General features: G+C 35.9%; 5 protein-coding genes and 1 pseudogene across 12 annotated transcripts; 4 read left to right on the top strand and 2 right to left on the bottom strand.

The window, feature by feature from the left end:
- The first annotated feature begins 5946 nt into the window (after nt 1–5946).
- LOC148940448 (uncharacterized) lies at nt 5947–61769 on the top strand. Of its 2 annotated transcripts, none has more exons than XR_016143344.1 (5): nt 5947–10439; nt 14513–14686; nt 48766–48834; nt 50226–52517; nt 60909–61037. XR_016143344.1 is itself a non-coding variant. In XM_089104902.1 (5 exons), exons 1-5 carry the CDS (start codon nt 10397–10399, stop codon nt 61064–61066), a joined length of 1569 nt encoding a protein of 522 aa, XP_088961028.1. In that variant the 5' UTR covers nt 5947–10396; the 3' UTR covers nt 61067–61769. The 2 variants fall into 2 exon arrangements, 1 of the variants encoding a protein (XP_088961028.1); XM_089104902.1 differs by having other exon boundaries at nt 50226–51350; nt 60909–61769.
- Nucleotides 61770–69898: 8129 nt separating this feature from the next.
- Nucleotides 69899–70492, top strand: LOC148940449 (uncharacterized). Its single transcript, XM_089104991.1, has one exon. The coding sequence runs from the start codon at nt 69899–69901 to the stop codon at nt 70490–70492; it is 594 nt and encodes a 197-aa protein (XP_088961117.1).
- Nucleotides 70493–76110: 5618 nt separating this feature from the next.
- LOC148940450 (small integral membrane protein 20) lies at nt 76111–120256 on the bottom strand. 4 transcript variants are annotated; one of them, XM_089104860.1, is made up of 4 exons: nt 120132–120256; nt 97511–97643; nt 89269–89325; nt 76111–76245 (listed from the first exon to the last, which is right to left on the bottom strand). In XM_089104860.1, the coding sequence occupies exons 2-4, from the start codon at nt 97626–97628 to the stop codon at nt 76199–76201; spliced, it is 222 nt and encodes a 73-aa protein (XP_088960986.1). In that variant the 5' UTR covers nt 97629–97643; nt 120132–120256; the 3' UTR covers nt 76111–76198. The 4 variants fall into 4 exon arrangements, with proteins under 4 accessions (XP_088960986.1, XP_088960988.1, XP_088960989.1 ...); XM_089104862.1 differs by having other exon boundaries at nt 120119–120208; XM_089104863.1 differs by lacking the exon at nt 120132–120256 and adding an exon at nt 105553–105608.
- A 244-nt stretch (nt 120257–120500) lies between these two features.
- LOC148940451 (uncharacterized) lies at nt 120501–177496 on the top strand. 3 transcript variants are annotated; one of them, XM_089104898.1, is made up of 6 exons: nt 120501–120533; nt 145626–146810; nt 149345–149469; nt 151012–151126; nt 153568–153788; nt 175114–177496. In XM_089104898.1, exons 1-6 carry the CDS (start codon nt 120509–120511, stop codon nt 175207–175209), a joined length of 1767 nt encoding a protein of 588 aa, XP_088961024.1. In that variant the 5' UTR covers nt 120501–120508; the 3' UTR covers nt 175210–177496. The 3 variants fall into 3 exon arrangements, with proteins under 3 accessions (XP_088961024.1, XP_088961027.1, XP_088961025.1); XM_089104901.1 differs by lacking the exon at nt 120501–120533 and adding an exon at nt 120572–120591; XM_089104899.1 differs by lacking the exon at nt 120501–120533 and adding an exon at nt 145316–145386.
- Nucleotides 177497–177761: 265 nt separating this feature from the next.
- Nucleotides 177762–231983, bottom strand: mip40 (Myb-interacting protein 40). Of its 2 annotated transcripts, none has more exons than XM_089105631.1 (8): nt 231959–231983; nt 215989–216091; nt 204632–204687; nt 203868–204012; nt 197911–198129; nt 192421–192619; nt 187531–187679; nt 177762–177893 (listed from the first exon to the last, which is right to left on the bottom strand). In XM_089105631.1, exons 1-8 carry the CDS (start codon nt 231966–231968, stop codon nt 177866–177868), a joined length of 909 nt encoding a protein of 302 aa, XP_088961757.1. In that variant the 5' UTR covers nt 231969–231983; the 3' UTR covers nt 177762–177865. The 2 variants fall into 2 exon arrangements, with proteins under 2 accessions (XP_088961757.1, XP_088961758.1); XM_089105632.1 differs by lacking the exon at nt 231959–231983 and adding an exon at nt 231872–231890.
- On the top strand, nt 185018–185978 carry LOC148940453 (uncharacterized; annotated as a pseudogene).
- Nucleotides 231984–240340: the final 8357 nt, after the last annotated feature.

The following is a 240340-nucleotide window of genomic DNA, read 5'->3' on the forward strand; positions in this document are numbered from 1 at the left end:
ATCTTAAAGATCTGAAGCAGTGTTGAGTTGAAGTGAGAATGTTGTTAATTTTCAAGTGCTGAATTAGAGCTCTGTTGACAAATCTCTCAAGCACCTTTACAACTGCAGAAATGATGCTGATAGGACGGTAATTTTCTGTATGATCTTTGGGGCCTTTTTGTGGATTGGTGTGATATAGGATGTTTTCCAATCCAAAGGTAGTTCTCTGTTTTGGAGGGACAGCTGGAAGAGTCTACACAATAGAGAACTTAGAACAATTCGGTATACCTTGAGAAGCCTTGGGTGTATCCCATCTGATCCTTTGGGTTTATTAACATCAAGATTTTCCAGGCTATTTAGGATCATATCTTTGGTAATTGATAATTTTGGCATTGGATGACATATAAAGTTTAGTGGTACTGCAGGGATAGTTCGACAAGATTGGATGGTGAAGGCAGAGGCAAACTGGATATTCAATACATTAGCCTTATCTACTGGCGATGAATCGGTTATGCCATTATATTTGAGGTCAGGAATGGTGTGACGGTTAGGATTTTTAGCAGAAACATGTCTCCAGAAAAATTTGGGGTTTGCCTTGATATCTGTGACATTCTTCTCCTTATGTTGAGACTTCAGTTTCCTAACTACATTGGAGGCGAAATTCTGAGCCTTTGCATACGTTTTTCAATTTTCCTGTGTTTTCTCCTTGTTGTACCTTTTCTAGGCACTGGCTTTCCTGTTGATTATTCTTTTTGCACCCTTTGTGAGGAATGGAAGTGTTTTTGGCAGTTTTCGGTAGATGACACGGGAGTGCTTTTTTTCAGCTGAAAGGAGGGTTTCTTTTACATTTGTCCATGATATGTTGACACCAGAAATAATTAGTTCCGACCAATTTATTGAGGCTAGTTCCTACTTTATTGCTTGATAGTCAATAAAAGTTGGAGGACGAAGATTAGGTCGCAGACGCGTATTCAACAATAACACAGAGGATGACTGAGTGGTCGCTCTTGTCAACTGAGGGAAGAAATTTATTTCTGATAAGGGAATCTGGATCACTCAAAACTACGAGATCCAACAAGGAAGGATTCTGGTTGCCACGATGCCTTGTTGGTTTGTCAACCGTTTGACGAAGCAAATAGTCAGATAAGCAAGACACAAACTGTGAATCCCCATTACTAGATACTGCAGACCAAGACCATCAACTCACTCGATTAATGGGAAGTTGAAATCGCCAATAATTATCAAATCAGGTGATACCGTAGATACCATTTCATCAATGATAGTTTTTAAATATATTTCACAATCGTCAAGACTGGGTGACTAAGTCTTCTATATACACACCCAATATAGATTTTTTATTTTCTTGAAGAGTAATATCAAGCCATAAACTTTCCATCCAGGGTACATTAAAAAATCAGATGGTTAATAAGACTATCCTTGAAACCTTGTCTGACATAAAACCAACTCCTCTTCTGCAGTTTGGCTGCCCCAGATTAGTGAAGCACTGAAAACCAGATATCTGCAACGAACTTTCGGTAATAGGCATTGCTGTAAATTTTGGCAAATCTCCACTAACCCAGCAAATCTACTTCTTCACCTTTTAAGAGCACTTAGATATTTAGAAGCTTGGTTGTAAAAGAATCAACATTGCTAGAGATGACACGCAGGGTATTATTATTTCGAGGCTTTTGTGACCTGTCGTCCAGGAGCAGAGGTCCCGTAGCTGAAACTGTATTTGACAAAGGCTGGATAGATGATAATTCAGAGATGGCACCGAAGAAGCTCGAGTTACTCGAACTATCACATAAAAAGAAAAGATCCCTAAGTCCATTTTCAGTTGGTGCACTAGGATTAACATTTGAAGTTCTACAAAGCCAAAATGATAAATGCAAGAAATCAGGGATATTCAGCAACGTTTTTTTCATAATTTTGCCTTTGAAAATGACGAGATCCTTTTCACCAGAGTCTGCTGGTTTTTTTAGCTTATCTTTGAGAGCCTTACGTTTATCACGCTTGGCCTTTGATGCGTCACCGCGAGACTGAATATCTTAACGGAATTCACGAGAACGGTTAATGCTTTTTGCTTTTGATGTCTACACTGGGAATAGAGAGGAGGATAGGTGGTGGGCGTGCATTTACGGACTGTGAGTTTGCAGGGATGGAAAGTCTTTTCATGTTTGTAATTTCAATGCCCTGGAGTTTGTCATTTTGGCTGAGGTGCGACTGGATATAGAGTCCTTCGTCTGGTCGTGACGGGATACCATACATAGCTATGTTCAGAGATCTACGTTGTCTATCCTGCTCTTCAGAGATAAAGCACTGAACCTCACTATTGATATGTTGAGCAAAATCATTATTCGACCGGCCAGTCTCTTGTTGCACAAATTTTGTGTTCTGGTATCATTAATTGATTTTGAAATCTAATCTTTGAGCATAGTTTCAAGGCTATTTACTGAAGACTGCACGATATTTTGGATAATGACCTTGGATGGGACTTTATCAATGATATCTCTCTTTATGCTGTTTATCGTAGCTTCGACGATATTCTCAACGCTTCGAATCTGGTTAGAACTGCTTGGAGTCATCAGAGAGTGTTTTTAAATTGGACGCTTTACGCAAAAGTGGACCTGTCGAGAAATTTTTGTGAGCAACACATATTCGTGTTCTGACATATCCACTTTCCGCATCCATTACAGAAAATTGCAGAGAAGTCGTCACTTAGGTCTATTTCACACAAAAAACACTTATCACACCCTTTTTCGGGGCTAACGCGAGCTTTTTTCAAACCCCCAGTAGGCGTCGCATCAGTATTACGAGTTGACTGTTTCTGGGGCATTATATTGGGTAAATTGGACTCTCTATGGCTTAGTGGCTGTTGGATTACTGTCTTAGCATATCTCAAGGTAAATAGAGACTTGTTTTTTTTTGGATTTCTGATGTATTTCCTTAACATTAATTCAATTCAGTCTTAAATACACAAAAATTCGAAATACTATCGTCGACAAACACGCGAAAAACCGCTAAACCAACGTAATCTATGGTACTACGGAAATATAGCATTTGTCTATCTTTGTCAACTATGTATTTTGTAAACAAGTAATTTCAGAAGAAACAAATGCAGATTAAATGTCTGGTTTATTTATAATACAAAAAAATGCCAGTATTCAGTGAATGATTTTTTATGTTATTATGATAAGTTGCTAAGAGAGAAGGAGAAAGAGGGTTTTGGTCAAAGGTCTCAGAACCGGATCCTTGATTTGTATGAGTATGGTACCCCACCTCCTGATCTATGTCACCCAGTCAGACACCTGGCTATTAGTATATTCAGGCTCAGAACAGGCCATGCTCGAATTAGGAGTGTATTATTTAAATGGAAGTCAGTAGACTCCCCATTATGTGAGGTTTGCACTGTAGAAGAGGATGTTAGACATATTTTAATGTATTGTAAAAAGTATGAGAGACAGAGATTGCCACTTAAAAAGCGTGCCTAAAGTATTTTGGTGCATTCACGCTCAGAAGTATCCTGGGCCATGCACAGGCACCACCATGGGATAGGAAAAAATACGTGGAGGTACTAAGCCGTTTTATTGAAGATACTATACTACGCTTAGAGCTGTAATTTGCATTAATAAATGTATGTATTAATATTATTTAACATTATTTTAATATTTTTCATGTAAATTAGTGTCATGTAATATTTATATATGAGTATTTGTATTTATTGCGAGCCAAGCTCATTAGTTTAAATTGCCGTATCAGGCAGTTGTGTTTGAACTTTAAATATGGAGGCTCATTTGTGACACCATTGGACAGAGTTGAATACAGCCTGATATTGGCTTATTGTTTTTTGTTTTGTTTTTTTTTTTTTTGCCTTGAGATTCTTCAAAACCCCTCCCTAACCACAGTGACAAAGGCCAGATGGCTTTTTTAAATTATTTTACCCTCGGTCATGACAGAACAACCGCTGGACAGCCAAAATTTTGACGTGGAATACCTTCATCCCTAATGGGTCTGATGAAATCATGGAGACGTACACAATGGGCAGCTTGCCCAGGAGTGCTACAAACAAACAACAACAACAACAATACAAAAAAATACAAAGGCTGGAATTCCCTAGGGGTTTGAAACAAAAATTAACACTCCAAATTCCAGGCATGTTAAATAAAACACTAAGTAGGACTACTTAAAATAACACTGAAGGTAAATATAGGTAGAAAATATCACACAATATGTAGGAAAATGTCTATCTCATTAATTGGGCATATAATCCTGTTTTCAATTTTCACACAACCAGTTGCTCTTGAATTGAAATCATAAACTGATTTCTTTAGCACAGAAAATCTCTTTGAAGATAGCTCTGCTACTCAGGGTTGCCACTGCTGGTGATTTTCTTGAATCTGGTGATTTTTGGTTATTTTCTTTTTCAATCTGGTGATTTCTGATGATTTTCATTTAATTTGGTGATTTTTTCAAACAGTTTGTGGTAACAAACTGTAAGTAAGGAGCAACCCAGCTCAATAGCCTAGTAACCAAAACTCTAAAACCAGAATTTTGATACCCATAGATACATCAATAGAATCAGATTTTTATGCTGATTTCGAATATACAAGTTTCATTAAGTTTAGTTTTACCCATCAAAAGTTATGTGCCTGAGAAACTTTGCCTTATTTTTGAAAAAAGGGGGAAAAATCCCCCAAAAGTGATAGAACTTTAATGAAAATCACGCCATTAGATTCAGCATATCAGAAAACCCTACTGCAGAAGTTTCAAGCTCCTATCTGCAAAAATGTGGAATTTTGTACTTTTTGTCAGAAGAAAGATCATGGATGCGTGTTTATTTGTTGTTTTTTTTTATTTTCCCTGGGGTGATTGTATCAATCCATTAGTCCTAGAATATTGTAAGAAGGCTCATTTGAACAGAAATTAAAAGTTCTAGTGCGCTTTTTAAGTGACCAAAAAAATTGGAGGGCAACTCTGCCCCCTCCCATGCTCATTTTTTCCAAAGTCACCAAATCATAATTTCGAGATAGCTATTTTGTTCAGCATAGTCAAAAATCTAATAAATATGTCTTTGAGGAAGACTTAATCCCCCACAGGTCCTGGGGGAAGGGCTGGAAGTGATGAACTTTGCCCATTGTTTACATATAGTATTGGTTAATGGGAAGTATAAAGATGTTTAGGAGGAATTTTTTTTCCGATGGGGGGGGGATACAGGGGAGGATCCTTCCATGGAGGATGTTTACTTGGGGGATGGGACATTTCTATAAAGGGGGTGCCAGATTTCCCAGCATTATTTAAAAAACAATCAAAAATTAAATAAAAAAAAACTAGTTTTTTCAACTTAAAGTATGGAACAACAGTAAAACTTGAAACAAACAGAAACTATTAGGTATATGAGGGGGTCCGCCCCCTATTCAACAACTCGCCCTTTTTGATAAAGTTTTTTTTTTGTACTTTAAAAAGAACTATATATTATAATTAACTGGCCTTTGTGATTCAAGGGTTTGTGATTTGAACAAAATTTGAACTTTAGCATAAAGAGCAAGGTATTGACTAGGAGGCAAACTCCCTAATATACATAATAAAACATATAAATATAGAAGCTTGTTACATAAGTTAATTTGTAAGTTACATCAGAACAAAATTTTGAGAAAGCCATTTAACTAAATAAGTAAAATTAATATGCAAATTTCGTTTTAATTATTCATGTACGGCAAGCCAAAATCAAAGCTGCATTAATTCAAAAATGTTCAGAAATTAAATAAAAAAAAAAAACAAGTTTTTTTAACTGAAAGTAAGGAGCAACATTAAAACTTAAAACAAACAGAAACTATTCCATATATGAAAGGGGCTGTCCTCTCCTCAATACCTTGCTCTTTATGCTTAAGTTTGAATCTGTCACACAACTCTATTTTTTTAAACAATAAAATACTTTAGCATAAAGAGCAAGGTATTGAGGAGGGGACAGCCCCTTTCATATACAGAATAATTTCTGTTCATTTTAAGTTTTAATGTTGCTCCTTACTTTCAGTTAAAAAAAAACTTGTTTTTTTTATTTCATACAAAATTGGTTGACACTCCATGCATGATTGGTTTTGCTGTCTTACTCAGGTGAAATATTCAGTGATTTTCATATTTTATGTCTTGTTTTTATTTGTTATTTCTAAAGATTGGCATTATTTTGGGCTTCTGTGTATCCTTTTAGCTTGGCAATTGGCTTCCCCATAGTTACAAATTCTAATTTATAAATACATACATGTGTGTCCCATGTGTGATAAAAATGGTTTGAGGCTGAGAAATGAAAAAAACAAATTATCAGGTAAGGAAAGCATAGTCCAACATGAACATAGATTCAGCAGCCTAGGCTAGGTCTTTTTCAAGGGACTTAACAGTTTTTAGAAACCAGAGGGCTCTTGTCTAAGGAACCAGGGAAATAAGATTTATCACCACTTGTCTGATATTTCAGCTTAGACTTGACCCATGACAATTTTCTGGAAGTAAAATAAATATATAAGAAATTGTAGCTGAGTTGCATCAAATTTTCCCCCAACCTCATGTTGTGTTTTCTGAACATAATTTCTAGGCATCTAGAAAAGACAAGGGAATTATGACTGAATGGATGGATTTATTCAAAGGGGAATTATGAATAAATGGATGAATTTATTCAAAAACTTGTCACAAGTAAAGGTTTAGATGTAAAAACAATGAAAAGGGAGAAAGATAAACAAGAGCAGGCACAGAAGTACAATACATGAATGATCAAGACAACAATACATTCCACTAAGTAAGTAGAGTCATCTAAGGATGGTTACTTGCTTCAACCCTTATTATCTAAAGCTTAGAATCTGTTCTACCATTTAAGATATCAATCTTTGGTAAGATGGGATAAGTCCAATACCCCTGCCAAACTTCCCCCATAGGGGGTAAGCCCAACATGTTGGAATATCCCCAGGTAGGCTTTTTTTTGTGGGTAAGACCAACACCCCTCTTATCTCTTCAACTAATAACAATAGCTTGAAAAAAAATATCAATCTCACTTACTGTTTAATCTGCACAAATTAAAGTAGTCAGTTACCTGTGTGTTCCTAAAAAATTGCTGTTCAAAAAACTTCCAAAACCTTCTGACTAGAAAGCATGCTAACTCTGCTTGAAGTTGATAGCACTGTTTCCTATTGCTACTAATCTGGAAGAAAACATAAAAGCCTACCACAGATACAATGCACCATAGATGAATTGGAGGTCAGTGTCCGATTTACCCCACTGTCTGACTTTTCCTGATTCACCCTTTTCAATAAGGATATGCAAATGAAAAGAATCTACTCAGGTAAAATTATCTGTTTAAACAGCTGTATATAGACAGCTCTGGATCAGATTTAAGCTGTAATTGTAGATTTTGTAAACATTCATTCATTTTAAAATTACATATGTTGAATGGAACATGCTAAAGAATACCTCAAATGTTAAATTATGGTCATGAATGTCAAATACAATCCCTCAGATTTGGATAAAAGTCATGAAAATCAAGTATTTCCCCTCAGATTTGAATTAGAGACAAGAGAGTAAATTGTATACCCTCATAAAGGAGTAATTTGTCATTATAGGAGCTTAATCCTTGCATTGAAGTAATTTTTAGTGTAACTTTACAACACTATAGTCTTAACACTTAATGTAATTCTTCTTCTATCATTTTAATTTCCAAAAATCAAATGTTAGCTAAAAGTTCCCTTGAGAATTTTATCACTATTTGTTTACTGATATTTACTTATCCATCTCTTTTTGCATAGCCTGCCTATTGACTTACCTGTCAATTAACTATCTAACCTACCAAGAGTCATTGGTGCCAATAAGCTTAAATACAGGGTACACAAGGGTATTTTTTAATTTTTCTAAATATAAATACAAAAGCAAAAGTATTTTTCTAACTCTATAAAGTTAATTCTCACTCTTCAATTAGGATCCCTGGGATGTCATTGGTCTGGAAGACCTTAACCTATTCCTCTGTTATAAGAAATGTCATTTAGCTTTGTAATTGACAAAAAGGAATAAAATCCAAACTGAATTTTTTCATGTCTGCTCAGCAATATATGTTATGGAATAGCTTTTCTTACATACAAGAGTTATAATTTTGGGAATAATTGTTCACTCTCTTGTTTGCCCAGTTTGTCAATCACAAAATTGACTTATTGTTGATAATGCAGAAACCAGCAAGTGAATATTGCCTTTTCTTTGCAAAGTATAAAAAAAACATTACTCTTTCTACAGAATTTCTTTGTTGTGATGTTTGTTAATTTTGTTAATGTTAATTTGTTAATGTTAAATATTATAATTTACACTGCTGAGCTCAATCAATAGAAGACTTGCATAAAGGAAAAATAAAAGCTAAAACCTCAAAGGTAAGAAACCAGTGTCACATAAATCAAATAATGTCATTGACAAATAATGCCTTTGTTTATGATGTCACCCATCATTTTGTTTGCAAAAGCATGATGTGTTTGATAATATCTTGTTGACTAACAGTTGCCGTAGCGTAATGGTAACAAGATGATCCCTAAGACATAAAGGATTTGATTTCAAGTCTGCCTAGGGTAACAGCTGTAATACAAAAAAATCATCACAGACTGGGTACAGTATTTCAAATTCTGGTTGTCCTTGCCCTAAAAGCCCTAAGTGCTCTTGAAAAAGATGCTTCTTTAAAGAGACAGCAAAGCGACCGCAATCGTATGGCTTTCTGTCCATTTTTGACTGCTCAAAGTAACAATCCTGGAAAAGAAAGGGCTTGCAAATAAAATTCATGCTTTAAGAAAACATCTTTTTGCTTTAAAAAAACATCTTTTTGGTAAGTTCTTGACATTTAATTGGCGTTCAAAGTGTCTAATTAATGAAACAAGATCATACTAGAATGCAAAATCAACTCAGGTCTGTAGTTTTATGAATAGCAGTAATAATGACTTAATTGATATTCTGTATACCCAGTCCAACTGTCATACTTAGTTTTGACAGTTTTTTCTTAGTTTTATTCGGTTTCTTTGTCTAGGAAAATCCTAAAAAGGTGCTGCAATACAGAAACAAAAATTTTCCCATGTTTCAGCCTATCTAGATTGTTTTAACCCCCCAAAAAGTGTCAGTATTCATATTTTCAGGAAAAAATAGATGTTAAAAGATACATGATTAAACAATGTAAGTGATTTTGTTGTTGTATTTTGCTTAATTTTTTTTTTATTCAATTTTCTTTTTAAATTAAATTTTTTACTGCTCATCATAGTGATGATAAAAATTTCTGTTATATGAGTATATAAATCACAGTTTATATAATTATCCAGTAAGCTTATTGCAGATCATTTCTGGTCTTCGTTCTCGGTGTGAACAAAAAGCTCCTCCCACTTCTTTGTGCAGTTATGGATCAGTGTGTTTGCGTCTATCAATGAGAAATGGTTACAAAGTGCATTATTCGTAATAGCGGGTTTCCACTTGTTTCCGATTGTTTCACATCTGACTTGTCTACCCGTGAAAAGATCTGATGCCGCTTATGTTTCTACGTTCTATGGAGCACTTGCACCCTGGTCCGGGTTTTTATAATGGGTGAGATAGGGAATGATCATACTGGATAATTATATACACTGTGATATAAATCCAAAGACATATCCCTGGGAAGAGGCAGTCTCCCTCCCCCACTGGCACATGTAAACAAAATCCAATTGTAATTCTCCAGGTGCAAGGGCTTAGGCTTGTTTTTGTATAAGGGGCTAACATTTCACCAAAATGTTCTAAATACTGCAAAGTGGACTAAAAATACATTGATTCAATCAGACCAACTAAAGAAGTGAAGTGTTGTAAAAAGTGATAGCTGCTTTGAGCAATCAGTTCTGTAAGCTGAATAAAGGAGGTCTGCTCAAGAATTTTTCTTAAACTGTTAACTTGTTCATGTCAAAGCTGTTAAGTTTTTAGGAACTTAAAATTTGTCATGGATTGTTCTAGGAAAGACCAACACAATCTATTTACCACAAGACTATTTTTATTACAGTTAGTATTAATACACACAATTACAGTTAGTATTACAGTCTACTAACATATTATACCTTTGGTGAGAAAGATCTAATCCCGTATTTCCCTGAAAACTAATGAATTAAGTTAAGTTTTAACAGAGAGTGGTAAATTTCGCCTGGTTAAACCACTAAGTTACATGACCAAATGAATCTTAACTCATATATGCAATTAAAACGAAATTTTCTAATTTTCTTATAAATTTAGAAGTATTAGTAAACCAGTCTATAATTTTGGAATGCTGTTGATCTATCTTCTTTTATTGTCCAACTGTTTTCTAAGTTTTGTGTTTCTTCTTCTCTTTTGAGGATACAATCTCTCTTTTGAAGATATGATATTGAAATTTGTCAAGTGGAGCTAACTGTGTATTTGACTCATGGAAACACCCAGTCTCTTTGACATTGCTGCTGTTAAAAAAGGTAATTGGTTTTATTGGGGTTTTCTTTCAATTCATTGCTTAATTATGCTGCTTTCATGTCATTGTTGCAATACTTATTTTGTACTATTTTAATCAAAATCTGAACTGTCATTACTCTACATGTTTTTGGTACTTTTTCTTGAAAAATAAATAAAGTACACTATTAAACCCACTTATTAATAATTACTGAAAAACTTTTTCTTCAATGGAATTTTTAAAACTAATGTATTGCTAGTAATGGCTTTTTGTTGCCTTTCTGCAATCATTGACAGTGCTATTAAGAGTGCTGCCCAAGTAAAGAATGATGTTGGCACAATGTATTATTTATTTGGTTTGTTTTAGACCAGGGCACTTTGCATAAAAGGAGTTGTTCTAGAAATTTCAAAGGGGTTTAGCCAGCCCCCCACGCCTGCCATCCCTAACACACCCTATTAAAATTTTGAGATAGCCATTTTATTCAGCATAGTTGAAAATTCCAGAAAATATGATAAAATAAAAGTTCAAAATAGGGATAAAATCCCTTTTAATATACAGTGTATTGAAATTCACAAAAATACCAGATATTTCAGTCACATATACAGTGACCATCATCAGTAGTAAAACAGTCCTATCACCTACTCCTATCACCCGTAGATGTAAATGTAATATATTAATTGCATTCTGTATTGATATTAAATTATCCGAAAATAACAAAATATCATCAGCATACAACAAGTGGTTAATGTTGATACCGTCAATCAAATATGGGGGTAGGTACCGTGTTGCTGTTCTATTTGCGTTATTAAATATGACGGGGCTAAGAACTGACCATTGTTTTACTCCACAACGTAAAGAAATTCGGTCTGAATTCGGCCTATTTTGAACTTTTATTTTGTCATCATGGAAAGGCAGTGTGGTCTCCGAAATTATCTACGTTCAGAAATTATGTTTTGAGGATACCCCCCCCCCCCACATACTGCCCTCATGGCATAGGTTGTAAGTTGTGCCCTGGTGGCATATAAAGTTTTAATTGAAAGAGTGGTTGCATAAACTTTGGAGATTGCTCATTTGATTGGTAATCAGAAGTTCTGGTGCATTTTTTTAAAAGTAACAGTGATTGGAGGCAGCCAGAACCTGGGGGCAAGGATTGTAAGCTATGCCCTGGGGGTATTTAAGGTTTTTATGGAAGGAATGGTAGTATACTACCCTTCTTTTCACCAAACATATCTGACTGAAATTTTTAGATGGTCATTTTGTTCAAAATAGTCCAAAGAACATATAACAATACCTCTAGGGTTGGCACAACCCCCCAGAGCCCTAGAGTAAGGGTTATAAGTTATGCCTTAGGGCATATAAGGTTTTTATGGAATTGCTGGTCATCTAAACTTTAGCTGGGGACCATCTGATTTGTAATCAGAAGTCATAGTGGCCTTTTCAAGAGTCAAAGTTGATTTGAGAGCAACCAGGTACTGATGATTTGACAGTTTTTGTAAAATTCACTTTTTCTACTCCAGAGGGCTTAATTTAAAGACTTTTGGTTTGAAAAGGATTTCAGTATGTAGAAAAAATATCTATAAATCTAACTGTTTGATTAGAAGTTTGAAGTTTTATCAGAAAAGGGTACAAAACTTAAATTATATTAAATTGGAGTGTTTTCACCAACAAATTCTACAGAACAAAAAAGTAACCTGTTTTTGACATAAGTTGGAACCCAATTTGACTAGTGTTGAAATAGTTGGGGAATGCTTGTGGGCAGATCCTAGTGAATTTGACATGCCTGTTCTTTTTACTTTATCTCTTTGTTTCTCTTCAACTTTTCTAAATGTGTAAATGTATAAATTACTATTCAGATAGTGGAAGCAAAAACCTGAAAAAAATTGCCTCAGGTATAGGGACGAAATTGGATAATTATATGGAGTATAATTGCGTGACCTAGGTCTCTATAATACAATATGTGATATAATAGTGTGATACAGGTCTCTTTATAAACGCTATCTGGAACGGCCCACTTTATCTCAGCTTTAATGGTCCAGCAAATATTTCTCTATTGTTAGCAGCTAAAGGGTTTGTCAACACTTGGCCTTTTCACAGTTAATCTACCATTTTAATCCACTTTAAAAGATATTAGTTTTGATCAAGCTTTTTCTGGGAAGCCCAGAATTCTTGGAATATGCATGTCCTACTTAAGATTATTAGAAGTTTGTAATATCAAGGAGTTTAACATGGTTCATTAGCATTTTGGGTGGGATAGGAGTTCCATGCTAATTAGGGGGGGGGGGTTTCAGAGAGATTATTTTGTATTTTACAACTTGGGTTCTATTTGAATGAAAACATGTATAAAATTTACTAAGAGAGGGTGTACTCTAAATTTCTTCAGCAATAAATGAATTGGGGTGTTGTGATCAATAAAGTCAAATGCTGAAAAATATGAACATAGCATGAGGCCAAGCAGAGTTCCTGAGATTTGGAAAAATCTTGCATCAAATCAGTAAAACTACAATTAAAAAAAAAGTTTTTTAAACGTTTTTTTTTATGTGAAATATTATTACAAATAATAATCATCAAAATCTCTTGTTGTTGAGAAAGTACCCGTAAATTTGACAACTATGTTTTGTCAGAGGACCCCTGAATTTTGACACCAATTGTTTCTTGTCTATTTTACATGTTCAGTAAAGTTTCAACACAGTCACTTATATTTCAACAGGTCCTGTTGCTGTCTGTCAAAAATTTTGACAAGGTTGCTACAAGACATTCTCAGAAGAAATGAATTTCGTAATAGAATCCAATAGCTACATTTGAATTTGGCTGAAGGAACATTTTTAGTTGGTCTGATACTCCACTTCATCAGACAAGAATTTTCGACACTTGGAACATAGTTTCGTCCATATAATATTAGCTGCCATTTTAACCTTAACTTTATCAGGCAAAAGCAAATATGGCTACATTTTAGAGAAGATCAGATGTATGTTGATGCATTGGTGCTAATCCTAACTTTTTTTTTGCCAAAAATAATCAAGTAATGACAGTTTGAACATTACATAGCTAAAAAATTGTCGGGAACTCATTTTGTGTTGGAAACAGGAAACTGTTTGAATTGAATATTTTTTTTCTTATCTGGGTGTATTGGATATAGTGCCCATGTTTTGCATTGTCAAAATATAATAAAGGCTTCAAGAGATGGTGTTCCAAGTCACGATTAAGCAGAGTTATCCTGTTTGGAAGTAAAATTCGACAGTAGTTTCAAAATTGCACTGTCAAATCATTGGTGCCTTTACCCTAGTGATTTGAAATTGGAATGGAGTGAAATTGGAATTTGGAATAGTACATAATTTGCACTTTACTAAAAAAAATACAAATGAATGTGCATTGTCAGTTTGATATATCTACATTTGCCAATGGGTAAATTCCTATATAGTCCAAAAGGTTATAGACCAGAAAATATAGGTCCACTGGCCGAATTTATACATATACACAAGTATGTTTACTTTATAAGGGGCTTCACAGGCTGGAATATGTAGGACATGCCTTTTTTGTGCATAAACTGAGTCTTTGAATAAAAACCAGATAATATGACAAGAATGTTGGTTCTAATATAGTTTAATTAATAATTTTTTTAAATAATTTTTTATTTTTAAGTTAATTAATTAAGAAGAAAAATTAATTATAGTACCCCCCCTCCTGGCTCAAATATGAGGAAAAAAAAGCCATGTCAAAGTGAATAATTTGGCCATAGTGAGCAATCCCCCTGCTGCGCCCCCTTAGCTATGGCGCCCGGAGCAGCAGTGGTTGACCTTGAGAAGGCATAGGAGTTGTGAGCCCTAATCATGTAATTTCTTCTCGTTTTGAGTTTGACTCGTTATTTATCTTAATTTATTTCGTTTTTGGTTTCATTCAGGTTTGTTTGGGTTTCAGCCTTGCTTATACGAATTGAGTTTGACTAGCACCAAATCATTTAAAAAAAAATAGAACTTAAATAAAATAGTTATTGTTTTGGTTCATGTCTGTCTCCAAAAATGTTTTGTTCTTAGTTTACTTAATCAAAAATAAATCATTGTTCTAATATTTGTAAATAAATATGCTAAATATTTTCTTTAGAACTTGAAGATGCATCATCCAATGATGATAAAAGTCTGTTTGGAAGTACTGATCCTTTTTTATTACCTAAAGAAGAAGTATTCCAAGAGGAGAGTTTTTCTATGGGTACATCCTCAAAGCTTGAACCAGATTGTCACCTTCTTAAACAGGAGCCAAATATTAATATGGACGATGGTATGTTTTTTTGTACCTTCTTGTAACTAAAAAATGACTTCAGTGGATATAGACCAGAAAGGTTATAGTCCAATATCTATATATTCCAAAAGGTTATAGACCAGAAAATATAGGTCCACTGGTCACATTTATACAAGTACACAAGTATGTTTACTTCATAAGGGGCTTCACAGGCTGGAATATGTAGGGCATGCCTTTTTTGTGCCTAAGCTGGGTCTTTGAATAAAAACCAGATAATATGACGGGAATGTAGGTTGTAATACAGTTTAATTAATTATTTTGTTTAAGTTAAAAATTTTTAATAATTTTTGATTTTAAAGTTTTTTTAATTTTTAAATTAATTAATTAAAAAGAGTGTTTATTTAATTAAACTCTCTTGCAATGTTTCGAATTTGTGTGTTACAATCTGTTGTTGTTTTACATACAGGTTCAACTATATAAATGATACAATGTTATAGATTTTTGGCCTCTACTACTATTTGTCTTTTAATTTCCAGCTTAGACACGCCTAATATTGATATTATTATAATTATTGATTTTATCATACTTAATATTAGCCTATGTTGAAAATGGACTTAGTTTAGTGTATTTATTAAATCCAATCTAAGCGTATTAATTACAGGATTGACAATAAGGAATAGACTAACAAAAAAAAAAAAAAATAATTGCAAAAAAAAAAAAAAAAATAGGTCATATCAAAATCTAATAAGCTTTCAAATTACCAAAAAAGAGCCATTAAAATGTAAATATTGTTTTCTAGTTGTTGAAAGTGAGGGACTGTAAGTCTTATAGAGGATTTTTGAATTTAATTTTTCCTTGGCATTTTATTTTAAAACCAGCTCAAGAAGTAATTTAAACGCCCTGTTCAGGGTTTAAGATAAACTTTATAAACTACCTGTTCTCTCTTGTCTATACCATCATTAACACAAGTCCGTCTCTGGTGCCTTATGACATTTTATTGTGTGGCAATCAAGACAAACATTGTGAAGTATGTCTATATTTAAAAGTTTCTGAATGATCTGTTATAAATCTCTTTACAATATTCTTTTGCCATTTTAGTTCATTAGAAATAAGAAAAGAAGACAAAAACATAAATGTTTCAACTTATTTCTTAAAATTTCTGATAAATTGTTGTTTTAGATTAACTTGCACTGTTAGTACAAAATTAAATAATTAGTTGTTATTCTTTAATGTTAGATAGGGTGAAAAAAAAACACTGAATTTATGTTCTCTAGGTTACTTTCTGGTAAATTTGTTTTTCGAATCCCTTATGTTTTAATGTTGCAACTCAAGAATAAATTTTTATGATATCATTCTCTGGTTGAGAATCAACTCATTCCACAAATTATATTTTGTGATTTACGTTATGATATTCTATGGTAATGATAATATTTTGTAAAATATTTATGGTAAAATTATATTTTGTGATTTACGTTATGATATTCTATGGTAATGATAATATTTTGTAAAATATTTATGGTAAAATTATATTTTGTGATTTACGTTATGATATTCTATGGTAATGATTTCATAGCTTTTCATTTGGAAATTTGATTGAAAATAGTGGAAACAAGAACAGTTTTTCAATCCTTGGAGCAAGTTTAGGTCCTTGCTCAAGGAAAAGTTCTTCTGTCAGAAATACGCAATGTAATAGTTATGGCTTTGTGAAAGGTTGGATCTGATGTTTATCCAATTATGAACTTGCATACTTTTTTTTATCTTCTCGTATATTTGCCTGCCACGTGACAAAATACTGTATTTCAAACACGCAGCGAAAATAAGCATCCTAGATAAAAGTGTGAGCAAAATGAATGAACTTTTACAGGTTGTGCGAGTTTAAGGTGCTAGAATAGGTTTGAAAATTTATGTTAAGAAGACTAAGTCGCTAACGCTAAGAATAAATGAAGATGAAAAGGTGACGTTGGGTAACGAAAAGGTTGTGGGTAGTTTCACTTATCTTGGTAGTATTATTAGTAAAGATAGTGGGAGGAGTGGAGATATTAAAAGTAGAATAGCCCAGACGTAGGGTGTTTTTTTTCACAGTTAAAAAAAAGTTAGGAAAAATAGGAAGATAAGCCTGCAAACCAAGATTAGAATATTGGAAGTTACAGTGATTACCGTGGTCAAATATGGTTCTGAAGCATGGGCGCTCCTAAAAATGGACAAAGGTTTGCTAGAGAAATAATCAAGAGAAATTGCCTACGGATTTTTTTGAGTACCCGGCTTACTGACTGTATTTCAAACAGTACGGTAGGCTTTGCGAAAATTCTGATTCAATCTCGTTTACTAGGGCTATAATGAGAGAAAGGTTAAGATGGTTAGAGCACGTTCTGCGGATGAAAGATGACAGATTGCTGAAGATAGCCCTTTTTGGCCAACTGTCTAGGGATAAACGGAAAGCAGGTCGTCCGGTGTTGGGGTGGGAGGATGTCGCAAAGGAAGATTAAAAGTGAAACAGGAAATTCCTGAGAGGGTGTACAGAGGGAAGCTTTGAATAGATTAGGATGAAGGAGGAGCGTGCACAGCTGTTTTGGCCTCAGGCGGTTTGTGCTCTGTTCGAGATTTGTCTGCAAGTTAGTAGACCAAAAAATATAGGTCAACTGGCCGTATATGCGGAATTGTATTTATTTTTTAAGGAGCTTCAGAGATTAGACTGGACAGGATTTGATATTGTTGAGCCTGAACTGGATCTTTGACTGAAAAACAGTTCATAGGACGACGGTGTGGATCTTGTCTAAATTATCCTCCAAAATTTTGAAAATACGTGGCACAACCTGTCATTTTTGATATCTTTTGCATTTTTGTGTAAGTTACAGCTGCAGGTTTGTTAAAAATCGTTGTTTTAGAGGGAAGATATTACTTGAAACTTTTTTTTGCTGTTTGCTACAAAATACACATCTTTATTTTCTTTCATATTTAAACCACTTTTATATCAAAAGGGTGTTGGTTGTACGAAAAGACATATTAGTGATACACAAGCTAAAATTGGGTCTTTTTTGGGTTTATTGGATAAATTTCTGAAATATTCCGGTGAAGATTTCTGCTTTTGGCTTTTTCCATTTCTATTGGGTGCCAATTTGAATGGTTTTCAAACTTGTCCTAATATTCCTTGCGTTTTTTCTTAGATGATTTAATACTTCAGATGAGGCCAGAATATTGGTCACCATTCCTGCCAATCAGCAGAATCAAATAAGTGTTGAGTTGCCAATGAGCATTGTAAGCTAAAGTTTTCCCACAAGAAAATTTTGGTCTTCTCCTAAACAAGTCTTAAACTTTCTCTTGCTGTGACCCAGGGTTTGCTCTTTACTAAGAGACAGCTGTTGGTTCAATCATAATAAAGAAAATTAAGAAAAAAACTTGTGGTAATTGACATATTATCCTTGTATTATATATCTTTGATGTTATCCATGCAAAATTCATTAATTTTAAAAATCATATCTTTCTCAAATCATATATTTGTTAATGAAATACAATATGACATTGTATGAAATTCTAAATGTTGTATAAGCAACAAACTTGTTCCTTTCAGTAGTTTTGTATAATTTCTACGGTAATTTTGTTGAAGCTGAACTTACGTCCTCAAATGATGAAGTAGCATTAATATATTATCATATTATTGTCAATATATAATCAGTGAAACATACCTGCGTCATTGACGCTTTACTGAAAACTATGCGTCTTGAACATTCTTGGTAAGTATAAACAACATCAAATTGAATATTTGATATATAATGATATTAATTGTTGACAGATCCATCAGTTCAAGATTTTATTTCACTGTAATTTTATTTTTATTTTCAATACTGTGAGAACTGGAAAAGAAAATATTTGTAATATAATTTGTTTTCAGTGAAATGCCAATGATGCAGTAGGCTTTTGGTTTTTATTTACAGTTAAGGAAGGGGGCAATACCCAAATTCTTGGTTGTAGTGAAACTATATTCGTCTTGAACAACTTTAGCAGGAACTAATAAATTAAACTGAATATTTGGTGTTTAATAATATTAATATCTGAAAGCTCATCAGTTCAAGATTTTACTATAATTTTAATGTTTATTTTCAAAATTAAGCACAGAAGAATATATTTGTAGTAAAATTGGTTAGTAAAGCGCCAATGACGCAGTAGGTTTTAGACTTTTACAGTGAGAGAAGGAGGCGATACCCAAACTCTTGTTTGTAGGGATTTTTGTTCGTTTCAAGCTTGATTTGCATATTCAATTTAAGTTAACTCGTTTTAAGATTTATTTATTCATTTACATCAGTATCTATTGTATGATTGTTTGCGTTGATTATTTATTTTATTTCTATTCGTTTTAAGTTCCATTTATATTTCAATAGCAAAACATTCTTTTTCGTTTTAAGCTTGGTTTTCATATTCAATTTAAGCCTTAACGGAGGTATGTATGGTTCTTATGGAAGGGATACTTGTATAAACTTCAGAGAGTGCTCATTTGCTTGGAAATTGAAAGTTCTAATTCACTTTTTTAAGAGTCAAAAGTGATCGGAGGGCAGGTAGCCCCCCCCCTCTCCACGCCCTTATTTTACAAAATCCATCCAATAAAAATTTTGAGATATCCATTTTTTTAAAACAGTTCAAACATCTGATAACAATAACTCCGGTGTCGACACAAACCCCCAGTGCCCAGGGCCAAGTGTTCAAAGTTATGCCCCGGGATATATAAGGTTTTTATGCATGGAGAGGCTGTATAAACTTTAGAAGTGGGTCATTTGATTGGATATTGAAAGTTCTTGTTTCCTTTTTATGAGCCATTAGGGAGCGAAGGGTATCTCAAATGACACACCCCCTAGTATTAAATCTGACCCCCTTATATCCTCGCATTTGAAGCGCAAATGGGAGGATAGCTCTGTATACTGTTTGTGAGTGGTCATCTCTTGTGTATAATTATTTTATTTTTTTAAATTATTTTTTTTCTTTTACTAAGCTTTTGAGAATAGAAAACCAAAGGTCATAAGGGTAACAATGTTTCGATGTTTTATTGTTTTTTTAGTTGTGCCATAAGATTAGTGGAAACAGGGCCACCACGGGAAGGTTGTGCACAGCCTACCCCGCCCGGCCACCCCTTAGCATTAAACCCGACCCCCTAATATCCTCCCATTTGCAGTGCAAATGGGAGGATAGCTCTATATACTGCAACTATTGTATAATTCTTTCTAGATACTAAAAGAATGAGCCATTTTGGCTCATTCAACCTTGAGGCAGCCATTTTGTTAAAAATATGTCAAAGATCATACAACAAAATTTCTGGGGTCGACACAAGCCCCCAGGGCCCGGGGGCAGGCGTTGTAAGTTATGCCTTGGGGGAAAATATGGTTCTGACAGAAGGGATGTTCGTAAAATCTTCAGAGAGGACTCATTTGATTGGAAATTAAACGTTCTAGTTCACTTTTTTAGAGTCAAAAGAGATCGGAGGACAATTACCCCCCCCCCCCACGCCCGTTTTCTCCAATTGTATCAGATAAAACTTTCGAGATAGCCAAAGCCCCTCGATAACAAAACTCTGATGTCGACACAACCCCCTTAGGGCCCGAGGGCAGGCGCTGTATGTAAGTTATGCCCTGGGGGCATATGAAGTTCTTACGGAAGGGATGCTCGTATAAACTTCAAAGAGGGCTCATTTGATTGGAAATTAAAAGTTCTAGTCCACTTTTTATAAGTCAAATGTGATCGGAGGGCAGCTAGCCCCCCCCCCCTTTCCCCCAAATGCATCAGATAACAATTTTGAGATAGACATTTTTTTAAAAATTGTTTAAAATTCAGATAACAAAAACTCCGGTGTCGACACATCCCCCCAGGGCCCGGGGGCAGGCTTGTAAGTTATGCCCTGGGGCCATATATGGTTGTTATGGAAAGAATAATCGTATAAACTTCATAGAGGGCTCACTTGATTGGATATTGAAAGTTGTAATTCACTTTTTAAGAGTCAACACGAATTATAGGGTGGGGGGGCAACTAGCCCCCCCCCCCCACCTTTTTTTCAAATGCATCCAATAATAATTTTGAGATAGCTATTTGTTAAAAATAGTTCAAAGATCATATAAAAAAAACCGGTGTCGACACAATCCCCCAGGGTCCGGAGGTAGGTGTTGTAAGTTGCCCCCCCCCTCCACGCCTTTTTTTCCTCAAACCTTTCCGATAAGAACTTTGAGATAGACATTTTTTTAAAAAATAGTTCAAAGATCATTTAACGGAAACTCCGGGGTCGACATAACCCCCCAGGGCCCGAGGGCAGGCGTTGTAAGTTATGCTCTGGGGGAATATATGGTTTTTATGGAAGGGATGCTCGTAAAAACTTCAGAGAGGGCTCATTTCATTGGAAATTGAAAGTTCTAGTACAGTTTTTGAGACTCAAAAGAGATTAGAGGGCAACTAGCCCCCACGCCCCTTTTCCCCTAGATACATCCGATAAAAATATTGAGATAGCCATTTTGTTCAAAATAATTCAAAAGTAAGATAACAAAAACTCAGATGTCGACGCAACCCCACAGGGTACGGAGGCAGGCATTGTAAGTTATGCTTTGGGGGCATATATGGTTCTTATGAAAGGTATGCTTGCATAAACTTTAGAGAGGGCTCATTTGATTGGAAATAGAAATTTCGAGTTCACTTTTTGAGATTCAAAAGAGATTCTTGGGCAACTCGCCTTCCCCCCCCTCACGCTTTTTTCTAACCCATCCGATGAAAATTTTGAGAAAGTCATTTTGTTAAAAATAGTTCAAACGTCGGATAAGAAAAACCCCGTTGTCGATACAACCTCCCAGGGCCCGGGGGCAGGCGTTCTAAGTTATGCCCTGAGGGCACGTATGGCTCATAAGAAAGGGATGCTCATATAAACATCATAGAGGGCTCATTTGATTGGAAATTGAAAGTTCTAGTTCACGTTTTAAGAGTCAAGAGATCAGAGGGCAACTAGCCCTTATCCCCCACGCCCTTTTTTCCCAAGCCCATCCCCTACAAATTTTGAGATAGCCATTTTTTAAAAATAGTTCAAAAATTAGATAACAAAAACCCCGGTGTCGACACAACCCCCCGGTTTCCGGGGGGTAGGCGTTGTAAGTATTGTCCTTAGGGCGTATATGCTTCTTAAGAAAGGGATTCTCGTAAAAACTTCAGAGAGGGCTCATTTGTTTGGAAATTGAAAGTTCTAGTTCACTTTTTACGAGTCAAAAGATATCCAAGGCCAACTGAAAATTCACGTTCACTTCTTAAGTGTCAACATAATTAGGAGGGCAACTAGTCCCCCCCCCCGGTGTCTAAAAAGGATTTTAGACATCCCCCCCCCCACCTTTTTTTCAAATGCATCCAATAATAATTTTGAGATAGCTATTTGTTAAAAATAGTTCAAAGATCATATAAAAAAAAACGGTGTCGACACAATCCCCCAGGGTCCGGAGGCAGGTGTTGTAAGTTGCCCCCCCCCCCCATCCACACCTTTTTTTTCCTCAAAACTTTCCGATAAAAATTTGAGATAGCCATTTTTTTAAAATTGTTCAAAGATCATATAACGGAAACTCCGGGGTCGACACAACCCCCCATGACCCGAGGGCAGGCGTTGTAAGCTACGCCCTGGGGGAATATAGGGTTTTTATGGCAGGGATACTCGTAAAAACTTTAGAGAGGGCTCATTTCATTGAAAATTGAAAGTTCTAGTACAGTTTTTGAGACTCAAAAGAGATTAGAGGGCAACTAGCCCCCACGCCCCTTTTCCCCTAGATACATCCGATAAAAATATTGAGATAGCCATTTTGTTCAAAATAATTCAAAAGTCAGATAACAAAAACTCAGATGTCGACGCAACCCCACAGGGTACGGAGGCAGGCATTGTAAGTTATGCTTTGAGGGCATATATGGTTCTTATGAAAGGTATGCTTGCATAAACTTTAGAGAGGGCTCATTTGATTGGAAATAGAAATTTCGAGTTCACTTTTTGAGATTCAAAAGTGATTCTTGGGCAACTAGCCTTTCCCCCCCCCCCCCTCACGCTTTTTTCTAACCCATCCGATGAAAATTTTGAGAAAGTCATTTTGTTAAAAATAGTTCAAACGTCGGATAAGAAAAACCCCGTTGTCGATACAACCTCCCAGGGCCCGGGGGCAGGCGTTCTAAGTTATGCCCTGAGGGCACGTATGGCTCATAAGAAAGGGATGCTCATATAAACATCATAGAGGGCTCATTTGATTGGAAATTGAAAGTTCTAGTTCACGTTTTAAGAGTCAAAAGATCAGAGGGCAACTAGCCCTTATCCCCCATGCCCTTTTTTTCCCAAGCTCATCCGCTACAAATTTTGAGATAGCCATTTTTTAAAAATAGTTCAAAAATTAGATAACAAAAACCCCGGTGTCGATACAACCCCCCAGTTTCCGGGGGGTAGGCGTTGTAAGTATTGTCCTTAGGGCGTATATGCTTCTTAAGAAAGGGATTCTCGTAAAAACTTCAGAGAGGGCTCATTTGTTTGGAAATTGAAAGTTCTAGTTCACTTTTTACGAGTCAAAAGATATCCAAGGCCAACTGAAAATTCACGTTCACTTCTTAAGTGTCAACATAATTAGGAGGGCAACTAGTCCCCCCCCCCTCCCCACCCTATTTTCCTCAAACCCATCCGATCAGAACGTTGAGAGCCATTTTTTCAAAATGGTTCAAAGATCATATAACAAAACTCCAGGGCCGACGCAATCCTTCAGGGCCCGGGATAGGCGTTGTAAGTTATGCCCGGGGAGCATATATAGCTGATATGGAATGAATGCTCGTATAAACTTCAGAGGGGGCTCGTTTGATTGGAAATTGGAAGTTCTAGTGCTTTTTTTAAGAGTCAAAAGAGATCAGAGGGCAACTATCCCCCCTCCACACCCCTTGTCCCCCAAATGCTTCCGACAAAACTTCTAAGGTGACTATTTCGTTAAAAATAGTTCAAACATCAGATATTAAAAGTCCGGGGTCAACATACCCCCCCCCCCAGGGTCCGGGGAAAAGTATTATAAGTTGTGGCCTGGGGGCAAATATGGTTGTCATAGAAGGGGTGCCCGTATAAAATCTAGAGTGGGTTCATGTGATTCAAACTGGAAAGATCTAGTTCACTTTTAAAGAGTCAAAAGAGATTGAAGGGCAATTAGCCCCCCCCCCCTGTCCCCGACTAAGCTCTTTTTTCCTTAACCCATCCGATAAAATTTGAGATAGCCATTTTGTTAAAAATAGTTCAATCATCAAATAATAAAAACTCCAAGGTTGACACAAACCCATTTTTTACTTTGATATTGTTACTTTGATGCTAGTTTTGATACTATGATGAACATTTGATTTTAACATAAAAAAAGTTTGATTTTGATATAAGGAACTTTTAAAACCTGAAACTTTTTGCAATAAAAAACGAACAAAAATTAATTAAAAAAATAAGTTTCCGAAAAAGAAGTTTTTCAAAGAAAAGTAAAGGCCAATTTAAACTTAAGATCAGCAGATACAAATACATGTTTAATTTCAAACTCAAAACGACCAGAAATTACTCTTGAAGAATAAATGAAACCCAAAACAAACAGAAATTAAATAAACAGTCATAGCAAAAAAAAAATACAACAAGTAATAATATAAATGAATAAATAAATCTTAAAGCGAGTAATGCTTAAATTGAATTTTCAATTCTAGCTAAAAAAAAAAACCAAAAAAAATTGCTATTGAAGTATATAGTCTTGATCTTGATATAGTACTCTTGATCTAGAGCGTGTGGTGTAAAGAACTCTTTTTTGGATGAAATCCTGTTTTACATTGTGAGTAATTTCCCAGTGGATATTTATTTGAAGACTTTTTATAATCGGCTTATCTATGGTTAATTTGACCGCTGTGATTTCTCCTGGGAACAATTATTTTAGCTCGGTGTTGCCGATTGGAAGTTGCCAATAGAAGATTTTATTACGCAAATCTTACAAGCAAATTTCAACCTTTTCTTAAGGTACGTCGACAGTACCGCGTTGTTTTCTGGATGTCGACGGAAATGGAGGACAAATTATTCTTGATGCTGTGTTGAACTTCGTGATACGTAGTATGGAAAACTGAAGGGAATAGTTGATACAGGCGTCGGCTTTTTCACACCAGAAGAAATTCTTAAACCCAAAGAATCGCTCCATCAACTAATGCAGTTTACAACACGCTGTAAAATTCACGCAAAAGATGAAGAGAATTTTACGGACATTTGCAGATGGATTCACTAAGCTCACGCCAAGAAGACCAAATTGCCGACCTTTGTTATTGATTCTCCCTGCTCAGTCCCAGTTATTAGTGAAGCTACTGCAGCAACCGTAGCTATTAAGGTGAATGAATTGTCTCGAGTTATCAAGAACCATTTTGGCATTAATGCCAACAAACCCATCGAATGGCCAAGCGCTTCAAATCAGCCTGATAAGCCCTTCTATGCAATCGTCCTGAAAAATCTGCCCGAGTCGCTTGATACCCCGTGTGCTAGGAAGAGATTCGTAGATTCGGTATGTGTGGATACTAGTGATATATCTGAATTACGGAAAGTCAAATCGGACTGGAAACTAGTGGTTCGTACGAAAAAAACAGCTGAAACCATATGTTGAGTCGATCAAGACCAACCAGCCGCAGATTTATGCTGCCATAAAGAGCCCTAACTATATTGGTGTAGTGACACGAGTCCCTCTGACGTATCAGCGAATGATCTAACTGCACTGATCCCCAGAGCTACGAAGTCTGAACAGTTTGGCAGTTCCCGTACGTTCAAAGTATTTTTCAGCTGTTGATCGGATTTGGATACATTTCTTAGGACTCTGTGAAGATCTATTACGAAAAACTTCCCACTGAAGAATTCTGTTTCTTACCCCGCCGTTGCTACTCATGCTACTTGCTACTCAAGAAATTCGTACCTTGTTAAAAACAAAACTTGCCCGTCTCTTGTCATATTTAGTCTTCCTACCGTCTTAATTTTTTAGCAATACTTACTTCTTAATTTTTTAGCAATTGTGGCTTGATGACAACGATGCTCATATTGCTTGTGTGTGTTCAGTACTTGGGAGTTTAAAAAGTAAAAATTTCTTACGTGCCTGCAGAGCAGTGTATAATTGAGTTCTTGTTTATCGTCTTTGTAATTTGTTCGATGTGTTTTTTTTTTGTTGTTTTTTGTGTATGTGTTTTTTTTTCTTTTTTAGTGATACTCCGTCTTTTGTACCTTTTTTTGACGGGTAATAAATAAATAATAATAATAATAAATGAAATCCAAAACGAACAGAAATTAAATAAACAATCCGTGCCAACAAGCATACAATAGATAGTAATGTAAATGAATAAATAAATCTTAAAAAGAGTAAAAATTAAATTACATATGCAAATCAAGCTTGAAACGAACAAAAATCCCCACAAACGAGAGTTTGGGTATCGCCTCCTTCTCTCACTGTAAAAGCCTAAAACCTACAGCGTCATTGACACTTTACTGAAAACTATATGTGTCTTGAATAGTCTTGGAAAGTATAAACAAAATCAAATTGAATATTTGACATATAATTATATTAATTGTTGAAAGATCCACAGTTCAAGATTTTCTTTCTCTGTAATTTTATTTTCATTTTCAAAACTGTATGAACTGGAAAAGAAAATATTTGTATTATAATTCGTTTTCAGTGGAGTGCCAATGACGCAGTAGGCTTTAGGTTTTTACATTTAAGGCAGGAGGCAGTATCCAAGCTCTTGTTTGTAGTGAAACTATATTCGTTTTGAACAATCTTGAAAAGAACAAATAAATTAAACTGAATTTTTGATGTATAATGATAATAATTGCTGAAAGCTCATCAGTTCAAAATTTTACTGTAATTTTAATATATATTTTCAATATTATGTACAAAAAAATACTTGTAAAATATAATTCGTTTTCAGTAAAGTGCCAATGACGTAGTAGGTTTTAGGCTTTTACAGTGAGAGAAGGAGGCGATACCCAAACTTTTGTTTGTAGTGATTTTCGTTGTTTCAAGCATGATCTGCATATTCAATTTAAGTTTTACTCTTTTTAAGATGTATTTATTCATTTACATTAGTATCTATTGTATGTTTGTTTGCATGGATTGTTTATTTAATTTCTGTTCGTTTTGGGTTTCATTTATACTTCAACAGCAAAATATTTTTTTTTAGCTTGATTTATCTATTCATTTATATTATTACTTGTTGTATGTTTTTTTGATATGATTGTTTATTTAATTTCTGTTCATTTTGGGTTTGATTTATTCTTTAATAGTAATTAATTAAAAAAAAACTGTCCGAAAAATAAGTTTTTCAAAGAAAAGTAAAGGCCATTTTAAACTTAAGCTCAGGAGATACAAATACCTGTTAAAATTCAAACTCAAAACGACCAGAAATTACTATTAAAGAATAAATGAAACCCAAAATGAACAGAAATTAAATAAACAATCATAGTAAAAAACATACAACAAGTAATAATATTAATGAATAAATAGGTCTTAAAGCGAATAATGTTTAGATTGAATCAAGCTTAAAACGAAAACAAATATTTTGCTATTAAAGTATAAATGAAACTTAAAATGAACAGAAATTAAATAACAATCAATGCGAACAAACATGCAATATATATTAATGTAAATGAATAAATAAATCTTAAAACGAGTGAAACTTAAATTGAATATGCAAATCAAGTCTGAATCGAATAGAAATATCTACAAACAAGAGTTTGGGTATCGCCTCACTGCAGAAGCATAAAACCTACTGCGTCATTGGCGCTTTAATGAAAACAATTTTTTCATTAGTTAAAATTTTAGGAAATAAATATCAGAATATGTATATTAAATTGACAATGCACATTTCTTTTCAGTAAACTCATTTGGATTTTTTTTTAGTAAAGAATAAATTATATTCTGGCTTTTAGAAAGCATAGGGGTTTTGAACCCTACTCACATTAATTTATGCTCGTTTTGAGTTTGACTCTAATATTTATTTTAATATTTTTGCGTTTTGGGTTTCATTTATTTATTGATACTGATTTGGGATAGTTTTATGCTTGGTACATTATATGATAGTCCAGACGACAGATTTTGGAAGTGTGAATCACAACACGACGGAGTGGGGTTGCTTCGAGAATTAGCCTACCCTCCACCCCCTAAATTGACCATGCGGATTCAAAAATACCAATGACACTTGCTTGCGGGTAGTGGAACACTCCGAAAATTGACATTTTATTATATTTTGGTGTTTCATGCAAGGAAATGCATGTTCCACAAAGTTTGAGGTGCAGTTTTCCGCTCAAATACAAATGCCTAGAAGCCATAGAATGTTTTCATAACAAACCAACACGATTAGTTAGAAAAAATGGCAGAGTTAAAAAAAATTGCAAAACTATATGAGTCTTAAACAGTCTTGGAAAGTATAAACAAAATCAAGTTGAATATTAGATATATAATGATATTAATTGTTGAAAGATCCATCAGTTCAAGATTTTTTTTCACTGTAATTTCATTTTCATTTTCAATGCTGTTAGAACTGGAAAATAATAAATTTGTAATATACGAGCAATTCGTTTTCAGTGAAGCACCAATGACGCAGAAGGCAGTATCAAAATTTTGTTTGTAGTGAAATTATATTTGTCTTGACTAATCTTGAAAAGAACTAATAAGTTAAACTGAATATTTGATGCATAATGATATTAATTGCTAAAAGCTCATCAGTTCAAAATTTTACTGTAGTTTTAATATTTATTTTCAATATTAAGTACAAAAGAAAACGTCACATTAATTCATCACATTAATATATATTGTATGTTTGTTCACATTGATTGTTATTTAATTTCTGTTCGTTTTAAGTTTCATTTATACTTTAATAGCAAAATATTTGTTTTCGTTTTAAGCTTGATTTTCATATTCAATCTAAACATTACTCGCTGTAAGATCTATTTATTCATTTATATTAGTACTTGTTGTATGTTTTCTGCTATGATTCTTTGTTTAATTTCTGTTCGTTTTGGGTTTTACTTATTATTAAATAGTAATTGCTGGTCGTTTTGAGTTTTAATTTTAACGGGAATTTACATATGATGAGCTTAATTTTAAAATAACCATTGAATTTTTTTGAAAAACTTATTTTTTAAACAGTTTTTTAATTAATTTTTGTTTGTGTGTGCTTGCAAAAAATTTTAAGTCATTGTGGTATGGGGGGGGGGTGCTTATTTGCAGATTATTATTGACTTTGAAAAAAGGACCTAGAACTTTCAATTTAAATCGAATGAGGATTTTTTCAAACTCTATACGATTACCTCTTTGATAAAAACCTTATATATGAACAATAGACAGCTTGCATAACTTGTGGACAGCGATTGACAACAATGAATGGATTGAAAAATAGATCCAATAAGGGGGTTTAGACCATTTTACTTGCTGACACAAAGGGATCACGACTGTTTCGAATTGACCTTAATAGGATAAATCACAACTCTTGCCCTGAGGGCTATGGGGGAGTTGTCATCCTCAAAGACCTGATTTCCAGAACTTAAAACTACGTTTAATAAAATGGCTTTCTCAAAATTTTGATTCGATGTGTTTGGGGGAAGGCGGACGTGAGAGGGGGGTTAGTTGCCCTCAAATCACTTTCGACTATTAAAAAGAGCACTAGCCCTTTTAAATCGAATGAGGCTTTTTTCAAAGTCTATACGATTACCTCTTTGATAAAAACCTTATATATGAACAATAGACAGCTTGCATAACTTGTGGACAGCGATTGACAACAATGAATGGATTGAAAAAATAGCTCCAATAAGGGGGTTTAGGCCATTTCACTTGCTGACACAAAGGGATCACGACTGTTTGGAATTGGCCTTAATAGGATAAATTACAACTCTTGCCCTGAGGGCTGTGGGGGAGTTGTCATCCTCAAAGACCTGATTTCCAGAACTGAAAACTACGTTTAATAAAATGGCTGTCTCAAAATTTTGATTCGATGTGTTTGGAAGAAAGGTGGGCATGAGAGGGGGGGTTAGTTGCCCTCAAATCACTTTCGACTAATAAAAAGGGCACTATCCCTTTGAATTTCCAATCGAATGACCCTTTTTTGAAGTTTCTATGACAACTCCTTCAATAAAAACCTTATATGCCCCAGGGCATAACTTAAAACCATTGCCCTGAGGGTTGTGGGGGATTGTCCTCCCCAAAAATATATTTTCTATCTGGAAATCAACTATGCTGAACGAAATGGCTATCTCAAAATTTTGATTGGATGTGATTGGGGGAATCATAGGCGTGAGGGGGGGGCTAGTTGCCCTCCAATCACTTTCGACTATTAAAGAGGGCACTATCCAGTTGAATTTCCAATCGAATGAGCCTTTTTTGAAGTTTCTACGACAACGCCTTCTATAAAAACCTTATATGCCCCCAGGTCATATCTTACAACCCTTGCCCTGAAGGTTGTGGGGGAGTGTCTTCCTCAAAAACATATTTTCTATATGGAAATCAACTACGCTGAACAAAATGGCTATCTCAAAATTTTGATTGGATGTGTGTGGGGAAATGATGGGCGTGGGGGGGGGGAGGGGGCTAGTTACACTCCAATCACTTTCGATTATTAAAAAGGGCACTAGCTCTTTAATCTCCAATCGAATAAGCCTTTTTTGAAGTTTATACGAAAACGCCTTCTATAAGATCCTTATACGCCCCCAGGGAATAACTTAAAACCCTTGCCCTGAGGGTTATGGGGGAGTGTCCTCCTCAAAAATATATTTTCTATCTGGAAATCAACTACTCTGAACAAAATAGCTATCTGAAGATTTTGATTTGATTTGTTTGGGGAAATGATCGGCGTGGGGGGGGGGGGAGGGGGCTAGTTCAACTCCAAAAAATTTCAACTTTTAAAAAGGGCCCAACCCATTTGAATTTACGATCGATTGAGCATTTTTTGAAGTTTCTATGACAACGCCTTCTATAAACACCTTATATGCCCCCAGGGCATAACTTAAAACCCTTGCCCTGAGGGCTGTGGGGGAGTGTCCTCCTCAGAAATATATTTTCTATTTGGAAATGAACTACGCTGAACAAAATGGCTATCTAATATTTTGATTGGATGTGTTTGGGGAAATTATGGGCGTGGGGGGGAGGGGGGCTAGTTACATTCCAATCACTTTCGACTATTAAAAAGGACACTAGCTCTTTAATTTCCAATCGAATGAGCCTTTTTTGAATTTTCTACGACAACGCCTTCTATAAAAACCTTAAAATTTAAAAAACCTTGCTTATGCCCCAGGGCATAACTTAAAACCCTTGCCCTGAGGGTTGTGGTGGAATGTCTTCGACAAAAACATTTTTGTGTTTAGAAATCAACTACGCTGAACAAAAAGGCTATATGGCCAGATGGATTGGTGTTGGTGGGGGGCATGATGAGCGTGGGGGGGGGGCTATTTGACCCCAGACCATTTCCAACTGCTAAGAAGGGCACATGTCCTATGAATTTCCTATCAAAATAGTCTGTGTATCAGTGTCTCCGGACACAGCTTAAATTCACGACTTTTGTATCCCCAGGGCATAACTTAAAACCGTTGCCGTGAGGGTTGTGGGGGAGTGTCCTCCTCAAAAATACATTTTCTATCTGGAAATCAACTACGCTGAAAAAAATGGCTATCTGAAAATTTTGATTGGATGTGCTTGGGGAAATGATGGGCGTGGGGGGGGAGGGGGGCTAGTTACACGCCAATCCCTTTCGACTATTAAAAATGGCACTAGCTCTTTAATTTCCAATCGAATGAGCCTGTTTTGAAGTTTCTACGACAATACCTTCTATAAAAACCTTATATGCCCCCAGTGCATAACTTAAAACCCTTGCCCTGAGGGTTGTGGGGGAGTATCCTCCTCAAAAATATATTTTCTATCAGGAAATTAACTACGCCGAACAAAATGGCTATCTAAAAATTTTGATTGGATGTGTTCGGGGGAATGATGGGCGTGGGGGGGGGGGCTAGTTGTCCTCCAATCATTTTCGACTATTAAAAAGGACACTAGAACTCTCGATTTCCAATCGAATGAGCCCCCTTTGAAGCTTCTACGATGATCCCTTCCATATGAAGTGCCTCTGGGAAAAAAAAATAATAAATCGGAGGCAACGCTGTAGCGTTGCCTCTGATTTATTAAAGGTCATACTTGACTATAGTAAAGGCCATACTTCTCCAATGTTTTATTATTACTATTTTTTTTTCCCAGAGGCACTTCATACGGTAGGGGTTCTGGTAGTAACTTCCAAGGGGGCTCATTCCACTAGAAATCGATAGTTCTAGTGCCCTTTCTAAGATTCAACAGTCATTTTACGGCCCCTCGCCCCTTCCCCACTCCCATCAGTCCCCCAAACACATCCAATCAAAATTTTGAGATATCCATTTTGTTCAGCTTAGTTGATTTCCAGATAGACAATATATTTTTGAGGAGGACACTCCGCCACAACCCTCAAGGCAAGGGTTCTAAGTTATACCCGGGGGGCATATAAGGTTTTTAAAGAAGGCGTTGTCGTAGAAACTTCATAACAGGCTCAATCGATAGGAAATTAAAGGGCTAGTGCCCTTTTTAATAGTCAAAAGTGATTGGAGTGTAACTAGCCCCCCCCCCCCCCCCCCCCCACGCCCATCATTTCCCCAAACACATCTAATCAAAATTTTGAGATAGCCATTTTGTTCAGCATAGTTGATTTCCAGATAGAAAATATATTTTTGAGGAGGACACTCCCCCACAACCCTCAGGGCAAAGGTTTTTGTTATACCCTGGGGGCATATAAGGTTTTTATAGAAGGCGTTGTCGTAGAAACTTCAAAATCGGCTCATTCGATTGGAAATTCAAAACGCTAGTGCCCTTTTTAATAATTGAAAGTGATTGGAGGGCAACTAGCCCCCCCCCCCCCACACATTATTCCCCCAAACATATCCAATCAAAATTTTGAGATAGCCATTTTGTTCAGCGTAGTTGATTAACAGATAGAAAATATATTTTTGAGGAAGAAACTTCCCCAGAACCCTCAGGGGAAGGGTTTTAAGTTATGCCCTGGGGGCATATAAGGTTTTTATAGAAGGCGTTGTCGTAGAAACTTCAAAACAGGCTCATTCGATTGGAAATTAAAGGGCTAGTGCCTTTTTTAATAGTCGAAAGTGTTTGGAGTGCAACTAACCCCCCCCCGCCCCACGCCCATCATTCCCCCAATCACATCCAATCAAAATTTTGAGATAGCAATTTTGTTCAGCGTAGTTGATTTCCAGATAGAAATTATGTTTTTGAGGAGGATACTCCCCCACCACCCTTAGGGCAAGGGTTTTAAGTTATGCCCTGGGGGCATATAAGGTTTTTATAGAAGGCGTTGTCGTAGAAACTTCAAAACAGGCTCATTCGATTGGAAATTAAAGAGCTAGTGCCCTTTTTAATAGTCGAAAGTGATTGGAGTGTAACTAGCAGCCTCCCCCCCCCCACGCCCATCATTTCTCCAAACACATCCCATCAAAATTTTCAGATATCCATTTTGTTCAGCGTAGTTGATTTCCAGATAGAAAATATATTTTTAATGAGGACAATCCCCCACAATCCTCAGGGCAAGGGTTTTAAGTTATGCCCTGGGGGCATATAAGATTTTTATAGAAGGCATTGTCGTAAAAACTTCAAAACAGGCTCATTCGATTGGACATTAAAGGGCTAGTGTCCTTTTTAATAGTCGAAAGTGATTGGAGTGCAACTAGCCCCCCCCCCCCGCCCATCATTCCCCCAAACACATCCAATCAAAATTTTGAGGTAGCCCTTTTGTTCAGCGTAGTTGACTTCCAGATAGAAAATATATTTTTGAGATAGAAAATATATTCCAGATAGAAAATATATTTTTGAGGAGGAAACTCCCCCACAACCCTCAGGGCAAGGGTTTTAAGTTATGCCCTGGGGGCATATAAGGTTTTTATAGAAGGCGTTGCCGTAGAAACTTCAAAACAGGCTCATTCAATTGGAAATTCAAGAGCTAGTGCCCTTTTTAATAGTTGAAAGTGATTAGAGTGTAACTCGCCCCCTCCCCCCCCACGCCCATCCTTTCCCGAAACCCATAAAATCAAAATTTTCAGATAGCCAATTTGGTCATCGGAGGTGGTTTCTCGATGGAAAATTTATTTTTTCGGAGGACCCCCCCCACACACCCGCATGGTCAAGGGGTTATTTTATGCTCTGGGGGCATATGAGGTTTTTATAGAAGGCTTTGTCGTAAAAACTTCAAAACAGGCTCATTCCATTGGAAGTTAAAGGGTTCGTGCCCTTTTTAATAGTCAAAAATGATTGGAGGGCAACTAGCCCCCCCACCCACGCCCATCATTCCCCCTAACACATCCAGGAAAAAATTTGAGATAGCCATTTTGTTCAACGTAGTTGACTTCCAGATAGACAATACATTTTTGAGGAGGACAATCCATCAAAACCCTCAGGACAAGGGTTTTAAGTTATGCCCTTGGAGCATATACGGTTTTTATAAAATGAGTTGTCATAAAAAATTCAAAACATGCTCATTCGATTGGAAATTAAAGGGCTAGTGCCCTTTTTAATAGTCGAAAGTGATTGGAGTGTAACTAACCTCCTTCCCCCCTACGCCCATCTTTTCCCAAACACATCCAATCAAAATTTTCAGATAGCCACTTTGTTCAGTGTAGTTGATTTCAAGACAGAAAATATATTTTTGAGGAGGACACTCCCCCAGAACCTTCAGGGTAAGGGTTTTAAGATATGCCCTGGGGGGCATATAAGTTTTTTATAGAAGGCGCTGTCGTAGAAACTTCAAAAAAGGCTCATTCGATTGGAAATACAAAGCGCCAGTGCCCTTTTGAATATTCGAAAATGATTGGAGGAAAACTAGCCCCCCTCCCACGCACTTCCTTTCGCAACACATAGTCAAGATAAATTTGCTTTTAGGCGTTTTGTTCAGCGTTGCTGATTTCCAGAGTGATAACTAACTTTTTTCAAAAACACTTCCCCACACCCCATCCGGGCCGGTGTCTAAGTTATGCCCTGGGGGAATGTAAGGTTTTTGCTGAAGGCTCTGTCGTAGAAGCTTCAAAACATTCTCCTTAAACTGGAAATTCAAAGGGCTACTGCCCTTTTCACTAGTCAAATAAGATTGGAGTGCAATCACTCCCCCCATGCCCATCATTTCCCCAAACACATCGAATCAAACTTTTGAGATAGCCATTTGGTTCACTGTAGTTGATTTCCAGATAGAAAATATGTTTTTGAGGAGGACACTCCCCCACAACCCTCAGGGCAAGAGTTTTAAGTTATGCCCTGGGGGGCATATATGGTTATTATAGAAGGCGTTGTCGTAGAAACTTCAAAACAGGCACATGCAATTGGAAATTCAAAGGGCTAGTGACCTTTTTAATAGTCGATAGTGTTTGGAGGGCAACTAGTTCCACCCCACGCCCCTCATTCCCCCCAACCAATCCAATCAAAAGTTTGAGATAGCCATTTTGTTCAGCGTAGTTGATTTTCAGATAGAAAACATTTTTTTGAGGAGGACTATCCCCCACAACCCTCAGGGCAAGGGTTTTAATTTATGCCCTGGGGGCATATAAGGTTTTTATTGAAGGAGTTGTCATAGAAACTTCAAAAAAGGGTCATTAGATTGGAAATTCAAAGGGATAGTGCCCTTTTTATTAGTCAAAAGTGATTGGAGGGCAACTAGCCCCCCCCCTACGCCCATCAATCCCCCAAACACATCCAATCAAAATTTTGAGATAGCCATTTTTGTTCAGCGTAGTCGATTTCCAGATTGAAAATATATTTTTGAGGAGGACACTCCCCCACAACCCTCAGGGCAAGGGTTTTAAGTTATAAGGTTTTTCTAGAAGGCGTTGTCATAGAAACTTAAAAACAGGCTCATTTGATTGTAAATTAAAGGGCTAGTGCCCTTTTTCATAGTCTAAAATCATTGGTGGGTAACTCGTCCCCCCATGCCCCTCATTCCCCAAAACACATCGAATCAAACTTGGTATATATTTATGTTGTTCAGTTGAATTTATTTCCAACTAAAAAATATGTTTTTGAGGAGGACTCTGTCCTAAAAGCCTCAAGACCCGGAATTTAAGTAATGACCTGAGGGTCATATAAGGTTTTTATAGAAGGCGTTGTCGTAGAAACTTCAAAACAGGCAATTTCAATTGTAAATTCAAAGGGCTAGTGCCCTTTTTAATAGTCGAAAGTGATTGGAGGGCAACTAGCTCCCCCCACGCCCATCATTCCCCCAAACATCCAATCAAAATTTTGAGATAGCCATTTTGTTCAGCGTTGATTTCCAAATTTTGTTGATTTCCAGATAGAAAATATGTTTTTGAGGAGGACACTCCCCCAGAACCTTCAGGGCAAGGGTTTTAAGATATGCCCTGGGGGGCATATATGGTTATTATAGAAGGCGTTGTCGTAGAAACTTCAAAACAGGCACATGCAATTGGAAATTCAAAGGGCTAGTGCCCTTTTTAATAGTCGAAACTGATTGGAGGGCAACTAGTTCCCCCCCACGCCCCTCATTCCCCCAAACCAATCCAATCCAAAGTTTGATATAGCCATTTTGTTCAGCGTAGTTGATTTTCAGATAGAAAACATGTTTTTGAGGAGGACTATCCCCCACAACCCTCAGGGCAAGGGTTTTAAGTTATGCCCTGGGGCATATAATGTTTTTATTGAAGGAGTTGTCATAGAAACTTCAAAAAAGTGTCATTCGATTGGAAATTCAAAGGGATAGTGCCCTTTTTATTAGTCAAAAGTGATTGGAGGGCAACTAGGCCCCCCCCGTACGCCCATCAGTCCCCCAAACACATCCAATCAAAATTTTGAGATAGCCATTTTTGTTCAGCGTAGTTGATTTCCAGATTGAAAATATATTTTTGAGGAGGACACTCCCCCACAACCCTTAGGGCAAGGGTTTTAAGTTATGCCCTGGGAGCATATAAGGTTTTTATAGAAGGCGTTGTCGTAGAAAATTCAAAACAGGCTCATTCGATTGGAAATTAAAGGGCTAGTGCCCTTTTTAATAGTCGAAAGTGTTTGGAGGGTAACTAGCTCCCCCCACGCCCATCATTTCCCCAAACACATCGAATCAAACTTTTGAGATAGCCATTTTGTTCAGTGTAGTTGATTTCCAGATAGAAAATTTGTTTTTGAGGAGGATACTCCCCCACAACCCTAAGGGCAAGAGTTTTAAGTTATGCCCTGGGGAGCATATAAGGTTTTTATAGAAGGCGTTGTCGTAGAAACTTCAAAACAGGCAATTTCAATTGGAAATTCAAAGGGCTAGTGCCCTTTTTAATAGTCGAAAGTGATTGGAGGGCAACTAGCCCCCCCCACGCCCATCATTCCCCCAAACATCCAATCAAAATTTTGAGATAGCCATTTTGTTCAGCGTTGATTTCCAAATTTTGTTGATTTCCAGATAGAAAATATGTTTTTGAGTCGGACACTCCCCCAGAACCTTCAGGGCAAGGGTTTTAAGATATGCCCTGGGGAGCATATAAGGTTTTTATAGAAGGCTTTGACGTAGAAACTTCAAAAAAGGTTAATTCGATTTGAAATTCAAAGGTATAGTGCCATTTTTAATAGTCGAAAGTGATTGGAAGGCAACTAGCCCCCCCCCCCACGCCCATCATTTCCCCAAACACAACAAATCAAAATTTTGAGATAGCCAGTTTGTTCAGCGTAGTTGATTTTTAGATAGTAAATATGTTTTTGAGGAGGACTATCCCCCACAACCCTCAGGGCAAGGGTTTTAAGTTATGCCCTGGGGGGCATATAAGGTTTTTATTGAAGGCGTTGTCATAGAAACTTCAAAAATGGGTCATTCGATTGGAAATTCAAAGGGAGCTGGACCTTTGGAAGTTTTGAAATGTCTTGGAGGGCAACTAGCCCCCCCCCCCTACGTCTATCAGTCCCCCAAACACAGCCACTCAAAATTTGGAGATAACCATTTTTGTTCAGTGCAGTTGATTTCCAGATTGAAAATATGTTTTTGAGGAGCACACTCCCCCACAACCCTCAGGGCAAGAGTTTTAAGTTATGCCCTGGGGGGCATATAAGGTTTTATAGAAAGCGTTGTCGTAAAAACTTCCGAAAAGGCTCATTCAATTGGAAATTCAAAGGGCTAGTGCCCTTTTTAATAGTCGAAACTGATTGGAGGGCAACTGGCCCCCACCCCCTTACGCCCAACTTTTCCCCAAACACATCCAATCGAAATTTTGAGATAGCCATTTTTTTAAGCGTGGTTGATTTCCAAACAGAAAATATGTTTTTGAGGAGGAAACTCCCCTACAACCCTCGGGGCAAGTGTTTTAAGTTATGCCCTGGGGACATATAAGGTTTTTATAGAAGGCGTTGTCGTAGAAACTTCAAAAAAGGCTCATTCCATTGGAAATTCTGAGGGCAACTAACCCCCCTCTCACGCCCACTTTTTCCCCAAACACATCCAATCAAAATTTTAAGACAGGTTTTTTATTAAACGAAGTTTTAAGTTCTGGAAATTACGTCTTTTGAGGTTTGCAACTCCCGCACAGCCCTCAGGGTAAGGGTTGTAATTTAAGGATTCTCCGAATCCTTCATATTATTTCTTATGGAAGGATGCTCGTATAAACTTTAGAGAGGGCTCATTTGATTGAAAATTAAAAGTTCTAGTTCACTTTTTAAGAGTCAAAAGAGATTGAAGGGCAACTAGCCCCTCTCCCTCCTCCACGCCCTAAATGCATCATATATAAATTTTGAGATAGACATTTTGTTAAAATAGTTCAAAGTTCTGATAACAAGAAAACTCCGGTGTCGACACAGCCCACCAGGGCCCAGGGGTAGGCCTTGTAAGTAATGCCCTGGGGCATAACCTATTGGGGGGTTTATAACTTATGGGAAGAGGTTTTGTATGGGAAGAACACATAGGAAATCTATCGTAATTATCCAATTATAAGGTTAAAACACATACTCTGTGATAGATGCAAAATTACTTTGGCACACAAATTCATATTAAGGTCAATTCCAAGCAGTCGTGATCCCTTTGTGTCAGCAAGTGAAATAGTCTAAACCCCCTTATTGGAGCTATTTTTTCAATCCATTCATTGTTGTCAATCGCTGTCCACAAGTTATGCAAGCTGTCTATTGTTCATATATAAGGTTTTTATCAAAGAGGTAATCGTATTGACTTTGAAAAAAGCCTCATTCGATTTAAATTGAAAGTTCTAGATCCGTTTTTTAAAGTCAAGAATAATCGAACATTAAGAACCCCCCCATGCCATAAAAACTTTAAACTTTTTACAATCAAAAACGAAAAAAATTAGTTAAAAAAAAACTTTCTTAAAAATAGATTTTTCTAAGAAAAGTAAAGGCCATTTTAAACTTAAGCTCAGGAGATACAAATACCTGTTAAAATTCAAACTCAAAATGACCAGAAATTACTATTAAAGAACAAATGAAACCCAAAACGAACAGAAATTAAATAAACAATCATAGCAAAAAAAAACATGCAACAAGTAATACTATAAATTAATAAATAGATCTTAAAGCGTGTAATGATTAGATTGAATATGACAATCAAGCATAAAACGAAAATAAATATTTTGCTATTAAAGTATAAATGAAACTTTAAACGAAAAGAAATTAAATAACAATCAATACGAACAAACATACAATATATATTAATGTAAATGAATAAATAAATCTTAAAACGAATGAAACTTAAATTGAATATGCAAATCAAGTTTGAATTGAATAAAAATAACTACAAACAAGAGTTTGGTTATCGTCTCACTGCAGAAGCCTAATACCTACTGCGTCATTGGCGCTTTACTGAAAACGAATTATATTACAAATGTTTTCTTTTGTATTTAATATTGAAAATAAATATTAAAATTACAGTAAAAATTTTAACTGATGAGCTTTTAGCAAATAATATCATTATGCATCAAATATTCAGTTTAATCTATTAGTTCTTTTCAAGATTGGTCAAGACAAATATAGTTTCACTACAAACAAAATTTGGATACTGCCCCCTTCTTTAACTGTAAAAACCTAAAGCCTTCTGCGTCATCGGTGCTTCATTGAAAACGAATAACTCGTATATTACAAATTTTTTCTTTTCCAGTTCTTACAGTATTGAAAATGAAAATAAAAATTACAGTGAAAAAAAATCTTGAACTGATGGATCTTTCAACAATTAATATCATTGTATATCTAATATTCAATTTGATTTTGTTTATACTTTCCAAGACTGTTCAAGACTCATATAGTTTTGCCATTTTTTTTTAACTCTGCCATTTTTTGGAACTAATCGTGTTAGTTTGTTATGAAAACATTCTATGGCTTCTAGGCATTTCTATTTGAGCGGATAACTGCACCTCAAACTTTGTGGAACATGCATTTTCTTGCATGAAACACCAAAATATAATAAAATGTCAAGTTTCGGAGTGTTCCACCACTCGCAAGCAAGTGCTATTGGTATTGTTGAATCCGCATGGTCAATTTAGGGGGTGGAGGGTAGGCTAATTCTCGTAGCAGCCCCATTCCGTCGTGGTATGGTTCACATTTTCAACACCTGGCGTCTGGACTATCATATAATCTACCAAGCATACAACTACCCCAAATCAGTATCAATAAATAAATGAAACCCAAAACGAACAAAAATTAAAATAAATATTAGAGTCAAACTCGAAACGAGCATAAATTAGTGTGAGTAGGGTATGTTTCTAAAACCCCTATGTTTCTAAAAGCCAGAATATAATTTGTACTTGACTAAAAAAAAATTCAAATGAGTTTACTGAAAAAAAATGTGCATTGTCAATTTAATATACATATGCTGATATTTATTACCTAGAATCTTCATTAATATTTTATTTCTTAAAGTTACAAAAGTGAAAATATTTCAAAGAATTGTTTTCAGTAAAGCGCCAATGACGCAGTAGGTTTTAGGTTTCTGCAGGGAGACGATACCCAAACTCTTGCTTGTGGTTATTTTTATTCAATTCAAACTTGATTTGCATATTCAATTTAAGTTTAACTTGTTTTAAGATTTATTTATTCATTTAAATTAATATATATTGTATGTTTGTTCGCATTGATTGTTATTTAATTTCTGTTCGTTTTAAGTTTCATTTATACTTTAATAGTAAAATATTTGTTTTCGTTTTAAGCTTGATTTTCAATTTCAATCCAAGCATTACTTACTTTAAGATGTATTTATTCATGTATGTTGTTACTTGTTGGAGGTTTTTTGCTACGATTGTTTATTTAATGTCTGTTCGTTTTGAGTTTCACTTATTCTTTAATAGTAATTTCTGGTCGTTTGGAGTTTGAAATTTTAACAGGTATTTGTATCTCCTGAGCTAAAGTTTAAAATGGCCTTTACTTTTCCTTGAAAAACTTATTTTTCGGAAAGTTTTTTTTAATTAATAATAATAAAACATTGGAGCCGTATGGCTTTTACTATAGACAACGCTACAGCGTTGCCTCTGATTTCTGTTCGTTTTGAGTTTGAATTTTAACAGGTATTTGTATCCGCTAATCTTAAATTTAAAATGGCCTTTACTTTTCTTTGAAAAATTTCTTTTTCGGAAGTTTTTTTTTATTAATGTTAGGAAAACGAGAGTATGAAGGAAGAAAAATGTATGCGATAATCGTTCGTTTAGTAAAAAATGGGAAAAAGTTGCTGTTGCTTTTTAGCAGAAAATACAATGTCCATCCGACAGTTGGTGCTGAGTGATAAAATTTGTGTATTATTGCTTTAAAGGCTCTGCTTTCCCTCGGAATATGGGTCATGAAATTCATAACTCCTTTATAATTACCAAAAAAGTAAAAGCTGAAAATAACCAAGGCTCTAGAGAAGAAATAAAACCAAAAAATGTTTTTTGTTTTTTTTTAATTCGGTTGCAGTGTATGAGCCCGTTCAAATCCTTAAATGAACCTATAATAGTTTGATAAATCATAAATTTTATATATTTTAAAGCAAGAAGTTAATATAGTCCAGTAAAAGTATGGTTTGACCGGGACAAAATTGCAACAAAAGGTCTTTTTACACCAAAATTTTAAGAAAAAATTGCCGAACAACATATCCAAAATCCGCTAAAATCGCCCGCCGGAAAAACCTTCTGGGGCTGCTTAAAGAGGGTGGAAGGGGGCAAAAAAATTTGTTTTTCCATGTTTGACATTTAGGAACCCTTTTTTACACTAAAATATTCAGAAAGATCGCTGAACAACATATCCAAAATCCGCTAAAATCGCCCGTCGGAAAAATCTTCTACGGCTGATTAAAGGGGATAGAAGGGACAGAAAATCGGTTTTTCTTTTTTGACAATTAGGAAGTATTTTTTACACTAAAATGTTCAGAAAGAATCCCTGCACAACAAATCCAAAATCTGCGAAAATTTCCCGCCGGGAAAACCTTCTGGGGCTGCTTAAAGGGGGTGAAAGGGGTGAAATTTTTATTCGATTTTTGTTATTTCTGTACGTTCGGGGACTCGATTCTGGTATAAATCAACTAGCTGAAACTGAAAATGATGTTACTTTTATTGTAACACGTCTGTAACTTATATTAAACTAGAAATAAGATTTTAATAACTCCCTCGCAAAAATAAAGGAAATAGCTTTTTTTCCGAAGTGTTAGAAAGATCAGATCAATGGAAGCCTGAAATACTACAAACAGCAAAACAGGAAAATCTCGAACGGCAATTTAAAGGAGCAGAGAAGAACCCCACTCTTTGTTGCTTCACTAATCGTTGGAAACCAGGTTATCCGATGAGAATCAACCCTGTGAAGACCAAACTACAGAAAAAGGGAAACTATAGGCATAGACGCATAGAAACTTCAAAATCATTTTTAATTATCGGCTTCTTTTACAGTTGGAAATTATTAACACGTCTATATATAAATCACAGTTTTGATAATCATCATTTTTAGATCACATAATATTTAAAATCATCATTTCATTAATGAGCACTACAAAAGACCATAACCACCGTTATTGCAAAACACTAAAATTCCTCTTCTTCTAGAGATGTTGGTTCAGAGCTATTACAGCTTGTTCCCATGCACTCTCCACAAGCAAGTGTGCAGGGCATGCGATTCTTACGGCGAGTGCATCTGGCCGTATCGCAACCTGATTTGTATTTGCAGCGGATAATTTGAAGATTATTTTGGGATGCAGGTTTTTTCTCCGTCATTACTGGGATGTAACTATCAGCAGAGAATCGCCATCCCCAGTTGTCCGGTTTCATCGCAGCAGCCTCGCTTTTCCATTCCATTACCTGCAAATACACGCGAAAAGAATGGAGCTTCGCAGCTGAGGGTGTGGGAGGCATCCGATAGGACTGCCTCCGTGTCATCAGTATCTCTCTTCATCCACCACTGGAACGTTTCGACGTGTTGATCGGTTGTTGAGTAACTCAGGCTCGTCAGACCTTGCATTAAGGCATTTTCTTCAGTCCAGCCCAGTACTGATCGTTTCTTCTTATAACAAACTGACCGATTTTGAAACTTGAGTAGAGCTCTGGATTGTTTTTTTTTTCAGGTCAACCATAGTCTGGAGATGAAGACAAGCGGACTTCGCGTACACGTTGTGCCCTGTTGCCGCATAGTATGGAAGCATATGTTCAAGGCTATCCAAATACAGATCCCAGTTCCTGCACCTCTCTGCTCTAGTAAAATTATGCAGTACTTTCACCATGTCCATGTACTGAAACCACAAGCATGCAGTTCGATTACCCCTTAGCTCCTCCTTCTTCTTTCTTAGTTTGTTAGCAGCACTAGTTACGACTTCGCACGAGTTGACATCTTCTATAGAGACCTTGCCAGCATCAAGACCCTCGAAGATCACAAGGGCTTCATCAATATCCTCGTGGGTCTCAAATTCCCTATCTTCATTGTGTTCCGTCGAGTTATGCTTGTCGTCAAGTACCAAAATGGCAAGAGTTCTATCAATGATATTATGCGCGCGAACTGCTCGAGAGAGTGCTTTCCCGCTCATGATATGCTTTATTGTATTCTTAGCGTAAATTTGCTCAAGCACTTCTTCTAATCCAGTGCCTTCCATAATGTGTCCGATTGAACTCGAAAAGCTCATGTGAGCGTGAAATCCTCCAAGTAAGATAGTGAGGTCTTTCAAAGAGCTTCCAGTCGGCTGAGATTCCGCAATTGTCATAGTCTTCCAGTAAAGGGGCTGATCATAAGTCACTACAGCCGCGACATTTCGTTTCCTTGCCTGTTCACACACGTAAATCAAGGTTGAGTAGACACAGGACTGGTCACTTAGGTTATAGTCAATCATTGGATGGAAGAAGACGGCAGCTTTGGCAGGGTGAGATCCCTTGTGTACTGATTGCATGAATCCAGACCAGTTCGGACATGGCTGTCTGAATAACCAAGACCAATACCATAATAAGTCAGTGTTAGAATCGCGAGGCTCATCCAGTCGTGACAGCAAGGGTTTGTACAGGACGTTCGGGCCCGTCTGTCATACTCTGTTGTAAAAGTGAAAGAACAAGGATGACGAAGTTTTTATATCTTCAGCAGAGACCTCTTTTCTAGGAATGAACCTTGATAATTTTCCAGGCACCGGAGTGATGGCAGAAATAACCCCCATTCCATGGAAAGTACCGCGTCTGTCTATAATACAACTGTCATGGTCGATATTGTCAGCGAAGTAGTGGAGAAAACTGTTTTCCGGAACGTCTTTAGGTCCTTGGCTTTCGCTGACTGCCGCACATTTTTCGAACCGGAGAACTTCGCTATAAGACGAAGTTTGTTCAGCCTGTCGATGAGAAAACGAGAAACAAAATGGTGGTGCATCTGGACTGCCAGTTATATCTGCAAAGGGGCGAGTAAGGCACGTGGTCGCATCACATGCATTATTGTTTGTCTAATTGAGGCTTGAAAAACAGTGCAGTGTCCGCTCGGAATAAGTCTGGAAAGTAGCAGACGCAGGGATATTGAAATGAATTCCAAGTTTTTATCTAATCAGGGCAACTCATCAATGCCCTGATACAGGTCTGAGCGAGTGTTCACTTGTTTTGCTTCGTTCCGAATAATTTTGGCGAGTGTCTCGATCAGATTTACTTTTTCTGTCTCAGGATCCTGCTCTTTCGGAAGACTGTAGTATTCGTGAAGAATGGACTTTGCGGTTTCACAGAAAGTAATAACATTGTGTTTACCACTCACATCGGTAATTAAAATTCGTTCGCCATAAGTTCTTCCAATACTCTCTTCAGATGCTTTGCACTGTATGGTTCAACATCGTCATACCCGCGAAGAAAGTCTTTGATCTTTTCTGCAATCTCTCGTAAGGTAACTTGCTCGTCATACCTGCCTTCGAAGAGCTTGAGGGCTTCCTTAAAGGCTTCTAGTCTCACTTCATCAGGTGGTCTTCCCAATTTTCTCCGTATAGCTGATGTACAATTATCATCAACACTGTCTGAAAACCGTTTCGGCCCATCCTTTTTAGTTCAACAATCCTATCAACAATTAAATGAAACTCATAACGAACGGAAATTATAATAAATAGCCGAGTCAAACTCAAAACGAGCAAAAATTGACATTCCTAGGGATGACAACCCCCATGCTTTCTCAAGACCAGAACTTAACTTATACTTTACTGAAAAAAAAAATGACTGTGGATTGTCAGTTTGATATACCTATAAACTCAAAACGAAGTGCCGATTAGACCAGGTAAGCCCCCCCCCTTAAAATTCAGCCTATGGTTGCCCATGATCAGCACCCACCCACAGTTAGTATTAATTGCAGATGATAACTAATCTTAATAAGAACTAGACGCATACCCGAGTCATCGAATGACTACTCCAATGAGTATCCGCTGCGATTCCGCTAAACTTTCTTGTCTTTCCGACGACAGCTAGTAGGCACATCACATCTAGTGATTGATCTGCGCCGTGGACGTTTTTCAAGGCACCGACAAATGGCTCTAATCTCAAAATAAATTGATTTTTAATCCCCTCCTCCCTCAAACAATAACTTCTGTTTCAATATTGATTAACCTAAGCTATGGCTTAGCTTCCTACGGACGAGGCAACATATCAAGTCTATCAAGTCTACTTACTCATAATAATGTGTCTGCCAAACTAGCTGATATAATAGTCAGGTACTTTTGAAGATAGATGGCGATCCTGTTGTGGGCGCTGTGCAGCCTGCGTTTTCGAAAACTAACTGTACCTAGTCTTTAATGGGCCGTATAGACTAGAATATTCAAGTTTATATGCGTCTATGCTTAGTCTCTCTTTTTCTAAAGTCTAATTTTCACAAGTTTGATTCTCATCAGATAACCAGGTTCCCGACGACTTGCAAAGCAAAATAGAGTGAAGTACTTCTCTGTTCCTTTAAGTTCGAGATTTTCGTGTATTGCGTTACGCAGGCTGGTCGAAACATTTCAGGCTTCAATTGATCTAATCTTTCTGAAAAATCTTAGAAGAAAAGCTACTTCCTTTATTTTGACAATGGAGTTATTAAATCTTATTTTTTGTAGTTTAATATAAGTTGGAGAAGTGTTACAATAAAAGTGATATCATTTTTGGTTCCAGTGAGTTGTTTTATACCTGAATCGAGTCTCCGAACGTACCGAAATAACAAAAAAAGAAAAAAGGATTTTTCACCCCTTTTAAGCAGCCCCAGAAGATTTTCCCGGCGGGCGATTTTAGTGGATTTTAGATATGTTGTTCAGCGACTTTTTCTGAACATTTTAGTGTAAAAAAAAAGCCTCCTAAATGTCAAAACCGAAGAAAACCATTTTTTCACCCCCTTTAAGCAGCCCCGGAAGGTTTTCCCGGCGGCAATTTTAGCGGATTTTGGATATGTTGTCCAGCGATTTTTTCTGAACATTTTAGTGTAAAAAAAAGCTTCCTAAATGTTAAAAATGAAAAAATCTATTTTTTCGCCCCCTTCCACCTCCTTTAAGCAGGTTTTCGTGGCGCGCGATTTTAGTGAATTTTGTATATGTTGTTCAGCGATTTTTTCTGAACATTTTGGTGGAAAATTACCTTTTGTTGCAATTTTGTCCGGTCGACCCACTTTTCTCCGTTCTTTTACTGGACTAATATTTTTCCACACTTGTGAGCAAGCATTAACTTTTAGAGCTCGTGCCTGTGTACACCTTTAACAGTACCGTAGTGAGAAGTAAAGTCAACTTAACGACAGTTAAGGGTCCAAACGCACTCGAAGTGTTTCTCTATTTATATAAACTAGCCTACCTTAGAAAACACATCATTGTTTAGACTCTTTAATGGATTTTACCACCATTCTAGAATGAATATATTAAAATAAACATAGATGCCAGCTTGAGCTCAATGAATTTGAAGTCATGCAAGTTACTTTGCACCTTATTAGTTTTTCAGTCTTTTAAATAAGAGCATATCTCTAGTTCGGTTGTCTCCCAAATCAAAGGAATTGAACTTGAACCCATAGTCCTAAGGATCAAAAGTATCACGGCGTCAAGAGTATCGTCCTTACAAGAACGCTTTCCTTGAGTAAAGGCCTTTCCAATCGAGTGGTAGCAAGGCTTGTTAAACAAAAATAAAACGTTTTATACCACCCCTAGCTAGCGGAAAGTTGAATCTAATTAAGAAATTGTCGCAGTATTTCTCTAAGATCTGAGCTCCTGTGTCAGTATTTCTGAAAAAGCTGCATCCCATCTTATATCTCGACTTCAGGGTTTACTTTCACGAGTAGCGAACTTCCAACTGCTGTTCAATAGTTCTCGGCGAACAGACTTTTTCCTCATTACCAGCTTATTGTTTGTATAGGTAAGAGCTGCGATTAGGAAGTTGGTATACAGAACTGATCTTTCCCTGCTTGAGCTATCCTTCCGCAACTCCGATACAAACTCTTGTTTTTATCTTCGCTAAGCTTCGTAAAGTCAACAATTCTCTATTGTCTTTTTTACGTGGAATAACACTGAGTTCATTGCGAACATTGTGAGTTTGTTCTTCTAAATTGTTTGCTCTTCCAAATTTCTCACAGCTAAAAGTCTCATTTCTTCAACTTCAAGGAACTTAGGATTCAACGTCTTAAGTATGAACTAGCTATAAAGGCCATCGACATGTTCAGTATCTATCGATGTAAGGACCAATCCTTGCGGTTGACATACCGGTAGTTTTTTTTATGTTAGTGCCATTGGGATCATGTCGTTCATAAGTTGTCTTTACTTATAGCTCCTAATTTTTAGGAATGGAGAATCGTGTTGATAAAAGGAAGTGTAGCCTATCTTTGGTTCGCTCCCAATCTGTGTTGCTCAAGAGTACCTTGTTTTAGGTCCTTAAGATCCGGATGTTTTTTTTTCGGGCTTCGATTTTAGCATCTCGGTGTGCAAGCCATAGCGGTACAAAAGTAGCGCCTTTTGCCAATCATGAATATCAATCACCTGCAGTTTATCAATAGCTGGCTGATTGATCTCAACTTGTTATTTAGCTCTTTTGTTATTATTAAATTATTTTATTCTTAATTTTTTTATTAAATATATATTAATCTATTTATCTTCATTAAATTTTTGATTATTATTATTTAGTTTTTTTTTATTTTCCTGCCGAAGAGAACAAATGATTTTATGATCATGATCAAATTGGACATCGTTTTCGTATATGTGTTCCGAAAACCAGAAAAATTTTCAAGCTCAAATTGCTGCCGTTTTCTTTGCAATTCGGCGTTGATTTGGCAATTTGGTGTTGAAAGAAATCTAAGCGTTTCTCACCCTTTATTTAACATTTTGAGAAAATACACCACATACATGCTAATTCCACCATTACCATATCTGTTCCTAAAGGATACTCCTTGCCTAATTTTTTCTGTCATGCAAGGGGAAAAAGAAATGATGTCCCGCAGCTGGTCAAGCACAGATTTTTGGTAGTTAGGCCGTTTGAAATTAAAATTCGACAAATAATCGAGGATTCTAGATTCAAAATTTTTGCTGGGAATTTACAAATGCCAGTTCTCTATTTGCATTGAAGAAGAAGAACTTACCTTCTCAAATGATGAATTAGCATCAATATATTATCATATTATTGTCAATATATTATCAGAGAAGCATACAGTCGATCAGTCAATCTTTTCGCTATCTTTCAGGTATATCTACTGATTGTAAACCTAATTCTGACCATCTTAACCTGGAATCAAGCATCGCCAGTGACAAAGGTATGTCTCAGTTATCCTGACATTCTTCTATATATATATATATATATATATATATATATATATATATATATATATATATATATATATATATATATATATATATATATATATATATATATATATATATATATATATATATATATATATATATGTATATATATATATATATATATATATATATATATATATATATATATATATAAATATATATATATATGAAAAGATGTATTTCCAAAATGAAAAGGTGTATCTGCCACTTTCCTTGAAATTTTTGGGAAGGCGTGAAACATGCTTTTCTGTTGTATCTGGGGGAAATGACTGTATTCGAAGAGTAATTTATAGTTTCTAAGATTCCCGGAGGGTTTTAATTATAAGGACTTCAATTTGGTAACCCAATTAAATCAATGAAGAAAACCATAAACTTAACTCTAATTTTTAACTACTTCAATTTAAAAATACGAGATATTTTTTGTGTTTCTGTTGCAAGGCCTTATCTAAACGTGCAAGTGATGTGAACGTTAAAAATATTGAAAATTTTTCTAGTTTCGATACCGATTTACAAAAACGGCACCCAATATCGTCGTGATAATCCAAAAACGATCCCCAATCTTTTTATTCTCTTCTAAGGGAAAATTAAAAGAACGTATACAATAAATAAAAGAATTCCGTACTTCAATAATAATGAATTTGAAATTTTAGTAAAAAAATTCTATTAACTCAAAATTTAAAAAAATGATATTAAAAGAATTAAATAACATATAGATGTTGATCATGCAACTATGGATAACCTGTTGGATAACGGCTATTGTTGTCCATGATGATTAGTTTGGAAAGTTCAACAATAAAGGCCCAGACACAAGTAGCTTTTTCGGTGCCGATATACGAAAATGGCGCCGAATTTGGTCGTAATCCTAAAAAAAAATCCTCAATCGTTTCCCTCTCTTCAGCAGGAAAATCAAAAGAACTAAATAATATATAACATATATAACATAAAATTCAATAAAATATATAAATAATATAAAATATATAACATAAAATTAAAAATTTAATATTAAAAGAACCATATTCGGTGATATTCTTATGCTCCAGTCACAAGAATTTTTTTTATTCTCTTTGAAGCCTTCTTGGCCACACGTAGCCTTTTGATTTGAAAGGCAGAGAGGAAAATTCTTTGTTACCAGGAAGATTTTGCTTAATGCATATTCTATAGCTGTCATGTTATAGGTGAATTGAGTTATCTGTGACTATCGGGATATTTTCTGGCAGATAGCATATAAAATTAATCGATGAATTTATAGTAATTGTGTGAGATTAAAAAGCAGAATTGTTTACCAAACGAAAAGAATTTGTTTACATTGTGATTTATTTTGAGTATATTTTCAATATTTTAGTTCTCCCCACTGCCACATTGAATTTGAATTGTCAACATGAGAAGCCAACTAACGTTATTGTATTTGCTGAAAACGGTGTAGCAAAGCCTGAGGATTTCCATACGAGAGAAAAGGTTTTTAAAGGCCATGTATGTGAGAAAACATTCCGTCGAAAATTTGATCATCGAAGGACTCGCAGAGGTAAAAAACCTTTTAAATGTGATATATGTGAGAAAATATTCTGGACAAAAACCAATCTGTCTATTCATCGAAGAATTCATACTGGAGAAAAACCATTTGAATGTGATGAATGTAAGAAATGTTTTATATCAAGCTCCGGTTTATCTTACCATCGAAGAACTCACAATGGAAAAAAACCTTTCGAATGTGGTATATGTAAGAAACGTTTTACTTCAAGTTCCGGCTGTTCTAATCATCTAAAAACTCATACTGGAGAAAAACCTTTCAAATGTGATAAATGTAAGAAAAGTTTTGTATCAAAAGTGGGTTTATCTTATCATCGAAGAACTCATACTGGAGAAAAACCTTTCGAATGTGATATATGTAAGAAAGGTTTTACTTCTCGTTCCGGTTGTTCTAAACATCTAAGAACTCATACTGGAGAAAAACCTTACAAATGTGCTATATGTGAAAAAGCATTCAATGAAAAATACCGCTTATCTACTCACCAAAGTGCTCATACTGGAGAAAAACCCTTTAAATGTGATTTATGTAAGAAAAGTTTTACTCTAAATTCTAATTTGTTGGAACATCGAAGAAGTCACACTGGAGAAAAGCCGTTCGAATGTGATATATGTAAGAAACGTTTTACTTCTCGTTCCAATTTTTCAAAACATCTAAGAACTCATACTGGTGAAAAACCTTACAGATGTGATATATGTGAGAAAGCATTCAATGAAAAATCCTGCCTATCTATTCATCAAAGAACTCATACTGGAGAAAAACCATTTAAATGTGATAAATGTAAGAAATGTTTTATATCAAGCTCCGGTTTATCTTATCATCAAAGAAGTCATAATGGAGAAAGACCTTTCGAATGTGATATATGTAAGAAATGTTTTACTTCAAATTCCAATTTATCAAGACATCTAAGATCTCATACTGGAGAAAAACCTTATAAATGTGGTATGTGTCAAAAAACTTTCAACCAAAAATCCACCCTATCTTTTCATGAAAGAGTTCATGCTGAAGAAAAACATTTCTGATGTTTTATATGTTAGAAAACCTTTCCCCAAAACTCCGAATTATCTGTCCATCAAAGGACGCATACTAGAGATAAAACCTTTCAAATGTAAAAAAAAATGTAAGAAACTTTTACAAGTTCCACTTTGTCTAATCATCAAGGAACTCATTCTGGAAAAAATCCTATCTGTTGCAATTTTCGTAAGAAAATTTTTACATTTAGTCACATTTTATCCCCTCATTACAAATAATCATACTTTAAAAAAAAAACCGGCCGAATATGATATATCTAAGAAATGTTTTACTTCAAACTGTAATTTATCTTATCATCAGAAATTCGGATATTTATTATACAAGTTTATTGTGTTTTCAATTTTCATTTTGCGTGTTTGTTTTATTTGACTGCTAGATGTTTATTGTGAGCTTGACCAAAAGCATAAATTTCAAATTTGTGTAGAATAAAAAAACATCATGTTGAGTTCCCATATTGAACCTTGGTAAATCCACTGAAAACTGTTTTCTTAATATAATCTAAATTAGAGTATTTAATATATTTGGTTGTTGCTTTAATTACATCAATTTAGTTTTGTTGTTCTATTGAAAAAGTCAATCTCTACTTATAGTTGGGTACAATATAAAATTTGATCCAAACGATCAAATGTTAACATTAATAAATAAATATTTTATATTTTTGAGTATAATTATTTTATATTTTTAAAATGTAAAATTTTTTACGTTGACGTTTAATTTTTTGTGAATAGTGAAGGGTAACATTTTTTGGGCATGGGTGGGTTTTAGGGGGGTTCGAAAATAGGAAACGAAACCTTTTTGTCCATAAATAGTTTGAAACTTACAACCTTAAGTTTTTGGGTCAAGAAGGACATAGCACACAAAAAAAGAAAAAACAATTGGACTTTCATGCTTCCCTCCAAATGAAACTTAGCCTGAGAAAAAAAAAATACAGATTTTTTTCTGATTGGCTTAAAAAATATCCTGAAATCTTTGGGCTCAGCAGCTTTCTTGATAAGACTGGAAAATTCAATAATTTTTTTCTAGGCTAAGACGGACATCAGTTTTGTTGGAAGTGGCAGGATATTATGGAGTCTGGTAGTAAGTTTAAAAACTTGATTTGATTGATTAATTCAAGACTTACAGTGTTTCAGAGACTTACACTGTTTCAGAGTGATGGAAAAACAAATATATATATATATATATATATATATATATATATATATATATATATATATATATATATATATATATATATATATATATATATATATATATATATATTATATATATATATATATATATATATATATATATATATATATATATATATATAGATTATATATATATATATTATATATATATAATATATATATCAGAGTTCAGAGTTTTATTCACCAATAAATACAGAATGGAAATACAACACTCTTATTCTCCATGAAAGGATCCACGGCAAGGGATACAGGGGAGATACAAAAAAAAATACATTATAAGCAATAACCGAAAAAGAGAAGAATAGTCAAATAACATATAAGATTAAAAAGAAAACATGCCTGAGGTCTGGAAGTCAAAGCGCAGAGAAGACAACCATACTCAATGAACTATAAACTCAGGGGACATCAACTCCTCAGAGGAAAAGGAAAAATAAATAAATAAAAGCAAAATTCTATTCTGTTTGATTCTTAACTAAATGGTCCTTAAGAATCCTCTTAAGAGCTCCAAACGAGTGGCATCTCTGTACTGAAGAAGGTAGGGAATTCTAGACCTGTTGACAAGGAATGAGGGGATTGAAAACTGATCGCATAGTAGGGGTAGGAGGATTGCAGATATTAAATGATGAACGAAGGCTATATGGAGCTGAATTAGAAATAAACGCAGGAGTTTTTTGAGGAGATTTTGGAAGATTGCCATGAAGCTGATGAAAGACAAAAGAAGCACAAGAAAGAATGTAAATATAGACTACAGATTTAAGAGCGGTGTTGGTGAGGAACGGTTAGTGTCCATAACCAGACGCCTTGCTGTATTATGCATGATAGGAGGTGACCGCAGTATAGAAGGAAAAGTTAATATCCATACAATGGGGCAAAACGAAACATATGACTGGACAAGACAGAAAAAAGAAGCTTCAGAATACATCCAGGAAATGGGTGTCCAAGTTTTCGAATGATACCCAAACTCTGTGAGACCTTAACCAGGAACTATCGCTAGTACTAGCTACTCACTGCAGCCCCAAGCCGTCTGAGGCCAACACAGCTACGCGTGCTCCTCCTTTTCTCAATATATTTAAAGCCTCCCTCTTTACAGCCTCCCATTCCATCTTTTCTTATGACATCCTCCCACCCCATTTGGAACTTGCCTGTTTTTGCTTGGCCCCTAAGCGGTTTTCTGACGAGGACGATCGTTCTTCATCCCCAGAACCTGTCCTAGCTTGTTCAACCTTCCTCTCATTACTGTCCCAGAAAGAGGGCTCGACCCACATTTTTCGTACAGCCTACTTTTTTTAGATGCGGTCAGTCAGCCGGATACCCTACACAATCAGTAGATAATTTCTCTGGAAAACTACGTGTAAATCGTTCTTTATTTTTTAGTGCCCAAGCTATAGAACCATGCTTGATCACTGTCATCATTGTAACTTCCATATTTTAGTGCATCATGAAATGAAATGCTTTCCCAAGTCCTAGGGGAAAGAGTTTGTAATCTATGCGAGTCGCTCATTGTATACAAATAGTATTTATTTGTAAAAGGAGGCGAATTTGATGCTAAGTCTTGAAAAGGGCTATGGACATTAAATCATATTAAAGTATGGATAAGGGAATGTTGAGGGGGGGGGGTGAATTAAATAAAAATACACTACGTGTATGCAGGTTGCCAAAAGTTGATTTCACCAATGTCTCATGAACGACTTGGGGTATGAAGAGAAACACTGGGGGCTATTACTAATACTGCTGGTACTAACATTAAACAAAAGAGAAAAAAGTTTAAGTTCATACTGGTTGTCAAAATGTCATAGATGCGATGTCTCAGGAACAGAATAAGGTGAAATGACACTTTCGGGGCATACGAAGAGTAATGTAAGACTAAATCAAAGGGCACTATGCGTTGTATAGTTGAAAAGTATAGTAGATTTATAGTTGTAAAGATCATTATAAAAGTTGCACCGATATATTTATTTTGAAGGATTATGTGAAATTAGCTGATAAAGAACTAACGACAAGAGGTGTTCTTTTATTTTCTGCTCGTCATTTAAGAATATTCCTTCATCTCCTGTGGTGTTGTGTTTTCAGTAAACCGTTAGTTTTTCAGGATTCTAAACAAATTGGGAAATATCATGAGCCAATTTGCTTGAAACAGTCTTTAAAAACATGTTGCATAAACTGCGAAGCAGAAAATTTTCGAGCCAGTGGCATTTCCCTATATTTGAACAGTTTTGAAAACTAGCACTTTACTGAAACTTCAGCTTTCTTTAGGGTATAGAGAGTTAAAATCATGTCACAAAACGTACTGATTTACTATTGAGAGCTTTTTATTTTCTACAGGCCATTTAAGGATTATCCTCCTTCCCTTTTGGTTTTGCGTTCTCAATCAACCGTTAGTTTTTCAGAATTCTACAAATATTTTGAAAAATCATGAAACTGTCTTTAAATTATATCATGCATAAGCCATGAAATAGGGATTTTTGTTCATTTCAAGCTTCAATTTTGCTCTTTACTTTTATCAGAAAAACTTTATTGTCTTTTTAAATTATTAAGTTAAAAGAAACTACATGTATCCAGGTTGTCAAAAAGGATTATCTGTTATATCTCTGGAATGGCTTGGGATACTGCGGTAAAACGTTAAGGGAATGTTGAGTTTGATGTTGAATTACGTTAAGCAACAACGAACTCGTTAATCCAAAGAAAATTTGTCTGTGGGAAGTCATTAATCCAAAGAAAATTTGCTTCTTAAAAATACGTTTGTTAAGCTAAGATTTGCCCTTTCTATTCAAGTAATGCCAAATCGAAAAGGTGTTACTCATATCATTATATATTCCAGAGATCAAAACTCAGATTTCACAGGAATAATTAAAAAAAGCAATTCATACATCACGCCTCACAAAAGGCTCTATGGCCTGTATATGTAGGGGAGAAACTATACATCTAAATTAACACATGAAAAAACACTCAAATGAAAAACTGTTGCCAACCATTCAAAGCCAGGTGAAAAAAAAAATCCAACATAGCCCAGAGGCATCCATATGATAATAATATTTAAAAAAAGATATTCATAAAAGTAAAAGATAATGCATCGAGATATTAAAGAGTTTTTGAAACTCTTCTGAAGGTACTAAACGAGTGACATTCTCTAGCTGACAAGTAGGGCATTAATTTAAAAATCTTTTTCCACAAAATTAGGTTTTCAAAGACAAGTGAATAGCTCCATTGAGCCAAAAATGAACAGAAATAAAGTCAAGTTATCTTACAAGGGTAAAACTGTCGCAAATCACTATTTCTCTAGATATTAGATAAACCTGTGTTCAACACAGATCTATTGTGTTATAACATGAGTAGGGCTGATAACCCTCTTGCCGTCTCAAGACCAGAAATTACTTTGCACTTTAGAGGGAAAATAAAACATAGAACTGTAGGTTGTCAGTTTAATTTATTAAACTTTAATTATGATATTTATTTCTTCAAGGTATAATAATTTTGTATTTATAAAAGTAACAACCATTACCCCCAGACTATGGGGGGTTGAGTTACCCCCAAAAGCCTTTTTATGTGACCTTTGGACAATTTTTTAACAAATGGCTTTCTCAAAAGTTCTATCGAATACATTTGGGGAAAATACGATGTTGGTGGGTAGCTACCGTCGAGTCAATTTGACTCTTTAAAACGGCACTAGGACTTCTGATTTCCAATCCAATGAGCCCCCCCCCCCAGGTTTATGCGACGACCCTCTCCATAAAAACGTTATATGCTCTTGATGTATAACTTATAAACCTTCCCTGAGGGCTCGGGGTTGGCATCTTCAAAGACATAATTTCCGGGCCTTTCAACTAAGCTGAACAAAATGGCTATCTCAAAATTTTGATTGAATGTGTTTGGGAAAATGATAGGGTGGCTGGTTGCCCTCCAATCCCTTTTGGCTGTCAAAGAGGACACTAGCCCTTTCAATTTCCAATCGAATAAGCCATTTCCTAAGTTTCTACGTTAGAAAAGGGCATCTCAAAATATCTGTCTGATATACTGCTACTACTAACAGCTCAAAGCAATATCAGGCCGCCTGAGGTCAACACAGCTATCCACGCTCCTCCATCCCAATCTATTCAAAGCCTCCCTCTTTACACCCTCCAAGGAAGTTTTCATTTCCTTAAAATCTTCATTTATAACATCCTCCCACCCCAGGCGAGGACGATCAGATATATTTCGAATGAATACGACGTGTGTGTGGGGGGGGGGGGTATCTACCTACCGATCATTTTGACTCTTAAAAATGGAAATAGAACTTCTGATTACCAATCCAATGAGTCCCCTCTGAAGTTTTTACGACCACCTTTTCTATAAAAATCTTGAATGACACCAGGGCATAACTTACAAACATTGCCCTGTGGACTGTGGGAGGGTTTTCATCCTCAAAGACAAAGTTTCTGGATCTTTCAACTACGCGAAACAAAATGGCTATCTCAAAATTTTAATTGAGTGTGTTTAGGGAAATGATTAATGATTGGCCTGGGGGTAGCTGTTTCCCCTCCAATCACTTTCGAATATTAAAATGGGCTCTAACACTCTCAATTTCCAATCGAATGAGCTCTTTTTGAAGTTTCTACGACAAATCCTTTTATTCGAAGCGCTGATCTAAAATAAAAAAAAAAACAAATAAGTAATACATTTTGCATTCCTATGATTCCACACAATAGGACAAGCGGTTAGCGCATTGAAATCTGACCTCACCGATAAAGTAAATGGAATATTAATATTCTTTGAATTGCGAAGATGATACGTTGACCAATTAGGGACGAAAGAAGGAGTAGTTTTTAGGGCTGTGGGAACATCCCCATAGAGTTTAATAAAAGTCAAAGACGCACAAGAAAGAATGTACAGTGACTTTAAATCAAGTAACGGGCTGGTGTAGAACTATTTGTTTCCTGCATAAAGGTCCAGAGGTGTAATTTCGTCAAAATCCTGAAAGGGTGTGGCAAATTTTCCCAAATCAAGTGAAAAGGAAAAAATGAGCCGTATAGTACCATAAAGGTAAAGATATACTAAAGAAAACTGGCCTATTTCTGAGGGTGCTTGAATTTACAGACTTATCTTAGTTTGGGGGGAAAACTGGGGAGGGCAGACATTGAGGTGTGGGAGGGGCAGTTGCAACTCTGTCCCAAATTAAATTACACCCTTGTAAAGGCCCTTGCTTTATCACATGACGTTGGTAGTGGTTTCAAAAAGAAAAATTTGACATCCGTATGTTAGGGCAATAAGAGACTAAGCAATGAAACAGAGTTTTTAAAATTGATCCAGGAAAAATATTTTTTAGCTTCCTAAAAATTCCAAGACTCCTTGAGATCTTCATTTGAATTTGTTCAATATGATGGCCGAACGAAAGATTATCATCAAAAAGAATGCCAAGACATAGGATATATCGATCCCTAGATCTCACATGGGCGCCCATAAGCTGAATTCCAGGGGGCGACAAACCTCGTCTAATTGGCACTTTTAATGCTATATAATAGAAATCTCAGAACAAAAATATAAAAATAAGGCAGTATCATTCAGCCAGGGGGGTGGCCGCCAACATTTTTGAATTTCAATAGCAGAAAATCCATTTCATTTCAAAATTCCACTTTCTGAAATTCAGGATTTAAATATTGTATATTTTCAGCTAAACCCTTTCTATTTCAGGTTTGTTTTTTTTTAATTTTCTCTTCTTTTTTAAATTTTCTCAGCCAAGCGCTTTTCATGTAAAAAATCCCACATTTTAAGAATTTCAGAATTCTACTTGTATAGTTGATTTATCGGTTGCATTGAATGTAACTTGATTTGCATGGGGGATGAATTACATTATCTTCCTAGATTATTTATTTAATAAGGGTTTGGTTGCATTGGGGCTTAGATAAATGACGCTTCACTGACGCTTCAAGCAAATAAAAATGAAAAAATCGAAATTACTTGAAGAGAATTTGAAGATGTTGAGACTACTTGAATGAAAATCAGGAAAAATAAAATTACTTGAAAAAATTGAAAAATGAAAATACTCGTAAAAATGTTGGAAAAACAAAATACTCAAATAAAAGAAATGAAAACATGAATTTAATTGACATAAAATTTTTAAAAACTTAAATTACTTGAACAAAAATTGAAAAAATTCGAAATTACTTGAAGAAAATCCGTAAAAATTTAAATCACTGCAAAAACTGAAATGGTGAAAATTTTAGGACAATATTTCAAAATGGCTGGCTTACTCGAAAAAATTTGATAAATACCAAATTACCTGAACAAAATTTGAAAAAAGACGAACTAACTTGAATAAAATTTAAAGAAGACGAATTTAAGCCGCCATTGAAAAAAGGAAAAATTGTCTTGAACAAAAATTTGAAAACCTGAAACTTAATTGAACTAAAATGGAAAAAAGACGAAACATTTGAAACACGAACTGAAAACTCGAAATAAATTGAAAAAACATTAAAAAATTTGACTTAATCAAAATTTTGAAGACGAAAATCTGAATTTCCTCTAAATAAAAATGTATTTTGTACATTTCAAAACGTTTGTGTTTTTGCCCTAAGAAAATATAAAACCTGGTAAAACTTGACAACAAATCGAAAATTGTTAGAGCTTTAGGAAAAACTTAAAAATGGCAATAAATATCCCATCTAAAAAAAAAAAATTGGAAACTTTACGACTAAAATTCAAAAGCATCGGAAAACCTTGACCAAAAATAGGAAATATGGGTTCGCTGCATTGCTTTTAGATGGTAAATTTTTTACACAATTTAATTTTTATCGATCAAAACCATAGATTTTCAATTATTTATCGAACTTCTTTTCGTGATTTTTATCTTGTTCTAAATTTTTCAAAGTTTTTTTTTTCAGTTTTGTTGTTCTTTTCCCAGATTTCCTATTTTGTCGAAGTACAGTACAGATTTAAAATTTTGTAGTAGTGTTTCGAGATTTCAATTTTTTATTACGTTGTTTCTTCTTTTTTCATTATTTGTTTAATTTATTTCGAGTTTTCAACTTTTATTGAAGTACTTTCGTTTTTTTTAAAAATCATTTTCTTCTTTTAAACTTTTGTTCAAGTAAATTCGAGTTTTTCAATTTTGCTGAGGAAGTTAACATTTTTTTTTATTTTGTTCGAATAAATTCGTGTTTTTTTAATATTGTCTGTAATTTTGAGTTTTTTTCAATTTTAGTTAAAGGAATTTTGTTTTGTTTTTTTATTTTTGTTCGAGTAATTTGGTCTTTTGCAAAGTTCCTCAAGTAATTTGGCCATTTTCAAATCTTCATCTTAAAGCTTGCACCATTTCAGTTTTTTCAAGCAATTTCTACTTTTTTCAATTTTGTTCAAGTAATTTCGTCTTTTTCAATTTTGTTCAAGAAATTTCCTCATTTTAGATTTTGTCAGGCTGCTTCTTAGATTGTGAGTGAAGCGTCGTTTAACCAACCTGGGAAAACTTGACAATAAATCCAAAATTTTTAGAGCTTTAGGAGAAAAACTTTAAAATGGCAATAAATATCCCATCTAAAAAATTGGAAACTTTACGACTAAAATTCAAAAGCAGGGGAAAACCTTGACCAAAAATAGGAAATATGGGTTCGCTGCATTGTTTTCAGATGGTAAATTTTTTACACAGTTTAATTTTTATCGATTGAAACCATAGATTTTCAATTATTTATCGAACTTCTTTTCGTGATTTTAATCTAGTTCTAAAATTTTCTAATTTTTTTTCATTTTTGTTGTTCTTTTCCCAGATTTCCTATTTTGTCGAAGTACAGCTTAGATTTAAAATTTTTGTTGTAGTGTTTCAAGATTTCAATTTTTATTACGTAGTTTTTTCTTTTTTTATTATTTGTTTAATTTATTTCGAGTTTTCAACTTTTAATTGAAGTAATTTCATTTTTTTTCAAAATCATTTTCTTCTTTTTAACTTTTATTCAAATAATTTCGATTTTTTCAATTTTTCCGAGGAAATTCAACACTTTTTTTATTTTGTTTAGGGAAATTGGCCCTTTTTCAGTTTTTGTTCGAATAAACTCTTTTTTTTTAATATTGTCTTTAATTTTGAGTTTTCCCAATTTTAGTTGAAGTAATTTTGTTTCTTTTTTATTTTTGTTCTAGTAATTTGGTCTTTTGCAAAGTTCCTCAAGTAATTTTGCCATTTTCAAATTTTTATCTTAAAGCTTTCAGTTTTCAGTTCCGTTTCCATTTCAGTTTTACAAGCAATTTCTACTTTTTTGAATCTTGTTCAAGTAATTTCGTCTTTTTCAATTTTGTTAAAGAAATTTCTTCATTTTAGATTTTGTCAGGTTACTTCTTAGATTGCGAGTGAAGCGTCGTTTAACCAACACCATACAACGAAAACCTTCTGAAATTAACTTAAACAAAGGCTTTTCTCAAAATAAGTTTTTCAAAGAAAAACAAGGAGCTACATTCAACCAAAGACAAGCAAAATAGAGAGCAGTCGGTGAGTTGAACCAGAGTGAATACTGTTGCATGTTATGAAAAGCTTCGTTTTCTGAATGTTCAACAACAGCGTGATTACCAGCAACTAGTTTTTGTTCTCTGAGAACTTCTGGAATATGTTCCGCCGAATTCTGCTTACCTTGAATTTGGTACGAAAAACGTTGATCATTTTGGTTCATAAAATCCGACATTCAACGAGATCGGGTTTGGCTATTTGAAACAATGCTGTTTCAGTGTGGAATGGTCTTTCGAATAGTATATTCAATTTTTAGCGTGGGTGGCCGGCAATTCAATTTTGTTTTAAAGAAAGTTGAAATTTATAAATTTAAATAAGTCGAATAAAATATTATTCGAGAAAGTCGAATAAGATAAATTTGTTTTGGTTTTTGGGTTAGGCGGGGGGATGTTGATAGGTTGTGACGAGAAAAAAATTCAATTTTTTTTATTTGAAGATTAGTTATTTCTTTTTTTATGTGAACGATTTTTTTTATTTTAAGATTAGTTATTTCTTTTTTTATGTGAAGGAAAAAAAATAGCTTTTGGGTAATTATTCATTGAATGTTTTTATGCTAAATGATGGCTAGAAGATAGAGCCACCCACAGGACTTTTGTCTTTTATGTGGGTCTTGAGTTTTTTTATATAATGAAGTTGTATTGTATTTTTTTGGGATTTAATAAATATCTGAATCTGAAATCGACAGCTCCAGATAGCATAGATAGATAGCTCCAGATAGATAGCAGATATCATAATTTGTATCCGTATGTTGATATGGAGATTATATGGCCGTTTTTTAGCATTAAGATCTTACATCTAAGATCTTGCATCTTTCTGCAAAGATTATTGTTTTCTAACTCATCTTTGTTCAAAGATCTTACATCTCACTAATGTTAGCAAAAAGTCTGAAGAACGCCACTGTTCTTCTATATAGAACAATGATGAGAGAATTTTTATGATATACTCATCATTGTTCTCACACCGCTGATCAGAGCAGAATGATGAAAGACGTTTGCATAAAAATGACAAAAGATGTAAGATCTTAGTTCAAAGATTTCGCTTTTAAGATGTAAGATCTTAGCACATTAATGACTGAAAAAACAGGCCTTATATTACTGTTAAATAGGCGCAGTTTCAACTTAAGAGTTGAGACTTTAAACTTGATATCCAAACGCTATTTAACTAAGAGAAAGCTGCAACTGCGTAGGCAATTAGAAGGATGATTTCTCTATTGCATCTGCCATTTTGGGTCAGTGTACTACATCGACAAAGTCGCAGTCATGAAGCTGTCTCTGAGCGTATAACTACACTTCGCAACAGAAGATATATCTTTCAATGGTTTACAAAACTGATGTAGAAAGCTGAGTCTCGGAACTAAAGAAATATTTCATCAACAACTAAAACTGCAGTCGAATTCAATGTCTTGGACCTTAAGGTAAGAGTCAAGGCACCAAAGCCACGGCAACGGCAAGTAAAGTTGTATGTTCTAGTTTAAAACAAATAATGTGATGAGATTTACAAAACAAACTCCTTGAAAGAAACTACTCTACGATTGAATACCTTTCGCTACGACTTACCAGTATAGTCTTATGTTTACGATATGAGCACTATTTTTTTGTAAAAGAAAAGAATAAATAAAAAAAAAACAGAAAATATATCCATTCTATATGCTTTTACATGGTTCACAAAACTAATATGCTAGAAAGCCAAATCTTGTGACTAAAAAATTATTTAATTAACAACACAAACTCACAATTGTAGTCTCTTGGATTGGAACATAAGAATCGAAGCACCGAAGCTAAAGCAGATAGTATTGAAGTTGCAAATATTCTAGTTTATAAAAGTCCTTCTAAAACTATCAACCTTTGATGCCTGAAGGTTCCCCAGAAACTCTAAATTCCAGAATCTTTTATTGTGTAAACTATACAAGCCAATTCGTCGGGGTTTCTATCATTATATATAGACAGAGACAGAAAAGGTTTTTTTTAAAAAAAAAAAAAAACACATTAACAACAAAACCCGAGGTTTATTAAACTTGTATGGGCAGACATCACCCTTTACAAAACCTTACATACACAATTACTACCAGCCATCCTTAGCCCCCCCCCCCCAAAAAAAAGGGCAAAAAATAAGAAGAAAATAAATAAAAATAAACGAAATAAATTGATTTCTAAAAATTTCACGACCTAGTTGGATACCGAAGACACAAAACTAAAAATCATTCTTCTATTCTACCTCCTCGTCGCCCTCCCAAAAAAAAGTGTCACAATCACTTGAGAGAAAATTCGCCCAGCAAGGATTAAAACTCATATGTAGACAAACACTGTCCTTTTAATTTACTGCGAAATTCATTTAGCTCATCAATTGTTGAAATTGCATGCGTTAATGGTTCCCACACCCGAGGGCCAACATGTCTTATGGAAAAAACGGATCGCTTTGTAATAACCTGAGGTCGCCGAACTAGTGTTGATGCTCTAGTCGAGTAGTTATGAAAATTAACACCACTTGTAAACATTTCCCCAAAACACTCAGGTAATAACGCGTGTGTATATTTAAACATAAAAAGAGCATTATAAAAACGGAATAATCCAGCCATCGGTAATATATTTACTTGATTATATCTATGTCTAAGACATATTATGATTATATCCAGTTAAAACACGTAGGGCATTATTTTGTAAACCTCTAAGGGGACGAAGGTGAATTAAAAACGTACTTGACCACACAAGACAACCATATAGAAGGTATGGGTGAACAAAAGAAAAATAAATCAATCTTATAATGTCTTTCGGAAAAAAGTGCTTCAGTTTCCTCATCATCCCAACATTTCTTGCAACTTTGCCACTAACGCATGAAATGTGCTCTTTGAAGTTAAGGCACTCATCAACAATCACCCCTAGATACTTTGTCGAAACTTCCCGAGGCAGAATAATTTCACCGAACTGTATTTTGTCAATCCAAGGGTAGTAATTGCTACTTCTCCCATACATTACAAAATGGGATTTTGCATGTCTGTTAACCCTCATCCATTTTTCAATGTTTAACATGCCAGTCTGAAGATTCTGTATAAGCATTTCCTCGGTTTTTGCAGCAACAGTTAGATGCGTGTCATCAGCAAAATAAGGCAAAAAAGATTTTGATGCTCCAGTATCACTACATTTTAAATCAAAAGACAGTCCATTGATAGCATTTCGCAGGTCATCAATATATATAAGAAACAGAAGTGGCCCCAAAAGAGACCCTTGAGGGACACCGAATTCAACACTTTTAACTTGCGATTTGATTTTACCATCACTGACAAACTGCTTTCGATCTTGGAGAAAAGATTCCAATAGACGATAAAACATACCTCGAAAACCACAATTCCTCATCTTCACCAGAAGAATTCCATGGTCCACTGCATCAAAGGCTTTCACAATGTCCAAAAACAAAACAGATGCAACTTTCCACCCTTGGTCCAGAGCATCGTTCACAAAATTCGTGAGAAAAAGAAGAGCTTGACCTGTCAACATTACTTTACGGAATCCAAACTGAGTTTTACTAAATTACATTTTATTCTCAAGAAAATCAATCATCCTGCTACTAATCAATTTTTCAAAAACTCTCGGTAAAACTGGCAGCAATTAAATAGGCCTGTAATCATTCGGCAAATTTTTTTCTCCGCCCTTAAAAAGCGGAACCACTCTAGCAATTTTCATAAAATCGGGAAAAACACCAACTTTTAGGCACATATTAAATAGAACACGAACCTGGTCACATATTTCCGAGAAAACATACTTAAGTACACGCAATGAAAGGAAGTCAGCACTCGAAGCATAATTTCTCATGTTCCACTATATGGTACGTAATTCACTAGCAGTTACTGGTTTCAGATATGCAGATACATCACTTTCCTCGGGTAAAAATTGGTGGTATGTTCCATCCTCAGAAAATTTTGTTGTGGAGTTCGCTATCCATTTACCAACAATAGAAAAATGGTCACACATATTATCTACAATCGAAGCACCAGTGTTGAAATTTTCAGGTAAAATTAAACTTTTGGAGGGGCTGAGAACAGAGTGAATTACTCTCCACGTTAGCCTGGGATTACCTGCACTTTTTTAAAATCATTTCTATAATAATTAATTCTCGCTGTTCGTAATAGGTTATTGAGTTCACAATAATATTTCTTGTATCTCACTTTCGCCTCAGGAGGCACTACAGAATATTTATATAGCAGTCTTCGATTTGATATGGCCTTCATCAGTCCTCTAGTAACCCAGGGTTTTCTAGGGGTAGCATGAAAAGCCGGCTTTTTAATAACTGTACAACTTTCTTTTAGTAATTTAGTTATTTCTGAATACCACAATGAAAACTTTTCATTCACTTGCAGATCACTACTTTCTAAAAAGTCAAATTGAGTGTTCTTTAATTTTATTCTGAATATGTTAAGAGCCTCAGCATCCATTTTCAATGCAGAAATTTGTGGTGGTATATTCATAGCTGTCATTCAACATCATTCAAAATAACATCAGCAAAATCATACTTCACATTACCAAATATATTATCCAAAAGTGATTCCGAGCGCAAAGTCACTCGACTACATATATTAACTGTCGGTCTTAAACCGTAACCCAATATAACATGTACAAAATCACGAACTCTCGGGTTTACATTTACTGAAAATAGATCAAGATTAAAGTCTCCACAAACAAAGCATGGGTGATTTGAACCTGACAACTTATCCATTTGCCGCTCCAGCGAATCATTGAATTCCTGCACATTTCCAGATGGAGGTCGATAAACAACCACCAAAAAGAAAAATTTTCCTGACTTACAAAGTTCAACCACCATTGATTCAAAAACCATCTCTTTATTCACACGTAGATCATTCCGTATTTTCATTGTAATATTCTTCCTGCAATATAAAGCCAACCTACCATGTAATCGTGATCCCCTTTCCTGCATCACACAGTCATAACTATCAATTTCAAGTAGACTCATTGTATGATTACAACGCCACATTTCATTTAATGCAAGCACATCCAACTCAGAAAACTTACATAGTTGGTTAAAAAATTAAATGAACTAGAAAGACCTTGACAATTCAAATGGAAAATGCTCAAACTTTGCTGACCCATAGTAGATTTATTTCCAATATCAACTGTAAATTTATATTTAACCACTGGAAAATCCTCTATCGTTCCTTCATCATAATCCGGATTTAAGACCCCATTCCCCAGAACATCCCAACTCAACGAATTTCTCTCTAAGTTTTTTCAATCTATTATTGTCATAATCCAACTCATTTTTTCAAGACACAAGCTTAGGAGGCAAACGAGGAAACTCATAGAAAAATTAACTCTACTTACAACAACCACAAGTGATATCCAGTATCCAGGAGCGCCGCAATCAATAACAAAAGAAAAAAAACTAAAAAAAAGAGAAAATAAATTAAAAATAAAATTTATCATAAATAAAATACAAAATAAAAAGATACAACATAACATAAATAGCGACGAAGACCACACTGCCTTTTCATCATAAACAATAAGTATAACAACATGGAACCCTCCATACAAGACAGTAGAACACGTTCCACCGTCTCGTACAAAAAAACCTCCCCGCCGCTCCACCCACTGTCCATACAACATAACAAAAAAAAAACTCATGGAAAATAAAAAGGGAAAAATCTCACTCAAATTAAAAAAGACAGGATAATGCAATCGAAGAAAATATAATTGGTTTTCTTCATCAGGCAAATACTTGTGCTAGTGCCGCTAACCACGATAACAAAATTTATCTAATAATAGCAAAAAAATGACTCTTACCTTCAAAACAAAACAAATGAAATGCTAGAATCAACAATCAAGTAGCTCTGGTATTGGCTCATTATACATATATTTCACTTTTCCAACACCTTCTCTCTCAATCTGAATGAAGGGAGGAACAGTATTAGATACGAAAGCTGGAATACTCTTTCTACTCAATTTAGATTTAGTCTCGTAAAGTCTCTTCCGCGCTTCACGAACACACAATGGAGCATCATCGCTGACGTAAACACTGTTCATAGCTGTATTTGAACCGGAAGTCTTATTCTTAAGTTTTTTCACATTATGTAAGATCATAAACTTCGCCTCGCGTGATTTAACATTCACTTTGAAAAACTTTTGCTCTTTTTTATTCGTAACAATTGTAAATCCTGGAACCTTTGTTAATTCTAAACCATTGGTACATATTTCTTGAAATGAACTTTTAGCAGTAGCTACATCATCACAAACCGTATTCCACACAATGTTATTTTCTGTAGATAAATATTCCACTGACATCAATCTTGCCGACAACGAAGACGTCATTTCACGGTGATATTTTGCTTCAATGGATACAATATGGATTTGCGTTTTTAGTGAAATTACTTCTTCATTTACTGCATCGCAATTTTTTCCAACTTGAGCAACATTGGATTCTAAGATAGCTTGAGCATTTTCCACAGAAATTACTCGATTTTCTAGATTAGCCAATCTCGTGTCAATTGATTTTAATGTACTTTGAGACTCCGTTACGATTTCAAGAATTTTCGAGAAATCGTCCGCTAATGACTGGATCGAAGAACGATTTATTGACTTTTACATTGAAGATGAATTCCCAGATTCGTCATGCGAAACCGATCCAAATTGGTCCTCTGTTTTCCGTTTACGCTTATTCCTCGTCATCACAAACCAATGAATAAAAAATTAGAATATTCTTACCGGAAATAGTACTTCTTATTTATCCACGCAAGTACCGTCGTGCAGTTCGCTAAGCCGTTAATGCACGGCTAACACAAATTGCCAACAGGAACTCCTCAAATCTTCGCATTGGAACCCTCAGCTAATAAATTGACTTCCGTTTATGCGTAATCATTAATTAGCAGTCTCCTTACATAAAAAGAACTTGTTCGCATTCACAGAACAAAACTCCGCCCACTTTGCTATTTCAATTCATTTTATCTCACATCAACCTAGGTTAAAAGCACTAGCCAAACGATGTTACTTGGCTGATAGCTGATTCATAACTGATTTGAATCAGCTTGTGATTCAATAATCACAATCGTTAAATTTCAATGGATATGGAAAGTCACCCTTTGTCATCGATAGGTTCACCAGATACAAGAGAACTGGCAGGAGTTAAGCACTAACTACTTCGAGTGGTTTAAGGTTGAGTCAATCCATTCAAGCTGAGTTCAACTTTATGGACTTCATAGCTTTATTAATATCATTCGTATTACAATATACAAAATTTTATGACAGGAATTCACCACGGTTATCAGGAAATTCCTTATCTACCAGCTGCTCACTGTTTTTTTCTAGCTTCGTTAAATATCACCACAGATTTTGAAAAATACCCGCAAAATTCATTAGTAATATCCTCCTCATTGCTGATAGTCTGACCATCGACTCCCACCTTTTCCGGAAAGCCAGAGGATTTGCCAATACCAAGCACGTTCTTTATCATTTGCCATGTACCTTCATATCACCTTCATATCGTTGTTCGACTTTGTCAGAATAATGCTGTTTCATCACCATTCTGCGAGCAGAATTTACTTTGTTCCGAAAGACTCCCCATCTGTCATCCGACTTACAGTTCATTTATACTTTAAAAATGACATCTCTTAGTTGCATCAGTTCAATAATTTCATCAGTAATCCCTGGCTTACGAGGGAGTCTTTCTTTTCCTTATCTTCAGGACAATACAGCGCCTTTCGTAAATTGGGCTAAGGATAAATTTAGCAAAAGCGCGGAATGGATCATCACTAATATATTCCTTCTTCCGTACACTTGCTTCTTCCTTTTTATTCTTCAAATTTTCTGGCAGTTTTACTATTAGAGAAAAGATTACTTTGATTTAACAATAATTCCCTCCAAACAATACTTGCGATTTGCTGGGCTGATAAAGTACCCAACACCTGAATCAGGTTTCTCCCCAAGCAACGTCGAATAACAGACGAAGTCCGAATTATAAGGTGGTAACACTGGGGTCACAAAAGACGAAAGATATAAGAAGGACTTCTCTATTACGCTTGTTACTCTACTTTTTCGGGCCTTCGAAAGAGTGGTAGATAACGGATCACTTTTTTTTTTACCTTAAATAGATTTCTTTATTTTTTATCTTCTTTATCGTTGCAACGATCTGTCTTTTCTATGTCATGCTATCGTGATGCTAAATAATTATTTTGGAACAGTCGCCATTTGACTGTCGTTTAGCTTCTTAATGTAAAGAGAACTGATCACTGCAAATGTAAAATTGACGATTTTAATCTTTTTTTAGATTTCTCATGGGGTCTTCTAATTTACTCTCGATTCAATATAATATCAATCGTTGTCCGGAAAACGGAAAACGACTATAGAATAATAAATAATATTTGAAGAATCCAGCTTAAGGAATATCGTAAGAAAATGACACACTTTAAATCCCTTTTAATGTTTTATTTTATCTTTTTTGTTTCTCCCTGCATTCCCCGTCATAGAATCTTGATTGGTATAAATGATGCATTTGTTTTTATTTATTATTTTTTATTGTGGAATTGTTCAGTAAATCTATCATTTATCGGATCAAAAAAGTTGATCAAATAAGTTTATAAATCAATTAATCTTTCAAGTATGTGAATTTGCTAATGAAGTATTGAAGAAAGGATAACAATTTAAGTATTTTGAGTGGAAGGGGGAGGGAGAGTAGATTAATATGTAATTTGTTTTGTAGATTTATATCTTTTTGATTTGTCAAAGTAGATTAATATGTAAGCTCTCAATACACTGTCGGAAGAAACCCTGAAAGGGAGACTACATATTAGCTGGCCGAAAACAAAAATAATGATCATTGACCCGGCAGGAAATTCCGTCAACTCACCATCATTCAACGTATTAGGGCACACTATCGAAGTTGTCAAGTCTTTTACTTACCTTGGATCTGTCGTCTCGGATAACGGCTCAATTGAAATGGAAGTCCAGTCAAGCATCGCAAAAGATGCGTCTATTATGGCTCGATTATGCCGTTCCTTGTGGTCAAAGCCCAACATTAACCGAAAAAAAAAAATGCGGATCCACAACACGACCGTAACGCAAGCCCTTCTCTACGGTGCTGAAACTTGGCCGGCAGCTGCTTCTGTTAGTGATGCCATAGATGTGGCCCAAACAAACTTCCTAAGACGAATCGAAGGGATCAAGTGGTACGACTTCGTCTCAAGCACCCGATTGCTGACACTAACGGATCAGACTCCCAACACTCGTCAGCTTGCCATAAGAACTCTACGGTGGTTTCGCCACTTAATTCGCATGCCAGAAGAAGCACCCGCTTCAGAAGAAGCATACTTTTCAATTTTGATCCCCCTCAACATGGTTGGAAGCGCCCCTGTGGAAGACCCCGGTTCAGATGGAGGGACAGCCTTACCCAGTACTTCTCAATGATCAGTACTGATCTCCAAGAAGCTGTCACGCTTGCACAGGACCGTTCGGAATGGAGGCAAAAAGTCTCATCTCTACGCTGGAGCACCAGTAGGAGCCTTAAGTCAAAGTAAGTAAGTTAAGATTAATATGTAGATTTAGGTAATTTATCTGGTGATGTGTATAATTGAATACTATTCTACATGGACTTGTTTGGCTTACTTTGTCTAGTAAGTAGTACCAACTTTGTCTAGTTAGCAGGTTATTGACAGTGGGCGGGGCTTCAGCGCAGCTTTATTGGAGATTTGGGAGGATGCACGTGGATTTAAAACCTCAAATACAGCACAAACCGTTATTATTGGGAAAAATTCTGCTATTTCAGGATTATGACTGGCCTCTACGAGAAAGTGTCAGTTAGGAAGGTAAACTAACGGTCCAGCGGTGAACTAAAGGACTTAACCGGTACATGTATTCCATTTGGGCACCCTAAACCAGTACCGCTGACCAATTCCGTCGTTATAATGAAGATAAAAAATCGAGCCCGAAAACGAATGGACATTTGGTCCCATATCTACTTACTGTATTCACAATTGATATATTAAAAATTACCAATGTGACTTCCTTTGCATCTCTCCCTCTAAACGGCGACGAGCCAAAGTTGTGACGAGCAAAGTTTATACAAGCAGAAAAAAGATCAAACATAATCTTTTATTATGTAGGAAGCATAGTACAGGCACTTGCAAATTTAGTAGGGGGCTTTACGACCCATCCCCAGTGACATATTTAAGATTTCCGTACGGTGTGGGGGGGGGGGGGTACCAGCTGAAAGCTACCCGACGTTCAGAAACTTGCAAGCAACAAAGTATATTCCTGTCATAGTCCCCTTTTTTGGCTTAATTTATTACTATACTGCAAAAAAGATAAAATAATGAGTCCAATTAACCAAACTGAAGAGCTCTAATCTTACTAATCCTTGAATCAGATGCAAGATAAAATAAGCACTGTAAATACTTCGTTTAATTTAATCCGTCTTGATTTCCTTCCAAAGTGGCTTAAAACATTGTCAATAACAAGCTCGACATTGCAATTGATAGACATGTGTGCAAGATCATTCAACCTGCTTTCTCCTGTCAGATTCCAAAACTATATTTGAAGCTGCTTTAGCGTGCTAAATGAATGCTCTGCAGATATCGTGGTAACAGGAAGAATACAATCAAGAGTGAATGCAGAGTAGGAAAAAAGCAGTTATCGCACGCACCACGAGTTTCAGAAACCCGGTCGGGATGATGAGACTCGTCTATAGACCTCAATTTGGCTTGCCAGACAGTTAACTCAGCAAGGATGCTGGTCTCAGAGGAACAGAACTGCTTAAATTTGGCAGCGTCGTCACAGCCTTGGCTAATACAGCATCAACAATAAACCGAGGGAACAGAAGTAGGATTTAAATGCTGTAGCTCGGTGGTTTACAAATCGTATGTCAAGTTCTTCACATAGCTGCTCGAGATATGGAGAAAAGACAGATTTTGTAAATAAAATTAGAAGTGTCTGAAAAGGAGAATCACCAACGTTGGCGTCTTGGTATCGAACACTTTCAGCTGTCTGGACAACTATTGTACAAACTGGATATGCTACTTCCTCCGTCAAAGCCAATTCCAACTAAATTGTTCATCTCTAAGCAGAGTCTAAAAATCTATTTTGCAAGACATACGCCAGTCAAGTCATTCGCAGTGTTGAAACGCAAAAAAACTTTCTTCCGGTTGATACTCGTCACAGAAACAGACATTAAGAATAAGCTGTTCTTTTGAAGTTACATCACTCATCTCGTCAGCCAATATCGAAAAACACTTCGCAATTTTCTCTCTATTGAAAATTGTGTCCCGAATAATATTCCCTACACTATGGACGATATCATTCTACACTATAGAAGATACATATTTCGCGCTTTTAGTAGATAATTTGAAATGCTCCCACAATTTTGTATTATTTGCAATCCATCATCATTTGCATTAACCCTCTGAAGACCCCTTCATTTTCAACACCTTTTTTTAAGGAAATCACTTTTTTCATGAAGACCCCACAGAGCTAGTCCATGAAAACCACAAAATAGAATAGCCTGGATAATTGGTCTTAATCCTTTCCTCGTGATCTTGCAAATTCAATTGCTGGTCAATTGGAATGTTTTTTTCCTTCTTGTATTTTGATAAGCATAAATGATTTTTGAATTGCAGTAACATGATACTGTCTTTCATCATGATGCTTGAATTCGGCGAAAGCATCTTTAAGTTCAGTATATGGCTTCGAAACTAAGCAAAACGTCTCATATGAGCCCTTACTGGTCTCAGATTCGGTAAATAGTGTTTATATAATGCACCTTTTTCTGAAGGGCAGAACACCAGCCATGAATACTTTTGGAGCCATGTACTTAGAAAATGACGAAGTTTTGTCACTACCCCAACATTCCGGTTAACTGTTTCAGGAAATTCAAAGCTCTTTTCTGAATTCCAGTGCCTACAAATTAAGTCCAACTTTCAAGCATCAGAAATCTAGTCAGGGTTATCAAAGAACTCCAGACTAACGTCAAGCTAGGTGATTATGGGCGCAGTAACTGAGGTGTATTCTGAATGTTGGTTTATTTCATGAGACATTATTAATTTTTTGGCTTAAAAGTTGAAAGTTTGGCTGGAAAGAACGCCAGCCATGAATAATTTTGGAGCAATGTACTTAGAAAATGACGAAGTTTTGTCACTACCGCAACATTCCGGTTAAATGTTTCAGGAAATTCAAAGCTCTTTCCTGAATTCCAGTGCCTACAAATTAAGTCCAACTTTCAAGCATCAGAAAGCTAGTCAGGGTTATCAAAGAACTCCAGACTAACGTCAATCTAGGTGACTATGGGCGCAGTAACTGAGGTGTATTCTGAATGTTGGTCTATTTCATGAAAGACATTATTAATTTTTTGGCTTGAAAGTTTGGCTGGAAAGAATTCCAGCCATGAATACTTTTGGAGCCATGTACTTAGAAAATGACGAAGTTTCGTCACTACCCCAACATTCCGGTTAACTGTTTCAGGAAATTCAAAGCCCTTTCCTGAATTCCAGTGCCTACAAATTAAGTCCAACTTTCAAGCATCAGATATCTAGTCAGGGTCATCAAAGAACTCCAGACTAACGTCAAGCTAGGTTATTATGGGCGCAGTAACTGAGGTGTATTCTGATTTTTGGTTTATTTCATGAGACATTATTAATTTTTTGGCTTAAAAGTTGAAAGTTTGGCTGGGAAGAACGTCAGCCACGAATACTTTTGGAGCCATGTACTTGAAAAATGACGAAGTTTTGTCACTACCCCAACATTCCAGTTAACTGTTTCAGGAAATTCAAAGCCCTTTCCTGAATTCCAGTGCCTAGACATTTTTTTTGGCTTGGAAGTTATTCTAATGTCTTAGGCAAGTTCACTTAAAAAGTATGTTTCATTTAAAAATTTTTGAACTAAAGTAAATGTAAACATTTTAAAATGTAAACATTTTTTAGAGATTGAAAAACAAACTAGAAGATTTTCCAATCCAATGATCAATAGATGTTTCGCTTTCGTGTGGCTTTTTTAATCAACAATAGTCACATTTTTATTTATTTAAAACGGCCGCAGGCCTTCCTCCTAACTCCTCTTCCTTTTCTGCTAATTTGACTATTTTTAACACAAGAGTTCTGGCACCTTTTTCCTCATACAAAAAAAAGCAACCCAATTCCTATTCTTATGTTTTATTGAAATTTAACCTTATTTTGCAACCTTAAATTCCAATATGGGTTTCCAATTCTTGCAGCCTTCACAGCTGCATAATTGGCAGTCATGTTTCATTTTTCTTTTGCTTATTATGGTAAGTCCAAGAGGAGATAGGAAAACTGACATCAGAATCACCATTCTCCTTTCTTTGCAGGCCTTAAGAGAAAGGGCTTGTTTAAAGAAATGGAAAATGAAGGGGACAAAAAACGCAACTGTGGTTGTCCAACATTCCGTTTTTGTACACCTTGGATTATCAACAATCCTCTTTTCTTATTCAAAAAGGATTTTATGGCTCATATAGGTGGTTAAAACGAGCAACAATCGTGCGAGCTGTTATTTTTCAGTTTAAGTTACGAGATATGAAAGTTGGCAAAAATAAAGCAGCCACTGTTACTCTAGTTCGTGTATCCGTCTTCAATTCACCCCATCTTCCCTAATAAATTCAAAAATAAATCAGCCACTGTTACTCTAGTTCGTGTATCCGTCTTCAATTCACCCCATCTTCCCTAATAAATTCAAAAATAAATCAGCCACTGTTACTCTAGTTCGTGTATCCGTCTTCAATTCACCCCATCTTTCCCAATAAATTCAAAAACCCTTCCCTTTTAATGTGTTTTGGATTTGAGGAAAAAAGACCAGTTGGACAATCAATATATTCATTTCAAAAACTAATAAATAAATAATAACTGACAAAAAAAGCTACTCCGCAGTGGAGCATACAGACTTACAGCATCTGTATACAGCATGCAGCATACAGAGCTACAGACTTACGACAGCCACTTTATAAAAAGTTTTAAGAATTTTTAACTTTTCTGAGGTATTAAATAAAATTAGCACGTTAATACATTAAGGATTTATAAGTAAACTATTTTATTTAAATTTGAAGTGAAATAAGGTTGAGGTGAAGTGAAGGTTTGAAGTGAAATAAGGTTGAATACCGTTGGAGACTTTTTCATTTTGGTCAATATAGTTGACAGTAATTGTAGATCTACACCCTATAGAATACTGATCTGAATGATTAGCATCAATATGTTGCTGTTACAGTACTAATCTGTTCCATTCTTAATATTCAATCTACCTCGGGCATTTAAAAATAAAAATGGTCGTTCGTTAATAATCCCTTTGACTGGAATGCTTTTGCTAGGAATGAGATTAGCCGAGTACTTTCTACCCTTGCCTCAATAACTAGGACGGTGGGAGTCAAAGTACCATGTTCATCAACTACATGCAATGTTTTTGAAGAAAATTATAGAGATTATAGACTGTTTCGTTTCGCCATTAAAATACCTGTCAATTTATATTGCGATTTATTTTTAAATATCCAAGAGTCATGTCAAGTCAAGTACTAGCAACAAAGTTTACGCAGCTTGCAACTTGATCAAACGTAATCACCTTAAATATGAAATAAGACTTACTGGAGACTTGAGCAAAGGGATGGATTGATCAAGGAAATGACTATTCTCAGCTAAAGACATGAAAGAGATCTCAAAAGTATAGGACCTTGACAGATATATAAAAGAACTGTGAAGGGGAGAAATTTTATTGTTGTGCAACACTTCCAATATAGTATCAAAGTATACAACAAAAAATCAAGGGGGCTGATGAGAGCAAGACATTGAACTCTTACAAAAAATTCTTTGGAAATTTGGGGGAAGGGGCTGGGCCCCCCCAGCCCCCTCCTCTAACTACGCCACTGCGTATCCCCCCGAAAAAGAAGTTAGAGATTGATACCACTTTTGCTATAATTTAAATATTATTTATAATTGATCCATTCTGGGCCCTTCTTTCAAATTTGTAACCCCCCCCCTCTTAAATCATATATCCCTGACGCAAAACTAAAACCTATTCTGTAACAAAGAAAAAAGTACATGCCATTACTATATTATCACAGTTATTTCTACAAAAGTAAAACATTATTTACAAATCAAGATATCCGTTTCTTCATTTAAAAAATCACTCCGACTTTTTACGTCCAAAAGGATCTGACCATACTTTCATTCCTGAAAAAAAGAAGAATTTTTATTCGTTTTATCATGTTCGCCGTCAGTGTTTCCACGTTGAAACATCAAAAAACATATGCAAAACGGATTAGCCAAATTTGACAACACTCCTAGTCAATAATTCAAACATTAACAATCGTTGATTCACGAAAACAGCTACACCTTCTAATATGAACTACTGTCAATTGGCACCAATGTGCCAATTTGGCACCCACTACTACCAAAAACTGCGTAACTGCATATGAAGATCTCTTTCATTAAAAATCTAGTTCCCAATTTTCCCTGGTTGTTTATAATAAATAAGCCACTTAACCCATTTAAAAGACTTGATTTCATTTCCACTGTCTTTTGTACTTTGAAAGTTTTGAAGATATTGAAGAAGGACAAACAATCGTTCAAATAGGACTAAGTCCATTTATTAGACAATTATTCGACCATATATATAGCGATCGTTATCAGCAGGGCCGTCAGCACACGCATGTGGGGGGGGGGGGAGGGACGCCCCCCAATGTTTTCAGCCAACCGGTAAAAAATGAGTGTAAAATCCTGGCGCGAAGTGCCACGATTTTCCGACGCCGCGAAAATGTTTTGTTCTATTAAACATAAACTAGGAAAATACTGACAAGTCATCTACAGAAATCTTGAACTTTGTCGGTAAACGCAGCAATATTACCGACTCCTGATGTAGTTTTACGGAAGGTGCCACAATTTTCCATTTGGTTAAATAAAGAGCATTAAGATATTGACATGACATATACAGAAATATCTATCTCGGTCGGTAAACATAGCAGTTTTACCGACTGGTGCAGTGATTTTACGGTTGGAATTACTTCAAACTCTGTCGGTAAATCTAGCGGTTATACCGACTCGCGCAGTGATTTTACGGATGGTGCCACTATTCTCTATCCGGTTAAATAAAGAACATGAAAATAATGACATGACGTCTAGCAAAATTTCAATCTTGGTCAGTTAATGCAACGGTTTCATTGTGGACCAGCTTAGACACCAGAGTGGAAGTTCTCGAAGAGCTAAAAGAACAAAATGAGGACAAAATAATAAAAGACAAAAAGCCAAAGTCCTGCACCGCCGCATAACCCGCTTTGACTTTATTCTGACGCTTATGTTCATGCGCCAGGTCATGTTCAGGACGAAGCTTCACGCGGAAAAGTTGCAGGCTGAACACCTCGATCTGATGACTGCTAACGAAAAACTCAGGGCGACACGCGATATCTTAGATTCTCTCCTCGAAGACCCGGATCAGACAGGGAGGCAAACTGAGGCAGCAAAAGCAGTAGCGAAAATTGGTTCAATAGGCAATGACAGACACTGTCCTAGACGTCCGTCTGCTCGTTATTCAGAGGCAATTGCTAATTCTGGAGCCAACCCACTGGATGACTGGAAATCGTTCTATGCTAAGGAGCTCAGCGGTGTCCTTAGAGCCCTAGTGAACGGCTTGGATGATGCAATCTACGACAACTTATCTTTTCTGGGGCCAGCCAATTTTATTATAAATGTCTTCTTTTATACTTAATATTGAAAATAAATATTACAATTAAAGTAAAATTTTGGACTGATGAGCTTCCTACCATTAATAACTTTGTACATAAAGTATTCAGTTTAATTTACTGGTTCTTTCTAAAGTTATTCATGAATAATATAGTTGCACTACAAACAAGAGTTTGGTTGCTGCCCCCTTCCTTAACTGTAAATAAAAACCAAAAGCCTACTGCGTCATTGGCGCTTCACTGAAAACGAATTATATTACAAATATTTTCTTTTCCAGTTCTTGCAGCATTGAAAATAAAAATAAAATTAGAGTGAAATGAATTCTTGTACTGATGGATCTTTCAACAACTAATATCATTGTATATCAAATATTCAATTTGATGTTGTTTATACTTTCCAAGACTGTTCAAGACGCATATAGTTTTCAGTAAAGCACCAATGACGCAGTAGGTTTTAGACTTTAATAGTGAGAGAAGGAGGCGATACCCAAAATCTTGTTTGTAGTGATTTTTGTTCGTTTGAAGCTTGATTTGCATATTCAATTTAAGTTTCACCCGTTTTAAGATTTATTTATTCATTTACATTAATATATATTGTATGTTTGTTTGCGTTAATTGTTTATTTAATTTCTGTTCTTTTTGAGTTTCATTTATACTTCAATAGCAAAATATTTTTTTTTCGTTTCAAGCTTGATTTTCATATTCAATCTAAGCATTACTCGCTTTAAGATCTATTTATTCTTAATAATATTATTTGTTGTATGTTTTTTCCTATGATTGTTTATTTAATTTCTGTTCGTTTTGGGTTTCATTTATTCTTTAATAGTAATTTCTGGTCGTTTTGAGTTTTCATTTTGAAAGGTATTTTTATATGCAGAGCTTAAGTTTAAAATGGCCTTTACTTTTCTTGTAAAAACTTATTTTTCGGGAAGTTTTTTAAATTAATTTTTGTTCGTTTTTGATTGCAAAAAGTTTCAAGTTTTTAAAGATCCTCATTTCAAAATCAAACTTAAAAAAAAATCAAATATTCATCAGTGTCAAAACTGGTATCAAATTAACAATATAAAAGTGAAAAAAGTTTGCCCCCTTTTAAATGCGCCCCCTTTGAAGTTTATCCGACGACCCCTTCTATATGAAGTGCGTCTGGAGAAAAAATAAATGGAGTGTGGGGGGAGGCTAGCTGCCCTCCGATCACTTTTTACTCTTAAAAAGTGAACTACAAGTTTTAATTTCCAATTAAATAAGCCCTCTATAAACTTTATGCGAGCATCCCTTCCATAACAACCATATATGCCCCCAGGGCATAACTTACAACGTCTACCCTCGGGCCCTGGGGGGCTGTGTCGACACCGGAGTTTTTTTTTATCTGAACTTTGAACTTATTTTATCAAAATGTCTGTCTCAAAATTTTTATCTGATGCATTTAGGGCATGGAGGGGGGGGGGGGTAGTTGCCCGCCAATCTCTTTTGAATCTTAAAAAGTGAACGAGAACTTCCAATTTCTAATCAAATGAACCCTCTCCGAAGTTTATTCAAGCGTCCCTTCCATAAAAACGATATATACCCCCAGAGCATTACTTACAACGCCTGCCTCCGGGCCATGGGGGGTTGCGTCGACACAGGAGTTTTTATTATCTTATCTTTGAATTATTTTTAATTAAATGGCCATTTTAAAAATTTTATCGGATTGGCTTGGGGAAAAAAGGGTGGTGGGGGGGGTGGGACTAGTTGCCCTCGAATATCTTTTGACTCTTAAAAATTGAACTAGAACTTTCAATTTCCAATCAAATGAGCCCCCTCTGAAGTTTATATGAGCATCCCTTTCATAAGAACCATACACACCCCCAGGACAACACTTACAACGGCCACCCCCCTGGGCCCTGGGGGGTTGTGTTAACACCGGAGTTTTTATTATCTAATTTTGGAACAATTTTTAAAAAACTGGCTATCTCCAAATTTGTAGCGGACGGGTTTGCGGAAAAAAGGGCATGGGGGGGGGGCTAGTTGCCCTTAAATCCCTTGACTCTTAAAAGTGAACTAGAGCTTTCAATTTACAGTCAAATGAGATCTCTATGAAGTTTATGCAAGCATCCCTTTCATAAGAACCATACATGCCCTTAGGGCATAACTTAGAACACCTTCTCCTGAGTCCTGAGGGGTTGTGTTGACACCAAAATTTTTCTTATCTGACCTTTGAACTATTTTATTTTTAACAAAATTTCTATCTCAAAATTTTCATCAGATGGATTTGGAGAAAGAAGGCGGGGGGGGGGGGCTAGTTGCAATCGGATTTCTTTCGCCTATTGAAAAGTAAATTTGAACCTTCAACTTCAAATCAAATGAGCCTTCTTTGCAGTTTATACGATCATCCCTTTCATAAGACCCATATATGCCCCAGGACATAACTTACAACGCCTACCCCCGGGCCCTGGGGGGTTGTGTCGACACCTGAATTTTGGTTATCTGACTTCTGAACAATTTTTAACTTAATGGCTATCTCGAAATTTTTATTGGATGCATTCGGGAAAAAAGGGGCATGGGGGGGGGGGACTAGTTGCCCTCCAATCTCTTTTGACTCTCAAAAACTGAACTAGAACTTTAAATTTCCAACAAATTAGCCCTCTATGAAGTTTTTTACTTGCAACCATTCCATAAGAACCGTATATTCCCACAGGGCATAACTTACAACGCCTGCATTCGGGCCCTGGGGGGCTGTTTTGATCCCAAAGCTTTTTTCATACGGTTTTTGAACTATTTTTTAAAAAAGCGCTATCTCAAAGTTCTTATTAGATGGGTTTGAGAAAAAAAAGGGCGTGGGGGGTAGGTGCCCTCCAATCTCTTTTGACTCTTAAAAAGTAAACTAGAACTTTCAATTTCCAATCGAATGAGCCCTCTTTGAAGTTTATACGAGCATCCCTTCCATAAGAACCATATATGCCCACAGGGCATAACTTACAACGCCTGCCCCCGGTGCCTGGGGGTTTGTGTCGACACCGGAGTCTGCGTTCCATTATAATTTAACATGAATTGAAAAGACGGCAGTCTAAAAAAGCCTAATGCATATTCATGTGAAAACAGAGCATGGGGGGGGGGCTGGTTAATATCCGATGTCTTTTTAAGCTTAAAGTGGGACTTAAAATTGTCAATTCTTAATGCAAATTATCCTCTCGGAAACTTATACGAATATCCCTCCAGTTAGAACCATATTTGCCCCCAGGGCGTAACTAATAACCCTTGCCCTGAAGACCTTAGGAGGGAGTGTCATGTTCAAAGATATAATTTCCAGAATTTTCAAATACGTTGAACAAAATGGCTATATAAAAATTTTGATTGGATGTGGTTGGGGAAATGCTGGGCGTGGAAGGGGTGTTAGTTGCCTTCCAATCACTTTCGACCATTAAAAACGGCACTAGCCATTGGAATTTCCAATCGAATGAGCCCTTTTTGAAGTTTCTACGACAACGCTTTCTATAAAAACTTTATATGCCCCTCAGGGTATACCTTACAACCCTTGCCCTGAGGGCTGGGGGGGGGGGCGGGGGTGTCCTCGAAGACCTAATTTCCATAATTTTCAACCACGTTGAACAAAGTGGCTATCTCAAAATTTTTATTGAATGTGTTTGGGGAAATGGTAGACGGAGGAGGGGGGTTAGTTGCCCTCCAATTACTTTCCAGCTTTGAAAATGGCACTAGCCCTTTCTATGTCCAATTGAATGAGCCCTTTTTGAAGTTTCTATAACAAAGCCTTCTATAAGCTTATATGTCTCTAGAGCACTAATTACAACCCTTGCACTGAGGGCTGTGGGGGAGTGTCCTCCTCAAAACATAATTTCTATCTAGAAATCAACTACGTAGAACAAAATGGCTATATCAAAATTTTGATTGGATGTGTTTGGGGAAATGGCGGGCGTTGAAGGGGTGTTCTTTGCCTTCCAATCACTTTTGACCCTCGAAAAGGGCACTAAAACTCTCGATTTCCAATCGAATGAGCCCCCTTTGAAGTTTTGTACGACGAACCCTTCCATATGAAGTGCCTTTGGGAAAAAAAAAATAATAATAAAACATTGGAGCCGTATGGCCTTTACTATAGGCAACGCTACAGCGTTGCCTCTGATACATATTGTCAAATCTAAACACAACCTCGTTAGGAAAAAAATATCAATTGTTCATATAGTATACAATGTGGAAAAATTTCTTCCATTGCCGCAGATATTAATATGACGGGTTAACAAGTTAACAGTCAGATCTTAGTATCTGAAGGATAATGTGAAATTTAAAACTGCCTCGTTAAGAAAAATGAATATAATTTTTTTTTCAGATAGAAACCAATGTGGAAGATTACTTGCACTTAAGCTGAACCAGTTATACTAACCCTTACTAGGATGATATCAAGTTCGAGGTATTTGAAATATATCTTTTTCAAAGGTACAAAAATCTTTGAGGATTTGATTCAAACCTTTCCAATGGTATTTTGAAAAATACTCTTTTTTTAATATTCATTTAAAAAGGAAAATCGGACTAGATTTTTTTTACATATTCATAGAAGAAAAAAAATCCTTACCCCCCCCCCATATTTTCATGGATTGGCACTTCTTTTCTTGATATTTTATCATATAGAGTGGAAAAATTGCTATTAACTGATGAGGCAGTCACTACTTATAAAAGAAGTAATGGCTTGCTAATATGAAAGCTAATTCTGGTTTTGGGGTGTCTAAAAATGATTATCTAATGAACTCAAAGAAAATTGGAAAGTCAAGGAAAGTCCCCAGTTTTCTAATTTACCCATCTCATACAAAAGAGAAAAGAGATAATTTCCTATGCTTCTGCGTTGAAACGTTTGCAATAGTTCCACTGGTTTCTCTTTGCAGCATAGTTTCAAAAATCAATCACATTATTCCTTAAGCGTAGCCTATGTGAGAAAGGGAAGCAGAACAGTGGCGTTAATACACAGAAATGTGGCCTTGTTTTTCTCAGTGCGGATAGCAACAAAAAGGCCTTTTAAATGAAAACACTTCAAAATAAGTAGCCTATTCCCCTTTCAATGATTTTTACCCTCACTAGCGTCAATACGCAGAAATGTGGACTTTTGTTTTTCTCAGTGCGGATAGCAACAAAAAGGCATTTTTCAATGAAAATACCTCAAAATGAGTAACCTACTGCACAAAATCTAAAAGGGGGAGACCACAAAGGAGGGAAAATACCTTTCTCTTGGCTCCCCAAAAGCCAAATAAGTCCCCCTTTTTTTTATCCGTACTTGTATTTACCCATTGTTTCAATACCGAATTTTTGAGCCAGTAAAAAAAACACACCTTATTTGGTACAGTGAAATTTCATTGATACAGTGCATAAGCAGCCAAAAATTAAAACCATTAAACCCTTGGAGTAGCACTCCAAATTCACAAACAGAAAATTTCCAAAATTCTCAAAATTTTTGCAACAGGTAAATTCAGACCATAGTTTAAAACTCCCAACCAAGTTCCATTGACATGAATAGAGTCCTTTTCCTTGTTGTCCCGCATTCAATGTCGGAAGAATCCTTGGATTTCCTTTTATCCCGATATTTCGTCAAATCGGACATGTAAAGAATTCAAAGTGCCAGGATTAAGATATTTTTTTTTACTTTTTTGGAGACTAGCCAATTTTTTACATTACCAAAAAATTATCCTTTCGATGATTTTTACCTTCATAGCCACATGGTATAATTTGTCCATTTGGGAGACTGGTCAGTTTAAAATATCATACTCAAATACCACTTGATTAACCGCCTAATATACCCCTTTTTAACCGCCTTTCCTGAAGCCCTTGCTGATTCCAGATGGGAATTAAAGGTCAAGCTAAGCTTGTATACCTCCATGGCAGTGATGGTAGTTACAGGCAATGAGGCTCGATCTTCCGTCCCTGGGCAGCAGAGGAAATCCGTCAGCGCACCTCAAAGCGGTGGAAGGGTGTAAACACCACTGAGCTCCACGCCGAGCCATTTGGTGGTCAACGCGCTCCGGGTGACCCGCAAGACTGGGGACCTTGCGGTCAACTCTATTCCCAAGAAACATCGATGGATCTGAGACCTAGAAGAAAAGTTGCAACGTCTACGGCGTCCCCGGCAAGCGACACGGCCCCTGTATTGGCGCGGGTGTCGAGAAGTAAACAAGCCAACCATACTACGGCGTTCCCGGCAGGCGACGCGACTTCGAATATGGCGGCAAAGTCGAAAAATCCTTTTCATGCCATAAATCTATGAAAACCCACTACAGTCATTAAACAGGCAAAATCTAGAATAAATGTGGGATGCTGGAATGTAAGATCCTTCAACCAAGAAGCCACGTAAGTTTTTCTTGTCCATGAGATGGAGAAGTACAACATAGACATACTTTACATATCCGAGACCAGAATTTCCGGTTCTGGCTCCATAGTTATTAAAGCTCCTGAAACGCTATGTCAATTCCATTTTTTCTACTCCGGAGTAGAGGATAATTCAGGACTCCACGGAGTTGGTTTCATCATGAACCAAAGAACCAGAAATGCTCTCCTAGAATGGGAACCAGTCTCCTGTAGACTTGCCAGAATCAGACTAAAAGAAAACCCCGCAAATGTGTCGATAATTTCTACCTATGCTCCCACCCGTGACGCTGCTGATACGACCAAGGATGATTTCTACGGCGAGCTACAGCAGCTGTCTTCTTCTGTTGCCGCACGTGATTACTTGATTGTTGCTGGAGACTTCAACGCAAGAGTTGGTCCCTCTGACCAAACCACAAGACAAGTCCTGGGAAAATTTGGACAAGGTCACAGATGCGAGAATGGGTGAAGGTTGTTAAACTACGCCTTGATGAACCACCTTGTTGTCACCAATACCATATTTCAGCACAAACCTAGCCACCTTTTAACTTGGCATTCAAATGACGGTGTCACTAAGGCTCAAATAGACTTCATTCTCGTACGCCAGCGCTGGAGAAGCTCCGTACAGGACTCTCGCTCTTACAACGGCGCGGACACAGGCTCGCAGTCTGGGTCTGACCACAGGCTTGTTGCTGCAAAAAGTTTGCTACGTCTTGCAACTCGGAGGAAAAACAAACCCAAGGCCGGATTCGACATCGGTAAGCTCCAAGACAAAGAAGTTCGGCAGGCCCTCAATTTGGAACTGACTAACCGATTTGACGCCCTCAGTTCTGATGAAAACCCACCCCCCGAGAAGAGATGGGAGACCTTTAAAACAGTGATGACAGAGACTGCTGATGAGATCCTAGGCCGAGCAAAAATCAAACGACAGCACTGGATTACCGCTAGAACCCTGTCAATAGTCGGTGAGCGAAGACAAAAGATGAGCGGCCCTAAAGAAGAAACAAAAGAGCTGCGCAGACAGGTAAAACGCTCTGTTCATCTGGACCGCCGCCAAATGTGGGAAGATGCTACCGTGTCGTCAGAGAAAGCAGCACTCTCACATGATACCCGCAAGCTTTACCAGATCCTGAAAGAGTCCGTTGGTAAGAAAGCTGCTGTCTCAGAAATAGTCAAAGACAGATCAGGAAAAATCATCAGTTGTCAGAAGGAGCGCTTAGCAAGATGGAAGGATCATTTTCAGATCCTCCTAAACCCATCCCCGTCATCCGCCCCTGATGCTTTCCCACCTGCCGTTTCTAAAGAACCCTACGACGTCGATCAGGATTCACCGACCAGAGCCGAAATACTAAAAGCAATCAAGACCCTGAAGAACCACACAGCCCCAGGTGAAGACAGCCTCCCCCCAGAAGTGTACAAACAAAGCCCTGAGGTCACTACTGAACAGCTCCATGGCATTGTCGAAAAAGTATGAAGGACCAATTCTTTCCCAAAAGATTGGAAGACATTAGTCATTCTCCCTTTCTATAAGAAAGGAGATAAAACCGAATGCAAAAATTACCGCAGAATAAGTCTTATAGACATTGCGGTCAAAATATTCGGGATCATACTCTTGAACCGCTTCAAAGGGGCAAGGGAGGAAAGAACCCGAGAAAATCAAGCCGGCTTTCGGCCAGGTAGAGGCTGTACTGATAATATCTTCGTTTTTCACCTCATTATCCAGCAGTTTGAAAGGTACAATCTACCCCTGATCTTGATGTTCCTGGACTTCATTGCCGCCTTCGACTCTGTCACTCGCCAGAAACTTTGGAAGATCCTAGAGAATGACGGAATGCCACTGAAGTTTGTTGAACTGATGAAGGCATACTATGACGCGTCAGTGAGCCGAGTTCGAGTCTATGGTGAAGAAACTGAAGAATTCCTGGTTGAGTTCGGAGTAAAACAAGGGTGTATCCTCTCTCCGACTCTGTTCAATTATTGCGTCGATTGGGTGCTTGAAAATGCACTGTTGTCCTATCCAGGAGTTCAGATCGGACAGAATCTCTCACTGACTGACCTCGATTATGCGGATGATGTTGGCCTCCTGTCAGAACCCGTAGAAGCTCAAAACATGCTTGACAACGTGGTGGCCTGGGCAGACCTGATCGGCTTGAAAGTCAGCACAGAGAAAACGAAATTCATGGCTATTAACCACGACACAGGACCATTCACACTAACTGTCAATCAAGTTCAACTGGAAAAAGTCAACTGTTTCACATACTTAGGCTCCCAAATATGTATTGACGGATCCTCCGACACTGATATCCAACAGAGAATACAGAAAGCACAGACAGTCTTTGCCTCCCTTCGGAAACCCTTATGGAATCGCCGCGAAGTGAGTGTCCGAACGAAAGTGCGAATCTACATGGCACTAGTCCGCACCGTTCTCCTTTACGGATGCGAAACATGGTCGGTAAAACTACAGCATGAGAATACGCTGAAGGTGTTTGAGCATACCTGTCTGCGAAGAATTCTCAGAATACAGCTGCGTGACCGTATCTCCAGCACGGATCTACGTCAAATGTGCAATATTCAGAGAGATGTTGCGCTCACTATTAAAGAACACCGTTTGAAATGGTTGGGCCATGTTTTACGGAAGCCGCCAGAATACTTGCCTCGCCAAATACTTCTAGTCGAGCCTATTAGCTCCTGGAAGAGACGCCAAGGAGGACAGAGGAAAAACTGGTGGAACCTGGCCAAATCAGACCTTGAACCTATCGGGGGATTCAGAAAGTTCGGACACAGATGGTCAACTCAGTGGCTTACTTTTGCAGAGCAGCTGGCAGAAGATCGCTCAACATGGTACAAGAAGGTCTCCATCGATGCCGGGCGAGGTGGAAACGCCTGATTCCCGCCACAAGTACAAGTACAAGTAAGTAATATTTAACTGAACCTATGGTTAATTCAATTCACTTCTATATTTTTTCTTGTTTTTACATGTGAAAGGCGTGATGTGATTAAATTTCATCTAACCACTTTAGATACGACATAAAAATGGAAACTAATTATCGACGCCAATTAAAAATATTTTTAAAGTTTTTATAAAAAAAAATAATGTGACTCAACTGAAAGTAATCTCAAAATTGGTAATCTTGGTGCAAGGTTTTCCTTCTAAGCTAGCTACGACAAAAGTTCATTCAGCCCTCTTCTGGACTAAACACTGTGGTTACAGCTTAGTAAAGAACGAAAACTATCTAGCCCATAGTAACTGAAAATTTCAAAATATGTTTTGAAAACAAAATTGTCAAGTGAGAAAGTATCGCCATTTCAAGGTGATTCAAGAAAAGTAACTATTAATTCAATTTAGTCTTAATAGTAAAATGTTATTTTGAAAACGATCTTAAATGAATTTTGAAAGAGGCTGAAATCCCTCAAAAATGTGTTCAGATCAAAAGGAAAAAATACGATTTTAATCATTGTCGAAAACCCCAAAAGAAACTCACACATTTGAAAAAAAACTTCCAACTTAAAAAAAAATCACTTTTTTTTGAATAAGCAGCATTGATGTATCCTCTTTATTTCTCCTTCTACTGTTAGCCAAGTTCTCACTTTATTGCAATTAGAAAACTCGTTTAAGGGATTTTCAGCGGTACTTCCAGATCAACTGCACCCCAGCCCCTTTCAATGTCTGGATATAGCCCATAGAACAGGAATGTACACAAAAATCACATACAAAATATTTCAATACAATCATCACCAGTTTTATCCATTATTTTTATACGTGGAATGCCTAATGTACGTGAATTTCATTAACAAAATACGACGACAAACAAAATTTTAGTCCATTTCGGGGAGTTTTAAAGAAGTATTTATTCATTTGATGTGTTTTTTATTATCTTTTACCGTTTTGCAACTAAATTTTTTGGACGAATTTTTTGATTGGGTTTTGTCTTAAGAATATATTAAATATATTGACTTCATCTTATATAAATTGGTTTCCTTTCATCAAGTTTTCTGCCTATTTTTAATATTTTGTATGTTACGGGAACTAGAAACCACTCCACCTCGCTCGGCATCCATAGTTTCACCAATAGAGGCCTTCCGTGAGGCCCGGTAATGTGAAATGGCTTCGACATGGTAGGCTATAGCAAATCTTTGCCCCATAGCCAGCCTAACAGGTGGAAACCTACAAGCGGCTCTGCAGGTTTTTTACCGTTTACCACCCATCTTTCTGACCTCCTGGGTAATGTTTCTAATTTTCGAGGGCCATGCTTTAATCGGTAACCCTGAGATCCATCGGTGGTCTTCAGGCATACGACAATGGCCCAGACAAACTAACCATTGTCTCTTTACAATTTCCAAGACTGGTTACTGTTGTTTACAGCGCTCATGGATCTCCTTGATAGATACTCGTTCATGACGCTGGACGCGTAAAATGTGGCGGAGGCAATCGTGATCAAAGACATAGAAAATTCTACTATTTTCAGCTTCGGCAGCCCCCGTTTCCCACCCATATAGGAGTGCTCCTGAAGATCGCCTTATAGACTCTAATTTTTGTAGTGGAGCTTACACTTCGACACTTCCATTGTGATTCAGTGAGCTTAGCGAAGCTGGCAGTAGCTAGTCGAATATGCCTTTTCAGTTTCATGGTCGGATCGCCCCTCCAAACCAACAAGGGACAGATTCTCCAGATCTTAAGTAGACAGATTCTCCAACTTATTCAATGCTGTAGCTGTAAAGAGATATAGAAGGGCTCTTAGAATTGGAAAACATCAATTTGGCTTTGTTGTATTAATTCTTAATCCGACCATGACCGATTAGTATGTAACTTTGTTCATCATCGTTTGAGTTTTCAGTGAATCATCCTCTGCAGGAGCAAAACATTAGCATATCTCAAGTCAGTGACCTGAAGACCTTTTCTGACCGCCACTCCTTTGCGTGTCCTCACAACTTCCTTCATAGTCCAGTCAATTACCTAACTAAAACGGATGGGGGATAGAATATCGCCTTACTTCACCACTAAATATACGGCAAATTTTTCAGATTCTTCACCATAAGCCCGTACACTCGTCTGCGTGAACTCGTAGTACCCTTTCAAAAGCTCTAAAAAATACGAAGGCTGAATTGACTTTATGCACAAGTGGGTATAATAAGATCAAAATAGATTGTTTAATAAGAATACAATAGACAAAGTTAACCTTACCTCCAGGTTGAATGTTTTCTTGGATTACACCTGCACGATTCGATTTTTGTAATTCTTCTAAAAATAAAGAATAGAGTAAACGAAAGTTAAAGTAAATTAAATAGCACAATCAGCATATGATTAAAGTAAAAAGAAAGTAAAGTATTGAGAGAACAGCTCTTCTATTCCGCATCACTGATAATCAGTCACGAAGCCGTTCATACGAAGATTATTGAATGATGGTCTTGGTCCTCGTGATTGGGGGATGTTTCTTCCCTTAAACCAGTCTAAAAAGCTTCCCCAATCCTCGCTCAGATATGAAGCCGTAGACAGTGCATTTTCTAATTATGGTAAGTTTGTTGTTCCTTTTTTTAGTTTTTTTTTCTGAATCAATTTATAATATAAAGCATAGCTGGCCAATTACGAAAAAACTTAGAAGCAAATAATAAAACTGAGAAATGGGTCTTCAGGTAAGCGGGGTGCGTAGAAGAAAATATCCATGGATATTTCACCTTTCTTTCCAAAAAGAAAGAAAGAACATAAAAACAACAATAGAGAATCAAACAAAACTAAAAACAATAACCACAGGTCATATAGTGAGCTGAGTTCTTATGTTCTCCAATCGAGAACATTCCTAAATCCATTAAGAAAATAAAATAGTAAAAACACTTATCTAGTCCATTGGGAAATTATCCCCTAATTAGCATCTTTTGGTTCACTCTATTTTTTAATTTATTTACCTGGAAATACTTTTAGCAACCGTTTTAACAATAGACAATGCTTATTTTCAAGAATATGTGCATAAATAGAATCAGCTTGTAGTTTTCCTGTCTCTCTGTTTACTGCCAAATCTAAAAAAAGGTTGCTTTATTTATTATTTTGTCCACTGTTTCAATGGTTTTTTATTTTTTTATTTGTTTAAAAAACATCCTGTTTTGTTTAAATTGCACATTGGGCAGAGAGGATGCACAAATAAACATACACTTTTCTCAGAATAGATTTTTCAGTACAAAAACCAAAAAACGAAAATGATTTAATTGATCCATCGTACCCCTGTAAAAAGTTGTCATCCCTTATCCCTAGCCAGGGTTAGCGTGTTTTTTTTTGTTTTTTCTTTTTTTTACTGATAGTTTTGCGATTTTGCAAAATTGCTTAAGGATTGTTCTGGATACCCGGCTGACTGACCGTATTTCAAACAATAGGCTGTACGAAAAATGTGGTTTAATACCGCTCTCTAGGGCTATAATGAAAGAAAGGTTGAGGTGGCTAGGGCACGTTGTGCGGATGAAGGACGACAGATTGCCGAAGACTGTTCTTTTCGACCAACCTTCTAGGGCTAAACGGAAAGCAGGTTATCCTCGTCTGGGGTGGGAGGACGTCATAAAGCAAGATTTAAATGAACTGAGAATTTCCTTGGAGGGTATACAAATGGAGGTTTTGAATAGATTGGGAGGGAGGAGGAGCGTGCGTGACTGTGTTGGCCTCAGGCGGATTGGTGCTGCGGTGAGTTGTTAGTAGTAGTAGTAGTAGTAGTAGTAATTGATGGAAATTAGTTGTAGTAATTGATATTAAATGATAAGGCACTGATGGAAGGGGCGGTCGTATAAACTTTGGAGGAGGCTCATTTGATTGGAAATCAGAAGTTCTAGTTTCCTTTTTAAAAGTCAAAAGTAATAGGAGGGTTACTAGCCCCCCCCCCCGCCCTATTTTTCTTAAATGCATCAGATTAAAATTTTGAGGTAGCCATTTAGTCCAAAAAACTATACGACTCAGGGTTGATAAAATCCCCCACAGCCACAAGACTCAGGTTTTTAAGCATAAAAATTATCTATTGTTAACAAATGAGGTTTTTATGGAAGGCGTGGTCGTATTAACTTTGGAGGAGGCTCATTCGATTGGAAATCGAAAGTTCTTGCACATTTTATAAGAGTCAAAAGTGTCCAGAGGGCAACCATCCCCCTCCCCCCGCACACTATTTTCACCCAATGCATCCGAAAAACTTTGGGATAGCCATTTCGGCTCAAAATCGTCCAAAGGCCAAACAACCATGCCGTCAGGGTTGACAAAAAACACCACAACCCCCGCGCAAAGGGCTGTAAGTTACGCAAGTAGCCCATTGTTAAAATATAAAGTTTATATAGAAGAAGTGGTCGTATAAACTTTGGAGGGGGCTCATTCAAATTGAAATCTAAAGTTCTAGTGCCCTTTTTAAGAATTAAAAGTGATCGGAGGGCAACCAGCCACCCCAAACACCCTGTTCCCCTAAATGTATCAGATAAAAATTTGAGATGGCCATTTTGTTTGAAATAGTCCAGAGGTGAAGTAGCCATGCCTTTGTGGTTGACAGTCTCCCTTCCTCCAGCCCCCGGACCAAGAGTTGTAAGCAATGCTAGTTGCCTGTTGTTAACATATAGGACTTTTAAAGAAAAGTTGGTCGCATAAACTTTGGAGAGGGCTCATTCGATTGGAAATCGAAATTTCCAGTACACTTTTTAAGAGCCAAAAATTACCAGAGGTCAACAGCCCCCGTCCCCCAAATCCCTTTTCCCCAAATGAATCCAATCGAAATTTGAAATAGCCATTTAGTTTAAAATAGTCCAAGGGTCAAATAACTATGCCTCTATGGTTGAACCCCCCCCCAGTCCTTGGTGGAAGGGTTGTAAGTTATGCAAGTTGTCTATTGTTAACATATAATTTTTTAATGAAAAAAGGGAACAATTTTTATCCTGGTTCTTTAAAAGCTTAGAGTAATAAGGTGAAACTTTAAGGAAATGTTGAGAGGGATGCCAAACACAATCAAAACACATTTTGATCATTCTGGTTCTGGAAAGTACACTGCTTGGACCATCAGGGAATGCTCAGGGGGATACTAAACTAAATTAAAAAACACTATGTGCATCCAGGTTATCGAAATAGTATATCTGCAATATCTCAGGAGTGGCTAAAGGTATGAATATTCAATCAAGATACAATGTGCATCTAGGTTGTTAGAAGGGCACATCGAAAATATCCGAGGAACGGCTAATGTCATTTAGTTAAAACTTTCAGATAATGTCGAGGGGGTGTGTTGAAATAATCAAACGCCACTAATTAGAACTATTAAATTATAATCATACATTTTAATTCGTTTGCTAGAGACATGGAAAACTGGAAAAATATTCATTATCACAGGCAGCGCGCTAGCGCTGCCTAAGTAAAGAACGATGTGGGCACAATGTGTTTTTTTTGGTTCTCCATACCCGGGAACTTCGTATCGAAGGAGGTGTCGTAGAAACTTCTAAAAGGGCTCATTCGATTGGAAATTGGAGTGGCTAGTGCCCTTTTTAATAGTCGAAAGTGATTGGAGGGCAACTAGCCCCCACGCCCTTCATTCCCCCAAACACATCCAATACACATTTGGAGAAAGACATATTGTTCATCGTAGTTGATTTGCAGATAAAAAACATTTTTTTGAGGACACTCCCCCACAACCCTCATAACAACGGTTTTAGGTTTTGCCCTGGGGGCATATAAGGTTTTATAGAAGGTGTTGTAGTAAAAACTTCAAAAGAGGCTCATTCGATAGGAAATTCAAAGGGCTAGTACCCTTTTTAATACTCGAAAGTGATTGGAGGGCAACTAGCCCCCCCCCAGGCCCATCATTCCCCCAAAAACATTCAATCAAATTTTGAGATAGCCATTTTGTTCAGCGTAGTTGATTTCCATATAGAAAATATGTTTTTGAGGAGGACACTCCCCCACAACCCTCAAGGCAAGGGTTTTAAGTTATGCCCTGAGGGCATATAAGTTTTTATAGAAGGCGTTGTCGTAGAAACTTCAAAAAGTACTTATTCGACTGGAAATTCAAAGAGCTAGTGCCCTTTTTAATAGTCGAAAGTGATTGGAGGGCAACTAGCCCCCCCCCGCCCATCATTTCCCCAAACACATCCAATCAAAATTTTAAGATATCCATTTTGTTCAGCGTACTTGATTTCCAGATAGAAACTATGTTTTGAGGAGGGAACTCTCTCATAACCTTTATGGCAAGGGTTGTAAGTTATGCCCTTTGGACATATAAGGTTTTAATAGAAGGCGTTGTCGTAGAAAATTTAAAAAAATGCTCATCCGATTGAAAATTCAAAGGGCTAGTGCCCTTTTTAAAAGTCGAAAGTGATTGGAGGGCAACTAGCCCCCCCCCACTCCCATCATTCTCCCAAATACATGCAATCAAAATTTTGAGAGAGCCCTTTTGTTCAGCGTAGCTGATTTTCAGATAGAAAATATGTTTTTGAGGAGGACACTCACCCACAACCCTCAGGGCAAGAGTTTTAAGTTATGCCCTGGGGGCATATAAGGTTTTTGTAGAAGGCGTTGTCGTAGAAACTTCAAAAAAGGCTCATTGTATTGGAAATTCAAAGGTCTAGTGCCCTTTCTAATAGTCGAAAGGGATTGGAGGACAACTAGCCCCCCCCCCACGCCCATCATTTCTCCAAACACAAAATTTTAAGATAACCATTTTGTTGAGCGTAGTTGATTTCCAGATGGAAAATATGTTTTTGAGGAGGACACTCCCCCAGAACCCTCAGGGCAAGGGTTTAAAGTTATGCCCTGGGGGAATATAAGGTTTTTTATAGAAGGCGTTGTCGTAGAAACTTCAAAACAGGCTCATTCGATTGAAAATACAAAGGGCTAGTGCCCTTTTTAACAGTCGAAAGTGATTGGAGGGCAACTAGCCCCCCCCCCCCCACGCCCATCATTCCCCCAAACCCAACCAATAAAAATTTTGAGATAGTAATTTTGTTCAGCGTAGTTGATTTCCAGATAGAAAATACATTTTTGAGGAGGACACTCCCACACAACCTTCAGGGCAAGGGTTTTAAGTTATGCCCTGGGGGCATATAAGGTTTTTAGAGAAGGCGTTGTCGTAAAAAACTTCGAAAAGGGCTCATTAAATTGGAAATTCAAAGGGCTAGTGCCGTTTTTAATAGTCGAAAGTGATTGGAGGGCTAGCCCCCCCACGCCCCTCATTCCCCCAAACCCATCCACACAAAATTTTTAGATAGCCATTTTATTCAATGTAGATGAAAGTTTTGCAAATTAAGTCTTTAAGGATGACAACCCCTCCCCCCACAGCCCTCAGGGCAAGGGTTGTAAGTTATGCCTTGGGGGCATATAAGGTTTTTATTGAAAGTGTTGTCGTAGAAACTTCAAAAGGTCTCATTCAATTGGAAATTAAAAGGGCTAGTGCCTTTTTTTATAGTTGAAAGTGATTGAATAGCGACTAACGCCCCTCTCATGCTCGCCATTTTCCCAAACACATCGAATTAAAATTTTGAGATATCTATTTTGTTCAACGTAGTTGAAAGTTCTGGAAATTTCGTCTTTTCGGATGATAACCCCTTCAGAGCCCTCAGTACAAGGGTTGTAAGTTATGCCCTGGGGGCATATAAAGTTTTTATTGAAAGCATTGTCGTAGAAACTGCAAAAGGGCTCATTAAATTGGAAATTGAAAGGGCTAGTGCCTTTTTTAATAGTTGAAAGTGATTGGATAGCGACTACGCCCCTCTCACGCCCACCATTTTCCCAAACACATCGAATCAACATTTTGAGATAGCCATATTGTTCCACGAAGTTAAAAGTACTGGAGAGTTGGTCTTTTAGGATGATAATCCCCTCAGAGCCCTCAGACCAAGGGTTGTAAGTTATGCCCTGGGGGCATATAAGGTTTATATAGAAAGTTGTTGTATATGATTTTTAGAATAGATTTTAGTCTTCCTCAAATACAATTTTTATTTACAAGATATTCTACCTGTTCATGAGGTGAAAACTTTGCGAGTCGCTGGCTTGACACTGGCCTTCTTCAGAAGTATATCAGCATCTCAGCAGTATCTAAGGCATCTCAGCAGTATCCCAAGAACGACTGAGGGCATTATGTTCAAACTTTTGGGGTTACTTCTGCTCTTGAAATTTAACCAAATCAAAATAGCATAAATGTATCAAAGCTATCAAAGAAAGTAAACAGATTTTTTTGCGAATGGTATCAAGTTTTCCATTTCAGGTCAACTAGAGGAGGTATGAAACTAAATTAAAAAGCACCATTTGTGTCCAGATTTTTAAAAGGGTGTATGTTGTTAAAAATTGCTGAAAATTTTTCTCCGGCATACAAATAGTAAGCCAAACTATAAAGTCTTTAAAAACAAAATGATTTAAAGTGTTATTTTCGTTTTCCCTGAAAAAACTATGTCAATATAAAACGGACAGAAACTAATTTAAAAAAAATTTCCACAAAATAAGTTTTCAAAGAAAAGTAAAGAACTCCATTAAACAAAAAATTAACAAAAATAAAATCAAACAATCTACCAAGCGTGAAACTACCACAAATCAACATCGATAAATAAATGAAACCCAAAACGAACAGAAATTACAATAAATAACCAAATCAACTTCAAACGAGCAGAAATTAACATAAGTTGGGGACAAAACCCCTATGCCTTCCCAAGGCCAGAACGTAATTTGCACTTTAACGAAAAAATACAAATGAATGTGCATTGTCAGTTTAATATACATATACTGATATTTAGTAATCAAATGTTAATATTATTTGATTTATTAAAGTTCAAAAAGTAAAAACATTTATATTGTAAAGACACAAACAAAAGATTTCAAACCATGCTTGGAACCAACCTCTTCTACACTAGTTACATTTCATAGTTGTATAGTGCTCTTTTGCTATTTTCTTTGTTTTTTATTTGTAGCACTCTGTCATTTTTTCTTTTTGTATAAACAACAATAATATAGGGGTTATTATTTGGAAAGCAGAGACATTATCTAACAGTATCCATAATTATCTTCAGGCTGAAATTAACACGGAAAAGCTACTTTAAAACATTGATAGAGTTCATGATAAGAACTTCAGAGAAATTTTCCAAGGGCATTCGGATATAGTTTAAAATTTTGTAGCACAGACGATGGATGAAAGGATTTTAGGAAGTATACTTTATAAAGTGGGAGATGATTTTTTAGAAGTGTAAGTTAAAAAGTCAGCAAGTAAAATTAGTGAAAAGGCTAGGAAGAATCGACAAGGGTTTTGAATAAAGAATAGGTCTTGTGTGAGCGAAATCGAAGAAAGAAAACTTCAGCAGGCATTAAGGCGTAAATAAAAGACATATGAAATGGAAGATGTGGATGAAATTCCAGATAATTAAGAATAAATTACAGATAACAAAAAGCAAGTCAAGGAATTTGAACAGGCACTGAATTGCAAATAAAGGGAAGGTAAAATAAAGGATATGGATAAAATTATGAATAATCTGGATGAAGTGATTAGATGGCATAACAGAAATATATTGCCTTATCATGTTATTTGTATATAATTATTTTTAACTGAGAATAAAAAGTAGTATGTACACAATAATTCCAGATAAAAAAAAACAACAAACAAGCCTCAATTAAAAATAAAGAGTTTTGAGGAGAGATTGACAGAACCTTGTGGGAGTGTGTAAAACCATTATATAACTTTAGATAAGGATATAGAAATAGGCAAGAACGTTTCTGATAGCTTAGAAGTGATGGAAGATTTATCTAGCAGAAAGGGGTAAAAGATGGTAGCTAATGGCTAAAAATAATTAGGCTGCAGGTAACAGCTGTATGGTAAATAAAATATTGAATTATGGCAGTTATAAAATTAGGTATAAGGTAATAAGCATTATAAAATATAATTCTTTGATGAAATAGAGGCACAATTGATTTTAGGAAAGCTTTGAATAAATCCTTCACTAAGAAAAATGCCAATGTAGGTAGCAATTATAGAGGCACTAGCTCAATTTTGGTACAAGGGAATTGATTAGCACGATGATAAGTTAGACTAAGAGATGCTGTATATACATCTGAGAGTAGACCACTGTGGAAGAGGGGCCATGGCAATCAATAGCACCAACATTCATGAACAAACTAATAATTGATAAGTGTCTGAAGTGTAAAGCCCCAATGCTTTTATGGATTGCTAACAGCCCTTTGAATCACCATAGAAAAGATTTGGTGAAGATCCTTCTTTCATACACCAGAACAGTAGGGCTATATTAAATTGATTACTCCATTTTCCAAATTACTGAGAATCTGAATTCGTTTTTCTAGGCTTGACAAACTGTGACAGCTAAAAGAATTTCTGACCGAAACCACAATTGACAAAAAAAGTACAACTGATATCTCAATTACTTTACAAACTGGCCAAACACAAACAATTTATTTATGTTAAAGATTCTTTTACATTTTATCCAACACTTACTATATTCGTCAATATGTTGCATTGGATATATCACAGTTGGGTACAATGCAAGACCAATGAATCCAATGATTCCACCTATAAATGCTCCATATTTCCAGCCACTCATTCTATAAGACATTTTGTTTTGATAGTCCTGCAAAAGATGCTTCAATTGGTAACATCAATAAATTAGAGATTATATTAGAAGCAGGATAGTTAGTTTTTCACAAGAGACATTTTGGGTCACAATTACATCAGCAACACCCACTTTAGGAGATTCAAATGCTAAAGTGTTAATTCCAGTTAACTCTAAACTTAGTTCCAAATATATTTACAGTACCCAAAGGCTGCTCTAAACAATTAACTAGGGGCCAACTGATATATTGACTGGCCAATATTATCAGCGGATTTGGGGGTCAGAGTAATTATTATTAGAAAAAAATTGGCCTTTTTTATGCACAACTTATCCAGGAGATGGCACCAAATTTCCTCAAGCAATTTTCGCTTGTCAGTCCGATTGTCAGATGCCAGATTTTCTCAAGTAATTTTTGCTTGTCAATCCTTTGGGGCAGAGCCAACCGATCATTCTGACCATGGTGGAGAGAGCAGCAGAGGTAGGTCAAATTAAATACAAGTATATTTGTTGTCAATAGTAAGCTTAACTATGAAATAAGCAATGATGCAATTTTTTTTCCCCTGTTCCATTTTGCATAAGCTTTGGGTGTGCCTCTTGGCCACACAACTCCTTATCTTTATATAAAAAAAATATATAGCCTATATAAAATAAAAAGGAAGTAGACGACAGGCACCTTTTTTTATTGTTCTTATTTATGTTTTCTATATGCAATTATTTTTAATCCAGGATGAGTGTATCAACAAAGTGAACTTACACAAAGCATTGCTGTAACAAAGCACAAGTATTAGGTTTTGATTTTTTAAATACTTTATTTAATTTATATTGTTCTTAAGTTATAATTTACAATTATTTGTGGAAACCACAGTTTACAGAAAAAAAAAATTATTAGATTGATGCTCAGGTGGTGTTTCACTGTTCTCTGTTTTTTAAATCTTTTTTAAATTAATCCTTTTTGTATTATTTGGAATCTGCAGTGAACCATTGAAGCTGTTCTTTGGTGTGTAATAGACCAGTGAGAAACACATGAGTATGAATACGGGCAGAGAATGCAGGGTTTAATCTTTAGGTAATGTTTTTTTTGGAGGGGAATTTGTCAGCAATTATATTAGCTATCAGCCTTTGCTATTGTTTTACATTAGCACTGGTTGGGCCCTACAATTAATCATCTTAATTTATAGGTGACTTTCAATATTGCCAGAATTTTCAGTATTTTTCAGAGTAAGTCTACCCTAGGATTTCAGCTGGGATTTTAAAACTTTCTCCATTGCCAAAAAGTCCAAGGATTCTTATATGATAATCTTTAGAAAGGGAGGAGAAAGGCGCAGCACAACACAGCACCTACCTTTATATCATCCTATATCCACACCCAGGATCAGTAACAACAGAATCTGAAGAAATTACAATATTGCAAAGGTTGGTAAAAGAGTTTACCATTGAACATTGATTTTTTGATACTAATTACTTTACTGTTCAATCAGACTAATGTAAGAAATCAAATGAGATGGATGAGAAAAGATTCATGTACTATTCAGTATTGGAGTGTCAAATATACATTAAAGTTACACAATTTTGATCTCTAGCATATTCAACAAACCAAGCAATATTTAATTAGAAATATTTGGAAAGTTATTTAGTCTTACATTGGACTGCAAAACCAAACTAATGAAAATGATAATTATGTAGAAGCTTTGAAAAATTCATAGAAGTTCTGTTTTCTCAACAAAATAGCATGATTTCTGCATGGAACTCATACAAGTCTAGTTTCAATTATGATGAATTGTTTGTAATTTTATAAAATAAGATAAAATCGTTCCTTTTTAGTAATTATTAGTCATTTAGTATTACCTTTTTTTTATGGAATGTTGTAAGTCTTGATTTCCCTTTTTTTTTGTCCCATTGATGGTTGAAATGTTTTTTGTGTATTGTTGGATAGGATTTCTGCTGTGGTGAATAATTAACCTTATGTCTATTTATTTTATTTTCTCTTATTTATTTTTGTTTCCATGTCTTACAGTTCCATTGAATATCTATTTATTTCATTACTTTTTTTATCTGTACAAAAGATAGCTTAAATTATAACTCATCATCATCATCATTTACAAATTGAGGATGCAAATTTTCTGGGTAATGACAAGGACTTTTAACCAGGACAGGACTGTATAGTTTTCCCCTTTTTGAATACAATTGGTTTCACTTTCTATATAGACAAGACAGACCATATAGGAAAATTCCATTAAATTGTGAGAATATGTCCTGGGGCTCTTAAATTTATTCAGGGGATATTTATTCATTACCAGGCATTTGAAATAAGTTCATTGAAGTTGTTAGGCTCACCATAGAAGGTTGATAACTCTAGGAAAAAGAATTACAGAATTAGCCCCCTTGCTTTGTAGATAACAGCAAAGGTGTGGTTTGGCTTTTGAGTTGGGGGGGGGGGATACAAAGAATGTGCAAACAAAATCATATCACTCAATTTGTAAGTGCCTTCTATAATCACTAGCTTGCTTGGGTATCACTGGAGGTAAGTTGGAAAATCTAGTTAATAGAAATTTCCTGAATCTAATGAAGCAAGAAATTCACTATTATAGAGTTTGGTTCAGAAGAGTTTATGCACAAAACTAACACAATCAATCATATTAGTCATTTATTAGTTCACATAAAACATTATGGGAGGGGGGAGGGTATGGTACCAAGTTTAATTTTCCCCTGGGTATCAGCAGCTTTAAGAATAGCCAGCTTTTATAGGGTAACGTCCGGTATGATTCAAACCCTAGAGAAGTGGACAGAGGTTCGAAAATTTTAACTTTTTGTAACTAAAAATCGAAAACGTGTCCTTTCCTATTGAGAACCATCTGGTAATGCACACACCCACCTGTTCTGTGGTCTCCAGCTGCAAGAAAATGTTAACCTCAAAGAAGAAAAGATTTATGACCACTTGTCTGAAAACATGCTGTAGCGGGGTGATGTCAGAGAAAAAAGGTAAGTTTTAAAAAAGTTTCATATTTAAGTCATTTGTTGTCTTTTCGAAGTTTTTCTTTTTGGATACGCCTGATTGGTTGGTGCTTAATGTAAGGGAGAATGAATGGTCACATATCAGGTGCTAGAATTACAGAAAATCTTGATTCTCTGGAAAAAGTTCAAATAGTCTGCTAAGGTTCGAACTTTTTTTGCTCTAAGATCCATAATTTTATCAGTCTGTGGAAGGCTTAGATCAAAATTTTAATGAAAGAAAACTATGAATTTAACATTTTCAGGCCAGTAGCAGGTACCAGTTCTCTTCTAGAGAAGTGGACTCTGTTTGAAAAGTTTTGGACGGTTTGAAATGACAGAATTCGAACTCTTTATTACCGTTTCGAACCGTTGCTAACAGGTTCGAAAAGGGTTCGAATAAATACCAAACGATTTTACTTGAAAGAAGGGCATTTTGGAAGGTTTAAAAATTTAGGAAGGGTTCGCATCTCGGGTTCCTTTTTAAATTTGCTACATTGTTTTCTCTCCTTATCCTTGTGCTGAAACTCATTTTTCACAATTTTCCTATCCTCAGCAGAAAATAAGTGTTGTTAAGAATGTAGCCCAGTGAGGATTAAAAAAGACTGACCCACTTTGTATGTAAAAGAAAACTTGTGTTAAAGGTTACTGAAATCGGATTTGATTTTGACTTTGTTGTTTCTGATCTGTTTTTATTTTGGGCAAACTAGACTTGGGAGAGTTGCTGCCAGTGAGGCCGCCATGGAAGATGAAAAAGAACCAAAGTTTCCAGCCAAAGTTTATAACGCCTACTAATGCTAAAAGATCAAAAGATGATAGCGACTGGGAAGAGGAAGTGAAACTTGAGAAAAAGCAAAAAACAAAGCACAAAAATTTGGCAACTCGGAAATATGCACTTGCCCCAAAAAAAGCCAGTTCCATGGAAATACGTTCTTGCTCCCGTAGAAGATTCTGAGTCGGAATTTGACATGACAGCTATCAAATGGGAAAACAACAAGGACAGGGAACGTGAAGATGTAAGCTTTACAGAGAGTATAGATGGAAGGGCTTCACAAGTGAAGGAGAAGAGAATGAAAAAGACAGCAGCAACTGGACAAGGAGACTACAAAACTTATGAAAATTCCATCTTGAAGCAAGCTGTTGAAGATTACTTAATGGGACTGTCTGGGATTAAATTAATAGCAAAGAAGTAATCAATTCCTGTAACAACGTTGCAGAGCCATATAGTCAAGAAAAAGGAGGAGGGGTTCGAAGTAGAGAACGAGAAGAAACAAACGAGGGGCAAACTTCGAGGACCTTCTTATCTAAGTCAGACTGAGGAAGTAAAACTGGAGCAGTTTGTTTTGTGGAACCAGAGAATTGTTTAGCCATTATAAAAAGCCAACCTGCTCAACACAGTGATAATTATGATGGAAAAAGCAAACTGCATGGCTTCATCAGAGACTGGAAAACCGACCAAGCACTGATATTATTCCTTTCTGAAACGACATCTTGCCATTTCCAAACAAAAATTTGATAATCTTCAAAGAGGGCATTCTTCTGTGACCTGCAAAAAGCTCAAAAACTGGCGTCTCAACCATGAAAACTACTTGAAAGAGAAATGACTTGAAGAGTTTGTGGATCAAGCTGTTGACCCCCAAAGAATATGGAATGCAGATGAGACAAGTTTTCTGTTCCTTCCTCATGGAAAAAATGTTCTTGCAAAGCAGGGCAGCCGCAAAGTTATATGGAACACAGGCGGAAAAGAGAAAATGAACCTTACCATTCTGTTTATGGTCAATGGTGCTGGTGAATATGCAAAGCCTTTTATTGTTTAGAAGTACAAGTTGAGAAAAGTGCACAGAAATGTTGTGGACGCTTTTCCAGACTCCATGTACGTCTCTGCGTCAGATACTGGTTGGATAAGGGGCTCAAACTTTTGTGACAGTATAAAAAATGTTCTGGTTCCTTACCTGAATTGAAACAACATCCAGAGACCTGTACTCATGTTTATTGATGGGCATTCCTCTCATATTATGATCAAACTGAGTGAACTATGCAAAGAAGAACAAATTGAATTGGTAATACTGCCACCAAATGCAACATTTATTCTGCAACCTCTTAATGTTGCTGTTTTTAGGAGCCCAAAGGAAAGATGGAAAGAATTTTTGAGGAAAAAAGACTTTGATGTTAGAGTTACAACCAAGGTTTGAAGTAACCAAAATAAATTTTGCATCAGTGATAGCAGAATCCATGCCAAACAATATAAACCTTGTTCCTCCCTGCCTAGTCAAAAAGATGATGGACCTACTTCATCCACCTTACCAGGTTGTGAAACAGAAACCTGGTCTGCCTTGCAAACTGAGCCTACTTCATCCGTCTCCCAAACCTCTGCAAATGAAACAGTGACCAAACCCCCAAACTCACCAGTCAGTCAAGAAGAAGACCTTGATACTAGTCTTCTCACCTTTGTTAATAACTTCCAAGTTCCTGAGCCAGAAATCCCTGTGGACGAGATCTTCAAAGGTGACAGTGCTGAAACAGCAATGGCAACACTTCATCAAGCTACACCAAAGCCTGATGGCACACTCCTTGAAAGTTGGCTCCTCATCTTGCAGAATGTCTTGGACTGCCATTAACTCATAATAAGGCTCCTGTGAATACTGTTGAGAGGAGGTGAGTATTTCATCAACATCTTACAAAAAAGACTTTTGAGACCAGAAGCAGCTGCCTAAGTGTTGCAGTATGTCAGCAAGGAGTAAAGAAGCAGAGTCTTCATCAGTCCAGTTAAACACATTGCTTAGCAACTTGAACTCAGACAGTATCCCAGTGAGAAAGGCAGTCCAAGAGCCAGTCAAAGTTGAGCTGGAAAAGTACTATCCAGTTTGTTTTAGCAGAAAGAAAGACAAAAAGGGTTGGTTTATTGGTCGAGTGATAGACTTCCCTGATGAAGGACAAGTCAAGCTTAAATTCATGAAGCAGTTGAACTTTAAAGAAAAGTCCTCACATTGCCTAAGATTGATGACATTGCTGAAGAAATGGCGTTTTACAGAGCTGTCAAACTAGTCAGATCTGATATGTTCTGCCTCAAAAATACTGAAGACACAGAACTTGCCTATGTTAGCTTTTGCCAAAAGTTTTGAATTGTGATTCAGCTGTACCTATTTTGTATCTTTTTGTATTTTATCTGAATAGCCCAAATAAAATTATTTTTGAACCATTAGGGGTATAAAACATAGGGGTTCAAAAAGTTTCAAACCTTCAACTAGGATGTTTCTGGTTATTTTCAAACCGGTTCAAAATCAACAGACAAAAATTGGAACACCCCAGCCACTTCTTGACAGGTTCAAATTATTGTGGAAAATGGACCAATAGTGCATTTTTACAATTTTTGAGCAAGCTAATTAGCATAGAAGCATAAAAAAAACTATGATATTTGTGATAGGTTCTTTTACCCAGTGTGAAACCATTTTTGTCCTTAATACATTAGATGTTGACATGAGAAATGTGAGAACTGCTTGGATATGCATTTTTTCAAAAAAGGTTCGAATCATACTGGACATTACCCTACTTATCATATCTCAGTAAACTGCATATCAAACTAGCCTAATCTATCCTTATTTATATAAAAACAACTGGTTAAGCTGATGGGCCTATTTGCCCTAATTTAAATTATATAATATTCATAGATAGGGTTATGTAACCTTTAAATTATGTGTGGTAAATTATGAATTTTTATGTTACTTAACCAGTTAGAATGTGAACATACTACTTGAAGTTTTCTTTATGCCAATTCTGAATATAATTATCACATCCTTTGCAAATTTTATATTGAGTGCCTTTATATTGACAACTTCTACCTAATTATTTGCTAGTAAAATATGGGTACCATACCAAAAATTCTGAGAACTATATTTAAAGAATCATAAATAATTTCTAGCCCCAATAGCTATGTTGAACTTCTTCATTTACACTCCCCTCCCTTCTACTCCCAAATGCATAAATATAGTCTTCTATAAATATTCACATTATTTTTTAGAATACCATTCCTCTTTTCTTCTAATAAATTGATTAGCACAAAATAGATTGATCCAATAAACTTGCATTAGGAGCAAGTTTAGTTAATGCAAACTTGAGTTAATTAAGTAAATTACACTACTTTAGACTATGCTAAGGGGGTGCATCCCCCCTGGATCCACCATTGCCTAGAAGCTTTGCCAATCTAGCCTGATGTGGGCAGCTATATAGATAGCCTAGGCTATCTTTACTATTCATAATGAACTGAAACATTCAGAATATACAGGACACTGTTACTAATGTACTAAAATACTGAATATATATATACAAATATTTAAATTAGCCAACTGGCCAACAAGTATTTTAGGTAAAGTTCTACAAAATCATATTATTGAGTTAGGAATAAAGTGAATACACCATTTGATACCTTTTTTTATGTTTATTACAAATATAATAACCATTTCTATCGGAAATGAACTCCAGCCCCCCCCCCCTATATATGCCAATTCAGGGTTAGGTTAGGTATAGCCTATATAGGGGGGGGCTGAAATTCATTTTCAATAGAAATGAGTATTATATTTGTAATCACCATAAAAAAAGGCATCGAATGGTGTATTCACTTTATTCCTAACTCAATAATATGATTTTGTAGAACTTTACAGTATTTTAAGCCTAAGAGTCCAGTTGGACATAAGGATATATTAAGAAAACAATTCTTACTCTATAATATGCGGAATAATCTTAGTTAATACATTTTGCAGAAGGAGGGCCTTTATCTTCACTTCTTTCCTTGTTTTTCTAAGAGATTCATGAATTTCTTAGGACCTAGGCTATATAGGGTAAGACACCCAGTAGTCGGACACTTTAATCACTTTGAAAACTTTTTGACATTTAAACTACTCTAATTACTGTATTATACCACCTAGAAACTTAATTTTTTTACAGTTAAAATTCTGTTTCTTTCGTGAACAAGTAGGTTACTAATTCAAATAGTTTCGCCTAGTACAGCGCTGCCTATTTTTGAATTACTAACAAGTGACGATTCCGCCTAAAGTCGGACATACAAATGGCTCATTGTCAATAGCTATGACGCAATATTGCCTATTCCCAACCAGCAATCTCCCTTTTCATGGCCACCAGTAACAAATATGGTTTTCCCAGTCTTGTTTTCTATATGCTGTAATCTCGGCCAGGCTAATTTCGAAATAGCTTCAGATTGTAAATCACCATTTCGCAAATGAAATATTAATTTTTAAAGGTTTATTACAAATGTGTATAACAAATTAGATTTTCAGAGAAGATAATAATTCAGATTGGAATTATTGAGAAAAGTTATTATCCGTGTTATTCAATGTGAGCATGTGCAAATCAAAGATTTTTTTTTGGGGGGAGGGGGAGTGGGGGGGGTGGGCGAAATAGGTGGATCCAATAAAAAAAATTAAGGGGCGCAGAATAGGCTGATCTGATAAATTTGCATTAGGAGTAAGTTTAATTCACGCAAACTTGAGTTAATTAAGTAAATTACGCTCTTTTTTATGCTCTTTAAGAATATAGCAATCATTTTTGTTGGATGAATTTTAGCCCCCATCCCTATATATACCAATTCAGGGTATATATTTGCACATTAGGGGGGTGGGGGTAATTTTATTTCTGTGTACATGAGACGTTAGTTTCAACTCCCCCCCCCCCACCCCCCTAATTTGCAAATATATACCCTGAATTGTTTTATATAGGGGTGGGGGAAAAAATTATTTTCCAACAAAAATTTTTAAATATATACAAAATCATATTTTTTTTTTTTTAATAATTTTAATAAAAAATACGATAACTTTTTTTTATGCTTATTAAAAAATTAGTTATAAGTTACTACTTACTTGAATTAACGCCCCCCCCCCTATATAGGGAACTTAAGGGGAATCATTAAGAACGCAGGGGGGGGGCAAATTTTGTCTCTTCTATAAATCGGAGGTACTTTTAAACATAAGTGTAAGTTAAATATTAAGATTTAAAATATTCAGGAAAGTGATTTTCCTTGTTATTCAATCAGGACAGGTGCGGATCAAGGATTTTGAATTTTTTTGGGGGGGGGGGGAAAAGGTGGAGCCAATAAAAAATTAAGGGGGTGCAAAATAGGTTGATCCGACAAACTTGCGTCAGGAGTAAGTTTCATTAACGCAAACTTGAGTAAATTAAGTAAATTACACTGCTTTAGGCTAAACTAGGGGGGCGTGCGCCCCTTCGTCCCCTCCCCGCTGGATCTGCCGCTGAATGAGGGGAACTGGTATTCCCCTGTACAATGTTTTCAACTATGCAAGATTCCAATGGTACACTTTTCATATTGATCTGACACTATTTTAGATGTGTTTTAGGCTTTTTTTAGAAACCTCCATAAACTTCTTTTTGGAATAAACTTTTACTTTTAAAACAAACCAAAATAATAGTTACCATTCCTGAATCAATGTCCCATGGCAACTTTTTCTTAATAGTAATTTTTTTCAAAATTTTATCCTTTGAAACGAGGTGGGATTTCTTAATTGCTTTTGACAGCTGTTTTTGTTTGAGAAGTCGCATATTGATTCCTTTTCTTTATTTTTGCCGTGTATCAAAAATGGAAGGTTGTATCAAACAGGAAGCAAGTTTGGTTCATGCTAATGAAATAAAATAAAATAGTATGAATATGCAATAATTTGTAAATAAATTTGGGCTATATATTTCGGCTCAACGGAATTGTTGTTGTCATTTTAATGACAACAAATATCATTTTAATAGCGGGGAACTTGATTTTAATGACCGAGTAATGGAAAATTTCCTGCGGGAGCAAATTTGTACTAGGGGGCCGGTTATTTGTGGGGAAACTTCCATAAGGGATGGAATTTCTGTTTTTTTCTGGGGGGAGGTGGGTTAAACAAAAAAAACATAATTGGGTACTTACGCATTATGCAGGCACCGCATTTTTTCATCTGACCATTTTTTTTTTTTGGGGGGGGTCAAACCCCTACCCCCCCTCCCTGGGTACTACCTTGGCCAAGGGAACAAATTTGCTATTGTACGGGGAAACCAGTCACGAAACCTGTCAAATAGGCTATTTGCAAGAGATCGCCATAGATAAATGATTGCAAAGCCGTGGTTTCTCAATGAGTGTCAATATTTAAACGATTGATTTTTGGGGTTTAGAGAGGGGAAAAGGTACCTAGGTTAGGTTTGGTTACGTATTTAATATATGCTATGATTCCCTCCCCCCCTAATGGGCAAATATATAGCCCAAATTTTTTCTAAATTATTATAAATTCATCCTATTTTATTTTACATTCGTCCTATATAATTTGGGCGGGGGGCTTTCCCCCTAGATTTGTCACTCCGTTTTGCAAAACCCATAAGCTAACGGATAACAGCTAATGGTGGCGGATCCGGGGAGTGGTGAGGGGGGCGCGTGCCCCCTCGCGAAGTCTAAGCATATCATATTCTTGATGCGCTACTTGAACGTCAAGTAAAGTGTATTCTTAAGAAAATTAATTTAAAAAAACAAAGTTTTTCCAAAGGAAGTAAAGAGCAAAGTTGAACCTTAAAACGAACAAAAATTATTACTTCACAGCCTATCTAACATATATCAATAAAACTAGTACAAATAAACCAACTAATTGTGTTTCTCTATGCTTTTAGGATTATAAAAAACTAGCGCTTTACTGAAAACACAGAAGTCAAGTATAAAAAACAGGATTATTGATTTAAGAATCAAAAGTGAGCATGTAGCCTAACAACACTAAACGAATCGAAAAGGCATTTCATAGTCTTACACCAGTCCTAATACTATCAAGATGGCTTTACTTCAACTTGTTTACAGACTAATTATATGTCCTTTTCAGAACCAAAACGAGAGCCAGTCATTGAACTCAGCCATTGTGCAGAAGTAATACCAAATTAAATGTAAAAAAAAATAAAGCAAAATCTTAATCTGGATTGTTACTTTATCTTTAAAGGGATTGATCCGAAAAGGGATTGATAATATTTGTATTCTGTAAAACGCGTCCTTAATTGGTTTGCTTTTACTGTACCAAAACCCCTATATTATTTTGCGTTTTCAGTAAAGCGGTAGTTTTTTACAATTCTAAAAGTATACGTAAACATAATTAGTTGGCTTATTTGTACTAGTTTTATTGATATATGTTAGATAATCTGTGAAGTACTAATTTGTGTTCGTTTTAAGTTTCAACTTCACTCTTTACTTCCCTCGGAAAAACTTAGTTTTTTTTAAATTAATCAGGGAAAACAGCATGTCCATTTTGAACTCCAATGCCACTTCTGAACCCAAACCGATTGTCGCTGCGGGAAGACAACCCTTTCAAGAAGTTAACTAATTATCGAACAAACAGTAAGTGTGTACGTAGCTCTAGTTCGTAGCCGTGTTTGGTGGCTGAGTTCCAATGAAGATGTTTAAAGGTGTATAGTTATTTCGCGCCTTTCCAGAAGAAAATAGTGGTATCAACTCACGAAAATGTAGGTCAAAGTCACGAAAACTTTTAATAAAAATACCAAGAAAATACTATTCTCATTGAAAATGCCAAATTAAGAATGTTTCAAAGTCTGCGCGGGGAGAGTGGTGGCAAAAAATATTAGCCAGGGTAAGGCTTGGGGGGAAAATAATTGTTAAATCTAGGGCACAAAAAGTTTTTTTTTTAGTTTTCTTGATTAAAATATAAATAAAAGTCCATACATAAATGAAATGACAAAAAAGGATGTTTTTACATACATAGGAGGGCTGCAAAAAAACCCTAATGAAGCAAACACCCCTGCTCCCCAATTGACGGCACTACACATAGAATATACACGTATAAATTTTTCTGGTCCTTTTATATCTTCAAAATTCTTATAAAACAAAAAATCGCGAAGAAAAAAAGAATTTTTTGTTTGTCTTCGCGGTTTTTTGTTTTATCATGATTAGCCAGTTTGGTCTCAGAAATTATTTACAAAATTCTTATTTTACATCGTCGTGTACAAGGAAGAAAAGAGATAAGGTTGTTTTATTTGATGTTTTCCAGATTTTTTTTATTTGTGAATATTTCGGGTGTATCCCATTTGAGCGCTTTCCCATTTGAGCGCCATGGCGCGCAAATGGGAATTTCCCATTTGCGCGCCGTATTTTAATTAGTTCAGTTGTGTCCCATTTTAGCGCCAGATAATATTTTGCGTATGTTAGGTGATATAGCTAGGTGATCAGGTAAATTTTTCGCAAATCATATTATTGACTTACGAATAAAGTAAACACACCACTCGATGCCTTTTTAGGCTCTTTCCAAATATAATAATCATTTTTGTCGGAAATGAATTTTACCCCCACCCCTATGTATACCAATCCAGGGTATATATTTGCACATTAGGGGGTGGGGGTAAATTTTAAACTTACCTCCCATTAACATCAGAAATAAAATTTACCCCCCCCTAATGTGCAAATATATACCCTGAATTGGTATATATAGGGGTGGGGGTAAAATTCATATCAGAAAAAATGATTATTCTATTTGGAAAGAGCATAAAAAAGGTATCGAGTGGTATGTTTACTTTATTCTTATGTCAATAATATCAACTGCGAAAAATTTACCGACGGGTCTTCATGTCTGTTTTCCTCATACAGTATATAGCGGTGGATACCGCATAATGCATAAGTACCTGTATATACCTTTAGTAGTAAATATATATGGTATACATAAATACTATATATATTTACTTAGTTTATAATACTATAAATGGAAGTTATTTTCACAACCATTGACCCAATAAAATCCTCAGTTTTGTTCGTTGTCTTCGTGGCAATAAATATTTCTACAGGTCAATGTGGCAGCAAACCACGCTTCATCCACCGCAAAATCACAATTTTGGGTTTGGCGCTCAAATGGTACTCCGTGGCGCTCAAATGGGAACAAAATTCCATGGCGCTCAAATGGAACAAAATTCTGTGGCGCTCAAATGGGAAAGCGCTCAAATGGGAACACCCCAATATTTCATTTGTGTATTTCACTAGTTCAAAATTTCAATTTGAATTTGTTCATTAAGAAATACAGAGAACAAGCTATGCCAAAAGATGAACAAGATACGTCATTTCATTACAGACTGATTAGTTGTTATTTCCAGCTTATCTATTTTTGTTCATTGCATGCCTTGAGCTTGATAAAAATTAAATAAAAACAATTTATTTTTCAATATGAAAGTAAGAGTTACATTAAAAATTTAAACGAAAAGAAACTATTGCATATATGAGGGGGGAGGGGTAGTCCGTGGGGAGTATTTTCGGCAGAGGAGCATTTTCTGCGGGGTAAATTTTTGTGTGGATGGGGGGGAGATTTCCCGTTTTTTTCTGTGGGAGGATTTTTTTATGGGGGGGGGGGGGGGTAAACAACTAAGTCCTTAGAAGCAGCATGAAAAACCAATAATTTTTCTAAATTCCAAATTCCAATTTTCAATTTTTCAAAGTTGTCAAAATTCCCTTTTTAATTTAAGTTTAAATTTATTTGTTTAGTTTAGTTCTTATCTGTTTTAAGTTTTAATACTACCCCGTACTTATAGATTGAATTTGTCTATTTAATTTACTTATATAGAAACCGCAAACAATATTTGTTTTTGTTTTTAAATATTATAAGGAATTTCTGAGATTAATGACATAATAAAAAATTGCTACTGGTATTTACAGTTCACATGTGTTCACTATTTATTTTTTTTATTTTTTTGAAAACAATTTTGAAGTTTTTGCCGCAATATCAGCATTAAGTGTTTTCAGCTATGGGTTCCAATCCCGGGCTGTGGCTCTCGATCTAAAACCTATTTTGTAAAAGGCTTGATTTACTACGCAGATACAAGCCCTACTTGAGCCTGAAAACGAAGCTAAAACCAATTTTGGCTCCCAAATTTTCGCAACGAAATTCCATTTTGTTTTTTCCCGAAAAATCCACGAATCTTGAAGACTTTTCCCCTAAAACTCCCCGAATTTTTAAGACTCGTCCCCGAATTTAAGTTTTCGAGAGTGGAAGCCCTGTATAGTATACCGGTATGATGCGTAAACACCAAAATTTGTTTAACTACATTTTTTTTTACATTTTCACACGACATAAAAACCGGTAGTGTTTTGGAGGGGGGTTGTTCAACTCCCCCCCCCCTGGGTACCGTCGTGGCCCAGGAAAAAAATTTGCTATTGTCCACGGAAACCACGAACGAACAACCAGTCAAATATGCTATTTGCACGAGACCGCGAGACGGCCTGTTTTTTCACTCATCAATGTGCTAAGTTCTTACATCTTTTGTCAGAAAACGCTTAAAAGTGAAATCTTTGAACGAGGATCCTACATCTTTGGTCGTTTTTGTGCAAACGCCTTTCATCATTCTGCTCTGATCAGAGGTCTGAGAACAATGATGAGTAGATCATCAAAGTTCTCTCATCATTGTTCTATATGGCAAAACAGTGGCGGTCTTCACACTTTTTGCTAACATCAGTGAGCTGTAAGATCTTATTTTGGCTCACCGTAAATGAATAATTAAAATGAAATTTGCCTATTAATTTTACTTTTTTGGCTCAATGGCTTTCTCGAAATTTTGCTCTAACGTAATTTACGAACTAACTAACGTGACGAACTTCTATAATCGTATGTTTTATTACGTATATTAGGGAGTTTGCCCCCTAGTCAATACCTTGCTCTTTATGCTACAATTAGAGTTTTGTTCGAATCACAAACCCCTGAATCACAAAAGCCGGTTAATTAGAATAGATAGCTCTTTTGAAACTACTAAAAAAAAGACTAGTGAAAAGGGTGAGGTATTGACTAGGGGACGAACCCCCTCACGAACATAATCATTTCTGTCTGTTGTAAGTTTTAACGTTGTTCCTTAATTCCAGTTGAAAAAACTATTTTTTTTATTTAATATCTGATTGTTTTTTAAATAATTCTGGGAAATCTGGCGCCCCCTTCATAGAACTGTCCCTTCCCCCAAGAAAACATCCTTCACGGAAGGATCCTCCCCCGTAACCCTTTCCTCCCCCCTCCATCAGAAAATAATCCCTCCTAAAACGTCTTTATACTTCCCATTAACCAATACTATATGCAAACAATGGGCAAAGTTCCGCTCCTTTCCAAAAGAAAGTAGTGGTATCAACTCACGAAAATGTAGGTCAAGGTCACGAAAACTTTTAATAAAAATACCAAGAAAATACTATTCTTATTGAAAATGCCAAATTAAGAATTTTTCAAAGTCGGCGCGGGGATAGCGGTGTCAAACAATATTACAAGGGGGCCTGCTGGGGGAGAAAATATTTTTGAAATCGAGGGACACAAGTTTTTTTTTTAGTTTTCTTGATTAAAATCTCAAGAAAAAGCCAGTACTAAATGGCAGTACCAAAAAGGTTGTTTTTCCAAACATATGAGGGGGGCAAAAACTCTTAAAGAAGCAAATACCCCTGCTCCCCAAATGACAGTACTGCATATAGAATTTACACGTATAAATTTTTCTGGTCCTTTTATATCTTGAAAATTCTTATAAAACAAAAAATCGCGAAGAAAAAAAAGAATGTTTTGTTTGTCGTCTCGGTTTTTTGTTTTATCATGATTAGCAAGTGTGGTATCAGATTTTAATTACTAAATTATTATTTTACATTTTCATGTACAATAAAGAAAAGAGCGAAGGTTATTTTATTTTATGTTTTAAAGATTTTTTTTTTTTTGTGAATATTTAATTTTTGTATTTCACCAGTTCAATATTTCAATTTGAATTAGTTCATTAAGAAATACACTGAACAAGCTATGCCAAAAGATGAACAAGATACGTCATATCAGTACAGACTGATTAGTTGTTATTGCCAGCTTATCTATTTTTGTTCATTGCATGCCTTGAACTTGATAACAATTAAATAAAAACAAGTTATTTTTCAAGATGAAAGTAGAGCGACATTAAAAATTTATACGATCGATACGATCACCCCTGGGGAAAAAAACAAATAAACACGCATCCGTAATCTTTCATCTGGCAAAAAATGGAAAAGTCCCCATTTTCGTAGATAGGAGCTTGAAACCTCTACAGCAGGGTTCCCTGATACGCTGAATATGATGGTGTGATTTTTATTAAGGTTCTATAATATTTAGGTGGTATTTCCCCCTTTTTTTGAAAATCAGCCAAATTTTCTCAGGTGCGTAACTTTTGATGGGAACCACTAAACTTGATGAAAGTTATATATTTGAAATTAGCATTGAAATTTGATTCTTTTCATGTATCTATTGGTATCAAAAACCCGTTTTCTAGAGTTTTGGTTACCATTGAGCCGGGTTGCTCCTTACTTACAGTTTGTTACCATGAACTGTTTGATACAAAGTCAAAAAGTAATCTCTACATTTGAAACAATCCAAGTTGGTCCAGCTACATTCTGATCTTCCACCTCACTTAGGTATTTAGGCCTTCCATTTGGAAAGTCAATTAGATCCGCAAAACAGCTTACAATTGATTATTTCAAAGAAAAATTTACGAGATTATCGCCTGTCTTTAGCCTATGTCTTAGATGAATGACTTTGCAGTCATTTATCTATAGCGGTCTCTTGCAAATTGCCTATTCGACAGGTTTTTCGTGACTGGTTTCCTTGTACAGTAGCAAATTTGTTCCCTTGGGCAAGGCAGTACCCAGAGGGGGGGGGGGGGGGTTAGGGGTTTGAACCCCCTAAACCCCCCGAAAAAAACACAAAACCCCCCCTTTATGGAAGTTTCCTAAGAAATAACCCGCCCCCTAGGACAAATTTGCTCCCATATTGAACCCCTGAATCTGCACCCTCCCCTCCCCTACGCCCATCATTTCCCCAAACGCTTCGAGTCAAAATCACGACAGAGTTATTTTGTTTGACGTAGTTTAAAAGTTCAGAAAATATGTCATTGTAGATGAGAACCCCCTCATGGTCCGGAGGGCAAGGGTCGTAAGGTATCCCCCGAGGGCATATCTGACACCATCATTCAGCCCGGGGTGGGCACCCCCCTCCTTGACCCCCCCCCCCCGCCCCTTATGGGTGCCCATGTAACAAGATAATATTTAACAAGTACCAAAAATAATTTATCGTTATTGTTATGTTATCCTAACTATGTTCTAACTCAATAATATCATTTCGTAGAACTTTACCTATTACCCTCTAAATGACATGGAAGAAAGGTATGGGTGAATTTTTCGCGGTTCGTATTATTGGCTTGCGAGCGGAGTAAACACACCACTCGATACCTTTTTTATGCTCTTTCCAAATATAATAATCATTTTTGCCGCAAATGAATTTTACCCCCACCCCTATATATGCCAATTCAGGGTATATTAGGGGGGTGGGTGCAATTTTTTTTCTGATGCAAATGAGCAGTGAGTTGAAACTTTACCCCGCCCCCTGCATCGAGTGGTGTGTTTACTTTGTTCGTGGGTCGGTAAGGTGAACTGCGGAAAATTTACCCAAAAAGTAAAATACTTTATAAACAAATATTTGCACATTAGGGGTGGTGGTGGTGGTAAACTATAGCTGGTCTGCATGCAAAATGTGTAAGGTACAATTGTTCTGAATATTATGAAGTAAGAATTGTTTTTTAACTTCAAACTGCCCAAATACTTTAGTCCCCCTTTAATATGCAAATTTATAGCCCAAATTATATATTTCCCATTTATTTTGTCACTTGTCTTTGTCTTGTCTCACGTTATGCTGAAAGAAACTAACGAAGAAACCGGTTTGTTCTTGAGTTTTATACAGAGTAAACTGGAGTGATTGGCATATAATACACAAGTACCTTGATTTGTTCTAAAACGGTTCTTTTGTTTTTTTTTAAAATTTAATCAATAATACCTTGTATTTAAGATTTTATTGACAACCTCCTTTAAAATGTTACTGTGTTATCTTTGTTTCTTAATTTGGCTACCTTGCTTTTTAAAAGTCACTCAGTTATATATTTCTGTATATAACTTAGATAGGCCTAGTCAGTGAGTTACACATATTTATAAGTAGTAGGTTAAATATGTCACTGAGTTATATATTTCTGTATATAACTTATGTGCCTAGTCAGTGAGTTACACATATGTATAAGCAGTAGGCTAAATATGTCACTCAGTTATATATTTTTGTATATAACTTATATAGGCCTAGTCAGTGAATTATTCATATTTTAAGAAGTAGTCAAAGTTTGTCACTCAGTTATATATTTCTGTATATAAATTAGATAGGCCTAGTCAGTGAGTTACACATATTTATAAGTAGAAGGTTAAATATGTCACTGAGTTATATATTTCTGTATATACTTGTATGCCTAGTCATTGAGTTACACATATTTATAAGCAGTAGGCTAAACATGTCACTCAGTTATATATTTCTGTATATAACTTATATAAGCCTAGTCAGTGGGTTATACATATTTATAAGTAGTAGGCTAAATATGTCACTCAGTTATATATTTCTGTATATAACTTAGATAGGCCTAGTCAGTGAGTTACACATATTTATACGTAGTATGCTAAATGTGTCACTGAGTTATATATTTCTGTATGTAAATTAAATAGGCCTAGTCAGTGAGTTACACATATTTTAAGTAGTAGGCTAAATATGTCACTCAGTTATATAATTCTGTATATAACTTATATGCCTAGTCAGTCAGTAACGCATATTTATAAGTAGTAGGCTAAATATGTCACTCAGTTATATATGTCTGTATATAACATATATAGGCCTAGTCCGTGAGTTACACATATCTATAAGTAGCAGGTTTAATGTGTCAATGAGTTGTATATTTCTGTATAACTAATATAGGCCTAGTCAGTGAGTTATGTATTTTTATAAGTAGTAGGTTAAATATGTCACTGAGTTATTGCCTTTGCAAAACAAAAGTGATCCAGTTATCTGGCCTCCCCCAGGCCATTCAGCATGTCCCCAGGTGGCGATAGGGGAACGCTCTACAGATATGTAGGGTACCTCCATAGGAGGCATGGACCAAGGGGGACCTTGTCCCTGGGGGTCCATAATAGAATCTGGGGCACCCTTGCCCGGGGTCATAAATACAGGCGGAGGAGGAAGAAGGCCCCTCAAATGTACACTCAAAAGGACCCACTTGTTTATCCACAAGTTCCATGAGTTGCAAACCTTCTCCCAGCAATGGGTTAAATTGCATGGTGATGCAAAACACCATCGCGGGAGGATCCTCTATAGGAGGACAACTGTGGCAGGGCGTAAGATCCGGATCTGTGGACAACGGCCCCTGCAAAGGGCGGCCTCGACCTTTTCGGGGTACCTGCAAGACTGGGGACCTTGCGGTCAACTCTATTCCCACTTGAGGAGTGGCGCCCCTCGAGGAAATTATAGCCTAGTAAACGACACAGCATTCGCACGGGATTCTGACTAATGGACACGAAAAGCGGATGAAGATTTGCTAGATGTTTTCCAGAGAAATTGCTTAAGGATTGTTCTGGGTACCCGGCTGACTGACCGTATTTCAAACAATAGGCTATACGAAAAATGTGGTTCAATACCGCTTTCTGGGTCTAAAATGAAAGAAAGGTTGAGTTGGTTAGGGCATGTTGTTCGGATGAAGGATGACAGATTGCCGAAGATTGTTCTTTTTGGCCAACCATCTAGGGCTAAACAGAAAGCAGGTCGTCCCCGTCTGGGTTGGGAGGACGTCATAAAGAAAGATTTAAAGTAAATGGGAAATTCGTCAGAAGGGGTAAAAAGAGAGGCTTTGAATAGATTGGGATGGAGGAGGAGCGTGCGTAGCTGTGTTGGCCTCAGGCGGTTTGGTGCTGCAGTGATTTGTTAGTAGTAGTAGTAGTAGTTATGTTGTATTACAAAACAGAGTTTAGGACCGCTGGATGGGCCCTAAGGGTCTAGTGCCGTCATACTTACATATACTTACTTATTTTCATTTTGGACTTGTTCTCATTATTGCTTCCACTTTTCCTCTAAAGGTGCAAACTTGGCTCTTCACTTTCATTTTTGACATGTTCTGATACTTAATTTTGCATGCCTGTCATCCAGACAATCATTTACTCTTCTCTTTTATTTTTAACACGTTCTGATTCTTTCGCTTGACATTTTCGCTGTCGCTTAACTTCTAAACGCATTATTTATGTAATTTGCAATTTTCTATTAAAACTAATTATTTCTTGTCTAGGATAATCGTCGAAGCTGGCTGCAGAACCGTCACTAGCCAAAATGTTGGGGTGGGGGTGGGGAATTGATTTTACGGATTGGCTGGTCATTCTTACCGACATGTTTCGGCAATATTGCTATCAAAATTATTTAGTTCTGTTTTTTATTGACTGTGACTGATCGTTTTTCGTAGATTTTACTTTATATAATTCCATTAGCCCGTTTACCTAAAATAAACTAAGCCAGTAAAATAGCGACGCTTTGCTAAACTATTCTACCAAGTGGCTTAAAACACTGGGAGAGGGGCGTCCCCCCATACATGACACCATTGGATGACTGTTATCAAGGCCTTATCCAGGGGTTTGTGGGTTCGAACAACGAAAAAAAAAAGAAAAAGAACAAAAAAAGAATAAATGACAATATATAGCCTACAATCAAATCATTTCTAGTATTACAACTAGACGCTACCCAATTTAATTTTTGAAAAAGACTAGACTGTATTCTTTTATTTTAAGGAAACTTATTGCTTAACAAAACCTCAGATTGGCAAAATATGGGCACACTTCTATTATCTGTAAGACGCGAACATGCACTTGGAAAAACCAAAGATCTGACGCGATCTTATGCAGTATAGACAGGTATTCAGGGGTTTCTCACTCTGGGAATTATATTTAAACTTAAGTTTTTTGGGGTTTAGGGGGGAGAGGTCCCTAGGTTAGGTTACGTATTGAATATATGCTCTGCTTTACCCCAACCCCTGATGTGCAAATATATAACCGATATTTGTTTCTAAACTTTTATAATTTTTATTCTATTTTGTTCTATTTCATTAGCATTAACACAACTTCTCTTCTTTCGTGTCTTACAGATAATAGAACAGTACCAAAGTGTGTTTAAGACCTAATCATCATCTTCATCATTGTCAAACAACTGTCACAATAAAAAGTTGTCTCTCTGTCCTGTAAATACCTGTCTAGATCTGCTGCACCGGATTGACGAGCAAGTTCCGGAGGAATGTAAGATCTGTGCATCTTTGAGCCACGGTCCTCTTGAGAATCTTCCACCCAATAATAACCTTTGGGTCTGTTGCGCTCATCCTTCCACGACCCACGACATATCACACATATCCAATTCTCTTTACGCTTTTTTGCTGAAGTTAGGACGGGACTTGGGTAGCCACATCTGGTATTTGTCTTTTTTGGCGGATTTGTTAAAGAAACACTTAAAAGTCGTTTTGTGGGTGTAAGTACTAATCTCTTTGGCTGATTTATAACTGGCACACTTAAAATATGTTTAGTGGGGTAAGTGTTAATGTCTTGGTAGGGGTACTCTCTCTAACTACTCTCTCTTTACTATGCTATGCTTGACCTTAGACTATGCTTGACCTTAGACTATGCTAAGGGGGTGCATCCCCCCTGGATCCACCATTGCCTAGAAGCTTTGCCAATCTAGCCTGATGTGGGCAGCTATATAGATAGCCTAGGCTATCTTTACTATTCATAATGAACTGAAACATTCAGAATATACAGGACACTGTTACTAATGTACTAAAATACTGAATATATATATACAAATATTTAAATTAGCCAACTGGCCAACAAGTATTTTAGGTAAAATTCTACAAAATCATATTATTGAGTTAGGAATAAAGTGAATACACCATTCGATGCATTTTTTTATGCTGATCATAAATATAATAAGAATTTCTATTGGAAATTAATTTCAGCCCCCCCCCTATATATGCCAATTCAGGGTTAGGTTAGGTATAGCCTATATCGGGGAGGGGGGGGGCTGAAATTCATTTCCAATAGAAATGCTTATTATATTTGTAATAACCATAAAAAAAGGCATTGAATGGTGTATGCACTTTATTCCTAACTCAATAATATGATTTTGTAGAACTTTACAGTATTTTAAGCCTAAGAGTCTAGCTGGACATAAGGAAACATATTAAGAAAACAATTCTTACTCTATTATATGCGGAATAATCTTAGTTAATACATTTTACAGAGGGAGGGCCTTTATCTTCACTTCTGTCCTTGTTTTTCCAGTTTTTCTAAGAGATTCATGAATTTCTTAGGACCTAGGCTATAGCCTATATTCACAGAATATATACCCCCCCCCCCAATGTGCAAATATATACCTAGAATTGCAGCCTCTGTCTAAATATAACATCCATTTGCATAAAAAATGAACTTCACTTCCATATTAACCATATGGTGGATGTCTGTGCTGCATCCTAAGAGTGAAGCCAAGGTAGTCTATTTTCATACCTGGGCCCTAACTAATTTGGTAATTACGCTGGTTTGTGAGTTCTTAAATAATTTGAAACTAGTTCTAAATAACGAATATTCATAACCATCTGAATAGAGTCACAGGAGAACATACAAATTATACTTGCTTTATTCCAATTCCAAAATTTTAACTCCCGTATCAATTTTTAAAAAGGTTGCGGTTTAAATTAAAGTCACAATTAAAAAAATTTCGTATTTTTTTGCCTAGTGTATTTTCTGGCTAGCGTATTCCCCGCTAGTAGAATATTTTTCGATTGTAAATCGAAAAAGCTTCATGGAAATTTTCAAGGAAAACCTTGGGAAAAAAACATTTACTGTTCAGAAAGTAATTTGGAGATCCTAGATACAAGTAGTAGTATGATAAAAACGGCAAAAGCGGAAAAGCACCGGCTAAAAATTAATTTCGTAGTTACAAAGTTATTTCTTGCTTTATTCTTGGACCTCAAGGAAAAGTATTATAGCAAAATATTTGAAAGCCAAAAACATGGCTGGCATAATAGCAAAAAATGGTATTGTAGCCTAGGAAGTAGCCAAAAGTAGCTAAAGTAGAACTTTACCGTTTTTGGGGTAAAATTCTAATTTTGGCTATCTTGGAGATGGGTTAGGTTAGGAAAATGAAACTTTCAGGGATGGGTCTATAGGCTAAAGTATGTCCCATGAAAGTAATTTGAAGTACCTACCTCCACTCCTTCTCCCTCTAGAGGGTCCTGACCTTTAAAAATCTGTGTGTTATAAAAGTGAAACCTTGCAAAATAGATATTATGCTTAAATGAAGTAAAACAAAATTGTTTTCAGCTTCACAACTTTGCTCAATCCCAATTTATAAGGTTTTAAAGATATCCACATACACTTCCTAAATTTTGAAAAAAAGCATTGATATGCCTTAAAATTCTACTCATAGAGCAGGAATTGCATTTTCAGAACTAAAGCCAGAGAAATTTATCCACCCCCACCCCCCTAATGTGCAAATATAGGTAAATATTTATCAAATCATATTATTGAGTTACAACTAAAGTAAATATACTGCTTGATGCCTTTTTTATGCTCTTTACAAATATAATAATCATTTTTGTCAGAAATGAAGGTCAATATTTACCAAATCATATTATTGAGTTAGGAAGAAAGTGAATACACCTTTTGATGCCCTTTTTTATGCTGATTACAAATATAATAATCATTTCTATCAGAAATGAATTTCAGCCCCCCCCTAACCTAACCCCACCCCCATATGTGCAAATATATATCCTGAATTGACATATATAGGGGGGATAAAATTCATTTCCGATAGAAATTATTGTTATATTTGTAATCAGCATAAAAAAAAGGCATTGAATGGTATATTCACTTTAGTTGTTACTCAATAATATGATTTGGTAAATATTGAACAAAATGAATTTTAGCCCCCACCCCTAATTATACCAATTAAGGGTATGTATTTGCACATTAGGGGGGTGAGGGGAAAGTTTAAACTTACCTCTCATTTACATCAGAAATAACATTGCCCCCACCTCCTAATGTGCAAATATATACCCTGAATTGGTATATATAAGGGTGGGGGCTAAAATTCATTTCTGACAAAAATGATTATTATATTTATAAAGAGCATAAGAAAAGGCATCAAGTGGTATATTCACTTTAGTTGTAACTCAATAATAAGATTTGGTAAATATTTATCCAAATATATACCCTGAATTGGAATATTTGTTGACAGCAAAGTTTTGAATTGCAAAATTCAGTGCTATTTTTGTTGACATCATTCAAAAAACTTGAAATGATAGGAAAACAGTTTATGGAGTTGCCTAATAAATGAGGTTTGAATTGTTATAAATAAGCATTTTTTGAATATATTACTCTTGAACAGTTTATTTATAAACTAGTAATATGTTTTTAACCACATTTCAATAACTTAACTAGTGCTTATAACTTCTTTGTGTGGTTACAAAATGAAACACCTTTGGGACCTCTTTAAGGGCTCAAGATGCAACTAGCCCAAGAACCAATTCTTGAATTGTGAAAGAGCACAAAAAATGGCATCAAATGATGTTTTCACTTTCATCTTAGCTAAATTATATAGCCCACTAGAAATTTACCTTTATTTTCTCATATTCCTTCATCTTCATTTGTATTTTGGCAGAACCATTGTAATTACTAAGCAATAGTAGGCTACCATTCAACAATGTTTCTATGTAGCCTAGGGTTGTAGCTCCAGAACCTAGACAGTGCCTAATCTCAGATAATTATCTTGATTAAAATGTATGTTTGTAACAGTCTACAGCTAGGTCCACTTGAAAAGAGTAGGCCTACTTACTCACATTATTTCTAAAAGCACATTACTATACTTTACCCTCCCCCTCTAATATGCAAATACACTGCCCAAATCATGTGATTCCTTGGTATTTTTCTATTCTTGGTTACATCACTCTTTTGTTCAAATAGATTTAACAACAAAAGAAGCACTGTTTGCTATTCAAGCTGTCCCTTCAGACTAGTAGACTACCTGCAGATTTGAAGACAGCCATAAGTACTCCCATATTCAAAAAAGGATCTTGAACCCAGCGTGAGAAATATCAACCCATTAGCCTGACCTCAGTTGTGGCCAAGCTTATTGAAGGGATAGTCAATGATGCAATTATAGCACATTTGACCAAGAATGGCTTTCTTTTTTGTGGTCAGCATGGCTTCAGGAAAGGCATGTCTATCAAAACAAATCTTATACTAGCTTATGAATCTGTAACTGATCTGCTGGAGCAGGGTTTCCCAGTTGATATGTTCCTATTAGATTAAGCTAAGGCCTTTGATAAAATGTCTCACCACTACCTGATGATCAAGCTGTCAGTATATCAGATAGACAATGATGTTGCCCAGTGGATTCAAAGCTTCTTATCCAACAGAACCTAGATTGTTGCTGTATATAATGAAAGAGGTAACCTCATCTACTCCACACCAGTTCACATTAAGAGTAGTGTTCCCCAAGGGACTAAACTAGGCTCAACACTGTTTAAGCTTTACATAAATGATGCTCTTGAGGTGGTCAAGAATGGCTTGGAACTGTCTGCAGACAATTCCAAACTCTTTGTTCCAGCTGCCTCTATAGAAAACTGCTCTTCTCTTCAAGAAGATCTCAATAACCTCTGTCTGTGGGCAACAACCTGGATGCTTGAGTTCAACCCACACAAATGCAAAGTCCTACGTCTTGGTCCAAACAACCCCTGCCATAGTTATCACATGATTGACTCTGCATGTGCCAATATGCCCATTCAGAGTGCAAAGGAAGAGTGTGATCTTGGGGTATTAACTGATGATAAGCTTCAGTTTCATGGTCACTGTCAGAACCAAGCAGCTAAGGCAAACAAGGACCTTGGTTTGATCAAGCGTTCAGTAACAAGTCACCAACCAAGAGTTATCAAGAAGCTTTACACAGCCCTTGTTTGTCCCCATCTTGAGTTTGGTATGTCAGTTGCCAACCCCCACTTTAAGTGTATGCACATTCATTTGTATATTTTCCAGTAAAGTGCAAATTATGTTCTGGCCTTGGGAAGGCATAGGGGTTTTGAGCCCAACTCATGTTAATTTCTGCTCGTTTTGAGTTTGACTTGGTTATTTATTGTAATTTCTGTTTGTTTTTGATTTCATTTATTTATCAATGCTGATTTGTGGTAGTTTCACGCTTGGTAGATTATTTGATTTAATTTTTGCTCAGTTTTGGTTTAATGGAGTTCTTTAATTTTCTTTGAAAAATTTATTTTGTGGAAAAAGTTTTTAAATTAATTTCTGTTTGTTTTATATTGACATAGTCTTTTCAGGGAAAAAGAAAATAATACTTTAAATCTTTTCTTTTTTTAAGACTTTATAATTTGGCCTGCTATATGTATGCTGGAGAATAATTTTCAGCAATTTTAATAATATACACCCTTCTAAAAATCCGTACACAAATAGTTGGGTTTAATTTATTGTCTTTCTTCCTCTAGTTGACCTGAAATGGAATACTTGATACCATTTGCAAAAAATCTGTTTACTTTCTTTGATAGCTTGGATACACTTATGCTATTTTGATTTGGTTAATTTTTAAGAGCAGAAGTAGCCCCAAGAGTTTGAACATAATACCTTCAGTCATTCTTGGGATACCACTGAGATGCCTTATTGGGTAGCATTAACACAGTGTATTTTGATTTAATCTTAAGGCAACATTTAGTTTTTAAACATAATGGGCAAATGGGAGGGTTGGCATGGGAGGGGGATTAGTTGCCCTCCAATCACTTTCGACAGTTAAAAAGGGCATCAGCCCTTTCTATTTTCAATATAATGAGCCCTTTTCGAAGTTCCTATGACAACTCCTTTGATACAAAGTGCCCTGGTCTAAAAAAAATAAAATAAAAAATAATACATTATACCCACATCAATCTTTACTATAAAAATGTCAAGCCTTCCAATCACTTTCGACTATTAAAAGGGCACTTGGTCTTTCGATTTCCAATCAAATAAGCCCTTTTTGAGTTTCTACAGCAATACTTTCTATAAACACCTTATATGCCCCAAGGGCATAAATTACTACCCTTACTCTAAGGTCTGTGAGGGGGTTTGTCATACTCAAAGACGTAATTTCCAGAGCTTTCAATCACGTTAAACAAAATGGCTATCTCAAAATTTTTGGTTGGATGTGTTCTGGGAAATAGTGGGCTTGAGAGGGGGGTGAATAGCCCTCCAATCACTTTTGACTAATAAAAAACACACTAGCCCTTTCAATTTCCAATCAAATGAGTCCTTTTGAAATTTCTATGACAACACTTTCAATATAAACCTTATATGCACCCAGGGAATAACTTACAACCCTTGCCCTGAAGGCTGGGGGGGTTGTCATCCTCAAAGACCTAATTTCCAGAACTTTCTACTATGTTGAACAAAATGGCTCTCTTAAAATTTTGATTGGATGTGTTTGGGTGAATTGTGGGCGTGAGAAGGGGGTTTTGTTGCCCTCCAACCACTTTCAACTATTAAAAAGGGCCCTAGCCCTCTCAATTTCCAATTAAATGAGCCCGTTTTGAAGTTTTTACAACAACGCTATCTATAAAAACCTTTTATGCCCCCAGGGCCTAACTTGCAACCTTGGCCCAGGGGGCTCTCGGGGGTTTGTCATCCTCAAATACATAATTTCCAGAAGTTTCAATTGCATTGAACAAAATGGCTATCTCAAAACTTTGATTGAATGTGTTTGGGGAAATGGTGGGCGTGAGAGGGGGGTTAATTATGTTGTGAAGTGTTATTTGTGGTATTTGGGGGTTGTAGTCTTAGATGGCTTTATTCTCCCTTTATAGGGGAGATAAACTCTGGCCCTAAGGTAATTGAACTTTGGTAGCGTGCCTTAGGCTATGACCGAACTAATGAGGCGTACCGACTGAGTATGTTCGAGAGGCTAAAAATAGATCGTAGAGAGTTCGTCTAAAATACAATACTTTTATTCATTTATCAGATAATAAAATTGGATATATTCTGGCTACTGGGACTGGCTATCCCAAGTAGCCCACAACTCTCAAGAAAAAAACAATAAAACATAAATTAGACACTTACGATCATAAAGAAAGGTCCCAAAGTATTGCTAAAACAACGGACCACAGGTCAGTCCGGCATATAGTTAGTAAGAGATTTTTCCTTCCGATAAAATGTATCTTTTATACATTTTTATCAACCACACCTTCCAACGTAAATGCTAGGAAGTGGTAATTTCTTAATTTCCCGTTAAACAGAGCTTAGCAGGATATATTTTTTATCTTAATAAAAAAGTGGTATTACCAAACTTCATTTTTGAGTCATATATATCTTTACTAGATTAAAAAATTAACTAATATTAGAAAGCTTTACCACAGTATTTCCCATTTAAAGAAGAATTTTCCCAATTCTCCATATTTTACTTTTAAAACAACTTAATATCGTTTACAGCTATTATTCTTCCATCTTTGGGTCATTTTGTGTATCTACCCTAAATGGGTTTCCTTTGGTTTTTTTTTCTGGTCCCATTTTGGCCATGTTTTTTTTTTTTTTTTTTTTTTTTTTGTCGAAGGATTAAAATTTGAAATTCATACTTGTTTCTATTTTTATCTGTCTCTAGCACTAACAATTAATATTTTATCCTCTTAATATGCTTCTTATGTTTTAATTGACCCCAAGTGACTTATACATAATATTAGTGGTTTTGCTTAAATTAGATTTATATTAGAATAGTTTTATGATTTTGTTTTAGTTTAAATTTAATTCCCATTAATAATTTAATTTATATGTGTGTTGTGGTTTATATACCTTTTATTTTTTTTTTTTTTTTTTTTTTAGAAATGCCTTGGGTAAATAAAATATAACATTATTTATTAAAAAATTTTCACATATATTTTTTTTCAGCACAAAGCATTTTCACACATTTCCATACATAAGCCATTTGGCTATGTAGCACATATTCTAGGCCTAAATTAAGTTCTGTTTTTATCTCACTTTCGATGATTTTGTAGATCTGTAGTTTCCTAATATCAGTTGATCAAGTATGGTTTGGTTTCTGATGGTATTAGGATATCATTGAACTGGCTTTGAAATTTGCTACTTTCCAAAAATGTGTCAAAGAAATGATTGAGAAATGGGTCCAAAAGGATGTTATGAAAAATTTGATTTCCAAAAAAAAATTAGCTAAGGCTGTATCTAAAATAAATATTCACATTAGTATACATATAAAGCATATATTTTTACATACATAGTAGAATGAAACACTCAGCATTCGAAAGTTAATTACTTTAATTACTTTCTCCGCTTTTTTTTAATCACTCCAAAAATAATATCCCGCTTAAATTGAAACATATACCAAAAAAAAATATTAATACTTTGACTCGAGGTCAAACATTTATATACGTATAACATTAAATCACTATTTAAAAATTAAAATAAATTCAAACATCGTGTATAAATAAGCATTGTATAATAACTTACACAATTATGTTAAGTAACAAATATACTTTAAAGCATCAAGCATTATTTTTTTTTAAAGTAAACTACTCAAAAAGCAACACTAAAATGTGTTATAACTCTTTTTTTCCATTAGCAAAACGCTCAAAATACCAATTTAATTACAATCAAAAGTATTACTCTATCATAGCAAAGACTTTACTTCACTATTTATCGTATTATATTTTTTACTTTAGAACTAATGCACTCGTAGTGCCAACCGTTATAATTATTTTCTTACTCTCTTTCTAAACACGATCTGCCGCTAAAATAGAAAAATTCCATTTCTGGTTCATTTTATTTGTATTTTTATTATTTAAATATTAAAATTAGCATTAACTATGAAAAACTTACTATATTAAACACTCATATTATTAAAGCATTAATAAAGATTAATTTTTTTTTTTTTTTTTTTTTATATTTAAAAACACCGCTGATTTATAATTTTACCAGAAGTCACAAAACTTGAAAATAACAACAACCCCATAAGCATTGGTTAAAATTTTTAAAAGTTAATTTAAGACACTGTAGTAATATAACCACACAAGAAGCATTTTTTTCAAGTAGATTTCTCACAAAGCAAAACTAAAAATTGGTATAACTCTTTTTCTAAAACAGAACACTCAAAATACCAATTTAATATATTTATATATTGTTTATAATGACATAAGTTATGTTGATGAATAAATTAATTGCTTAAAAACAGACAATAATTATGTAATCTTACAATTTACTTAAACACTGCAATGTTTATTCTTTGTACAAATTTTAAATAACTCCAGCAAGACTTTTGAACTGATAAGACTTAAACTGCAATTAAAATATTTACACAATTTGTTTTTAACTCTAACAAATAGATTTGTACACTATAACAGAGAACTGTGATTAGCTGCTATTTAAAGGTTTAGCAACAGTTCTTACAATACGACTGTTATTAAAATATATACATTTGCAATTTTATGCGATGCAAATTCCATATTTATTAAAGGTTTGCAAAATACATTTATAACTGTATATTTCGTCAATAACATGTGTTCAGTTTACTCTATGTCGGTTCGTTTATACCAAAACTTGAGCATTTTTATTTTTTTGAATTTCCGGTCATTGAGACAGTTTAATAGAGTATTCGACTGTCATCTCTTTTTTCCCAGTTTTAATGTCCTTTTGGGACAAGGCTTAGCTTAGATTTGATAAGCTCAGAATTTAGCTATTCGCCTTTTTACATGTTTTGGCACTACCAATTGATTTGTGCCCGTACTCTGAAGGTTTGCTTACCAGGGCTGCCTTCTGGTAGCTCCTATAACGTTTCTGAGTTCTCTTGTCATCAGCTACAGCTAAAAAGACTGTTATGAACCTGCACACAAAATAATTAGTTTTAACAATTTGTGGCTACAATTTTCTTTTCTTGGGCTATTTTTTTTTCAGAAAAAGTGGCCCTTCTGCCGAAAATACCTGGCCTTCAGGGCACATAGTAATTTTGTTTTTGATATACGAGTGACAATAACTGTTTCAACTATAGCTTCCCCCCTTTTCGTGATTTTAAACCTAATTAAAATTATAAGGTTTCAACGTCAATTTTCTTAAGGCTTTTATGTTCCTTACTTTTAATTTATTCCATGCTAGTCATTTTCCTGAAAACAACTTTCGCTTGTGAGAGCCAAATTTATTTTCTTGACTACTTTGAGCATTTCTCCAATATTTCTACTAATCTCGGCCCGCGTTTACTAATGTAACGGTGGCTCCGTAGTATTAATGCTACTTATTTGTGCTTATTTAGTACAGTTTTCATACTAGTTCGTTCGGCAAGTTCAATAAGTGCGTATAACAGAGTTAAACTGACTTCATTCAGTTTATTTTCTTCTAAAGTTTTTGTGTTAGAAAAATACTGAAGTTTTTCAGCTAATTTTTTTTTTAATATTATTAATTAAGTTTGGCCTTGCATTTGCTAATTTTTCTTTATTAATAAAAATGTACGTTTATCATATCCTGATTCCCACAAATTTGTGTGGTTTTTTTAGCAGACATATATTCCATGTCTGCGGTATTTTTACCAAAAATTTGTGCCTATGTCGAGCCAAAAGTTGCTCAGAGATAGGGTTTATCTTTTTGTGGCTTCCCTATAATTTTTTTTTTAAATATATAATTCGTGTATGGAATTTTCCTCAGTTTAATATGCGCTTTTGTTTTATACAGTCATTGAGTGTAGTTTGTCCCTTTTGTGATATTTTGGCTATTACTCTGTTCTAAAAGTGTATGGGTTTAATGCTTGTATGAAATACGGTAGTGCTATTTATTTAGCAAGACGTATTTCACACAAACATTCGGCCCAAACCTCCTCCAAAGTTTGACTTTTTTCTCTGATCTATATTTGGTTAGCTTGGTGGATTCCCCCAATGACAACTCTTAGCATTTTTTGTTTTCAAATGCAGTTCTGTCATTGGTGTTTTTCACCTGCAATGTCGTCACCCTGTGATTTCCGTCAATGGTTTGTTGTGAATTTATTTAATATGTGAAATTAATTATACCCGAGAAATTTTTGTTTTACACGGTGTTGACTCTTTTTTTTAAATTGTGACTCATTTTATCTAAGGCTTCTTATTTATATATGCCGTCCTTATTGGTAAGTGTTCAATTTATTATATATTCTACTATTTATAACAAGATTACAGCTAGCTTGTACATGTAGCGCGCACTTAATGTAAACTCTTGCTGTTTTTCCTATTATAATTATCTTAAAATTCTTCAAAACAATTTTTTTTCAAATTCGACTGAAAATGTTCCCTCAGAGAGTCAAAGGTCAGTAGATGCATTGCATGTACTTAACAACGAGAGGCCAGCCGTGGTTGAACTCAACTCCAAATTTGCGAGCTTCCTATGACCCTATTTCAGTAAACCATCCTCCTTCGTTTTTTTTTTTTGAATTATCCCCCCCGAACAAAAAATATAATTTTTTTAACAATTCAAATCAAAATAATTGCATTTTAATTCTTTTTCTAAATAGTTATAAATTAATTTTGTTTAATAACCCTAATTTAAAGTTAAGTGACCTGACTTATTTTCCTTTTTCTCTGAATTGAAGCCTAATTCGTTTTGCCAATTTGACATTTCACCGCTCGCGAAGGCTTATCTCATATTGGAAACAAAATTTGTTGCAGGAACCTACGATGTCACTTCTGATCGGAAATAATAATTTGGCGTTGGAATGTGAAGTTCATAATCGATATTTCTCTAGTGGCTTTTATACTCGGTTGATTTTTATTTAATATTTATTTTTTTTTATTAAATTTTTTTTTATTATTACTGTTTTATTCAAATATCAATATGCTGGGGACTGCACTTGTTCTGCCTTTCTCCGTTTCCTGGTCCGAGTTTTGGACTCCAAATTTTTGCTTTTCTTCTATATAATATTCGCAAGTTTTTTCGTGATTTCTATAGTGTGGTTTGCAAGGCTCTGAGTCCGAGTGCTGTTTTGTTGTCTCGTCAAATCTCTTTAATCGTTGTTTCTCTTGATGTTTGGCCTTCTTCATGAGTGTTTTAGCGACTTGTGCTGCAGACAAAGGAACTTCTTCCTGCCCCTTTGGTTTCTTCACTGTTCTCCATAATTTTTCTCTCAAAGAAGGTTTTCTTGACGATGGCCCAGGTTTAGCTATATCGCTTTCTGTCGAAGAATTTTCTGTGTCACATTCTGTTAGCTCGCGTCTGGTAGATGGCGTTTGTTCCAAAAGCCATTTTTGCGCTACGACAGTAGGTGAGTCTAGCGTATGAAAATCAGATACTTCTTTGGTTTCTTCCAATTGTCCTTCCTCTTTGGATTTAACCTCTGGTTTATTATGTCTTAAACCCGTAGGTTGTGTTTGAGGCTCTTCTATGTCGCTTACATCTCTCGTATCCGATGTATATTGAACTTTTCTTTTTTTCTTGTTTGTTGTGGAAAGTTTGCAGCCACGTTTGTGCTAAATATTCCTTCCACTTCTCCGAACTGTTGTGGTCATTAAAAAGGTCATAAAATTCATATGGTCTTCTGATATATACTGGTGAGATCGTTTTTTGTATTTCTTCTTCTGACAATATAGGCTCTGCTTTCCACGGTTTTGAAAAATATCCCTTTTTCAATCTATTATGGTGTATTACTTCTTCCTTTTCCTTATGCCAATGTTTTAGAACATATGTTAAGTTTTTTGATAGAATTTTTGTAATCTTATAAGGTCCGTCCTATTTTGATTTTAACTTTTTCGTTACTTCTAGATTCGTTTTTTGAACATAAAAAAAATATCCTATACAGTAACTCTTTTTATTTTTGCTTTTTCTGTCATATTTTTCTTTTTGTTCTGTTTTCGCATCTTCCAGATTGTCTTTAACTTGTTCCATAGCTTTTTTCATTCGCATCACCATTTCTTGCTTATATTGGTCTAAGTTGTAATATATTCTGTCATTTTCTATTTTATTTAAACAAATTCTGGGATCTCTTATGTGTTGAAAAAATAAATGGCGTTTCTTTTAATGTACGTGAAAAAGCCGTATTTATTGCAAAGACTACAAATGGTAAATGTTCATCCCAATTTTCATTTTCCTTTCTTGCATGTATTCCCAGCATGTAAGCTAATTCCCTATGCTTACGTTCAACTTTCCCATTAGCTGCTGCAAGGTAAGACGAGGTAAACCATCGTCTAACCCCAAGATATTCTGTTATATCGTCTAATAATTTGGCTTTAAAACATGGCCCATTGTGGCTAAGTAAAAATCTAGGGAATATCCCTTGTTTCAAAAATAGGCGATTTACCAAAACTTTTGCAATGGTTTTTGTCTTTTCATCTTTAATTGGAAAAGCGTATAAATATGAGTTAAAATGGTCTACTATGGTGAGTACACACCTGTTTCCTGTCTTGGAAACTGGTAAACTTCCCCCTGATCCCCAAACGTCTATTGACATTATTTCTCCTACCCCTGAAGGGGTGGGGTATTGACCTAATTCAGCCCTAGGGGTCTTTGGTGGCGACTTTTGTTTGGCGCACTCTTGGCAGCTTTGTATGAAAGCTTTTGCTTTGGAGTACATTTTTGGAAAATAAAAATTTTGCTTCAGTCTCCCCATAGTTTTTGCTTCTCCCATGTGACAGCCAATCGTTGCATGTGCCATCTGTAAAACTTCTCCTTCCAGAGATTTTGGAATCACCGGAATAATTTTTAAGTCATTTTTTCTATATTCTTGCGATGGTCTATGGTATCTTACAAGAAGATTTTTACTTTCGTCCAGATCAAAATTATCTAAGTCCTTTGAAAAATGTTTAAAGTGATCCGGTAGTTCCGTTCCTTTTAATAAAAAGGATTTCATTGCTAAGCAAAAATCGTCTTTATTTTGGTACTTTCAAGTATTTTAATTTCACTGTATTTCTAACCCTTTCAGTTTGTTTTGGATGGTTGCTATCACATTTTCTGTCTTGTCTGGATTTCGTGATAAATAGTCTGGTAAAATATTTGTACGGCCCTTTATATATATATTGGAGTATAGGAATATGCTTGCAGACGCAGTATCCACCGTGTCAGCCGGGCTGAAGTATTTTGCATCGTATGTAGCCAAACTAATGATTTTTGGTCTACTCTTAATATAAATTTTTTTCCAAGTAAAAATTGTCGAAAATATTCTGTAAATACCATAACTGCCAAACACTCCCTTTCAACTGTCGAGTATTTTTTTTCTGCTTTCGTCAGTGACCTACTGGCGCATTGAACTATTGATTCTACTCCCTCAGAATTAATGTTTAATAATATGGCCACTATACCGTACCCCGAAGCATCTGTTTGCAAACAGAAGTCTTGTGACAAATCTGGTAATTTAAGTATTGGTGCCAGTAATAGTTGCCTTTTTATTTCATTTAGCGCTTGTTTTGCGTCCTCTGGGCATTCGAATTTACCTGATTTCTTTAAAAGGTTCGTCAACGGTTGTGCTATTGTGGCATAATTTTTAATATATTTTTAATAATTTTTAATATATAATTTTTATTATATACTTTTCAAATTTTATTATACACTTTTCAAATATTTCTCGCCTACAGCCTCTCCTCAAGATAATGCCACAGAATGGTCCAATCGAAACCATCCCTATTATTACAGTTTCCCAGGTCCAAGAAAAACTCGAAAACCAAGACATCAGGAAAGCCTCGTACCCTGGTGAAATTCCTATAAGGCTGATATATGCATGCTCCCCCCCCCTCCTGGCTACATTATTGGCTATGGTGTATAACCAGTACCTATTGGAAGGCATTTTCCCAGATAAGTTCAAAAAGGCATTTATCACACCAATTCAAAACAAAAGATCACCAACCTCACCATCCGATCTCATGCCAATCTCAAAGATGCCCATTATTTAAAAAGTCTTCAGAGATTTTATTTGACAAGGGCTACTAGCAGAAATAGATCACAAAATCAATCCTACGCAGGTTGGTTTTCGTCAAAGACAATGTCCAACTCACTATCTGGTCATATTAATTCATGATCTGCTAGAGAACCAAGAAAAACCCGAGACCCTTGCTAAAATAATTATTTCTGACTTCGTGAAAGCTTCCGATCTGCTTGATCATGAGACTGTCATCAATGAAGCCCGTGCCCTGGAAGTCTCGCAGTTTCTCTTGAGTACCATTGCATGTTTCCTTTCTGGTCGCTAAGCGTACGTACAACTCAAGATTAATGAAATATCCGTCGACCTAGATCCTACGTGTGAAATTATCCAAGGACGCGCTTACTTCTCAATCCTATTTGTTACAGTCATGACCCAACTGAGGAGACACCACAAACAGAGGCATTAATTTGATAATGATTTTTTCCTAAGCCTGCTGTAATTCCTGTCACAAACACCCAATCAGCTCATACCCCTTGTTGCAGAGCTTCAACATCAAGCTGATCAAATGAAGCTCCAGATAAGCCTCGAAAAAACCTGTGTAATGCATGTCAACTTCCTGAAGAAGAAGAAGAAGAGCATAAATGAATTTGCACCTCTCCAAACAAAGAAATCAGTAAAAATACTTGGTATCACTTTAAGTGGTGATCTCTCGTTTGGAAATCACATCAGCCAGATCACAGCAAAGGCAGCTGGTTTTCTAAAATCCTTTGCAAATCTAAGAAGGTTTGGGATGACCGAGCAACTCCTTCTTTCGTGCTATAAATCCTATGTACTGCCCGTAATGATGTACGGCTATCCTGCCTGGCACTCGTCGCTTGCAGAGAAGTCCAGAAACGAACTGGAAATAATTCAGAAGAGAGTCCTGCAAAATAATTTTTGTGCCGAATTATAAAAACTATGAAAAAAGCCTGAGCGACCTCAAGCTCCCAACCCTGGATGAAAGGAGGCATGAAATGCTGATGAAGTTTGGAGCTGACATCCGGAAGTCCTCAACACATCGAAATATCATGCCTCCGTTTACTTCAGAGACCCACGCACACAAAACAAGGTTGGAAACTCTGAAAGAGGGAAAACAAGCATTGGAGTGTCCGCCTACACACTCGACAACAAGATATCTAAAATCCTTTGTGCTCTACTACGTCAGATGTTACAACAATGGTGTCCTGAAGTAGAGGTGATGGTTCATCATTTGTGTTTTTCTTGGTGTTGTGTCTTTTTGTGCTTAAACTGACGATACCCATGCTATTGCAGTGTGATAAAGGGAACGAATGAAGATTATATATATTTATATATTCATAAATCTTGTCCGTGGGCATGCAGAGGTCGTCATCAAAAGGGGATTCGATAATCCGAAGCTCAAGGTATTGATGCATTAAGGTACTGATGCAAAAGAACTGGAAATAGAGCTGAGGTTATTAGGCTATCTAAAAAAATCGCAAGCATAAAGTACAGGTCTTCAGTTCAAATTTGTAGTTACATACTTAGTTTATTTGCTAGGATGCTGCCATGTTTACAAAATGTTACTGCATATGTTGACATTCTTTGGCAAGTAGCAATTTTTAATATTCCTAATTTTGTAATAATCAAATGAAACAAAAATATGACAATGTGTAAGACTCTTAATTAAGAGAGTGATGTTGAAAAAAACGGACTTTTACTTGTATTTCTACAGAAAAGAAAACTTTTCATAATAGTCGCTGTTTTAATTAAATGGTTTGCCTATTTTTTGATTTACATTTCATTTTAATATTAATGTTTTTACTTTTATAACTTTAATAAATCAAATAATATTAACATTTTGATTACTAAATATTAGTATATGTATATTAAACTGACAAAGCACATTCATTTGTATTTTTTTTCAGTTAAGTGCAAATTATGTTACGGCCTTGGGAAAGCATAGGGGTTTTGTGCCCCTCAAAACTCATGTTAATTTCTGCTCGTTTTGAGTTTGACTCGGTTATTTATTGTAATTTATGTTTGTTTTGGGTTTCATTTATTTATCGATGCTTCTTGTGGTAGTTTAACGCTTGGTAAGTTATTTGATTTTATTTTTGCTCATTTTTAGTTTAATGGAGTCCTTAACTTTTCTTTGAAAAACTTATTTTTTGGAAAAAGTTTTTTTTATTAAGTGTTGTTCGTTTTATATTGACATAGTCTTTTCAGGGAAAAAGAAAGTAATATTTTAAATATTTTCGTTTTTTTAAGACTTTATAGTTTGGCCTGCTATTTGTATGCTGGACAGAAATTGTCAGCAATTTTTAACAGCATTCACCCTTTTAAAAATCTGGACACAAATAGTTGTGTTTAATTTAGTTTCATACCTCCTCTAGTTGACCTGAAACAGATAACTTGATACCATTTGCCAAAAAGTCTGTTTACTTTCTTTGATAGCTTGAATACACTTACGCTATTTTGATTTGGTTAAATTTTAAGAGCAGAAGTAGCCCCGAAAGATTAGACGTAATACCCTCAGTCGTTCTTGGGATACTGCTGAGATGCCTTATTGGGAATTAGCATTCACACAGTGCATTTTGATTTAATCTTAAGGCAACATTTAGTTTTTAAAGATAATGGGCAAATTGGAGGGTGGGCGGTGAAGGGGAGATTAATTGCCCTCTAATCGCTTTCGACTATTAGAAAGGGCATTAGAACTTTCTATTTTCGATCGAACGAGCCTTTTTCTAAGTTCTTATGACAACCAATCACTTTCCCTCCCCTCCAATCCCCTCCAATCACTTTCGACTATTAAAAAGAGCACTATTCCTTTGAATTTCCAATTGAATGAACTCTTTTTATAGTTTCTGCAACAAAGCTTTCAATAAAAATCTTATATGCTCCCAGGGCATAACTTACAACCCTTCCCCTGAGGGCTGTGGGGGGAGTTTCATCTTCAAAGATATAATTTCCAGACCTTTCAACTACTTTGAACAAAATGGCTATCTCAAAATTTTGATTTGGATGTGCTTGGATAAATGGTGGGCGTGGAAGGGCTGTTAGTTGCCTTCCAATCACTTTCGACTATTAAAAAGGACACTAGCCATTTCAATTTCCGACCAAATTAGCCCTTTTTGAATTTTTAATAACAACACTTTCTATAAAAACCTTATATGCCCCCAGGGCATAACTTACAACCCTTGCCCTGAGGGCTGTAAGGGGGGGGGGGGGGGGGTTGTCATCCACACAGACCTAATTTCCAGAACTTTCAACAACGTTGAACAAAATGGCTATCTCAAAATTTTGATTGTATGTTTTTGGGGAAGAGGTGGGCGTGAGAGGGGGGTTAGTTTTTCTCTAATCACTTTCGACTATTAAAAAGGGCACTAGCCCTTTGAACTTTCAATCGAATGAGCCCTTTTTGAAGTTTCTGTGACAAAGCTTTCTATAAAAAAAAACTTATATGCCCCCAGGGAGTAACTTACAACCCTTGCCCTGAGGGCTGTGGGGGAGTGTCCCAGTGAAGCCAAACGTGGTACAATTGTACCATTTTGGTACATTTCACCTCTACGGGTACAATTTGGTACATTCCCATAAAATATGGTACATTTTACAAAATTATGGTGCAATTCAGTATTTTTGTACCTATGTCTACATTCTTTGATCTACAAATATTTTATTTCACCCTGATCTGTTCGGCATAGTCAAAATAAGGGACAGACAAGCTGTCACCTATTTTCCTTCTTTTGTTAACTGACACTTCATTTCCGGTGTCCGAAGATCGACAAAAACATCTTTCTGTGTATCAACATCAAGTCTTACCGATTGACAGTGAATCTATAATGACCCTTGGGTTCGTGATGGTTGGGAATCTAGTGGAATAAAAACAACAGCCAACCACCCAAGGTGAAAATTTGAAAAATTTTTATATATATATATAAAGGCAAAAAAGAGGAAAATATTGAAAAACAACTGTTCTGTTGCCAAGAGGAAGAAGAGCAATCAAACTTGATTATTTTATTATTATTTTTTATCATTGTATAATTTTTGCGAATATATTATTATTTCAGTTTGAAAATTTTTATTAAGCACAAAGGAGCCTGCTAAGAGAAATTAAAAGTAAGAAGAAATTTAAAATAAGGCGATATAGCTCAACTGCATATATATATATATATATATATATATATATATATATATATATATATATATATATATATATATATATATATATATATATATATATATATATATATATATATATATATATATATATATATATATATATATATATATATATATATATATAATATATATATATGAATATATAATATCATATTCAATGAATATGAATATATAATAGTTTAGAGACAAATTTAGGCTATATATTTGCACATTAAGGGGGGGGGGGGGTGTTGGGCAAAGAATAGCATATATTAAATACGTAACCTAACCTCGGTACCTTCCCCCCCCTCCCGAACCCCAAAACAACACTAAATATCTTATACGCAATTAAAATCACGCTATGCATTGTATTTCTCTACAGCGTTGTCTTGAATCACCCCGTAGAAATGAGTTTTTCGTCGCTTCTACAGTTGGACATATATAAAAGAGTAGGTATAACGAAGGAGTACCTATATTCAATATATTGTGCAATGAAACCAGTCACAAAAAAACCGCCAGACAGGTTAACTACAAGAGACCGCTATAGAGAAATGCAATGCAAAGCGTGGTTTTCATTGCGTTTATAATATTTAAACTGTTGTTTTTGGGGTTTAGGGGGGGTGTACTTAGGCTAGGTTAGGTTACATATTTAATATAAGCTATGTTTTACCCCCCCCCCTAATGTGCAAAAATATAGTCCAAATTTGTTTATAGACTATTATATATTCATCCTATTTTATTTTATTTCATTAGCATTAATCAAGCTTGACTTCTTTAGCAGTATATAGAAGTCACCATCTAATGCATAAGTACCGTATATATATATATATATATATATATATATATATATATATATATATATATATATATATATATATATATATATATATATATATATTCAGGGTGGGCGGAAAGTAACTCCATATTTTAAATTACTTATAAATTGTATATAATTTGTTACTGCTTTGTCATATTTTAATGATTAATTCTCTCAAATGGTACAATTTTATTGATAGTTTTGTTTTTGATTTCAGATAAAACTGTAACATGGCTCAGCAGTTAACACTTCAGGAGCGTGCCCAGCTGGCGTCACGATATGAAGTTTGGCAATCTGTCGTACGAGTTCAACGATGGTGGCGGACTATTCATGGACCACGTGCCAAAGTGGATCCAAAAACAATAAGAAACTGTCACGCGAAGCTCATGACCACAGGATCTGTGGTAGATGTTCGCAGACGTGGACGCCCTTCGACATCCACGACCCAGGAGACAGTGCACGCAGTCCAAGCAATGTTCCAGTGTAGTCCAGGAAAGTCAACTCACCAGGCAGCTCCGGAAAGTGGACTCACCCGCTATACAGTGCGAACTGTGCTCAAGAAAGAGTTGAACTGGTGTGCGTGGAAGCCACACTACTGCCAATCACTCTCGGATGAGGACTGTGACATTCGCATGGAGTTCGGAGAAATCATGCTGGCTTCGCATGAAGAGTGGCCCCATCTCTTCCGCAACATCCTCTGGACTAATGAGGCTGTGTTTCACGTCGGAGGCTTTGTCAACCATCACAACTGCCACTACTAGGCAGGAGAAGATCCTATGATGACAGTTGAAAAACAGCAAAATCGACCCAAAGTAACGGTGTGGTGTGGTATCACCTCAGATCAGGTTGTGGGCCCATTTCTTCTGTGCAACACCATGAATGCTGAACAACACCTTGATATGTTGCGTGATAGAGTCTGGCCAGTTGTCAGCACATGGGAGAACATCGATGAGTTGATATTTATGCAAGATGGCGCCCCACCACACTTTGCTCTTGTTGTCCGCAAATGGCTGGATGCTCGCTTTCCGGGGCGTTGGTTGGGACGTCGTGGTCCACATGAATGGCCATCCAGAAGCCCGGCTTTGACACCCTGCGACTTTTTCTTTGGGGTTGGGTAAAGGAAGAAGTCTACCGCTCTAAACCAAAGACACTTGAAGAACTGAAGGATTGAATTAAGGGAGTCATGTCCACCATCCCAGCGGAGTTTCTGAGAAAGTCAGTGGATGACATTCCTGAACATTTGCAGCAGCTGGTGGAAAGATCTGGGGCACATATTGAATTTTAGAGATAACTTACCATTTATGCCTACCTTGTATGATTAATTTTTTTGAGAATAATTAAATATAATGTACATTGTTTTATTAATCAAAATATAACAGGGAGTTACTTTCCGCACACCCTGTATATATATATATATATATATATATATATATATATATATATATATGTATATATATGCTCTCATAACAACTGCTACGTTTGTTAGTTTTATCCTTTTTTAAAGAAACTGCTGGAATCGAAATTTGTCAATACTTGCCCAAGTTCTTTCTAGCTCTCTGCAGCTTGCCCTATTCAAGTCGTAGAGCAGAGAGACAGTTCTTGACTTTGTCGGTCACCAAAACCAAAAATTTAAATAGGCTAAATGCCTCGAATGTTTTGTCCCTGATGAAAACGAAGCAACTTGTTCTCAGGTCGTCAAGTGGAGTACATGACTGAGTGATCCCTAGTGATTTGACTCGGGCTATCAAAAAATGAAAACAAGTGGATCTCCTAATTCAGAATTCGATACTAGTGGAAGCTTTAAATTCTAATGCGGCCGAGGACGATTAAAGCCTTTTAAGTGGGACTTTTTTTTTAATTATGACTATATATCTTTCTTCTTACTTTTTAATTTGTATGATTTGCCTGACCTAGACTATTGACACAATTTTATTTTTTTTAAACTAATTATTGTATATTATATAAGTTTTCTTTTTTTGGCAGCCCTAGTCAAATTTGAGGTGCACGTTTTAATTTACCTAGTTTTACAACTAAACCGTTAGCTGATTGAGTCATTTTAGTTTTGAAACACAATAGGTTTTATTGGTTTTTGATCTCCCTGAATACGAACTAGAGAGATTCCAGAAAAAAACAGTTCACAAAATCTCCTAATGGGGGAAAAATTTCAAAAACCGTCACTTTCAAACACACCTCAGATTCTAAGCACTCCGTCGCCTAAATCGGTGCATGAATATGAGCTGTAGCTGTTTTTCTCCGTAGATTTCTTTTTAATTTTTCAAAATATCTGAAATTTTTGACCTGAAGATCCTTGATAAACCGGGCTTCATCAGCAGGATTTCCAGAATCCAAGATTCCAGACTTTGACCTCTTGGATACACCGCACCTGGAATATGACGCCTATCCAGTAGTACATCCAAACAATCCAATAAAAGGATTTTTGAACTTATAGGTTTCCGGAGTTTTCAATCATACTATGAAAACAAAAGAAAAATGGAAAAGAGAAAAAGAAACAAGAAAAAAGGAAAAAAAGATTGTTAATGATCAATAAAAACTGTTTTAAAACCATCCAAACAATAATCTCACTACCTAGCATAAAAATAATTAAGCAAACATACATGTACATAATGTTGACTTAGGGATGGACGGGGAGATTCTTCATAAGAACACGAAATAGTTATATTAATAGGCCCTAATGTTCATTTTTTATTGTGGGGGAGAGGGGTCCTTTGAAACAGTTTTAGAGAGAAAAAATAATCACCCTTATTCCTCAAACTGTGCATATGAGTATGCAGCAGAAAAATACTACTTTTTTTCTAACCCCCTCCCCTCAGAATTTTTTGTCCTACTCGTGAAAAAGTAACAAAATACACATCCACAAATTATTATGCGTTCTGTAAAGTTCTTTTTTGTACCCCCTCCCCCTCCCGAACAGAAGAAAAAAGCACTTTTTTACTGCTGGAGCAGCCTACCAAGGACAGTAAAAATTAAATATATATATATATTTTTTAATTCGTGAGGTAAGAACTTCTACAACCACATAAATAAATCTTAAAAAAAGTGATTATTTGGCGATTATTTGGATTTGGCGATGCATCAAGCATTTGGCGATGCTTGATGGCCAAATTTTTTTTGGCCATTTAGTAAAAACAGATGCGATTTAGTAAATTTTTCCAGGCCTTGGTGGCAACCCTTGGAAGGCGACAGGAACGTTCCTACCCTCTGTCGAGATCTTCATAAAAGGGAAAAGGGGGATTTCTATGGAAACTATTAAATTGAGAATCATTTCTTAGCAACTATTCTCGGGCAATATATTGTAAGAATACAAGGCTAACATCCAATTTTAGCCCCTGATTTGTATTAAAATTGTCATATGAGATCAATTTCAAGCGGTGCTATAAATGGTCGTAAATTGCCGAAAGGACTTTTGTTGGCCTGTAGTAAAATGTTTCTGTAGTAATATTAAATAAAAAAAACAAGTTTTTTAAACTGAAAGTAAGGAGCGACATTAAAACTTAAAACGAACAGAAATTATTCCGTACATGAAAGGGGCTGTCCCCTCCTCAACCGCTCGCTCTTTACGCTAAAGTTTTTTATTGTTTTAAAAAATAAAGTTGTGAGACAGAATCAAACTTTAGCGTAAAGTGCGAGGCGTTGAGGAGGGGACAGTCCCTTTCATATACGGAATAATTTCTGTTCGTTTTAAGTTTTAATGTCGCTCCTTACTTTCAGTTTAAAAAACTTGTTTTTTTTTATTTAATTTTTGAACATTTTTGAATAAACGCAGGTTTTGATCTTGGCTCACCGTACATGAATAATTAAAAAAAAATTTCATATGAATTTACTTTTATTTGGTTAAATGGCTTTCTCGAAAGTTGTTTAATTTTATTTACGAACATTTTTATTAGTAATAAATATACGTAACTTGCGAATTAACTTACGTAACGAACTTCTATATTCATGGATTTTTAATACATATATTAGGGAGTTCGCCCCCTAGTCAATACCTTGCTCTTTAAGCGAAAGTTTGAATTTTGTTCCAATTCTTTAAAAATGACCGATTAATCACGAAGGCCGTTAATTAGAATAAATAGCTCTTATGAAAGTACTGACAAATCTTTGGCTTAAAGTGCGAGGCATTGACTACGGAATGAACCCAATTATATATGTAATATTTTGAGTTCGTTTAAAGTTTCGATGTTGCTGCTATTCCAGTTGAAATACTTCTTTTTTTATATTAAATTTCTGATCTTTTTTTAAATAATGCTGGGAAGGCCGGCGTCCCCTTCATAGCAATTTCCCTTCCCCAATGAAAACTTCCTTCATGGAAAGATCCTCCCACAAAACACCCGACCGACCCACCCACCCACCCCCCCCCCCACTACCAGGAAAAATCTCCCCTGAAAAGGTCTGTATACTTCCAAATAACCAATTCTATATGTTAAAATTGGGTATAGTTCATAAATTTAAGCCCTCCCCCCGTGAAATTAGGGGGATTATGTCATCCTAAAAGACATACTTATAATATTTTCGAACATGTTGAACAAAATGGCTATCTCAAAATTTTGATCAGGTGACTTTGGGAAAAAAAATTAGCGTGGGAGGGGGCCTAGTTGCCCTACATTTTTTTGGTAACTTAAAAAGGGCACTAGAACTTTTAATTTCCATTCCAATGAGCCCTCCTACGATATTCTAGGACAACTGGTTCAAAACGATCACCCCTGGGAAAAAAAAACAACAAACAAATAAACACTTAGGCTACCCATGATCTTTCTTCTGGCAAAAAATGCAAAATTTCACATTTTTGTAGATGGGAGCTTGAAAGCTCTACAGTAGGGTTTTCTGATACGCGGAATATGATGGTGTGATTTTCATTAAGGTTCTATAACTTTTAGGGGGCCTTTTCCCCTTTTTTCGAAAATCAGCCAAATTTTCTCAGGCGCCTAACTTTTGATGGGTAGGATTAAACTTGATGAAACTTATATATTTGAAATCAACATTAAAATCTGATTCTTTTGATGTATCTATTGGTACAAAAATTTCGATTTTTTAGAGTTTCGGTTACCATTGAGCCGGGTCGCTCCTTACTTACAGTTCGTTACCACGAACTGTTTGATTAGTTACTCCAAACAATTTTTTCAGGTACTGTCAGGAGTAACGTATTATATAAGAAGAGAAAGTGAATGAAAATGTCTTATGCAAAATTTTCATAGATAGCACTCTACGCCACCGACGATCCGCGAGTTACGCTTCGCGTAACACGCGGAAAAAAATTTGTGATATGGTGCATTTTTTTGTCTTTGGTACATTTTCATGCAATTTGTGGTACATTTTGTTTTGAGCTGTTGGTAACACTGGAGTGTCCTCTTCAAAAACATAATTTCTGTCTGGAAATAAACTACACTGAACAAAATGACTACCGTATCTCAAAATTTTGATTCGATGTGTTTGGGTAAATGGTGGGCATGGAAGGGGTGTTAGTTGCCTTCCAATCCCTTTCGACTGTTATCACTTTTCGCACTAGTCATCCGAATTTCCAATCAAATGAGCCCTTTTCGAAGTTTCTACAACAACTCCTTCGATACGAAGTGCCCTGGTCTAAGACCAAGAAACCAAAAAAAAAAAATAATAATAATACATTGTGCCCACGCTGTTCTTTACTTAGGCAGCGCTATTGCGCTGTTTGTGATAGAATAGTAGTAATCTACTATTTGTGGAACTTAGTTAATTAGTATAATTACTGACAAATCAGTTGTAAAAATTAGCTGTTAAAATATTGTGTTAGTTGAACATGCATACTTATTAGATTTAGTAAGAATATGGGTGATTATCTGGGAAGAGCATGCCTTCCAACTTCTGAAGATTGATCTTGATAGGGTAGTAAACACACTGATTACCACCTGGTATTTTGGTGTAACTCTATGTTAAATACAGCTTATTATACTTAATTTTGATTACTTATTGAATAAGCACAATTATTATGCAGTGTTGAACTCCATTTTGCCAGCAAAATTAATTTTATACAAATAATGTGAAAGTTGGAAGAAATAGTCAAAATCTAATTGTTAAACTTTCTCTTCTTCAAAAACATAACTGTCCCATGGGATTCTTCTAATTCCCTTTTTGGCATCTCACTTTTTAACTGATTTTCTATGGCTGCTGTATATTCATCATCTGTCAATCAATGTTTTTCTGTTTCTCTTGATTGGATGAAATGAGTTATTGACTGAATATCTAGTGCTATATCAATATTCTTTTGATTTTATCTTATGTGATTGGCATTTTGTTTATTTACCTTTCACTGAAACACAAGATGTTGCAGAGTTTCTTTGGTAATGTGACATAGCCGACATCTAGATAAAATTGTTAGATCCATTCTGAATTGCACACTTTGGGTGAGGACACGTGATTTACTACATAACACGTGATTTAACCATTTGAAGAAGAAATCAAGTGGTCTAACTTTCCATCTCTATAAACCTATGTTGTTCCTATTATACTAAAAACTATAGTAGAAATAAAAAAAAACATTACAGTTAAAAACCTTACAGTTTATAGCTCCTTTTAGAAAAGGTTCTACCAGCAAAGTTTCTAATTTGTCCTGATGGATATATACACCAAAAAATTTATATCTAGAATTGAAAAAATTGCGACTTTTTGAGCTCTGATGTATAATAAACAAATAAATTATTTAATAGGCTTCAATAAGTGGTATGGAATGCAATTCAATAATTGCAATTGCCTATTAACAACGCCAAAAACTAAAAATATTAGTTGAAATAAGCTCATTCAACACAGTGTAAATTCTGTAGTATTTTCTGTTTAATGCCATTAATTGTGCTGCTTATTGTCTATTCTGTATAAATTACTTTCTTAATTACAATCTAAATTGTATCTAAATTGTAATATGCCTTAATGTTATTGCTAAATTCAAATTAGTGCCCTCTCTATATTGTATTTTTTTATTGTATATGTTGCTCAATAGACATACCTATTTTACTTTTCAGTGTTCTGCTCAATTGCCAAACAGAGGAGAGATGACTGCAAAAGTGGTGCTTTACGATGTCGTCTTTCCTAAGTATTTGATTTAATCCAAGATGTTTTTAAGTCATTAGTAGAAGTTCTAATAGGTATTACAAAAAAATGTAATAATTGATCAAATTTGTGAAAGAAAGCTGGAACTTCTCTGTTGGAAGTTGAAAATAGGTCACTAATTTTGGATCTTTCCATTAACTATAGTCTAACTCTCTTGAAAGGTCCTGGCTATGCCTATGGCTTTTTCAAGCACCCTTAACTTATTCTTTCTTCACTTTCTAGGAATGATGTATTCCAATCTTTTGAGGATATCTTGCAGTTCATTGCTCCAAGCCCCAATGAGAATTTTATCTTCTACAGGGTTGTCAAGCCGGAAAAATTTGACTGCAAATGAAAATCAATTTGGTTTTAAAGTTATTGAAAAAATTAACCATAGTATAAGAACATCTATTAATTCTGATAATAAAATATCTGATCAGAAATTGAAGCAATTGTATCAGTTAAAAGAGAGAGTTCAGCTTATGAATTATAGTGAATATATGACAATTCTGACAGTTATAGTGTCCCAAAAAGAAAAGTCAAAGTATGTGGGACGTGATCATCATGAGATGCTCAAGCATGTGTCCCAGTATGCAGTCAACTCCTACCGCTCTTGGACAATAGATCAAGTCCTAACAGCAAGCACAATTATATTCTATAACTTTGATGATAATTATAGAGCTAAATTTGCTATTCGTGTCTTGCCCTATTTGCAAGAACAAATTAGTTCCATGAGTACTAAGCAATTTGTGCAGTTCATGTTTCTAATTAACCTAATTAGAAAGTTTAATTGTACTAATATAACAATTCTGGAATCGAAAGTTGAAAGCTGTCTTACAGAATGCACACTTAACCAGGTTTGTGTAGTGTTCATGGGGATGTTTAAATCACAAACATCACTCACTTCAATAACTACTTTGAACAAAATTATTGAATTCGTTGAACGTAGCTCAAGAATACTTAATGATATTCAACTTAGTATTGTCCTTAAGTTTTTAAGCTACCATAAAAAGATGTATGGCGCTATTCAGTCAATGCATATTCAGAATATATTTCTAGAAAGATTACCACTTTTGAATACATATAACTGTTCTCATATTCTGTCCATTGGGCAGTATCAAAGAAGTTATAATAGAGAGATAGTGAATTACTGTGTTAAAAAATTGTTACATGAAATAAAATTAGTTAGATTAAAAGAAATCGAGAAGTTGTTACAGTGTCTCTGTTTTTTGAATCAATCAATTTTTGAAGATATAAATGTGTGTCAATTACTACTTGATGAACTGAGAAGTGAGCAGAGGAAGGAGGAGCTAATTATGCATCCAAAGTCATTGGTGAATTTGCTATTCAATTTATCACTTTTGAACCCTTTGTCAGATGATTTTCTTGAATTAGTCTTAACTGAAGAATTTATCAAGGCACTTCCAAGTAAGTATTTTTATTAATATGGGAAAATATTGAGATTCCGCATCAAATTCAGAAAAAAGGTTTACTTCATCGTTTTCAATGATATTTAAATTAAAGGAAAACAGTTGAACTAGAAATTATGTTTTTGAATAGTGTTGTTCTAATGTTGAAAGTGAATGCAAATGAATGAGTCCTTTCATTCTTGAACATTCAAACAGTTCATGGTTGTAAGAAAGTAACCCTTGTTAACACTTTAGCAACACTAAAACTTAAAACCGATGAACTATTGTTTATACTGTTGCATGTGTCACACAGGGTCTTAAATTCAGGAAAGTTAGGGGGACTACTGTAATTTTTCAAATCTAGGGAAGGGGGGGGGGGTCATATTTTTTTTTCATTTATTGTCATGAAAATACCAAAAAGGCAGTTTTCAATGCCTTTTGAAACGAAAACGTTTTTTTTTTCAAAATCTAAGGGGGCATATATTCTTTTGTCTTCTCCAATTGATGCCACTCCTGTCACACTTAAAGGCTGTATCTGAAATTTTCACACTTCTGAAAAAATGGTCGAAAAGTACTTGCTAAGCTGTTTTTGTTAAACTGTTTACGACTTTTTAAGACTTTTTATTTTTTCAAAACTATGAAATTTTTAGGGCAGCCTCACATTTTGTATGTATTTCAACGTTGAAATGTAAAAATAAAATTGTTATTCGTTGAAGTCGTAAAACTTGCTTTTCTTCCATAAAAATTCAAAATTAGTGGCATATGGTTTACTTCTTAAGCTGTTTAGTACTTTTTGCTTTTTTTGCTCATTTGTCAACCATGTTTATTTTTTTTTATTTGATACCCACTAGCGGAAAAGTCCTCAACTGTACATGGAGGTCTATTTAATGAAATATTTAAGTCCTAATTTTTGATTAAATAACTAAAAGATCTAATAACTGAAAAGGTCACCTTACGATGACATAATAATACCCTACAAAAAATTAAACTAGAGAAATAGTTTTTAATTTATATAAAGCAGTGAATAAAGACAATTAATTTAACAAAAATACTCCGAATATTTGGGCCCCACATCTGGGAGCTTTTCCCAACGGAAAAACAAAAAAAATTTCTTACATCAACTTAAAATACATACTAAACAAACAAAAGAAAAAATATAAATAAATAGGAAAAGAAAACCCCCATTTATTTATTTATATTTTTTATTTTGTTTGTTTAGTATGTTTTTTATGTTGATGTAAGAAATTTTTTTTTGTTTTTCCGTTGAAAGAGGCTCCCGGATGTGGGGCCGAAATATTCGGAGTATTTTTGTTTAATTAAGTGTTTTGTATACACTGCTTTATAGAAATTAAAACCCGTTTTTCTTGTTTAACTTTTTGTAAATGGAAAAGCAGTGTGGTCTAAGAAATTATTAATAATACCCTAATATAGAATTATGTGTCCTCTGAAAATCAGCTGACAGAAAAGATTTTCTTTTACAATGATACCCCCACCCCTAACTAATAACACCAATTTGTGCTACTAGTTATTTTTTTTATCGTCATTACTGTATAGACTACTTATTGCGTGGTGTATTTAAGGCAGGCCTATATATTCCCTCAAAAGTAAGTGATTTTGTGATAAGCCTGCTGCTTTGACTTGCCACCATAAGACAATATTTGTGTAATTAAATTCATTAGTTTCAGGTCTATCAAATTCAAATTCATTTAATTCAAAAACAAGACATAGGTTTCGTGGTCAGAGCCAAAATATGATACCTCTTAGTCATAAATAACAAAATAAAGTTGTCTGATAAAACTTCGTCAGGATAAATAAAATAAAGAATAGGAACCCTTGAGATTGAGAATAAAATTGTCTAATAAAACTTCGTCAATATAAAATAAACTAAAGAATAAAAACACTAGATATCATTGTAATATTTCACAAAGCTTGGCACAAAGCTTTTACTGTAGCGCATGGTGTTACAGTGGACTGGGGTCTATCCACTCGCAAAGCCAGAGTTATGATATTGCATAGGCTTTTTCTTGGAGAAAGATCTAAACTTGCTTAAATATAGGAAAAATGTCCTTTTTTCAACGAATGTCAATGAATTTGAAGAGTATTTTGAATCTAAAAAACGCTCAACATCAAATCTCAGAATTTTAATCCGGTATATGAGTAGAACTGAATCTCAGCTATTGAGCTATATCAAATTTTTTGTCTTTTGTTGATATATTAAAACTGTTGGAGAACAGAAAAATAACATGCTGTTGCTCAGGGAGCATAAATCTTGATGATGGCGGAAAGCTAAAAAATGTTGCACTGGCAAAACATACCTTTACATGCACTGAAATATAAAATATGGAGGGAAAAAAAAGCACAAATTGTTAAAATCAGTTGTATGTAGAGTGAAGAATTGGATAGGACCAATTATAGAACGGTCATGTTCCAGTTTCGATGACTTTATGAATTTTGCTTCAAACACTTAAGAGGGACGTACCCTTTCGCGTCAGCAACACTTTTGATGTGTTGTAAACCCAACTTGTGAAGACGTGAATCAAATTCTATTTTTAGGAGACAGATATCCTCTAGTTGATTTTTATCTCTATAACATTGCCATATCCTCAGCCATCGAAAAACCAGGGTACAAAGGACCAATGCCGAGTATGAAGTTTTTAAAGGAAGTACGGAACAAATGGGTATGTCTACCCATGATGGGTATGTTTATTATTCACTTGTGCAAATTTTAGCATCATTGGGAGTTGATCCGTCAGTGGTTGAAATCGTCGCGTTTTAGATGAAGTGGGAGGGTATTAGGGACTTTTCAGGGAGAAGCAGAAAAATTGAATTTTTTGGCTATTATTCTAATATTTTCTTCAAAGAGCCCTTTAGACATTTTATATTGGAATTCTCCTTTGTGTAGCCCCGTCTTTAGACACTTGTTTGCCACTAAATGATGGAATCATTTCTATGCGTCAATTCGAAATTTTTTCATTCAATTTTAATTTCTAAAGTTTTCTAGTCTATCCGTTTACATCAATTTGAAGTTTTGTTAAGTGGCTAGCTCATACTGGTATGCAGAGGTGGATCTCCTGAAGTCTGTCCAAAGAACATCCCTGTAAAAATCTCTTTTTAAGTCCTTATGAGGAACTTCTCTAAGGCTTAGAGTATTAAGTTGAAACTTACAGAGTATTTTGGGGGGATGTTGTACTAACCAAAAGGCACTATGTCCATGCTACTACTGCTATTACTATTAATACTACTGCTATTGTTGCTACTATTGTACTAGCAGTTCTTGTTTTTTAAAATTGTGTAGTTTTTAAGGCAGTAACATGTTTTCGTCAGTGTTGCCACGTTGAATCGTGAAAATGAATAAACAAAACTATTTGGTTAAGTTTGACCATTTTTTGTTCGTCTGAAAAATTCAAACATTACAAACTGTTGATTCCCAGAGACAACTGTACCGTCAATGGAAAGACTTTCTTAAGCCATATGGTGGCAATTGTTTTCGCCTATTTTCTGCTGATTTTTCACTCGCGTTCCATTCAAATTGAATTCCTGATTTCTTGGAACTTTTTTTAAGATTTATTTATGTGGTTATAGAAGTTCTTACCTCACGAATTAAAAAATATATATATATATATATTTAATTTTTACTGTCCTTGGTAGGCTGCTCCAGCAGTAAAAAAGTGCTTTTTTCTTCTGTTCGGGAGGGGGAGGGGGTACAAAAAAGAGCTTTACAGAACGCATAATAATTTGTGGATATGTATTTTGTTACTTTTTCACGAGTAGGACAAAAAATTCTGAGGGGAGGGGGTTCGAAAAAAAGTAGTATTTTTCTGCTGGATACTCATATGCACAGTTTAAGGAATAAGGGTGATTATTGTTTCTCTCTAAAACTGTTTCAAAGGACCCCTCTCCCCCACAATAAAAAATGAACATTAGGGCCTATTAATATAACTATTTCGTGTTCTTATGAAGAATCTCCCCGTCCATCCCTAAGTCAACTTTATGTACATTTATGCTAGGTGGTGAGATTATTGTTTGGATGGTTTTAAAACAGTTTTTATTGATCATTAACAGTTTTAAAAGAGGATTGTGTGAACCTGTGTCAGGTGCAAAAATAGAAGCATTTTTGTCTTAATACGTAAGAGGTTAAAAAAACAAATTACACATTTTTGCTATATAAAAAAAAGAAACAGTGATGACTTCTATTAGTTTACAATATTTTCTTATTCTAGATTCTTAAAGGTCACGAGAGCAGTCAATCCATGGGACTGTCAATATTATCAAGAATAGAAGAAGCTGTAGAAAAAAGTGAAATTCTTCATGTACTACCCAGTTATGCCATGCCAGGTTTTAACTGATTTCCTTGTTTTAGTAACTAATTTTTCTTTTTAGTTTTATCAATTTAATGTATAGGTCTGTATCTAAAGATGTAAATTGTATGCAAAACTACAAAAGTGCAAATTGTATGTAATAGAGCTTGCATAATATTTGTATGCAAAACTAAGGGGGAGTTGGATAAAGCCAAAGTTTTGGGGTAAAAGAGCAGTCATTAATGGCAGCCTCTATAGGTCCTTGTCTGTGAAGGGTATTTTTTCATCATTTCCTATTTTTTATTCTTATTAGCTTATTCTAAGACTTCCCTGCTTTTATTTAAAAGTTATAATAAGAAAATAATTTATGAAAAAAGAATATTGTGTAAGAAAAGGAACTGTTTTCTATAAAATATTAAAATAGTTTTGTTATATATATATATATATATATATATATATATATATATATATATATATATATATATATATATATATATATATATATATATATATAGCCTATACATATTATAAGAGAAAGGATTGTTTTCAAAATAATATATTACATAGAAAGCATGTATTATAGTATTACAAGATAAGAATGGCCGCAGATTGAAAAATGTATCTAGTTCAGGAGAACTTCCCTATTTTGTCTTATAATGTGTTAGAGGTAAATATTTGGTTAGAAAAAAAAGAACTATCCTCCTAATCCAGCAATTGAGATAAACGAGCACTTGAGTGAGGTCTTGACCTTACTTATCTATCGAATTACCTAGGACAAAACAGTATAAGCGAATCGTCAGCCAAATCAAAATGTTCAAGTCCATGCAAAGTCGTCACTAATGAATGTAAGCCGTTGTAAATTTACAGGCAAAAGCACCTCAAATCTAACGAAATATTTCCAAGTGATTACCTCCCATTATTGCTCCTCAGAGGAATACCACCTGCCTAAATGGGTTTCGATGCTTTAACTTCCTTACCCGGGAAAGTGGAGCGTCTACCATGAAGCTCTTTTATGTTATCTCTAGGTTAGGTACAAACTTGTAAAATACATGCCTACTAGTAAAATTATTCAAAAAATACCTACAAAACAAGATTAGCTCTATGCTTTTTAGAATCCCATAAGTCAGTGAAACTTAAATACAAATCTGGAACAATTACAGAATTTACGGGCTGGAGGTGGGTTATAAGACAGAGTGCTTTATTGGCTTCGGGAACCAATTATATTTTAAAGCCCTTCTTGCTGGTCCGGAAACCTTGTATATATATATATATATATATATATATATATATATATATATATATATATATATAAAGAAACCTCAAAAGAAAAGTTAAAGAGAAATTACATTAAGATATCCTTCAGTATTTCTTGATAATTTTTCGTATATTTACCTAGAAGTTCATTATACAGAAAGCAAAATTTTTTAAATTGCCAACTAATTTTATTGGCAGAGAAACCTCTTAAGATCAATTTTTGGCACACAACCTTTGGAATTGCAGCAGGTGCTGCAATACCAAGCCTCATTAGCAGGTGCTTTAACCACATCACCTTCGGGGTTGCAGCAGGTGCTGTAATACCAAACTTCATTAGCAGATGCTTCAACCACACCACCGTTGGGGTTGCAGCAGGAGCTGCAATACCAAACCTCATTATTAGGTAGGAGGCTGTGACTGGAGGAAAAATCGAACGTATCTGTTTTGACTAATCAAATTTATTTGTTTTACCAAAAATATCAAATAAAAATCAAATACATTAGGTTAATCATCAAACGCACAGTACATACCTTTTTTTGTACACTTTACACCACAATGTAGTTTTTCCCCTGAAAATTCATCTTATATTTTTTTTAGAGAATTGATTATTGCCTTGATATTTAACATTAGTTTTAACAATAAGGTTTAGCTTGAGAGTCCTATAATCGAAGCGATTTAATTACCCGTATAGTTTCATTAGGTTCATATGTCGTTTTTTTTTAATAGGGTTAAAAAAATAAGGTAAAACAATTATTTCGGGAACCTCTCTCTTATTTAACTCCTATAGAAGGAAAAAATGACTAAATCTAGAAAAAAATCTGATCCCTTGAAAATTTTATTTCTGCTCTTCTGTAAGCAGTGCTGCTACTATCCACGAGTTTACCCGTATGAAAATCGGTCTCTTGGAAATTCCTTAAAATAAACGTTTGTAAATACACGACCTTTCAAAATAAAAAATTGTTAATTTTTTTTGCGTTTACTTAGCGATTCGGATAATCCAACCATCTTTAGCAGAAGTTTGGGGAAAATCTCGAGGATAGTAGAAGCCCTTCCTCGAAGATATACCGCTTTGTTTTGGATATTACGATATGTATTTGTTTTTAACAGTTTTTTTTAAATGACAACTATTTTATTTTGATTATTTATAAACATTTTCTTATTGTATTCTTTTGTATCCTAGGTGTATATTGTCTTGACTAATGACTAATATCATCTATTCCTTAGACGTAGTTTTTTGCGAGACTGAAGATGGTGTACGAATCCCGCTACCTGAAGAATACAAAAAATTCGATGAGATTATCAGAAAACCAACTGATGTTCAATTAAAATGGAATGTAATCGTTCTAGGAATGAAAAATAAGTACCAAAGTGACTTGCAACAGCCTATTGCTGCCTTCTCTCAGCGACTGAACTTGCTTCGAAAGTTAGGCTACCATGTTATTGAGGTGTGTTTTCTATTTTATTATAGGAAAATAGAATATTTTATTTTATTTTTCTCATATCCTTGTAAGGTCTTGACGATGGATTTTTTTTATCAGAGGCTAGGCTCTAATATAAACTTATATCAACAAATTTAATGCTATTTTTACCATTTGGTTTTAAATGAGTTTTGGTTTTAATTTTTTTCTTTTCGTCTTTTCTTGTTTATTATTATCAGAGGCTAGGGCCTAATATAAACTTATAAAAAAAAATTATGTTTTTTTTATCATTTGGTTTTAAAAAGAACGAATTGGTCCCAAAATCCGAAAAACGTAATTGTTATGCCCTTATTTTCAAATTTTTCCATGGGATCCTAAAGATCAGTCTCAAGGAGGAGAACGATATCCCTGTGAATATGTTTACAGGTATTACAAAACTTAGAATCCATATTTTGGATTACTATATTATATATTTCAAAGGGTCTGGACTGTATTTTCTACGTAATGCCTTAAATTAGTTTTTTTTTTTTTCAAGACCACACTGCCTTTCTATTACGAGCAAATAAACATTCAAATGGGATAAGTCCATTTATTAGATAGTGAAAACACATACAGAAGTCTGGATATTTCGACCACAAATACAGCGATCGTTATCAGTGGAGATACTCTGCAGATTATTTCTGCTGATGACGACCGCTGTATATGTGGTTGAAATTTCCAGATTTTTTTATCTGTTTTCACTGTCTAATAAATGGACTCATCCCTATTTAAATGTTTGTTTGTTTATCTTGATGGTAGATTTTACTTTTCAGACTCGTATTTGCTACTCCCCCCCCCCCCCCGACTAGATTTTGAAATATAATTCTTTTTGTTGAAAAGTACCCTTTTATGGTAACTTTGTTGATAAATACATATTACCCCCCCCCCATCAACACCCCCGCCACAATCTACATTTTGAAAAATAAACTTTACCCCCCCTCCCTTCGTTTTCTTGAATTGGTTTCACTATTGCATATTCAACATATTAGATAAAATAAAGTCAAGTAAATATTTTACACAGTAAAAAAGTCATGTAAGATTTGCTTGTCCTTGAGAATTATTTTTCCTTTGAATGTTTTGAGAATAATTTTACAATATTATAATTTTTGTCCATTAGGTTATCATCATTTATTAATATCTCATTTCAGCTTGGGTAACAGATTTAAGAATAATTAAATGAATTAAAAATAAATACAAGTTTGAACTTTCGGTTAAATCAGATAGCCTATATAATCTATAATCAACCGTTTAGTCTTCAGTCTGTATTCAGATGTTCGCCTTTTCCAGACTATATGCACTATAAATCCAATGTTAAAGCATTCAAATGCATCAAATACTGGCAGTTGAACTGTCTGTCTATCAGTCCTGCCAATTCGAGGATTTGCCCCCTCCCCCTAGATTTTGAAAAAAAACTCTTATTTGGTGAAAAGAACCACTTTCTGTGTATATTCGTAAAAAAAATCGAAAAAAATAATTTTCCCCTCTAAATTTAGAAAAATATTTCCCCCCACTGGCGGATCCAGGGGGGCTGGCCTTACGAAATTTTTTATGGTGCCCTCTTTCTCTGTTTTTTTCGCTCTTTTTTAGAATAAATTTGTCAATTTGGTTAATTATTGACACCTTTGTCACATTGCCCCCCTCCCCCAAGATCTTGCTCATTGGCACCCTTGTCACATTGGATCCCCCTAATATTTTGCTCTACATCTGCCCCTGCCCCCTTCCCCTGTATTTTTGTGAACTAGTGCCACTGCTGTCTATCTATCATTTTGAATAAAATTGAGTCACGTAAAGGTTTGGGAAAATACCAAAGTCAGATAACATTTGTATGCCTTTGAAGATCTTTTCTTTTTCCTCTGAATTTTGGTGAGAATAATTATTTTTTACAATTTCTATGTTTTAGCTAGTCGCTGTTTATTAATATCTCATCTCAGCTTGGGTCAGTGGCGTCGCTGAGGGAGGGAGGGGCAGTTGCCCCCCAAGGATGTGGGAACAACTATAATTTATTAAGCAGCTTTGAAATTGTTGCTCTTTTTAAATGTAAAATTTGCTCCTTACTTTGCAGATAATTTTTTTTTAATTAATCCATGCTCGTTTTTAACATAAGTAAAACGAGTATAATATGGTTCCATTACACTTCATAATGTGTTCCACATTAATAATTTTCCAAATATACAGCCGTTGAAACCTTATCATCAGCTAAAAAGGTGAGCCTAGTTAATGACAAAATTGAAAATTTTTCTATGCTTCCTTTTTCGCCTCATTTGCTGAGGTTAAGTTTTTCCCTGATATTTAAGGTGCTTTTAGTTCCTAAAATCCATCAGTTCAAGATTAGATTCTCTTGTTTTAAAACTTTTAAAAGCGGAGATGAATAAACCCTCTAAATCTGCAAATAGGACAGAAATAAAATCATTGAAGAATAAGAAGGTATACAGTGAATATAATTCCCTGAATGAAAAAGAAATCTTTGAAAAAGAAACTAGGACTTATTGCTTTTTATAGGTCAAATCGGTTAAGGTAGGTCAAATCGGCTTATAGGTCAAGGTAGGTCAAAACGGTTTATAGGTCAAGGTAGGTCAAATTGGTTTATAGGTCAAGGTAGGTCAAATCGGTTTATAGGTCAAGGTAGGTCAAATCGGTTTATAGGTCAAGGTAGTTCAAATCGGCTTACAGGTCAAGGTTGGTCAAATCGGTTGTAGTTTGGTCATGACACTTAGTAGAGGGGGATCCGCTCCAGGAACTATTTAATTGTTTTAATTTTTACTTCCAGTATTCAACTGAAACTCCAATATAGCTCCAAATTCTCTTATTTGTAATTGAAATGCCTAATAAGTGCTGATAACGTCCTATTCCTTACGTTTCAGATTCACATACTAGCCCTTAAACGTAAATGCCTCTATGTATGATACTATGCTGACTTCTTGTTATTTTCGCTTTTTTAGACACTTCTTGTAACCAGCTCCAACAAGACATAAATGTACTAAGAATTATGATTGAAATTAGTAGCATTTCGCACAACGCCAACGCTACTTGTGGGAGATTTATCTACGAAACGTCTGCTGAGAATAGAATAAAATAAATTAAAAGATGTACATTTTTCTCACAATTTACTAACTTGTGTGCACGTATAAGTTTGCACGTATAACACGTATAACAAGCACGTATAACTTGTGTGCACGTATGCCAATCCATTCTCTTTTTTTATTGATATCAGCTTTATCATACAGCAGTAGAAGACTGAGCTTCGCTTGTGAAGGGAAATATAGACATAAAAACGATATTCAGCGTAACCCCCCTCTGGAAATGTATACCTTCCATACCCTGACTTACACAAGAAAAACTTTTGTGTAATTTTTATGGAATTTGTTTTTCAAACAATGATACAAAGGGGAATGTAGTTTTCAAACTCTAGGAGTCAATTTTCCCTTCCAGCTGACATCACTTGCCCTTTTAATTAATTTAAGGTTTTTTGCCGCAATGATGCCAAGAATTGCTCAGATTTTCTGGATATTCTTTATCAAACAATACCCAACGGATAAGTTAATAATTCTAACTTTTTTTTTGGATACTTTCAAATTTGAAATACGGTCGATATTTAAATATGGGGAATATGTCGCAATATAATGTTACGCAATCTGTGGTAATGCTTTGACTTATCTTGTATCTTTACTTATACAGAGCTATTGCGCTGCCTATGATTTTTGTTTCGGCTTTATGTGGTCTGCTGATGTCAATACTATTTATTAATATAAATCGGTGAAGCCACAAATAAATCTATTCAATAAAAAATACTACTACTACTACTACTAACAACTCATCGCAGCACCAAGCCGCCTGAGGCCAACACAGCTACGCACGCTCCTCCTCCACCCCGATCTATTCAAAGCCTCCCTTTTTACACCCACCCACGAAGTTCCCATTTCCTTTAAATCTTTCTTTATGACGTCCTCCCAACCCAGACGGGGACGACCTGCTTTCCGTTTAGCCCTAGATGGTTGGCCGAAAAGAACAATCTTCGGCAATCTGTCATCCTTCATCCGAACAACATGCCCTAACCACCTCAACCTTTCTTTCATTATAGACCTAGAAAGCGGTATTGAACCACATTTTTCGTATAGCCTATTGTTTGAAATACGGTCAGTCAGCCGGGTACCCAGAACAATCCTTAAGCAATTTCTCTGGAAAACATCTAGCAAATCTTCATCCGCTTTTCGGAGCGTCCATGCTTCAGAGCCATATTTGACCACTTTCATCACTGTATCTTATAATATTCTAATCTTGTTTTGTAGACTTATATTCATATTATTCAAGATTTTTTTTAATCGTGAAAAAACACACTTAGACTTGGCTATTCTATATTGAAAATCTTCACTGCACCCACCTTCTTTACCAAGAATACTACCAAGGTAAGTGAAGCTGCCCACCTGATCAATCTTTTCATTACCCAACGTCACCTTTTCATCTTCACTTATTCCTAGCCTTAGTGACTTGGTCTTCCTAACATTAATTTTCAAACCAATGCTAGCACCCTGAACTCGCAAAACCTCTAAAACTTCATTCATTTTGCTCACACTTTCATCTAGGATGCTTAAATCATCAGCAAAATCCAAGTCCAGGAGACTTTTTCCTCCCCATTTGATTCCGTGGTCTCCCATTGCCTTTCCTGTGCTCCTTAAAACAAAGTCCATCAAAATAATCCATATAAAGGGGGATAGAACACAATCCTGCTTAACTCCTGATTTAATACAAAACCAGCTGCTAACCTCATTTCCTACCTTAACCGCAGCAGTGTTATTCTCGTACATAGCACTAATCACTTTAATGTATTTGTCTGGTATACCATACAAGGATAAAACCTTTACTAAAGCTCCTCTATCAACAGAATCGAACGCTTGCTCATAATCTATAAAACTAAGGACCAAAGGTGTTTGAAAACTTAGGCACTTCTCAATTATTAACCTAAGAGTGAAAATTTGGTCAACACATCCTCGACCTTTTCTAAAACCGCACTGCTCTTCTCTTAAAACTTTGTCTACGGCATCTCTCAGTCTAAAAAGTATCATATTACTAAGCAATTTGCTACCTACAGAGACCAGACTAATGCCTCGATAATTACCACACTCACTTTTATCACCTTTCTTATAAAGTGGCTTAATTAAGGTTTTCCTAAAATCGTTAGGTACTTCCCCTTTTTCAAAAATCATATTCATAATCTCCAATAACTTATTTCTAACCTCAGAGCCACCATATTTAAGAAACTCATTTACTACCCTATCAGCACCTGGAGCCTTATTATTCTTTAATCCTTTTAGTACTGTTTCTAATTCCTCCTCACAAAACAAATCTTCCTTCACATCCAAGGTATCACAAACTTTTTCATTTTCCTCTATCAATAAAAAATAATGAGTAATATTTCAATAAATCACGCATATTAAAAGTTTAGTACAACAAATAAAATCTTACAGAATTAAAATCCATTCAAAATAACGAGCAAATGAATAGCCTGATACCCGGGCTATTAGAATAGAGCTTGGTTCAGTTATGAGATTGAGTATTCTTTGCTGGTCGTGGGGATTAGGAGAAATGGAGGGGGAATATGTACTACAGCATTAGTGGTGAATCTGGCTGGAAAAAGCCGAATATATGCGACATCAACCTTCGCTCACCCGGAAGCTTGTTTACGCTATACTAATGTCGTCTGCAGTAGCTCATTGCTGACAATTTTAGTAAAAGCTGAGCACCAGCACTTATATTTATGATTTTTTAATTTGTGTTTTTTGTTTATAATGTATTGCGTAATGTTTTTCAATTCCAAGAAGGGTGTTTGTTAAATAGTTTCTCTTCTTCCTTACCGCTTGAATAGTACATACTTCAAAAGCGCCCCCCCCCCCAATAAAATACTGTAGCTACGCCCCTGGCTTTCGTAATAGACTTGAGAGTATTTAACTATATAAAAAAAAGTGCGAACTTTGGTTAAATCAGGTAGCCTATAATCTATAAGAATCCATTCAGTCTTGGTCGAGAGCTCGTTGTGTAAACACCTTATTCTGGACATTAACTTTTCAATAAAGAAAGGGTTCAACCTGTGTGCTTTCCAGGTGATTTCCCTGGAGAAATTTATAATCCGATTATTTCATTTACTTGCTATTGACATTTTTGCAACTTGAATATAAAGTAAATACTTGAATATTAAATCTCTTGGGATTCAGTGACTTAATAAGTACAGAGACTTGGACAACGAGATTTAATTAGCTTGGAGCAGTGGTTCCCAAGCTGTAGCTGCGTACCTCTTGGGGATACACAAAAATTTTGAGGGGATACGCGGCCGGCCAACAAAAAAATAAAACAACCCTTTAACTCTAGGACTGGAAATTGTATTTATATTATAACTATAGTTTACTAAATACCGGTAACTAAGAAGGGGTACCTAAAATGTTTTATGGGTAAAAAGGGATACAGTTAGACCCCGGCGCCGCGCCGATGAGGGAAGACCGGCGACGGCGGGGCCAAAAATAGCGCACCACGCCGCGCCGCCGGTAAGATTTGGGTGGCGCGCCGCCGGTCAGATGTCGGTGGCGCGCCGCCGGCGCAATCTATGTTGACCGCAAACATTAATATGTTAATCAGTCTTTCTCAAATCACAGATTAAATTTAAACCAAATTCAAGCCTATTCATGAGTTCAAAAATTCACAAATCGCTGGCTGGAAACTGTTCTTCTTCGTGATTCATCAAGAGAAGTAGAAATCTGGTAGAAACGAAATGGCTGTGACGTTTCAGAACCCTCGCATAATACGAGTAGTTGAAGTATCTATTAGCTATGTATTCTTAACATAAATAATTATCAAAATTAGTCATTTGTTCGTCGAGCATTACTGCATACAAAACTTCAAATACCGTATCACAAATTTCGTCAGTTATCTGGGTAAAAACTTCGAATATAAATTTGAACCTAGAAGCTTAATTTTTTCATCATGCTATTTGCTCATATATGTTTGTACTCCTTAAACCCTGTTGAAATAGGTGACTTCTACAGTGATTGTTTTTTTTTTTTTTTTTTTGCTCTTTTGGATTACTAAGAATTCTTCTTTTATTAAAAACTGGGTCTTAATAACAATTAAAAAAGAACACACTTGAAGGATTTTTTTGGCTTCTTTACAGAATATTTGTCTTATGGGCTAAGGCTGAACTGCTGCTTTTTTATTGGTTCTGGCTGCTCTCTTGGATATTATTCATTTTTTCTTTTGGTGATTCATTCCAAATTATAAACAGGTAAATACCTAATATCTGTCAAATTATAAACTGCATCTGAAAGGAGTAAATTTATCCAATTGAAAAATACATGATGAACACTTCACATGAGAACATTTCAATTACAATGAAACAAAAAACACTTAATGGTTTATTCGGTATGAAGAAAAATGAAGTGCCAGCTATTTTCTTAAGGAAAAAATGAAAAGCTCATGCGTTTTAAATGTAATTAAATGAAATAATATTCAGACTGAAGTAGCTCCAGGAAGATGTTGGTATTTTCTTCCTAGTTCGTTACTTTTAATCCAATCAAAATGTTAGGACACTTAGTATAAGTTATTGATTTTAAGCTTTAATTTCCAAATGCTCATAAAAATTACCAAATTTAAGAAAGTCGCAACAATAAGTCACCTGTGGTCAAAATACTCAAAGATACCTCTTTGATCCCCACCCAGACTCAATGCTTCTGCTATGGTCATTTACATGGAAATCTCCAAAGAGTTTCTTTTTAAAATAGCTTTCAAGCGTAGTTAGGGGTATTTAGCCTTTTTTGCTTTTCTTCAAAGCTTTGAAAAAAGTGTTATAATATTCCAAATGTTGCATTTGTTATATTTGTGCATAGTTTTGGTAGTCATTTGTGGGGTGATCAAATTTTTTAAACCACTGTAGAGACGTAAGAACGTTGCAACATCTAGTACCCTGAGGTCACAAGACTGTCAAAGATTCATCCTTTAACCTCCCAAATTGAAAGCTTTTATTATGACCGGCCTTTTAATGTAACTTGGGCACTGGACCAAGGTCGCCATTGTCACTCGGGCGCAACGTTAGGTGGGGATGTCGATATCGCTTTCGTCACACCAATTCGTTTTAGTTCGAATCTGCCTGGTACTTATGAATGAATTTTTTCAAAGTAAACCCGTTTCATCAATAATAAAAAAAAAAACGGGTTAGACACATATGTCCCTTTCCCTTTGGACCATAAAACCATGCAAGTGCATTATCAAGTATAACTCGCGAAAATCTTGTAAATTTTTGTCAACTTGTCAGCTTTTTGGCATTCCTGCTTTTAATAAAAAAAAAAAAAAAAGGTACTATCACTTAAATATAATAACTCCCTATGCCCCCCCCCTCCTGGATACCATCTTGATAGGATACCGTCTCTGCTTTAAATAATAAAAAAAAAAATTTACTGGCACCCCTGCTTTCAAAAAAAAAAAAAAATCGAGGTATTATCATTTGAATATGATAGCTCACTACCCCCTTCCTTTTGATACCACCTTGATAGGATGCCATCTCTGCTTTAAATTTAAAAAAAAAAAAAACTTTTTGGGATCCCTGCTTTCAATAAAAAAAAATCGAGATATTATCATTTAAATGTAGTACCTCCCAACCCCCCCCCCCCTCCCTCTGGATACCACCTTGATAGGATACCATCTCAGCTTTCATTAGAAAAATAATTTACTTAATAATTAACTACATCACTACATGGTTCAAACTAACACGAAAAATAACGCTAAACAGCTTAGTGTTCATTTAAAAAAAAAAAAAAAAAAATAGAGGGTATGAGTAAAGGGGTACAAAAACAACAACAAAAATGTCGAAATTATTCAGGTATACCTCAAATTATTGGAAAACTGAGTCATGGATTCGCCGTGGTATTTAATAAGATCCAAAGAATCTAATTAAAAGGGAGCACACACAAAAGCCAAATTAGGCCAGTAGCCTATAAGAAATCGCAAAATACCCAAGACAATGAACAAGTCCTAATGGGGGGTCCTGGGTCTATCAAAATATTTCAATGGTTTCCCAGGGAATTTGATATCATTTTCTTCTGTCTCCAATTTAAATTAAAAAAAATAATTATCTTTTTGGCATCCCTGCTTTCAATAAAAAAAATGAGGTATTATGATTTAAAAATGATAGCCCCCTATCTCCCCCCCCCTATAGGCAATAATTTACAATTTATTTATGAATCATATTTTGGGGTAACTTCCAGTTCAATCTTTAATTCCCCAACCTTGCACATAGCTTAGTCTATAGCTAAGTTCTGTCTCAATAGAAGGGTTTTTTTTTGGGGGGGAGGGGGTAAAAATGGTTCAGAAAGAAGATTCTATTTTCTGTCAGGCGTTCAACAATTGAGTATTAAGCATTAAGAAAATCTTATCTAAAAACAGGCAAAAAAATCTACAAACTTACAATTCAGCTGTAGAAACAATCTGTCGGCTGTGAGTTTCAAAATCCAACTGAAAGCTGAAGCTGCAAGGTAGTGAATGCGTTCTATAATTCTATTCAACTTGAAAATCAAATTCTTGACTAAGAATGATGTAAGAAATAGCGATTGGGTAACTGCATTCGAAATGATTTAAACTCATTTCATAAAGACGATACTTTTTTTTTGTCAGCATATGAAGAACTGTGTACAGTGCAATATGTGCAATTGCATATTGCATCTGTCTGGTTTTTATGCAAAGTAACAAAAGAGACGAAAATTAATGAACAAGAGAGTAGTGAAGAATTATGGTATACAAAGTAATATTTGGCAGGGAAAGTCACTGGTGATAAATCACTAGGAGTGGCACCGTGATTGCGTGATTTTCGGGGATTCGGGGAACCAAATTCTTTTTCGGGGTGACGCATAGATTTTCGGGGAAATACCCAAAAATTCGGGGATAGTGCTTGATTTCTAATCAAGAAAATCGAAATACTAAACCACACGAGAAGGAAAAGCTCCGACTTTGCGGTTGACGCAACAAAGAATTGCCGCAAAATTAATTTGAAGTCGACCGAACGCCACCGCCTCTGCCGGCGGTGGTGCGCCTGCGGTGCGCCGGCGGCGTTACGACACTTCGGTGGCATTCGACCGAGCCTCTTGTCGGCGGCGTTCGGTCGATCCGCCGGCGCGGCGCCGGGGTCTAGATACAGTGTCTAAATAAGTTTGAGAACCACTGCCTTAGAGGATTGAACTCTGTGTGCACGGCAGCGGTTTGTATTATGGACCCAGAACATTGCGATTTACAAAATCAGCGCTGATTTTCATCATGATCATCACAAAAAATAGGGATGCAGATAAATACTCAGCCAGAGGTATCTGTGAAAGACCCCAATACTGAGCTGAGAACTAAACTGAGAACTAAGCTGAGATCAATCAAGCAACTATTAATAAACTCCAGTTGACTATTTGTGTCCATGATTTTTTTTTTGAAAATTTTGCGCAATAAATTCTTTATTCAATGAATTTTTCTTACCGCTATCGTTTGTCCACAAAATGAGCTACGTGTGCCTATCCCTTAAGAGATTAATTAACTTAGAGGATTGAACTCGACTGAACTATTTGTGCAGAGAACCGACATCTATTATGGACCCAGAACATTGCGGCATCTACTCAAAAAGAATAACTAGCAAAACAGGTGCAGAGCAGTGTATCAAATGTAATAATTGGTCTCATTTTAGCTGTGGAAAAACTAAGTAATCAAATGACTTGAAGAAGGCCTACGTGTGCGTAATTTGTGCGCAAAAAAGATTCTCCAAAAACCTGTGCTCTGACTAAATTGAAGTCGAAAAATAACAGTCCAAAACAGCCAAATAAAAACGAGAAGAACAATGATCAATTTAAAACGAACGCTATTTTCCCCAAGTGGAAACTTCTTGACAAAATTACCATCCACTCCTAGCGTTTCACCGAGACTTATGGCTGCTATTGAAAATATAACGGTGGAAAGAAAATACTGCTCAGGTCCTGATCTGAGTTACCTCATATGTCACGAGCCGACAAAAGATAGCCGCTTTTTTGACTGTCATCATTGCTTACACCGCATGCATGCGACCTGCGCTGCAACTGATGCAGACATTGTCCTTGCTCTGCAGAAGCCCTCGGAACGATTATTTCTTTTTATGTGTGAATAGTGCTTAAACCAGGGCAAGGCTGTATCCAGGAGGGTTAGGAGGTTTGACCCCCCCTCCCTCGAAATGTCTGTCTGACTCGTAAAAACGTAACAAAAATGAATATAATTTTTTTTTTCGTTTTTTTTGTGTACCCCCCCCCCCGATAAAAATTCTAGATACGATCCCAGTACCAGTGTATCTGTTCAATGCTGTAGGTTTGTTATCAGTCAAGCCACTCAAACTGAACTACAGTATCCTCACTCCTTTCATCTAGATGAAGAGGCTCATACATTGGATCATATTCCTGGGTGACGTGTTTGCAGTTATCACATAAGTGAATGCTGTAGAAAGGCGGAGAATTGTACTTTTCTCAATGTTTGCGTGGATTTTTTCGAAGGCAACTGGCCTGGCGAGTGTTGTCTTCTGCCACACACATCTCTGTGTATTCATGAACTCTTGTCCTAATGTTCATCTCATTTTCCACAAGGAAAAAGCTACGCTCCAAGACTGAATTGCGAAGTCCCAAAAACGGGGAGCGAAAAAATGCACCTCTGTTGATACAAGGCTGCCAAAGACAGCTGTATCCCGTCCCGCTTTTGAGGTTGAATCTTATGCCGCCTGTCTTAAATCAGCCAATGCACATCCCTCCTCCATCATACCAGCCCCCTCCCTCTTGAAGCCCTGGAGAAACTGGCAAGAACCAACATTAGCCAGCATTCTGCCAATCCGTCAGGTCCAAAAAACCAATGGGTTTGGAATTTCACAGAAATCAAAGATTCGCCCACCCTTCAAACCATGTTTTCCGAGTTTTCCAACTTGGAACTGATTAAGTGTGTTGGCAAACAAATTCGGTACCTCAGTGTAAAACCCTTCATTCGTCCCTATTCATTTCTGAAAATACTAGTGTCAAACGTCCGATCACGTATGAACAAAATGGAAGAGGTCGAACTATGTTTGAAATATCAACTTGTTGACATTGCTTGGATCTGTGAATTATGGTCTATGACTGAGGAGTATGTTGCATTTTCCGGATATGATACCTATTTCAAACCAAGAATGGCACCTGATGTAACACATGGTGGTGGTGTTGGTATTATTTGTCGATCATCTATAAAAAATAGAGTTTTCTATTTCAGCAATATACCAAATAAACACGGTTTTCAAGTTTTATGGTTGTGGTACAGGCCTAAGAGGCTTCCTAAGAAAGTGGCATCACTGGTAATATCTGTCGTTTACTATCCGCCCCGTGGTCCTTATCGTGAAAACCTTGTGAATTACTTGCAGAATTACACTGACAATGTACGATGCTTGTATCCTAACGCTGGCATCATAATATGTGGCGACTTTAGAGACTTAGATCCCAAATGGCTAAGCCACTCTCTGTCGCTTAAGCAGGTTGTCAATGTGCCAACAAGAGGTAACCAAATCTCAGATCTCATCTTTAGCAATTGTACTGAATGCTACGATACCCTAGTTTCATTACCCCCCCCCCCCTTTAGGTATGAGTGACCACCTGTGTGTTGCTTGGGTACCTATTCATTTTATCCCAAATAGACAAAAAAATAGTGTGATGTACAGGCCCTTCACACCTGAGCTAGTAAATCTCTACAAGAAATGGCTCACAGGTCGTGACTGGCGTGATATCCCCTTATTGTCTGGTGATGACAAAATGGCAAGTTCGTTCTTTAGGAACTGTTCGAAAAGTACTGAGAATTTTCCCACAAAAAATAAAATATGTGAAATCTAATGAAAGACTATGGATTACTCAAGATATTCGGGATCTGATAAAATTGAGGAATGAATTGCATTTAACTGGACCGTAGAAAAATTCCAAAAGATTAAGAAAAATAATCGTGTATAAAATAACATGTTCTCGTAAGCAGTATGGTTCTAAAATTACAAGCAAAATATATAAATCCAACCCAAGGAAGTTCCATAATACAGTTCAGAACATTATCGGTAAAAAGTGACAAGAGTTGAAGTGAGAGATGATAATGGCAAACCCCTGCTACCTAGTGAAATTAAGGATTTTTTTAATCAATTTGCTAAATTCATCTGCAATTTTACAGCTTAATGACTCAGATTCAAATATCCCTATCCCAGAGATTAGTTAAGTTGTTAAAAAGTTGAAGGCATTTGATTCTCGTAAATCTAGTTACCCTAGTGAGATACCGATTAAACTGATTATTGGGTGGGCTAACTTTTTATCTACTCCTTTAACGGCAATTTTTAACCAATGTTTTATTGATGGTGTTTTCCCTAGTATTTTTAAACAGGCGTATATTACCCCAATCCTCCAAGTGTAAGGCCTCTAAGGATATTACTGATATGAGACAGATTTAAAAAAAAACACCGGCTCTTTAAAGTGTTTGAAAGTTTTATTTTTGATTTTTTATTTGAGGACATATATTATTATAATGTAATATTATTGAGACATAGAGTATCCCCCCAATAGAGAGCGAAGAGAAAAGATAATATACTTTCCCAACAATTTGGAGTTAGACCCGGGCGTAGTACTGTTCATTATTTGGTTGAATTTTCGGATACCATCCTTAAACATTTAGAAAAAAAGGGGGTTATCTTGATGCATTATTTGCTGACATAGTTAAGGCTTTTGATGGTCTCCACTATAATGTAGTAGTCGAAGAAGCTAAGGTTATGGGTGCCCAACCATTTACTGTACGCATGCTTGCTAGTTTTCTTTTTAAAAGATCTCAGTGTGTCCATCTTCCTGATCATGAGCCATCTGTATTTTAGTTTTTTTTTCGGTTCGCCACAAGGGATTAAATTAGGCCCACTTCTTTTCTTATTGTTTTTAACCGTATTTTAACATTAATTCGTCAGTATTTTAAATTTACTGACGATTTAACTGTCTTGTCATTACGACTAAGTCCTCCAACTGCCGAATAGTCTGACTTGATGAGAATTTTTAATGATCTAAAAGCTGAATTCTGAAAGATAAAACTGACGGTCAATGAAACTAAGAGTTTTTATATGACTTTTTCCTTCCTAAAGGTCGACATCCACTCGTCTCTTAATTCCCTACTACCGACAAAGACAACTGTTAAAACACTTGGAATATTTCCAACCTGAAAACACATCGATATTTTTTAATGTGATTATATTTCTTAATGTGACATTTCCTCATTCCTATCAAACGCTTGACCGTTTCCAATACAAAATCTTTTTTGGACGGCTCGACATCTCTGAATCTTGTTTGAAAACTGTGGTAAATATTGATGTGATAAATGTTTGACCGATCATAATTTCAAAAACTGGCAGAATTGTCAAAGTAATGCCTCGTGGAAAAGGGATGCGGGGAAATTTAAGAACCCAGTATGTTTTTTTTCTATTTTTGTTATTTTATTCGAACTTGCAATCTAGGTGAAAATATGCGTGTTTATGTGTTATGCATAACTTCTTCTTTGTTTGCTATCCAAGCCAGATTCTCAAAATGAAGCATTTTTGAATTTGTCGTGTCATAACCATAGATTTTTTTTTACTTCAGGTTTGAAATAGTAGCCTAGATCATGCTTATAATCAAATCTCCCGCAGGGGGTGTCATGTTTTCAAAATTTTGAAAATAGTAGAGTATGTTTTTTCATTACCAATGTCAAACATAATTGCTGAACGCTCTTTTAAGGTTTGAAAGCAAATTGAAACTGTCAGTTAAAAGTGTTTTAATTGAATAATTCTTTCGTCGCCATGTTGCTATGTTCCAACTCTTTCGTCGCCAACTCGCACGTTGACTATCTGACTAAAAAAGGCGCCCCACTTTTACATTTGTTTTCCAAACTGAAGAGATTTGGTATACCAACTGAGGTTTTAAAGTTTTATGCTACAGCAATGTTAGACCTTCTCTTGTCTATGTATGTCCAGCTTGGCTTCCGGGTTTGACGAAAGATCAATCAGATAGAATTGAGATGATACAAACAAGAGCTGTAAGAATTATGCTTGGGCACAGCTACTCAATATATGATGATGCACTGAAACAGCTCAATTTGAATTCACTTGATAGTCGGACACATGAGTTAACGTATCGATTTGGACTAAATTGTTTGAATTTCCCAACTTATCGTGGTCGACCACCCAACCTTGAGTGCCCCCCTACTGAAGGACCAGTCACCGGACTCCGACAAATAAAAAAAGAATTGTCCACAGTTAATGACTTACCCAGCCTCTAGTTCGGAGATATATCGCAGATCATTTGTCCCTTATTTTACTCGGTATTTTAGTAATATTACATTGATAAATATTTAATGTTTGATGCATTTAAAACAAGTCTTAAATCCTTCTTGTTCCTTAGTGAAGATACCCATTAGTTACAATCGCTGTTGGACCCTCGGCACACTTGGAAAAGAAGAGTGACAATTTGACTATGATTACTGAATATCAAGGCGTGATGCGTAATTTAACTTTCTGATAGGTCACTATCAAAAACGTCAATGGAAGACTTGTAGAGGATTGGCATCAATTCACAAAAATCTGGGGGAAAGGGTAAATAATTTCTTAGACGTTTTCTCTGTTTTCACTTAAAATACCAAAAGGGGCATTTTTCGATGAAAAATTCATTAAAAAGTTCTTTTCGGATTTGTTTTTCAAAATCCGATGGGAGCAGAAAATTTTAGGGGTACAGGCCCCTTGCCTCTCCCACCTTCCACTTGACGCCATCGTTGTAGAGACTTCAAAATATTGACTCCTGTTAGAACAGCATGCATTTAATACACACTTACAGATACATTGCTGTTTGGGTCGGTATTGGACAAAACTTTTCAGTTTGACTCTGATTGTGTGTTATATATTTCTTCCATTGACTATTATTTCTAGTGTTATTGTTAACTACTGTTAACTGCGTACTTCTATTATCGTTAACTGAGTCACAAAAGCAACGAAACGATAATGGTAGAGACGAGTTTCAGAGAAAAGATTATATTTGTGTATCAGTACTGCGATACAACCCCGTTGAGTAACGACATCTATGGTATTGTCTCTAGTTCGGTATGCGGTGTATGTAGTCGGTAGAATTTGCTATGTTAGTTATTCTTAAATTAAAAAGTTATTTGGTTATTCAAACTAAACATTGAACTGAAAGTTTCTAAGCATTTATTGTATTTAAAAGGGAAGAATTATCCCACCATATTAGATATTGAAGGATATAATATTGAGAGATCGGTAAGCATTTTTGTATTTCTTTTGTTTGACTTGCTAAATGAGTTTAATTAAATAGTACCAAAAGCCCGGGCTTCACCTGGGCCCCGGCACACGGCAGGCGTGTTTATATTTGATTGTCTAATCCCGCATTAGTATAATAATAATCTTATTCTTTAGTTTTAAATCACGAGAAGTAAAATCAGCAATTTCAATTGAATTAAGAAACTCCAGCGTGAATTCACTTCCTCCTTCCTATTAATGCATCTAAGAATGACCCATTTTATAGGATTTGTTTTCTTCTGGTTTTGTCCTTGTTTTATCCTTGTGATTCTAACTATTGCTTCTCTTCAAACCGCAGTTTTAATTTACGATTCCATGTGATCATCCCTGTCGCTAATCTTCTAACCGCAGATTTCTTTGTCCGTTATTTTCATTTGGGATTCGTTGTAATGCTTGTCGTTGCATGTCTTCTAGCCACAGATCTCATTACGACTCATTTTCATCCATCATTACCTCGAACATTTTTCTATGCCTTCTGCTTTAGCTGTAGGATGCAACGTGATTTTGCAGTTTCTTCTTAAAGGCCTTTTTTAACTGTAAAGTCATTAGTTATATTTTGTAATTAATTAAAAAAAACTTTTTCCACAAAATAAGTTTGTCAAAGAAAAGTAAAGAACTCCATTAAACAAAAAACGAGCAAAAATAAAATCAAATAATTTACCAAGCGTGAAACTACCACAAATCAGCATCGATAAATATATGAAACCCAAAACAAATAGAAATTACAATAAATAACCGAGTCAAACTCAAAACGAGCAGAAATTAACATAAGTTTTTCTGAAAAAACTTTTCTTTGAAAAACTTATTTTGTGGAAAAGTTTTTTAAATTAATTTCTGTTCATTTTATATTGACATAATCTTTTCAGGGAAAAAGAAAATAATACTTTAAATCTTTTTGTTTTATTAAGACTTTATAGTTTGGCCTGCTATTTGCATGCTGGAGAAAAATTTTCAGTAATTTTTAACAGCTTACACCCTTTAAAAAATCTTGACACAAATAGTACTGTTTAATTTACTTTCATACTTCATCTAGTTGACCTGAAATGGGAAACTTGATAGCATTCGCAAAAAAATATGTTTACTTTATTTGATAGCTTGGATACACTTGCACTATTTTGATTTGGTTAAGTTTTAAGAGCAGAAGTAGACCTGAAAGTTTGAACATAATACCCTCAGTCGTTCTTGGGATACTGCTGAGATGCCTTATTGGGAATTAGCATTAACACAGTGCATTTTGATTTAATCTTAAGGTAACATTGAGATTTTAAACATAAACGCAAATGGGAGGGTGGGCATGGGAGGGGGATTAGTTGCCCTCCAATCACTTTCGACTATTAAAAAGGGCACTAGTCCTTTCGATTTCCAATCGAATGAGCCCTCTTTGAGTTTCTACGACAACGCTTTCTATAAATACCTTATATGTCCCCAGGGCATAAATTACAACCCTTAACCTCAGGGCTGTGAGGGTGGTTGTCATCCTCAAAAACCTAATTTCCACAACTTTCAACTACGTTAAACAAACCAGCTATCACAAAATTTTGATTGGATGTGTTTGGGAAAATGGTGGGCGTGAGAGGGGCGTTAGTGGCTCTCTAATCACTTTCAACTATTAAAAAGGGCACTAGCCCTTTCAATTTCCAATCAAATGAGCCCTTTTGAATTTATGCCCCCAGGGCATAACTTACAATCCTTGCCCTGTGGGCTGGGGGGGGGGGGTCATCCTCAAAGACCTAGTTTCCAGAACTTTCTACTATGTTGTACAAAATGGCTATCTGAAAATTTTGATTGGATTTGTGTGCGGAAATGGTGGGCGTGAGAGGGGGGTTAGTTACCCTCAAATCACATTCAACTATTGAAAAGGGCACTAGCCTTCTTAATTTCCAATATATTGAGCCTCTTTTGAAGTTTTTACGACGACTCTATCTATAAAAACGTTATATTGCCTCTGGGCAATACATAAATTCCAGAACTTTCAATACATAATTTCCAGAACTTTCAACTACGTTGAACAAAATGGCTATCTCTAAACTTTGATTGAATGTGTTTGAGGAAATGGTGGGCGTGAGAGGGGGGTTAATTACCCTCCACTTACTTTCGACTACTAAAAAGGGCAATTCCAATTTTCACTAAATTAATCCCCTTTTGAAATGTCTATACCAACTTTCTATATAAATCTAATATATACCCAGTGCATAACTTACACCCCTTGCATTGAGGACTTTAAAGGGGTAATTATCCTCAAAGGCCAAATTTCAAGAACTGTTTACTACGTTGAACAAAATGGATATCTCAAAATTTGGATTGGATGTGTTTGGGGAAATGGTGGGCGTGAGAGGGGGGTTAGTTGCCCTTCCATCACTTTTGACTATTAAAAAGGGCACTAGGCCTTTCAATTTCCAATTCAATGAGCCCTTTTTGAAGTTTCTACAACAGCGCTTTCTATAAAAAACCTTATATGCCCCCAGGGCATAATTTATGACCCTTGCCCTGAGGGCTGTAGGGGGGGGGGGGGTTGTCATCCTTAAAGACGTAATTTCCAAAAATTTCAACTACGTTGAATAAAATGGCTATCTAAAAATTTTCATTGGGTGTGTTTGGGAACGTGAGAGGGGGGTTAGTTGCCCTCAAATTACTTTCGACTAGTAGAGGGGCACTAGCCCTTTGAATTTCCAATCAAATGAGCCCTTTTTCAAGTTTCTACGACATATATATCAATAAAAACTTATATGCCCCCAGGGCATAACTTATAACCCTTTCCCTGAAGACTGTGGAGGGAGTGTCCTGCTCAAAGGTATACTTTCCTGAACTTTAAACTTCGTGGACAAAATGGCTATCATCAAAATTTCGATTGAATGTTTTTGGGGAAATGGTGGGCGTGTAAGGGGTGTTAGTTGCTTTCTAATCACTTTTGCCTATTAAAAAGGGCACTAGCCATTTCAATTTCCAATCGAATGACCCCTTTTTGAAGTTTCTACGACGTGTTCTATAAAAACCTTATATGCTCCCAGGGCATAACTTACAACGCTTGCCCTGAGGGTTGTGGGGGGGGGGTGTCATCCTCAAAGACCCAATTTCCAGAACTTTCAACTACGTTGAACAAAATGGCTATCTCAAAATTTTGATTGGATGTGTTTGGGGAAAAGGTGGGCGCGAGAGGGGGGTTAGTTGACCTATAATCACTTTCGACCATTAAAAAGGGTAATAGCCCTTTGAATTTTCAATCGAACGATCCTTTTTTGAAGTTTCTACGACAACCTTCTAAAAAAACCTGTATATGCCCCCAGGCATAACTTACAACCCTTGCCCTGAGGGCTGTCCTCCTCAAAAACATAATTTATTTCTGGAAACCATCTACGCTGAACAAAATGGTTATCTCAAAAGTTTGATTGAATGGGTTTGGGAAAATGGTGGGCGTGGAAACGGTGTTAGTTGCCTTCCAATCACTTTCGACTATTAAAAAGGGCACAAGTCATTCCAATTTCCAATTGAATTACCCCTTTTCGAAGTTTTTACGACTTCTTCGATACGAAGTGCCCTGGTCTAAAAAAATAAATAAATAAATAATACATTGTGCCAACATCGTTCTTATATGCCCTCAAGGCATAAACTACAGCCCTTGTCCTGAAGGGTATGGGGGAGCGTCCTCCTCAAAAACATAATATCTGTCTGAAAATCAACTACCCTGAACAAAATGGCCATCCCAAAATTTTAATTGGATGTGTTTGGGGAAATGGTTGGCGTAGAAGCGGTGTTAGTTGCCTTCCAATCACTTTCGACTATTAAAAAGTGCACTAGCCGTTCCAATTTCCAATCGAATGAGTCCTTTTCGAAGTTTCTACGACAACTCTTTCAATACGAAGTATCCTGGTCTAAAGGGAAAAAAAAATAATACATTGTGCCAACACCGTTCTTTGCTTAGGCAGCGCGATTGCGCTTCCTATGATTTTGCACGTGTCATAGATCCTATTAACCAATTCCTTCTTCTGTTTATCCTTCACAGATTCATACACGCTAAACTAACACGTTCCTTCATTCTATTGTAATTTTGCTTTCTCTTCTAACTTCAGATTTCACTGTGCAACATTTTCATTTCCAATTCAATAAGGTCTTTGCTGTTTCTTGTTCCATGAGTTTTTCTTTAGCCTTTCGAAGTTATTTGTCATATTTTGCAATTTTGCATGCGTCATAAATACTAAAAACGAATATGACCACCTCCTAGGAAAAACTGATGTAATTTTGGCTCTTTGAAGGTACTGTCGTCACTTACATGATTTTTTTCTGGCATGAATTCAATTCCTTTTTCCTGTTTATGCTTCACAGAAGGCAAAATACCTTCATTCCATTCCAGGGTGGTTAAACGATTCAGGTGTGAGATAATTTTCTCCTTCCTATGTATCTTTGTCAATGATTAAAATATCACTTCTTCATTAAGGGTGAAAAATATGCAATTTCAATTGAATTAAGTAATTATGGCATAAATTCAATCCGTCCTTCCTGTTTATCCTTCACAGACTCACGTCCACTAACTGACACGTTCCTTCATTCCTTTGTAATTTTGCTTTTTCTTCTAACCGCAGATTTCACTGTGCATCATTTTCGTTTGCAATTCAGTGTGATTTATGCTCTTTTTTGTTCCATGACTTTTTCTTTAGTTGTTGAGAGTAATTTGCCACCCTGTGTAATTTTGTATGCGTCATAGATATTAAAACGATACCACCTCTCCTAGGGGGAAAATGATGTAATTTTTATCTCTTGAAATGTATATAAAAGTGTCGTCACTCAAAATTTCACTGAATGTTGAATGTTTTCACTGAATGTTTTGCGGAATAGAATAATCTTGCTCTTAGGTCGCGATTTGTCTCGATTACTCTATTATTAGTGTTTGTGGTTGCATATTTCAAAAACCAAGGATTTGATTTTAAATCCCCCAAAAAATGTTTAAAAAGTCATAACTATATTTTTCCTTTTCTGTAGGTTCCATGGTGGGAAGTGTCTTGGCGATCTGACTTAAAAATTATGGAATCTGTAAACATGTTGTTAAAGAGACGTCTCCCTCCTTATTCAAAGTAAGAGAAGAAGAGAGTTAACCAAGGAGCTGGCAAAAGAGAATTATACATTGGTAGCGGTGATTCAATAGGCGTTATTTGACATTTTTTTGAATCTGAGATTTATAAATTTAATATTGAGATTTATACGAGATATTTTTTAATGAGATTTATAGAAAACCTGTATGAGATATAGCGATTATTTACCGAGATTTTTATGGGATATTTTCTTAAAAACTGATCTTATAGACTAGCCCCCCGTCTCCCAAAATAAGCACTTTCTACTGATTGATCCACGATGTTTTCTATCTTATTTCGAGAGTTTTGGAGGTTTTCAGAAATCAGGGTGCGAGTATAGTTCTGAGAATAAAATATTTTTTTCAAAAACTTTATTTGAATTATTATCAGAATTTGGTTTTGTAATAGTTGTATGTCTAAAATAACGTTTTTTTATGGTGTACTTAAAGTTAGTGACAATACGACTGCAATTTCCTGTTTGGACATCGACGTAAGAACCATCGTAACAATTTAGAGATTTTCCAAGATACCTCCATTTACCAAGTCAGAATTGTGATATTCCTCAGACCCTTTCCTAGAAAATGATATATACTTGTTAAAAATAAGAAAAATTGCCAAATCTGGAAAATTTCGCATTCTTGAAATTCCTTTTCAGTCTATTTCCCAATCTAAAGAAAAAATACAAAGTAAATTTCATAGATTTGCGTTCATTATAGACGTTTCGCAATGTCTTAATCTGGCATGTAATATGGCATATCAGCGAAGGGATAGCAAAATTGTCTTCTGACGTTGAAACATTAAAACCGTAGGATTGCACAAAAATAGCATTCCAAAAATTTGTACAGGGAGTACAAACCTTATTAACAGTCAAAACACGTGAACATAATTTTCATTTTGTTTTCCATAATTTATGCTATGTGATATAACGCCTTTAGGATTAACGCTGTCAATTTAGTTGCTGCGTGGTAACCGTGTTGTGACGTTGTTGTAACGCAGTGTGTAATAGTTGGCGCAAAAAAATTCGGTGCTATTTCTACGTCTATGCTTTACATCGGAGATTTTTAAAGAGTTTTCCAGAGAGTGGTGTTACTTTTATATCCTGGATTGTCGAATAAAATGTTTGCCAAACCGGGTTTAAATAATTTCTCAAACCGCTTGAGCAGTAAGGAGGCGATTGGACAACAACTATATGTGCAACAAAGGTCTATTCTGGAGACGCTTTTTTCTCTTCATTTCTAAATGATAAGGGGAATGTAACCAAGTGGCAAACAAGAATGTAATTTAAAATTTTCCTTAAAAATATGAAACAGCAGGACCAACCGTAAATAAAATTCCCATAATCTTGTCATTAGAAAATTTACCAATAGACATGTCCAGCCCAGACTATGTTGCAAGTAAGAGTTTTGTCCTAGCTATGCCTTTTTAACATCAGAATTTGGGCCAATGGCTGTGGGGATGGGCCTCTAAATTCTCGTAACCACGACGTTACAAAGATGAAGAATTTAATAGAATTTTCCTCACGAATATGACCCTAGACCCCAACCACAGTTTATAGAATTATCCAGTAAGTTTATCGCAGATCATTTCTGGTCTTCATTCTCGGTACGAACAAAAAGCTCCTCCCACTTCTTTCTGCATTAGCGGGTTAGTCTGTTTCCGTCAATCAATGAGAAATGGTTACAAAGTTCATTATTCGTAATAGCGGGTTTCCACTTGTTTCCGATTGTTTCGCGTCTGACTTGTCTACCCGTGAAAAGATCTGATGCCGCTTATGTTTCTATCTGCAAAAGCGTTCTCTGGAGCACTCGCATCTTGGTCCGAGTTTTTATAATGGGTGAGATAGGGAAAGATCATACTGGATAATTATATAAACTGTGACTCCAACACACAAACTTTTTCGCATGCTGACAAATGGTCCGTAGCGCAGGTACGCCTCCCCTTACTCTTTGCCTTTGGTCGGGGGTGCAATGCGTGGATGGGGGCAAATCACCCGACGCTTTCCGTGTTCCCCCCCCCATATTTCTCCAGGTACTCATTTGGAGCTGGGTCGATTCTAGCTGAGCTTATAGAGTCACACCGCTGCCCTTCCGGACACAGGACTTCAAGTCTAGCGTGCCAACCTGCACCAATCCCTCCTAAAGAAGGGATTGGTACAACTGAGACGGATATAACTAAAATAAAAAAGAAACATTAGTTTTTTTTTTAATTTCTGGCTTAAATTATAATTACATGATAGGAGAAAGATCGCATAGATACACACATCGTGACTACCATGCCTAAAGACCAATCCTGAAATTTTCAGACATAACTCTTTCTCACTTTCTGTCGAATATTACGGCCTTCTAGATTACCTCGCTACAACTCGTCGAAGCCCGAAAAACGCTTACTAAAAGAAAAATCATAACAAAACATCAGATACCGGGGCGGGGGGGGGCTCCCTTAAAAATATGAAACAACAGGACCGTAAAAAAATCATAATACAAAAAATCATCCTCAACTTGACTATTCATAAAAAGGGAAGTAGGGGGGGGGGGTGATTGACATAATTGAAGGGATAAAAAACACTAGAGTTCTTTATTTCTGATTTAATTACAAAACAGGATTACTAAACAATGCAAAACACTGAGAGAAAGAAAAACAAGTACAATTTTCAGAGCGTCCTCTTAATCCGTTACTTGAGATGCAGCACTCCTATAAAAGCAAAGAAAAATAATTAAAAAAATAAATACTTAAAAAAATAAATACTTAAAAAATTATATAATTAAAAATTATTATTATATAATTAAAATTAGATAATTTTAAAAAATTTTAAATAATTAAAAAATAATTAAAAAAATAATTAAGTGCAAAGTTGTGAATCTAAATCTCTACTTTTTTCTCCACTCTAAAAACCCAAATGGGCCATTTTAGCTTTATATCTACAGACTTGAATATAAATATATGACATAAATAGTATAACAATATGTATATACGTAATAATTTCTGTTCGTTCTAAGTTTTAATGTTGCTCCTTACTTTCAGTTGAAAAAAACTTGTTTTTTCTTATTTAACTTATGATCGTTTTTAAGTGATGCCAGGAAATCTGGCCCCACCTCCACGAAGAAACCTCCCTCCCCACGGAAACATCTTTTAGACAATTCAGTCAAGGTGAAAATTTACCCCGGAAAATTACCCTTAACAACTCCACGCGTAAAATTGAGACGGAGAAGAGAAAGCAAGACGTTTAAAAAGAATTTTGTACAGGAATTCTGGCAGATTCCCCCAGTGTATAATTTCCCCTGACAAGTTCAACCCCTAGAAATTTCCCTCCCCATAGAAAATTCTCCCGTGGAAAAACACCCAGTAAAAAATCCCCCCCCCCACCTGAAAATGTATACATACTTCATAATAGCAAGTACTATGTGTAAAAAATGGGCAAATTTCATGACTAAGAAACCTTACCCCTGGGGCTGTGGGGGGGGGGGGGGGGGCTCGTTATATCCAAAGGCATAGTTATTGGGTCTTTCAACTATGATGAGCAAATGGCTATCTCAAAATTTTGATCGGACGACTTTGGGAAAAAAGGGACGGGAGAGGGGCCAGGTTGTCCTCCAATCTTTTTGGTCTCTTGGAAAGGCACTAGAACTTTTAATTTCTGTTCGAATGAGCCTTCTCACGATATTCTAGGACGACTAGGTCGATACGATCACCCCTAGGAAAAATAAAAAAATAAACACGCATCCGTGATCTTTCTTCTGGCTAAAAATACAAAATTCCACATTTTTGCAGATAGGAGCTTGAAACCACGACAGTAGGATTTTCTGATATGTTGAATCTGATGGTCTGATTTTCATTAAGATTCTAATAATTTCAGGGGACATTTCTTCATTTGTTCAGAAATAAGGCTCGTTTTCTCAGGCTCGTAGCTTTTAATCGGTAAAACTAAACTCAATCAAAGTTATATATTTAAAATCAGCATAATTAGCCAATTCTGTTGATATAATTGTTGGTGTAAAAACTCCGTTTTTTAGAGTTTCTGTTGCTATTGAGTCGGGTCGCTCCTTACAGTTCGTTACCACGATCTGTTTGATTTCACTCTCTTTTTTTTAACAAACGCGAAAACAAACTTGTTCCTAGCTCCTGATACAGGGTGATTTTGATTTCCAATGAAAACTTTCGGGCCATTTAAGATCTAAAATCCATCTTAGATCAAGAATATCAAGAAACACAAAAGACGTTTTAGTTTCAGATAATATTTCGATCTTCCTAGGTGTGTTAAAAAAAATAGTCTGAAATAAATAGTAACTTTTTAAAATAAATAGTATGAAAGTCTTACTAATTTATTCCGAACACTTTGTAGCCCTTGTAGATTTCTCATAATTCTGTATGGAAATAAAAACTACCAAAATGCTTTACAAAATCAGTAAATCATTTCTTCGGTTACATCGTCTTTCTATTTATAATTAAAATAAAACTAAAATATAAAAATATTTTTATTTACAACAGTGAACTTTGAAAATTTAAACTTTTTTATACGGATACTAAGAAATACCCCAATATTTCAGCTTAACACCCGGAAGCTTTTGATCACTGAAAAAAAAAACTAGAATAAAAAAATTAACATATACTAAAAATAATACAAAACATGAGAAAAATACAAAAACGCTTAGTTTTTGTATAGCATTTTTCATCTTTTACTTTTAAAAGATAACGCTGTTAAAGAACTGATGAAAGTATATTACATAATTTTTTTCGAAAAAATTCGCTATGGGGTTCTTCTTTTTCTTCTCTCTTTTTTTTGAGGGTCCAGTAACTCCTTTGTTATCGTAAACAGAAAAGAAATTAGATAGTGATTGTTCGAAAAAACAACGAGATAATACCTACTTTAGAAGAAGAACCTGGAAGAAAATGTTGGATCATGGCTCTTTACTTAGGAAGCGCTATAATGCTACTTCTGATTTTCTAGTACGAGTTAATTGGCTTAATCTATTTTTTTTTCTGTTGATAAAGACTTCCGGATAAGAAGTCAAAAGATTCGGAGATTTACTAGTTTTTGTACAAAGCAGTTTTTTTTTCCGAAATTCACTGTCGTAACTAAAAGTCCAACAGATTTTTATATTTGCATTTAAAAGCATAGATTAATGATTTATTAGACATTTTCTAAGAGGAGGAATAAAGCGGCTATTTCTAGAATATAAATTTGGGATAAGACTTGACTTGACAATGACTGTCAGAAGCTGCAATGAGTCGAACTCGCAAATATAAATAAGGAAAATAGAAATTATAATTAAAACAAAAATTACAACTAGATTAAACTAAAATATCAAACTAAATTAAATCAAAAGGAAAAAAATTAAATACAGAAAGAGAAAAAGCAAAATATGGAATTAAGGAAAAGTGGAAAATGGAATGGTAAATGAAATATGAAACATGAATTGTATAAACATTTTCAAGATATATACGAACAAGAAGAAAAAAATACAATAATAGTCGAAAAGTAAAGAGAGAGCACACATGTGACAAATAAATCAATCAGTTCATAGTAACGAACTGTAAGGAAGGAGCAACGCGGCTCAATAGTAACCGAAAAAACGGAATCTTGATATAAAAACAATCGGCTTATTATGCTGATGTAAAATATATAATATTCATTAAGTTTAGTATTACCCATCAAAGGCTAAGTTCCTGAGAAAAATTGCCGGATTTTCAAAAAATACGAAATACCCTTAAAAGTCAAAGAATCAATGAAATCACACCATCAGATTCAGCGTATCAGAGAATCCTACTTCAGAGGTTCCAAGCTCCTATCTGTAAAAATGTGGAATTTTGTATTTTTACCCCACTCTTTACGCTAAAGTTCGACCTTTTGTCTCAATTCCTTAAGAACGGTTCTTGAAACACAAGGGCCGTATAATTAGAATCAGAACCTTTTTTTAAAGTTCTTAAAAGACTTTGGCATGAAGAAAGGGGTATTGAGGAGGGGTAGACCCACTCATATAAGGAATAATTTCTGTTCGTTTTAGGTTTTAATGTTGCTCCTTACTTCGAGTAAAAAAAACCTGTTTTTTTAATTTAACAATTATAAGAGAGGAAAAACATGATGGACAGGGGCCAAAAACAATTTGTTGAGGAGGGGCGCCCCCTCCTTATTCGAGACCCCTCCTTATTCCTTGATAGTGAGGATGAACTGTGGTACCTTTCGCTACGGTCTATTATTACAAAAGATATGGTGGGGGGGGAGGGGTCTTGAAACGTCACGCCAAAGCGCGTTTGCAACTACATAAGTACCAGTTGTATGCAGCTCAACAGTTGAATGTATTCTATTAACGCCGAGAATGGTCAAAAGCCCCAAATTTATATGAAATTATTATTAACTGTTCTTCACGAACGTCCCTTTAGTTTCGTTTGTAAATTCGGTCAGTTTCTTCTCAGCAATGATAAACATAGAAACATAGCGCCGCGAATTACAAAGATAAAATTCGATCAAAGTTCGAGTTACAATTAAATAGAAGATCAAAAACCAAAGACAGTCTAAAACGGCTTACCATAAACACAAAATGTTGCTCAAGTTCATTTAGTGTGTACTAAGTGCTAGTCCAGTGTTCGTTTTGTTTTATGTGAATGTGAGTCATTTAGTTGGAATTTATTCTTGGCTACAATAACTCGTGGCAACAAAATGATTCCAATTCTGGAAATCATGATTGTTTGTTGTTGTTTTTTTTGGGGGGGGGGGGGGGGGTAGGGTAGACCCTGGCCCTCTTCCTATGCTCGCATCTTAATAGTTTCACGGCTTTCTCATCCATACTAACAGCCGCATGTAAACACCTTCTTGGTGTTCTCTTACACCCCATACAGGTTCTGAGAACACCCTTGGCAATCTACTACCGGTACTGTACTATAATCTCGTTTATGGACATTATTTCTGGCCCCACTCTCGGCCGCATTACGAGCTATAAAATCCACCTTTAATCTTGTCAGGTTAATACAGAATATCGTTTGAAACTAAATTGTTATTTAGTGTAACATTGTCCAGTCATTGAAAGAGTATGCAAATATACAACTTATTTGGAAACCACAAAAAATTACAAGCAAAATCGTACAGATTTGATACTTTGGAGGGGAATAGAGATGGACCCAAAGCCACATCCACCTTCTGTTCCTGCAATGTGGATGACGGAGCTGCCCCTTGTCTTCTGAACACATTGATCGTTATACAGGATTACAGGATTTAAGGAAAGAATTATTCTTTGTTAATGTGGGGACAAGTGAGTGGTTGGTTTCAGTAATGGGATCAAAAAATTATGGGACAATAAGAATGATAGCAAAGTATATAAAATGGGGTATGTCACATAGAGATAGATTTTTGTAAAAGGGGTGGGGTGAGTGTGGAAAGTATTGTTGTATGTGTGTAAGTTGTTTTCTTGTTTGTTATTTTTGTAGTCATGGCCCTTGATAGATGTAACATACATCTATCTATTTATGTCAGTTTAATGGTATTGTGTGCTTTATTATGTTTTTGTAATGTTTTGTAATTTTGCGTTGTTATTGTTATGTAGGCTACCATACTTTGCTATGAGTGTTATAATCATGTTATTATTTTGTGTGATTTTCCTTTTTTTTGCCATGGCCCAAAGTGGCTTTTATTGCAATAAATATCTATCTATCTATCTATAATAACAATGGGCATTTATCTAATACTAATAACAATTTGTTTTAACCTTCTATGAACAAAAAATGCAATAAGGGGAAAAGGGGAGTATGAAGAAAAAAAAAAGAAAGAGAAATCAACTGCTTCCTCCTCTTTTAATCGCCAGCTTCAAAAAGTCAACATTGCGATACTAAAAAGTTACTATTATTAAAAAGTTCTAAGAATTTATATTAGAGTTAAAAATAAAGCATGTTTGGGGGTTAGACTAATAACGAGAGAGTTCGATAGTTTCGAAATTAAATTTAAGGATTATCTTAAATTAAGGATTGAAGTTATTAGTTATTAGGTTATTAAGTCATTACTATTAAGTTATTTTTATTATTATTATTATTAAATCATTATTATAGTCGTTATTATTCAGTTAGTAAGGAATTATCTTAAATTAAATTTAAGTTATCTTAAATTAAGGATTACAATGAGAGAAAGGTTGAGATGGCTAGGACACATGCTTCGGATGAAGTACTACAGATTGCCAAAAATCGTCTTTTTTGGCTACCTATCTAGAGCCGTAATTCCCAACGTGGGGCGCAGGCCCCACCGGTGGGCCATGGCAATATTTTGGCGAGTCGTAGGCAGGGCGTGCACCCTTTGGCTGAATATTCTTTAAAGCCTTAAGTTTGGAAAAAAAAGTTTTCATGTGAATGACGTCACATTCAATAGCATTTCAAGAGCAGAAAAGATACATAATAGTTTTGCAATGACGTTATATATTGCATGAAAAGTATTGCATTCAGACAATATGTTTCATTAGAGTAAAACATGCCTAGAGGACGACCCAAAAAAGATACCAGGTTAATGGCCTTTTAAACTTCCTTCAGGCGAATACATTCAACATTTTGAATAACAGAATTCAAATATCGCGAAGAGGGCATAACGATTTAAGAAATGTCTAGGTGGAGCATAGTCCAAAATCGGTTGGGAACTACTGATCTAGAGCCAAAAGAAAAGCAGGTCCCCGGATGAGGTAGGAGGAGGTCGTAAGAAAGGATTTAAAGGAGGATTAGAACTTCTTGGGAGGGTGTAAACACGGGGTGCACACCTGTGTTGGCTTCAGTGCGGCTTCGTGCTACAGTGAGTTGTTAGTCGTAGTAGAAGCTAAACATTTATCTGAAAAATCTTCTATTTGCTCACCATTGCATCCGCTATCCCCGAATTTTCTGGGTTTTTCCCGAACTTCCCCAAAAGAGCATCCCTTAAATTGAATTGAACTAAGGAAATATAAATTGTTATTTTTCCTTAACGTTAGTTTTCAGAGAGTTTTTGGAGATCCTTACGTACCTTTTGGAGAATTCGGGGATAGTGGAAGCTTTGAAACGAACCTAAAGCTCGCTTAATTTTTTGAGTAAATATTTTATTTTATATATATATATATATATATATATATATATATATATATATATATATATATATATATATATATATATAAATATATATATATATATATATATATTATATATGTATATATGATATATATATATATATATATATATATATATATATATATATATATATATATATATATATATATATATATATATATATATATATATTAAACTTTGAGTTGAACCCCGTTTTCCAGGTTTTTAAGTTGATTTTAGGGCTTGAAAACTAAATTTTTGTGTTAAAGGGAAATGAAAAAGTTGGTCTCTAACGTTAAGGTAAGAGAGAACTTTTTGCGTCGATAAAAACGTCTGAGACTTACTAAACTATTAATGATAGACATTTACCGCCATCTACGATAACAACTGGAAAGTGCTGATTTTTCTCCGAAGAGGGAAAAAGCCCACATTCGCCATAAAAAACAGCTCTTGTTCGCCACTCTAGGACTGGCGAACCTGGAAAGCTAAATTTTTGCAACACACTTTATTGATATTTACTTCATATTTTGTCAGATACACTCGACAAAGAAACGACAATCCCATGTACTTTAACCTGGAAGATTCTGTATGGTTGGATCAAACCTTGCTTGGCCCTGAAAAATAGCTTGGTGAGGAAACTAAAAATAAACTTAAATTAAAAATAAAACAGCTGGTCCGAGCTGCAGTAATCAAAGCTATTGTAAAGAAACATAACAAGAAAACGGCTGCAAAAAAAATATGGAATACCATGGACAACTCTGAGGGGATACGTCACCAAGGCTGAGAAACAAGATGTGGGTGTTGAGATTCTACCTCTCTCATTTTTCTCACCACCTTATGCTATAAGACAGATCTTTACAGAAGAACAAGAAAATGCTCTTTCTAAATATTTGCAAGTCGTGTGCCATCTGCATTATGGTTTAACACCGCTTGAAGTTCGTCGGCTTGCTTGCAGATATTCTCTTGCAAAAGGACTTACCATCCCAAATTCATGGACAAGCAGTGACAATCAAAATGCTGCAGGTGAAGATAGGTAACGTGGTTTTATGGCAAGACACCCAAATCTTAAGTGTAAGAGCGCCTGAAGCAACTAGTCTCGGCCGTGCAAATGCTTTCAATCTTGTGACAGTTGGGAGAGATTTTGAAAATCTTGGTGATGCGTACTAGCGCCACAAACTTACCGCGCAAAATATTTGGAATGTAGACGAAACTGGACTATCAACAGTCCACAAGCCAGGGAAAATTGTTGCAGAAAAAGGACAGAAACAGGTTGGCAAGGTAACGTCAGCAGAAAGAGGGCAGAATATTACTGTGTATGTTTGGGTCAGTGCCATGTATAATTGCGTCCCTCCTATGCTAATTTTTCCTCGCAAGAATTGCCCGGAATTCTTACTGAAAAGAGCGCGGCCAGGCACCATTGCTCATGGGTCAGAAACGGCTTCTGGATGGACGTGTAATGAACTATTTCTTGTTTGGATGAACCATTTTATCAATCATACAAGACCGAGTAAGGCTAATCCTGTACTTCTAATACTTGACAATCACATTAGTCGTTACAGTAATGAATTGCTTGACTTAGCCAAAGAAAATAGAGTTGTCATGCTCACCGTTCCGCCTCATACAACGCTTGAGCTACAACCACTTAACAGGTCAGTTATGTTTCCTTTGAAGACTTTCTACAACAGAGAATCTGCGACTTTTATGACAGAGCGTAAATGCGAGATTATCTGAATGTATAACATCTCTGAGCTTTCTGGAAAAGCGTATTCCAAAGCAGTGACCCCCAAAAAAATAATCACCAGTTTTTGCTGCACCGGCATTTTCCATTTCAATCCCAAGATTTTCAAAGATCATCAGTCCCTCAGTTCATGTCTCTGATCGACCATCAACTTCGAACCACGGTGCAATGGAACCTCCATCACCCATTGCTTCTTCTGCTGACGATAATGCGGCTAATCAGCCCACCAACCATGAGAACGATACTCAATCTTTCTCAGGATACCCTTTACATGGACAGGCTGAAAAAGGCTTCTCTGAACTAGTTGATGTGTCTCCATTTCTGCAAGGCTCTCCGAGAAAACAAATCAGACGTGCAGTAAAAAAAGACTACCGAAATTTTGACTGATACCCCAGTAAAGGAAAGAATCCGCCAGGAAGAGGAACTGAAAGCTGCAGACAAGAGGAAAAAAGAACAGAAAACCCAGGAGAAGAAGAGCGCAAAGAAAGCTAAATTGCAAGAAGCAAGCAAGCTATTGTGCCTCGAGAATGAAAGTAAGTCTGATAATGTTGAGATGGAGCTTGACGATGAGAGTGACAACAGTCCTAAGCTAGGAGAAGACAAGGAAGATGTGGGAAACAAGCCAATAAAAGTGGGTGACTTTGTTTTAGTTGGACTTGCAGGTCAAAAGAGTGCGAAGTGCTTCTTTGTTGCAAAAGTTTTGAAGAAATATACAGTTAAACTTGACATTCTATTCTTGAAGCGCGTAGAACCAAGCAAGTTTGTTCTTGCCGAAGAAGAATCGTGCGTCTTAAAGCCCGAGGATTAGGTAAGCCCTCAGTCTCGGGTGGGACTTGAAGACTTACCGAAAGGCTGAAGTTTGGTGTTGACCTTTCAGGATACAAGGTGCGTTAATCGGTAGTACTATTTCATCTAATGAGATGGCCTTCAACAGTAAACTTAGGTAGGATTTGATTTATAAAAGGTGTGTAGGCTACTGTCCTAAGCCTGTTTATTTTTTGTATCTGAATTCTTAAAGACAATTAAAAATCTGATAAACAACAAATTCTAGGACTAATTCTAGAGGAGTAAAGGCTTTTCTTGACTTGAGTTAAGACGGTAGCGAACAAGGGCCAATCTGTGGCGAGCGTCAACCGGGGTGGTCCTGGTTCGCCATTTTCAAACTACATCAGTATATATATATATATATATATATATATATATATATATATATATATATATATATATATATATATATATATATATATATATATATATATATATATATATATATATATATATATATATATAAGCGGATGGTTCTACCATTAATTTTGCATACGAGGAAATTCCTATTAGGAAACGAAGGTTCAAGGGAAAATGAAGAAGAAAAGGTGAAGTTCAAATTCCGGTAACTAGTGCCACAGACTTATTATTTTTTTAAAAGTGCATGCTTGTAATCTTTTGCAGATATTTTGTGATTTAATTTGCATTCGAAATTTACTTTTATTTACATTCGAAATTTACTATAATTTACTCAATTATAGAGCAAACACCGTTTATTACCTTTCATACATTCTGCGAAGTATATTTAGGCTTCGTTCATACCGCTTTTCTCGTTGTCTGCATCCAGCATTCCATTTCTGTCGAACATTCCACCAATGTACCAAGTGATTTCTCAACAATTCTTGACCTTTCATTATTGGCTCAGGTTGCTGAAAGGTAATCAAAAAAATAAGATGTTTTTATAAACAAATGGTTTATTTTTAAGTTGTTTTTTTTTTGCCAAACTTGCATTTCTAGAAAAAAAAATACTAGTAAAATAATAGACGACAATTGTAAAAAAAAAAAGAATACACAAATGTTGATAAAGGAACAAGAATAATGGTTGATCAGAAAAATTAAAATGAATTTAAGAAAAGTCACAATATCAAATTATTTTAATAGGTCAGACGGGGGGTGGGGGAGGTATCAACAGATTTTTACACGAAGACGATAAGGTTCTTATTTTCCCAGAAGCCCTTTGAAATAATCTTTGGAGGGAAATTAGGGGGGTCTCTTCCCTAATCTTTAGGGGGGAGACACTTCAACCTCAGTGTTTAGTTATACATTTATCGATACTTTGGATATATCTATATTTAAGTAATTAATAAATTAGGTTTGAATAATTATAACTTGAGTTCATCTTAGATGTGAATTTCAATCTTTAAGAAAAAGTATTGTTTAATATGTCCTATGATACAATATTATCATAAATTATCAAAAGACACAATATTAAATTGTTTTAATAGGTCAGAAGGGAGGGGGGGGGGGGGTAGTGGTAAAAAAAAACTTCACGTAGTACCCCTAAGAGGAGTAGGCAATAAGGGCCTGTTACTGTTAATTTCAGTCATCGTCCAGCCACTGGTCGTCCTGCCCTCTATCTGACCATGAGATAGGATACTTTGCAGACAACGCTGTCGAAATTGGATAAAAAAAAGCCATTTTCGACGTAAAACCTCACTGCCCTTCTATGACTGATGACGGTCGCTGTATATGTGATCGAAACATTTGGACTTTTGTACCTGTTTTTTTACTGCCTAAATAAATGAATTTATCCCCATTTGAATGTTTATATGTTCGAAAAAGAAGCCAATATGCCTGCAACAACCATGCTGGGGGAGGGGAGTTATCCCTCTGGACATATGAGATAGTACCGACCGTTTTGCAAGAAAATATCCTTTTAAGATGAGAGAAAGAGATTCTCTTGCTAGTATAGGCTCTAAGGATCAAGTGCCGTATGCTGATTACAGCCAGCGAGTGGTGGGTTACCCTTCCTTCTCTTTTGAGGGACGAGTGTTACCTGTCTTTGGTTTTTGATAGGGGGGAAACAATGATGGAGACTCCTTAACTCCTTTCTCAAAATACCACGCCTTAGGGGGCACCAATAGCCCAGCGGCTTTTGGCACTATATTACTTTTTCGTGTATGTAGGTCTTTTAAAAAGTTTTTTGTGAGTTGGCCAATCAGCTTTGTGCGTCCGTCAATACAAAATTAGATACTTGGTAATTGAGCAAAACACACTCAAGAATTACGCTAAGGTTAGATCTAAGAAAACTAGTTTCATAGCCACAAAGACAAGTGACAGAATAGATGAGAAATATATAATTTGGGTAATATATTTGCACATTAGGGGAGGGGAGAGATAAAGTATAGCGGTTCTGCATGCAAAATGTGTTAGCTACAATTACTCTGCATATTATTAGGTAAGAATTGTTTTCTAACTTCACGCTGTCTAAATACTTTACTCCCACCCCCTAATGTGCAAATATATAGCCCAAATTATATATTTCCCATCTATTCTATCACTTGTCTTTGTAGCTATGAAACCGGTTTTCTCAGATCTAACCTAAGCGTAATTCTTGACCGTGTTTCGTTTAATTAACAGGAAATTATAATGAATAAACAGAAAAATATACTAGATATTTGAAAAGTTGTATAACGCAGGAAAATTCTTAGGCAAAATATATCAAAATTATGAAAAAATCAGTAAAAATCGACAGGATAGAAATTTAAGTTGGGTAAACCTAAACATTAGAACCAATAGACGGTATAAACCTCCTTTCCCGCATTTCCGTTTATCGTGAATTGGAGTAGATTATAGTTTCGTGAATTAGATACTTTGGCACCTCTCCCTTGGAAGGCGACTCCTGGCCAGGTTGTGGTTGGGAGGGAATAGTTCTTGGGCCAAGAAAGTAGTTAAGCTACTTTTATTGGAGCCCCCAGACCCTTTTTAACTTTTAATTTTATAAAAACATTTTCCCAAAAAATAAGTTTTTTAAGAAATGTAAGAAGCCAAATTAAAACCTAATATGAGCAGGAATACTGTAACTTAATGAGTAAAATTAAAATGAACTAAAATCACTTAAAATGAGCAAGTGAAACTGAAAACAAACAAAGATTAAAGTAAATGACCACATCAAACTTAAGAATAAGAGATGCTACTATAGTTGAATAGATGAAATTCAATTCGAACCGAAATTAAAACTTATAACCAACTCAAACTTAAAACAGACAGGAATCACAACAAAGAAAAGTAGGGCTAAACCCTCTAAAGGCCAAAGAGCAATTTTTGGTCCCATCGTACCCTTCCTAAGCACAAAACTAAAGCTCTCCTTACCTCCTCCCCTTCCAAAACTCTGATAGTTTCAACCCCATTCCCAGGCCGTTTCCAAGGTATTTCAGATATGCTGCTTGATAATCCCACATACATGTAAGATTTTTTGATTTGCCTCTTTTTCCTCCGCTTAAGGCAAAAACAAAGGTCCATTTGGCCCCTCATCACGCCCAGAAGCTTTCAATTCGATCCACCAAGCCGTTCCCATGATGCTGCTAATACTTAATTTTAATAAGCTACGCACACATAGTGTTTTTCCGTTTCGCTTGCTACATTGCTAGATTCTAAGCCTCATTGGAGCTTATAGTAAAAAAAAGTTTCAGGCCGATCAGATACGAAACAGTCTTAACACCCTCACCCCCCCGTGAACCCTGTTCAAAGTCAAAATTAGAGGTCCAATTGTCCCCATCCCCTCGATCCACCTGGCCAAACCTAAGATATTGCAAGAATAGTATTTTGGCAAATTGGGTACACATAGTGTCTTCTGATTTATCTCGCTACTTGAACACAGATAGATGCTAAGCTCCACAGGGGCTTATAGTACAAAAATTATTAGGTGGATCTTAGACTGATAAAGAAAACAATGATCCCCTATTTCTCTGCTTCTCAACATGAGGTTGAAGGCCCCCTTGTCCTCTCCCTCCCATCATTCTGAAAGTTTCAACTCGATCCCCTTGCCATTCCAAAGATACTGCAGATGTACTATTTTAACATTTATGTGAATATATGCCAGGTTACACAAGGGATGCCAGGTTACACAAGGGGATGCAAGAACACTTAGGAGGACGGAAACAAAACTTTTTTAAACCGACCCCCAACACCAAATTGGAAGTGTCCTTGTCCCCTCTTTTCATCTCGAACACTACCTGAAAGTTTAAGCTCCACCCCCACCCCCTAAAAAAACTGTTCCCAATACATTGCAGATGTACTATTCAGATAACCAAGATACACATAGTGCCTATCGATTTGCATTTTCCCCCTCTCCCAAGTGACAAATCAAGGTCCACTTAGCCCTCTCTGCAACACTCCATGGAGGTTGCAACTCGACCCACTAAGTAATTCCTGACATAATATAGATAACATATTTGGAAATCTCGCGTGCACGTAAAGTCTTTTCATTTACTCAAGTACGCGTGTCGTTCCAGGACCATATCCTTGGGAAACTGAGAAATCTTGGCTTTGCGAGAGATCTTTAAGAGTTCCCAGCTGACCAGATAACCAAAGCCAAACATGCCCACCTTTTCTAATAAACGTGTGTGCGAAGGAGGGCTAGTTTATATTTAGGGTCATTGCCCCTGCGCATTGAAGGCCATATCCACCCCGGAGGCATATTTACTAGATCTTTGGACAATTTTGTACAGAATTGATACCTCAAAGTTTTGATCCGATACTATGGGGGGAGACACAGGGGAAAAGAGCACGGGAGAGGGGCTGTTTGTCCTACAATCATTTTAAGCCCTTAAAAAGGGAACCAGAACTTTAGATCTCTAATAAAATGGGCCCCTTGCCAAGTTTCTATGACCACGCCTTCCCAATGAAGTAATCAGCGAAAAAACTTATACCAGGGAGGCACATGCTCTTTACTAAGGAAACGCACTTCCTCTGATTGGACATTTATTAAGTACTTTTAGTTAGAGCTCCGTTCAATTCTAACTTTGTCTGTTTATTCATATTTTCCAAATATGGCAAATAAAAACGGGAAAAAAAGATAAACAGAGTAAAAAAAAAATTCAGCCAGTAAAATGATTTACTATTCTTTACTTTATCTTTACAAAGAAAATGCATAAAAAATTCGGTTTGTTTGATTGTAAACTCTGGAGAGTGACAGGATCATGACTTGCTGATCTTTGCAGTAAATTTCTTCATTTCAATAGCTAGCAATTTTTCCTCGTTCCTACAATCTTTCGTTTTCCGTCTACCATATGAAGCCAATATCGTATTAGAACTTGTCGAAATATTAGGTTTTCATTAGTTGAGGCTTGGTTTATGTCCGAGTGTAAACAGCTTATTTATGAGCAGATTAAACTGTTAATATAAAAAAATATTGAGTTAAAATAAAATTCAAATTAAATTAATTTGACCAAAGTTGAGCTAATATAAAATGTTCTTTTTGGTCTTCTAATAATATGTGGAACAATATATATACTTTTTTCCATGTGCTTAAGTTTCGAATTTTTCCACTTTCAATTTGACCTTTTATGTAATTTTGTTAACTCCATTTGACCTCTCATGGGATTTGTCTAACTTTTGATCTAATTCAATTTTTCAAATTAATCAAGTCAGTTAGATAAAAGTACTTACGGATATACAGGCTTCAATAGCTTCTCTATTGGGCTTAGCTGGAATAGGAATTCTCGAGTCCACTGGCATACCTCTTCGATCTAGTGGAGGCCTATCTGGAGGTGGCAAAAAGTACACAGGACGGTGTCCCACTGCTAATTGATCTTCATCATAACCAAAAAGGTTCTCCAATTCATGAACTGGAGTCGGACTATGAGGCCTGAAACGCAATTTTCTTAAATGAATTGCCAAGCTTAGTTTTATTCTGTGACATAGCTGCAAAGAGGGTTCACACCCCCCCCCCTCTCGTCACAATTTAAATATTTGACAAAATACATATTTTTTTAAATTGTGAGTAAAAGGGCCATATCCGTATTTGCCCTCTCCTCTTTCCTTCGAAGTTGGCTCAACCCCTCCCATAGCATATTCCTTCTTAAGCCCCTACTTTTACCTATGTTTGGAGGGAAACAAGGGGTTGTGCATAAATTTGACTGAAGAGCTTAGAAAATGCTTCCAAGCTGCTACAATGTAAATTTATAAAAGGAGTAGAGGAGTATAAAAGGAGCATATCGTGCGAAAAAGGAGTAGAGCCAAAATGCCAGAAGGAGGGAAAATTTTGGGAAAGGTCGTAAAAAAACGGCTTTTGCTCAGGTTCTGCGCATCCGTTGAGTCATCTCTTGGACAGGGCACTGCTGATATGCTTATGGTTGCAGACATTTGGATTTTCGCCACGTCAAAATGTTGTGACGGAGCTTCACTTTTTCCTCTTATATTGTCTTCTTTCAGACGAAGTTAAATAAAAGAACTGTAGTGAACGAGCGTGCTGGACCTTCTTTTGATAGTAATTTTGAATAGCACAAAACCAAACATCAATTATAAAAAAAAAATCACTAATACCAGAATATGGAAACACTTGGGCTAAAAAAAAAATAAAAAAAATGTTATTTCTTGCTATTAAAAATAGAACCCCTGACAGTGTTTTTGCTACGCCTGCTGTCACACCTCCCAGATATCAACTGACCGGCATTATATACAAAAAAAGGAAGTAAGGTAGCAAGCCCAGTCATGAATTTCAGCTTAACGTAGCATAAATTTTTCTGAGGGTCCGTGTTATGACCATTCAACCACTCAAGGGATTAGCCGTCCTTACAACTACAGGCTCCCCAAAAGAGCTATTAAAAATCATACTAGATTGGACAACTTATGCAACATCCCCAACAATGGTAAAAAACACTTTCAAATCACTGGTAAAAAAAAAAAAACACTTTAAAAAAAGGACAGGACCTTCAAGATGGAAATATAGCTTTCACAGGAAGCTCACCTATTTTACACTGTCACTCATTCACTGAAGACGATTAAGAGATAAACCTTACTGATAAGCATGGGTACAGTTGCTAATAGTTCTTTCTCCTCTAAGCGTTGCAACAGTCAATCCTAACACAAGCACTCACAATGTTATGGCGCACACCTGTTCTCCGCAGAGCCCCGCCGTCTACCGTTTACATATCTCATTAAAATTCCAAATGTTTCATGCTGTAGTGCTATTGACATGGATTAAAAGTCGAAACATCAAATTAAAAGTCGAAACATCGAATTAAAAGTCGAAACATCGAATTAAGAGTTGAAACGTCGAATTAAAAGTCGAAATATATAATTAAAAATCGAAACATCGAATTAAAAGTCGAAACATCGAATTAAAAGTCAAAACATTTTATTTTTGTTATTAATAAGATTAGGAATGTCATTTTCTTTTGACTGAGTAGTCTTAAAAATTTGCTTGCTTGCAACAGGGCTAGGTGTTTTTCCGTCTAAATTGCCATCTGAAATTCAGATAATACGCGGGAATTTGTTTAACCGCAATCTCCACAGTAATTTGGCAATACTAACTCAAAACAGGTCATGTTGCAGTTTATAGTTACACAGAAAACACACAGAAAACACTGGCGAAGAATTTGGCTAGTTCGATTTGGCTTTAGGACCAATTCGGTTCTTTTATACAATTCTTTTTTTTACAATATACAAAACATAATAAACAAAAATGAATGCAATAATACGTACAAATTTCTGTTACAGTAACATCAATATCATTATATATCTAAGTGTAAACTAGCATATGCCCATCTTTATTTAGCCAACTTTCAATATCAACAATAGTGGCGTCAATTGGGGATGGGGGAGGCTTGCAACCCCCTAGAGTTTCACTCCCCCTCCCCTATATTTAAAAAAAGTCTTTTAAGAGAGTATTTTCATTAGAAGTGCATTTTTTTTATTTTCATTAAAAAAATTAAAAAAAACACACACACAAATTTGAACACACTAGACATTAAAAAACAGTTGAAATTACCAATTTCTACTCTTTGGTGCAGCGAAAAACAAAACGGAAAAAAGCTGCTGGAATAGAACAAAAATACTACCGTGCAAAAACTTTGGAATAGCCAAGCAGTTTAAAACTATCTAAAACCTATCTCTGTAGCCTCCCAATTTCAAAGGCTATACTGCGGCGTAATAACGCAGCCATCTCTTATATTTAGAACTATCTTATTTTAGTGGAAAAGAAAATCATAGTCAAAGCGTAGTTAAATCATAAATCATAAGTTAACTATGTTAACTTATCATAGTTAACTATGAAATCATAGTTAACTATAGTTATCATAGTTACAAATCATAGTTAACTATGATCAACACTATTGTGACTTGTTGTGTTGTTGTTGTTTGGGGTTCTACGCCTTCGACCAATAGGTCATATGCGTTCCTATCACTTGATTTCTCTATGCCTTTTGTAATCACTAGCTTGTTTGGGTGTCACTTCAGTCAATATTAACTGAACCTCATCATGTATCGCTTATCTTGCTATTGGTAGGGAGTAATTCACCTGCAGCAACTGTCTGCATTGAAAAACAGGAATCAAAATAATGCAATTGTGCTTAGTCATACAGCAACTAAAATACCTATACAACAAAATTATAATAAATAATACATTTTTACATTATCACCTGTCACATACTTCCATATATAAAGATTTAATCAGATAAAATATTAAAAGATAAATAAGGATAATAAAAACAAATAGAATAGAAAAAAAGGATAACTCTAAAATAAAACAATATCTGGAGGGGCATTGTGGCCTGCAAGATTAATATAATATGGAGCCATCTACCAGGTATCTTGCTAATTATAGGGGTTATTCACCAGCAACACCTGCCAGCAATTATAAACAGGAACCATAATGATGCATTTACATTATCAAACAGCAAATATAATGCTTATACAAGTCAATAAATAATACAAATAACCTGTAACCTGTCACCTAGATCAAAATATAAACAAATAAGGCAACTCTAAAAAAGAAATGTGCAGGAAAAAATTTAGGGAATGAACCAAACCAGTAGTCTTAACCAAATTACTTAATAAGTTTTTTTTTAGTCAACCAAGCCAAATTCAAGGAAAAACAGTGGAGAGATAACTAGTCATTTGTCTGAGATGGGGCTAACCTAATTCTCTGTAGCCTAATTATAGCACCTTCTGGGCACTCCTTTCCTTTACGTTTCCTATCTGCTTTGCCTGGCCTGTTGGTAACTGCTGACATTGTGGGAAGGACTCTGACTTGGCCATAAACGGTCAAAACGGCCAAGTTACAGACTGTAGTTACATACCACACAGAAAAAACTGGCAAAGAATTCAGTTTGTTCGAGTTAGCTTTAGGACTAATTCGATTTTTTTATATACAAACTTTTTTCCCAAGAAATCTTAATTTTCATTCAGCCAATCAATTTGCTTCACAAGCTTAATTTTCACGCGTTTTTTTTTTTTTTTCAAGTCAAAACAAGGAAATGCGTTTCGTTATACCTACACATAGGAAGGGGAGGCTGAGTTAATTCTAAGGATTAGATTTTATTACCTGGAAGATATAACCACCTAAGCCATTTCTTAGTGATATGTAAACTGATTAGAGTTGAATTATTTCGTTCACAAAGAGTTACCTTTGGCACTTCACCACTAAGCTTTATCCTTAAAGACCTGTTTTCTGGAAAGGTTTGTCTATTTCTTCGTCCAGTACAGCACAAGAAGTGCCAAAAACTTCCATGAAACAAAAATAGCTTCCTTTACTTTTCATGCTTCCACGCAGTAATTACCTTTATTCATTGCTATTCCTTCAAACACCCTTAGTGGTGTCGTAACTTGGATGCTTTACCTTCTCATACACTCCTAAATTGAGCAAAAATCCATTGGCACTTTTGCCTTATTACTTTCTAGTCTTCCCTAAAACCTCCATCCTTAGTTATCACACTGCCTTAGGAGAGACCATCTTCTTCGACAATTTCATCACCCTTTTTATGCCATCTCCGGCGTTGACATCACGTATAAAACACACACAGGGAAGAAACACAACAAGAGGAGATAGTTTCTTGTTCCGCAATAACAGGAACAACAGGAAATAGGAATAAACACAACAAATATTTTAAAAGGAAATTTAAAAAATACAAGCTTGGAAAACAATTCTGCATAGGCTACTAGGCTATTCTATCTATGAAGATATTTAAAATATTGCAAGTCAATGTTTTTGATAAACTTTTTTGCTAGTTATTTTCTGATAATTCCGTTTTCCCGAAACTGCTTGTTCTACGTATTTGGATGGGTGGGTATGGTCAAGACCTCGTTCATGTGGGTAAGGTCGCTCATGGCCTCCTCACCGAAAAACTACTTTTACACATTATAATAACTGGTCATCCTGCTTTGAATGTACAATTTTTCCCACAACGACGTAATCTGTTAGAGAAATTTGCTAACAATGCTAGCAAACAATTTTTCTTATCTAGCAAAAACGAGATTGTCAGAAAAATGTTAGCAAACAATTGTTGTCATGATGGCAGAAAAAGAGCTTAAGCGATTTCAGTTTCCAGTTCATATTTTGGCATGAAATTAAAATTCCAATCTTCAAACAAGCCCAAATATGACACAAGCGACGCAAGGACCTTAGTAGTCAAGAAGCGTCACTAATCGATACAATAAAAAAATATGACACATCAAAGGATGAATCAAAATAATCGGTGAATCCTCAATTGTTACCAACAACCGGTTCTCTAGTTACATGTTAGCTTGTTTACCTTTTCCAATCATTTATAACTTTCTCCAAGGAATTTGAGATCGTCTGAAGAATTTCTAGGATAGCATTAGGGTTTAATTAAATTTAGAAACAACTTGCAAAATAAAAAAGGTAACTGGGCATTTCAGCTTTATTATAATCCATTCAAATCATACCTACAGCACATTTTAAATTTGTCGCTAAATTTTCATTTTCCAAAATTTTTCAATTGCATTTGTTTGCCCCACAAAATACATAATAAAAGACAAAAGAAAGGAAGAAAATAAAGAAGAAAAAAAAATAAAGTGATAATATAAAAAATATAAATATATACAACTTATATAGATATAAAAAAATTAAAAATAAAAGTAAAAAACTAAAAAACCACATATATAAAAAAAAAAGGTGAAATAAAGGATTATACATACTTTCCCTTGATGTCCGGGTTATTAGGGTCATTCTTAATCCAAGCCCGACATACCGAATAGAGAGGGGACTCCGGAGAAAAAAGGCCAAGATCAACACTTCGGTCGTACAATTTAAGCACATATGAACGATGATCGTCAAATTCGTAGTCAATCGCTTGCTCCTTCTTTTTTGTTGGTTGCTTGGGTATATCCTTTATCAGCTTCCAGTCACTAGTCTCTCTGAAATGAAATGACATTAGAAGAGAAATGAAAATAAAATTAGGTTTTAATTGCAAGGCCGTATCCAGGGGGAGGGGGGGGGGGGGTTACCCGGTTTGAACCCCCCCCCCCCCCAAATTTTGACCAAGTCGAAAATTAGTCTAAAAAATACCTGTAAAGACAAAATCTTACCAGAAAAAATATGCTCCCACACTAAATCCTATTGCATTTTGTGGGTAAACGGTTCTGATCAGCTTACGCAATTAGGTAACCGTAGGTAACCCCATGCTCACCTGACTTTGCATACTAAATTAGGGTTAATATACGCTATTATCCTATTGCATTTCGTGGCATACAAAAATCCTATTGCAATTTTTTGGGTAAACGGTCGTGATCAGCTTACGCAATTAGGTAACCCCATGTTGGCCTTATTATGCAAGGCCAGAGCTTGCATAATAAACTACGATTAATGGGGGTCAATGTAAATGTTATAAGAGAGTGCAAGATTGTCAGTTCAGTTCAATTTTGGACTTGGATAAGAGAAGAGCGATTTTCAACATGAAGAGGAAGAGTGACATTACGTCGTTTTTCGCGCCCAAGCGGACCAGGGATGTTTCTGACAGTGGCGTTAGAGGGACGTCTGCAGAGCATTCATCTACACCTGTGGATCTGAAGGGAACTGAAGCCATCGTTGAAGCTTCTGAATCACGCACACTGGAACCAACCACGACGCAACACGCACCTGCACCAACCCAGTCTCTGTCGTTGTTTGCAAAAGACATCGGTCGTTTTGTCAACAAATCATCCAGTCTCGATGCAAATTCTAAACTTCGTTTGCTGAAGAGCCCTTGGACTCCAGATATCTCCTACATTTTTACAGTATCCGAAAAACGGAAGCTGAAGTTTCAGTTAACTTGGCTCGCTCGTTTCAGTTGGTTGTCCTACTCTCCGTCTGAGGACGCTGCTTTTTGCAGATTTTGCGTTCTGTTCTCGTCAGAGACAGCTGGCAAAGGCTGCCACCAGCGCTTGGGGAATCTAGCCACCAAACCATTTAGGAACTTGAAGGATGCGATAGAGTGCTTCACAGTTCGTCAACAAGCAGAGTTTCATAGAAACTGCATCGTATCATCTGAAAACTTCATTTCTGTCTCGGAGAAAAGGCAGGACAATATCGTGTACCAACTAGACGCGGCGAGGAAAGCGCAGGTTCAAGAAAATCGCCAGAAGTTGCAACCAATTGTTGAGACGGTGATATTTTGTGGGCGGCAACAGCTTGCCCTTCGTGGTACCAACGATTCCGGCCCCATTTCGGTCTCGGATTCAGAACCTTCTCACAATGATGGCAACTTCCGAGCACTACTGCGGCTGAGGGCGAGACAAGGTTACGATGTTCTGAAGAACCATCTTCTTTCTGCGGCCGGAAATGCCACATATCTTTCTCCCATCATCCAAAATGGTATTATCGCCGCATCTGGGGAGCTTCTTCAGCAGTCTATTGTGGAAAGAGTAAACACAAGTCCATGCTTTTCGGTGCTTGCCGATGAAACGGCGGACGTTTCGAATACCGAGCAGCTGTCTGTTTGCGTCCGCTACACTTTCAAAGGGAACCTGCATGAGAACTTCCTTGGTTTTACCCCAGTTTCCGATTTGACTGGGCAAGGTCTGGCTTCATCAATCCTGCGATTTCTCGAAAGCCTTTGTCTTAATCTGAACAAGATGGTTGGTCAGGGATATGACGGTGCAGCAGCGATGAGTGGGCATATTAGGGGTGTCCAGGCTGTTATACGTGAAAAGTATCCGAAAGCGCAATACGTCCATTGTAGTGCGCACAGTCTCAACTTGGTCATCTCTTCTGTATGCTCTATTCTGGCGTTTAAGCATTTCTTCGGTGTCTTGTCACAAGTCTGCAGTTTTTACCATACTTCCCCACTCAGGACACAGAATTTAAAATAGAAGATCAGCGAAATACTACCGGATTAGAGGAAACATACTTTAACCGGACTCTGCGAAACAAGATGGGTGGACCGCCACGATTCAGTCGTGCGTTTTCTTGAGCTGCACCGACCAATCCTGCGATCCCTGGAAGCTCTTGAAGAGAACGGAAATGCAGAAACGTCTGCAAAAGCAGCGCAGTTGCTGGACACGATGAACCAGTCGCAATTTGTTGTGTGTCTCCATGTGGTCAAAGAGCTTTTTTACCTTAGGCTTCCACTGCGCAAGACTTTTCAGTCGGTTGACTGTGATTTAGCAGCTTCATGCAGGCACGTGGAAACCGTCCTTTCAAAAACAAAGGAAATGCGAGGAAATCCTGCTACAGCTTTCACGTCTACTTCCGATTAAGCTCAGTGTTTTCCACCAACTTAGGACTGGAGATGACTCGTCCAAGGACGAGAGGTGGCCGGAGTATGCATGCAGACGATCCAGACCTTCTAAACCACTATAGAACCTCGCTCTTTATTCCTTTCCTGGACCACTTCACTTTCGAACTGAAACAACGATTTGTGCTTCACCAGAAACTGCTGTCAAATCTCAGCGTCCTTTCTCCTGCCAAAATTGTTTCTGTCGATCTGAAGGCATTAAACATGGAGTCATTGGTTGAACTGTATGGCGATATTCTCCCCGAGCCAGACTGTCTGAAGCAAGAAATTGAGCTATAACGCATCAAGAGGGAGAATGTTCCGGTATCAGAGAGGCCTACTTGTGCTGTGTCTTCGCTTCAGGCATGCAACGCCACCATTTTTCCAAATGTTTTTCTTCTTCTGGCTGTTCTTGCAACGTTACCTGTTAGCAATGCTACTCCGGAAAGAAGTTTCTCAACGCTCAGAAGGCTCAAAACCTGGATGAGAAATTTAACAGGAGAAGAACGATTGAGTGGCTTAGCCCTCCTTATAGTCAATAGGGACGTTGACATCTGCCCTGACAAGGTCATCGAAATTTTTTCAGGGAAGAGAAATCGTTGCCTGGGTTTCATTTTATAGATATTTGTCCTTACTTTTAGCTAAAAAAATAAAATAAAAAAAATAAAAAATATACAGACTACAGACTACTTCTACTATTTGGCTTCTTTTTGCGTTAACTGTTTTTGCTGTCTCAAAAAAAAAAAAAAAAAAAAAAAAAAAAAAAAAAAAACCTTAAAGATACGAAAGTATGCCTAGTGGACGTGTCCTCGTTCGCAAGGGGCGGACTAACGGTCTCGAGCTAACATAATGTTGCTCGAGGTTGTTAGACAAAGTCCATGGGAAAAAATCGGGTAAACCCCCCCCCCCCCGAACAAAAATCCTGGCTACGGCCCTGTTTAATTGTGTTACACAAAACAAAGGAAAACTTAACTTTTCTTTTCTAGGATTGTGTAAAACAAAAATAACAGACCAGAAAATATAAATCAAACCCCTTACTGTCTCTAGAAGTCTACAGAGGAAGTAAAGAGTATTTCTGAAAGGGGGTATTCGGAGGAAACGCAAGCACGAACCAATGATACAAAAATATGAGAAATTACAGGGCGCCAAGTATTGCAGACACATAGACATTAGGTCAGTGGCGCCAATTCACAAACTGTTGGGGGGGGGGGGCAATGTATTTTGCAAAATATAGCAGCGTTTATTTCGTTTTCTTCCAATGAAAATACCAAAAAATTGTATTTTTCAAGGAAATACCAAAAAAAGTATTTTTTTGAAATCTAAGAGAGAAATCAAGGGGGGTTGCCCACGCCTACCTCCATTGGCCCTACTACTTCTATTAAGTGCTCGTTACAGCGGAAGGCCGCCCAAGGCCAACAAAGGGGAAAGCTGTCTCTATTTCTTGGCTGTATTTACCGCAAGTTTCATTGCAGTAGTAGCAGTAGGCTTAAGTTTTAATTCAGAACAATAAGAGGTGATATTAAAATTAAGCATTTCTAATATGAAGTATCTATTATTGTATCTAAACTTAATGCCGAATAATACATGATTAATATATATTTCTTATGGATACATTTTATTCGGCCGAAGTTTACATTTTTTTTGTAATTGACATATTAATCCTACGGATTCTCTTAATATGCTAGAACACTGTCGTTTTTTACTAGACCAGTAAGCGTTCACGGACAGAACATAAACGCAAAATGATTCTCTAGGACACTCGAACTCAGTATTTTAAAACCCGGGATTAAAAATCAAGAATTTTCCCAGGAAGTCAAGACTGCAGAAAAATCATATTTTATTTAATTTCAACGAAAACATTACTCTCTGGTATGTTTTTATCGGCTAAACAGCACATAGGCTATTAAAATAATACACATATAATACTAACAAGCATAATAAATAATAACCAAGAGCGTCAATTCACGGAGGGGGAGGGGGCAAAAAATGTGCATTTCTAAACTTAGAGGGGGGGGGGAATTTTGTTGTTTTTTCAATTTGTCCAATAAAATAAAAAAAGGTTTATTTTTAATGAATATACTCAAAGACGTGTTTTTGATATCGTGGAGGAGGGAGCAAGTAGCGTCAATCCTCCTTTCTGAAAAAATTTATCTGGGAGTAAATGTTTTAGTGAAAAGGTCTTTGGTAACTTCTAGAGCCTGTAGTTTATCTTGTTTCAATAGCAGAAATAGAATTCGCAATTTCAGAGTATCATTGCAAATTGGTAATTTTAAAATAAGTATTTTAGCATCTATAGACTCCAATGATTTTTTTTTTCTTTCATTTTTTCGCCCAATAGATCTGTATAAATGCTAGAAGGCCCCCGCCCCCACCCAAAAAATATTTGGGTCTTATCCCTCCCCCCTCCCAGAAAAAAAAGAAAAGAAATACATGGATTTTTAATGATTTTTCTTTAGTTTTATGACATTTTTATGACATTTAGTTTTATGACTTTTTTGACGTACACTTCAATTTGGGCACATATCACTTGAGAAATAGCTTTATTAAATAGATACTTACCTTTATATATACTCTTTTGATGAAGAAACAGAAGAATACCAAAACAAATATGCGTAAATGTCAAGTACTGCCGAAAAATTTTCTTTATGAATAAAACTAGTAGAGCTTATAGTATATTACTCCCTATGAAGTTCAATTCTAGTCGCCATCTTAGTACCTTAGTATGTTAGCATCTTTCGTAAGATACTAAGATACTAATACTAAGATACTTAGCATCACTTCATAAGGGGCCAAAATGAGAATAAAGCTATCAAACGAAAAGCATTGTATATAGATGCTAAGATGCTAAGGTACTAAGATGGCGAGTAATATACTATAAGCTTTCCTAGTTTTATTCATAAAGAAAATTAGTACTTGACATTTACGCAAATTTTTTGGTATTCTTCTGTTTCTTCATCAAAATATTTTTAATCATATACTAAGATAGTTAGTATCTTAGCATGTTAGCATCATATTGCAGATAATATGAAGTGTTTTTTTTTAATATCTTCTTCGGTTGCCCCGACTAATAACACCATCGTGTCGATTAAATGGGTGGTTGATGCCCCCTTGGTAATTTTGGTGGTACTTTTCGAAAAATACTTAGAGGTACCAACGATTGATAAATATCGAAATCCTATATCAATTCGAAAGTTATTCCTTTATCTTTGCATTTTTTTTCTACCCCCTCAGGAATGTTTTTATACATCAAGATGAGTAATGAAGCTACACAAACACATTAACGTAATTTGTTTCCTAGCAAATTTAAAGTAGAGGGGACTGGAAAATATAAATGACAATTAAATAGAAAAAAAAATATTTGTACTAAAATTAAACACGGCAGATTTTTCTTATAATACAAACCTTTTAAACTGCTCTTCAAAATCCTGATCAAATATCTCTGGTGGTTCATCGTTCAGCATGTCATCATCAGAACCTGATGAATCTGACCTTTCAAGGAGGTTTTGAAAATGGCCTCTAGCTCTATTTATCTCTTTCACTTGATGATCTAAAAAGAGGGAGATTTCTTTCACATTCACAAATATATATATATATAAAAAAAAGCTTTTATGTTTCAGGCTTTGCTAAAACTGCGACGTACATGCATTAGAAGGGAAAGAGGCACAGAGGGAGAAGGGGGCACAAAACAGTCACCCCTTGAAAAACTATAGCAGCTAACTTTAAAGCAAGCCCTTTATTAATTGACAACACTAGCAGCTGACTGCTTTATCAACAGAAAAAAAAATTGTTTCCTTTCATAGTGGGCTGAAAATTATTAGTTTTAAGGGTGAAAGTCACAGGCGATTTTATGCAAAAGATTGGAATACACCAAAAAGAATTATTACATTAATCAAGTGATAGTATCAGATTCATCATCTTGGAGAGTCCCAGAACTACAGCTTCAGCCTTCTGCCAAAGAAATATGAAATGTCGCAAGTCAAGTAAAAAACGATTAAACTTACGCCTCTTTTTTCTTTTCTTTTTCTTTTTTTTGTGTGTGGGTATCGCCGAAAAAAATCGTATACTGGTAAACTAAAAACCCTGAGACTAAAAATTTTTCGGCCCAAATTTTCTTGCTGTTCTCCCCTCTGATTACACACAAATTTTGAATGAAAATGCAATATTACGTTTATAATACTTGGAACCGTCCTTTATCCTCTTCAGCTTCCTGTCACTTGTTGCCCTGAAATTAAATTATAAGGTTATTATCGTGAACAGACAAAAAAAAAACAGATCTACTAGAAATATAAACCCCCCCCCCCCGCCTGTCGATTCGCTTTTTGTCGCTTAAGTAATATTACGGATTTTGGCGGTGTATCGATCAAATGTTTTCTATGTTAGACGCACTTTCATTACGCACTTTTTGCTTGAAAACGCACTGGAACCGAATATGGAGCTCAGTCCCTCTGAACTCTGAGATTAATTATTACAACGAAGAATACCATCAAGGAGGTTTAGTGACACTTTGATCAAAACTGAAAAATTCAACCAGACTACAACCTGGCCTTCCTCAGAGAGAAACTTTCTTTCTTAAGTAAATTAAATGAATAAAATCAAGTTTTTTCAACTGAAAGTAAGGAGAAGCATTAAAACTTAAAACGAACAGAAATTGTTAGGCATATGAGGGAGTTTCCTCCTCATCAACATCTCGCCCTTTACGCTAAAGTTTGAATTTTGTCCCAGTTCTTTAAGAACGACTCTCGAAATACAAGGGTCGTTTAATTGGAACAATAAGAAGCTTTTTTCAAAAGTACTAAAAATATTTAGCGTAAAGAGCGAGGTGTTGAAGAGGAGGCAACCCCCTTGTTATACGTAATAATTTCTGTTCGTTTTAAGTTTTAATGTTTCTCCTTACTTTCAGTTGAAAAAACTTGATTTCTTTTTAAATTTAATTTCTGATCGTTGTTTTAAATATTCTCGGGGAGTCTGGCCCCACCTCCACGGAGAAATACCCTCCCCACGGACATAACCACTACACAATTCAATCCCGGTTAAAATTTACCCAGGACAATTACCCTTAACAACTCCAGGCGTAAAATTGAGACGGAAAAGAGAAAGCAAGAAATACAAAAAGAATTTTCTAAAGGAATTCTGGCAAACGCCCCCAGTGTATAATTTCCTCTGACAAGTTCTCCCCCTGGAATCTTCCCTCCCCGTGGAAAGTTCCCCCATGAAAAAAAAAACAGCAGAAAATTCGTCTTCCCGCCCTAAAATGTATGCATGCTTCCCAATAACAAATACTATGCGTAAACAATGGGCAACTTTTACAACTTAAATACCTTTCCCCTGATGCCGTGTGTGTGTGGGGGGGTTATATCCAAAGGCATAGTTATTGGGCTTTTCAAAAATAACGAACAAAATGACCATCTTAATCGGACGATTTTGGGGAAAAAGGGGTGGGGTGGGGGGCTAGTTACTCTCCAATTTTTTGGTCACTTACAAAGGCAACTAGCAATTTTAATTTCCGTTCGAATGAGCCCTCTTACGATATTCTAGGACCACTCGGTCCATACAATCATCCCTGAGAAAAAAAAAAACAACAACAAATGAACACACATCCATGATTTTTCTTCTGACAAAAAATACAAAATTTCACATTTTTGTAGATAGAAGCTTTAAACCTCTACAAAAGGGTTCTCTGATGGGCTGAATCTGATAGTGTGATTTCCACTAAGATTCTATGACTTTTAGGGAGTGTTTCACCCTTTTTTCGAAAATAATATAAATCTTCTCAGGCTCGTAACCTTCGATGGGTAAGACTAAACTTAATGAAATTTATGTATTTGAAATCAGCATAAAAATTCAATTCTTTTGATATAACTATTGGTATCAAAATTCCGGTTTTTAGAGTTTCAGTTACTATTCATCCGAGTCACTCCTTACTTACAGTTCGTTACCACGAATTGTTTGAAAATACGTCGTTGAATGTAATCGTTAGTGTTATGATGACGGTTGTAACCAAAATACTATTCTCCTATGAGAGAAATCTTTCAGATCAAATATGTTTATAAAAAGGAAAAACACGACAAAAGCGAAAAATAGTCACAAGACCTTTGCAAAATCGTCAACGGGTTGGTCGTAGTCTAAATTTTTTTAGACTAATTTTTTTTTTAGAAATAAATCCTTCTCAGTAAATATCAAAAGGAGGTGACTGAGACGATCATCAATCATTTTATTAATACTAAAAAAAACTACTACAAACTTAAAGCCGTTACTAGACCTAAAAAGCTTGGCTTGTAGTGGACACGACAATATAATAATATACGGTGGACTATCATAAAACACTAAAAAACATACAATAATAAAATACTGGAAAAGGGCGAGGACATTTAACAGAAAAGAAATTAAGAAGAGAAGGAAAGAAATGAAGGAATGGAATTTATAACAGAAAGGAATGGTTTTAAAAGAAGATAAGAGAGACATATAAACTGGGATAGAATTAAAACAAAACAAAAACAAAAAGGAGAAAAATTACAGGACTGGAAAGACCCACGGAGAAACTGCCTTTCCAGAGAGATAGAAAGACATCAGGAGGGATGAGGTTCCATAGTGGGATGGATTGATAAACATGAGAGCTCTGAGCTGATGTTGATGATCGGTTAGGTAAAATAGATCCTCTCCTATTGTAGACCGCAGATAGTTTTCACTATTTCTAAGCCAGAAAACAAACGCTCATTGGTGGCTGTTGTCACAGGAAATGTTGCAGCTATACGACACACTTTAATTATTTCTGAGTAAGCCACTGGTAATTCCTAAAGATCGACATGTCTTTAAAGTTCTCAGAATTTTTCTCCGCATCCAAACGCTTGGCAATACAAGTTTGAGATTTGAGAAGAATGTCGTCGATATATAACTCGCCGTAAACAGCAGAGAACCATTTGAACAACTCTGTGTCCATAAACTTGGTCAAGCTTTTATCCGAGTCTCCAAGTACCCTCAGAACTGGCAAGTTATCAGTAAACCTTCTGTTAAATTCGACTAGTACAGGATCTAAAGTTTCGAAGAACCCTCGTTGTGTTTCATCCACCAATGTTGCAGTCCGATTGCCAGATTTGATTACGTCCTTTTCTAGCGTCGAAGCTGTTATAAACCGTTTTAGATGCTTGGTGATCTTTTGAGATATTTGAGGTAATACTTTCTGATCGACAACGGAGGGTCCATTCACGGGTTCACTTACATCAATCACTACGATTTCCAGTCCTGTTACGAACGTTTTTGCCCTCTCGAAGAGCAGTGAACTGGCTGACCTACATTCAGACGCTTCGTGGGATCTGAACGCGGGTCAGCAAGTTAACTTCTTGTGGCCTGAATCAGGGTGCACGATAAGGAAATAAACAAGTCGACAGCCTGGAGCTATTCCCAGATAAATAGAATCTTTTTCGTAGAGGTTAGGAGGTTGGGGTTGCTGATAAACCATACCAACAAAGTCCCTCTATATTTTGGCGCCCTTTTTTTTAGTCACATCCAGCTTGGCTTAGTTATTTTGTTAATAATTGGATGCTATGCTGTTTTGGATGTAAGAAAATGGTGGAAAAAAAACGTCGCAGGCCTTCACGGTCCACTGGGCCACCCTGCAAGAGCGGTGATTGCCAACGCCATCCGTGGGCCTGCCCACTACAAGATATGTCTCATTTTGGTTTTTCATTTTGATTTTTCCTTCTCACACTAATCATGACGTCTTTCAAGCAATTCGATCTTACATTGGCGAAATTTGCAGGCTATCCATTGTGGCCTGTACGAATTCTGAAGATTACGAAAAATGATGGAAAGCGAACTAACTATCTGATCTTTTGTTACGGGGATCATAACGAGCAAATTGTTTCTGAGAATAATCTTGTATCGTACAAGGATAATGTTCAAGAGGCTTCTACTAAAACTGCGAAGAATGTGAAACACGCTTTTGAGGAGCTTGAGCGTTTTCCCGACATTTACAGGTCTATTTCAGAAGCATTTGCGGCACTAAAAGTACTGGATCAAGCTGCCGCGCTGCCCGGTTCACAGTCTGCTTTATTTGCACGAATTTCTGCTACAGAACAGGAGCTAGAGAAAACTAGGGAATCTATAGTTACAGAGATAACTCGTCAGGTTTCTGCCAAGTGTGGCTCGAGTGCAAAACCTGGTCTTAAAGATTCAGCTGAGACTATAATTAGCGAGTTATATAAGTATGTGTCACTAGAGTTCAACCCCATATTAGACCGTATAAAGCGTGAGTTGAAAATGCATAGAATGCAAACCCGTAATCTGGAGAATCGAATTGAAAAAATCGAAGTCAAGCTAGACGATATTGATCAAGAAAATTTGTTGGACAGTCTTATTTTCAACGGTCTGAAGCATAAGCCAGGAGTTGACCTTAAAACGACTATGCTCAGTGTCCTTTCGACACGGATGGGTGTTACTGGTATATCTTCTGGCGAATTATCAAGTGTTTTCCGGTTTAGAATGAATGGGCCTCATACCACCAGTGACAAAGTTGCCCCAGTTTTAGTGCGATTTGTTAGCAAAGAAGTTGCTCGAAAAGTGTTCTTACAGAAGTCTAAACTACCTGGGTCTGGAATCTTTGTGTCGGAATCCCTTACAAAGCGACGTCGCGACCTTCTAAATACCAGAAGGGATCGCTTTGGTGTTAAAAATGTATGGACCGATCGGAGCAACATACTAGTGAAGCTGCCTGGTGAACCATCTGCCCGGAAAATAAGATCCCTTGCTGAATCCGTTTGAATTAGTATTTGTGTTGTTTTCTGTCGTTTTTTCTTCTCTGTACAGCTTTTGTTGCCCTTTTTCTTTCTCTTTCTTTTTCGCGATTTTTTGATTCTTATTATTATTCGCATAAATTATTTTGGTCTCCCGTTTATTTTATTCTTGCTTTTCCTTTTCTTTTGAGGGATCCGTTTTGTTTCGTTTTTGATTTTAGTCTTTCTATTATTATTTGCAAAAAAATGTCTTGGTCTCCTATTTTTTATTTTTTACTTTTTTTTTCATTTAGAGAGATATGTTATAAGCCTATTTATTTACTTTCGTTGGTTCTTCACTTGATGATTTAATGAGCCGACCTTTTCGTCTAGAAGAGATTTTATCGGCACCAATAGCAAGAGATGTTGAACTGTGCATGAACCAAGTTAGATTTCAACCGTTAAAAAATAGTGCTTATGTCCAAAGATCGAAGTTAGACCCCGGGGAAGCCGATTCGTTGCGTTTATGTGCCTGGAATTGGCACCTCACTACTGGTTATGAGGATGTGTTGCAATTTCTTTCTAATTCTCAAGGAAAAATTAGTTTTATTGGTATATCTGGAAGTTTTTTTTTAGTCATGAACACTCTTTCTCGCTGTATTCTTTTCCAGATTATAACTTGGAGGCTAAAAACCAGACGTCACTACACAGAGGGGGAATTGCGTGTTTGATTTCAAAGTCATTGACATACCAAGTAAGAAATGATATTGATGTTTGGATAGAGGGTAAGTTTGAAAGTTTTAGTATAGATTTAAATTTGGGTAGTAGTAAATTTTTTATTAGTATTGTGTATAAGCCACCAAGCGCAAGCTGGGAAGATTTTGAGCGTGGATTTGATCAACTTACGCGTGCGGTGTCTCGGATAGGTTTAGATTTAATTTGTATGGGTGATTTTAACTTTGATCTGCTATCTCTGAATGGAGTGAATCTTGATTTTTTTAATTTGATGGTTGCTAATGATCTTTTTCCCCTAGCTAATATTCCAACACGGGTTACGAGTCATTCAGCTACTCTCATTGACAATATTTTTGTTGGTTCGAAGTATCTGGACCGTAGTTATGTTGATGTGGTTCTGTACCCTTGTTCGGACCATTTTCCTGTTCTCGGAACGGTACCTTGTGTCCGCATAAAAAGAAATGAAAGAAAAAAAGTGAAGACTCGGTCGTTAAAAAAAGAGAATTTACAGAGGTTTGGTGATGAGTTAAGCAGCACTGATCTTAGCGAGATTTTGGCGATAAAAGATGACGCTTCTGCGGCATTTGATTGCATGATGAGGATCATACAGCCAGACAAGACTTGCCCAGTTAAATTTGTGAAACCACATAAGGATCAACCCAGGAAGCCTTGGATAATTACAGAAATTCTTGAAGCGTCAGATTTAAGAAATCAAGTGTATACAGATTATTTTAATAGTAAGTGTGTCAAGAAATTGGATGAGTTTAAAATAATATGCAATAAAGTGAACTCAATGAAAAGGAAAGCTAAAAAAGAATATTTTTCTAACCAACTGAGTTTAAATAAGGATATTGTGAGAGGAATTTGGAGGTTTTTAAACGACCTATTGGGAAAGAGGAAAGAAGCTCCACCCAATTCGCTGCTGATTCAAGGAGAAGCAGTGAGTGATGAAACGATTATTACTAATAAATTTGCTCAGTTCTTTCAAGTATTGGTCAAATGTGCAGGCGGAAGGGTTAGTGAATTTTAATAATGATTCCTTGGAGGACGAATTTTTGGATGAAAGAGGAATTGGAAATGAAATTGAATTTCAACCATGTACTGGAGACGAAATTCTGAAGGTTGTGAAAACAATCAAATCTAATTCAGCAGGGACAGATGGAATTAATTTGAAGGCTTTTAAATCAGTGATGTGTTATTTAATACCATGCCTCGTCCACATAATCAATCTGTCCCTGGAAACTGGGGTGTTCCCCGATGCGCTTAAAAGGGCAAAAGTCATCCCCTTCCATAAAGGTGGGCCTAAACTAGATATCGAAAATTATAGACCTATATCAATCCTTCCCCTGTTTTCTAAAATATTTGAAAAAATTGTGCATAAAAGGCTACATGATTACCTTACGAAAACAGGGATGTTAAGTGAAACACAGTTCGGCTTTAGGAAAGGTCACTCGACGTCGGACGCCGTGCATTCTCTCTGTGATATTGTAAATAGATGCTTTGAACGTGGTGAAATCCCTTTGACTGTTTTTATTGATTTTAGAAAGGCGTTTATACAGTGGATTTTAAAATTTTACTCAAACGTCTACAGTCCCTTGGAGTTCGTGGTAATTATCTGAAATGGTTTGATAGTTTTTTAAGTGGAAGATCTATTCAATTTGTTTTAAATGATGCATTTTCTTCTCCCTATCAAGTGAAGTGTGGTGTACCTCAGGGATCTGTCTTGGGACCACTTCTGTACCTTGTGTATGTTGATTCAATGCGTTTTACTTACCGGAGTGTTTTATCACGACTGTCGCGGATGATACTGCTTTAACTATGTCTAGTCGAATGATTGATGATCTATTGTTGAAAGTAAATAGGGTTTTAAAGTCATTTTATGTATTTACAAGTTTGAGCCTTTTGTCAGTGAATGTTAAAAAAACCAATTTTATGATTTTTAGGAGAGTTGGTAAGCCTCCGAGTGTTGATGGAGAGATATTTTTTAATGGTAAGCCTTTGTCACAGGTGCATGAGGTGCGTTATTTGGGCTTCCAGCTTGATTGTAATTTGTCTTGGAAGCACCATAGTTATCTTGTTGCAGCTAAAGTTGCTAGAGGTCTGGGAATTTTGCGTCGTTTGAAGCATTTTTTACCATTATCGGTTCTTTTATTATTGTATCATAGTATTGTTGCGCCTTATATTTCTTATGGTTGTGTCATTTGGTCTAGCAATTTTTAAGCAAGTTTCAAAAGTGCAGATTTTACAAAACAAAACAGTACGTCTTCTTGGGAATTATATAGAAAATGTGAATGATACCGCGTCATGTTTTAAAAAATTAAGAGTGCTTAACATTGGTCAGATTCGCGATTACCAAGCTGCTATTTTTGCCTATAGATGTTGGTATGTCCTCCAGTTTTTACAAATTTTTTTCGCGTAAATAGTTCACTCCATAGGCATGCGACTAGAGAGGCGGAAAATTTTACGGTTGAGTATCGAGACACCACACGTGCAGGTTTCGGAATTCGGTATTTGGCTCCGGCAATTTGGAATGATATCCCAGTAGGCGTTCGGGAAGCTGAACGCATTGGGTCGTTTAAAGTAAAAATAAAAATACATTTATTGGGAGAGGGGAGATAATTTATTATTATTGTCATTATTATTCTTAATGTGTGTTTTTTTTTTTTTTTCATAGGTTTTGGTATTAATGGTTGTTTGAGAGAGAGTGATCAGTTTTTTGTTTTTTTTTAAATGAAATTTGTAAAAGTTTGAGAATTAGAGGATTGCAGCCGTCCTTCATCAGGCTTTTTGAGCCTTCCCCGGGCGGTTGCTTGTATATAGTTTATTTTGTAATTAGTAGTAAATAAAGCAAGTCAAGTCAAGATAATCCTTGTAGGAATTCTGTGTGACCTTTAAGACAATGGCGCTTTAAGATTATTCACGACACGAACTATCTCGTACTCACAATCAGGGTTCGAGACCGTTGAATTTAAACTCGAGGGTCCATAAGAGGCTCTTGAGTTACAACAAGCAGCTGCAGAGCTTGCAGAAGAAGCAGTTGTCATCCCTATGTTAGCAACATAAGAGGTATGGTCTAGCTGACCAACTTCTTATCCTTGGACAGTTTTACCATCAACCATCAGCGTTGTTGGAACTGAAGGCAGAGGGGCTGTAGGTCTAAGAACCGACTTAATTAAATACCATGTCTTCCTAACATCCTTTCCAAATTCAGAAAATTTCTTATGATAATACTGAGACTTAGCCTTCTGACACAGAGAATTAAATATACTCCTATAGGCCATGAACCGTTGATAATGAGCTGCAGATGATGAAGCCTTGTAAAGCTTCCACAAGCAAGTTTTCCTTTCCAGCTTTTATGGAGACCTAGAGTCATTCACGGATTCAGTGATGCTATCTTTTTCTAAGTATGAGGCGTTGAACCGTGATGGCAAATATCTAGGATACTTTCTTTCACTAAATCATAAGAGATATCAAAAGAGCGGTTAAAATCCAAATCAGAAATCAAATTATCCCATGGCTGATCAGTGAGACGGGAATTAAGTAGATTAAGCTCAATATAACCAAAACGGAAAAATGGGAGATTAGATGGTGATGCTATACTCTACGCTTGATCAGCGCTCTTATATAGGGAAATAGTGGGGAAATGATCAGAAATACCACTAACCAGCACCGAATTATTTAAGACATCTAGTGAAGAAAAAATATTATCAATAAGAGAGGCATGCGTCTCAGTAACTCAGGTTGGTATAAAAACTGGAGGTAGAGTTCCCGAAGAGAGCATTCTCGACAAAAAATATATAGCTGAAGCAGAATTTTGATCCAGCAGGTTGAGGTTGAAATTGCCCATAAGGATTAGTTCACAGGGAATTTTCCAGAATTTTCATAAACGAAGGAATAGATCCGCTAGGGGACCTGTAAACCAAACCCACAGCTAAATCCTTACACCCTGACTTAATCTCAATAAAAAGGGATTCAAAGATTCCTTCCTCATTTCTGCTCAAGTCACTTCGGACATTGTATGCAAGACAATCCGCAATATAAAGGGCAAGCCCACCTCTCGCCATCTGTTTCCTGTTCAGCCTCTCCATCCTATATCTACAAAAATCTAAAAGCATATCCTTATTTGAATCCAGGAAAGTTTCACATAATCCACTAACGATCCGCCACTAACGATCCGTTTCAGCTCATCAAAAGACGAACAAAGAACCTGAATAAACTAATTCCGTTGAGGAGTTCCGCCACTAACGATCCGTTTCAGCTCATCAAAATACGAACAAAGTCCCTGAATAAACTAATTTCTTTGAGGGAAAATAGCTCTTCATTAAAAGTGCCAGGTAGAATCGTAGGCGAAATTGATGCAGAGCCAGGTCAAGTGATAGAACAGAAAGGATATTACCATCTTTCGAGCTGGGCTATTCCATCTGGTAAGGGAGACACTATGGGGCCGACTGAGGTAGGTTCTTCGGATGAAAATTCACGAAGATGTCTTTACAGTCCCCCAATGTCACTCTTACCGACGCCGTCTTCCAGCTCCTTGGTCTTTTCTTGGACAAGGTCTGGACACAAGCCCATTATTATATACATATATGAATGCCAGATTACTATTGAGTTGAGGGCAAGAACTAAGAAGGATCTCTGTTCTACAGCTATTAGTGTCACTAGAAAAACAGTCTAATATCCCCTACAAAATATATGTAAAGTCTTGTTTCTGTGAGCTGTTGACAGCATTTTCCAAGTGACAACATGATATGCTAAATTTCCAGTCTAAGTAAGCAGGTCGTCTTAAAATTGGGTGGTACGAAGTTGTAAGGAAAGATTTAAGGGAAATTGGGACTTCTTGAGATGATGTAAAGAGTGAGACTTCAAATAGATTGGGATGGAGGAGGAGTGTGAGCAGATGTGTTGGATTCAAGCAACTTGGTGCTGCTATGAGCTGTTGTTAGTAGTAGTTTGTTTATGTTATGGTTAATGGTTGGCCTGAATGTAGATAAAACAACAAAGCCTAATACCTGAACTAACAAAAGCAAATCAGATAATGAACTTTGGATTGGAAAGAAATTTGGTACGAAAAAGTACACCAACAGCGGGTTTTCCTTTTCCACTTGACAAAACAGGAACAACTTTGACCTAGCCAATGGACTAGTTCTTTTTTATAGGAAATGCTTTTGTAGACATAGTAGGTACATTATCAGCCAATAAATAACACAAAAAATGTCTTTGATTAGTCACTGACCTATATGATGAATCAACAAATAAATAAATCCTCAGTATATAAAAGTAGGGATACACAGTCACACACAAAAAACAATAAAATGATTAAATTTCTCCATCTCCTCTACCCCCGACTCATTAAAATGTATGGCTTTAAAACTGAACCAACTGAAGACAAATTGAATACACTTTGAATTGTCCTGGGATAGTTTTCTTTAAGGATTCATATGAGAAAAGTTCTTCTAGTTGCAATGTGCACCTGAATATTTTCAATTCTTACTCTACTGACAACATATTACAGCATCGATCTGTCTGATACCAAAACAGCTTTTTAGTGATGTAAAATTAACGTACATTATTAATTAAAATATAGTTCTTTTAACAAACACAACTTACTTAGATTTAAGTCCTCCAACGTTTTGTGGCGTGTAGGGTAGCAGTCGGCCCCCACATCAGACAATTTCAAGCCAAACATCAAAATTCGTTTAGCAATGCCTGCAGAACTGTTGCCTCATGTACAAGGGAATCATAAATTGTGATCTGTTATCTATCACTCTTCCTAAGGCCTAGAGTATTCAGTTCGAAACGTTTTAGTGAAGTTGTCCTTGTTACATTCAAGTTATGTTACCCCAGTTTTGCCCCCTTCTTCTTAATCAGTTATTTGTGGTTGCTTAATGAGAGACCAGATCTATACACATACTTGTTTGATAGCCCTCATAACACCTCCCATTCTGTAGAATGGGTGGCATGGTGTCGTACCACAATACTTCTCTCCCCCCCCCCCCTTAAACAAAACTGACGCATAAAATAACAATTCTTATTTTAACTAGAATAACCCATACAAAATAATTGTTCTTCAGAATTCCTACCTTTTAAACTGCTCCTCAAATTCCTCATCAAATATTACTGGTGGCTCATCATTAAGCATGTTATCATGACTTCTGGCTCTGTTTGTTTCTTTTACTTGATTTGCTAAAAAAAAAAATGGCTGTAAGCTATTTTTCAAGACATGTAAAGGCATTGCAAAAAAAAAACTAATTCACAATCTAAAGCTCTTCATTAAAATAAAGACAGGCTAAAAATTCAAAGTAAAAAATTAAAATTAACAGAGCATTAGCATCATCACTACACAAAATGTCAGCTAACTTTGTAACTTTTATTCATTCGTTTCAATAGGCTAAGGAATCTATATATAGGCAATGGAGTCTCAATAGGCAATGGAGTCTATTCGTTTCAATAGAATCCATTTGAGCACACCAGGATTACTTACCTGATTACTTACCTTATCCTTAGCATTTCACATGACAATGATGTCAGAATTTAGGAGGATTGCTACTTCAAATGGTCTGAGTTGGCTGGTAAGCTATTTTTCACTTGTCAACCACAGAAAATACAAGATAAGTAGCACCATAAGTAACATAAAAACTAAAACAAATTCAATCAATTCAGCAATGGAATCAAAGGCAGACAACAGAAAGGGACAATAATAGTGACAAGTGTCAAAGCTTTTAAGGATCTGCAAACAAGCTATGTTTGCATTGAAATACATTTGATTATTCTTGTTCGTCACCTAGCTGCCCATATGCATTTCAACTAAGACATAGTTGAATAGCTATTTGTTGTAACCTATACAGATTACATCTGGGAAAGCTTTCATGCTGCAGAGGCACACCCGAAAACACCCTACAACAAACGTACTAGATAAATCAACATAACCTCCAAATGTTAATCCAATCTCTATGGGATGACATTATGGCAGCAGCAAACCATCAGGAACACATAATGGGCTTCATGAATAAAATGGGTAAAACCATAATGGCCTCAAAATTCAGGCAGGACTGAATGTTTTTTTTTTTTTTTTTTTGAAAAATTTTAAAAAAAAACATAATTTCTCTGTTTCTTTCAAAACTGAACCAAAAGTTGAAAATTTTTTTAACTCAGGAAAAGATAAAACTGACCCTGTACTGGGTAGTAGCGTCTACGGAATCCTGTGTTCATGTGGGAGATTTTACATTGCTAGGACCCATCAGCAGCTTGGTGAACGTTTGCATGAACACAAAATTTCAATAGATAAGTCCCTGAGATTCGAAAATAAAAATGACAACTTTGATTCGGCCTTGCCCCTGTATATTTTGAAAATCCGAAACATCTGGTTCTTTTTGACGAGGCAACCTTAATATCCACTGTGAATGGCCTACCATAATCTTTTAAAGAAGTAATTGAGATCAAAAAATACATAAACCGAAATTTAGCAATAAATGGAGACACTGGAGATATTTCATTGAGCCCAATTTATAACAATTTAATTTTGAAGGACTCAATCAATATTTTCACCCGGTCAAACTCGAAAGAACCGTTTTGCACATTAAATGAAGACCGAATTTTTAGACCAGCTAAGGCTATAGCAAAACAAAAGATTATTGCTCAATCATCTTGGTAAATTTCTTTTTCATTGATTCCAACCTGGTTCTTATTTAGTTATTGTTCTGTCGTTGTAAGGCAAACTTCGAAAGGTTCGATTTTCGTTGGTTTCTTTCTTCTTTTCTTTCTTTTTTGTTTAGCACTGAGGACGACTTGGCGGAGGTCCTTCTTCTTCTTCTTCTAAATTCACAGCAGGCGGGCTATTCAGTTGGTACTATTTAGCCCTCTTCTTTTTGCTTCACTCTGTGGGCTACAGAGCTACTGTCTTGGTTGTCTCTTATTTATTAGATATTCTCAGATATCTTTCAGTAGATCTTTTGAGTCAAGGAGTTCAAATATAAGACGATAGATATTGATTTCTGTACTGTTTGTGCAGGTATAGTTGGCTCGGCTCTTGGCTAATAGTGATATTTTGTGATATTTGAAGCATTTTAACAGTTTACAAAGCAATCTACACTGAGCAGACATCACCATATTACATCCAAATATACAGTGATCAATTGATTCATTATTCATATTGCAATGCCTGCAAAGAGGGGACAGGGGAATCAAACCATTTGAATTAGAAAACTTATATGAGAATGCAAGAAAATTTAGTCCATTTTTTCCAGAACGAATTCTATGATAAATTTTAGAAAGATTTCTTATTGGGAAAGGGGGAAAGGATAGGATTAATCTTAATAAAATTAATATCTGATAGCCTCCATTGGTAAATATCTCTAATTGGGATTGGTCTCCCACTTGGCTGGTCAATATTTATAGCATTTTTTGCTATTTCATCAACCTGATGATTACCACTTATGCCAGAGTGGCTAGGAATGTACTGAAAATAAGTTTTTAAGCCACTTGAAGCAAGATTATCAATAATACTGAGACAATGATAAGTGTCAATGTCCAACTTATATTGAGGAGCTGAGGCCATCAACTCAAGGCTTGATAGAGAGTCGAAATATATGATAATATTATTTGAATTTGCAATCAAAGGTTGGTTTTGCTTAAGGTGTTCTAATGCCATGATTATGGCATTTAACTCAGCAGACATTATAGATAAATTATTATATATTCTCTCGCCCATTGCAATTTTCAGGTGAGGAAGGAAAACACCACTTGCAACCTTCTGATTCATTTTTGACCCATCAACAAATATTTGGAAGTGATTTTTATAGGTAATTGTATTAAGTTCTGCAATTTTTTTCTGGACAAAAGCAATGGGGGTTAAATCTTTATTCCACTTTGAGAATTCATTATTTAATGTGGGACTTGACCAATTCCATGGAGGGGATCGGGGGAAAGTGGGTGCAATAGACTTTGCTGGTATGGGGAACTTCTCCTGAATATTGGCATACTCATCTGCAATGCCTCTATACATGGCTGGATTTCTTAACCAATTATTTAATGTGTGTGAGCTATTTGATTCAATTTTTGTAAGATGTTTTGTCAAGAGAAAGCTACGTCTCTCCCTTATTGTTGTTAATCCACTCTCCATAAGCAGAAACTTGGTGCTTGTGGGTTTCCTAAGACCAAATATGAGAAGCATTATATCATTTTGTGTTGTTTCAATTTTTTGCATCTGGGTCTTTGCACATGCACCATAGACGATGAGCCCATAGTCAATCTGGGGTCTTATATGTGATTTATAAAACTGGAGTAAGGTTTTCTCCTTACAGCCCCAGGTTGTAGAAAGAAGTCTTTTTAGTATATTTGCTTTTCTATAGCATTTTTTTACTGTGTTTGAAATGTGGAGGTGGAAATTAAGTTTTTGGTCAAGCATGAGACCTAGGTAATTAATATGATTATATTCTGGAATATTTGTTTTATTTAGAGTTAGTTTTTCATTAACATGGTTTCGCTTCCGGTGAAATTGGATTATTTTTGACTTGGTGGGTGCAATGGGTAAATCTGAAAGTTGAGAGAATTTTTCAAACTGGAAGTAACTTTTGCAGATTTGACTGTGCTATCTGAAAGGTGTTGCCAGATGACCATAGCACCAGATCATCAGCACATTGTAGATTCGTGTGGGGTAGGTTCATGTCCCAGAGATATAGGGCAAATAGGAGGCAACTGAGGACTGCTCCCTGAGGAAGGCCTTTGGTCCTTGTCGAAATATTTGCTTATTTCTTCTTCTTCATGTTTCGCCACTGGCTGACGAAATTCCCCGTTATTTTCACCTTTTTTTTATTTTATTTTTCATTTTGTTATTTTCTTTCCTCTCTGAGTTTCATTTGATACTTGATTTGTGGTAGTTGTAAGCTATGCATATTATTTGATTCTATTTTGTTCATTTTTGGTTTAATGGAGATCTTTACTTATTTTCTGAAAAACTTATTTTGTGGAAAAAGTTTTTTTTTATTAATTTCTGTTCGTCTTATACTGACAGAGTCTTTTTCAGGGAATTTCAAAATTCTGATTGGATGTGTTTGGGGGAATGGTGGGCGTCAGAGGGGGGATAGTTGCCCTCCGATCACTTTTGACTTAAAAAGGGCAAAAGTCCTTTCAATTTCCAAACGAATGAGCCCTTTTTGAAGTTTTACGACAACGCTTTCTATAAAAAACTTATATGCCCCCAGGGAATAACTTACAACCCTTGTCCTGAGGGCTGGGGGGAAAATATCATCCTCAAAGACATAATTTCTTGACTTTTCAACTACATTGAACAGAATGGCTATCTCAAAATTTTGATTGGATGTGTTTGGGAATACGGTGGGCGTAAGAGATGGGTTAGTTGCCCTAAAATCACTTTCGACTATTAAAAGGGCACTAGTCCTTTCAATTTCCAATCGAATGAGCCCTTTTTAAAGCTTCTACTACAACGCTTTCTATAAAAACCGTATATGTCCCCAGGGCATAACTTACAACCCTTGCCCTAAGGGCTGTGGGAGGTAACTCATATTCAAAGCCCTAATTTCCAGAGTTTTCTGCTACGTTGAACAAAATGGCGACCTAAAAACTTTGATTGGATATGTTTGGGGAAATGGTGGACGTGAGAGGGGGTTAGTTGCCCTCCAATCATTTTCAACTATTAAAAAGGGCTCTAGCCATTTTAATTTCCAATCGAATGAGCCCTTTTTGAAGTTTCTTCAACATCGCTTTCTTTAAAAACCTTAAATACACCCAGGGCATAATTGACAACCCTTGCCCTGAGGGCTCTGGGGGGGGGGGGGGGGTTGTAATCCTCAAAGACATAATTTCCAGAACTTTTAACTATGTTGAAAAAAAAATGGCTATCTCAAAATTTTGATTGGATGTCTTTGGGGAAATGGTGAGCGTGAGAGCGGGGTCAGTTGCCCTCCAATCATTTTCAACTATTAAAAAGGGCACTAGTCATTTCAATTTCCAATCGAATGAGCCCCTTTTGAAATTTCTACGACAACGCTTTCTATAAGAACCTTCTATGCCCCCAGGGCAAAACTTATAACCCATGCCCTGAAGACTGTGAGGGGAGTGTCCTTCTCAAAGATGTAATTTCTAGAACTTTCAACTTCGTTGAACACAACAGCTATCTCAAAAGTTCGATTGGGTGTGTTTGGGGAAATAATGGGCTTAAAAGGGGTGTTAGTTGCCTTCCAATCACTTTCGACTATTAAAAAGGGTACTAGCCATTTCAATTTCCAATACGATGAGCCCTTTTTGAAGTTTCTATGACAACGCTTTCTATAAAAAACCGTATAAGTCCCCAGGGCATAAATTGGAGCCCTTGCCCTGAGGGCTGGAGAGGGGGGGGGGGTTGTCATCCTCAAAGACCTAATTTCCAGAACTTTCAACTACGTTGAACAAAATGGCTATCACAAAATTTTTCTTGGATGTGTTTGGGAAAAGGTGGGCGTGAGAGCAGGGTTAGTTACCCTCCAATCAATTTTGACTATTAAAAAGAGCACAAGCCCTTTTAATTTCCAATTAAATGAGCCCTTTTTGAAGTTTCTATGACAAAGCTTTCTATTAAAACCTTATAAGCCCCCAGGGCATAACTTACAACCCTTACCCTGAGGGCTGTGGGGGGGGGGAGTGTCCTCCTCAAAAACTAAATTTCCATCTGGAAATCAGCTACGTTGAACAAAATAGCCATCTCAATATTTAGATTGGATGTGTTTGGGGAAATGGTGGGCATGGAAGGGGTGTTAGCTGCCTTCCAATCACTTTCGACTATTAAAAAGGGCACTAGCTCTTCCAATTCCAATCGAATGAGCCCTTTTTGAAGTTTCTGCGGCAACTCCTTCGATACGAACTGCCCTGGTCTGAAACCAAAAAATAAACAATACATTGTGCCAACATTATTCTTTACTTAGGTAGCGCTATTGCGCTGCCTATGATACAATAACAGTTGCTGCTGCAACTGCAAGATACTCAACTACTCTCCAGGCTAGCCAAAAGCCCTTGTCTAGAATTGTAGTCAAGATGGTGACTATTTTTTTAGGTACGATAACACTCTAAGTAATGCTCAAGGTCCTGGGGTTATTTGAGGGAAACCTTAAAGAAGTCTGAAAACTACTTTACAGCAATCATAAATACTTATATAATTCCTAAAGGTGTTTTGCATCAAAATATAATGGTTGTTATCACAAACACAATCCCTCTACATCCCCCCCTGCCAACATGCTGGATATGACCTTGAATAATGATTTTTTTTTGTATTGCTTGAATCAGATTTCTCTTCAGTAACAGGTATTTTATTCTGAATATTGAAATCAAGTTGGGGAATATCTTACTATCTCTTAAAGTAGTTGAGTTAGGCTGATGAAAAATTTAAAAACAAATCCAGAGGCTAAAATACACCTGGGAAGCAGGCCTGGATTTACCAACAGGACCTTTAGGCCCAGGCCTAGGGGTGCAATAAATTATCTCTGAATGTTTTTTTTTCTTAATAAAACTGGACTGATATGATTTATCATCAAGATGTGTCCCAAGAATGGCAGCTCAGATTTTGATAACACCTCTCTCTTTCATTACTTTTGGCTCATCAGTTGTGATCTGTTCAGTACTTCCACTATCCCTGATTTTTTGGGGATTTCCCCAAACATCTTGCAAAAACAGAGCAGCAAAAATGCTTGGGCCTAGGAGTGTCAAAGCTCTAAATCCAGCCCTGCTGGGAAGGCATCACCAAGTTCTTATCTCTACCTTTTCTTACTTTAGGGCTCAGAATATTGCATAGATGACATGTTCGTACTTATCTAAATTTTGATAAAAAGAATAAATTTCACTTTAATTTTAGGTTTTTAGTCTCATTTTCATTGAATCACTGGATCTAGTTTTTGATTATGTGATTCCTACTAGGCCTATGCAGGTAGCCTAGAGTTTTAACTCACAGGTCCATCAAAACTTTTTTCCTAAATTTCAGAAACAAATTTAACTAACCTGTATAACCTTTTAGATTTTGATTGACCTAAGGCATGAGGCTCAAAACACTTTCCTTGTGCCTCATTTGAGCAGTACATCTAGGCTTTTTCATAAGGATATCCTCAAATAAGTAAGATCTAATAGCCAACTGGTTGGCTAATCTAAACATGTGTATATAGCTGTGATCTAAATAGCCAATTAGTAAGCTAATTCTACTGTACATTAGAAACTTTATTGATAGTTGACTAGTTGGCTATTTTAAACTAAACTTTTTAAATACCTGAAATTTTAAAAACTTACTAGTTAGCCAATTCTGCAAGTCTATTAGAAATAGCTGACTAGTTGGCTATTTGGGTAAGGTTCATATTAATGGACTATTTCGGCAGCTAAGAAATTTAACTTACTTCTATAGTCAGAATTGAATCTTGAACCCCAATTTAACATGCATTTGTGTCAGAAATTAACTTTACCCCCACCCTTATATATATCAATTCAGGGTATATATTTGCATATTAGGGGGTAGTGTACAAGACGTAAGTTACCACATGGTAAGTTATCACTGGGTAGCTTACCCGGAAATGGTATTTTTTAGGTCAAACTTACTGGTAAGTTTCATAAGTGGCAAGTTTAAGCTTTTGATGAACAAAATGTTCTCAACTAAAACAAATCCATCCCTAAGAGATCTGCCACTTCAGTCAAATCTATCAAAAAAAGAAATTCATTTATCAGATTCAATGGATGAGTCATACCCCTTTGAGCTTATGCCTATATTGCTCTGTCAGACTATCTCTTTGTCATTTTCTGCCTCAGTAAAAAAAAGGGGGGTACGCAATGAATCAGTCAGTCTGCATAAATAAGACGTCCATAGCAGAGGTCAATTTATTTTGGTGAGTGTTTTACTTTTGACTCGAATTTTCTGACTGGCTATATTATACTATAGAATTAATAATCAGTGAATTATATATCCGGCTATAATGCGGGTAGTAAGGCCTATTAATAAAAAATTATTCCCGTCCTACCGATCTATGCGCTTCATGAAAGAGTCGTGGGAACCTTCACAATCTATATCAATCAATAGAAGGTGTGACATAAATGAGGGTATTCAGGATATTAGAAAAGTGCTTTTTCATGATGTGAAACTGGATCAATTAACACCCTGTCTGAAATTCTTGAAGCCAATTCCACTTGGTTGCCACTTCTTTGAAGGAGAGGAAGCTCTTGCTTTGTGTGTCATCCCATACTTCAATTTGCTACAGCAGTATTTCCAGTAGACTGTGCTGTTTTTTTTTTCAGTCTCAAAGGCCAAGGAAAGGAAAATTCACAAGTGCCTAGAAAATAGGAGGATATTTGTATATGATCTCACCCTGGCTGCAGTTACTCTACTTGATCCGCTTTTTGGTGCAAACTCACTGACACAGAATGAGTTTATGGATGCAGTAAGTCAAATCAATGAGCTTGCCAAATTTTCCTACCAATTTCGGAAGAATGGTGATTCATTTAACTAAAGATCTGAAGCTGACTTTGTTGGGTTCTTAAACACAGAACTCTGTAGCTATATCTCCAAAAGTGGCCAGTTTTCCAAATCATTGTACTTTGAGACTGCAAAAGCTGTCAAATCAGTAGCTTGTTGGTGGGCTGGTTTTTTGCAAAGTTGGTGCTTACAAGAGTGGCTGTAAAAATCTCAACAATTTGTGTTACTGTACCCTCCAGTGATAGACTCTGGTCAGGCTATGGACTAGTACAGACCAACCATAGAAACTACATCAAGCATGCAACAGCAAACAAAAATCTGATGGTCCATCAGTCACTCAATAGCAAAAAAAAATGAGCATCACCATGCAGTTTCAAAAATGCCTGGAAATCAACGTGAAAGGCTGGAAGGGATGTTCACGCTGTTCTATCAGGGATGTTCTATCAATTAATTAAAAGAAACAAAGTATTCCGAGGGATGTAAAGAGCAAAGTTAAAACTTAAAACAAACAAAAATTATTACTTCACAGCCTATCTCTGACATATATCAATAAAACTAATGCAATAAAGAAACTGGTGATATTTCCCTATGTTTGTAACATTACAGAAAACTAGGGCTTTACAGAAAATACCAAAGCCAAGTAGGCTATAAAAAACAAGAATATTGATTTAGGAGCCAAAAGTAAATACATAGCCTCACAACAGCAAACTAATCTATAACGTTTTTCGTAGACATACATGAGCTGTGATATCAGTAACTTTCAGTATACAATTAAAATCATCTTAAAAACTTAGGCAGAAAAATAATAAGTTTAAAGTCTTTACACAGAATATAAAATAATGGATTAATTTATCAGGTAACATCATGCTCTCACCTAGTATTACTCGCAATGAACAACATATCAACCGTAATATGAACTCTGGAAATCCACTTATTTCTCTCTATAAAACAGAGAACTTTAAATTGGAATACAAATTCTAAAGCAAGTCTGTAGTGACACTTTGAACTTGTCTACAAAATAATCATGAAATTTCCTTTTCAGATCCAAAACGACAGTCAATCATTGAACTGAGCTCATTGTGCAGAAGTGATGCCAAATTAAAAAAAAAAAAATAAATTAAGCAACAATCTAAAAACGCTTTACTTTTATACTGTTCAAAGTGTCCTTAAAAGGTTTGCTTTTACTCTACCAAAACTCCTATATTGTTTTGTGCTTTCAGTAAAGTAGCCTACTGGTTTTCTGCAATGTTACAAACAAAGGGAAATACCACCAGTTGATTTATTGCAATAGTTTTATGCATGTATATTAGATAGGCTGTGAAGTAATATTTTTTTTTTTTTTTAATTAATCTATGCTCATTTTCAATAAAAATTTAGTTTAGAAACAACACTGCTATAACCTCTTTTATTTATACAGAATAATTTCTGTTTGTTTTAATGTTGGTCCTTAGTTTCAGTTGAAAACTTTTTTTTTATATATAATTTTCAAATCATCTCCAATCTATGGGAGATAAGACAACTCAACCCTTATTAAGGAGCAGAACTAAGAAACTGTAAAAGAATCAAAGGAAAAAATAAGTTCAGAGTGGGAAAAAAAAATCAAAACAGTGTTGCTTCTTTTTGTAGAAAAAAAACAAATAGATCTTTAATTCTTTGTTTTAAACAATTAAATTTGGTAGCACTTAAGAAAGTAGCTCTAGGCAAGTACCTACAACACAAAAGGTTAACTGATCAGACAGGTTTATGTATTGACATACTTGCAGAAAATATTGCTAGCTCAATAAAAATGTGCCTTTAGGCTTAGTGATTTATTTGACCTGTCCCTAAATAAAAAGCCACTCATTACTCAGAAATGAATGGAAACTTCAAAAAGGTATGATATATAGTATTACAAAACTAAGTTTGTTTTCATTCCAAAAATTTTGGGAAGAATTACCTCAATTCTCTTAGAGAACTATTTTCATTTGTCTTTCATCCTCTTCGGATGCACAATCCTACATAGGGAGAGAATATTGTGGTGGAATTGTCAATTAAATAATTTGAATAATTAAGTAGCCTATAACAATAAGTAATCCTTCTTTTAATATAAAACTTTGAGTGGTTCCAGAACCACATGCCTTCATTTCTCTAACCACTTAGTGGCAAGGGGTTGGGGTCAGCGGTGTAATCTGCTATGGGCCAGAGGGGGCAACTTCCTCTCCTAGACCCTAGTTTGCCCCCCTCCCAGCTGAAATTTATTTTCTCCAAAAATGTTGTCAAAACTAAGATAAGCCTGCATAATTCAAGCATCCACTGAAACAGGTCATTTCTCTTTAGTACATCATTACCTTTTTTATTTGTATACAGCTCGTTTTTCAGTTTTCTCTGTCATTTTCACTTGATTTGGGAAAACTGGCTCCAACAATATCCCCCACCCACGATTTTGACAAAATTATGCCACTTGCTGGGGTATGGGTTTAGTGATCTACTCAGAATGTTGTTGCAAACCATGGACTGGATGACCTCTATTCCTTTTTAAGTTGAAATGCTTAACCAAATACCTTCCTGGGACATGCATTAAAAAATGAGTGTGTCACATTTACAAAAACAGGGAAATTATCTGAAAATGATTGTATAGAAAGGAGAAAACCATGATTGAAAAAAAATCAACCAAGAGTCAAACACAATCCACTCTAATTTGAAGCCAAATGCTTTACCAACAGAACCAAACCTTTAATAATCGAATTTGATATATCAACACTTGTACCTTAATTTCACAGCTTATTAAGGGAGCTTGGAGGAGGAACATACAGGAGGTGTTCTTGAAAACTTCCAGTTAGAGGTTTTGGATGATAATTTTTATAATGATGATATTGTTTTATACTTCCAAGTTTTTCTACTTCAGAAGTGACATCAAAAGTGTTGTTTTTAGTGCTATATTACACTTATGGATGGTAGAATTGATAAACATCACATAGATATGAAAAATAAGTTTCAAAAGAGTCATTAAACATCACTCTAAAAAGTACTGGTAGCCCACTAGTCCCAGCTTTTCCACTTGAGACATGGCACAAAAATGCTGTTTTTATGGCTCATGTTTCAGTTTTCACTATCATTTTCACTTGATTTGGGAAAGTTGGCTCCAATTTTGCCCCCCCCCTCAGGATTTTGACTGAATTATGCCACTGAGCATAGATATGACCTTTATCTTTGATATGAGCTATTAAAAATATGTCTAGATACCTGTGATACCAATATGCCCAATAACAATATGCTCATACCAATACATGTGATATAAATATGTCCAATACCAATACAGTGTGCAGCCCTTTCCCCAGGGACTATGGAGGGTCACATCATCACCAAAACCATAGATATCTGACCTTTGAATTGTGTTGAATAAAATAGCTATCTCAAATGCGATTGGATTGCTTTGGAGGGATGGGGCCTTTAGCAAGAGGGGCTAGTTGCCCTCCAATCTTTGTGGTCACTTAAAAAGGGCACTAGTAATTTTAATTTCCGTTCAAATGAGCTATTATACATCTCTATGATGTTCTGGTCACCCCCTAGACCTGCTAGAAAAAAAAACAACAAGAAAAACAGGAGACAGATCCATGCTACCCATGCAAAAGTCATTTTCCTTGTTTTTCAAGGAGGGGGACTGTAATTTTCCTGTGTAAGGTTTTTAACCATGCTGATTCCAATGGTACAGTTTTTATTTTGATCTGACACCATTTTTGAGGGGTTTCAGGCTTTTTTTGTGAAATAACCATAAATTTCCTTTAGCAATAAAATTTTACTTTTAAAACAAACCGAAATAATAGTTACCATTCCTGAATCAGCTTCACATGGCATTTATTTAACTAGGCTAGTTAGTTTTTTCTAAACATGTTTTTTTTAACTTTGGTTATTATGGGCTGTGGTTTGCACTTTACAAGGTTGCAGCTACCACTGCAACCATGATAGTTCACTGCCACCTGATAGTGGAGATAGTCTGATGGAAGGAGATCTGCCAGACATAGCAATTGAAGATGTACCAGAAGAGGAGGAGGAAGAGCAGCTGCAGCAGCTCTAGCTTATCTCTTATAAAGAATTATCTGAAGCCTAAAGTGCAATATTTTTCCCCTGTGTAAACAAAGTAGGAAATAAACAAATAAAATGAATCAAAAATAATATTTTGTCTTATTAATCTGTCAGAGAAGAGGGAATACTTTCTTTTAAATTCATGAGTATTTGAACCTTACCACTTATGTGGTTACTGACCAAAGTTATTGATAACTTACTCAGTAAGAGTAAGTTTTTAAACTTACTGGTAAATCTTGCACACTAGTAGGGGGAGGGGGTAAATTTCAAACACCTCTAAAGTCAGAATGGTATAAATGTGTGACCAAGCCAGGTCATAAGGAGACATGTTAAGAAAACAATTCTTGCTTCTGAATATGCAAAATTATCCTAGTTAACATATTTTTCAGGGGGAGCGCCTTTATCCTCACTATTTTCCTTGTTTTTCAATCACATTTTTTGTTTTTATGCCTATTCTCCAAGTCTTGAAAATTGTTTATAAAACAAACACCAAGAGCTAACAAGCAAGAGCTATCTAACCTACCTCAACATAAATTTATGAATATTTGCCTATTTGTTTATTTTTGGTAGATGGCAGTGATGGTGTTTAACTTTCATATATAGACTATTTGAAAACAGATAAATGCAGTGAAATCTGTTTATTTTTCACAATTTTGTTAAAAAAAATTGTACAACAGTGAAAATATTTTAACTAGGAAAATTTTGCATATTATGAAGTAAGAATTGTTTTCTTAACATGTCTCCCTGTGACCTTGCATGGTCATACATTTATTCTATCAGAATTTCACCCTCAATCCAAATTTAATATTTATTTGAGTCAGAAATGAGCTTTACCTCCCCTCCCCCTAATGTGCAAATATATAGGATACCTGAATTGGAAATATCTCAAATTGGTATATATAGTGGGTCAGGGTAAAGTTCATTTCTAACTAAAATAAATGTTAAATATGGATTCAGGATCTAATTCTGGCTATAGAGGTAAGTTAATTTCTTAGACTCCTGAATAGTCTGTTAAGATAAACATTACATGGCTATTTTATTATAAATGAAAGTTTATGGATAATTGGCCAACTAATAAGCTAATTTTATAGTGTATTTAAAATTCTAATATTACCTGACTAGTTGGCTAATTAAGGCTGAAATGTATATATAGGTGAGATCTAACAGCCAACTGGTTGGCTAATTTAAAGATTCCTTATGCTATATATGCACTGCCATTCATATTAGCCACCTAGTTGGCTAGACATTTTTTTTATCCATATAACAATTGGCTAAGATTTTTTCTCTATACATAAACTATTCTATTTTCTGTTATCCATCTGGTGGTAGCCTATCCCATTTCATAAAGGTTTATATACAACAATGATTGCAAAAGGTCATCAAAGAACAGTGCTCTTTGGGGGCAGAGGGGTCAAGATATTCTTACCTTCCTCAACTGGGTCTATTTTCCTAGATAGACAAAAGCTCCTCATCTAGAATTTTACTATGCCCTATCCAAGTAGTTAGAGTAAATATATACCAAATCATATTATTGAGTTAGGAATAAAGTGAATACACCATTTGATGCCTTTTTTTATGCTTATTACAAAAATAATAATCATTTCTATCAGAAATGAATTTCAGCCCCCCCTATATATGCCAATTCAGAGTATATATTTCTACATTAGGGGGGGGCAGGGGTAAAGTTTAAACTTACCTCCCATTTACATCAGAAACAGAATTTGCCCCCCCTAATGTAGAAATATATACCCGGAATTAGCATATATAGGGGGGGGGCTGAAATTTTTTTTTTTGATAGAAATGATTATTATTTTTGTAATCAGCATAAAAAAAGGCATCAAATGGTGTATTCACTTTATTCCTAACTCAATAATATGATTTGGTATATATTTACCATAGTTAGCACTTGGGATTCAAAATCCTGAGGTCAGGGCTTTGAGTCCTGGTGTCGTTGGTTATTTGGTTTGGAATGGGGGTCAATGGTGTGACCCTGTCAGCTAAGCCAGAGTTGACCCAGCTTTAAATGGGTACCTGGAGAAATCTGGGGGAAAACAAGGGAAGGGTCAGATGACTTTCCCCCAACCACACATTGCATTACTAACCAAAGGCATTGAATCAGGAGATCCTGCAGACCTGTGCAATGCAGACCTTTGGTCAGCATACAAAAAATTTCTTTTTTTTTCTATCAAGAAGCCTCTTAACTAGAACCCTCACTAGACTATATAGCAGTGTGTTACCATTTTTATTTTCACTGACAGCTAGCCTAGGCAGAATTGTCCTTGATGTTGGCAGGTCTCATTTACAGTACCCAAGCCTACTCAGGCAATGACTGTTTAGAATTGTTTTAAAAATGGTAAAATTCTACTTTAGCTAGCCTACTTTTGGCTCTTGGAAAGGAGTTTGGTTAGGAAAATGAAACTTTCAGGGATGGGTCTACAGGCTAATTTTTGTACTGGGAAGATAATTTGAAATAACTACCTCCACTCTTTCTCTCTCTGGAGGGTCCTGACTATAGATTACCTTGAATAATCTGTTTGTCATATAAGGAAAACCTATTAATATAGATCTCCTGCTTAAAATGAGGTACAACAAGACTATTTTCAGCTTCACAACTTTTCTCAATCCTGATTTATAGTTTTAAAGATATGCAAATACATTTCCTAAATTTTGAAAATTAACATTGATATGGCTTAAAATACTACTCAAATAACAGGAATGGTAAAATTCTTCTTTAGTTACTTTTACCTATATTGGAAAGGGGTGAGGTTAGGAAAATGAAACTTTCAGGGATGGGTCTACAGGCTAAAATATGTCCTGGGAAGGTATTTTGAAGTACTTATCTCCTCTCCTTCTCCCTCTAGAGGATCCTGAAATTTGCCTACATGACAGGTCTATACCTAGGCCTATTGAAATTTAGACAAAACAAAATATTACCTTAATTTCGGTTAGGCTATAAGTTTTTTTTTCTCTGGCTTTAGTTCTGAAAATGCAATTCCTGTTATTTGAGTAGTAGTTTAAGCCATATCAATGTTAATTGTCAAAATTTCGGAAATGTATTTGCATATCTTTAAAACTTTATAAATCAGGATTGAGGAAAGTTTTGAAGCTGAAAACAATTTTGTTGGACTTCATTTTAAGCAGAAGATATATTTTACAAGTTTTCACTTTTATAACACACAGATTTTTAAAATCCATGCGCTTATAAAAAGAGAAGCAAGGGAGGTAGCTATTTCAAAATTCCTTCCCGGGACATACTTTAGCCTGTAGATCTATCCCTGAAAATTTCATTTTCCTAACCAAACTCCTTTCCAAGATAGCCAGAAGCAGCTAAAGTAAAATTTTACCATAAGTACTTCAAAATACCTTCCTAGGACATATTTTAGCCTGTAGACCCATCCCTGAAAGTTTCATTTTCCTAACCTCACCCCTTTCCAAGATAGGTAAAAGTAACTAAAGTAGAATTTTACCTTAAAAATAAAAGCCTTGGCCATTATTGGCCTATTTAATAAGCAAATTTTCATGTTCAGTTTGGATGAAACAATAGCTTCACTAACCTCCAATCATTTTCTTGTCTTTTAAATTTTGGCAATTCTCTAATGTTATCCAGTGTTGCCGATACCTATGACATCATTCATTCCAATAGCGCAAACACAAGACTTTCAGGATCAGAAGACTGATTTGTTGAAACAGTGCGGGTGATTTAATTAATTGCATTTACTTACACATTAGACCTCGACGCCAAACCAATTTATTCGTGTCGCGCTGCTAATGAAGGATATGCCAGTGTAAAGAAAATTACGACGATGTGCCACTATTCTGCTCGTAATTAGTTTTGTCTTTTGCAGTGATTTTTTTATTTCGGTGGGTTAAGTAAGCTAACGTACTAATTGACTATTTGAGAGGCTATCGACATTGACTTCTAACCAGGAAATAGGAATAGACGCTTACAGACAGATTAGTCAATGATGTGCTGAAGGGGATTAAAAAAAATTTTCAATTTTTTTTTTTGAATAGTTTATTCTCTCACTGTCACCAGTCTTCTTGACTTGGTACCAGGGGTGGATCCAAGATTTTTCTTAGCGGGGGGGTGCATAATATGTCGCTCCGATAAATTCACGAAGAAATAAATATCAGCAATTTAAAGGGAACCTCAACAATTATGCGACGTGAGTAGGTAGTGGAAATAGTCGTAAATTTAAAGTAAACTACAGTGAGAGTTAAAGTTCTCATAAATCAGTTGAAGTTAAAACGATGTACAAACATGCATACAAAAAATGTAAGTTATAAAAACCACCCCACCATAAAAAAAAATAAAAAGCTGTTTACCATTTACAGAAAAATTTAATATTCAATATTTTTTACATAAGTTTTAGCCTTTGTACTTCTGACCACTATATAACTTTGTACTGTAAAAAAAATTGGTTTTGAACTATCTTTTGAAGTCATGCATTTTTTTGTGAATACTTGTATAGGTCAAACCATTTAGTATGTCGCCTAATAATTATATATAATAACTTATAACTATATGGCATCGCTTAGTATTTATGATGGTAATAAAGAGTAGGAAATGAGTATTAAGATACAATAGTGTTTGCGTAAAAGATTAAACATTTAATACTAATTCGTTTAGGGATATAAAAAGAAACATTGAGTAAAGAGACAGAAATACATAGAAAAAAGTTAAAACGAGGGTTTTAAGCATAGGCAATGAAACATTAACTAATCCAAATATTACTAATCCCAAACACGCTAATATGCGTCGGGACCAATTTTGATATTTTTAGAATTATTCGTAGTTTTGGTATTATTATATAGAGATTTCTATGTTGTGTTTTTTTGTGACCCATTTGTTAATAATAAAAAAAGTCATTATTTCTTTCAAGAATAGTGTTTTAATAAATACTGTCAACTTTGACGAAATCTCACAAATTCACTAATAAAAATTTCGCTTTTCATAACAATATAGCGTATCTTTCCACTTTTTAAAGTTCAATATATTTTGCTGAAATTATAGAATTTACAATTTTATAAAAAAAAAGTATATTTTTCTCTTTCCACTCCTGCCATATCTATTTATCACACGGTCGATGTCTGCCTCTATATTTCGTTAAACGTTAATAACGGCTAGTCCTGTTAGTGTAGAGTCCTGTTAGTTTAGACCTCTTCGTTAGTATTTCTTCTTCTATTCATCATAAAATATTCAAATAAAGGCCAAAATCGTCAGAACAAAATGAACTCTAACAAAGGTGCACGTAGATATGCGCTTCAAGCCAAGTATATGATTCGAAATACTCCTTAAAAAATATTTATGTATTTGTTATTTTTGTATTTGACAGGTATAGATTAGCGATTTAAAATCTCAGGGTTTCAAGCTGTGGTAGATTTTTAATTTAAAATTTTTGAGATTTTGAAATTTTTAGATACTAGATTCAAACGTCTAACTCTCGATATGTCTGTTGAACACAAAAATAAAAATTTGATATTCGGTTCAAACTCAGCATAAAGCAAGAAAATTGTCCGGAAAAAAACTTTGGTTTACAGACAACTAATCGTGGAAATATGATAGGATGGCATATACCAAAATAAGTATAAGAATCCTCAGCTGTATATATAGTACAATTTTATGTACAATTTTACAATTATGTATAATATGTACAATTTTATTGACAAATATGTGCAGTCCGTATACATATTAAATAAAACATACAATTTCTTTCAACTGAAAGTAAGGAGCATCATTCAAGGTTAACACGAACACGAATTGTTACGCATTTGAGGGAGGTCGCCCTCTCCTCAATATCTCGCTCTTAACACTAAAGTTTTTTTTATAAGTTTTAAATGAGTTTATTATTCTAATTAAACGGCTTCTGTATATTTACGAGTCATTCTTAAATAAATGGATAAACAAATCAAACTGTAGCTTAAAGAGCGGGATATCAGAGACCCATTTATAGGCTACCGGCTGGATAAAAAAAAAATAAACACATAATTATTTGCCTTCTTTTATAAACAATTTTTTTAAAATTTATTTTAATTAAATTACTCCGATCTTTGAAAGAGTATTTCGAATAATATATTTAGTTTTAAGTGCATACTTATGCAAACCTTTATTGAAGTTCAGATATTTCTCAAGAGTTCAGCCTTTATTTTAATGTTTTGGATGAACAGAAGCGGTGATATGTAATATAACCTACAGCTTTCATTAGATGAAAATAGGCAGTAAAGTGGCCACCCTTTGCTCACCGAAATCCGAAATATAAATTAATAATATCTTTGCACTTGTCATGCATTTACTTTCTATTACACAAATCCCACAAAAGAGAATAATGTTGTAAAAACCACCCTGCTTCACATAAACAACAAACCCAAATTTTATTACAGCCAAAAAAAGTATTGATATCAATTTCTTCGCCTCTGTGCAATAGCAAAACTTAAAAGCAAATCTTTGACAGTAAAAAGTAGTTTAAATACATGGGCGTAGGGAGGGATTCAGGGAGGGCAGCTGCCCCCCCTCTTGACCTTCAAATTTACATTAGATATGGCTGAAAAATCAAATGGCTGGAAAAGCAGTTGATAAAAGGCCCTCCATCACACTATCGACTGCCCCCCCTAGACAATATGCTGCCTACGCGACTATTTGAGCCGCCCTAGTTCTGAATTTGTTGAAAAATACAGAAAAGTTAATCTCGATGAATTGGAACAGGAATTTGACTGCCTTCAAGGTGAATATGTTGATTTTATTGGACTAGGAGAGAAGGAACTCAGACAGGCTCAAAAGCGCGATAAAGAAATAAAAGCAGCGTACAAATTTTTGGAAACTGTACCCGGAAAACGATTTGATTTTCGGGAAATGGAGTCTCAGGACTCGGACCCAAATTCTGTAATTTGTAATCCAATCAAATTAGCCTTTTTGATGTTTCCACGAAACACTTTCGATAAAAACCTTATATGCTCCCAGGGCATATAACTTACAACCCTTGCCCTGAGGGCTGGGGAGGGAGGGAGCTGTCATCCTCAAACACCTAATATGTTTAAATATTACACTTTTCAGACCTTTTGTGACAGCACAATCCTGAAATATTATTTTGACAACCTAAAGAAGTTGTGATTTTAAGTTTCCTCTTCTTTTTAATATAAAACAAAGATTTTCACCTCCCAGTTGGCTTTTCTGGTAATACAGACAGATTCTCGTGATAAATCTAAATTTAATGAAACACTTTTAGGTGGTATCAGTAATATAATCAGTAAAATATAACCGAGACCACACAAAGTAACTGAAACTTTGTTTTGAACTTGCTTTGAAAAAGAAACATGATTCTAAATATATAAAATTCATTAAGTTTAATGTACCCATTAAAAGCTACGATCCTGCGAAAAAATCCGTGATTTTCAAAAAACTGGCTTGGAACAACCCAAAAAGTTTTGTCATCTCAATTTAAACGCATCATCAAGCTCAGTGTATCAGAGAAAACTATTTTAGAGGTTTCAAGCTCACATCAACAAAAACCTAGAATTTTGATTTGTTTTTATATCTAGAAGAATGATCACGGATACATATTTATTTATTGTTGCTTTTTTTCCTAAGGAAAAAAGGTCCTATTTTCTGCACCGGGGAGGGGATTTCCATGGGGAGAGTTTCCCGAGAAGAGGGTAGTTTTCGGGGATGAACTTTCCAGGGTAAATATTACACGGGAGGAATTACTCAGCATTTCCATGAAAAAATCTTTATATTTGACTCAATTTTACATGTGGAGACTTTGTGAGGGAGTTGTCCGGGGAAAATTTTCTGTACAGTTGGAAATGTTTTTTTTTTCATTGGGGGAGCGATTTTCCAGGAGAAAGAAAAAATTCTCCACAGCTGAAATTATCTACGGGGAATTTTCCGTAGAAGATCCTTTCCATCGTGGAATGAGGGGGGGAGGATTAAAAAAAAATAAACTGAAGGGGATTTCTGACATGAATTGAAAAACGACAAGAAATTAGATACAAAAAAAAAAGTATTTTCAGATAGAAATACGCTACAGAAAATTTTTCAGGTGGATTGTCCAAGAAGATTTCCCAGGGGGGGGGGATAATTTCCAATTAGGACAGAATTGTCTGGAGGAACTTCCCAGAGGTGATTTTATACAAGAGGAACCATCCAAGGAGAAATTTTTCACGGGGAAAGTTTCTATGGAGGGGAGAAGTGGATTTCACGGCATTATTTAAAAGTAGTGGGAACATGCTTAATTTAAAGTCATGCCCTCACCAGTTTTAAATTCATGCCCTCTGACATTACAGCAGCCATAGGAAAAATAGCATTGGATTCTAAAGTCATGCCCTCTGACGTCACGCCCCACACCCTCACGCCTCAAAGGGTAAGATAAACGGAGCTACCAGCCCCTCAAGCCCTAACACCTTTACGATACGGTCACTGGTTCTACCGGAGGCCTCTGACGACACGGCAACCATAGGAAAATTAGCATTAGATTCTCGTGACATGCCCTCCCTTTTCCATAGGATCTCTACGGTATGCACTCTGACGTCACGGTACACACCCCTTTGTATTTCTGCGACACACCCCTGATTATTTCAAGCGCATGCCCTATTTCGTCACGCGGATCACCCTCGCCTTTAAAGGGTCAGATAAGTGGAGCTACCAACCCTTCAAGCCGTCACACATACGCAATGCAGTCATGGCACGCCCCTCTGGACTCAAATGACGTCACACGACTTAGCTCGTTCCAAACGGACAGGTCTAACCTATAGGGGAATCCTCGCTTGTAACGTAACGAGAGCACGCACCTTACGTAATGATTGCTGACATTTCATACTTTTTTGACATTTCATTTTTCGCCTGAAACGCTCAACACGTTTTTTATTTCTTTCTTTAGTTGTTTCTTTGACCTCACCAGGACTCGAAAGGTCATTCCCATCCAACCGATTTGTGCCTTAACCGGGGGGACTAACAAGACATTTCCAATGTTTTGTATTAGAGAAATACTTTCAGTAAATAACACAATCCCCTTGACGTCACAGGTGTCCCCTTGCAAGCGCCGTTGTTTTTCCATGCACCTGCAACATTTGACACGAAGCCGGCGAGTATTGATTTTCAGAGACAATCACTGTTATGGTATTTATAATGATAAAGGGAAAATATACAGTTTCTTTGTGTGGGATATTAGATTTCACACTATCACAACAATACGCTTCTCTCCCCCAAAGAGCAGTTAGCCTCTCCCCCACGACCTTTTTCCCCAAACCCATTCGATAAAAATTTTGAGAGAGCCATTTTGTTAAAAATAGTTCAAACATCGGATAATAAGAACTCCGAGGTTGACACAAACCGATTTTTTCACTTTGATATTGTTTCTTTTATACCAGTTTTGATACTTTGGTGGATATTTGATTTTTTTTTAAAGTTTGATTTTGAAATAAGGAATTTTTAAAAACTTGAAATTTTTTACAATAAAAAACGAATAAAAATTAATTAAAAGAAACATGCTGAAAAATAAGTTTTTCAAAGAAAAGTAACGGAGTTTATGGAACTGAAAGTGTGATAGGCAAAATTTAAATGTGAAACAAATTTACTTAAGCTCCGTAGCATAAGCCACTTAGCGTAGGCCACTTAGTGCTAATGTATCGCCTCCTTCTCTTACTGTAAAAGTCGAAAACCTACTGTGTCATTGGCGCTTTACTGAAAACTATACGTGTCTTGAACAGTCTTGGAAAATATAAACAACATCAAATCGAATATTTGATGTACAATGATATTAATTGTTGAAAGATCCATCAGTTCAAGAATTTATTTTACTGTAATTTTCAGTGGTTATCTGATCAGACGTGGATCCTTATTGAAGAACGTCGAAAACTAAAACATCGTTTGTTAGATGGTGGGGACACCAGTGACACAGTACTGAAACATCAACTATACCGAGACCAAGACAATCTAGTAAAATAGAGTGCAAGAGGGGATAAACGGAATTTTTTAGAAAAAAAGGCAGCTATGGCGGAAGAAGCAGCCAAACGTGGTGATTCTCAAGCCGTCTACAGAATCACAAATGAAATAATTGGAAAACGTCGAAACCTTAATGGACCAGTGAAAGACGTAAATGGGAAGACAGTCACAGCCCCCGATGAAATCTCTGAAGCTTGGGCCTTGCACTTCGAGAAAGTTCTCAACAGACCCAGCCCCCCCGACACAGCTGATTTTCCCACAATGCCTTTCCTAGAACTTCAAATCAATACCGCAGAACCATCGACCGAGGAATTGACACAAGCCGTTCACAAACTAAAAAATGGCAAAGCGCCAGGAAGCGATCGGATATCAGCAGAAATGATCAAAACCTCGTTAGGTGCCTGGATAACTGTGTGGACTGCATTCTTTTCTTGCATTTGGAAATCAGAGAAAGTCCCAAAGAATGGAGGAAAGGCACACTGATTAAACTTTTTAAGAAAGGACACGCATCAAAGTGCGATAACTAGACGGGTATTAGTCTGTTTTCAACCCCTGGGAAACTTTTCTCGCAGATAATCCTCCGCCGTATTTAGGCAGTCCTAAATAATCACATACGAGATTAACAACATGGCTTCCGTCCATCTCGCTCCTGATCCAACCTTATATACGTCATGCGCATGATGACCGAGGAATGCAACGAATGGAATCAAAAGATGCACCTTGTCTTTGTGGATTTCGAAAAAGCCTTCGTACTCAATACATCGAGAGTCGCTTTGGAAAATCCTCCGTTATTACGGCATCCCTGAGAAACTTGTATCCTTGATCATTGCTCTGTATGAAAATACCGAAAGTCGCGTTTGGACCAATGAACGAAGTACAAGGCATTTCCATATTATGTCCGGTGTTAAACAGGGGGTGTGTCCTCTCTCCCCTCCTTTTTGTCCTTGTAATTGATTATGTGCTCTAAGATTGCACGGGGTTCGGTATTCAGCTCCACGACAACAAACAATTAGGAGATCTCGATTTTGTTGACGAAATCACCCTTGTGGAGGCAAACAAGAAAAGGCTCCAGGACCTTCTTGAAGTTGTCCTAGAAAAGGCAAGACTTTTAGGATTGAAGATCAACTCGGGCAAGACAAAAAGCATGGCAACCCGTGACTCACCACTAGATGTGAGGTGTGCGGATACCGCAGTAGAGCAAGTGGTGGAGTTTAAACACCTTGGAAATACAGTTGAACGAACGGGATCTAGAGAAAAAGAGGTGCAGTCGAGGATTGGACTAGCCAGTGGAGCTTTTAATCGGCTAAAGCCAGTTTGGCGATCGAAAAAGTACTCCACCAAATTGAAACTAAGGTTTTTCAACAGTAGTGTCCTCTCGGCCCTCTTGTATAGTAGCAAGTGCTGTAAACTTAACTAACAACAGGAACCGAGGATTCTTGCATTCGAGAACAACTGTCTTCGAAGAATACTAAACATCGACTGGAGAGCCCATGTAACAAACCAGTCAGTTCGATCTATGTCGTGCCAGCCCCTGGAAACAGATGTTATCCGCCAACGAAGATGGCTTTACTTGGGGCATGTTATCTGTATGACAGAAAAGAAACTTCCTAAAACTGTACTGGAATGGCAGCCGCAAGGATCCCGTAGAAGAGGACGGCCGAAAAACACACTTTGTCGCACCTACCAGCGGGACTTCAAACACATCAATACGACGGTCCAGTCCCAGTGGGAAGATATATGGGCAGCAGCACATATGAGGGATAATTGGTGGCTCTTCCTGGATGCCCTGGGTGCCTCTGGTGGCACAAGAGGAACTAAGGTCTAAGGAAGGTTATATATACAAATTCAAACGACCATGTCAATGAAGTAGGTTTTTGCAGAGGATGATGCGACACCGGGACTAGTGGTGATTTTGGCAGCAGTGATAGCATACAAATATTTACTTTTTGATCATGTCCTTTCTCATTTCCTGGAAGTTCCAAATTGATATACCCAGTCA

The sequence above is a fragment of the Artemia sp. Qi Xiang Cuo genome, chromosome 19 (genome assembly GCF_049724085.1).
Source record: "Artemia sp. Qi Xiang Cuo chromosome 19, ASM4972408v1, whole genome shotgun sequence".
NCBI classification, from domain to species: Eukaryota; Metazoa; Arthropoda; class Branchiopoda; order Anostraca; family Artemiidae; genus Artemia; species Artemia sp. Qi Xiang Cuo.

Excerpts from the sequence above, each read along its gene's own strand:
- LOC148940450 (XM_089104860.1), bottom strand. The coding sequence starts at position 97,628 with ATGTCTTATAGAATGAGTGGCTGGAAATATGGAGCATTTATAGGTGGA. Across the intron at positions 89,326-97,510 it reads GCAACATATTGACGAATATA|AAGAATTACAAAAATCGAAT; the intron begins GTAAGTGTTGGA and ends CTTTATTTTTAG. Across the intron at positions 76,246-89,268 it reads AGAAAACATTCAACCTGGAG|GAATGAAAGTATGGTCAGAT; the intron begins GTAAGGTTAACT and ends TCTTTTTTTCAG.
- LOC148940448 (XM_089104902.1), top strand. The coding sequence starts at position 10,397 with ATGGAAACACCCAGTCTCTTTGACATTGCTGCTGTTAAAAAAG. Across the intron at positions 10,440-14,512 it reads CATTGCTGCTGTTAAAAAAG|AACTTGAAGATGCATCATCC; the intron begins GTAATTGGTTTT and ends TATTTTCTTTAG. Across the intron at positions 48,835-50,225 it reads AAGCATCGCCAGTGACAAAG|TTCTCCCCACTGCCACATTG; the intron begins GTATGTCTCAGT and ends TCAATATTTTAG.
- LOC148940451 (XM_089104898.1), top strand. The coding sequence starts at position 120,509 with ATGGCTGGCATAATAGCAAAAAATG. Across the intron at positions 120,534-145,625 it reads TGGCATAATAGCAAAAAATG|GAATGATGTATTCCAATCTT; the intron begins GTATTGTAGCCT and ends TTCACTTTCTAG. Across the intron at positions 146,811-149,344 it reads ATTTATCAAGGCACTTCCAA|GAGACAGATATCCTCTAGTT; the intron begins GTAAGTATTTTT and ends TTCTATTTTTAG.
- LOC148940449 (XM_089104991.1), top strand. The coding sequence starts at position 69,899 with ATGATCATTGACCCGGCAGGAAATTCCGTCAACTCACCATCATTCAAC.
- mip40 (XM_089105631.1), bottom strand. Across the intron at positions 187,680-192,420 it reads CTATTGAAGCCTGTATATCC|CAACCTGAGCCAATAATGAA; the intron begins GTAAGTACTTTT and ends ATTACCTTTCAG. Across the intron at positions 177,894-187,530 it reads CTTCGCAGAATGTATGAAAG|GAGTGCTGCATCTCAAGTAA; the intron begins GTAATAAACGGT and ends TTGCTTTTATAG.